Source organism: Harpia harpyja, chromosome 1 (genome assembly GCF_026419915.1).
Source record: "Harpia harpyja isolate bHarHar1 chromosome 1, bHarHar1 primary haplotype, whole genome shotgun sequence".
Taxonomy (NCBI): domain Eukaryota; kingdom Metazoa; phylum Chordata; class Aves; order Accipitriformes; family Accipitridae; genus Harpia; species Harpia harpyja.
In genome coordinates this window covers 34,933,749-35,222,106 of record NC_068940.1, presented here as the reverse complement: position 1 = coordinate 35,222,106, position 288,358 = coordinate 34,933,749, and the positions used below count along the sequence as shown (strand labels likewise).

The 288,358-nt window shown below is 39.3% G+C and overlaps 6 protein-coding genes across 13 annotated transcripts; 3 read left to right on the top strand and 3 right to left on the bottom strand.

Annotated features, from left to right (window-relative positions):
- The first annotated feature begins 130,431 nt into the window (after positions 1–130,431).
- On the top strand, positions 130,432–135,045 carry C1H20orf85 (chromosome 1 C20orf85 homolog). Its single transcript, XM_052781962.1, has 4 exons — positions 130,432–130,493; positions 131,211–131,292; positions 132,361–132,459; positions 134,890–135,045. Exons 1-4 carry the CDS (start codon positions 130,432–130,434, stop codon positions 135,043–135,045), a joined length of 399 nt encoding a protein of 132 aa, XP_052637922.1.
- A 20,199-nt stretch (positions 135,046–155,244) lies between these two features.
- ANKRD60 (ankyrin repeat domain 60) lies at positions 155,245–161,851 on the bottom strand. Its single transcript, XM_052786717.1, is given in 5 exon segments — positions 155,245–156,502; positions 156,505–156,566; positions 157,498–157,663; positions 159,738–159,868; positions 160,692–161,851. Coding segments are annotated over 5 exon segments (759 nt in total). The 5' UTR covers positions 160,864–161,851; the 3' UTR covers positions 155,245–156,274.
- Positions 161,852–162,109: 258 nt separating this feature from the next.
- On the bottom strand, positions 162,110–189,422 carry LOC128141660 (serine/threonine-protein phosphatase 4 regulatory subunit 1-like). Of its 2 annotated transcripts, XM_052786698.1 has the most exons (20): positions 189,296–189,417; positions 189,109–189,153; positions 182,336–182,468; positions 181,861–181,967; positions 181,116–181,258; positions 180,476–180,622; positions 177,946–178,053; positions 176,722–176,787; positions 175,970–176,128; positions 175,253–175,446; positions 174,450–174,886; positions 172,323–172,555; positions 171,167–171,259; positions 170,458–170,643; positions 169,967–170,128; positions 169,241–169,341; positions 167,990–168,110; positions 167,200–167,334; positions 166,260–166,401; positions 162,110–165,308 (listed from the first exon to the last, which is right to left on the bottom strand). In XM_052786698.1, exons 1-20 carry the CDS (start codon positions 189,300–189,302, stop codon positions 165,154–165,156), a joined length of 2,874 nt encoding a protein of 957 aa, XP_052642658.1. In that variant the 5' UTR covers positions 189,303–189,417; the 3' UTR covers positions 162,110–165,153. The 2 variants fall into 2 exon arrangements, with proteins under 2 accessions (XP_052642658.1, XP_052642667.1); XM_052786707.1 differs by lacking the exon at positions 189,109–189,153 and having other exon boundaries at positions 189,296–189,422.
- Positions 189,423–189,501: 79 nt separating this feature from the next.
- On the top strand, positions 189,502–206,552 carry RAB22A (RAB22A, member RAS oncogene family). Its single transcript, XM_052786719.1, has 7 exons — positions 189,502–189,757; positions 191,646–191,725; positions 196,445–196,526; positions 200,638–200,709; positions 200,833–200,939; positions 202,779–202,888; positions 204,260–206,552. Exons 1-7 carry the CDS (start codon positions 189,722–189,724, stop codon positions 204,355–204,357), a joined length of 585 nt encoding a protein of 194 aa, XP_052642679.1. The 5' UTR covers positions 189,502–189,721; the 3' UTR covers positions 204,358–206,552.
- Positions 206,553–215,438: 8,886 nt separating this feature from the next.
- Positions 215,439–255,620, top strand: VAPB (VAMP associated protein B and C). Of its 7 annotated transcripts, XM_052786667.1 has the most exons (9): positions 215,445–215,741; positions 232,116–232,268; positions 240,161–240,264; positions 242,545–242,625; positions 244,195–244,371; positions 246,515–247,991; positions 253,050–253,185; positions 254,660–254,760; positions 254,859–255,620. In XM_052786667.1, exons 1-6 carry the CDS (start codon positions 215,684–215,686, stop codon positions 246,671–246,673), a joined length of 732 nt encoding a protein of 243 aa, XP_052642627.1. In that variant the 5' UTR covers positions 215,445–215,683; the 3' UTR covers positions 246,674–247,991; positions 253,050–253,185; positions 254,660–254,760; positions 254,859–255,620. The 7 variants fall into 7 exon arrangements, with proteins under 7 accessions (XP_052642636.1, XP_052642646.1, XP_052642627.1 ...); XM_052786676.1 differs by lacking the exon at positions 244,195–244,371 and adding exons at positions 244,086–244,139; positions 244,400–244,438 and having other exon boundaries at positions 215,439–215,741; positions 253,050–255,620; XM_052786658.1 differs by lacking the exon at positions 254,660–254,760.
- A 982-nt stretch (positions 255,621–256,602) lies between these two features.
- On the bottom strand, positions 256,603–275,985 carry APCDD1L (APC down-regulated 1 like). The gene is made up of 4 exons (XM_052786615.1): positions 275,595–275,985; positions 262,453–262,582; positions 261,280–261,838; positions 256,603–258,780 (listed from the first exon to the last, which is right to left on the bottom strand). The coding sequence occupies exons 1-4, from the start codon at positions 275,629–275,631 to the stop codon at positions 258,016–258,018; spliced, it is 1,491 nt and encodes a 496-aa protein (XP_052642575.1). The 5' UTR covers positions 275,632–275,985; the 3' UTR covers positions 256,603–258,015.
- Between the last annotated feature and the right edge of the window lie 12,373 nt (positions 275,986–288,358).

Below are 288,358 nucleotides of genomic sequence, written 5' to 3'. Positions count from 1 at the left end.
GCACAGAAACAGTTGCAGAGAGAAAAGACTGGGTGCACCATTAGCCCACCATGTCTCTGTGAGTTCCAAAGTGCGTAAGAGCAGGCAAGCCTCTCGCTTGACCATCAAAGCTGTTCCTAAATAGATGGGAAACATCTGCATGGTAGAGACAGTAGTTTACAGGAATATCTGCCCGGATGCAATTTGAGACATATTAAATGTTGTTTGTCAGGTTTAGTGGGACAGTCTAATCTGTGAGTCAGTATATCTTTATTGGTGAAAGATGACTTGGCTGTAGAAATCTTGGGAGTTTCCATCTACACAGCTGCCATGACAAAATGAGAGAAATGCAGTAGACAGGAAATAATAAGGACTCAATTCTGCCTTCACTTATATTTATGCAGTTGAGCTGAAATCAGCAGGCTCACTTTTGTTTCTCATAAAATGTTTTTTTTTCCCCCCAGTAGTCCTTCACTAGGCTTAAATGGAGTTACCTCTCTCATACCAATGGAAGTGAAAGGAGAATTTTGTTCACTGATCTGTTATGAACACACAAACAAGAGAAGAATTTGGCTGGTGGCCTTTTTGAAGGCATTTTGTATTACACTTTATTGGAAGGAGTCACGAAGTGAAGAGAATAATTATGCTTTAGGGAGTTAAATATTTCAGCACACACGTGTTGTCTAAGAAACTGAAATTAGCTGCATCACAAAGTCTTTATGGCCAAAAGGGGTATCTCCCAGGTATCTTCTGTTCATCAGTCACAACATTTGCACTGGTGCTTTACAGGCTCTTGACGTCTGTGGGAAGATTCCCACTGATGTCACTGTGTTTTGGATCACTTCCAACAGACATCTTGTCTTTTACCTTTCCAGCTAGGTAAAATCATGAAAAGGTTTGCATTTCATAAATTCCCACAGATTTCAAAAAGTAATACCACAAATCCAGAGATAACCTCATCTGTTATCAAAGACTATTGAGGGGGTTGCAAAGATACCCATTCTGAATGGTTTAAATAAGAATTTCAAATGTAAGATGTTCGTATCTGCTGACAACACTACAACTGCAGTTATGGTTAAGAATGAAGACAGAGAACCACCACAGCATTAGACATATTCTGATCTTTTAGGAAAATGAGACAGAAAACAAAGTGCTGCTTTCTTGGGGCAATGATCTAAACCAGAAAGGGATTATTAAATTAATTGGCTATACAATATGATGGCCAAGAAAGGAAGATTTAGAGGGCTATAATATGAAAATCTTTGAAACTGTCTGTTCAGTATATGGCAGTTATAAAATCAAGAAATAAGAAGTATATGATAAGAATGAGACAGAAAAGGAATCAAGGGAATGATATTGGTGCCATATACAAGGCTCTGATTCACCCTTCTGGAGAATGCTGAGCCAAATTCAGTTCCAAGTCACACTGGCACCACTTCTTTGTCCCTGAAAGCTCTCAGTACTATTAACAACTATAGAACTTGTTCCACTGGGTAATTTTGGCATTTTTTTTCAGAAAGGTTATTCCAGTTGTGCAGAAGATGCCACATGAAGCTAATAAGACAATTCCACGAATTAGGAATATTTCTTGTAAGAAAACTTGTGATGATGCAGGTAAGAATTTTTCCAGTGGATCAAAGGCAGAACTAATTCCAAAGTGATTTCTTGAGACAAAAAACTCTTGAGGAAATAAAAATAATATACCAAACTGCAAATGCTCACAAAGCTCTTGCTTCTGTTGGCTTGTCTGAGACTGCATCCTAGAAAAGTGAAGAAGTTTGCAGTAAAATAGAAATGTGAAACTCACAGCAAGGTTTGCTGAAGTTTCCAGTAAGTCTGTTAGTTAATAGCACAGCAGGAATAAATACAACAGCACTATTGGGAAAGCCTGCAGTGCCAGGTGGCATGCGGCAGTGTAAATCACAGACAGCACTGCCCTAGACGACTCACTCATGACCATGTCAGCTCCATACTGCAAACCCTAGATAGTTTCTGCCTGGCTTCTGCGAAGGGGTAACAAGCCAATATATATATAGTTTTTTTCAGTCTGTAATGAATAACCTGCATCGCCTATTCATTATTTATAGGCATTCAAATTGCAACAAATGGTTTTGATGACAATCACAGCTCTTCTTTATTTACAGAAAAATGGGTACATAGAGCATGTAGAAAAAAGCCCAGTTCTGCATTGATAGTTATATATATATAAATCTAGTCATTATCTCTGGATATGTTGAAAATTCACAAGCTGATCAGGAACAATGGCACTATATTGTTTATTAAAGTAAAACAAGAACATCTCTTCATCCTTTTGTTGTACTGGATCCATTTAGAGTTAAGTTCTCTGATCTGCTGCTTGGTATGTAAAGCCATCCTTTGCGGAGGGAAGGTATACAAAGCCACAGAGCTTTAAAGAAACCAGATGCATGAGTAAAGCAAGAAGTAGAGGAGATATGCACAAAGCCAAAAATTTGTGAAGGAATTTGCAAGGAAGGAGAAAGCACACTGTGCCAGCCACACAAAAAAAGATGGAAGGGAGGAATAAAGGGGTAGGAATAAATCCAAACTCTTGCTGAGACTCCTGGAACATGGACTTCAGTGGCAACAGTTTCATTTAGAACACAGATGAGTCTTAACACTACAGCATCTAGTGAGTTATATGCTGGTCTGTAAAGCTGTTTCTCCATTCTCTCTCAGGCCTTACTAAAGGTAAGATGTCTTCTGACAGAGAAAGCCAATTCCCTGTCTTTGCACCTCTTAAGCCCTCAAATCAGCACTAAAGTGACACATAGGTTTTATGCAGACTTTCTGCAGCCAGTCTGACTCTGCATAGTAGTTGGTCCAGACTACAAGGCAAACACTCTTGAGCAGTAACAGTTCTCCATAGCAGGATTGTTCAAGCAGGACCCAGCTGGATCAGAGCATGAGTCAGTTCAAGTTGGGATCTTCATGGTCTTTCAAAAAAAGAGGGTTTGTTCGCTACATAAAGATATTCAATGGCTGGATACAGCGTCTTTGCACAGTGAGACAAACCAGTTAGATATTCCTGTGTTTTGTTATGTGCCATTTATAGAATACAGGAGACAGTGGTTAAGGTCCTAGAAATGCTAGCACATGGAATCACTTTTCATGAGCTGAATAAATAATTTTCAAAGCGACCTTTGTCCTTCCTCTTTTCTGCACCTTGGCTGGCGGTGGAGAGGTGTTGTAAACAGAAAAGAAAATACAGTGAGCAGTATGACTTTCCTCAGTCTCGGGAAGGAAGCAGAAGGTGCCGAATTAAACAAACATCTGCCCTGGCAAATAGCAAACAATGTGTTTGTCTAGTAAACTGAGCAAACAGGACTTGGAAGTCAGAGAGAGGGGAGGATGAGACAGAGGAAGCCAAGATGGCCATTTTGCCAAATTACTTTTTTTCATGCTCCAGCAGTCATTGTTGTAATTATGAGGATCTCTGGGTATCTGAGCAGTCTGAATCTTCATTGCTTTAGAACATTGCCAATAAGATATGAAAATTGTTAACACAGTGGAAACATTCATATGCAATGGAGTTTGTCTTTTTTTTAACCAGCAAAATGTCATTATGCAAAAGAAAAATCCGCTACAGGTCCTTTCATCACACAAATTTCATGCTCATCAAAAGGGCCAAATTAACAATGGCAGGAACTGACGTCTGGTGTTTATTCAAAGGTGAGGGACAGGCATTAATAGGGCATGTTTTCCTGCTAACATGTCTCAACCCTGACGTGAATGGCAGCTTCGAGATCAGAAGGTTAGTGACTCTTCATGGACCTGCAGAAGCTTCCAGCCAAGGTGACAATAAGAGTAAGTGTATGAGCAAATTAGCATGAGACTGTGAGGAACACTGAGAACACCTCACCATAGCTGCAATAGGTTACATACAATTTTTAGATTTACTGCAAGAAGCCTCCAGATCAGGAACACCTAATCGCACATTTTATGCTCATGTGGGACATCCAGTTTCTGAAATTATACAGACACATACACAAAAACTGAAAGGTCTACCAAGGGCTACATTACTTTCGTGCTCTACCGTGTCTGTGGATATGACAGGCAAATTTGCACCTATGTAAAATGAAGCAAGGGTGGAAAGAGTAGTCCCTTACCCTCCACACTGGAGAGGTTCTCCCTTGGCCTTTGACCAACAGAGTGAGCACACAGTTCAGAATCAACCTTCATGCCCTTACATTCATCAGCCTTGTTAGACCTTTACATTGCAGCTGTTAGTAAGGGATCATGTATTCAGCAGGGCAGGCTCTTCAGCACTGCTAGAAACTGAATTGCCCCAGCCACTTTTTTTTTTTTTTTCCCCCCCAAACCACTTCTATGCTGGGTCACAGCTTTTTCTCTTCTGTCTTCAACTTTCATGACAATTTGTACCTTATTTTGTACTTAAGAGCTCTAAATATGGATGTTTAAATCAGTTTTCAGTCCTGAACCTCAGCTCTCAATAAATGATGGCAAGCGCTGAACATATGGCTCCCATGTGCAATGTTTTCTGATCCCTGAAGAGCTCCATATAAGGTGTAGTTTGAGACAGTACATTCATTCAGTGGCAGCTAGAAGCAGCCACCGACCCCACAGACACTGAATGAAAGAAACTAAACTTGGAATTTCCTGCCTTTACTAAATTTTCTGTCCCCCTCCCCTTTTTTTCCCCTCTCAATTACTTTTTCATCACTTTTATATTAGAACATTGTTTTTCTCTATGTTAAAAGCAAGGCTGGGCCTTCAACCATTGATCTTGTTCGTGTCCTTCTTCAGCAGACAGGAATATGTGTATTTTATTGAGACAATGAAATTAGTTAACTATCAAAATGTGCATAAGTCTTTTCCAAATACTGTAAATGCTAATCACTGTTGTAACCTTCAGTGGTAATTGACAATAACTCAATGACTACTTCCTTTGACTTTAATGACTACAATAGCTTTAGTAATCATTTTGTCGGTATGCTTCAATGATTTAAATTTATGACATGCAGGGGTATATTTCTCGGCTCCCCTGTTTCAGGAAACCTCTGCAGGCACTGAGAGGAGAACAGAATTTGCAAATTGGGGGAAAGAGAAACAGCACTATAAGCTGGTGGCTGATATAAGATATTCTAGTCACATAGCCTTTGGTGGAGCATACCCAATGCATTGCAACAAAAGGAGAATTTCATTTTGTTTTTGAAATGCTGTTATTACATTCAGGAAATTTGCAAAGGCACCTTGACAGAAAATGATCAAATATCTGAACTTCCAGTGCAACAACATTTACTTAGTAAATGACATTTTAATGCAGGAAGTCAAATTTACATACTAATTAAAATTTTCCTTTAAAACATTTAGACTTTTTGGCCTTCCCACCTACCCACAGTGACAGAGATTAAAAGATTTTTTTATTAAGTCCTGTCAAACAAAACACACTTTTGTAAAGTGCTACAGTACAAAGTAGCACTTTTAACCTATTTTCTAGTCATTCAGAATTTAGGCAGTGGAAGCATTTCCACATGCTTCTTGATCTCAGAAAGGCAGCTGATGGCAGAGAGATGGGAAAGATTGGGTTTTCTCCCTCACTAAATTTATACATTTTGGGAAAACAGCTTCATGTACTGCATGCTGGGTAATAAAATAAAAAGACATCACACTTGTAAAACTACACTGGCTCTTTACTAAGAGATTTATAGAGGTGCTGCAAGTTAGAGTAACACTTCAGCTGTCTTCACCTTGTTTGACTTCCAGGCAGGGCTAGAGGGTGATATGGGTAAAGTAGGCAATAAATAGTCTAAGATGGCAGAATGAGGATGTTAACATCAGACTGGAGGGGGGAAATAGCTAAGCAGCTCTCTCAGTCTCTGTTCTTCCCAAGCAGCCTGGGGCTTCCAGACCAAGTCGGCTCCTCAGCCCCGGCTATAAGTAGCTGCACCCATGCAGTGACTGTAGACTGTGCATGTTGCTGCCTTGCCGACCTCCACCTCCACACGTCTCTGGGCACTGAGCACATGCACACAGCTCTATCAACATGACAGGGCACTGTGAGTAGAGAGGGAGGAGGAGGAGGAATGCAGCCAGCCTGCAGCCTTGGTTTGAGGTTGCCTTTTTTTAAAAAATCAACCACTGAAGCAAAATTCCTCATATAATAATTTCCTGGCCAAGCAGTTTCTTACTGTGAAATGACCATTTCTGTATCTTTTAGTGGAAACAAAAATATTTCAGGAGGATCAAGACAAACTCATTACTCCATTTTTTCCAGTCTCCTTTTTGTATGTCCCTGTTACCAGCAATAACTTCCTAAGATGTGGCCTCCCCACAAACCACTAGGATCACTACAAACAGGCAAGCAATTCTGCTAAGCTTCAGTTGCTTTCTGCTCTTTTGTTAAGTCAAGAACTGAAAGCTTTGCTTCTGTTTTGCTTGACAGTACAACTTCAACACTCTTCAAAGGCTGTTTTCTTTGAGAGATTTATATTCATTTCTGTTTATGATCAGACTCGTCTATTCTTTGCTATATTGTGTGAGTAAAAGCACGTTTACACCAATTACTGGACTGCTTAGGAAAGGCTCTGAGATAGCTGGTACAGTCACATGGTGCAGTGCTCCAGACAGACTGCTAGTACTGCGTTCAGGGTGTTCCCCAGCAGGTTATTAAACATGACAGAGAGAGGGCCATGCTATGAGTCTGTATTTGTCCCATGTCTGGTATCAACTCCACCCTGAGGACTGGATGTGTCCACCTGGGCTCAGTCTTACAATGCACAAAGGAGTTTTTCCTCCCCTAACCAGCAAGCAACTTAGGATCATGTTTTCAGTGCCTGTGCAGCCTTATGGACTACAGAAGACATACCTACTGCACTCATGTTTCCCTGGAGTGAGAGACAGTTTAACATGGCACAGGTTCCCTCTGTAGTAAAAATGTGTCGGTAACAGGTTGCTGTATCAGTTTGTGAATTTTACAAGCTCTGCTGAAACCCTGATAGGACCATTTCAAAGGCACCTGAGACGCAGACCCTACAAACACTGAAAGGCTGCAAATATTTAAGTCGTTGGAAGTATTACCCTAACATCACCCAGGACCCATTCACATCAGTGCGGATTCCAGAACTGCTAGCGCAGACTTACTTTCCCCGACTTTAAGGACAAAATTACATTCCTGGTCCTTTGTCCCGTGGACACTTAGGCCACCTTTTACTGCTCTGCCAGTAAAATACAAACACTATCTTGCAGTGGTACAAAGAGGGCAGCTCCCATCACCTGGAATTAATTATATCATTGTGAAGAACAGAACTAGACATACCTCGACGTGTCTCAGTGCCAAGTTCTGTCAGCACTTAAATTTCTCCTCTTTGTCCCATGTCTCATATCTGGGTTATGTGCAGAAACAAGGGCCATTCTGAACCTGGAACAGGAGTAATTTCTGATACCCACCCCTACCAAAGCAGCCTGGCCTTTACATTGCTGTCCTCTGAGTGCACAAATAACACAAACAGTTCTTCCTAGAGAAAGGGAAAATTCTACACAACATAAGGCACTTTGTACTTGTGTAAGGACTTCCACAGAAGGAGTTTCAGTGATACAAATACTTCATCGAAAATTGTAACTCTAAAGGCAAATTATACTCACAAAATGTACTATCACAGTCCAGTCCTTAGTTCAAAACACGAACCAATTCTCTGTTGATGCTGCCTTCTTTGCTGAAGCAATAGCTCTTAAACAACAGACTGGGTTTTTTTCCCCATCATGATGAGTACTCAGTTGTTTTCTTTAATGTCTTTTTCTGCAAAGCTCTGAATATTCCATTTAAAGGTACCAATAATCTCCACATCCTGAAAAACGCTCAAATAGTTTCACTTGAAACCCCTACCCTGGCTATTTTTTCATCATTATTATTATTATTGTTGTTGTTGTTGTTGTTATGATTCAGAGCTCTGAAATGATATTTCAAACACAAGTGCCTATTTTTTTTTTTCTTTCCACACAGCTCAGAAGCTCACAGTGTAGTTAGCCCTTTCCTCCTCCCCTCTCTCCTCTTTATTTCCCCCCTTACAAATTTAACAAAGCAATATCCTCTACTCTTTTGGGATAGTTTTCTATCTGCAGGGTACTGTAACAACTCATTTAATTTAACCCTTTGAAAACTAATGTTTTGACATGATGTTCTGACACATCTTCAGCTGCAAGGAGAGCAGGCGCTACAATGGAATCACACAGAGGAAAACTGAAAACTCTTATTTTCATCTTTTAGAAAGAGCACTTTTTTTTTTTTTTTAAAGAGAGAGAGAGGAACTTCGCAAATGCTCCTAATATGTTGATACTTTATTTCCATGTAGGGTAATGTTTGTAACTTTGCTGTCTCCGGAGGGAACTTGAACATCAAGATCACAGTGTCTGATGATGTCAGTTGCAGCCAGGCATATACAACCCTTGGGCCTCAAATCTTAATTATATCTGCTACTGTTTACAGCTTATAATTATTGATGTTAATTTACTGAGTGATGTTACACTTCTAGCCTCAAGTTATGTTTTTGGCATGTTAATCCATTTGCACACACGCGCATCTGATTGTACAGGCTGAAATTAAAGGGCATTTTTCACTTTAATTTCATTTGATTTTGCCATGTTCTACATGATTTCAAAACAAAGTAATTTGACTATTTCTAGTAATGTTATAAATATTGTTTAAATTATACATGACGCTTTGACACAATAGCAAGAGAAAAATACTTTGCCCATCTGCACAAGATAAAACCATGTTTATATCACGTTTCAGCAGGCTTCTGAAACCACCAGAGGGCAGAGAGTGGAAAGCCCAGCAGGTCTCCTTCTGCATGAAACACCTTCCCACCTAAGGCATGTAGCTGTCTGAGTCAGCTTCAGGTGGGAGATGGAGAGATGGAAAGGTTCATAAATAGCCCAGGAATGTGCACTTGACTGGGTTGTGTTTCATTTCAACAGACTGGGTAATGAGCCCCGGTCCTGCTTCATTACTTACAGCCCGCAACAAACATCACCTCACCCTTCATCATTTCTACACCAGATGGTGATGGCTGTAGCAGACTGTGCGCATGGCATCTTAATGTCATGCATGTGACTGGTCTGGGCAGTCATGTGCTTCAGGCTAAGAACTTGCTTAAGCAAATTCCAAGTGAGGATTTATACTGACATAGTTGCATGGGGCTTTCTAAGGACTGGAGCCAACCATTTCAAGCATTTTTTACATAGGGCTTTTAAGAAATTGCCTTTGAATTAAAGAAGGATTATTGCTGTTGCTGACTTATTCCTTCCTAATTGCTTTGATTTCAGTGAAGACTAGATAATTGTCTTCTTTAAGAAGAGCAATTTATTTTAATGTTGGAAGACCCTGATTCTACAATGTCTTTAGGCATGTGAGTATGTGTAAAATTCAGCGTGCTCTGAGCTTCCCATGACCTTCACACTTCCCAAGAGCAGCAGGATGTCAGAGCCTGTAAAGGACAGCAGAACAACCTCTAGATTAAGACAATGCGCAGAGAGGAGGCAGCTCCGGACTAATTTAGGGGGCCAGGCAACCGTATCTTGGGATGTGGGAGTGCCCGACATGCCAGTTAATCAGTTGGAGCAAGAAGGTAGTACAAACCCTCCCTTAGCCTTCCCAGTTTTGGGAAAAAAAATCCTAATATCCTACACTTCTAGGAATCACCTTAAGAGGAATAAGAAGTGTGCATTACAGCAGGATACCTAGTTCTGACCCTTGTCAGAGCTCTGTCAGATGGTATCATCACTGGCAATAGTAGCTCCCACCACTGTGTCAGGACACAAATCACTCTGAAGTGGCTCACATACCTGGTGCGCAAACTCCTACTTTATAGGAGTGTTTCGTGCAGGCAGTGAGCAATCTCATCTCCAGTGCAATTTGACTGACATTACAGTGGAGTTACAGACACTTTCCATGGGAATTAGGTGTCTACCTGCCATTTATACCTTTCAAAATCTCTCCCTAAGTGCCAAGAGAGAATGCTGAATGTGAAATTACCCCCCTTTTAAAGTCAAAATAAAGGAGCAGATTTTTAACAAAAGCTGACCCTGAAAGAAGAAAGTTATTGTGTAGTATAGAGACCAAGATCTTGATCTACTATTTCTTTTCCTCTCTAAGTGCCATCCAGGAGCAGGTGAGAAAAATTGAGAGAGTTGAGCCATTTGGCTTCTCAGTTAGTTTACTGCCAATGTTTGATGGTTTTAACTGAGAAATACAAAAATATGAACAACAAATAAAGAATACAAAATAACAAACAAACAAAAGAAAAATTATAAAATCAATGGCCCACTGACATAAAAATTAAATGCGTTATCTAAGACATGGTAAACCACTCAGCTCATTTCTGCAAACATTAGCATTTCCAAATGGCTGAAGGGCCATTGTGGTTACAGCATCCCAGATTAGAAAGAATCTCCAGCTTGCCAAAAGTCTCAGTGCTGCAGACCCTCAGACAGTAACTCCTACCTATTGTCATTATTATGGATACACCAAACTTCCTTAATTTCATTAAGATGTGAATTTATTCAAGAAATAATTTTTGAATTGGTGAGTTTCATCAAAACATATGCTTAATTCTCTTACTTGACATATAAGCCCTGACAACACAGTTAATAACTCTATGGAAAAGTAATTCAAAAGAAAATTTTAGCAACAAAGGGAACACATTAAATTCAATCTCATTAAGAAGGCCCTAAATAAGATCACCTCTAGATTCCTATTTGGTCTCCTGGCTTAGGCAGTGATGTTTGGGAGGTCAGCTCAAATGAGATGGAAGAATCAGACTGTTGTTTCTTTCTCCCAAATGTGTTTGGCTGGAGACTGCACAAATGTGTACTTTGATTTCCCTCAGAAAGTGAAGTTACTAACAAGTCTTTCAATCAGGCTAGAAAAAGAAATATTTTAAAATTCATAAGATCTTCCAGATCATATTAAATTAAAAAGTGCACTACTACTGAGATTTTTGTATTCCCAGATTCAGTGGAATTATGACCATCTGACAGCAAAACCAAATCATGAAGTTAGTATTGCTGAGCTTTATTGCTCAAGAGCTACATCCTGCAAATACTCACTGCCACACATGATCCTGAGCACAAGGTTTATTCCTCTCAGTGTAAACTGGAGCACCTACAGAAGTTTTAATGGGATCAATCAATATTAAATTTTTGTAGGCCATAGCTTTCCGATATTATAAAGTGTTTTTATGGCTAAGAACTCGGAACAGGAGGAGCCAGCGATTTTCCTTTTTTCTCTAATTCAACCAGAGTCTTAGATTTAATCTTATCCAGTGAAACAAGCTCCCTTCCTCCTCTGACTCCCTATCTTCTCCAGTCAATAAATGTGTATTAATATCAAGTGGTATTATTAATTTCAGAAGTAATGAACTAAAACTTACGGTTACCTATACATGGTTCTAATTCATGCCTTTTCCTACATCGTGTCCCTAAACAAGGACAAAGAAGGTACAATTCAAGTAGTTATTTTTTTAAAAAGCAGGAAAACAGGAAGACATGCAATAACTTAAAAGCAGTATCCCTGCTCTCTCATGTGAAATCTGAGACCTTGAACAAGCAGTCCTACCTTCCTCCACAAATAGATACCACAATTTGAGATACACTGACTGAACAACTACCCTCACTAAAAGCAGTGCTCCGGGACCAGAATTTTATTCGTTGCTTCATCATTCTGGGGCCAAAACCTTTCTCTGTTCCCTGCTTCCAGCTAGCATGACAGAGGAATTTGTACAAGTATCACAGTAGGAAGAAATATTCTTCTAGAAGGAGTTCTAATTTATCAGGTTCTCTGGGAGTCCATGAGGTGTGTGAGCTGCTTCAGCTAGTACTGCACATCTATCCAGGGTGAAGAACAATATTCCTAATGGCACTATGCTACCAAACACTCACCACAAAAAAACCCCACGTGTGGATCATACCCTTATATCACAGCAATTCTTCTCTGCAGTAACACAGGCTATTAGGAAGAATGATAATGTTCATAAACCAAGGTATCGAATACAAGTTGAAGGAAATATTCTTGCCATATAGAAGTAGTGGAGAGAACACATTTATTGTAAGCTTACCAGCTTATTCTAAGCTGATGTGATAGTAATGCAAGGTACGGGAGAGGGCAGACAAAGATAGGGGATGTTGGATTTTTTATCTTGTCTAGAGGATTAGAGAATCTGAGCGCTAACAGTTTTTTTAGCTGGCAATACTTACAATTGTAGACATAAGGTATCTCTAGAGTAGGCAAAAAAAAGCTATCCTTAAGAATATGGCACCGAGCATGTTCTACCTACTGCTGCAGCAGACAGATGTGTTTCACTAGTGTGCTGACCGGGAGATGAGTCATGAAAAAACCCCTAACTTTGAATCAGTTATTAGAACAGCAAATTAATTTTTTCTATCCCCCCTTTTTTGTCTTCATCATGACAAAGCCAGTGGCAAAGCCACTTGGAAGTGTATATCAACAATAGATTCGCCTTATCAAATTTTTTAAATCCTGATTTTCCTTGCTAGGGGAATTCATGGTTGTTGCAGTCAGTATCATCCAGAATAACTCCCTAACATGGAGGCACAGATGGAGACATATGTCCAGATTGCATCAGCTTCATCTATATTACTTCTCGCAACACTACAGAACAGTTTATTCCATAATATATACTTAGCACTTGCTTAAGCAGCAGTTTTGTCATTCCCAGGTGTTGGTGAACTGTGAAGCCCTCTGACATGGGGATTTTATGTGTCACTTAGGTGTAAACTGAGGCATAAAACAGTTCTGTGATTTAACCTATAGTCATTAGGAAGGATAGGAAGTGAATCCAGGATTCATAACTGTCATGCTTTTATCTTTCATACTAGAAATCTTGCCACATACGAATAAGCTTATGGAAGAGGAGAAGGAAGGGGAATATGGAGAAGTGCAGCCTGCCTGCAAAAATGGTAACAAAGGTGGATTTCCATAATGTTCAGCACTAGCCCAAGCCTGCTAAGGCACATGGGACTGTTACCACTGACTCCAACAGGAAAACATTTGGCTCAGCGCCGAGTGATTTTGAAAACGTTGCTTTGATATTTTGGGCCTGAAACCAGACATTTTCCTTGACATTATGAAACACAGCAAGGTAATATTACAAATAAGTGTAAAAAATAAATCCAACTTGGAAAACATAAATGACCTTTCAAAGCCTGAAATCATGTAATAATAACTGGCCTGACCCATTGCTGAGGTTTTATTGTTTGAGCTTCACTTATGTTTTTGCCTTTCTCCCTTGGATAAAGCGAATAGTTAGGGACTAAAATCCCAGAACAAGTGCACACCTATTTACCAACAAATGAAAAATGTCTTGAAATAGTTCCAAATATCTAACCTGCTGGGGGGGAAATCATACAAAGGAAAAAACCCAAACCCTCTCACCCTGCTTTCTCCAGGGTTTGCCTATATTGTTTGCTTAAGACAGCCCATTTCTAATGAATACAATAATCAGCTGGAACTTGAACCTGCTCTGCCATCTCTCACTGTTCTTTCAGTTCCAGGAAAACTGAAGCAAATGGTATTTTTCTTGTTCAGCATTTAAAAAGCCATAATAATACTAAAGTTTACATCTGGTTCCAAGCCCAGTTTTGAGCTTCAGTCAAAACAGAGATGAAATTTAATATACACAAGGTTCAACTTTTTGGGAACCCATAATGTTTTCTTGGTTGGTTTTTCATATCTTTTTTTCTAAGAGCTTTTCTGTCCCCAAACCTGGTACTACTTTACCTAAGTTGGGATTATTAGAGCAGTACCTACCCCCAATACAGTTATTTAGGTATTAAGACAGCACAGCATTTTAATAGCACTCTAACTGCACCCAGATGAGTAGTTGTGCTATAGAAGTCTACTGCTAAAAAGACTCATATACTATGATTTTGTTACAGCTCTGCTACAAGTGTGTGGATCAGGGCTCAGCTCTTTGTGAGGAGACAATGGCCATGTTCTCTGAAAGCAACATCGATGTTATATGTTCTGCCAGCTGCTTCATTTTACAAGGATGCCATTGCCAAGAGTACGCTAGCATGCTAGGTGGTATCCTTTGGTGACAGGTTCCTGTGTGGTGTTTTTGTTGAATTGTATAATCTAGCCAAGAACTTGGTATTTTAGCAAGAATTTCTGTGAATAACACCACTAACGAAATGCAGTTGTTTACTCATTTGGGTCCTGTGTACCCTACTTGCTGGCCCTCCCTTCCCATACTCTCTCTCTTCCTATGTCTCTAACATCTTGTCCTCCACAGACAGTTCCCCTAGTCTGCTACCACATTCCCCAGCTGTTTTGATGGGCAAGTGGAGTAGCTACTATCTTGGTTCAGACTGGTGAGGCAGTATATGCCTGCTGAGGCCAACAGGTCTGATCTGCATTCCAGTCTGGGAATGGTTAGATAGTGTTCCATCTGCTTTTCCCTCCATGGAGGCACTTTGGGTCTCCTTCTGTCTCAGTTGCCAAGTTCTGTTAACTTTGTTGGAATTTCTTATGTTTGAAAACTCTCACCTCTTCAGTCATTTTTCCTTGATAATGGCAAACAGTTTCATAAATTAATTGGAGATGATAGACACTGACAGACAGAAAGGTAGACAGGCAGACAGCCTCATTTCCTTAGGAAACAAGGCTAAAAAATGAACACACTCCCTAGAGGTTTTGACAGCAATGACTTTGGTACAGTTGCACAGAGCTATCTTTAATTGGATACTGTTGGATTATGTTCCATTTTCCTCTTGTCCTGACCTGCTCATTGAATAAATAGAGCCATCTGCCAAAGCAATGGCTCCTGAATTAGAGAAGTGCACCTTCCCCCTGGGAGAGCAAAGTAGGCCAGCAATTCACCAGGGCTTTCTGCAGCTGAAATTATTATTCAGTTTTCCACTCAATAGGAGCAAGGGATCTGTATCTAGCTGAATAATCTGGCAGGAAATGTAGCTAAGTCACAAAAACATATTGGCTGAGAACCATGGGTATCTTATATAGAGAGTTTAAAGTGACATTTTCAGATAAAAGTTTGTCATTCCCTTTCCCAGCCCAAAACTGTTTTTTATTCACTGAATGCACTTCTCACCTTAGACAGCAGCAAATTGTTTGCATTGGATCCTTAGCCAAAGTAGAGATGCTAAAAGTCCTTACCCATAGGCAGCAAAACTGTATACTGACTGTTGTTCGAACTCTAGATGATCAAGAAAGCAGGTTTTTTATCATGTGAAAACATTGGGTGCTTTTTTTTCTTTTCTTTTTTTTGTCAATAAAAACAATTTTTTTTTTTTTTTTAATACAAAAAGCCCTACAAGCAGGACAGTTTAGGTTTCTCCAACTACTGTCTTTAATGAAGAGGGCTTGTATTTCCAATAACAAGCATTTTTTCAGCAAAATAGAAAACATTTTCCTAGAAAGTATCTTTTCGTGGTTAGAAGTTTCTTGTTAAAAGTGTTTTTTCTATAATCTCTGCTGGTAACTGTGGTTTGGCATTTTGGCAAAGATGGAGGAGGAGTGAAGTCTGTTCAAAGCCTCCTGTTGTTCCTCTGACAATCTAGAGGGCTCATAGAAAGAGGCAAAAACAGTCTTAATCAAACTGGGAGAGAAGGGGATGTAGCACAATTAAGCAGCCATGTCTCATACAGGTTAGTGCCAATAGGAGAGACAAGGCCAATGCCTCACTGCTCAGTAAATCCATACCTCTTTGGAAGCGCACTAGCTGGAGTGAGAGAACCAACTTCCCAACTCCATTTTACCTCTGAGGTGAACCAACTGAAAATAATGGATTAAATATAAAGATTCAGTTCTAAATAAGTTTTAAATAAAATTTTAAATAAATATTCAGACTGTCAACCCATCTTACTCTCCCTTTTTTCACTTAAATAAGCTATTTTTCAGTTAATTACGTAAAAAATAAAGGTTTTTTTTTCCCCAAGGAAATATTCCTTTGCCATAATGAGCACCCTGTGTTCTCCTACAATTGTTTAAGATTGTGGGAGGCACTGGCAAAGGCCTGGCAGAGGAGAGCAAAGAGTAACCATCTAGCAAAAGACTCTTTGCAAAACTCCCTGGATTACATGCTATCCACACAGACTGGCCCATACATGCTCAAGTCTGCCTTTTAAGAATAGCATGTCCTTGATGAATGCTATTGATGCTACCACAGGGACTGTCTGGGCACCTTCTCCCTTCATAATGATCTTTCCATATTATTACAGGATGCCGTGGGAGCATCTGGGAAATGATCCCAACTCCCTTCTTGGATGGACTCTCTGCCCACATGCATGGGAGGTTCATACCCAGAACATTCAGCCGGAGCTAGAGGTGCTTGCATCATTTATTATCTCTGGCTTGCACTGTATACTTTGAGCAGCTGGCTAAATTCACTAGCATGGAGGCCTACAGGTGGTGCAGCCTTATGGTAATGCTAGGAAAAGCTTAGTTACCCATTTTTGGAATCCAGGATTCATGAAGACTTAAATGAAGTGCTACTTCAAATCAGTTCTGCTAAACCAGTACAAAGGGCTGTAAGACACCAATAAATCAATTTAAACTTAGATGATACCAATTTAAATTTAATTCATTGGGTACAAATCAAAACCAGTCTAAAATAAGCCTTTGTTAAATCACAGTAAGAGTGGCCTTCTCTAAACTCATTTAACTAAATCTAGTTGCAAACTAATTTAAGGTATGGTTCTAACACATGTAGAAAAACATCTGCTGTGAACATCACAAACAGCTAATGAGGGCTCACTCCGGGACTCTAAAGACAGATACTTTTGAAAATTAGATGTGTCCAGACAGGCTTCACATTCTGCATTTTGTTTTCAACCCAGATGCAAAAAGGACCACTTTAAGATTTCCCGGATCAAATCCACCAGTTTCCCACTGTTTCTAAGAGGTTTCTGAAAATTTTATTCAGTGATTTGTTCCAAGACTCCACAGGCATTTTGGTTAAAAAAAAATAAAAACATTTACTTAAATAGTAAAGCAGCACTTTGCAGTTCAGGAGCAAACCAAGGACAAGCAGGCCATGAAGAAATGAGTCTCTAAAGCAGAATGAGATATGAGTCACCAAGCCACTATTTCAAAAGTGAAGGAACTGCCCATCTCCGTGCTCCCACCTGCCCTCAGGACACTCAGAGAAGTATATGGAAAACTATGGCAAGAAGATCAGAAAACAAATCATTTAGGCAGCAAAGTCTGAAACTGTAATGAACATAAATATTAAAAGTTTCTTGAACATGAGGCGCTTTTTGTCTGTCTTGTTTGAGTCAGCTAAGTACCTAATGGTGTGTGATAAAAGCAAAGTTAGGCAATTATTTTACTCTGTTCTGCAATCTGTGTAAAAGCATGTGGGGAAACGTCACGTCTGGTTGCAAGTATCATGCTGTAAGGTCTGGAAATCCACATTCTTAGGGGCCAGACAGACATGAATTGACAAGCACTAGCCATTCCTAGAGCAAACCTCAGATTCAGAGAGCCCTTCTCTTCAGATAAGTGCCCCAGTTTTCCATGCACATACGCAAATCAGGACTTAATCCTTAACAAGACAACAAGCAAGCACATATGGAATTTCAAAAGACTGATTTTTCCTCTTTCTGGCTGCTAGACTGGAAGGCCGGTTAAGAAAACTCTTAAAAAACATTTCAGGAATTAGGTTCTTTGAATCACATATCAGGATCTTAGGTTTCATGACAAGTAAACCAAAAAAACCCAGTCTATCATAAAGTCAGCCTACAATAATATTGCTAAGTCTTACAAGAACAACATACTAAGAGACAAGACTGACTTATGTGAGAGTGCCGATAGCTGCTCTGGATAATGTTTACTTGTTGAATTTGGTTTTAGTTTGAGCTAAATTGTCCAGTCCTCTAAGGCAGAAGACAGAGAGATACCGAAAGAAAAAAGGAATTCCCCGTTATACAATAAGGATTAGAAAAAAATGAATTTTTCTTCTATCTGTAAAGTCCTTTAACCCATTCTGGTTAGATAAGGAAGTCTAAAATATTAATTATAATGAGATATCATTCCAGTACTTTGAAGTGTTAGTGAAGCTAAATTTAGATGCTAGGATTTTTGGCTAAGAAATCTCAAATTAGTTTAACTTTCCTCTCTCCCCAGGATCTGTTTTCACTGTACCCAGGACAACCTTATCTCTCTAACCATATTCAGTGTATGTTATTTTGCACTTACCTCATACTAACCAGGTAATTATCTTACACATTCTTGTTTCTGAGAAATAATAAAATAAAAGGGTTGCTTCCTACTAACCCACCCATTCAGAAGCAGTGTCTTCTCGTGTTTTGCTTGATAAAGTACATGTGGTCCTTTCAAAGAGTCTGATTTGACATCTCAAATAGATTAGAAGTCATATCAGAAAGCTATCTGTTGAGTGACAACATAAGTACTTATTTAATAAGTATATTAAATACACATGCATGGCTATATACTGTACATGCAAGGTTTTAAATATATACCCTAGTTAACTGCCATATGGATATGTTGTTGTGGAAAAAAATATTTATAAAATGTTTTTTCCAAATGTTTAATCTACAGCAGATGCGCCTTGCATTCATCTGTTTGGCTTGGCATTCACTACAGGGAGATCTTATTAATCATACAGACCTCCTGTAGTAGAGGAAACAGAGGCTATTATAGGATTCATCTGTTTATGACTAAACAGAAAAAAGGATCTTCATCAAATGAGAGATCCCTTTCTGAAAGCCCTCTGAAATGTAGAAGGTTGTGAGTAAGCCACATGCTGTTTTTCATCTCCCATCATTGTACCCTTACTCCTCCTCTTTATATTGAAATAACAAAGCAAGACAGGCTGTCTGTATCTGGGGAAGGAGAGGGGAACAGACAAGTAGTAACTATGGGGACAGACCTGGAGAAACCCAGATTTCATTTGCTCCCTTTCCATGCTAAGATTTTCTCCTGACCCATTTGTTATTCCATTATGTTTGGAAAAATATATAGAAGGATTTATGGAAAGTGCTTCAAAGTCTAATCTTACTCTCAACATCTCCAGTACATATCTCTCTGAGCACTGCTTCACATGGGAAGTCAGTGCCAACATTTACAACAAAACTCTTATGACTTTACTGCTTCCCATAATTTTATTACTCTTCAGTTTCGCTAGTTCCGTTGCGACAAAGGGAGTAGCTGTAGCTGACCTTTTGAACTGGGCAGGGAAGAAGCAGAGAAAGCCAGTAAGGAAAAAGAATTAATTGGGTTCTACTGAATAGAGAAGGTCAGCTATCCTAAGCGTATCAGCTGAATGGAAACCAAACAGGAGGCAGCTGAACCCAAGCATTTGAAGGGTCTACTTTGAAACAAAGGAAAACTTCTTAAGCCCCCTCTCTACTTGCCATATTTCATAAGCAAACTGTGGGTCCTAATGATGAAGGACATGTTAACATTTCCTTTTCCTTTTTATTTCTTTTAAACTTTACTGTTTTGCAGAGGTGTTATTAGAATTAAATATCTAATTTGTAACAAATCATGTATCTAACAAATTGCCCTTTGACCTTATTTTCAAAATGCGCACTGACAGATCACCATTTCTGGTTGTCTGCTGGGCCATTTGAAGGCCAGCTTATCCAGGCTCAAAAATGTGTATATCTGGGACAGACAGTTTCATCACAAAGATGGAACGAAAATATATTCAGAGGAAAAACACTTACATATTTATTTCCAACAATAGCCTCCAAGTCAGTAGATGCATTGTGGTAGTCTTCGTCTTTCCTTTTTGAGTGTGACGAACATTATCCATTCTTAAACAAAATACCATGTTGGTTCAACATTTTTACTCAGCACAGGATTTGTAAGAATTTGACTGCAATAGAATTATTTTGAAAATTCTGTTTACTCTTTAATTTTTAGTGCAAGATTTCTTGTCCTGTTTTGACAATGGACCATGAAAGTCACATGTTATGAATTTTGTTTCCTGACTGGATAAAAATGTGGCAGATTGAGGATAACATACGCTCATATTGGTTCTTCAGAGTGAAAAAGGGAAGTGGCTGCTTAGGAGCTTTATTGAACAGGAAAAGGGTTAGGCTTGATTTCAAAACTAAGCAAGCCCTTATCTGTTCTGTTGATTTAGCAGTAAAAAAGTCAGGCTTGCAAGGGCTGGGGAAGCTCTCTATGGTCCTACAGGTCATTAAAGCTGAACTGCCTTATTTTTCTGCTTAAAAAGGAAAGGGTGGTGCATGTGACTGAAGTAAATGGAAAATGTGACTTCTGTTTTACACAGCACCTCTACCATCCAGCTGTCCTTAATATCTGCAGGTGGGTATGATTAGAAACTGTATTTGGGGTTATAGCCAAATGACAATTATTCCCTGTTTTTCTCCCTTTGAATTACCAATGCACACCAACTTTAGAAGTAGCTCCTCCAACACTCCATTCCTCATCTCTGGCACAGGCTGGTATGTGGTAAGACAACTTCTTGCTCTGAAAGATACTTGCCACCACTTAAATGGTATCAACACTTCCTTATACAAAGCTGCCTTTTGTTTCATTATTCATAATTCCTTTGTTCATCAGCTCCTGACTCATCCTCCTCCCTGCTTCTCCTTCAGCTGTAATTTTCTCAGCCATCTATCAAGTCTCCAACCCTAGGCAATCTGTGTCCAGATCTTCCTATCCTCCACTCATGCAAATCAGCATCACTTAATAAGAACCATGGACCCTCACTACTGTTCTAGTGCAGAAGCTGAGGCAGATACTGTAATGACATTTCTCCAACGACAAGCTCCAAAGAAGCTTCTTCTTTGCCCCAGTCCAACATGTGAACTTTCTCCACTTTCGTCCCACTCAGTTTCTTCATTGTGCAGGAGTAAATTCTGTAGCAGACAGTGTCTCTCATATTTAATGGAATATAAAGATTGTCTTTCATTTATTTTACACTGATCATCCATATTTGATGCTGCTGTCTCTTGACTCTTATTAATTCCATACAGTGAAAACTGCACCTCCTGGACTAGTCATGGCACTTTCCATTTTCCATCCTCATCCCAAACCTCTGGGTGACTCCAGGAGGGGATTACAAAAACAGTTTTGAAAGAACCTGATCCGGTCTGTGATCTTGTAAAATTACGCAACTTCCTCAATAAAACCTCCTCTAATGTGCATCAGCTGCCACAGTAAGCCAGAGAACCATACACTGCAAATGGAGAAAAGGACATCACAGAGCAGACTGTTGATATCATCTCCATGACTTTATACCACTAGAACCAGTGATGACTGAGGACTGTGCAGTGGCACATCCTCTCCACACCTTGGAGACTAGGAGTATGCATGACAGCTAGTAAAGATAAAGATTTTGGGGGACAGAGAAGGAATAATGGGCGGGATATGGTTGCTTTATTCACATGGCTAAAACTTTGCCTGAGGTCACAGATTGGCCTTTGAACTTGAAGTAAATCTGTGTTTGACTCATAAGGATATTCAGTTCAGCATCTTCTCCACTTAACAAAGTTCCAGTCCTCACTTCACTTTTCCTGTCCCCATCATATAATCCCTCTCTGTTGTGCCTGGTCTTTGGATTCATTCAAGACAACTGCTGTAAAACGCAGCATGTCCTAACTCCACAGCCTTTTTGCACAGATGACCTGAGAGCAAAGCTAAGTGCAGCTTTGAGCTGGTGGTGATATGCAGGCCAACGCAAAAGCAACAGAATCTGAACCATTATCTTTATTGTTGCCTTATTAGCCCTTTAAAGATCAGCCTTTATGTACCAATAAAATTACTGTCTTCACTGTTCAGCCTAGCTATATATCCACCATCTGTTTTCTGATTTGCAGTGCCTATCTTTAATTGCTGACCAACTCTCGTGTTTTGCCCCAGATGTTCATGCAGTCTGTGACTTCCACATGAACAAACTTTTCTGTCCTCAGTGTGAAATTTGGTCTCAACTTTGGCAGTTTACAAGTTTATACTACAGCATATCTCTAAAAAGGATATCAGCAGCTGCAGCCAAACAGAATACTCTGCATCACCATCCGCTACTAAAACCCTTTTGATACAAATAGCAGAGTTTTTTAAATAACAATCCTTGTACAGTAAAGAAGCAAGTCAAGTAACATGCCAAGAGCAGGTAATTTGCCTTATGCAGACACTGACAGGTCAAAGTCAATTGTAGTATTTCAATGTGCACATCTCTCAGATTTATGTCAGAACAATTCTTTCCCAGAATCCTTTTGGATGAGAGTAAAAACTCTAATGAGGCTCTCGGAATACTCATCAACAGAAACTGTCATGATATGCCAGCTGTCATTCCTAAAATGCTCAACCTGTTGAAGATGGAAATTAGAGCTTCCATAGTAGCACTGGCTTTCCCAGACATTTACCCTTGGTTCAGTTTGAACTGAGGTTAGAATATTTTGACAGGGAGCATAAGAAGAAACCCCAGTAACTAAACACTTGGGTAACTCAGGCAGGTCAAACTCAAGTAAGACCCTCTCAATCTCAGACTCACACACCACCTACACTATAATGCAGATAAGAAATGTTTATATCATTTTATACAAAAAGAATTTAAATAGACAAGTTCTTTGAAATGCTGAAGGTTCCCAGAAATGCCAACATCAGAAACAGGATTAAACCAAGGTTCTTATGTTAACTCTCACCTCCACACCTTTCTTGTGGATACATTTTTCTCTATATACATGAAACACCATGAAGGCACTATAGGAAAGGTTATAAGTAGTCCTAAAATGGGGCTTTTGGTTTGGCTAGTTGACCATTCTTAGTGGAAAAAAAATGCTAAGGGAGGTTTTGAAGTTATTTTTTCAATCACATTGCAGGGCACTGGGAAAAGAATTTAATTGTTGTTCTCCTGGACTGTTAGTCATTGGCTGTTCCACAATTTCAGTGACTGAGAGTTTAGTTCAATCTCCTGATTCCCAGCCCAGTGCCCTATCCAGTTAACACTCTGCTCGGAAAGGTTTAGAAAAGAACTTCTATCAGTATGGATCAAAGTGCACAGGCAAAACAATATGTGAAAAGTAGCAGCGGAATCGTATCCCAAACCATGATTGTTTTTAAATCTGAGTGTCCTATGTAAAGTCCTGTAATATATAGCCATGTGTTATAAAATGTGAAAGTCAAAAGTGATGAAAAACCTAGGTCTTGCAAAACATTACAAAGAAATACATTTAAAACCTTTCTTTAGTTATCTGTATTTCCCTGCAAGTTCTTTGAGCTGTGAATTTCCTCAGCATGCTGACTGTATCTGCCGAGATCCAAAAAGTCATAAGCAGTACTACAGACACAAACACATACAGCACCAGAGGCAAAGCATTTCCATGCTGATTTGGATATCTGATTCCAGATGAGGATTTGGATCATTCATGAAGCTAAACTGGAAGGACTCATGGAAGGACCCACAAAAGCAGTTATGTGAAGGGAATGGGCATTATATCTCCAAAGCCTTCACTCCTTCTCAAATTTTTTTTCTGGTTAATGCACTCTTTTCTAAATTCTACTTCTAGTTGTCACCTGCATTTCTGAATTATTAAGGTTTGTTTTCAAACATATCATATATGGGCCAAATACCCCATAAATGCAACTCAGTGCTTTAAATTGAGCTCAGTGAACTTAAACCAATTATCATCTGAGCATCTGTCCCAGTGAATCCAGATTTCCTTACTCAATTTGCCTGCTTTAAACCCTAATCTGCCTCTCTCTAAATGTACTTCTTATATATGCAATATTAACTGGATCAAATCAGCTTAATTAGCTGGTTAATGTGGTTAATGTTAATTCAAGTTCATGCAGCATCCTCTGTTTAAAGTGGGTACATTATTTTACAGTATCTGAAAAATGGCTCAGCTTAATAAACTGATGGAAGAAAAAATTCTTTAAAGAGAATCAAGGGACAACTCTTGAATCCAGATTACAGCATTACCCAAAGAACATCTGCACACAAATCCTTCTTCAAGGCAAGTGCTGCACAACAAGCAATTCACCAACAAAAGAATTCCAATAGTATTTTAAATCCTTTTCTGGCTTCCACAGCATAAATCTGTGTTCTCATCTACAAACAAGAGAGCTCAAAACCCATACAGTTGCGTTCCACCGTGCAAGTACCAATCCTGTGGCCGTGCCAGTTCTGTACTGTATATCTTGTCATGGTTTTGCATCTCTGTTTCTACCCGCCACCTCTTTTGCCTCACTGGTACAGACAAATGCTGTTTCTGTGCATGGGAATGCAGAATGAGCCTGGATACATTTGGAAGCATGGTATACTTTCAGGTTCATTTCCTGAAACATGTTAATGTCTTATAGTTAATACCTTTTTTCGAAGAGTTGATATACACATTTCACTAAAGATGGTTAAACCCAACACCCATATTTAGACCACTTGTGATTTATAATTTTCCTTTTCTAATTTGTCCACACTTATGTATTGTAACCCTATATATCATATACAGCATTTAATGCCACGTTTTGAACTGTAGGAAGCAAATCAGCATGCTTCAGCTCCGTTTTTCATGGTTCAGACATGTCTGAAATATAATGAGAGCAGGGATTTGTCTGCCCTGATTTAATTACTACAATCCAGATAACTCTGTCAATCAATTTTTCTCCTTGTGACTCCTGGCAGGGTGAAAAATGCCTTCATTATGAGGACTGATCATTAGTGTATGTGAAGTTGAGAAGATGATGAAGATGAGTTGTTGGCTCTGGCAGAGAATTGACCCATCAGTGTCATTAAGTGAACTCTGCCAAGCCCAGCAATTCCCATGGGGCAAATCACTGAATTCTGCAGGAGCAAAGGTCTGTGTCTGTCTACACCAAAGCACTTTGAAAAGTACACACATGTAGTTTGCAGTAATCTGAAGGATAACTAAACAATTACACAGGCAATAACTGATTTGTCCTTCCCTTTTCACAATAGAAACAACTTTTAAGGTACCATATTTTGGATTCCTTTTTATGTGACAATTTAAATAACACTTAGTTACATCCATTGCCCTTTCAACTCCGTATTACAAAAGTTCAGCTCAGAGCTGCATCAACCTCCCAAAGCCAAAATGCTCTTTATTAACAATGTAAATTGCAAATCTAAGCCCTTTTCCTTCTAAATATTGAAGGACAAGACTGAATCACTCCAAGCACTATATTAGGGTGGTTTTTTTAATCAGTGTTGTTTTTCATCCAGCAGTAAAGACAGAAACTAGAAACACCTTTCCATACAACAGCCTGAGTTACAAGCAATTAAATGACAAATAAGCATTACCTGCTCAATGTTTTTTCCTAAATTATACTTTAATTGCAAAAGGTAATTTCATATAATTGACTAATTAATCATAAAAAAATAAAAAGAAAATAGATGCAACGATTACAATGCCAAAGAATTGCTGACAGAGCTATTCACACAGAGAAGATTCTGCTGGAATCAAAGACATACTCAAGAGACCTACAGACAATTTTGGTGACCAAACTAAGAGCCAGTGTGGGCATGAAGGTTACAGGCACAATACTACTTTTAGAATAAGTTGTAGAGTATGTTCTGTGGGGATCCAGGCCCGACCGTGTGTTACAGACTCCCATGTACCTTAGTCCAGCCTCTTCAGTTGCAGCTGCAGCTTTAAGACTGCAGAATCAGGCAGTTCTTCCAGTTGCCAGTTCTGCTCCCCTGGCTATGTTAAACAAACTGATCCCCTCCACAGCAGCATCTGTCTGATCCTGAGAATTATCACTACCAAACATCCCTGGACTATATTTTCTCTGGAGGACTACAAATATTAACTGAGTTGGTTTGATTGTAAGGACTTTCATTTCTAGCACAGACTCCAAACTCTGGTTTGAAGGGAACTTAAGCATGCAAGTGTGCAAGTAGGGCAAGGTGAAACATGCAAGCAACCTTTGGCAGGAGTAGGTACAGAAGGGAATATAGCTTTATGTATTTTTGTTATTGACGTTATTTAATTAGGTCTTAAAACTGAGCAAAAAGGGAAGGTGTTACTTTGATGGGAAGGGTGCTGGCTGAGCTAATTGATTCAGCAGTGAGACTGTTTGGAGCAGTTTTTAGTGCTATGAGTCAGAAGAGCTCAGCATTAACTTTGCTAAATAGTTGGAGCTTTTCCTACAGCTTACAAAATCTCTGAAGTATTTTTCCATCTTGATGCCTCAGATACACTTAACCACTGAGAAGGCTCTCTCAGGCACCGTTGTGACACTGACATTGCTTAAGTTCTCTTTCTGTCCTAGCCCACAGCTCTTTTTGAGAACAGCCTGGGTACTCTCTTCAGTATTAGTTCCTAGATAGGCACTATTTAGAAGAAATTCTCTTTTCACTACGGTGGTTCACAGCTAGAATCATACAAGCTGCTACACAAAATGGTATCCAAGATATGGTATCCAAATTATTGATAGCATTCACTGAAATAGTAACGAGGGAGCCCAATTAGGCATCTAGGGCCTTAGTATCAAATCACAATTTAAAAAACGAGTCCTTTCCCAAATATTTTCAAAGCATAAGAAAAATGAAGGAAGGGACAGAAAAAGCAGGGACATGGAAAAGTGACAGTTAAACCTTCATTTTGTCATTTCACGTAAATCTTCAGCATGACTGGAACAGGGCTTTCCATAGCAGCACTGAATAAACAGTATACTCTGTAGGTTTGCTGTGGTAAACACTTCTAAAGGGGAATTCTCTTTTACTCCTGACCACTCCTTCCATATAATAGGGCAGGGTGGAAAATTACTTTAAAAAGCCAAATTTCATTTTTCTTCCAGCTTCCCTTAACTAATGTGGGTTCTTAACCAATTTTCCTCAAACTTTCCAAAGCAAGTGACATTTTGGCTAAAGGTAGGCATGAAAGGCTTTGTCCCAAAATATTTTTTTTTCCCAGAAAGCTAAAAAAGTGTGAAAATGCTCCTTCCCTAACTGAACCTGATATTTGGCCTCATGACCTATGTCACTTAGAGTTCTCTACACTGCACCTTTCTTTAAATAAAATATTAGAGAAAAAATAACCTGACAGTGAGATGAAAAACAGTCTTTCCAAATGGAACTGATCCTGAATCCTGACATAGAGTTGTGATTCTTAGGCCTATGCTAAAAAAGACCAGAGTCTGCCAGCTCTTGTCAATACCATGCTCCATAAGCAGTTCCAATGGAAATCACTGAGACCATCTAGTGAGGCAAGGTGCTTCATGATTTAGGGCAGCATTTAGGACCACCACCCCAAGGGACTTACACAACACATAATTTGGGATAATGTTGAGAAAAATTGGGAAAGGAGGAGTGGGGAGTAACAATATGGCAGAGGTGTTATATTTTGTGAAATACATGGAAGAAAGAAAAACTGGCCAAACTGACTGCTCCTTTGCTTCAGTCAAGACAGCAGGCTCCTTCCCAATTTCTGCCTGCTTAAATAGCTTGTATACCTAAATCTGTGGCTGCAATTTGAGATGGCATGTTTGAAAGCTGTTCCCTAAATCACTCATGGACTGGAAAAATCAGAACCAAGAGGTTCTTAAAGCAAACTAGTAATCTTCAGTAATCATGAAACTACATTTAATTCAATATATTTACATTAAACAAGTCAACCAAGACACAGCCATTGTGCCCCAAGTGCATGATGATATTTCAGGAAGCACTTGTGATGATGGGTCAGATTTACCCATGGTGTCATTCCACCAATTTCAGTGAAGTTACAGGGGTGATGAACACAGCCCATTTCCAAAGGCACAAAGCCAGTAGTCTGCAGTGGGATTCTGATAAATGCTGCCATCTGCAAAATGTTATATCCAATGCAGGGCAGAAACAGATGGAAAAGCTTTTCAATCCAGAGTACCAACTTAAAATAAACATCCTTAAATGTATCTGTTCCTTCAACGGGTATTGAAGAACAGGCAAAAATAAATGAATGAAATGAGGGAGGCTTATAAATTCACAGTGACCAAAGTAAAACCTCTTGAGCTCACATAAATCTTCCTCATGCAGGGATCAGAAGCTTCTTGTTTTCAGGACAAAATGAGCATGTAAGTCACAATGGTTCCTGAAGATAAAAAATATGTGTACCCATTCTGGTTTGTTCTGATGAGAACCCCCATTTCCCACCCAGTTATCTTCACCTCAACTACTTCCAAAGACCCATGTTGTTGCAATCCTCTTTATAGCAGCTGCAAAATTTCCCTCCTAAGCCCATCACTGAGATCTCAATAGATGGCTGAGGCTGGCCATTAAGCACTACAAAGGGCCTCTTTCTTTCCATCAGGATGCCCTAAGTATGCTGCCTCTATAAACCAGGAGTCTAGATTTTAACAGTAGTTTCTATTGGTTACTGCAGGTATTAGCTCCTGAGCATGGGAAATAGCATAAAATACAAGCCTCAGTCCAACATGCTCTTTGAATAAGAGTAGAGACGAAATATGCTGCCAAATGGGAAATGGTTCTGCTTTTGTCCTTTATGTCAAATACTAAGAGAAGACTTTGCATGCTTGTGTACATAGATGTGAGTTAGCTTGGAGCCCAAGAGGGCAAGCAAGCAAAGATAATACTGGTTTCCAAAACAAACTTTAAGTTTGGTTGCCCTTCATTATAAGACACCATTTTGCCTATAAAGTCAGGATCGTTTTGTTTAAGAGAGCTGCGTGTCTCAGAATGCAAAATAAACGGCTACAGTCACAATGCTGAAAGGATTGACTTGGAAAATTGCAAATTGAATGAGGAGAATTACTCTGGCTAGACACACATGTCATTAAGAATTATTGGCATAGGGGTTTCAACAACACTGGATGCCTGAATAAGAGAATTTGAAGCTTAGAGGAGACAGATTTAAAAGGCTTTAAGATAAACTAAATGGGCTGTAGATTGCTTTATCTGGCAAATCAGTGTGCCATGGAAACATGCAATACACAATGAAACATGTAACTAAAACCTAATTTTAAGGAAGCCTTTAGGAAGGTAGCTTGGACATGCTTTCAAAGAGGTGAAACTGAACTGAAGAACAGATGTGGTTTTTACCTAGCAAATTGTATCCCCAGGATTCAGGAGATAACAAACTGATGGTTGGCATTTGAGTCAGCAAATCTTAAACTCTCCCAAAAGAAAATAGGATGGTTTTCTCCTCAGTCCTCTCCAGCAACTTTCTTCCTGGGCCATTTGCAAAAAGAAATCTCAGGGACAAATCTTCAGCCAGTGTAAAATTGGTGTCTCTCCAGTGCAGTGAACCGATCTGCGCTGGTTTGGACCAGCTGAGGGTCTAGTTCCTGGACCTCTGAAATAACTTTGAGGCTTTTATTATTACAGCTGGTTTTTGTAGCTATCTTTATGTTGGTTGGTATGCAGGCAGGGCAGTGGGACAACACAGAGAAATTGGGGTGTAATGGAGCTGCACTGAGATAAACTGGAAACTGTTTTCAAGTTATGATCCAGAGGCATCCAGATGCGATCCCTGAGTCAATGGACTCACACTTGAGATGCAGGAAAGAAAGCAGTAACAGCTTCAGTGAGTATCTCCAGAGGTTTACACTTACATGCTGTCTCTCCTTATGATCAGTGACTTTTCCTTCTCTGCAAATTCTGGCACAAATAGGAGTGACGTCACAGAAAGCAATGGCAACATCTGCAATTACATGAAATCTGAATCCAAAGGGCCAGGACAGAGAAGCAAAAGGAAGTGTGAGAGCTAAGGGAAACAAGCAGGTTTGGGTAAGAAGCATTCTTGGAAGCTTCTCCTTCAGTTTCACTACAGACTTACATCTCAACAAGTCCCTGGATGCAGAACATCAGACTCTCTTTTTGAAGTCACGATGGCACCAGTAACAGGCTTTTTGAACCCTCTCAGCTCCTCTTCCTAAAATACTCGAAGCCATCCTCTTTGTTTTTTCCCATTTTCCTCCCCAACATCTAACATACCTCTCCATCGCTCTATGCCTTTCTCTGTAGGGCTAAACTTTTGATATACTGTCCTATGTCAGAGATACTCTTTAGTGCTAGAGTACTAATGGGAAAAACAGCCCTGTTGGAGGAAATCAATGTGGGCCAAATTTTGCTTTCTATTACACCACCATTGCTCAACCTTTTCCATCCTGAAACTGTTCCCTTCATCCTGGCATTTAATACGCCTCTTCCTTTTAAAAAATGTTAGCGGAAGGTGAGAATGGCCCCTTGGACACGTGTTCATGAAAATCCATGGCAGCCAAGCATCTGCTCAGACTGAGAACTGTTGTGTATCTGCAATGCAAATGCAGAATAACACATTTATTCTGCTGTAACTAAAAACCGGAAGCTGGCTCTGCAGATTCCTCCCACTCCTCCTGGTGCTTGTTTCCATCCATAACATTTTTTCCAGTAAGCACCTGCCTGACTCCTATTTAATACATCCACAGCTGCAGTTTCCATAGCTGCCTTTTGACAGCACAGTCCAAAATGAATCATTCTCTCTGTGAGGAAATTTCTCCAAAATGCTCTTTCTTTCTCATCTCTTCCTTAATCATCTCTGGACTGCCTTTATTTCTGGAAGGTATATTGATTAAATTTCCATTAGAAGATCACCCATCCTCCATCCCTTTCCACCCACCCACTCAGAGTCAAATAGACTGCCACAGCACTAAGTTGTCTGGTCCTTTTTTTAATAGTCAGGCTCTTAGGCTCTTACAACTTTTCATATTGCCATCTATCATGAGACATCACTGACAATTCTGCTAAAGACCCTATATGGATAAAATATATTCTGCCAAAAAATGCTTAGGATGAACTGTATTTTTCAAGCACCTTGATCTATTTAGCGTAGAATATTAATCCTGCCAAGTATCTTAAAACATTCTGCTGACAAACCTCCATCTTTTCAACATGGGAAAGCAGTGCATGGCAAGATTTCTTGTGTTGAAATTTATTTTTGCTGTGTCCAGTCACCAGCTCAACCTCAGCATTGGTTATCTCTTCCTCTGCCTATGTTTTTGAGACACCCAACAATAAACATTGATCAGATACTCAGGTGTAGGAATTCCTCCCTGTTGACTTCAATCTTGCATTACACTTTTCCATTCTCAGCTGCTCAAACTATCATCTGCTCAGTCATGGTCTAGACCAGAAGTTGTCATGGATTCATAGTGGCACAGAGAAAGAGGTCTTAAGAGAATTCAGAATTAATCCCATCCATCTGTTTATCCCAAGGCAAGCAATACTGTCCACACCATCACTGGCAAATATTCACTGAACCTCTTTAACAAGTAGCTGCCTGGTTTTGGTTTGCCAAATGAGCAATCAGGGCAGAAGTGACCATCCAGACCTACCCGCACTGCAGGAATTCCCTGAATTAACTCCAGTTTGAACTACAACATCTCTCTTAAAAACACATCCCGTCCCAAATTCAAGTTTAGGTGCCTGAGAATCCAAAGGTCAAGCACCCTCCTGACTCAGTGCCCAGCTGCTTCTGAGACTACCCAGCATGGCCAGGCATTCACAACATCCCTGCAAGTTATTTGCTAGAGGCTAATTCCACCCAAAACCCAACAACTTGTTTCAATTGCAGGCAACTGATTAATTTTATTTAACAGCAACTACTGCCAAAGTTCTGGATAAATCAACACAAGCTCTCAGGTGCAAGCAGAAAAGCTCTCAGAACACAGTTTAACTTGGTTATCTCTTCTTCACTTTAGTGAACAGTCTCTGCCACTATATGCAAGGGGCTGTGCATGACCCCAAAGGGAGAGATTTGGAGAAGAAACAGGGCAAAAATGAAGCAGCTCAAAAGGAAGTGTTTAGCACAGAGCATTCTCCCAATCAGCTGTACCCATTCTCACACATGCCACACACTTCCTTAGGAAAGTCTGAAATTTCAGTGACATAAACCGTTCACTAGAGAAATATGTTTGCTCAGGACTGAGATCAGTACCATATTAAGGACAACATCCTCTTATTTATATCAGAGGCTAGCCCTGGAAGTTAGGGGAAGGGAGGAGTATACACAAGCAAAGAATTTGTCTAGTAATTAAAAATCCAGTCAGTAACTACAGTAAACTCATCACCAATGACCTGCATGCCAAAGATTTAATCTCTGTCTACAGAGATGTAAGAACAGGACTGGGATACATTTTGCTGTATCTACCACATGTTTTATCATTCATAGTAAGATATATGGAGCTAACAAAAATTAATTTTGGCAACAGTGTAAGTAACTAAATTAAACAGAAAGCATTTTCTATGTACTGAATTTGATGGGAAAGCATTCATAAAATAAACTGAGGAGAAACATGGTATGCAAAGGTTAACCAAAGCTTGCAGTGAATAAAATGTGCCACTTTCTCTGCTCTTTATGCAAGCAATGCTTTTATAAAGACAATGAAAGTTTTACCTCAAGGTAAAAATATTGAATCTGATTCTAACAGTAGTAAGTCATTTATATAGATTTATATAGAACAAGGTACCAATGTGGGATAATTTTTTCCCAGCCTCAAAAACCTCCTTAAGGAGAGTTAAAAAGGAGAGAGATACTCTTATGAAGTAGTTCTGCTTCCTGCACTCCATCTTGCAACCTTCTGGAGGTTGGCTGAACCAGAGGAGATGAACAGACACCCCCCCTCAAAAGCGTTTGTTCCTGGCTTCTCTTATTGAGGGCCTGATGCCAATGACAGTGATTGAAAGGTCATGGCTCCTCACAGATCTGCCAGTAACACAGTTCTTCAGTGGGAAAAAAAAGGCATTTTGAACCAAATTGTACTTTCCTTTAAAAAAATCCGAATTTCTCCAAAAACAATAAGATTTCATTAAAAGACATATAGCAGAAAATCACAAATGCTTCAGTTTCAGGGCTGAAAAGTATCAATATAAGCTATGGAAAAGATGTTACAGTATTAATCTGAGTTTTTAAGCGCTATAAGAAGTACAAATAAAGATAGAATACTCTATCTTCCAGGGGATTAGAGTTTTAAAAAATATTAGATCAAAAGTAAAAAATCAGAGATCCTGATACAGCCACCTGGAACCAAAATCACATAAAAGCAAAAAAGAAAGGCCAGTAGCAGGAAATCAGGAAGGTGATACTTGAAATCTCAGTCACTATTGATGTAGATTCAACAGTGCTCTTCCATATCGAAACATATGAAGCGGGGAATACAAATAAAACCATTCTAGTAAAAATATTTCACACACTTAAATGATTACCATGTGAATTTACAGAACTTTACTTTCTGAATCATTTCATTAGGCATTTTCTTCTTCCAGCTGAAATAACAGCAATGAGCTATTCTCACTACTCCTTTCCTGTAATCTTCCCATAATCAAAGCAAATCAGCAGAAGAAACAATATGGAAAGGAACAGGCCACAGTCATCAAGAGACTTTGAGTCTTCCTCTTGCTGAGATTAAGACCTCATCTTCTTGAAAAGAGTCAAGGCCTAGCTGTACTCTGTCTCCACTTTCTACTACAGGAATAGCAAAAATGAGGGGAGAGGGGACAGGGAAGTGAAGCATATTGTGAACTTCTGTTAAAGCGCACAATCTGTTATCCTGCACTTAGATAGTGTTCCAAACCTCCCTTCGACCAGATCTTCAACACAACACAAGCCACCAGGATAGGCTGCCTCCCATTGTGCTCTGTCTTTTAAAAGCAAACATTGTTCATAACGTGCATGTTTTAAAAAGGGTGTGCTCTCGTGCTTTGGCACATGGATTTGGGCCAGCATCAACAGAGCTGATTTTCCTATGAGTCTTCTGCCTTGAGAATTGTCACATACATGGCAAGTACTCTCGTCAATCTGCTTTTGTGAAGACCACGCCTTGCATTGCCCTGGAACCGTGGGCTCCTGTTTAGTGCTGTGGTTATACCTAGCACATAAAGGTAGAATCATAGAATATCTCAAGTTGGAAGGGACTCATAAGGATCATCAAGTCCAACTCCCTGCTCCTTGCAGGACTGCCTAAAACTAAACCATATGACTAAGAGTGTCATCCAGATGCTTCTTGAACTCTGACAGGCTGGATGCCGTGACCACTTCCCTGGGGAACCTGTTCCAGTGAGCGACCACCTTCTCAGTGAAGAACCTTTTCCTAATGTCCAATCTGAACTTCCCCTGACGCGCCTTCATTCCATTTCCACATGTCCGTGATTTAGGCTTCAGTAGCAAGCCCTGCTCTAGATTTGCCCAAAGCTTGAGGTAAAGGGGTGTGTTCCATAACTGAAGAGTGCATCATTAAAGCAAGCTGTGAAACAAAGGGCAGAACACAAAAGTCTATTGGGAACAGACTGGAGCTACAGGAAGCTTGTTTTTGAAAACACCGTTTTCCCCTTTGGTTTCTTTGGGCCTGGTATGAGATTAGCACTCCCAGAACAGCGGATCTTTTGCAATGGCTAAGGAGACACTTCCCCACATCACATGTGGGCACACATACATACATACACAGAACTACTGTTGTAATGGGCAAATCAGAAATGCAAGAAGCAAATCAGGATAACAAATAACATCTCCTCAGAAGAGAGCTCCTGGCCTGAAAAGCATGTCTGCCTACCAAAATATAAGCACTTGTCAACACCAACTCATTTTCCAGGTGGGCCAGGCCAGGGTAAACTTGCTGACAGCTTAGCTATTTGTTCCTTTTGAGAGCAAAAGATGCCTTGCATCTTCACCAAATGAAGCCAGTGGTTGCTGCAAGCAGCAAGCTCTACTGTAAATTGTAGTCTGTAATATTTCTTCCTTACAACGTCTGGTGCCAGTAGGGCTCCATAATAGTAACTCTGGAGACAACCAAGGCTTTTGCAGCTGTGGTGAGTAAATGGTGGCAGACCAATAGCTTGTGGTATTGATTTTTGTGATAAATCTGCCTTTGTGCTCTGTGCTTCAGCCTGACAAAGATGGCTCCCAGCTCTTGCCAGTTCCGGATACCTATTCTTCTAGAAGCAGCCATCTCAGATGAACATCACTGCCAATCCACAATTAGCCAGAGGCATTGTCAGAATCCCAGCAGCTTTCTCTTAAAAGGGAGCACGTAAAAGGCAAACTGGCCAAAGAGCTAACCTCCACAACCATGGAAAAAATGCACCCAGGAAGAATAGTTCCCTGGTGTCCTCTACAAGTACATTGCTGCAATAAAATGGCTGAAGTAGCACGACGCTCTGATTCCCATTCACAATAAACCTTTGTAGACCATTCTCCCAGTAAAGGTAGGACCTTATCCTGCTTTGCTTACTGCCTTACTGATGGCTACCTTGCACAAAGAAACCAAAGGGGAAAATACTGCTTTCGAACAAGTTTCCTGTAGCTGCAGTCTGTTCCCAGAAGTGTGTCAGGGAGCTCCTGGGATAAAATACTAATCCTTGTATTTCTACATATCTCAGTCACTTGAAGCATTCCACACCTGCACAATGAAAATGAACTTTGCTTGTTATCAACTCCTGTGGGCTTGTGGATTTTTATTCCCATTTCCTGGGTTTGGGTTCCATTGGCGAACATTAGGTGCTGTGGAGAGGAGAAGGAAAAGCAAATGCAAATAAAGGAAGAGCTTTGTATACATCCCCAAAAGAGAAGACAGAAAAGGTCAGATAACACATATTGAAAACAAATAGATGAAAAAATAAACAGGATGCCTTGAAAATGAACCAGATGAATCAAAAGGGACAGGAGGAATCTATAAAAAAAAAGGGAATAAAAGTGAATGTAGGATAACATGGATGAAGCAAGATAGTTCTTACAGAAAACTCAGCTGCAGCAAAAAGCAGCAACACGCCTCTACAGAGGAAAAAATAGTTGCACAGAAATAATATAGGGAAAACAAATACGGCCATAAATTCACGCAGAGGTCCAAGGTTCCCTTGGAGGAGAGGTGGAGAAACATTCTAAAAACCAAAGATGCTGTTAGAGTTTTCACAAATCCCTGATCCAGCGTTGGGTGATTTCTGTTTCTCACCATTTATGTTAGTCTCCTACATGTCCCAAGCCATCTGCATTGCCATATTTGTTTGACAAGGTGCGTATATACAGCAACTTCTCTGGGTCACTGAATACAAGGGAGAGCTGGTTTCCCATGAAACCTTTTACAAAAACTAGAAATTTTTTAAGAAATACATCAGTTTGAACAAAAATGCTTCTTCATGTAAGATACGGAGATAGCTGAAGAAGCTGCAATTCCAAAGCTAAAATAAAACTACACAGGGGCTAAAACTCACATTGCCCCATCCTTGGTAAAATATGCAGACTGCTGTCTACTCTGGGGCCTGTATCTATCTGCCTGTCCCTGAGAATTTCAAAAGGCCTTGTTGTCATTTCCTATCAGAAAATAAATACACTTCAAAACCTCAAAATCTTTTGCTAAATAGAATGAGTGTTTTCCTAGTCCAAGACCAATACTCTCCTCTCTGGTAAATTCCGTACTGCGTTGGAACCCCATGGCTTGTTCTCTGAATGTTGATTTTAAACCAGCTTTCATGGGCAGCTGCAGTAAATAAACCCCTCAGATGGTTTTTCATGCCGCAGGGGGTGGGGAGGGACAGGGTCAGATCACACACTGCAATGATCCTGCTCCAGCAGAGTAAGACATTCAGAACTGCATGTGAACTTCTCAGATCTCAGTTTAACAGCATGCTACCAGATCAGGTCCTGAAAACTTTTATATGTCTGAACTGGGTTATTTTCCTGAATTCATGATACACGTTAGCCAGGGCAGACTATGAGTGTGTAATGAGGTAAAGAGGCAGTGGGATAGGGGCAAGGCATCTCGCACTCTACCATAAAGCCATAAATGAGTCATAGGTACTGTAATAAAATCAAGGGAAGAGAATGGAGTCTGCAGATGCTATATTATTAACATAAAGCTAGAGTTTAATAAGTTAAACCTGTCAGACCATAACCATTATATGGCTATGCCGGTAATCATGCTGAAGTGTATTTTAATGTTAACATCTGTATTGTTTGCATATCTTTAACATAAAACTATAGTTCAGCTAGGGTTTTAGGGAAAAAATGTTATTTCCTGATAGTTTTATTTAGTTTCAGACTTTATTTGCAGGCTACAAAACAATAAAACCTTTGAAGAAAAAAAAATGTAGCATAAATAAATAAATCATGAGGTTTATGAGAAATCTCCATGCCTTTAAAAACATATTTACTTAAAGGAATAAAAAGGCAAAAGGCCAAAATGCAACATACCCAAGTAAAAATAGAAGGTTAATGCTGGATGAAAGGCAGTAATTTCGCTCCATATTTCACCAAGACAGACTAACACAGAGTGTGGAACTGTATCCCAGACATGAAGTTACTGAGCTCATCCCAGATAACAGGTTCAACTTTATTAACTCTGACAGCTCAGGCAGACAAAAAATGCTTCATTTAGGGGCTAGTCCAGAGACCTTCCACTCATGCTCCTATTTTGCAGGATTAAAAAGCTCTGGGACAATCACTGAGTCAGCCATTATTGGTTCAGAAGCCCATCCTCATATCACTTCTAAACCTGAAGTAACTGCATTTGAACCAGTTTAGTAGCTCCAAGTATTAACTGAAAGTTGAATCTGTCCTAACATCTTGAGGTCCTTCCTGAGCTTCATGAATGGTGTGTTCGCTGTGCTGGTGTGCCATCATCCACTCTTGACACCACTACCCCACCATACCCTGCTTCACTTAGTCTCTAAATAAATACTTTACTTCTGTCTCTTTGGCTGTCAGGCACTTATCATCAACCCTGGACTGACATACAAAGCCCAGCTATGACAAAGAGAATACCACAAGAAAATAATCGGTATCTGAAAAAGGGCTCAGAATCCCTAGGGGAAAAAATGAACACCATGCTGAGCAGCAAAGGAAAATAACTCTTTATACCAGCGAAAGAGGAAAGTCAGGCCCTTCCCCTGGAAAAGCAAAGGGGAGTGCAAGGTGTGGCAGTGCTGATGAGAGGGTAAAAAACTGAGACTAATCACGAGTAATCATGCATCCTTTCCAGCACCATTCTCTTCAGTACATTATATTCGTTTACTGCTGCCTTTTTGTGCAAGCATCTGTTTCGTGTGGCAGTAGGTAACACGAAGGTCCAGTTGTGGGAATTCCTGATCTAACAAGCTCATGTCAAGAGGCTGAGCTGGGGGATTTAAGCATTTAAGAGGAAGAAACATCTATAATCAAGCTGAGGTAACAATTTTTAAGTGAGCTAAAGTAGATATTGTCCATAATTGAGGCATGGTAGAGTGGTACATGACAGAATGAGAAACATGTATTAAAGCTGAAAATCTAATCAAAATTCTATGTTGCTTTTGGTAGAGAAGTGGACTTAAGGGGACACAGAACGATCAGGAAAACAGAACAACAGAAATACACAGAACTTTTCCTATCCTATAAACTTTCACTGAGCAAATTAAAAATAGCTATAGTATACCGTGAATCAATGGTCTGAATCAAGCTCTGAAATAATTCTTTAATGCACCCCAGTGCAGAGTGGTTAGCCTAAAAGGAGAAAATCTCTAATGACTTCAAATACATTCTCAAACAAGTTACTTGAATTAGCTGAGATATCATTTATAAAGCGTCTGTCCTCATGCTATACAAGCATCACTATTTAAAAAGTCAGATGAGAATTGGAGATGTGAGCTCCACCACTTCCTTTCCAATCTGCTTTGCTTGTGGTCTTGGGGACTAACCCATATAAATATGAATATAATTAGATATTTAGAAATAGCAAAGAGAGTTCATTTGTTGTAGAAATATACAAAGAATTAGAAGGGGTTTTATAATCCCATTTTGGATTTTAAATTGGATTCTTCATTGTCTGAAGTCTGTTAGTCATTATTCCCTGGGTGCAGTGCTTGAACTGACGTCTGCAAGGGTTTGTGTATGTATATGCCTCTAAGAAAACATTCTGAACAGTGAGATTCCCCAGGGAGTGCTGACACAAATAACGGACCCAACATATTTTATCTATTAAAAACACTTCAAGCTTTTAAGTAATGCCAAATCCCACAATTAAATCAATATTAGACACATAGGAAGAGATGATTCAGAAAAAGTTCTCCACAGTAATGCACAGGTGGATATTTGCATTGTGGGAACAAGCCAAATTGAAATAATTTTAACATGCAGAATGTTTCCTGGGAGTGACAATGATCCAGAACTATCTTATTCCAGAATCTGGAGCCCAGTTCCAGAAACTCTCAGGTGAAAGTAATTCTTTCCCAAATGAAAATGTTTATAGTAGAGCCAACTGTAGCAAAATGATGTTTTTGTTCTGATCATGCATGTTCTAGGTGTTATTCAGAAGACAGATAAACAAGCAGCTTAGCTCCTAAGAAATCAGGTATCTATCAACAGTTTCTTGAAAAATCCTTTTTTTTACCAGAAGAGGTGCGTTCCTGATCACTTTTTCCCCTTTTTGTCTAACCCTCCCATTTAATCTTTCAGCTTTCCACTTTGATTTGCCTTTTGATCAGTTTTGCAAAAGTTTTTCTTCTTCATTCTGGCCATAAGGGTGTCATAAGACCCTTAATTATTTTTTAAGCTAACTGTATCCTACCATGGTTAGTCTGCTGCCAGGTTTGTTAGGTACAAATTGACACATATCCCTTCCCTTTTTACTTGGTTATTTGAACACCAAAGTCAAACATGCTCAAATGTTTACACACTGAAAGCTTTGGAAATACTGGTCACTTCTAAAGCATGTATCCCTTCTTCTAAAGCACGTGTCCCTTCCTAACCTGTCATTTTAGTCTCTGTTCCATGCACATTCAGTGACATTTCCTCACTTTCATTTAATAAAAAATATTTATAATGGAAATAAAGATTCACAAGAGTCAGACTCTGGAAACAGTTATTTATACAAACGAATGACCCCCTCTCTGCTCACAGCATTTTCATCCTCCACTTGCACTTTTTTTCTTTTTTCTTTTTTTTTTTTTACTTTTTAGGAGGCTTTGACATAAGGTATCCCCAAAAAGTAAGTAAGGTGAGACATGTCATGATTGAAACCTGTCTCATTGTTCCACATGATTATTCACTTTCAGTTTGAAAATTTCACTACAGGTTGCTTGTTTGTCTTGGTTTATTTCTTGTTTATCATAATAAGAGAATATCATAAGAAGACTGGATTACAGTATCTGAGCTCTCTGTGTCTATGGTGTAAGACACTTTCATGACAGCATTTAGTGTACTAGTGGAAAAATTATGCACATGGTGCGTTTTATTTTGCTCTCTGCTTTTTTGCTACATCCAAGCAGTCTCAGATTTCTGAGAAAGGGAAAATGAAGAAAGGACTTGGTCATCATTATTTGAAATATAGCATCATCTTCTACATTAGTCAACACTGTCTCAACTACCCTTCTCAGCTGTACTGAGCAAATACTGGTGTTCAGATTTCAGCAGCTAGGCTCGTCAGTGCTAAAAGGCAATTGTGTTCGTTCTTCTATTGAAAGAACAATAGATGTCACCAATAATCTCATATCTCTTTGCATCAGCTTCAGAAAGCAGGTGGATTTATTTTTTCCTACACTTGCAATGACGCATGTAAGTGTGCAGGGACTGGAAAAAACATTTTGCAAACTTTGGTTTGCAAAATTGGTTTTGACACTTTCTGAGTTAATGTGAATTTTAGTATTAAAATTATTATTATGATAAGTAAAGAGTTACTTTTCTCACATTAAGAAAACTTAAAGGTGAAAATCTTCACTAATGCAGTGTTTGTAATACCCTTTGTATAGTCTATTCACTTTAAATTGGTAGAAATGGAAATGTTCTATTACTGATATGCCTAAAGCTTCTAACCATAGTGTCTACTGATCTTTTTGTGTTTGCGCAGATATGTTTACCAGCTGGAAGCCAGCACTTGGGGCGGCAGCAACACTAGTGATAAATATGTTATACAAACACCAGTAGGAACACCAGAGAAAATTCATGTCCCATATAATGTCACAGTAAGTGATGCATATTCTATATTTCTAGCTTGGGATGTGCCAGGTAAAAATGTATTTCTATGTAGTACTTTGTAGCAAAATGAAAGCAAATAGACAAATCCTGGTCCTTGCAAAGAACTGAAGGAAATAGCTTGTGCACAAAGACATTATGGAAGGAGTTGCTGAACATATTCCTGTCTCTAACCAGGACAAGGCATAGATCAGTCTTGGCTTTGTTCTGCAAACAATCTGCATTGTTATTACTAGCCCCGAAATAGTGTATGTCCCTTGTTACAGATGTCTACATATGTCCCTTATCTGTAACTTGTTCTTCCAGTCATCTGACACAGAAATTTCCAATATGCTGTGATCTCTGCTGAAAGGCTTCTGCAGTGCCAACGAGTGGCACTTCAGATCAACAGTTTCCCATGTGCCTAGCTGTATTTTTGGCTTACCAGTTTGCTCCCATTCATGGAAAAAACACCTGATTGTTTTCTTGTTGTCTTGCTGTGTGTCCTGGTTTCAGCTGGGATAGAGTTAATTGTCTTCCTAGTAGCTGGTACAGTGCTATGTTTTGAGTTCAGTATGAGAAGAATGTTGATAACACACTGATGTTTTCAGTTGTTGCTAAGTAATGTTTAGTCTCAAGTCAAGGATTTTTCAGCTTCTCATGCCCAGCCAGCGAGAAAGCTGGAGGGGCACAAGAAGCTGGGAGGGGACACAGCCAGGGCAGCTGACCCAAAGTGGCCCACAGGGTATTCCATACCATGTGACATCACATCTAGTATATAAACTGGGGAGAGTGGGGGCGGGGGGATCGCCGCTTGGGGACTGACTGTGTGTCGGTCGGCAGGTGGTGAGCAATTACATTGTGCATCACTTGCATATTCCAATCCTTTTATTATTACTATTGTCATTTTATTAGTGTTACTGTTATCATTATTAGTTTCTTCTTTTCTGTTCTATTAAATTGTTTTTATCTCAACCCACAAGTTTTACTTTTTTTTTGCCAATTCCCTCCCCCATCCCACTGGGTGGGGGGGAAGTGAGTGAGCGGCTGCGTGGTGCTTAGTTGCTGGCTGGGGTTAAACCATGATACCGTGGAAGTGAAAAGTGTTCCAGGTATCACCTGCTGCCTGACTAGAAAAACACAGCTAGCAGAGATCATATGTTCAGTATCATGCAAGTGAGAACAGTAAACATGAATACAAGTCTCAGTATGGACCTTGATTCTTCACCTTCCATGAATTAGAAAAAGCATATGGAAATTATACAAGTCTTGTTTTGACCTCCACAACTGTATTTAATGTGCCTGTTCACTGAGACTGTTTTTAATCAATATTTAGTTTTGAAATGTTTGCACAGAAGACATCTGGAAGAAAGAGAGGGCGAAGTCCGGGGTACTGCAAATGTCACGGCAGCTGTCTATGGATTGGTCTATCATATAGAGTTGTGAAATGGTAGTTTATGTTCCATTAAAAGAGGTGGGAATAATTAAAAGCAAAGCAACAGAAGAACAAACAGTGGAGGCAGATGTTTTCCAGATTTCCTTGACAAATTAGTGAAATATTTAAACCCCTATATTCTCCTTTTCTCCACTTCACTGCATATTTTTATCCCTTGGTTATATCACATCAAAACAATGAAATATGTCACAAAGGCCTTGTTTCCCAGCATCTTGGGAAAACCAGGGTCTATAAATATGAACTTGCTATTAGAGAAGGTGAAATATCTACAGCTGACTCATGGGCTGCCCCAAGGAGACTCAGAGAAGGCAAAAACACCTACCAGATGCAAACAAAAAAAAAGGGAAAAAAACACCCCATCCTTTACTACATTTACTTTTCATCCTGTCCCAGCATTCATTATGGACCAAACTTCAAAATTAAATGGACATTATGGGCACGCAAATATTTTACCAACTTAAAAATAAATTTGAAAGCAATCCTTTCATTTCTATATCCTGCAAATGTAAAACAGCTTCTTGTTTCTGTGCATCCGACATTTTTAAAAAGATTAGGGATTAGACTCCATGGGTTTCACTAATTAAATCAACTTTAAATATACATATACAAATAATACCGTAATTGTCATCAGTTTGGCATCCTCAAAGGAGAGACAGACAAGATTGCCTTGGAAAATTTAACTACTCCCTTGCTTTAATTTAAGGCATTCCCTTGTATGGCAAATTGAGATTACAGTGGAAGAGAGGTTTAGAGGCTGCAGGTAGAACTTCAAAGTGCCAGCTTTAGCTGAACAAGTTTAACATTCTTCTTCCTGTTCTGTATTTTCAGCTGGGTATGCTGGAAAATCTGGTGCTCAGATTCCACTGGCATCCAGATCCCACTTTGATTCAATCATGACCTTTACCATTCCCTCCTGTCTTTCCTGCAAATGTTCCTGAATTTTTTGTCCACACAAATGCTGGAGAGGTGCTTTCATTTGGGGAAATATCGGGTTTCACGTGTTCAGTGTGAGTTGGGAGCACATGGAGTAATGGATTGGAGAGACTAGGGAGGGAAAATTCATGAGATATGAACGTAGAACAAATACTAATGAAAGTCCACATATCCCCAGTGTAAGCTTATGTTTCACATCTAGTATTATACCTCCTACTACTAAGGCTATATGTAGGGCAGTAAAGACAACACTGAAAAAATCTTCATCTCCTGCTGCTGCTTCCTGTAGCCGCCTTTATTATTTTAGGTCTTCCATTTTTTAGTTGCAAGTACCATTTTCTCTGCTCTAGTCTGGTTCTAATGTACCCTTACTGCCAACACAGTAATCCCTAAGGGTCCAACAGTAGAGAGGGAAATATTTCATAGGAAGAAATATCCTTTGCATGCCTTTCAAAATATTGTATTCACCCATGATATATATCTGTTCTTAATGTCAAGACAGTATAAAAAGACAGCTTTAGTTCAAGCCTATGCTGGTAGCTTTATGCAGGAATGTCTGGGTCCAGTTCTGTGAGTCAGTTGAGAAGATCGATTTGATTTTTATGGCTTTAAAATCTATATGATCTCCAAACTCAAAAGACTCTTTCATCTTCAGTTTACACAGATACTTTCTAAGGTTGTGGGATTACATCACATTGAACAAATAAGCAACAGAAAACTTTTTCTCAAATATGTTCTTATGGATAATTCAGGTCATTTTTAACAAATTAAATTATAATTAGCATAGCACAGCCACAGAGGCATACGAACAGAAAGGCAAATTTAAAGTTAAAACGGTATTATATAAGGCAACTAAGTATAGCCTATCTGTGTGGTAGAGAGAAAAAGTGACCATCTACAAGTACTGAATGGGGGTTCTGCACAGAAAGGGGAGAATTATTTAAGATGCAGGACTGTATGCTTAAACGGAAGGGGAAAGCAACTTTTAAGGCGGGGGGGGGGAACAGGAAATAATGAAAAAATTAACCCCACAATATCTTAATTTAGCTAAAGCCAAATTGGAGATTTTTCACAATACCCATAAAACAGGAAAAGCAAAACACTGGGCAGTACACCCCTGGGAAGAAGTACGAAGGACTAAGTAGACTCATGATGGCAAGTTTTTCTATGTCGGATGTAAATATATATACCCACAGGACTGTACGTAAAAGCAATGACTCTCAATTGAGTCTGAGGGTAACTACATTAGCGTGGTGTGTGCATTTTTAATTCTCACACTTTTCAGGAACTTCTGGAAAAAGAAAGGATGGTAATAAAAACAGTAGACAGATTAAAGGACTAAAGATGTGCAAAGGATATATGCACAGAAGAGAGTGTAGAAGAAAGAACAGTTCAGAATGAAAGAGAAGTCACCATATTCTAAAATATCTCAGACAAAAAATCCTATTAAAAGGAATTCTTTCCTCAGACTCTCTAACATGTTCCCATTGATTTTAATGGAGATGCAAAAGCATGCCATGAAAATATAGCTTTGGGAATCATTCCCAGTCTTGGAACACAATACACAGCACAAAGCATAGCAATTTAAAATTAAGGTGCCAAATTACAAAAATGTTCTTAATAGAAAAGAGAGAGAGGGCAGTAAAATTCCCCAAGGGCATCATCACTGCACAGGCCAGAGAAAGACAGGACATAAACAGAAATTATGTCAAGGTTTCAGATCAGTCTGTTGTAGCACAACCTTCCACGATGGTCCAGATTTACCAGCTGCCTTTTAATATGAAATTCTAATATGTAGGTACATATATATGCCACAGCAAACAAACCATCCAAAATAGTTCTTAGATTGTTGTGTTAAAAGTAGCAAAATGGCAGAGATCTTTGAAAACTAAGTTGAACCATATGGAAGTGTAAGGCTAAGTAGCAAGTAAAGGCAAGCTGGGTGCCTCAAAAGAACCATAGTTAATCGTGGTCTGTGAAATATGATGAGATGATGAAAGGCAGGACGAACAATTAAGCCTGATACATAACATATGACAACCATAAATGGCTCTGCGTTGTGGCTAATCTAAAGCAGCAATGAAAAGAGATGACACAAAAGATAGACAGGAAATGTGAGCAATGCATGAAAACCTATGGAACCCAGCAGACTGTCCTGTACTGGGTCTAATACTCATTTTTTTCAAAATGTACAAATAAAGAATCAAGGAGGAAATAGGATACATAAACTAGAAATACAGTTGTGTTTTGTTTGGGGGTCTTTATTTGTTTTGCATTTGAGAACTAATTGGCTTGCAAAAAAGTGATTATGTGACTGTGGTTTGGACAGCAGTCCAAATACAAATCAGGCACAAAACAGGTATAAACAAAACCTGCAAGTTCATGAGGGTTACATGAATTAGATTCTACAATGTTTCTTTGCCAACAGCAGGAGGAGCTTGTATTTAAATGACATTCTCCTCCTCTTCCTCAGCATCTTGGGGCACCTCTTCTATCCAACACTGCCCAAAAATAGGGAAACCTATATGACTAGATGGGAATCCTAGAGTCAGTATAGGGAATCTTGCAATGGGTATGTTCCATTTTAGATTTGTAGGGCTTGCTACACAGTCCTACAAGATCTGCCAGGTCAAGTTCACTCACAATTCTGTCAAATGAAAATCTAAGCCATATCATCAATATGTCACACAGGTATTTCTTTAGGAATGTGCTGCCACAAAGGCACTGAGAGTATCAAGTTATTGCATATATCATTTTCCATAACTACTAATTTTAGAGTGTGAAATGACCTATATATGCCTCTGTATGTGCATGAGCATGTGTGCACATATGTGTGGATGAGAAGTTTATTAGCAAGGAGATTTCTGCACAAGAGCAATGCATTTTTCCTGCATGTCATCCATGCCTGGAACTGCCAGCAATGTCCCTGGAAATTCTAGACAAAGACCAGACTCTGGTGCCACCATTTAGAGGTACTAGTAAAGAAGAATTAATCCTTTGATTGTGAGTGGCAGAGAAATTTTGCTTTCTTTGTTAGACTTCTTTTCCACTTGGAAAAGTGCAGTGGATATAGCCAAGGGAGTGCCTTGTTTACATTTGTAGCTGTTCTTGGGCACATACAGCAATAAATCACTCTAATTTTAAAGAGCGGCCTTCTGACAGCTTTAAAATTATGATTTAGCTCTACGAAGGAAACATATGAACACAATGCTTCCCATGTTAAATCAGCCAAAATTTCATCTCTTTTCACATGAAGATCCTGCCTTACATAGCTATGCATAGATCCTTATATGGTTTGAAAATGAAGAGGAACTTCAGTCTCTATTTTTAGCTATGCCATAGTCCTACCTTTTTTTTTATTTAAATTTTGCAGTCGTGTCACTAGACCTCAGCTCCTTGCAGTGATGACCTTTCCTCAAAGATCTCAGTTTTCAAACATTATCTGACTAAATCTTCCAGGTGAGTATTACTCCGGTAGAGATGAGAAATATTAGACAAGGTCTACAGAAGAGTAAAGGCAGGGCACAGAGATTTTAGCAAATGAAATGAAGGTCATAGAGAATCAGTGCTTATGAACACACCCAGGCCTTAGGTTTGCTGGGAGCCAGGTTGCATTTGTTTTTAAACCCTGCATTAGTACAGCCTGAAAGCCAGGATTTATATGTTCCCGGAAGACACACAGCTCATTGGCTAATACAAATAATTTTATAAAACTTCCTCATATTATTATGAAGTACACACTAAATATACAGATGCAGACAAAATGTCCCAAGGAAAGGTGAAGAAGCAGCAGAATATGCAGAGGAAAGGGGTTTTCCTTACTGTCTTGTTTTCTTTTTTCAACTCCATTCAGTAGTTTTAACAATAGCCCCAAACAGGCCACAAGCTATTGCAGCACCTTGTTATATCACCTTAGAAACACATTTCCAGAACAAAATCTACCTTGCAAGTAATTTTGTGTTTTGGCATCAAAAGAAGGAAAAGACCTGTTAGATATTAAACCTCCAGGCATGGAGTGACTCAGGAGGAAACATTCAGAGAACCCTGTATCACACCTCACCATAGATGCTTAATTCTTAATGGTGAATAGTCTCACTTGGATGCTTTCTCACAGCTTTCTCACTACAATGAAAAACAGACGCTCATTAATTTACAGTGACACCCAAGATGTCTCTATACTACTCTGAGAAATACTTCCAAATACACATTTGGTATAAATTTAATAATACAAATATTGTTAGATTTAAAAAATTCTCCTATAAAAACACTGAATTAGATTTTTAAGTGACTCACATTTTATTTCTGAGTATACAGTCTGGGATGACTTGGGAGTCCCTTTTCACAAAATGCCTAGCCTCTACTTTTTGAAAATCAGGCCTAGATACAGTGTGGAAAAATGAGCATTCACAAATGGGAGCATCACAAACCAACAGTAACTTCAGAACTTGCTGGCCACTGGGTAGTCAATACTGTAATAGACCTGATTAGACTGATCACTGGAACACGGCTATCAAATGTAAAGGGAAGATCTAATGCTGCTCACATACTATTCAGACCAGGATCTTCTGGACTGCATAGGTATGTGAGCAACACATATTTGTTTGCAAGCACTGAGAATGCACAAGCAAAAGTCTTGGTGTGCAAATTAGTCACTGGGCAAGCCATTTTGTTCCCTTTTTTTCCCCATACTCTTGGCTAGTCAGTTCTCCTGAGCACCTGCAAATATCTGCTGAGCATTTCCCTAGATAATTCCCCCAAACTGCCTTGAAAAAAACTGAAGTAGCTCAATTAGTCTTTGGGGTCCTTAGCTTAATACAATATTGGTTACTTAGCATCCAGGTGATCAATATCCCCATGACAGAAAAGAGAATAATGTTAGTTTACTACTGATTGTATTATTGTCTCTGAGGGAAACTTCTCACTTAAATATTCAGTTAAAAGTGTATATTCCCATCCTGGTTTCCCTGACCTCTGTGCTGATCTGCTGCTTGTGCATCAGTGAGTGCAGGTGTGTCTACACTTGGTAGCTAAGGAAAGGATTAAGACAAGTACATCCTTTCCATCAGTGCTAAGGGACAAACATGCCTCACGATCAGACCTTGAGTTGGAAGCTCCAGCTGTCTCTGCTGAGTAGTCTAAGAGAAGATGGAAACTTTATACTTTTTAAACAGTAGTTTCCTCCAGCTTTTAGAGCACATTCAGCGGTCCCATTCCTGACTTATAACTGGAATGTCTCAGTGGAAATGATGGAGAATCCCATCTGGATATCTCATTCTGACACGAAGAGATCTCTGACAGAAGACTTAAGAGTCACCCTCTCCTAGTTCTTCTCTTTGATAACTTTGGGAGCAGTCAGGATACAAACAGGCCACCATCAACATCCTCTAAACCCGTGGCACATCAGTGCAAAATTCTACTAGTGCTACTATGTTCTGCGCTGAACTGACATATAATGGCCTGTACCTAAATGCGTAAAAACAATCAGTTCTTGGATATTACTCAATTCTTGGAAACATTCCATTGACTTCCTCCTGTTTCTCAGAATGACTGGGCAGCCTGTGTCTGGATCCAGCCGCTAGTAAGACACCACTTCCAATGCTTACCTACATTTCCCAATCAACACCTTTCTATGCCTAGATATTAGCCTTCCTTTCTTCATTTCTTGCCTGGGCCCAATGTCGCAGACCACCAATGAAACACACCCGCTATTTGGAATCTGGTGCTCCATCAGACTGAGTGGAAGTTATCCAGCAAATAACAGCAGTGTCTGGCAACCACAGCAAAAGTGTGGCTTGCTGCACTATTCCTCCTTATTCCTATTCCTCCCAATGTGGGATTGGTGGCTTATGGCTTATTAAAACTTTTATGTAATAAAACATCCAGTTTCTGTGTAGCCCTCAGTTTTGTCTGCACGCAGCACAGCTTGTTTTTCATAATTTTCTCACTGGAGATTAGGATGCTGAAGAATACACGTCAATCAAATGACCTACATTTTTTAAGAAAGAAACTCCTAAGGGTGAAGTGCAAAACTCCAGTTTAATTAGCAGACTTACATAGCTCTGTGATGAGGCTCCAAGAGGATGGGGGGAAAGGGAGCCCTTGTTTCTTGCCTCTGTCTAGACAGTGGCATTGAATCTTTTCCAAAAGCCTGATCCATAGCAGCCTCTTCACCGCCATTTAGTTGAACAAGCAATTTGCCATGGCCCTGTCAGTGTTTCCCTTGGGATATAAGAATTATAAAAGAAGGTGTTTGTTCAACATGCTGCACAAGACATATGGCTTAGATGCAGTTAAAGCTACAACAAACACAGAAAGTTGCTCCACAGAACAGAACTCCCTGTTTTACAGTTCTACCTGCATATTAAGTGTACCTAGATACAGAACCCCAAAACATGTTCCAAATCTTAAAACTAAACACTAGTCTGCCACTCCCAGTAACGTTAGCAATATGGTCTTCCACCTTTAAATAGTCACAAGGCCATTGGGAAATGTCAATTTTTTTCATATGCTTCTCTGAAAGACTCAGGCATCCACCAATGCTTGTATCTGAGCAATGTAGACAGCCATATGACACTCACAAATACACATTCCTAGTGCAGAGCTAAGCTGAAGAATGCACTGCTGTTCCCGGCTATAATTATCACAGTTGCAGTTCTTGTTGTCACCCACATAGGTGTATTATCATCTAATATGAAGAAGCTAAAAGAACCTTACTAAATAATAGCAGCAGCAGGGGATAGAAGACCCAAAGCTGTTATTTCTAATAGCAGTGAGTTTAGAATCCCAGATTCAAACTCTTCCTGGTAGCTGTGCTTCATGTCTGTCTCAGGCTTAATTTGTATAATACAGTCTTTCTTTGCTTTGGTATTTTCCTCATCGTTAGAAGTGTTGATTCACATAACTCATGCAAGCAAAATACTTACCAATACTAGCTGAAGCTTCACTTGCACACAAAGAATGAGTTTGAAACATATGATCCTCTAACACTAGCGACAGTGAATGGTTTAATTTAAGCCAATCACATCAATTTATATGTTTATTAGTTACTGTTACCTCCTGGCTGTTGCTGGGTATTGGATAGGATCAGAGATGCTAAGCTAGGATTTAAGATTTCTTCATGTTGCATTTTTATGCACCTTCCTCATGTTAGCTAAACTGAAGGGTTTAGCAAAGACACTTCAGTGCCATACTCAAAATATGCATCAAAGACTATAAAGCAGGAAAAGAAATATTATTATTGTTATCTTTGTATTGCATTGGTGTCCAGGGATGTGGGCCTCACTTTAGGCACAAAGCCCTAAAATGCCTGGGGAGATTTACTGCATGAAGTATAATCAGGATGCTACATGAAAGAAAATTGTCAGTGTTTTTCATGGATATAAGCATAAAACATTTAAATTGTGTAATTCAGTGGTTATTGCGTCTCCCAGGGTGGGCATCAGGTCTGACATTCTAGTGACAAAATTAGCCTTTGTAAGTCCCTGTAGGCCTGACCTCTGAAAGAAAACATTTATAAGCCAAATCAGTTATTGCAGTGGCATTAGAAAATAGTTTTCCATGTTACTAATTACAAAAAGTATTGTATCCATACCAGAGCAAACAAAAAACTCATCTGAACAGGCTGAGAATACTTATATTAGTGCCTGTTCAGTTCTAGTGCTCTGTAGCAGATGTAAAGCAGCTGTGCTTTTCTGCTTGTGTGCCAAGAACGTGACTAGAATGGTTTAACCAGAGGAACCCAGCTTCCCTCCTCCGTATTTTCTCTTCCTCTTGGCACCGCCTTTTCATTTTTCTGCTCAATTGTTCCTTTAATCCATGAAAGCAGTCCAATGACGAAGGCTCTTTCATGTAGATTTCATTCACATTGGCAATGCCCTTGATCTCCTCTAGTCCATTCCTGAGGCACATCACAGTTTGTGGCTTTTGCTCTTTCACTATTGATCTTAAGTGTGGTACAGGCTGTTGGGAAGTGTTTTGTGGCCTGTGGTGTGGTACATAAGAAAGGCAGTCTGAGGACTTTTCCAGGCTGCTTGAGACTGAGAGGACTTAAAGGGATGTTTCCAGGCTGATGTCTTTCTATAACTATAGCTGTATTAAAATCTACTTGGGGAGGATTTACTGAGTAGAGCCAGAAGTTGCTAAGAAGACTTTAACATGAACATCGATCAGTTAGTGACTGTAGTCCCTTATCACTCTGATCCATACCAGATGTGCTCCTTGCAGAATAATTCCAGCTAAACTGCCCAGAGACCAGCTTACCCCAATATCTCCTCTGAGCCTGGTACTACGTTCTACATGAATTTCCCTTCAGAATGCTCTCTGTAACATGCTTCCTCTCAAGGTCATCAGGATAGGGAAAGAGGGAAGCAAGCAAAGTTTGTCCACACCCTCAGTTATAAAAAGTAAAAGACAGCCCTGACCCACAATATTTCAGTACGTCTTAGTGGAAAGATATGTAGAGCTCAGCTTTTGTCTTAGGCAGACTTCTGGCACATTTAGGCACATCTGTGTGCACCCCAGTCTTTCTGCTCTAAGAGTCCATATCCTAACTATCATCTGTCTCTGATGTCTCATGTCTTGTGTTTCCACTGTCTGCTTAAAACACAGCAAGCAGGTCAGCTTCATTCACTAGATCAAAGCCTCCTTTACAACGGCATTCTATATACAATCTGTGTACGCTTTTAATAGAGTTTAGGGGAGCATTTCCTGCGGTGTGGTGTAACTAACATCAGTGCTGATGTCCACAAGTCCTACAATCCTCTGCTTTCCTCTTTTCCTCTTTCCTGTTTGCATTAATGCCATAATTTGCTTTGATTTTAACAAATGCAAAATAATTAATTCTTTGAATCAGTACAATCATCAGGGCTGTTGCAAAACACTTTGATGCCCAGCCAGGCTGTCAGTTCAGTGTCAGTTCTCTCTCCTCCCAGATAAAACTATGTGAGGGATGGACTGGGTCCAGTGGAAGAGCATATAAGGATTTTATGGCTGGCCCCACTGACAACAGATATTAAAAGGAATGTTCTTGATTCCATCAGAGTATTTGCCATAATTATCTTGCCATTCTTATCTTCGCTAGCTACTAGTTTGATTCTATGTGTTTGTTCTTTAGACCACTGTGGGTGTTGTACCTTGTGTATTGTATTGAAAGCACAAGACACTCAAATGCACTATTTGCATATGCAATGTTATGTTTCCATGTGCAAATGACAACAAATCCAAGAACTATGAGCACAAATGATAGTACAAGTAAAATTATTCTCCTGTTAATCAGAGGCTAGATTTGATTCTTCATTGAAAACAAAGCTCTCTGATGTTTGCCAGAAATTTGCTATTTAATCTCCTGCACCACAGTTGAAGGCTTTTGGCAGCTTGAAGAAGAAAGTAACATAAGAATCAGAGGCAAATATAAATACAATTTGAAATGGGGGGGGGGGGGGGGGAGCAAAAGAAAAAAAGAAAAAAGACCAAGCATAATCACTTCTGTGTGCTTTGAAGTTTTCCCAGTGTTATGCTATGAACAGTTCTAAAAATCCCACTACTTGTTTTCTTTTCTTGGTAGGGGCATTAGAAAAGGAACTGTGTGGAATTTAAAACTAAGAGTGTCAACTTTAAAAAATATAAAAGATTTTGAAGAAAAAGTCAAGATCTCAGCTATAAATCCAAGAGATCCTTCTGTGAAAGATTAAGTCAATCACAAAGGAGCTTGACAAGCTCTGAATTCCAGAATTGTTGAAATCAAACCCACACTGAGGAAACAACTGTGAATATAGCTCATATATCTATAGTGAACTGAAGCAACTGTCAAGCCACTGTTTTGGTAAATCTGAAATCAAAAGAGAAATCTTCATTCTGTTACGAGTCAAATTCAGTTTTGTAACTTTTTCTCAATTATGTGGGAATTTCTGAATAGAAGACGCCAAACCTTAAGCGTAAATTTACTCAGTTCCACTGTCTTTCAGCAGAGGAACATCAGTTAAGAATCTTGTCCACTGTATTTAGACTAAACCTCTCTGCAGAGAAACCTCAAAACATAATTTACCCTTCATAATTAATATTCATGTAATTTCAATGAATGCTCTGATGTCTACCTCATTGTTTTTCCAGCTTTAGGTACTTTTTCCTCATGCGCTTTTGACCTATGGGGATTTTAAAATGAGCTCAGCTCACATTTAAATGCCAGATAAACTTCCCTCCTCTGTCACTAGCCATTTCAGTAGTAACAGTTGTGGCTGCTTATTTTGGGGTCTGAACAAGAAGTACACTCAGCTGAAAATCTGACTTCAAATGTGGGGGTTTTTTCCAACTACTGTGAAAAGGGGTAAAAGAAACCCTAATTCAAGGCAGCAAGCAAGCCACTGAATAAACTGCTTTAGTTCTTTGCTTTGGACACATTCAAACAATTAACCCATTTGCTGCAATTTTGCATCTCTGATAATGAATGAGTATTGCCATATGAAAGGAAAGATACCTACCTACAAATATAGAATGGATTTCAATGACAGAATTGCTAGACGTTGGGAAGGGGATCACTAAACACTTATTTTAGCATTTTGATTATTTTTTTAGAGACAGTACCACCTGTAAAATGCTAATATAAAATACATTTTTGCAAAGCTATAGAAGGAATGAAACTAACTATATTTGCAGAACATTCTCAGTTGCAAAATATATTTTACCATGTTCATTTGCACCTAACCTTACAAGGCACAGGGACTTCAGAACTGAAAGTGCTCAAGTTGTCGTCAGTTGCCAGTAGAATAAACCAAAGCTTCCAGGAACAGAAATTTAAAGACAATGATAGTCAAATGTGTGTATGTCTGTGACTCTTCACTTGTGTTCAGACTATAGAACTAACACAGACAGTCAAACTGCACGCTGCATGATGGCAACTGATTGCTAGTGCACACAGGTCATTGCTGCATGACTTGTTAGATGCATTAGGAGATGGTTTTGCCTCTTTCTAAAGAACTGGATATTGGCTGTCAGTATGGATTCCACGTTAGCTAAACTAATAGCTTAAGGTTGAATTTAAGCTGATGTAATAGCTCAAATGCTATAAGGAATCAGAGGCTCTTTCTGGATGTGCTAGAGATATCCGAAGATGACACTGCAGCAAACCCTGAATTCTGTGCCTCAGTTTGTTCCTCTGTTGCATTTGATCAAAAGTATTAGGCCCAGAAGGAGAAGTGCTGTTTTGTACTATTTCTAAAATTTAGTTAGTCTTTCACAAATAGTAGTAGATCTCACATTTCTCTATATCACAGGTTTGCTGTGAGGTTTAATTCACTGTTTTTTGCAAAGAATTTTGAGATTCTGGATAAAAGACGTTACAGAAATGGAAAGCTTTAGAAGGGAGGAACACAGAAGATCTGGTTCTGAATGCAAACTCAAAGCTGTTCATGCTGTTGCCTTTTTAAAAGCTTAGCCAACGGATAGCAAAAGACAGAACTCAGCAGGCCCAGCCAAGTGTCCTGGCTCTGTGAAACGCTAACTTCATATCTTGTTTATGGTACCCAACCTGCCTAGATTATCACAACAGGAAAAGACATAGAACCATGAGGAACTTGATTAAAACTCACTACACCACAACAGCTTGAGAGTTATAAGGAGAGGAATGATAACACCTATTCAGGGGGTGCCATCTCCAAGTATCTGTGTCAGTGCAACATACAGACAAGCAAGAGGAAACTCAGAAAGAAACGGAGCACTTCTGTAAACCTTAGCACTACCCGGTAACATGCAATCAAAAGCAGTACCTGGCATAAATGAGATGCAGGCTGGTCAGCTAGCTGAAACAATGGTTTTGGCAGAGGCCAAAATTAGGCCTTTGTGGAATTCTGGTATTTTATATGCTAGTTCTTCACAGTTAGCCTTTTTAGTGCTGGTGTAATATAAGTGAGGTTTTTCTGGATCAGCCTCTAGTTTTTTATTTTTACTCATTTAGATTTAAAATACTTGAAAACATTTCTCTGAGGCCTCAGCTTCCATTCTTACCAGTTATCTTTATTCTTATTAAAGATAAATAGAATTATTTATCTTTATTATTATATCTTTATCTTACATTCACATCTGCTCAATGAATGCTACAGGCTGTTCAACAATTCTAAACCCTGAAGACTGTGAAGTTGCTTAAGCATGGACATAGAAACCTGTAGCTATAGACATTAATGTGTGCTTAGCTGCTTAAATAGTAATAATAATTCTGTTATTTAGAGGCTGTGGAATACCTCATAAGAGAGGTATTAAAAACAAATCTGTAGTAGACTATAAAGTCCTTTTCCCAGGATATTTTACCCAGATTATGGTGTATAACCACATAACGTATCTGGAACAAAGATATGCACCAGGTGTTTTGAATATTGACAATTTCATTTTAAACTTGTACCTCTTAGTAGTATGCAACAGCACTGGCTTTTCTTAAAAATGAAGTTTTGTGCTTGAGTTTGTTTCTATATGCTTAAAAAGTGGCTCCATGGAAACACATGGAGCCCTCTAAGATAGTTTTAAGGGAAGGTAGGGGGAGTTTAAAAAGAAAGCTGTTTGAGAGTATTGATTTTACAAGTAAGTACTGTGAAAAAGAAGGTGGAAAATGTGCTGGGAAAAAATGTGGAATTTAAATGAACCCTATAAATAACTTTTACAGCATACACATCTGTACAAAGGCAGGAGGAACAGGGAGAAATAGATCTTTCAAGTTCACTCTAGTTATCATGGTGTTAGTAGGTACAGTCATCATTCAACTGCAGTGTATAGGCTTGGATTTCTCTATCCTTATTTCCAAATTATTGTATACTTTCTAGAAGATTACATGGGAGATCAGTGCAACCAAACCCCTGCAAATTTAAAGGAGCATGAAACCTAAACCTTTATAACCGCATTCTCTTCAGCTCCATATTTCATATAGTTCGGAAACCCTGAAGAAAGATCATTCAAGATCCTTATAGCAAGGGAATATGTAACCAAAGAACTTCTCTACAACTAGATGAAAAGGAACCCTCAACAGATGATGCAAGCTATGCTGAGTGAAGACGATGCATATGAGAAAAGCAACTAGAAAAAAAATTTCCTAAACAGGAAACAAACTATAACAGACTGCTACTAATCTGTAACATTAAACCACAACCCAAAACTCCTGTCCCTCTAACCGGTCCTTCACAAAGACTCTTTACATGGTTAAGAACAACAGGTGACCAATTAGTTGCTGAAAATCACTGTCCTTCATCAGGTTTCAGGTACATTTTTTTCAGTTCAACCCACAAGTGCCTGTCCATCCAAATAGAAGGTCTTGAGCTATCACTCTAAATCTGTTGAGACAAATACCATAATTCTTTACAATGATCTATTAGTCCCTTCTTATTTCCTACCAAGTGGAAAGGGGAAAATATGCTATTCCAGATGAAATTTACCTATTTTTTTCCCATATGAGTTTCATAGGCATCCTTTACAGATTCATCCAAAATGTAGGAGCCAGATTGTCATCAACATTAGGATACCTTTGCATGCTTGCATTGTCAGAGCAGAAAAAGAAAAAAAGGCCTCAGATCTAAACCAGCCACATTAATATAACTCATACATATGAATGGATGAAGTTTTGGACTTAGGCAGTTTGGATTGTTGCTGGTTTCAATATGTCACAATCCAGTTAATAGATTTCTTCCCAGTCTGGGCTTGTTCTCAAAAAATCTGGCTTATTGCCAGCAACAGATTCTTGTATATCTCCTTTCACAGAACAAAGTTCAAGAATAAACCTCTAAATCTGAAAGATGCTTTTGCTACACAGGTACCACAGGAGTGTATTTCACCACTATGCCCCAGCATGACACAAGCTTGACCACATGGCACATTTCTATGTGCAAACAGGAACGCATCCCTGGTGTCTGGGAAATTCATGATACAATGTTGAAGGCTTGAAACATGCTGAAATTATTTTGCCTAGAGTACCACGTACAATTAGTTAAACATGGAGTTGAATTCATAAGGTAGTATTTCCAAGTGCATTTGCTGTTTTTCTTTTTTTGCTGAGTCCTTGTTGCTTTAATGTTATAATGAACATTTCAGAGTGCACTACTACATTACAGCTTCTTCAGTAGCACAAGCAAATTTAAGGATTTCCTGCCCTCCCCTCTCCAACTTCTCAATCTAATCCCTCAACCCTGGCCAAGCTTCTCACTCACCAAAGCAGCTAGGTGAAATCATCTGGCAATATCTAGCATCATTGTTTCTGGGAGGACTGGTTAAGACCGGTGCCTGGTGGAATAACACTAGCTACTTTGTGTGTCTGCTGCTGGAGAAAATGCAAGAGGAAGCTGTTCACTGAACAAGCACCGTCACCAGCACAATCATTTAACATCTAAAACTGCAAAACAGCTGTTAAAGGAAAAGACAAAATGCAGGAATCTAAATAAAGCAAAAGGCAAAACAGTCAAAGCAAGCAAAGAGGAGATGCCAGTTTGGGATTGCTCTACTCCTTTTCATCACATTCACTGCAGTTTGTAGCTACTGGGCCATACTCAACCACAGTCTGTACTGTGGTTTAATCTGACACCAACTTTCTCTAGGTGGAAGTTGTTGTATACTTTGCAAAACAAAGTATTCAGAGAAGGAATACTCTGATTTCACACTGAAGCATTCATTTCTTTTTAAGTAGGAGACAACATGTCTGCAGTGTTTGGGGCTGTTTGCGGGACGTATGCTTACCTTGCCATGCAGAGAACCTAGCAGCAGTGTGGCTCAAGCATCCCAAAAGTGCAAGAGCATACACCAGGCTGAATGTCATTTCCTAACTTACAGCTCTCCTTTGAATCAGATTCCTCATTTTTTGCATATTCATTTTGTTCCCATCACTTTTCATCTTCTTCACCGTGACACAAATGCAGAACCCAACAACCACTGCAAATAAACAGTGTCCGTCTGATGCAGCCACGTGGGTGCAGTTGTTTACAAAATGTAATGGCAAGCTCCATACTTCTCAGTAGAATTTCTCATCAGCAAATCTGCCTCTTGCTCAGGGATTTTATTTTTCCATGCTCATTTGTTGTCATGTTGATGACAACAGTTTCAGAAGTACAGTATGTTTTATCAGAAAGATGCATATTCAATTAATATTGCTTTAGGCAATTTTCACTAAAAATCAAGGCTTACAAATCTCTCCACAATTCACAGAGATACCAAGCCCCTTCAGAAGGATGTTTCAGCAGTGTTTCTAAGATAATGCTACCCTACCCTGCAAGACCCTGCCTTGCTCATTTGGAACTTGACTAGGACTTTATTTACAGTCAGTCTAAACTAGATACATCAGGAATGGAAACCTAAAATGCTGATCCTTTGATCTGTCATCACAGTTTTCCAGACATTCATTATCAAGCAGTTTGGTACTAATAACTGTTTGAGCCACCTTAAAATAGTCTGTCACTGTAAAAGCAGATATATATTTATAATTGCTACATACACGCAATTGCACACACACACAGCTCCTGCAATAGGAATACAAACCCCAAGCCTTTAAAAGTTCAGCCTCCCTCCATTAAGCCTTTCTACATTTTCAATTAGAAGAAAAGATGAGGGTTTTTCATTAAAATCTTCAATTCCCTGCATTTTTTATTTTAGTCCTAAAGAACGACCTGATGGGTCATGCCAGGAGGGCAAATATAAGCAGATGTGTACTCATCTCTTCCCAGATCTTCACTAATATCTAATTTTTCTTGTCATTATGTAGCAGAACAGCTTTGCTGGAACCAAATGCCATTGGGTTAATTAAGTGAGAGCACAAATGTCTTTTAAGTGGAGTCCTCTTTTTGAAGGCTTCCTATCTGTGGCTGATAATGTGTCCAACTCACCACAACAATTACCCTTTCAGAGGGGTGAATATTTCCAAATATTTGTGTTGCAGTGCAGCAGAATTTAAACATGTCAAAATGATTTTCATTAGTATTTCAAAAAAGTGTAAATTTCTGCCTAAATAATTTGGACAAGAAACCTCACCAGTGACTTACAGTCATCATTAAATACACTTAGTGGGAAATTAAATTTGGTTTCATGTTTTATGAGCTCCTTTTCAAGGTATTAGACTGGAGTTCTGCCATTTGTTTAGTTAAGAATTGATGAATCTTTCTTTTTTGCTTCTGATTTTAAGGGTGCCCATTCTCCAATCTCAAATGTTCACAGCATCTGAAATATTTTCCTTCTTTTTCATAGACTTAGCAGCATTTCCTAGACCCAAGAGGAGTGGGGTTTGCACACAGTGCAAATTATGTGACGATAAAATTGCCGGCATTGCATTTTCACTGCATCATGACTATTAGTTAAGAATTCATAACGAGAAACTTTTGTAACATTTGCAAAACTTTCATTAGAATGCACTGATTTCCTAAGCGGGTCAATGCTTAGAGCCTTTCACAGTTAACAAATGGTTTAGGTAATGCTTAACATGAAACTTTAATGAACGAAATAAGTCTTCTCTTTGGAAACTATGGGGAGCAGGGTGAGATCTTCTCAATACAAATCATGTTTCTCAAATGAGATTTAGTTTTATTTTGATATAGACAGCTGAAGACAAACATCTCTATTATATATAATATGCTTTTGGATTAAATCAAATATGTGAAAATGGCACCTGTTAACCAAGCTGTATAACTGCCACACTGAAATCAACAGAGTAAAACTAGATATAGCTAGATATTTAAGGTCATTCTCTCTCAGGTCTTAACGTTTGGAAGTATCGCATTGGCAGCAGAGAAACGCTTAAGGTCAGAATGCTCTACGTGCACAACACATTGCTGCCACTGGAGACTACAGATATTTTAGCTGCAGAAGGAGCATGGAGCATCCTGATGCATCCTATAAGTGCAATGGAAAACTGAAATACAAGCTGTCTTGCCTGGGAGTCCCAGATTCTTGCAGGTAAGCCCATGAATACGTAGAAAGTGAAAATTAAATAACATAGCCTATGTGCTTACTAAGCGATTCATTGACTAATGCATGAGTAAAATCTTGCCTTTTCTAAAATCATTTGGGAGTTTTGCCACTGAATTCAATGGAATGCAATTTCATTCACTGTGTCCCAATTCTCTGACTAGAAATAGATTTGAATAAAATATTCAGATGCATTCGAATGATGAGCCTTTGCCCTGTAATGAATCAAGGGGTCTTTCCGAGTTAAGATAAACTTCTATGCACTTTGTTTAAGAATGCTGGCCTGCAAGGATCCTCTTAGCCCAGCAAGTCTCATCCTGTGGCAGTTAAAACTCATGCTATCAGGTGTATCCATGCATAACAGCCCTTAATTCACACAGTCCCATTTGAAAACAAACAGGGGTTTATTAAAGCCTGATCAGTACAGAGGGCAAGGCTCACAACAACTCACAGGCACTCTTACCTCACACTGAATTGCAAACTTGAACCAAAATTACACCTGCCATTACCACAACAGAAGAGTCTTAAAATCAAGTCAGCGGACTCAGACGCAGTGGACAGGGATGTATGCTAGTTTTCAAACTCTGCCGCAGGTTTCCTTTGACCTGTTTTAAGTCATGCCTTGTTTTGTACCCTCATTTCTTAGTCTGTAAAATGGACACTGTAAAATTACTATAAAGACTGTTCTTGTACAATAGGTTAAATGTCAGTTTTGAACTATAGAGTCCAGGACCCCAAGGTGTCAGGTAAGAAACCAATCCTTCAGGCAACCAGTCAAGCTAGTTCCATCAGTGCAGACATATCCTGATAAGGATTCTTAATTTAATGGAGCTCCTGCAAATAAACAAGTTTAATGAAGATTACTCACTTCCTGGAATTCATTGTGCTGCTCCAATTTAATGCTATCACTTGCATAAGAGGCTGTGACAAAGTCTCTGGAAAAAAATAAAATATGCAAATTCAGACACTTCAAAGGCTTTTATTTTAATTGTGCAGAATGCAGAACAGAACAAGAGCAACTCCACTAAAAATGGAAAAAGCATAAGAGAGGAAACTGATACATTTCCATCATTTCTTTCAGCTCTGTAAGAATTACTCTCAAACACACGAGTTCTCCAAACTACCAGTTCCTCTGAAACGGTGCAGTTCTCATGATGGGTTTGCAGAACTGCATGAAATGTCCACAGAAAAAAATTAAGACCTCGCAATACTCTCTCTATTTCAGTATTATTGCAAATGCTGAGTTCTGCGGAGATTTGCTGAAGTTTCTAAATATTATGATCCAACTTTGGGTCATATTCAACAGAATCTGTGACCAGTTTTAAGCCATTTTCAAACCTGGGCTGAACTGTGACTTGGCACTCCAACCAGTGAAACTTAGTGGTTTTGATAGAATTTTGCCTAGAATTTGGGGGTTCTTTTGAATCAGAGGTGAGCTCGAGACAAAAAATTCAGATCTGGGCCAGGAGTTGTGTGTATTTGGATCCACAATTGTGGTTCTGTCCCTGTTCTAAATGGAGTCAAAACCACAACTCAAACCAAAACTGAAAAAAGTATATATAAAGCCAGCCAACTATGAAACCCAAATTTTACACAACTCCCTTAGTTTAACAGTTTTACTGATTACACGGGATGTTTAAAGGCCATTTTGCACGCACTAATTTCTCTCTTAGTCTTTCGCAGGAATTTAGCATTGTACGATGGCTTTGTATCAGATGAAAATTTCTTTAATGAGAGCAAAACAAATTTTTAGAACTTCACTTTGTTTTTCTTTTACTGCATCTGAATTGGTTGTGGCTAGGAATACTTTTGAATTTACTTTATTTAGCAAGCCATTTTATCTCTGCAAATAAGTTCAATTCCAGGAATAGGACTAAGAGTAAGCTATTCAATAATGCTGAAACAGCTAGGTGAGGAACTGTAATGTTAGAGACTTACAGGGTTTGATAAAAGCTAGTACACTAGCAATAAAGCCTTCAACTCAGTTAAAACTTATAGAATCAACTGTGGTCAAACTGCTCAAGGATTGATGAGAACAGTCCTCAATTACAGGTGTGAATTATTTTTCTTAGTGCTCTCCTGGAACACAGTTGTTGTTGTTATGTGAAAATATGAAAAACTACAGAGAACAGAAAAGAATTAATCAAAAAGTAGCAATAGGCCAGAATGTATCCCCCAGCTTTCAAAAACTTTACCAAAACCTGGCTTTTTGCCAATTAATAACAGAAAATTTAAAAATAAAATCAGGCAAAAAAGACAGCAAGTGATTAATTAACATTACAGGTTACCCTATCATTTAAATTCTACTGCGTAACACTTTTCCTCAACTAGCTACCAATGAACGACACAGAGTTTACTGCAGTCTGACAAGCCCTCAAGTTCATTTATTCTACATTCCAGAGACATGTTCTAATTTCAGGATAATTAATAGTTTTGTAATGTTGACAACCTAATTCTCTCAAATAGCTAACAGCTACAGATATATTTTATAGACATGAGATTATAAACAGTACTAATTGCTGTACAAAATTTAAAACTTACTAAAATGGGGACTCTATGCCTGAAGCAAAGGTAATATACAGCTCTTAAGTTTTTGCTCTAAAGCTAGTGCAGGCTCTAGGACCCTCAGTGTTTTCAAATGAGGTATCCTAACAGTCTGTCCACAAAGAAATCTATATCCCAAAATATGGTCTTGGAGCATGAGGATGGTAACTCCTCTGATCATATCTGCATGTGGCTCAGAAGACCAACCGGAATTTAAGATGACCTGTTCTTAAACTGTATCTTCCCTGGCTGTGCTGCAGAAATGTTATTTTTTTCTGTGGTGTCCAACTAATCCATCTGAAATACCATACACTACAGGGCAACAGCCTTGTGATGAATGTTTAAATTTCAGTGGACTTTTGCTCAGTTTCTAGCCTCAGTTTCCTATATAGCTTTGGAGAAGTTATCTAGGCAGCTACTTTCCATCTAGGGTCCCAGCTTCTGTTTTCACTCCGTAAGTTTTAGTGTATCACACAAAACCAAGTATCAATTCACAAGAGGTAGGTGTCTAAATAACTTGGAGAAACAAAGCCATAATCTGTGTGTTCTGTTCCATACTTTACATATGCAATTATTGTGGCTTTCTTCACCTTCTCCTGTTTATTAAATAGAATAAACCTTTCTGGGCTTGATCTTCATAGAAGGTACCACAACAGGATTTGATCTCAGGTGTCTGCTTCTGATACTACTCTAAAACAAACAGATATATTTTGTAATGAACTGTGGAAAGATTCAGACTAACAGCACGGTCTATTTTATCCAGAAATACACAGATTAATGTGCTGCCTACCAGTGCCGTTACTCATAGCTTCTAATGCCACAGAATATAGCAATCTGCAAAAACATGTAAAATTATCATGGGAAGATTACAGGGAATGGGGAAGTTAAGAAGGCACTTGTGTTCAAATGAAACAAGATACTCTTTTTAGCAGGGCTGCCAAAGATGATTTTGTCTTCAGTCAGTGATGGTCCCCAGCATTATGGAAGAGGTGTTACTTCTAGGAAAGATTAGACTACAAACTCTCTCAGGTATTTCTACAGTCCTCCACTCTCCTCTACAGTTCTCCTACCACCTGAAGTAGACAGCACTGCTATTCTCCTATTTTACAAAAACTGAAATTGAAATAGAGAGACTAACTGGGCACTCAGGATTTTTCCTTTGTTTTCCTGTGTGAAAACAGAGTTGAACTTCCGTAGCATGGACTGGTGCCTTTGCCCTCTGGGCAAGATTTGCACAATGGTTATCTGCTTATACTTGTTTCTCAAATAATACAGTAAACTGACATTGAAAATTCAGTTTCAGCTGGAAGCATAACTTCTTTTGAATATTTTGAAACTTCCACTCTTCATCCTGAAATATCTGGCCCCTGGATTCAACTGTTAACATAATAAATGCCTGTGAAAGCAGGTACTGAAAGCACATGTTTGGAAAAATGTGGACTGGAATATGGTAGTAATCACTGTTATGAACAGCGAATTGGTCTTTTATTGACAAGGCCAAGTCTGTTCATGGAGTCTCATCACCAAAAAGATATAAAACCAAATCAGACAGAATGATTTGTCCTGACAGAGGCCAGTTTCCAGGACAGTAGAGTTCCCAGCTCATCTTCAGATCCATTCCTTGAATTTAAGAAGTATTTAAGAATTTATGGGGAGGTGGGGAGGGAGTGGGGGGGTGTTTGCCTAAAACTAATACCTTGCTGGCATGCAATTTTTAAGCTTTGAATTTATAGATGCTTTCAGAAGGAAGAGACCTCAGTTCTTCACGCTATTCTGCACAGTTTGTCAGGCTGAATTAGAAATGAGAAGATGAAAGGTAGTATCAGGATCTCTTAATTCTGTCCAGTTAGTTCCTATATAGTGTTTTAGTCACTAATTTCAACAGACTCATTACAGAGTGGAAGAGATTTCAAGAAAAAAGTTTAAGAGCAGGTATGAAAAGGATTCATGAGAATCTATAATTAAAGCCACATGCAGGAGAACTAGAGCACAGTGTTCTTGTGCTTCCTTTCAATAATACTTCATAACCCTAAGGATATTATCTCAGTCAGGGGTCTGTTGAGCAGGACAAAAGAACATCCATATCCCAAACCTCTTTAAAGTTTGTGTTTGGCAGGATAAGACAAGGGAGTGATTTTCAACACTATTTTGTGCTCAGGGTGTGGGCTTATAAAGACATATGGAACTAAGAGCCAAGCCTTGTGCTGTCATGAAGGAAGAATTCAGATCTGCAAAGAAGGACTCTGCAAAAAAAAGTTAAAAACCAACAGCCTACATCATAACATGAAGAATTTGGAGCTCTTTTTAACAAAGTTCTGGGAAACTTTCCTGTATTTATAGTTTGTGGTTTTGCTTAAGCAGTACACCTGCAAGCCATGTAAGATCCATCTTATACCTGTCAAGCTTTCCCTGCCCTCTTGTTTTTAACTTCGTGTGAAACACTTTGATAAATTCTGTGGCACTACCTATACTTCCAAGAAATCTTTCAGTACAGGCACCCACAATAACAAAGCATCACTTTATATAGCCTCAGTCTATGAATACTTTTGAGGAGAGAAGTTTTTAAGAGTTGAGGGTATTTCTTCTCAGGTGTTAATGTTTCAACTTTGAACTGTAACTGGGAAGCCTTCATCTCCCTAAAAACTAGGGAGATTTGGACTGCAATTTCAGAAGGTGCTGAGTATGAACCTCCGAGAAAGAGAGTCTTTTCAGGGTGTCTTAAATTTGGCACTTACTAATTGAAAACACGAAAAACTACCTTTTTTAAAGTCTTGACCAATAGAACAAAAATGCCATTCATCATTATAGCCAACTTTCATGAAAATGTCACAACAGTTAAAGAATGGATTAATCTGAACATATGGAACAAATAATATTTAGGTGGGTCAGTTCCAGAATATTACTTGCCTTCTACAGTTTCTCATTATTGTCATTTCACTGTTACTCTACCTCAGAGAGTTTTGTTATTCACCTCAAATGGACTACCCACTAGAAACGAGGCAAACCAGACATTGATATCAGATAGACTACATTCTCTACTAGCAGTAACGTAAGCTCTCTTTAAAAGAGTGTTCTCCCGAATTTGCATTTGGTTTTCCCTTACTTCCCCTCTGCTTCTCTGCACACAGTTGCCCTACTGCTTTGGTAAAGCCACAGCCTCATTAAAGACAATGGCACATGTGGCACTGACATCAGTAAAACAGATACTCTCATCAGATAGGATGGTACCATATGAAAACAGCACATGGGAAGAAGCATGCGAAAGATAAATCTTTCCGAATAGAAGTTTTTGAGAACAGATACACCTGTGTGGTGCAAAGCAGGCACAAGCACTGTGATTCTGCTGCAAGATGTATGTTGAGACAAATAAAGGAGATGCAAAAAGGGAAAGAAAACAGTCCTACAACTAGCAAACATTATGCCTTAACAAGAAGGCATAATAAGAAGACACAGGGTTGAAAAAATAGATGAGAATTCAGGTTGCTTGGATGTCAGAGATTAACATATATAGGGAAAGAGTAAAGTGGGATTTGTCCCTTTCTTCAGGATTTACAAAGTATTTTTTAAACTGCCAGTTCATGGAGAGAGAAAATTCAGCTGAGTTAAAGACCTCAAAAGCCTGATGCAGCTGTAGCAGTTCTGATATGCTAAGGAAGCTTACATCCAGACAAAATGTCATTCCTCCAAATGGATCTTTGCACTTTCTCAAGCTCCTTCATAAACCCCAGGATTTTGGAAGAAGCCAAGTGAAGACGCTCTCTTGCAAGGGCTGGCTAACAGTCAGCAACGGGCTCACGTACCTGCCAAGGGTGCCACCGCGTGGACAGTGAATAATTACTCTCCTGATTAGCCCAGGCTGTGTTTTGAGATAGAGCAGCGCTCAGCCGAACTGAGACACACGGTTTAACAGTGCTGTATTTTACAGTTTAGGTATTTGAAACTATTTTAATGACCAGTATTTTAATTCTGTCTCTGCAGTTTCACAGATTAGTGGAGTCATATACAGTGGATTTTATGTACAATGACTGGGTTGAATGTCTTTCATATCTTTCTCAGTCAATATAATCTTCAGAGAGGACAAATAACCTGTAAATTAGGTGCTGAAATACATGTGAGTTCATTTCTCTACTCTGGGCAAATCACATGTTCTGTGGTTCAGACTAAGATGGTGATAGCAACATTCTGTCCTACTGCTTTCATACGTGAGAACAAAAGGTTTCTCTGATGCTATATTAATATAGGTCATGTCAGTGCCAGGGAGATATGAAGACTCATAATGCAAGAGAAGAGTAAAGGTATGACTCAGAGAAAATAACATACAATTCAACTAATCTAGCATCCGTTCAACTATTTTTGCAAATGAATGGTGCCCTATCTCTGGCAAGAGAAGGAAAATTTTTTAAAAAATGTAGAGGTGCTGGAAAAAGCTTCACCTGAGGAAGAATAGAGCCATCTGAAACTCCTGGTTTGTGAGTGCAATGATGGAAAACATACTAAATGACAAAGCAAGAACTTCTTAATCTAGACTTCAGATTTGAGGACTGGGTATCATTTCTGTAGTGTCCAGGAGGAACTATGTATATACAGTCATTGCTATTTTTTCCACCAGCACTTTGAAGGAGCTCACTCCTTCAGACATCTCTTTTGGGATAGAAAGTGGTGTAGAGAAAGGGGTCAAGGTCTTAACCCAGGGCAGATAGAAGTAGTGGAGTCAAATGCAGCAGCTACAAAACTCCTATAAGGAAATGGTATCCTATGGTTTGTAAATGCCTTCTTGATGCTTTACAGTTTGAGGATTCTAAGTGCTAAGTATGGTCTTAAACCAGCATAAAACAAACCTTGATATTATCAGTCTGAAAAACATGCATCTGATCAGTCATGTATGACAAAGGCTTTTTACAATAAATGTTTATGTACAGATCTTTCAAAAGGCACGCCTCCCTTTCAAACACCTACAGGAGATCCAAATTCCCAAAAATGCTCCATGCTGTCTGATAAAGCCAGCATTTACTGACATGTACTCTTTTAAAAATCTGAACATTTTTGTGGGTTCCTAAATGGAATACAAGTTCTTTATCTAAATTCTGGCCCTGGAAGTACCATATTCCTGTGGTTCAGATACAGTGGGAGCAGCACAGCTATCCATGACTTCTGCGTTCTAATTCTTGCCTAAAAGCAGCGCACCCTTGATATTTTAGATGTGTGTTTAAACGGACATAACGTGCCTCTTTCGAATTTCCTTTTGGAAGTGCATCATGTCACCAAAACTCCTAACATCATGTCTTTGAGTTAACCCAGTCCTTCTGTTATCAGTAGAGGGACATGGTGAATATTTAGCTGCATCAGTGTTTTCCATTCCTGCTATTTCTACATATTATTGAGATATTTACCGGACAAGGACAAAAGATTCTTATTTACAAATCTGGCAAGCTCGAGAATTTGAACTACAAAGAAATATAGCTCTGTACATTCAAAGAATGAATTGGAAAAATGCCCTGGCTTTCCATTTCTGAAACTCCCTTTGTTTCATTATCTCTGCACTTTTAGAGTCAGAAGTTTATGACCTATCAATCAACGAGGTATTAAGAGTAACTATTAAGGACATATTTATGTGAGAACCATGTGTAGTTCTTGGCATCATGTATAGCTTTAGCCTCCCTTTGAGCCCACTCATTTCTCTCTGAGCATTTTATTCTTGAAAGAATGGCCTACTGTCAAATAAGTCATTTAACCATTGACAGAACGCCTGCTTCTCTGATTTTAAATTTGTAATCTCTGTAGGAATAATTGTTTGATTCAGGCACTTATGTGGGCAGACGGCTTTACCCAATGAATTGTTAATGGAGAGTGAATTTTAAGCACAAAAATCAGCAGAGACACACCAGAGTTTGGTCTGGTATTTATTCTAAAATGAGATGTAGGCCCTTTGGCCCCACAGGATGAGGGGCTCTTGCAGCCCAGGGTTTCATTCAGCAACATTTTTCTTCTAACCAAATCCTGAAATTACTGTTCTTTCCATAAGAAATACAGAGTTAATTCCTGGACCTAGTTTGGCCCTAAATTTCAAGAAGGGTACATTTTCAAGATTGGCATATGATTATCTGATTCTTTAGCCCAGAAGAGAGTGGAAGGAGGGAAGTTTGACACAAAATCTCAGTTCTAAATAAGAAAGAAAGAGTGACTAAGATAACGAGAATGGGATTCAGGAGATCTAGTTTCAGATTTCCTGGATGATCTAAAGAAATAAGTTAATCACTTTTACCTTTATAATCCCTCAAATTCTCATTTTACTTACTTTGTTTTATTTATGAAGGTTAATTAAATCACAAAGGCAAGAATTGTTTTTACTACACAGGAGCACAGCACACCCGTAGGCATTCCTTGCCCTAATACAAGCTAAATAATAGTAACAGATCATAAAAAAAATAGAAAATTAGATCCCTCTCTCCTTCCATGTTTGAATATTCTGAACTTTGGCAAGTTTTAATTTTGGATTTACATTTTGTAATTCCAACCCATATCTTAAATACTGAAAGTCTGGGGACAACTTCACATTTGATGAGAAGAGCAGTCAAGAGAAATACAACAGTGACTGAAACAAATTTTGCAGATCATAATGGAAAGACACAGAATGGGGAATAATAGAGAAAAAAAAGAGTTTGGGAAGGTTGTAGAAGAAAAAAAAGGGAAGGAAATTGTGGAACACAAAAATAAGAATGGAAACAAATTTTTTAAAAAATTCAGAAGTTGGAAAGAATTTAGAGAACCAAAGGCTAGATCTGGAAAAAGAGAAATACAAGGTCATCAAGGAATCTTCATTTTTAATTTTGACTCTATTAAAGTGTCATGTGTGTTTGGTTTTCACATGAAACAGTAATTTTTTCATGGGAATCAAAACCCAAAGTGTAGAGGAGGACTTGCCAACATTTTCAGTGTTTTGCTGTTTTCCTCTACAAAACGAGATATAACAGGAAAACACATGGCCAGGCATAGCATCCCTTATCTCAAATATCACTATGACCCCCAATCTCCAAATTGGAAATTCTGAATCTCTACTGCTGAGCTAAAAGGCTGCAAGCCAGAGCCACAGAAGTACACCTATGTATGTAAAGGTTCAGGTAAATACCTAGCTACAGTATCAAAAATACCTCTCTCTGTACCCAACTTATACTGACGTCAAAGTAAATTTCAAAAAACAGCTAGTTTCTTTAAGCACCCAACTGTGACACTAAAGCTCTGTGTAAAGAGGCCAGATGTTTCCTGTGATGATCAGGCATTGATGGGGTCATACACACCAAGTAGTGGTTTACTAATAATGCTGCAAACTGCACCTCTGTATATAGTTCCCACCCTAGTTTCATTTAAACCTGTTTTCTTGAGTGTAGTGGAGAAAAGGTTTTTGCCCACTCAATTCTTAGTGTTCTATTTCTTTTCAGTCCAAAACTATCCTCTGCTCCCACTGAACCTAATACAAAGAAACTTTGCACTCCTTGGGCAATTTTTGATAGCATAGCACCTGGCAGAGAATAGGTAAGTGCAGCACATGTAACTTGCAAAGTCAATGTCCTAGTAGACTTTATAGATTTTACACATTTTGTAAATCATATCTTTTCAAGAATACCAACACTGTTATTTTGTAAGTAATGCATTAAGTAATATTTAGCTTTGCTTTCTTATTTTTTTCTCCCTTTGTTTTACCTCCATGGTACTAGCCCTCCTGCCTCATACTCTGCGGCCCTGCAGTTCTCTCAGGTTGTAACAATCTGTCTGCAATGCATTGGGGGAGAGAGAAAAGGGGGAAATGGGGAAAATGATAGCAGCAACAAAGTCACGTCACCTCCTGTGATTACAAGAGGCAGAAGATCAAATATGAACTTTAATTGTAGCAAACCCAGGACCAGACTTAATAGTTGCAAATTGTGCCAAGTGCTCAGTTCACCAATGTGCTGCAACACTCAGAAATTAATCTAAGCAAAAGCTGCTAAAGGTGGGGGGGAACCCACCAGAGTGATAATGTATCATGGAGAGCTGTCACAATAAATGAAAGTACTGGAGCAATTAGCAGACACAGTACTAAGCACTGTGCCACTTTCCCCATTTTAATTGTACTTCATCTTAGTCAGAAGCTAAACTCGAACTGAACTCTGTTGGATATGGCAGAATTGACTCATTTTGAAGAACACAATGGCCTAACAGTTAACTTCTACTTTTCTAACAAAACAAGGAGTAGGAGTTTGAGAAAAGAAACACGGGGAGGAAGAACTGGGAGTACTGATGGCTCAGAATAATTTGCTCAGAACAGTGTTCATTTTCTAAAGGAAATCCCTATAAAATTCTACAAAATACCTCACATTGCTCTCTATTAAATGCCTTCTTTACATTTACCTCACCTAAGATACCATTGAACACTCAGCTGTTATTATGGACCAGGTACAGGATCACCAGTACTTTTTATTGTTATCCTTGCCTTGTTGGCTGGGAAAGCCTACATCCTCTTGTCCCTCCTGGAGAGTGAACTCTTTGGAGAGTCAGGCATGGACCCCATGACAACACCACTGGGACCAGACGGGAGTCTTTGGGAGGTCCATGAGTTGACAAGGGTACCTTTCTGGTAGGAAGGAAGCAGCACAAATAAATCCATTGGAACTCAATGGGCAAGCAACTGAAGGCACTATCATTGCATTATAGCAGGTGTGTGCCTAAGCCCTCCCCCATTTCTATCCTCATTGTACTTGGCTTGCTTTCATGACTCACATGAGGGCTTTTTTGGTGGTGAAACACATACTCCTGTCTTCTCAGTCCATTTTTCTCGTTAAAAGGAAGGGCCCAGGAGGGGACAGCAGACTCAAAACTTACTGCCCTCTCTTTATGCCAGGATAAGCTGGACAATCTTAGTCTCTGTGTTTTAACATTAATCCTAAAACCAAGAGTTATTTCATACTTGCAGTATATCATGGCTAGTTACTAAAATGACCTGTGACCTGAGTGGCTACAGTCACTCATAAATCCTCTCTCTTCTCAGTGACACTTATCCCATAATCTGCAGTAAGAAATGAAAGGAGGCTGAGTTTCTGCATACCCTTTGCACTCTGCTGGGGAAACAAAAAAAAGGAACTGTAAACTATGAAAATAAAGGAATCAGCCTGCCCTAGTACCTCCTCAAAAGTGCAGACACTGGACCTCAGCAGCCAGAAAAAGAAAAATGCATTGCAACAACTGGATGAAATGTTCTGTAATGAGATATCACATTGTTTTTGAAGTTGCAAATGTTGTAACACAGAGCTGTTTACTTCATAGTACCTACCACTGGGTATCCTGGCATTTTGTTCTGCCTGTGGGTTTCTTTATATGAGTGGATATGATGTGAAAACTAAGCTGGATTGTGCTGAGGAAGAAGATTCTGTCCAACTATTTAGAGGAGTTCCTCTGCAAAGTGTTCTTCCCAATAGGTATCATTTTGATGAGGCAATAAGTTTTTCCTTTTTGTCATGTGACACTGATTTGTTGCAATTTCTAATGCAAGATTAAAAATTATTATTCTTCTTGACACTACATTCTACTTTTTTTAGTTTTCAATGAGCTTTAATAACAGAGGAGCAAAGAGAAAAAAAAAGAATTTTTTGGCACTCTGATTTCTCCCACAAAACAGTAACTGTTTTGGCATCCAGAGATGTCAGCTCCATGCTCAAAGGTAATTTCACTTACTTTTGGACAAAGTTGGCAGAATTACCATTAGCTCTAGCAAGTTTAATAAAAAAGAGTACTAATATGACACCTCCCACTGAATAGCTATTAGGTATGTAGATAATGTTAAATGTTTACATACACATCATCATGTTTGTTCAGGAATACATCAAATAAGAAGCTGACCAAGAATGAAGAGCCAGAACCTGGCACGTCTGCTGTGAAGTCCAATCAGCTTGTATCTTCTGAATATTAAACCCTTCTTACTATAATTTTCTTCATATTTCTTTGCCATTAACAGAGCTTATTGTGGAACTAGCCCAATAATCTCATCACACTCTTTCAGCTGAGAAATCTAGGTTGAAATATCGTGGCTAACAGCGTACTATATATTCTATCCAGCTCAGTATGTAAAATATTCTGGTGTTATTCAGGATCAGAAGTAGCTTTCCTCCTATGAACATTGGAAACTAGTTTTAGAGGTGGTTTTTTCCATGACTCTGCATGCTTATACTATTGAGTCTGGTATTTGTGCACCTAGACTAAGAGCAGACACCTCCTCCAGTCTTACAGTGAGAACTACTCAGCTCAGCAGAAATAACAGTGCAATGAACACAGGAGCAGGAAAGTTGGAAATGCATCTTGTGCAAAATACACCTCTACAAATCGTCAATAAATAGGAACTATAACTACAGCATTCTGCCTTCATGTTATGAAAAGGCCATGGGAAACCACCACATCTACCATAGCACACAGCCAACACTTCATCCAAAGAGAACATCTCTACTTGAGAAGTTTCTGTCCACTGGAGACACATAACTGTGTGCCTGTGCATTCTTAGTCATCCCCTGACACAAAAACCTCCTCATTTGGCTAGGTGGCACATTCCTGTCTAACAGCTGCATATCTGGTTATGAAGAGCAGCTGTGTTTCAGCTTTGCAAAGACTTTGCACTGCCTTAGTACTCTTGGGTGTGTGTGATACACCGTTAGAGGAGGCAGTGCTTCTGTTAATGCACATTGTCTTTTCAGAACAAAGCCGCTGCAACACTGACAAAGACCAAAGTCCTACAGAAAAGCAATGTGGCTAGAACTGTTGTCAACACAGTTGGATTCTAATCCTCTGCCTGCCATTGTTCCTCTGTATAATCTTTGGATCATCACTTCATCCTCACGTGCTACTTAGAATGCAAGTTCTTCAGGATGAAGATGTACTCCCATTTTACTTTTCACAATTCCTGGTGCCAGAGGCCACTTAGGGTCTCCAGATCTTCTATAACAGAAACAGTAGGAGTATATGGTTCCTATACAAACCTTCAGAGCTATATATCAAAAGAACAGTAACAAGTGACTCATTTTACAGCTACATGTTGATCATACAATAAAGATTTCACTACTCATAGAAAGCTGTATTTCTTATTTTACTGTAACTCATAAGAAAATCTATTCACATACAATCTTCCTATATGTAATTTACAAATGCAGCATGTATCTTAAGTATGGTAGAATATTTAGAACAAAAATATTGTGTCTCAGCAGATTATTTCTCCTTGCTTCTCATGCAGCTTGAAGAACGCTCCTAATAGGTGAGCTACGCTGGGACTCATAGCCACATGCTGTCTGCCTTCATTAATCATTATCATCCTGCTGCTTCAGGCCTTGGGGAGCCTTGTGGATTTCATAAATAAATTACTTCATGGAATCATATCTCTTTAAAACAAACTCTAGCAAACGTACCACAGAAATAATTAAAATGTATAAAACTTGCGTTATGCTACAGGCCAGGTCGCTAGAACTGCTGCATGTACTCGGTTCTGTCTGGTCAATAAAGGTAACCGAGAGCTGCAAGTGAACAAGCTCAAACTGATTTACTTCTGCCTACAGAACTCTTTCTTCTGTGTTGCATAGATCCATTAGACTTGATAAAATGGAATGTAACCTTTAAACAGTGGTTCTGAATGTGCTCATAGAGGGTATAGGAAGCAATGACATTACTTACACAAAAAAGTGTGGCAGCGTTCTTGTTTGTCTACTATGGCCTGCTGGTACTGATGGGCTAATTTTCTGCTGAAACAAGGAAGTAAGAAATGAGTGTGGTCATTTGGGTATGCCTAGGACGGGAAGAATAAAATACAATAACTGTTTCATGCTAAAACGGAGTTATGTTGGAAATACTACAGAAAACCAATGTCCAGATATTAAAGACAACCAGCCACATGACAGAGAGAAAAAAGGAGTCATCAAACTTGAAACAAAAAATAAGGCTAGAACATGGTCATAAGAAAGTCTTAAATCTTTTGAAGCAGTAAAAACAAAATCCATGATGGGGCTAAAAGAACAGAATGGGAGGATTCGCTTTGCTTTTCATTCCACGCTACAAATACTGAAACAGTACATTCCATTGGCAAAGAAACATTGTCTGGCCAGGAAAAGACTAACCTGTGTCACAACAAACATTGGTAGTTTACATACTTCTCAAAGGCAAAAAGTGCCACATAATGTTTGAGCTCTTTTGGCTTTTTGAAGGAGAGGACTCTTAGAAAAGTGTGAGCACCTAAACCCCAGCCTTACAGGGGAAACCACCTTGGGGAGATTGTGATAAACTATGAGACAAACTATGAAGAGAGACTGCTAATCTTTATTTCTTATTTTACACATTTCAGGGATGAACTTTCTGTCCCTTAGAGAATACCAGATAGTACAGTAGTAAGCATAAATAGATACTCCGCATGCACTCCTGTAAAGTGGAGGAACTGCTTCATACCTTGGAGTGTTTTGAGGCACCTGGCTTGATCACAACAAACAGTCTTGCAATCATGAAGCTGAATTCATGAACCCTGAAAAGCTAATTGCAGGCCTACCTCTTTTCTTTCTCTGTTCACACAAACAAACTGTGGAAGAATTAAAGTCACCAGTGACCAATGGTGGACCAGAAACCAATGACCTTTCCATAAGCTGTAGCAACTTCAAACTCTTGCCTAAAATCTGCAGCTGAGAGAAGATAAAGAAAACTGGGATATCCCTATAACACCATCTACCAAATGCAGCCTGCAAATCCAGAGCAAAGAAAAATATTTTTATGCCAGATACATCCAGATAGCCACAGGTCTCATGACAGCTCTTTTCCTGAGGTGGACTATAAGGGATTTGAGAAATGGCCTATAATTAAAAAAAAAAAAAAAAAAAAAAAAAAAAGAAAAGATAATCAAATTACATATCTTCATAATACAAGATCAGATCCTGGTGTCTTCAGGCAGTTTTCATTCACTGAATCCAATGTGAATGTGCCCAACAAAGCTGTATAACAATCTCACAGTTAGCTGTATAAGACTCTCACAGTTTAATTTTTACAGTTTACCTTCAATATTTAATTCACATCCCTTTCAATTTCAAAACCCAGCTGGTAGAAGTGATCTACATTCCTTTGCCAAAACAAAGGCATTCTGCTGGATTGTGTTAGTCTGCGGTCTCCTTTCTTTCCATGAATATGTTGTTTGCAGTAATGAACAGAACCCAGTTTCAAATGAAAATCTGAGTTTCAGTACTGAAGTTGAAAATATTTTTAAATATAATAAATTTCCTTTTCTAAAGGATTGCAAGGTTGGTTTCGGGTTTTTTTTCTGAAAGTCAAAAGCACTGAAGGGATGATCCATGGAATCACACTAAATACATACTGTAACTTTAGAACGAGTACAGTCACAAAAAAACCCTCCAGATTTCCCACAGAAAATAACTGCTGTCAATAAACTAGTTGAACTATACAGTTCTGCTCACCAGTCAAGCTTTCAGTACACACACTTGTTGTCAGAGACATAAGCATCTCAATTCTACATGTAACATCCATTCCACAGTGCAATTCACCTAGGCAGGGATAGCCTACATCTGGGTTTATCCTGTATCCAGGTTTCTCCTGGACATTCTTTTCCCATGGAAAATGAAAATTTTGGATATTTGTCTTAGATTTCTAAATGCTCGACAGTAGCAACACCAAAGGTGTAGCTCCAACCTTTTTGCCAGGCATCTGGAAATCCAGATGTGTAGACAACATGAGTTCATATCAATTCTACTGCACGTGCACAAGGGGTCCAAAAGCAATCAGGCTTCTCTCAGACAATTTGTACAGAGCATGAACAGAAGGTCTGATTTTTTAGAAAGCACTGGACACACTGATCATACTGTACATTGTGAGTGCTCATACATTTCTGCTGGTATTGTAATAGGTCACCGTACACTTGGTAAGTGAAGAAACATGCTTTAATTCATTATGACACTTATGTATGGCTTAATTTTTAAACCCATCCCTTTACATATTCATCCCTTTTCTAGTTTTTAATGAAACATGTTAAATATCTTCTTCTCTTTTGAGAGATCTTGAACTAAATTTTCTGCCATGTTCCAACATTTTATACCCACTTTTGCAGATATAACTGATTACCATGTTCAATTTGTCTTTTGCAAATGCATGGTTTTTTCACTGATGCTGGCTGAGTATGCATACAAAATGAAAAGAACAAAACTGTAAGCCAGGTGGAGAAATGTGGCTATCAAGCATAAGAAATGGTCTCCACTTAATTTAGATTTGGAAATTAGGCTTGAGGCTGTAAATTCTGCTTCTTGCAAATACAAGTAATATTTCCAGAAAAACTCCACATGAGTTAGTCATCCAAAATTAATGCTTTACAAATGGGAGCCTCATGAAGCATAGCCTGCTATCCCTTTGAAGTCAGTCGGAAGGGAGGAAGCATCCTGTGCAAACAGAACAGCATTCCAAAGATTTGGGGGGGGGTAAATGGAAACTAGGACTGAACAGACAGGACAGAATCTTAAACAAAAACATGTTTAAGTACCATATAACAAGGAATATACAATATTAATAATTTTTTCTGGTCTTGTGCCTGCTCTGTGCAGTTTGGTGTACATTTACAAAACAATGAACAATAATGTGATTGTTATTTTGATTCTTTTTAGCCTTAGTTAATATTGAATATCACCTGTAAGGATAGGAAGTCCTTGTCTTGGATGGGATGAGGACAGCCACAAAATCAGAGAAACCCTGGACTAAAATAGCCCCTACCAACATAGTATGAAGTATGAGCCAGGATGAACAGGAGTGAAGGTTCAGCTTGCTCAGCAGAACCCGGAGAGAAAATGCAATTTATTTTAATAGAGCATCCTTCCTTATCCCAAGTATTACACAGTGGTTCACAGAGGTACAGCATTTACATGACACTGGCAGAGAAGTGTTTCCTAGGGATTGTCAGGGACGGGAATAGGCAGAGTTTGAAAAGAGTAAAACAATAATAAGAGAAAGATCCTCCACGAAGCTAGTATGGACAGACCTCTACATGAAGGAGAGAAGTGAGGAAGCAAAGGAAAAAATTGAGGAATTCAGAGACCTGGAAGGGGGAGAGGGGTCACCTGTCAGAAGCTTTGAAAGCAAGGGACAGAATTCCAAGTTAAAGATATTTTAAGGTAGAGGATGATGGGTCCACTGTGACTGAGCTCTCTGAAGTGAGAAAGCATGCTACCAACAACATTTGGGGCAGATGATGCTAAGAATGTAGAAGGAACACTGCTGATTGAATTGCAGTATATTCAAATGAAGAGGCCAAACTATATTTGTATCATCATGTGACAAAGACTGTAACAGACAAACATGTTCAGGTAGCAGCTCTGAGGAAAATAAATTTCTGCATCCAGGCTGTAATACACCTCCCCAAGAAGTTAACGTCTGATAAAAGGTGACAAGAAAGGATTATGACAAAATTGATATAGGAAAAGGAAATCCACTATCCACAGATCAGAAGCAATATCCTCTTTCAAGTGGGAACTATCTGGGCTTGATCTTGGCCTCATTTACATCCCCAGTAATTGCATGTGCAAGCATGGTTGTACAGATACATAAATAAGAGGAGAAAATTACTTACTTCGATTACTTAAGGGCTGTAAGTGTTGATTTTTTTTTTTTTTAATTTTCCTGATCCAATAGATTGCATGAATGGCACATGAAATAAAGCCAGCTCAAATAGATCTTATAGATACACATAACATTATGGATGCGAATAATCCCATTAAAGTCAATACAGTGTGTAAATTTAAGCATACGCTTTGCCAGGAGTAGAATCTGGGTTGCAAGCAAAGAAAATTGATCAAAGCAATTAAAAAAAGTAAGTTTCTGTGTTTTATATAATGATGTGCTTCCAGGATTTATATACCTCATCAGTTTGACCAAATAGCGATCTTTATGTAAAGTCCAGTGTATTTTAAATCTAACACCTTGCCACTCCTAAAATCACAATAGTGTCTCAGCTAGTGAGTTCCTAAGTACAAATACTAGGCACACAAGCAACAGTATTCACTATTGATGTCAATGCCTATTTATTTAAAACAAGTTTTGAAAACTGAACTATTTTTTCCTTCCGATTTCTGTTGTCCAGAGAATGCAGGATAACACAATACAGATCAGCCATTCAAAGTCCATCATTCTCTCAGTATCTAATTGCCTAGGACATTCACAACAAAGAAGTACTAATTCTTTCTCCTAACCATTCAGAACCTAATTTGACTGACACAAAGTTTTACCCCTGAATCATATCATTTTTATCATCCTTATTTTCATACCAGCACAAAACATCACATATCAACAAAGAAGCAAAGGAACGCTTCCAAGAAGAGAATAAAGAACGATTCAGAGTGGAGGGGGTTTTAGACTGGGCCTGTTCAGAGCCTTGTGAGCAATCATTTTACGTTAGTAAGATGAAAAACTGTTAAAGGTCAGATTGATCGTCAAATGTCAGTTATACTCATTCCATTGGACCAGTTCCTGACTCATTTTTTATTCTGGCAAAGCCAAAGTCCCATGAAAGAGGAAAAAACTGTGTTTGCAGCATAAATGTTGGACTGAGACTGAAGAACTGGTTTCAACTCACTCCTTCATGAATAGAATTCCCATCTTGTTTTGGGAGAGTCACTTCACTTCTTCCCTTGCCACTGATCTCCATCTACAGCCAGCAACAATAATATGTCTTCTCCTATCTGAATTCCTGTTAGATACTTGTGCAGCTCAAGCACAGTCATGCCTGTCAATATAAAGCAATATAGAAAATACTAATATCCATAGTGAAGTTATTCATACGGGAGGCATACCAACAAAGTACCACTGCCTTGGCATCTGCTACTGCCATTAGCAGAGAGCTGATACTGGGATTGATTGGCATTTGAGCTGACACAGTACAGCTGTTTGTATGTTCTTGTGTTTCTACAAGGTCTTAAAAACATATGTTTAATTTTTGGTTTTAAATTCTCATCTTTGACCTGACAATGCACTGAGCAACTCCTACAAACAGATGAGCTTACCTCCCAGTAGGTTCACCAAGACCTGAAGACTTTCATGTCTTCTGCAAGTCACTTCCAAATTAACCTCTTAACTAAAATCACACTGAGAAAAAGGAAATGGACAAAAATTGAGCTCTGTAAGAGGTGATGGTGACTTATGGGAAATACCACATCACACTTTCAATCAGGAAAACATATGAAAAAACTGATTCTGATTTTCTGGATTTCATTAAGGCCAGTGAAATTATATTTGGTTTAAATGAGACCAAAACGAGAATCAGGTCCTAATAATCTGTTGTGGTTTAATCCCAGCCAGCAACTAAGCACCACGCAGCCGCTCACTCACTCCCCACCTCCCCCCCACAGTGGGATGTGGGAGAAAATCAGGAAAAGAAGTAAAACTCGTGGGTTGAGATAAAAACAATTTAATAGAACAGAAAAGAAGAAACTAATAATGATAACACTAATAAAATGGCAATAGTAATAATAAAAGGATTGGAATATGCAAGTGATGCACAATGCAATTGCTCACCACCTGCTGACCAACACCCAGTTAGTCCCCGAATGGCAATCCCCCCGCCCCCACTCCCCCCAGTTTATATACTAGATGTGATGTCACATGGTATGGAATACCCTGTGGGCCACTTTGGGTCAGCTGCCCTGGCTGTGTCCCCTCCCAGCTTCTTGTGCCCCTCCAGCTTTCTCGCTGGCTGGGCATGAGAAGCTGAAAAATCCTTGACTTTAGACTAAACATTACTTAGCAACAACTGAAAACATCAGTGTGTTATCAACATTCTTCTCATACTGAACTCAAAACATAGCACTGTACCAGCTACTAGGAAGACAATTAACTCTATCGCAGCTGAAACCATCTAATGTGTACCTTTATTGCCCCTAACTGAGGTCCATGAGCGACCTGACTGAAGTTTAAAAAACCCACAGTATTTTAAGTTTCATGGTTGAACTCTTCATTCAAGTTCCCTCATACAGTGAGCCTGGACAGGACAAGAAATGTACGCCAAAATCTGAGACACCACTACCTGAAGAAGAAAAGCATCCACTCTACAGTTAAATAAATCCAAAACAGTCCCATCATCCCTAACTGGTAGATAGCCTTCTTCAGTGAAATTACTGATATTGGGTTTCCCACGGAGAACTCAAAGTAAGAACCAGATGTCTCTTTTCTGTAAATTCAAACCTAACTGAAGTGACAGCTGAATAACAGTAAAGAAGCTATTCTGAGAACTCTCATGTACAATGTATGGAAACCACTTCCTTCTGTTTGCAGATGTTTGGATTGCTTTCTCACATGGGCTATGACCAATAATTATGCCACTGTGGAAAAAAAGATGAACAAAAGCACACAACCCTCACGCACCCCAAAGTACAATTTCAAAGCTAAGAAAAACTTTTATTACAGATGTCTCCAATAAAATCACTGGAATTTTGTCACCGTTACACCAATAAAGTAATCACAGAACTACCACTAATCCCTCTGGAACAGTAAATTTTTAGGAGGTGCCAACTGTAAGAAGATTAAATACGACCATTGTATGCTTCAATACCAAGTGTCCAAATTTCATTCAACGGTGCTTCATTTTTGCTTTTTTCTTGTACTTGAGCTATAACCATAAAGTGTAAACATTTTACATGGCAGTCAGCAGGGGCACTGATCATTGATGTCAGAGACAAGTTGCTAAGCCCAAAGCGAATTTGTCACCCAAGGAAAAGATGTGTGGGGTTGGCCACCTTACTCAAACTTGTTAAGAAAATGTGCAACAGAAATAAGAATTGAGGAAGTAAAGAAATTAGATATCCTGTTATAACTGTCTGCCTCCTGAAAGAGTGGGCCCTTTGAAGAGAAAGAAATATGTAACCTGGGGAGCAAACACCATGGGGGTTTTTTCTGGTTTTGTAGCTATTCTAAGCGCATATGATTAAGAGTTTGTTGTCCCCAAAATCCTTGTTTATGTAGTAGATAAAAAGCATCCAGATGTCACCAAAAATATCTACCCTGTTCCGTAGACTGTACTGTACGTCACTCTTTCATATGCTGCTGAGTTTGACATTGATTCAACAACCCAGCAACAGATGGTTGAGTTCTATGCTTCCAGTGTGCTAGCTGAATTCTTTTTTTAGGAGATATTGGGGCAATTCTTCTCTGCATTTTATTTAAGCCTGAAATTAAATTAATTCACTGCAGAAATATTTAAAATACAGATGATGGAAGACATTGCTTATGAGAATTTTTTTTTTTTTTAATTCTCAGAATTTCTCATAGTTTTTCTTTTTATTTACACCTAGCAGCCAAAATTCATTGTGGCACTACCCTTCCAGGGACTAGAATTTATTTTTGGAGTATAAAACAACCTGCAAATTTATGGGTGCTATATAAATAAATAATCCAGTACTATTTTTGTAACTCCAAAGCATTTTGGCTTTTTCAAGTCCACATGATGAATCTGCAGTTGGGCCCAGGGTTTTTGGAACAACAACTTACATACTGTTGCACTTGCACAAGATAATTCTATGGGTACAAAGACATTGAAAACTCAAAAAATCCTTGAGCACAGTGGTGGCTGAGGCATTTAGTACGTATGGAAATACCTCTTCCCCGAACAATGTCTTCTGGGTTTTTGGTTTTAGGGTTTTTTTTGTTTGGGGTTTGGTTTGGGTTTTATTTCCTTGCAATTGCCAAAGGGTTTTAGGACATCACAAGAGGTCTCTGTTTAAGGCAAATCATCCCTCTCTGCAGAAGACTGGTATAGCTTAGATACTTAGATTTTATTTTTTGTTAGAGCTCTGTGAGGCAGCAGTCTGATGGCTTTTCAAAGGACTTAACAAGTCAGCATTAAGGTTCTTAACTGCAAATACTGCCAGAACTGTGATCTACACAGACCTTTTTGTTCCAATTTGAAGGAAGAGACAAATCTGTTGGGTTTTTTTTAACCAGATCTTCATCCCACAGAATCTTCTTCATGCTGTTTGCACAGTTTAGCCTGTAAACAACTTATTAATTAAGGTTTCTCCTGATGGAAGGCCAAATTTTCATCTAATCTTACTTCAACAGAGTTCAGTAGAGTTACTCCAGGCAACAGTTTAGCCCATGAACTTTTAATTAACCTCCTACCAAGAGCCCCCTTTCTCTATGCATATGTTTATCACCAAAAGAACCAGTAAGGGATTACCTTAACATAATAGGTATTCTTCACTATGAAACACTCTTTGGAGTAGATTAACCACTGTTGGAAAAGAATTGAGGTAGAGAATGTAGTTCATGTACATCAGACGTGATTAGGAACCAAATGAAAGGCTTTCAGGACAAAATATATACAACTCAGCCAAAGCCAGGAAGAAATGCTACCATTGAAGAAAAGAGGATGAGCGCTAATGGAGGAGGAAAACAGGATTTCATTACAAGTTTGAATCTCTCCAGAACACCAAAACAGGTTATAAGAATTTAAAATAAGAAAGGGTTAACAAAAGATTAGGATTTTGGAAGCCTTAGGCCTTGCAATGCCAGCCGTGACTTGTGCATCTGCATTGGTTACTTTTATTAACTGCATTGCACTGAAGACATCATATCCTTGTTGTGTGACCTTAGGGATTTTCCTAAGAATCATTTAAGAACAATTTAATGATTTAAGAACAATTCTGCTGGAATGATCCATTTCAGCATGAATGGATTTATGCAGAGGTAAGAGTTTAGACTTCGCTCCTTCCTTAATTTCACCAACAAAATAGAAAACCTTACTTCACAGAGATATCGAGGGGCTAAATGAATTGACACTGATGCCAATTTTGCCTAGCAAATGCTGAGAATCTGATTCTTTCATCACTTACAACAGCATAAAGCTGAGATAAAGACGATAGTTTCAGCGATATAAAAGTCGTCTTGGTATTTTTACAAGAACTATTCCCGAAGCAATGATATGTGAAAAAGTAGAGAGATAATTACTAGTGCTGTAAGAGACCTTCTGAGTCCCTTTCTTCTTCTTGAAAATACAAAATGCTCAGTTTATTTTATTTATTTGAATATTTCCCTTCCAGAGCACACAGCTGAAAGACCAAGAGTGCTTTCTGCTGAGCTATGAATTTCTTGCAAATTAATTTTCTCCTTAGCAATGTTCACTGACCAAATTAGAAGACTTGCCAAGTTTTCTCTGGCAGGTAATGTTGTTAAGTACTGTCAGTCAGTATTTCTGTACAAGGTTACTACCATAACATGCTTTTCTAAAATGTTTGCCAGTGCTTTGCTACACCTCTGCCCAATTCTTTTAAGGAAAAAGACGTATCAACTTTTTTTTAACAGTAAGAATTCAGACTCAACAGAAATTCAGGACTTAATCCTACAAATTTTACTCACATTAACATTCTTATTGGCTTTAAAGAGAATGTTCATATAAACCCCAATGAGCTGAGAATTATGATGCTTTCCACTTTGTCAGTTTGTTTGGAAGACCTAGGGTTCAAATCCCAATTTTGCCACAGATTTCCTCCATGACTGAAATACATCTGTTATGGCCAGCTACACAAGGTACTATGGTATTTAAACAGGGAATAAGGGAGGGAAGTATTTCTCTTAACTAGTCCCTCCCATCTAAAAGTCAGTGCCCACTGTGCAGATTCCCTCTATAGTCGAAGAACAGAAATAACATCTGGAGAAAGAGTCACCCCAGATAAGGCGTCTCTGATAGTAATCCCAGGGATGCTTTAAAATATCACCGTTCCCAGCTCTCTGCCCTTGACCTTAAGAAACCCTTCTGAAAGTAAGGACATCAACTCATCCACCTCTGTTCATAGTCTGGTCTATCAGCTTAAAGTGTGGAGCAAGGTGATTTTTCACTTCCAGTCCAACTTCAGCATGGTAGCTTTGGGCTACCAAACAGAAAGAGAGCTGGGAAGACAATGTCTAAAACCACCCTAGTAAGAGTCACTACAAAACTCAGAACTAAAATTAGAAAACTAGTTAGTATTCTTGAGTGTAGATGTTTCTGTACCTCATTTCTAGAACTGTAAGACAGAGGTGACAGGTCCTCTCTGTCTCACAGGGGTTGTATAAATATAAAACGCTGGAGGGCAAGGTGCTGCATAATATAGTAATGATAGCTGCAAGAACATCACAGTCCTCAGTTTTAGAATCCTATTATTGGCAAAGAAAACAAAATATTTTTCTTTTTAAAAAGCTTTCTTAGAAGAAAATGCATGAAGTATTAAGATTTTTACCAAGTACTTATAATTGAAAAAGAAAGAATTCTAACTAACTGTAGTCAGCTGAGGGCTACCTTTGGCATGGCTCTTCCGCTCGTGTACTAGCACCAGCCAGTCTTTACGTACAAACACAGTACCTCAAGCAAAGTTGACTGACTGCCTTCTAGAAAACATGCATGATCCTGAAAGGATCACAAATGTTTTAGCCCACTGAGAAACAGCTTCTTCATGCTAACTTACACATTATCTGTGACCTCTTTGAGGAAATGTTCCTCTTTCAACCCCATCAGGTTATCTACTTGGATCTGAAATCCCTTCTGTATTATAATTATTGCTTGAAGATTAACATACATAATATTTCAGGCTTAACAAAGGGCTTTGTTTCTGTGAAGATTTTCAAGCAGGTTGTACATACAGAGATGTAAGTACACACACAATTTGCTTGCTTCTGTGTGTACCTTTGTCTCCAAGGTCAAGTTGCTCTTTTGTGACAAAAAAACCTTTCAAAAATCTGGACATTTTCATCACTGTTTCTCTGCCACCATTCTTTCAGGGGAATACCCAAAGCATAAAATCCATAAGCTACACAGAATTTGGGGGCTCCAGCAAGATAAAGGGCTTCTGCCTATATATCCCATGCTTCTATAAAGAAAGCTTTTCACGAGCTTCAGTGTACCATGTTACTGGGAAACAAAAAGCAGAAAAGGATCCAACATTTCCTCAGGCCACAGCGTTCTGTTTTCCCCTGAGTACAGTGTTTATGTGCACGATCGCCGGGCTTCTACAGGAAGGAGGAAGATGAAAAGGAAGACTGATGATGCAGATGTTGTCATAAGGTCATGTAAGAGGATATATTGTCTAATTTGGGTCATTACATTAGGAAGCAAAGTCAGAACTCCAGCTTTCCTAAATTGCTTTCTTGAAGCTCCACTTGTTAGATTAGAAACCTTAAAATATGAGTCTACTTTTCCCAACTGACTATACAGTAATCTGTGTTCTTCTCTTTCCATGTTAGATACCAGAAATGAGATGAAGATAGTAGCCCAACATGCTAATACCCCCAAAATCATCAAGGGCAACTCATTTAAATTCATTCTCTTTGCAAAAATAGCTTGTCAAAGTACTACATGTTCCCTGGAACTCTGGTCAAAAATGGGACATCTCCAATACAGTTCAGCCTGTTTCTTTTCAAGGTTTAAAAAATAAATGTTGCTATTATCTTCTGGGCTATTGGGTATGTCAAGACATTATATGGCCCGTAAATCAGAGAATAATTCTCAATTTGTTGATATTACAAATAAAATCATTCTCTACCTCCTTATCACGTAAAATGGACCCAAAACATTTTAAGGAAGCAAACACAACATAACACATTGCCTGGAAACCTGCAGGTAAACCACCATTTCTAAATAATTTCACTTTCTAGAAAACACATTTTCAATATCTACAGTAACTTTCAGGCTGCATTCATCTGTGTCAGAAATTCTTGCACTCACTTCCAGTTTAAAGCTCAAACTCCCTGTTTTTTCTGTAGTCAGTGTTGCTTCTGGCTCAATGTCATACTATCTTACTCGAAAGCAGAATCAGATGTGAAAAACAGCTCAGTAATTAACCACCAATTTGTATAAGAGATAAAATATCTTCATAGTAGGGGTATAATGGAATCATTATTGAAAGCTGTCTAAAAGCACTAGATGAAAACAGAAAGATGTTTGACCTCAACTACACCAATTTCACAAATAAAGCCTTAATAATAGCTTGCAATCACACTTGGCTGGGCATTATTTCCCAGACACGCAAGGTCTGCATTACAGGGCCAGAAGCAGTGACTCACTCTGCCAGCTGCCGTGATGGCCTGGGGCAGCTTGTTATTCTGTCATAAGTTGTTTTGTGCATGTTGTAAAAGCTTCTATACATCTGATCCCTCAAGAAAACATTCACTGTATATAAGCAAGAAGGTAGGGAGTTTTCCCCATTTCTGAAAATTCATTTAAAGTTAATTTTTTAAGGTAGAAGAGTGAAATCAAATTATCTTTTACTCAAAGAAAAAGAAGATTCAAAAGGTACTATTTTAAAGACATGACTAAAAGAAGAGGGTTGAATGTTTTCCACGCAAAGGCAACATAAACGCATACATTCAATGTTACATGTACATCTGCATCCATCAGCACTGCAGGCTGTGTATCACTGTGCAGTTCTGAACTGTAAAACAAGCAGACAAAGCTAAAAGGCTGTGCATCTTTTCTATACCAGTCCTTGTCTAGATCCTCAGCTGTTCAAATTTTCACAAGCTGAGAGCAGAAACTGGAAAGCTAGCCTACCAATTCTATGTTCAAAGACTGGCTAAGACAGCCTATTATTTGTGTCAGTAAAAGATTTAAAGTCAACATTACTGTTTAAAGCCCTTGATTAGTCCAACCATATGATCACCGCCATGTTTTAGAGACTGAATTTCTTGTGTTTATGCCTTTTTGCCCTCATGTAGTACCTGCTATTTCCTCTTGCCTAACAGGTATGACATTGGTCAGTTTTAGCAAAAGGCTCAGGTTTATTTGCAGTGATTCTCCAAAGGTTTGGAAATGAATAATCATAATTTAGCAATTGACTAAAACTTTATACAACTTGTCTGAACATCTTCATTTTTGATAGTTTATCTGAGTTTCTTATAGATTGGCTTACCTCATGAGATTTCTAGGATTCCTCATTTCTGAACTTCCTGGAGATAAGCCTGTCTTTTATAGCATGCTGACATTGCTGAGTCCGATCCTGGATAGTACCCAGACTTCTAGAGGAGCAGTCTATGTTGGACGTATTTTGCAATAGCTTCTTAAACATTCAGAGGGAAATCAACAATACTTTATGTTGCAAAGTGATAGGATGAGGGTCTTGTTTTTTCTGACATGTATCATCCTGTTCTTCAGTCTGCTCCTTGCAATAAGCAAGTAAGGCAGTAGTCAAACTCTTCAGAAACACACCTGTTTTCAGTAGTTTTTATGATTTCTGATTTCCCACTGACACTCTCTTCAGATCACATACGGTGTTCACACCTCTTCAATACCTTAGAAAAACTGAGTGAGATCTAGTAGAGTTGAAAAGCTTGTACTTTAATCTTTCTAAAGAGGGAAAATCACAGCTAAAAATTTCCTGCTTGAGGGTATAAGCTAGCCTCTACACGCCTGAGGTTAAAACAGATGGTCCCTTTTGAGCATGTAATTCCAGGATTGTCTGCTGTAGGGTTTCCTTGCAACTTTGTCATCTGGGACTGGCCACTGTCAGAGGTATGTATTGGACTAGATAGCCATAGCCATTGCAATATAATAGTACACTTCTAGTCTTAGCATTATAATTAATTTATTTGTGATTTCATCTGATATGCTGTCCCCTCACATTATAATAAACCTCAAAACTTTTAGCTGCCACAGGAAAAGTAAGTTTGTTCTCTAGAGTTAGCAACAGTATTTGTACAGTAACTGAGGTTGGGGCATCATTTGACACCAGTTTCTTCACTGCCACAGAAAACAATACATGACGGGTGAGTCATATCTGGGTTTTGAAGCTTAAGTTTGTGCTTAAATTCTTCAGAACCAGGGATCTCGAAGCAAAAGTTTTGCAGCTTTTGGCAAAAGTAGTATGAATGTTCCATCCTGAAATCTGTAGCTAAAGAAAGCAAACTTGCTTTACTTTTAGTGCATCTTCAATTTATAGTCTTCAGACCGAAAACGCAGAGGAAGCAAGTTGAGGAGGAATGGTTCTCATATAAAATGACTACTGCACCACTGCAAAATTGCATGTGACCCAATTCAGAGCACAAAGCATCAGGAAAGAGCAAAGACAGCTGAGACAGCAAATTCACAATCTGAACACTTCGGAGATTTTCCTGAAGGTAAAAGAAAGAATAAGACAGAATGAATGAGAGAAAAAGACAATGAATGAAATTACCCCAAATCGTTTGATTGAATCCTAATAACGAAGCATTGAGGTACATCTTCAGTTAAACTAGGAATACATGTTGAAGAATCCCATCTTAGTTGTTCACAACTACTGAATGCCTAAATCCATAAGTACAACTAAGTTTATGTAATAACATTTATCACGCTTGTTATTTTGTCAACAGTCAAATATGATAGTCTTATTCTGGGATGATACAGAATAGTACAAATCACATTTCATTACAAACACTGCTAGAACATGGAAAGTCAGTAAGAATTATGCAAATATATATGAATACTGTGAATGGAACAATTATAAGAGCTACATATCCCTAAGCTTCTCCACATCAAAAATATAGTAGACATCTGTTTGTATTTGAACACACACTGAAAACAGATCCTTAAAGATTCACAGATTTTGCAGATATATCCATTGAAGCTATCTAAACTTTCAGACTGTAATGTTTATTGTGTGTTTAAACCTGATACAAATGCACCTAGAAACAATAATGAGACAAAACTGAGGCACATAATAACTGCTCACCTGCTTCTGACCTCAGTGGGAGCTTTGCTGGAGTAAAGGTGAGGCATTTCAAGGTATGAGCCAGTTTGTCTGAAGATGCCTTCATATCATGTATGCATGGCTTTCAGATAACAAGGTTCTCTCAAAGATCTTGCAGAATTTTAAAAGGCTTTAAAATGTTGGCCCATCACATACTTGATAGATATGATAGATGATTGCATACCATCTTAGCATTTACTGTCTTTGAAGTGATCTGCAGAGCCTAAGATAATAAAGTGGGTGGCTTAAGAAGAAAGAATACTAAAAAAAGATTTAAAATGTTTTTGGGTGTCTCAGAGTCCTTTAGCTATAATGCAACATACATATACTTCTCTAACTGTACCTAGTTTACACCTCCTGTAGCACAATATTAGTCTGCAATTTATCAAAGACATCAGAAAGGTAACACATGAAACAGAGTCATAAACACTCCCCCAAACACAAAACCATAAAGGATCTTATGGTATCAGAATTACAGTGTAGTGGGCAGTACTTTGTGGTCTCTGTGGTGTCTGCAAAGAAAACCACAAAACTTGTAACATTTGTAATCTCTCGTTCTGAACGGATGTCAACTCCTTCATTCACAGGCTCGTTCATTCAGGTCTCCCTCACTGAGGCACCGCTCTGACCAGTTGCTACGCAGCTCTTGCCATCTGCTGAGGTAGGGCCTCATCGACTGGGCAGGTCCTTAAAACCATGGTGAGGAAATAGACTGTTCCCATTTGCACCAACACTGGCAAAAAGCACAGGCGCAGACGTATCAGGGATGTAGTCATTCACATAATTTACAAACATCAGGACAAACCTTTTGTTAAACGTCATTCCAAATTCACCCTCTTACTTTTTTACCCTCTGTTGCATTATTGTCTGCTACATCTCCTGCCAGGTTGACCCTATAAATGAGGTAAAATTTCCCTGCAATTTATTTAACCACACACAAACATGAAAGCAGAGGCCATGCACTTACACTTGGGTCTCATCCATGAGGTTGGCTCTAATATCATGGTGTATTCACAGATTTTACAAAATGCTCGCAGTCAAAAATCTGTTTCTATCTCAAAGCTTTACTGAATCATCTGGATGTGGTAAAACATGCACTGCATGGCACAGTGCAAGTTGCAGACACATTCGAATACTTAGTTGCACCTACAGATCAAGACCCTCAAACAACCACATTAAGATTTCAGATAAAACAAGTTCTAAAGTATTCTGGATTTTTGTTCATTAGCCAGTGAATACACCTGCTAAACTCAAATTCAAACCTTCAATTTTGATGCTTAAGTTTTCATATCTTTACATTTCTAAAGATTTTTCAGTTTATTTATGGTGTCAACTTTGTTTCCTTTTATTTTTTTGTTGCACTTCCTTTAACTAAGTAAAAGACATTGACCATGCCTAGGAAATCAGGACGACAATCTACCTTTAGCTGTCAAAAGCGTCCTCAAATACAAACACACTCTGATTGCTATTGGTTTGAGCCTATGCTTATATTTACTTGGAACATCTATCCTGAATTTTATCTTAATTATCAAAAAAGTTATACAAGGTTAGTAGTCATTTCTATTAATATTACTAACATTACTCAGCTACTTATTCCTACTGTTTCCCTAGTCTCTTCCTGAGCATAAAGTATCACTGTTTGAAAAGAATAGAGAAGATGAAGACTACAACTCTCCCGCTTTTAGCACACATTGCAGTACCTTCTCAGGAGAAGACCTGTAGCTTCTGCACAATCTGTACAGAACAATCTCTAGCTCAGAGCTTTGCCCTGCTCCTCTGTTTCTTTCTTGCTGAGACTGAGGAGGGGGACCTGCTACATCTCTTTGCACAGAGCAAAGCACTTATTCTCGTGCATGCAGGAGCAACCCTGGACGGTAAATAATGCTCCAAAATCAGGACACAAAACATTCTGTCATAAGCTCACTCGCCCTGCAACGCAGATATACTTACAGTCTGAGCAAGATCAAACAGGAGAACAAGTAGGAAACTATTCCTTTCTCCCTTTCATGGTTTAGTAATAGCTGCATCAGCCTAAGCAGGAGTAAACAGTGTTTGCCTAAAAACATCACCCAAAGCACATCACAGTGTCTCCACAATTTCTGGAGCCGAAGAACAACTGGTAATATTTTACATTCTGGGAATCAAATACTTAGTGATAACTCTGACTGCACTTTAAGGTAGTTGCTTTCAGCTCATAACTTCATGCTTAATTCACATTAACACTTGTCTGAATTTCACATTAGTTACTAAAATACCAGTGCACAAAGTGGAAATAGGGACTAGTACATGAACATTGCAAACACATACATCTATGTAAAGATCAATACATAATGCCTTTCATGAGATAAGGAGTGCTTTATTCCTCAGCCTTTGTGCCTCATTTCTAAGATTTATTGCTGCACAGATAAAGTTTAAGTTATCGGCTTTACTCTTTTCAAGGACTATGGAAAGAAGGGCAGTTATGAGTACCTATTAACTGTCCACTTCATTTGACTGTAAATCATGGTGAAAGACTTCAGTTTTATATATTTAAAAGTGGAAAATATATGACTGATCACAACTTTTTGTTAGAGTTGTGCTAATTCTTCAATGAATATATTAAAAGAATGATCATGATTTATTCTGCCTTTTAAAAGAAAAAGAACTTCAGCCAACCATTGCAGTTATATCTCTCTCATAGCTGGAAAAACACTGAAATGCAAAACATGTATTGATTAAGAACATTTAGAAGAATTAACAGTTGTTTCAGCTTTAGAAGAAAGGCCTGTAGCCCACACTGAATCTAAAATATTCTAGTATACACGGACTAGCAATGGCAAAGACATACCACTTTTACCATTATCTGAATTTTTTCTTTTCATCCCTATGTCCTATTAATCTGCTTTCACGTTCTCTGTGGATATGTTGTTAGTGTACAGCACAAAGGACGATACACTTCCTCAAAAGGCTACAGTCCTCTTCAGTTTCTCCAAACTGTCCCATGAAAACATGAAGTACCTCTCAGGTAAGAGCACAAACTCTTTAGAATTTTGTGTCCAGACTGTTGATAGTTCTTGTTTCAGACAGAGGTAGTCTCTCACTGCTAAAATTCACTAGCCTGAACACTTGCAATTTAAGATAATTCTGTCACGCCTTAGGCTTGTGGTGCAAGAAAATGCTAATGAAAGCTCAATAGATACTCAAAATCATCTCACAGAAACTTTGTCTCCGATTCTTCAGAAATAATTATCTCAGTCTCCTATACAAATTTTGATTTCAAATATAAATTAAAGTTACTAATTCATACACCATGGTGTCTGCTCTGAGATCTTTAGGTCAGAAACACAAGCTTTCAGTCAATTAAAAAACCCAAATGTACAGTAGTGCAAATGTTGAAATGTAAGGTATTCTGGTTCTCTCAGCTCTCCAGGTGACTCCCTCTCTTTCCACATTAGATCTAGGAAGTTCATAATATCTGTAGGTGGCCTAAAAAGACTCTTCAATACATCTTATAGGTTAAGAAGTATTTTCTTCCCTTTATTTCAGAAAGTTGACAATGTTAGGCATTTTTTCTCATCCCATTACTCATGAAACACTTCTGTGGCTGCTTTGCTGCTTCCAGCACTGTTAGCTTTTTTCTTATTTTGTTTTGTCTCTCAAATGTACTGTTCTTTACCACAGTTTGTTTCATAATTTTAAGATGAATTCATGGAACTGAAAACAAAGCAATTCATAAGATCTTCTCAAGGTCAAAGCTAAAAAGAACTATAAACTAAGAGTATGATACTTCAGGACCAACATGGTAGCAATGATGTCTCAATACTGTCAGAAGCAGGGAGCAATGGAAATTTTCATACTTCACAAGAATACTGAAAGGTTACTTCATAAGTTTCTAATTCAGATATTCCAGCAAAAAGACCGCCAAACCTAAGAATAATATTTCTGTTTAGGACCAGTTTCTGGTGTGCTAACTCAACTTGAATGGTACATTATCCCTTGAGAAGTCCAGCGGAACATGGTGGAACAAATCATGAAGGCAGCGCACAGCATGAATAATCATGTTAATCTGTGTAGCACAAGAAGTAGAGGTGAAGAATGGGAAGTGTATTTCCCAAGCCCTGAAATTTCTCTGTATGAGAATTTTCTCAGGTAATTTTTTGCTGTTCTATCAATAGGACTTCCTCAGTTTCCACTTTTGAAAAAATACAGTATTTATTATGCCAGTGACCTGACTGTCTCTCTCACATCCCAGATAACCACATTAAATCAGTACAGGTTTTTACCGTGAGAAAAATATGCTCAAATTACCTTGTGCATGTTTATTACACAGAATAAAGCAGAAGGAAAATAAGTAGTTCAAATTAGGCAAAAATTATGGTGGACTGGTTTTGTACATCACTTGTGTTCAAATAAATCTAGAATAAGTAGTAAAAATTGTTCTCAGCTACTTTGAGGGGAATTGATGTTGGGGGCGGGAGTGGGGGGGGTAGAGAAGAAGAGTTTAAAACTCAAAAATAAAAATAAATTCTAATCCAATACACACTACAGCTAAATCTGATCAACTGGTGAGGACTTCATAACAGAGAAGCATCTTTATTCTGGAGATTATCCTCCTCTTCTTAGAGACAGTTCTCTTCCAAGCACTTTTTTCCACACAAAAATGCCTTGTATTGATAATGAAATTCAGTGACAAACCTGTGGGTTCTCCAAAGACAGATTGCACCTTTTGGTGAATTATTGTGTCTGCTAAAATGTGAACACATACTTTTTTGCTCAACAATTCAAATAGATGTCAGGAACATGGTAGGTTTATGCATACTATTTCTTTTGCATAACACAGACTTCTGTAACATGCAGGAGTATATCTCTTTTTAAAATGGATTTTTTTATTAATTTTTCCATGATTCAACACCATAATTCAAGTAATATAAAAGACACAAAGCACTGAAATCCCACAAAGAACTCCAATAACATGCTATTATGCCTTGAAATTTATGAGATTGATATAAGACTCTTTGCATTATGGAAACAATTTTACCAAGATTGCATACAAAGTTTCATGCTTAAGTATGACTGTGTTCTATTATTCTCTGTCGGAAAGCAATGTTTGGGTATTTTTCCTCAGCATTAAAATAAAATTGACAGAATTCAGTGATGCATAGAATCAAACAATCATCCTTTTACCTTCAAAGAATCTTCAATCTGACCCCTAAGTCTACACTTCTGACAAGGAAAGTGAAATGGTAGAACATATCCTGGTGGTGACAATGAAAGGAAATTGATTGTTAATATGAAATAGGTCACCTTTATGACTACGTGTCAGCTGCGAGTGATAGATGCCTAGGAGAGATGTTTCACCCTCCAGATGTATGAGTGATACATGAAAATTTTCAAGCAGAAGCTGCTTGCATAAAGGCCAAAGAACATAATGAAGAGGAAGTGGCATCTGACCTTTAGAGGGGAGAAAAATGGAGAGGGATTGTGTAGCTGACTGATACTTTTGTAAAAAGAAAAATTAAAAGTTCAAGCTGTACTATAGTCATATTGGGGCTTGTTCTTTTTCTTTTACAAATTACTATTTTACCTGTGATCTCTGAGATAATATTAGTTGAAATAAGAGGTACGGAAAGGGTGGAAAGAGTTACAATATTACCCTAGGACTCTGCAAGTATAGACATTTCGTTATTCTTCCACGTTTTTTTAGTGAGTGGGTGCATCATACGCTGTCTGTATAAACAATAAACAAAGATAATTCTAGTTCCTTCTTCTCACACATTGTTTACCTTACCTAATTACATCCTATTCTTTTTATGATATGGATGTCTCCTACAGTCTGCATACAGTGCATACACAATAGTTTCCCCCCCATAGGCTGTTGGAAGAGAGGTCCAGTGTGTCTCTGAAGCTGGGAGATGCTCAAGGAAGGAAAGGCAAGGAGCATGGTGGAGCGAGTTCCTACTTGACCAGGCTCTCTATTAGCCTCAAATTTAAGGATGGCCCCTTCTTCCACGGGGCATTAATTTATACTATTTGTCAAGAAGAAAGGAATGTACAGATTAGTAGCTCAGTATTAATCAGCTGCAATCAGTCTCCTGTCATTCTACTCCCACAATATTGAAAGCCCTTTCAAAGAATCAGTACCTTGGAGCTCTGGATAATCATCAATTAATATTTGAAACCACCATTCAGGAGGTACCTATCTGTCAACATGTCACTTTACATACTAATAAAACAATTCTTCTTCTATCGTACCTGAACTTAGGAATCTCAAGGTGTTTTGGAAACAGTAAACCTTAACATTCTTATGGGATCCTTGTGATTTCCAGTGAAAAAGCTGATTTGAGGGCCTCAGTGGTTACCTGATTTCTGGAAAGAACTCAGTTCTGACCAGTAAAAATTAAATATCTTTTAAAAGTATGTTTAGTTTAATGCTTAACACTTGAAACACCAAAAGTGGTCATTCACCTTTAAATTTAAGCCATAGGCTGTCAGTAGTTACTAATGCTGTCTGCTGGATCACCTATTAGACACAGAGCCTTCAGAGAACACAAAATATATCACATGCAAACAGAATTTGTAAATTGTTTTATGCTACTTGATCATAACCTCAAAAAAGTATTGATTAAATTTAAGATATAAAAAAAAAATGCTAATGACAAGTAGCAAGGGTGCTGAGACATCAACATTTAAAAGCACTTGCTGAGTGGAGTATTTCTTTTTATCTATCCAAAATGACTTTTGCACATTTTTATATTCTAAAAATACAGGATTAACTGCATCTGTTAGATCAATAGCATAAAGTAGCAATGCTGTCTTCCATAAACACCCATTCATTTTTATGAACCAGATTATTAGTAGTTAAATATTTAAAGATGCTTGCCCTTTGGATCTCACTTTGATGCTTGCAGCCAGAAAATTCTATCTTCCAACACCACATCCAGGCTCCACAGTGTGGGAGGAAGATTTTGAACCAGTTCAAGAGCAAAATTAATTTTCCATCCTTCTAGACATAAAAAGAAAACCAAGAATGTATTCAAAAACAATACTGCACATTTTGGCTCATTAGAGATTGTCTTCAAGGAATGATGCAGAATGAACCATATCAGAATAGGCACAACAAATTTAAGAGGGCAGAGAGTTAGGCATAAGGGTTTGGTTATTGCATATGAGAGTCCTAACATACACAAAATAATAGCACTGCAAAAGAGTGAATCAACCTTCCTTTCTTTGTGTCATTTTCTGTTTCATGACTTTCTCTTTCCTCTACAGTGTTTGGCACCCTCGATCCTTCTCTGTGTTTTAAGTGCACCATATCTCAATCTTCCCCATGATTTGCTCCCCCTTCTCTGTTCAGTTTTGAAAGTTTAAAAATAAATGTGTGCCAGGGACTATCTACTAAAAGTAACTCCTTGAAACAATATTTCAATTAAATTAAAATGACTGGCTGTCCACAAACTGGGAGGGCATAGGCAGCAGAACTAGAGCTGTTTATCAAGAGGATTCCAGGAGCTGATTCAAGAATCCCAGGTATGTCTACAGGAGAGAGACAGTGAGGGGTAGACAGGGTAATGGTAACGCTGTTACATGGGTTATCTGGTCCTTTCATTCAAAACAGGGTCAATGCAGCAGCGACCAAGGAACAACATATATAACCCAGAAACAGGATTATCTCCCTGGAATTTTGCCCATTTCCCCAGGGTACTAGTCCAGCTGTGCACTGAAATGTAACAATTGGTTTCAAGCAAACTAACAGGTATACTACACTGAAATTTTAATAGACTGAAATCCTGCCTGATTTCCTTTCACAGTAACCAAGGAACAAACTTAAAGAGCTACAGAGTAAAAATCAAAGTAACCCAATAAAAAAAAAAAATACAATTTCACTAATTCTTGGTGTCCACTTGTATTGAGACTGATCCTTTTCTTTTCTGTCTTCTTCTGTTCCTTCGACTGCATACTCATCTTTGGGAGCCCACCAACATGCCTCCAAACCCTCTGTGGCAGATAGGACAAGACTCATATTCCCCGGATGCAAACATCGTTAAACTTTAAAAGAGCACTTCAGCATCCAAGGCAAGGGGAGCAGGCAGTGAGGTGCTGCAAATGTTGCTTATAGAAATACATTTACAGTGAAATTAGGGAAATCTAAGCTAGACAACATCTGTGTACAACAATGAAGAAAGTGTAATGTGATTAGCCCAGATATGCTGAATTGTGTATTGATTCTGTAGGTGATGCTCAGCTAGTACTTGACAGCTGAGGAGGATAGGACTGGTGGAATTCAGAGAGTGAGAAAGAGTATGAATGTTAATTAGAACCGTACCAAGACTGACTCCCAGAGAGTCACCAAGCATAGACCCCACTTCCAAAAATAACGGATATATTTATCTAACATGTTGTCCCCATGATTGCTACTTAGCTGCATCACACAGGAAGCAATCCAATCTGTTCATACATTTGTACTAACTGTATTTGTAAATTAAATAATAAACGTGCATCCCAATAACTCCCATTGGTTTAAAAACACACTGCACTGTATTCTAAAGAAAAAAATATGCATGCAAATTAGATGTTTATAGTGATGTGACAGGCAAAAAGGTAGTGTGACACACAACCATTTCGCTGGCTAGTAGTAATAAGCTTTTCACCATAACAAATTAGCATATCTGTGTAAAAATGTACGTATATCTCCATACAGCCATCTGCACACATATTTCTGTTCCTGTTTTAAAAGTACTTCATATAGTGTCATATCAAAACCAAAAAAAGTAGTCAGTACTAGTATTTACATGAAGTCAAAGTAAGTTAAGATGCTAAAATAGTGCTTTTGTTTCCCTGAGATTCCTCTATCAATTTATTTCAATTTAAATATAGCATATTAGTTTTCCCTGAAAAAAGAAAGAAAAAGAATTGATCTTTTTGTCACTTTGAATCACATTATCTCATAGCTATAATTCACATAAAACAAATTAAGAGGCTGATCAAATGCTCTGTTAACATAATTCTTTAATAATAATATCACTTAGATCTTAAATGGCTTAATTAGATTTCAGTCATTGCAATCAACAGCCTCATTAAAACTGTTCATTTATAATTTATACTCTTTGCATTTTACTGTTCATTTTTAAAAAAAGCATTAACAATAAGAGCCAACAGTAAGTAGAAAAAAAACAATAGTAACAATTAAACCCAAAGTGATTTATAGAGATGTTGCACCCTTTAGGTTTTGGGATGAACTTTTTTCGTGGTTCACTAAACATCAATGAAAATATTTCAATTGGCTTGAATGGCTTCATGATTTCCCCTTAGGAAAAATATGTTTGGACTTTAAACACAAATCTAGATCCAGCCTTTTGCATTTGACCACAAATCTGGATTGAATAAAATAAAATAAGCTGTGCTTTTATTGAAAAACTGAAAAATGAAACAGATCTTCCAGACACACTTGAGGCCTAAACACATTCAATTAAACCTCCATTCATTAATTAGATTTTTCTAGATAATGAAGATGTAAAGAATAAACCTAGCCAATGCAACATTTGCTGTTGTGAAGTATACTGTTCTTTATTTTAAAGAACATGTTTGTTTGGAACGTAGATGTGTTCTGTAAAGGCGGCTCTTGCACACTTATGCACATTTCAACACAACCATGTTCACAGATAACGTTTTTTCTGACTGCAGATAGAAATAGGTCATTCAGGGTCAGATCACTTACTGTCTTGGGATAAATTGACAAGAAGCTCAACATGACCCGGCAATGTACGCTTGCAGCCCAGAAAGCCAACTGTATGTTGGGCTGCATCAAAAGAAGCGTGACCAGCAGGTCGAGGGAGGTGATTCTCCCCCTCTACTCCGCTCTCATGAGACCCCAGCTGGAGTACTGCGTTCAGCTCTGGGGCCCCCACCATAAGAGGGACATGGACCTGTTGGAGCAAGTCCAGAGGAGAGCCTCAAAGATGATCAGGGGCTGGAGTACCTCCCCTATGAAGACAGGCTAAGAGAGTTGAGGTTGTTTAGCCTGGAGAAGAGAAGGCTCTAGGGAGACCTTATATCAGCCTGCCAGTACCTAAAGGGGGCCTACGAGAAAGCCAGAGCGCGACTTCTTACAAGGACATGTAGTGATAGGACAAGGGGTAATGGCTTTAAACTGAAAGAGAGTAGATTTAGATTAGGTGTAAGGAAGAAGTCCTTCACTGTGAGGGTGGTAAGGCACTGGAACAGGTTGCCCAAAGAAGTTGTGGATGCCCCATCCTGGAAGTGTTCAAGGCCGGGTTGGATGGGGCTTTGAGCAACCTGGTCTAGTGGAAGGTGTCCCTGCCCACAGCAGGGGGGTTGGAACTATATGATCTTTAAGGTCCCTTTCAACCCAAACCATTCTATGATTCTATGAAGTTACAATTATATCTACAATGGTAAAGTACAACCTTTGGGCCTGGCCTGCAGGAAACAGAACACCATATCTGATACCATTCACCCCACAGAGCAAGTGAAATATTACAGCTCCAGGACTTTAGATAAGATTTATGAGGATTGTGGTTCCTCTTTGAACAGAGAATATCTTAATGTTAACAAGACAGGCTTTCTGCTTTTATTCCTATTAATAGCCAGATCTTTATCTTCCTGTTGTTATTGCAAGATTATGTATTTATATTTTTATATTTATATGTTTATAATTATGCTCCCTTTAAATAAGCAGTGATTGGTTAACACATAGGTGTTTCTTCAATAACTGCTTCAGCTAGTTAAACTGAGTACATTTCACTAGCTTCTTCCTAGCAGTGCCCACAACAGACCTCAGCAGTATTTTAACACCCATCCCTCTAGAGCATTCTGCTGATATGCTCAAAATATATGTGTAAACTAGCAGGCATCTGCTAAGCTACTAGCGAAGTCTCCAGTAAGTAAATAAATGCATCTGGGTTGCAGCCACTGAGATTTATAGCACTTTTCCCTGATTTCCTTTTTCACACTACAGTAAATACAGTAATGGTGCTGGCTAATAAACAGCCATAAATCTGCCTTCCTGTTTTTATGATGTTTGCTGATTGAAAAGTAATGCTGTGAAACTAATGAAGTCAGTGACTATGAATGCAGGAAGGTTTTGTGTGCTTGTGGGGGGGTACGTTTTTAGTATATTTGAAACGGTTTATTTTGCAGGACTTTTCCACTCCCACATCAATAAATTGGGGTTTTCTCATAACCTTCACCCCCTCTATTTTCCACATGCTGTAAGCTAGATTTTTATTCCTAATATATTCAACAGATCCAGTGCAGATGTTGAATAGAAGAGGAGGTCTGGAGTTTTTTTGGACATGGCTTCTCACCAACAACTTAATTCAGTTCCCATGAAGTCGTTGGAAAAATTCCTGTAGACTTTCATGAGAGTTGAATTGGGCTTCTGTTGCTTCCTTCCTTCCACACTATTTCTTTTATACCTCCTCTTCCATCCTTGAAGAAGCAGGACAGTTTGGGAGCAGTAGTATACAACACACATCTGTTCTTACATTTCAGCTAACAGAGCAGTGCAGGAAACTTCTAAAAGTGCAGGAAACATTGCCTGCAGGATCTCTGCAGGCAAAGCATGGCAGAAGCATGCCAGAGATCACCCTTGTAAGAATATCCATTCTGTTTCTGTTAACATCTCAAATTTTGCTGAGCCTGATGGGACTGTCCATAAAAGTCAGACATTTCTTTTCAAGTGATGACACTTTTGAGAAAAGTGATTGCTTTTTCTCTCAGACATTTCTTGGTGATAGTATGAGAATGAAATCAAAAGCAAACAGAAAAGGTGACTTAATTAGATGATTTTATCCAGCAACTCTGGAAACAACTTATTTTATCAACTGAAGGCTTGCCGCTTCTGTAAGTTGGAAGTGATATACATGTCAGAGGTAGTCCAAATATTAATTAAAGCAGTTTGCAGATGTCAAATCTCCAAGATGTCAAGTGACAGCTACAGGGAATTAGCTGTGTTTATATTTCAAAAGAATGGAAATATTTTTTCTTCCTACCAATGAGTAGACAGACTGTTGGCATCAGCCAACAGAAGTGAGTACTTAGCAGCTCATCTAGTCTTGCCTGTGTGCATCATTACCTCCTTCCCTCTTGCCAGATGCACTAATTTCAGGAAAGTTTAAAGTGAGCTCGCTCAAAGAAAACAGGTGAGACAGAACTAGCTATGCTGACCTGTAAAAGCTCTCCCAAAAGGAAGTTTAATTTCATTTTGACAACCTTTATCCCACCCAGCAGTTATGGCTACCAACTTTGCAGACTGATATAAAATCCCAGGGGCTATAGGAACCTCAAAACAAGGAAGAGGTGAGACCTCATGACTGACTAAACAAGAAATCCCATTATTTTCCTTCCACAAGAGCCCATCTACAGTCTTGCTCATCCCCTCACAGTAAAACATGTACTAATGCTAAAGGGGAAAGACCTCAAATCAAACACACAGCTATACAGTGAGAATGCCTGAAGGAATTGCAAAGGACTCTCCTTCTCAGCTATTATTACCTCCTCGGAACTGCACAAGCCCAGCAACTGCTACACCCACAAGATGGGTGAATTGACATGAACTCATTAGAGTTCACAGAATGCAGGGAACATCCCTTTTTATTCCCTTTTTTGATACTTAAGTATAGGAAATGTGCAAAACAAGCAGTTGTAGAAATGATGCAGGTGGACAAAGCCTTCTTTTTTGAACATGAGAATGTTTTACTTTCTGTAACCAAATTATTTTTTGCTCAATATTATTTGAAACAGGAATTAAACTGTACATCAGGACCACCATTGGTTTGATTCATATTTTGCAGGAGGAGAAACTAAAACTGTAAATTTCAAGTGCAAAGGAAAAAACATCACTGTGTAGCTCTGTAACACTGAAAGGTCATTGCTTGTCTTGCTTTATCCCTGGCATTCCTAGTTTATAATTTCTCTGCCATACATGGATCTCAAGTCCCATTTTTATTAGTGCTAAAATAGACTGTTCTCCCACTGTCACACCATCTGTCTCTTTTCCTCCTGCCTGCCAGTATACAGAACATCTAGGAGTTGTTCTGAAAAGAGAAAAAAAGGAAAGAAAGAAAACTATTGTTTTGGTCACACACTCTGCTGGCGGCAGCCTGTTTCCAGCAGCGACTGCCTTCACAGAGGGACACATTCAGCCTTCGCCAGCCCATGACACACATTTAGTTAAAAAAACCAAAACAAAACCCTCTCTGGTTTGGAATGAGGAGAAATGTGATTTCCTTTCTGCTCTCCCACTGTGTGATTTCAGAGAAGGGCAACTCCTCCCAGTATCAGTGCTGCCTTGTTGACATTTCGGGTTCCGTATCGGAAATTCCTCCTGACAAATTTCTGATTCAGCCTGAGCCTGAATCAGCAGCAACGAGACCTGTTCACAGCACACACCAAGAATGGGATTTTCAGAAAGTGACAGAAAACACAATATGGGCTGTTGATGCCTTTGTAAAATTTACTTTGACTTTAAATCTACAAGTGCTTCTGGGGGGCTTTTTAATACAGGCATCAAATTCTTTTTCCCCCCCATATAACAGCCCTCTGTATAAGTAGCAATCTAGGAGATTGCAAATTCCACTTATACTCAAGACGAGACAGAAATTAAAAGTACTGAGTGGCGTAAGTGGGGCAACAGGCTGTTATTACAAGGAGTGTCCTCATGTATAATTTTATACCTGCCTAACACAAATACCAGCAGTCACAATCTCATGAAACGAGTTGGATCAGTCACTTTGCATTATGTGTTAGAAATAGCTGTAGACATTTTTAAGGGGAACAGACTGAGTCAAAGATTGTCAGCAGGAAAAGAAAAAGATAGTAAGACTGCATCATTCAGAACAGATTATCAGGCTGACCATCACTTAAGTCATGTGAGGTAGTACTAGAAGAACGGAAAAGACTAAGCAGCACAAGACTTCTGAAACTGTCAGTATACAGGGTCTCTGTCTACTATATTTAATACATAAAAGTTGTATCTCAGGAGAACATTAACATTTGCTTAGTTCCTGGGTTGGTGAATGAACACTTACAATGCCTCCAGTAACTCCACTGCTTTGACTATAGGATATTTCAAAAGCAATAGAAGTGTGAGCCCTGACAAAGAAGAATGGATAAACGAGATCCAGAAACATACAGACTTGGAAAGTTCTGGAAGCCATATTTTCCACTTGTTTGCATGTGTAAATCCTTAATAATAAAACTTAGTTTCACAGAAAAAAAATCCCAGCACTATTTGAATTTATTCTAGCCTGTGACAGCATCTCATAGCTCAAATTGAGAGGCTGATTGGGCAAAACTGAGAGGGACAGCTTTGAGGAGCTTCCATTTGATTTTCATTCACTTCCAGAGTAATATGGCTTCATATTCTGTTTAATAGTCCTTGCAACACCCTGGCTTTTTTCTTTGGGCTAAAAATGAATTTGCATTGAAGTCATTTGACTTTTCAAACTTTTTAAGATTTTTCATGGGAAAATAGCACCATCTGTAGGAGAAAATGGACCAAATTTCATTAAAATGTGTTTCTGTTTTCAAGCCGTTAAGCAAAAGTTCCTAAGAGAGTAAATACATTAATTTTCGAAGTAGGGTCACGTTTTATGCACAGAGCAAGCCAAATGGACTTTTGCTGGTCTCAAGCAGGAAAGACAATGTCATTCCCATCCCAGGATGAGAGAAGGTGCTAAGACAAAAAGCTGGCTACTCTAATCACCTCTAACACAGTTCAGAGAGGCAGTAGTCTGTAGGCTACAAACCCCATATTTTCCTTTGCCAGCAGCAACTGAGCCTTTACACACCTCAAAGTGGGTCCTCATCAGTTTTGTCCCAACAGCCATCTGCTAATGACAACTGCCTGCTCTGTTTATGTCCACCGTCAGGCTTACAGACACTCTGGCCTCCATAAATTACAGTCTTAATTTTCCAAAGGACTTCATGTGATGTTATGTGACAGACACTACAGTGCCAGATGCTCTGCTGGGTAAACTCTCATGTTCCTAAGGAGCTATATTGACTGGCACCAGCCAAGACTCTGGCTTAATACTTATTTAAACAACATAGGTACTGGAAATATTCTATATTTAATAGTGAAGCACTTTCATTTTCCTAGCCTTTTCAAAATGCCAGTATGTCCAACGTCCCAGTTTACCACAGATTTAGTTCTGTTTGTTGACATGCTTGGGGCCAGAAGATAAAAATACTTTTATTTATTCTTTCCATGATTAATATAAAACCATTATAGGAAATTAATGAAGTCATATCAAACATTTATTTCCTGAATAGAAGCTCACCTGTAACTACAAAAAGCTAGTGTTTGTAGCTGGTCTAGACCAATCAACACACAAAAGGATGGCCATGCTCACAGAACAACTAAGAAGCAAGTTATAATTCTGAAACAGTCCATGCAGATTCAACATTCATCTACAGCTGCAACTATAACCTAGCCATTTTGAAGAAGGTGACAACATTACATACGTGACAGACTGGCACTACATCACATTTTTGGTACTTCCAACCTTCCTGTGCAATGCAAATAGCAGAGGTCAGAAAGCAACTGTTTGAAAAAAAGTTCCAGCAGTGAACTCTGAGCAGGGGCCTTACAGACATAGACTTACAGAACAGCCCAAGTTGGAATGGACCTCAAAAGATCATCTGGTCCAATCTTTCATGGGAAAGGGAGCCTAGATGAGATTATCTAGCACCCTGTCCAACTGCATCTTGAATATCTCCTGTGATAGGGACTCTACCACATACCAGGGGAGGTTGTTCCAGATTGTACTCACTGTAACAAAATTTCTTATATTAAGATGAAGCTTCTCCTGATGCAACTTATTCCTGTTGCCTCTTGTCTTCTCTGTGTGGCTCCTTGTGAATCATTTTGTTGAATTTGTTATTGGACTATACAAGAAACATGCCAGCAGTATCTGTGTAAAAGTGAACTCTCTGGCAGATAGCTGAAGCTTCATGACTAGTCCGCATGGGACAGTCTTTCATCTTTGCTAAAAAAATAACATTGTAAAATAAGCACCAAACATTCATTTTTCAAATGTAAATAAATAAACAAATTAGCTGGTAAGATCACCACTACCCAGTTGACACTTTACAGGCTATTCTGTTTATTAAACCACTTTCATAGGCTCACTAAGAAAATTCTAAACCTCTCTTCACAAATGATTAACAATTTTTATGCACAGATGATGATACTCAACCGCCACATTCAATAGATGTTTACTATTCCCGTCCAACTACGACAAAAAGGTTAACTTTGCTGCAAAATACCACCTATGGTGGATAACAGCATTCCTAACTTAACACTCAAGAGGTATTTTGTGCACTTAATGAGCACGCACATTCAGTACAATTCTTATACCTCCCTCCCGACCCTCTCCTCCATACAGTTCCCTCTGTTCAGAAAAGCACAAAATTCATACATGCACTCAAAGAAAGGACAACATACTGAACAGCTATTTAGCAGTGGTGCTAGAGAGTACTTTGCAAGGAGGTGCCAGCAAATTCCACGCAGACTGTGAACTGACTAACGCTGTACAAACATGGCACTGAGCTTGAGCTAGTAAGCACTAGCGAGACACATGTCTATTACTTCACATGTGTTCATGCAGCTTCTGGCTCTGAAAGTAAAGCAAGCATCCACTGCAACATACGATGCAGATACACAAGTCTCTGTATGCATCCATACAGAATAGATGTAAAAATGAATCAACAAACTCAACCTCACGTTCCTATGTAAGTATGAGACACACAAAGGAAATATAAGGGAATATTTTTAATTACCAGCATGTCACACAGAGAGCAGTATATAGGAGCAGCAATAATTTGTACAACAGTCTGAAATGTCCTGGATTTGTTTTTTGGGGTTTTTTTTTTTTTTTTTTTTTTTTAAGTGTTACATAGGAGAAATAATGATTTGGGGGTGGGAGGATAAGAACTGAAGTAATTTATAACTGTTGCAAAAGAGTTCTTGCATATCTGAATGCAGTGGACAAAAAAGGCGGGGTAAAAAGCACATAGAGACAAAGAAATCAATTCAAGCTTGACCCAGTGTTCACTGAAACAGTGAGTTGAGCCTTTAAGATCCTGTACCACCATGAGGGAAAACTTATATCAGGCTATTGTTAGAAATATTTTTTAGTTATTGCTAGGAAAAAAGAATCAGACCCTTCAGTAAAGTTCCCAACAGTTGGCCAAATTCTGTTCTAACATGCATCCATTATCTTCCACTAAAGCATATATGTGCACTAGAGAATTTGGCTGCTTGGTATGAATGAGTAAAACATTCAACAAGAGAAGGAGCTGCATAAAAATTTGAAAGATTATTAGTTCCATGTTCTTATTCAATCAGAAAATGAAACATTATCTCAATTGACAGGAATACGCTAGCAGTGATAGTAACTATTCTGTGAGCCATTTGCTCTCTAAAGAGAAGAAAAGAATTCCATTTGCTAAAATACTCCCTAGAAAAAAAAGTCTCTACTCTGGAACTGAGTCCTACTTCTACCCTCATCTTGTTGGGCAACATTGTAAAATGATTAAAATACTCTGTTTAAAATACAAGGAAAGTCTGTTGGCTTTGGCAACATTTATAGTTTATTTCATGCTGTTTGAAATATTTACATATACTGTACCTTATTTCCTAGCAAGAATGTCATGCAACTGTTTGAAAGACTTTAAGGATGTATCATGGCATTTGTTGCTTTTAAATGTACAAGTAGCATTTCAATTAGCCTAATAATGGTTTCCTAGGAGAACTGAAGATTCACTTAGAAACACTGCACAGATCAGAAAAGCTAGTATTCAAGCAAATGTGTGCATGTAGGCATGCTTCTGTCTTTCATCATCAGGTAGTCAGAAGTGTTGTTATTTGCCCATGGACTTTTCTCTTCTTAATTTAGCCTTCACATTTCACTCCAGTTTCTATACTGACCTTTATTTCTTAGTGGCAGTTGGACTACACCTGAAGGTAAAATTTAAGACCCATCCTTGTTCACAGTGCCTACAAAAAAATCCTTGTTTTTTTTTCATAATAGCTGCAACACAGCTGCACAAACTGATAATTCAAGAGATATTCCACTTGGTCTTCAACTGTAATGTTGCATCAGACAACATTACTAATGCCATTTTATCTGTCCAGCCTTCAGGTGAGATGTGGAAGAGCATAGCTATTATCAAAACACCATCAGCTTATTCTAGTGGCACAGCTGTTACATATGATAACATAAAAAAATGACCCAGCTGAACATGTTAGCCTGCCCCCCAGCTAAAGCAGCAGTCATATAGTAAAAGGGCTCATAGGAAAAATCATCTAACAAGCCAAAAAAGCACAATTTGAAGCACATGCAATGTGTTTCCCCCCCTAGTCCTAGCTGCTACCTCAAGGAAAGATAATTCCTGTAGAATAAGCCAATCCTGTAATCCAAAGGTAACCACAATTCTTTTCAGAACTACACCAACTCCTCCCTGGGAAGTCAGAAGGGCATGTAAAATCATTCTCTCCCAAATGCTGGTTTTGAAGCTACAGAACAAGATGTGAAGAGCCCAAGAGGAACTTCTAGGTTCTGCTCCTTCCAAGATCCCACTGACAGCTAGTCTCACATGAAATACCATTCTGTTCCTTCTGGGAGCATTGCTTTCTGCAGTTCATAAGAAAAGTTTATAGAATCAGTTTGCAGACAGAGAAACAGGGGTGGGGGTGGAGCAGGGGCAGGCACTTAAAGCAGCAGCAGCTGCAAAATCAAGTGTTGAATGAACTGATGAAGAAAAGCTTCAAGATAGCATCTATGCCAGGTGGCATTAGCTTTCAGTGAGATCTGGGCATAAAAGTAAGATACATGCTGTTCTCATCAATGAAGCACAGGGAGTTTGTACTTAGTAAAAATCATAAAATAGTTTGAACAGCCCAGGAGATACTAATGAAAGACTGATTTGTAGCAATCTGCCATTCCCTCACCTGTCTTACATATCTGGCTTGGAAAACAGAGAATGACTTTGAGTCTCTGAAGTTACTTTCCATTTTATGACTAACACCACCAGTTTTTACTACCTTTTGGGATAACACACAGACTAGGTAAAATTCACCCATGTGGAGACAGCTCACTAAATGGAGCCTCCACTCCATTTGCATGCTCGTTGACTTATGCATACTGATACAGATATATTCTGCAGGATGTTTGCTCCAGGCTGAATTTCCTTCAACAAGCTCTTTCTGAATCTGAAGACCTTCTAACACAAAACAGGGAGATTTTCTTCAAGTCTTTCATGTATTCAGGAGTCATGATGCTTAGGATGATCAGGTTCTATTAAAATACTTAAACAAAGCAATGTCATGTTTATTTTACTCTGAATTTCCAGCTTCTCAATAGCTATAAAGACTAGAAACTTCATTTAAAAGGTAAACTAAAACTACCACCACATGAATTCAAGAGGTTAAGATTTGAGCAAAACCTCAAGTATACAAAAAATGCAATAATGACATCAACATAGTATGTTGATATCATCTTGATATTAAAGTAGAAAATATATAGTTGGGACTTGTCCATACCACACCTTCTAACCAAGTTTGAATCCAGAAACTGGCACAGTCAGTTTTCTATAACATTACACTTAATGTGCTGAAACGGTTCCACAGAATATAGCCAACTATAACCAGTTGATTATGCCTATGGCCAAAGTAAGTTAGAACAAGAGCTACTTGTGTTCATAAGGCATCTAGGACAATACAATCCTGATCCACTGCTAGGGGTTCCCAGACATTACTACAACGTAAGTAAAAGTTAGGTTTAAAATGCTTGTGAAAAGTCAAGAATGCAGACAATACACAATTTTAATAGAAAAAGAGCTTACATTAATTCATGACGATTACCTATATAGACCAGTTCAGTTTTAACAATGAAATAGAAAGCAGCACCAGCAAGGCCAGAGCAACAGAAAAATAGTTGGAAAACTCAATATGGTTTTAGGATCGGATTTTAATTTGAATTAAGAACTTTCTGTTTCACTCCAGTACCACAAAGCAGATTTTATAAAAGCGAGAATTTTGTTCTTTGTTTTCTCTCACATTTTTCTCATGCTCATCATTTGCAGCACCCTGAGATTTGAACAAATTGTGCTCGATCAGAAAATATCCAGTTTGCAGGGCAGCTTTTCCCCCCCTCAGTGAAAATTTATGAAAGTTGTGTTTTCCTCTAGCTTTTTCCTGTGCAGTCTGGTTAGATGTAAACCTAGCCTCCTCACCAAAACGTGATGAGTAGGAATGGAATAAATGGGTCAGGTTTCAAGAGATGTCTAGCTTGGAGTGATATTTGAAGCTCAGGAATGTAAACTGGAATGCAAGCTGTCATGGGAGAAACACTGGAAGATATCTTAGCATATTAAGTAAAAGTCGTCTTACCACAACTCTTTCTGCCATCTTCCCTTGCTTCACCTGCAGCTAAGGAAACATGTTAAATTATAATAACCTCAGCAGTTTCATGAGGGTAATTAAACTTCCAAATTAGGTGACAAACTCAGAGTAAAAAGACTTCACTAAATTCTACAGAGCTTTGTGCAAGTATATGAATTGGGCCTACTTAAGTGAATTTCAAGGCCTTACAGTTTTGTGCCGAGTCTGTAAAATTCATGTGTACACATGCCTTTCGTGCAGAATCAGGTGGAAACTTAACTCCTCCAGTTGCGTTTTACTTTCAGCCTGGGTCCACTGGAAACTACAAATGACATTAAAATTTGGTGGAAAAGAAGTGATGGAAAAGGAATGAATTTACATAACACAGAAACCGAAGTCAACATTTGCACAAGCTCCTCTGAAGCCCAAATCCCAAGCATCACAGAGCAACAGTCAGCATGTGCTGAGAAACACAAAATATTAATGACACTATGACAAAGCTTGTATATTTCATCTTAGGAACAGGACTCCTACTGTTTATATTTGATTTGTAAAAAGTAAGAGCACACATCACAGATGTTGGGATTTTGCTGCTCTGATTTGACTTGGAAAGGCACGATACAAACTGATAGATGAATACCCGGAGAGTGGTTGTCCCACAGAGACATTTTCATCTTTCAAGACCTTTCACACTTCATGGTATTGCATTCTGTAGCATAACAATGTGATGTGTCTGAATACCAAATCACTGGCTTCCTGCTGAACATATAAAGAAATAATAAACGTACTTTGCCTTCCTTTTCTTTGGTACATATTCTTCTGAGTGAAAATTATATGGCAGTGTCTGAAGTCAAAGGACTGACAAACAAGGCTTCTTTGCCAGCATGCAAATTACCAAGGATGCAAATGTTTCATTTGTCTCTCTGTTCAAACAAGGCGGGCTGTTTTTATTTTTTAATGCCAGCATAGACCTATTTCCCTGCAACTCTCTCACGTGGCTCATCAGATGCACGCTCTACTTAGAAAACTGTCTTCTGATGTTTAATATTGATGTCTCTGCAGACTGCTTTCATTGCACCAATTAGAAAAGGAACAACAAAGCAACTCTCAAATTACAGTATAAGGAGTCTTAAAGTATATGTAAAGGTAGTCTTGTGAAATGAGCTAGTGTAAATGTAAACTGAGTCCTCAGAATACCAGAAAATAGCAGACCATAAGGAGAGTACAGTCACATATGTACCATAGAACTGGACACAAATTCAGAAATTACCAACACTGACCCATGTCAGTATGCCCAGGGAAGGCAGAGTTAGAAGGGTGTACCAGCAGACAATGTAGTCTAAGCACTACAATCCCCAGTATTTCTAGTTGTGGAGATACACAAAAATGGGCTCAACTAGCTCAGAAGACTGAATGTCACCTTGCCTTAGAAGTGTTACTCTTGAATATTTAACTTGTGATTTATCTATTACTCTTAGTTACCATCTTCTTAACAGTAGTGGACAATTACCTGCTCTTCTGTAAAAAAACAGAACTGAAAAACAACCATGTTTCAGTTGAATAAACTTACTTTCAACTTTTATAGTTAGAGGAGAGGGCAAAGGTCTTCATGTCCAGCTAATCTTCTAAAATAAAAATTAACATAATTTCAATATATCATATTCTTTCTTCAGTCCAGAATACCCTTGTAACCAATCACTTACTCCCTATAGAATTACACTGAGCAATTCTACTTAGATGTTAAGCCAAACCTCTAAGCTGCATTCTCCTTCCAAGCCTGTCTTCAATAGGTCAGCTGCCTAAAATTTATTATATGTCTTCAGTCCAGCCTCTTATGAAAGATTAATCTCTTAACTGAGCTACTTGCCTTTTTTCCTCCACAGATGTTTTTGTTTTAAACGGGGACCAGAGAATCATCCGATTCGTGCCCACAAAAAAAAAAAAAAATCACCCAGGAGGCTTCTTATTGTCATTATAAGGGGTAATTATTGTCATTATAGCAATAAGTAGCCTATGTGTAAGGTCTAGATGTAACTGGATTACAGTTCCTGACTACTTCACACAGAAATCCAACAAAGACACTACATTTTCAAAAAGCAGTGTACAGTCAAACTGACTATTTTCTCTGGCCCAGTTTCTAAAGGCCACAACCAGCCTTTAGAAGCACTAGTAATTATAGCAGTGATTTATTTTATACAGTGGGAACAGGATTAAAGGCTTTCAAACAAAATTATAAAAACAATCAACACAGAGAAAGCCTTTAAATTCTTGGATTTTTACATCAACTACTGCTTTAAATAATCACCAGTCTTCACCATCTGACACCACACAGTACATTAGGATTCTGTTACTATTACTGTGCTAAAGTACTATCTTAGAAAGAAAAAGACACTGGTTGAAAAGAAAATTTTTGGAAAAGACCCTAATCAAGAGGAGCATGTAAGAGTCAAGTATGTGCCACTTACACTATCATCTATGATATTTTTCCAGTCATATGACCTTCATTAAAAATTTTTCTACCCAGTCAAGTGATTAAAGTGATGAAAGGTCATTTAGCACTTTCTATTCCTTAAAGGCACTCAGTCACACTTTGTACTGCAGGGAGTATTTGTCTTCTCTCAGAGTGTTTAGCACTACGGAGATGGCAACCAGCATTGTCATGATGGAAGAGTTGTTCATTTCTCTTACATCAATTACGCTTTATTACTAAAAGCTTCTATTAGCAGACTCTCTTCTTTTGCTTGTTGATTACAGTGAAAGACAAATCTTATTCAAATTACTGATGAAAGATTTCTTCATAGACTGGGTCAGTCTGGCCCTTTTATATTCTTCCACTAGCATCCTATGTAAGCTGCTATAGGGAATTTCCAGTCATAGTGCCTGTGTTTTAATATACTTTTATAAATATTGATGCAAGCTAAGTTTATCTTGCATTGGTGTCAATTCTCAAAGCTATCACAAACAACAGTTTTCAACTATAACTACCACACTATTTAAAAGAAAACCTCATTTCCTATGACAGAAAAATATCCAACATTCTGGGGATTAGCAAGTGTTTTCCTGATTACCTGGTCCACTCTGCCAAATCAGACAACAAAAATCTTTGAACAGGGGTGAGCTGCTGTGGGTCACTAACCTGGCTGCTAGAATAATAAACTACAGACACTCCAGTTGTAGGGAGTGTGAGGATTGGGAAATTGTGTGCCTGGTTTATTTGTTATTGATTATCAGTACTATGCAGTAACACCTAGATGTCCCCTCTGAAACCAGATTCCTTGTGTCTTAGATTTTATAAAACACAGATTGAGATAGAGTTCCTGTCCTGAATACCTAAGAAGGTACCAGATAAACAACACAGAAGTAAGGAAGTATTGTTATACTCTCTCTCTATGAGAGAGAAACAAAACCTTAAATAATTTAACCAGACTAATACAGCAATTTGCTGTCTAAGCTCCAAAGAGATCTTACGTTCCCTGAGCTAGACCCATGGAATCCAAATGTGAAGAGATGCAAAGCAAAAGAAAACTTGGGGCGGGGGGGGGGGGGAAAGACTTGTGCACTTTCTAAATTTCCACATTGTAGTGGGGAACAGAGACAAATAGCAAAGAAACTTTTGGAAGTGCTTTTGTAACTTGTCTTTATATATTACTTCCCCAGTTTGCAAGCACTTCATTTTCAAAGTTAATTTCCTGTCTGTGCATGGAACAGATTTGCAACATCCACTGCAGGGGTTATTATTTGGTGAGCTTACCTTGCATATTGATTTCTAATGATTTGCTTTAGGTCAGAAAATACAGTGTCATGCTTTGCTAGTGGCATCCATAACAGATTGGGACTGTAGGTGCTACAGGACTGAAGCAAGACTTACTAAGGATATCCACTGTGAACTGCTAAGAAACTCCCTTAAAGGCCAGTTTAGTAAGGCTGAAAAAAAGCAACACAGGTTCCCGGTAGAGAAAGGCAAAAGGTGGTTATGCAAGCAGAACCATCTGGAGGGAGGTGCACATAGAGGGATTGGTAAATAGGTATTCAGTTAACTCCAACACTATAGAATATGCTTAGCTAACAAAGGAGAAGTTTAGCAACAAGTCTAGATTTCTAGAAAGCAGTGTTCATTTGGGCTGTATGTGAAGGTCTGAATAATACTATCCAGTTATGTCACTGTTTTTGCAGTTTTCAAAGGATATGTCTGGTCACTGGAAAATAAAAAGGACAAGACTGAGAAGTTAAGGCCCTGTTCAGCATGATTTCCCTGCTTAGCACGCTCTAACTTCCCCCTGTAGACAACCACTTCGAACAGATCGTAAACCCTCCAAAGAATCTAGTCATTATTTCCAGATAAACTTAGATGGCAAGTAGAGAACACTCTCTTCTCTCTAGACGTATTCTTTTCTTTCCAGATTACACAGAAGAATTGCTGTCTGAGAGACTAAATTAAGCCTAATTCTATCATAAATTTGAAACTGGGCATAGGAAGAAAATTCACCTAGAACTCCGTTTTTTTTCCGATCTTTCCTCTTCTAAGAATTTTTATTACTTTTTATATTTTAATTCTTGAATCACAGATTACTTTAAAGCTTATGTAAGCTATTTAAAAAAAAATCCTGTAAGTGTGGGCTATATATGGAGCATAATCTTACTTTAAACTTGGTTTTGCCAAGTCATCACTCTAATTGGTTTGTTAAATAACTGGAGGTTTATAAGATTGTGGAAGCTGGTGGTTATATTTGCACACTGACTAACCTTTTCTTTTTCTGCACAAATTGTTCTATTCCTTTGAAAAAAATAATAAACAAATTACTAAAAAAAAATCTAAATCCATGCTTGAGTACAAACGGTTTCTCAACAACAACCGCCACCAACATATGCACACATACACCACTACAGAATCACAATCTCTCAGAAGTTCCTTAAAATTGGCAGCGTAGCCTCTCCTTATACAGGACACAGGTAGAAGAAAAACATGCAAAGAACTTCTGATTGTCAGAGCTACCAATAATCATGATTACCAGTATAAAAATATTCTCATTATTTTTTTTTTATGGTACATTCAATATTAGCTTTCATTTATTTTCTAGGAATTAATGGCATTGAGCACAACAGCTTGCAGGCGTTCACACATCATGCTTATAAGTTCCAAACAAGACAATGTAGAGTTAGGAGGCAGCCACTGTATTCTACACAGTTTTTAACTCCATCTTTCTTAGACTGGACATTAAATGCGTACATTCTATACTTTGCTTGCATGGTGCAGTTAGTATTTTTAAATGAGAACATCCCTTGATAATGGAGAAATACTTTTCTCTGAAGGATGGAATTAATCTCAGTTACACAGTAGAAAGCTACAGTTGATCTACTATGTAAGATGCAGAAGATACTTATGGATTTGTCAATAGAAAGTCTCATTGACTTCCATGGATGATAGAATTAGCTAATACCAAAATTCCAAGTTCTGTAATGTTTTCATTCCATGGCATTTATTTGGAAGTTGTTCATCAAATGTTTCTCACATTTGTGTCTGTTCTTTCATTCTGTCTTATAAATTCAGTGTTTCTGGTATACCTAGCCTTTCAAATCAAGTCTTGACAATAAGAAAAAAAGACTGCTCAGCAAGTCAGTTATATATGCTTTTTAGTTCCTTAGTATCATAATGGAGACAATAGTAAAGTAGATCAAAATGCCTAGTGCCTATGAAGATATAGACCTGTTCAGTAATCAGCACTGCAACTGTTACTGTAACCAGAGTTTGAGTGATTACGGCTAGCTTGGTAGGGAATGGACTTTGAGTGAGCATTACCTTTAAGGAGAAGGCACATTTTGACTCTTTCATTCTATTCTAATGAATAAAGTATGCTACCTATCATTGTCCAGAAAAAAATAATGGAAGAAGGAATTAAAAGCTAGTAAAAATTCCTGAACTTGCAACACACTTGCAATTCGTTGGAGAGGTAAAACGTACATGTCACTCAAAAGATTCCTAAAACATTCACTCATGATTAATAGTGCTGTGGCAAGCACACAAAGAACAAACAGTTAGCATGATATAAACCAAAGAGTACCATGTTCATTCATAATAGGGTTCAATGTGTTGAGGGAAGGTTTTGGGTTGAAATGGATGTCTTAGTGGATGTCTTCTCACATGTGGTAAAGCATCTATAAGCGCTTTGGAATCATCCAGTTTATTAACTGGCTTGAATCCTAAAGAGCATATAATTTCCATTGCTGCATTTCGAGGCAATCACCCTTAGCACAGTTTTTACCTTAGAGTGTTTTGTAACATGATCTTTAAAAAAACCCTAGAATTTTTAGAAGAAAAATACCTACCAGAAAACTTGAAAGGAAAACACAGAACAGAAGGAAAAAACTCATTTGGTTTAGGGTATTTTCATGTTTTCGGGTATTTCCATCCTTTTCTACTTGTTGGCTGACTTGAGCTGCAACATTAAAAACTTTGGCAGAAGATAGCAGCGCAAGAGAAATGTCACCTTTCTCATTATCGCTAGTATCCTGTGGACCGCACCTCACAAGCAAGAAGAATCTTATTCAGATTAAGTACTACCACCATAGTCAATGACAAAAATGCCACATCACTCCTGCAAATTAAATTTGGCTGGAATAGTAGCAAAGAAGAACAGAGCACCAAGCATATTTTTGTTTTGTTAAATTAAAGGACGTTCTATCATTTCTGCTAGAACCCATATGTCACTCATACCAGGGGATATCAATAATACGTTTTCTACTGAAGAAAGAACACAATGAAGCAATTAATCAAACCTTTAAACTGTGAAGAAAATTATTACAGCCATTTGTTAAAATACAAAAGGGCATTAAGAAAACAAACAGTTCTAGTGATATTTGCTATGGTTAATGCAATGATATTTTTCAGTGCCCTAGGTTTACAGAAAATTGGCACCTTCTTCCTGGGACTCGAGGGCTTCTGCAGAAAGAAGTTTCTTAGCGCTCTTTGATTCACTAAAAATTAAGAGACTTACTCTGTTTCTATCTACATGAATCAGGATAAGACTAATGAAATAAGTGTGTGTGATTCTGCATGGGCTCAAGTCTTTTTTTATAACTGTGCAAAGGCATTTTGAAATCCTCCTATTTATGTACTTACTTTACATGATAGATAGCAAAAGTAGTGTTAAGCACACCTAACTTCAACCAGAAGCTATGAATTTATTCGAAGTTGGCTGCCTAAGCTGTCGTCGTCAAATGAAACAGGTACCTCCAAAGGGTGGTGAATCCTGTGATGGTTGACAGCCTAGAGCAAGTGGAATGTACTGATAGTTCACAGTTCTACATAACTCATTTTTAGACACGTAAAATGATGCAATGTAAGCTATACAAAACACCAGGAAGTGGAGCAGCAGTCTCAATGAATGTTTACTTAAAAACATGTCTCAACAATTTAACAGTCTCAAACAGGTCTGTGGCATCAAGACTGGAGTACTACAGAGAAGATGGAAGAAAGCAGACAAGACAGCTGTAGAACCATATGGCTCCACATCCCTCATGTGATCAGAGTTCACATTTTTACCAGGAAGTACAGGTGGGGCATCTGCATCAAATTTGAATAGATTTTCTGAAGTGCAAACACATGTAACTGTACATTTGTGGTATTGTTCTTTTAGCCATAATCATCTAACAACATTGGCAAGGCAAAGTTCATAGACAGAGGTACTCTCTCCCATGAGACCAATTAGTAAATCCTATTGTGTTATCTGTGTATCTATCTTTGATTCCACACATAAGTGAAGCACATGACTATGCAGTCATTTCTGATGTACAGCTGTATGACTAGACCTTTTCCTCCAGGAAAACAGCTCTAGAGCATTTGCAATAGTTTTGCCGTCCCTCTCATTGTTATTTTTTTTTCAGTTATGTCAGACAGAAAATCTGTGCTAATTTCATTAACAATGACAGTTGTTCCTCCTTACATCTTCTTTCTCAGCAGTAGTAAAGCTGAAGTGAACCAAAAAGTATGGTGCTGTTAAAGCAAGTACTGGACAGTTCACAGCCCACTGCAGATTAATTTCATTTTATTACACCATTTTTGTTTAGAAACAGAATGAGGAGCCCTTCCATATCCTAGCAAGCACCTATCTGTAGTGTTAGTGCAACCAGCTGGATAGCTTACGTGAGCAAATACTGATCTGGCCCTTGGACAACACTTCCCTTAGAAGAGGGACATTCTTATAAAGATAAGAAGCAGATAGAAGCAGAAGTACAAAGAGCCTGTGATTTAGTCCGCTCCTATGCACTACTGCGGCATTTAACCAATAGTTTTCAGGATCTTTACATACATAGTCATATCATTGGTTTCAGTAGAAAGTCCAGGTGAGTGCTAAGGATTCCACTCTAAAATAAAGAAATTCAAATTAGGCCCCTCATTCCAAACAGTTGAAACAGTTAAGCACCTGCATACTTGCTTGAATGAACAATACAAGTGACTAAATGAGATTGCTAAATCTGAAGTTATACATAAGCAGAACCTTTGCAAGAACTAACAAAAAAAGTAAAATTATCAAATTGGAAATGCAACACTCAGTCATTTAAATTATAAAGGACAAAACACTAGTGGTTGTTATCCTTATTGAAATGGTGTTTATTTAGAGCAATTAATTAACAGAACCCTGAGATCACAGATAATGCTGCCTGGATAGAATTTCTGTTTCCACACCATACATACATGAAATTCAAAGTGAAAGGCATAAAAGCCTAACGCAGTGAAGACAGAAAATATTAAACTTTTCAAAGCCTCATTTCTCTGGCCTTTTCCTCACCCCAGTCTCCTATCACTTTTTTTTCCTTAAAAGACATTATGTGTTAGGAGAGCAAAGCAGCCTGGGGAGGTGATATTTTACCATCGTCTGTGCCATTAATGCAGTTAAAAAATCCTCAGACTGGAAAAATCAGACAGATGCATCTTCCAGGTTCACATGTGCCAACTCCATCTGTTAAATCATTAAAACACAGGCTTGGCAGATTCTGGAGAAAAACACATTTGTTTTCACTATAAAGAGGAAAAGTAAACTTTCTTTCTGTTCTTGTAATTCCCCCCTCCCCCATAATTACTTTAATGGGAAAGCCTGCATGAGTGGGTACTATTTAGCATGCTACTGAAAGAGGTTTTCAATGAATTGGAGTACACATGTGTTAAATTTTATGTCATAACCTGAGTTAGTCAAAGATCTGTTAAACCAAAGTTTATAGCTACATTAAGATGCTTCATCATTTGTCTTTTTGTTGCATATATCTTGTTACAGCACCTAGTTAAACACTTATTTTCCTTACAGGAAAGAACAAGTTCAAGTTACATTTAAAGGTGCAGTTTACATAAGGAACAGCAAATCTGATCAAAGCAAGCTGCCAAACCTTGAATAAAGTAATTGATAACAATAGGCCTTTTTCCAAATTTGTAAAGAAAAAAATACTTTTTACTTTCATGATAAACAAAAGCAGCAAAATCCTAACCTAAATTCAATACCAACATCCTATATTTTCCCAGTATCAATACTAAATTGATTTATGCATTATTTTTTTCTACTACAGTCACTGTACAACCATTCTTCACTATGGCAACATTACCTATAGAGCATATGTCTAAATACTGAGCCTTCTGATTCAACTAAGAATGTCTAGGTTCATTATATTTTGTAAGTATGACACTGTAAATATTTTAAATCCCATGACTTCTCACAGCTACTATTAAAAAAAAAAAAAAAAAAAAACACAACAGATTGCTGCTGAATGCATTTCTTTCTCTTTGTATTCTACAGAGGAACAGAATTTCATTCTCCAGGAAGGGGCTTATCCTAAGAGCCTTCCAGACATTAATATTGAGAATATGTCTTTAAAAGACAAGCATCTTTCACAGCACATCATTCCATAGACGATCACAGACCAGTCTACAGTTTTTATCAGCAGTATGATTGCTAAAGACACCTCCTACTTTGCACAATGCAGAAACACAACAGCATTTTTGGGGCTGTACATGGCCATTTCACATAGCTAGAAAGGGCCTTTTAATTTCCTTGAGTAATGATAAATAATATCATCATGCTTTTGGAGGAAACATCCTGCCACAAGACTAAACTTTTTCTGGACAGTAAGGCTTAAAAGTACACAGTGAGGAAGTTACAATAATTATTTCTATGAGCATCTATCTCCTTAATATGAGTATCCATCCATATACTACAAGCAGAAGGAACCCTTCAAGCTTAGTAGTAGAGATTCAGACATAGCTCTAGTGATTAGAGGGGAAAACAGAAGATTTCAGGAAGCTGACCTTGCAGAGCTACTGAAGTTGTGGCTAGCTGTGGGAAAATGACTTAGACATTTTTACCATGAGAAGGAAAACATTTTCCTTAGGCACAGAAGAAATCACCTTTTGGTGTCTGGGACCAAAACAGTGCAAAAATTTACTGCCTTCTCAGCATAAGATACTAGTCTTCTCTCTGGAAAGACCTCCCAGCACAGGGACAATTGACCCTTTTCCAAGGGAATTTAAACACAATTTTGCTTCCAATGCTTTCTTTTGGGAGTTTAAACTGAACCTGCTGTACCTGATAGATAAATCAGTTGCAATATTATGGGGAAAAGCTATTTTCTTTTCCATCATTTAAGCTGCTCAAACTATGCCCTGCTCCCAGAGCAAAAGAAGAATTCAGTAGGTTTATTAGTGGATAGACAAAGAAACACTTTATTTCATAAGTGTATGTATTGTAAAATTTAACTTTATGTAATGTGATAAAAATCCCATCAACCCAACAGAAGTGGTTAAAATGCACTGAAACAAACCAGATACCAGCTTTACTTCTTGAAGCTACACTGTGGGTCAGAATGTGACAAGGAAGCAGTAAAGACAGACAATGTAATACAGCAGGGTACAGGCAATTCCTACTCCTGTATTAGCCAATGGATTAGCAAATTTAGCCAATGGATTACAACATTTTAATTCTATAGGATGAAACGTCCTATCACAGGCAGTTCCACAGACAGCAATACATAGCATTAAATTTTTTCTTAGGTCCTTAGTTTGCCATCTGAAAAGGTTAGCTCAGGGCCAAAAGGCTGCTTTGTCCTGCATAAATCAAGCTGAACTCAGGCAGTATGGAGGTCTCATACAGGCGCTCTACCCAGGATAAATATTCCCTCATTACGAACTATACAGGTTTACATGCTGCAGGTGATTATATTTGAACTTTCTATATCAGACTGAACCTATATGAGGCTTTTTACATGTGTAAAGTAAAAACACAGCAGAAGACTGGCTACCTAAATTCATATTGTTAAAACACTGAAAATGATGGTCACTTTAAATGAATGTTTTATAGATTTAGAGGCTAGAATAAAAGTGTTTTAATTTCATAAAATAGGCTCAATGATTCTTGGTAGAGAAATTACTCTCAATTAGTCTATCAAATCTATAGGATTTTTAGTTCCTGTGAGTTAAGTAGTGCAATTTTTTAAGGAAGATTTAGATTAAGTCAGCATATGGAACTATGACATTCCCAAAAATTTAAACAGGATAGATTGAGAAGTGTTTGCCAAGTAGCAGATGATCATGCTTCAACATGTGAAATGGACCCAGTATGAGACTACAGTCTAATACCATTGCAATGCCAAAACTAGACCCTCCCTGTCTGGGGCCCACCCTTCAGCAGGGGAGCAATTCTATATCCTGCCCCAGAAATCAAGATGCCTCAGTGCAGTTCTGGACATACCAAAACCTCTGTCCTTCAGACAGCATTACTAGCTGCTGTGAGCGCAAATAAATCTTGCAGACGTGAGGCAAATATAAAGGATATGAGAGCAGCAAAATATCTTTCAGAATCACTAGAATTCCAGGAAGCATGGGAGACATTAGAACTGTTCACTGATTAATGAAAGCCAGCAAGAAAAAAGGGAGATGAGAGACCCATATCATTTACTAAACATGATATTCCATTCTGGCAGCATCAGTGGTATTTGCAGACAACCATGCCATTGCTCTCCCACCACAGTCAAAAGCCAGAAAACCTACAGATTTATTTAAACCACACTGAGAACAGGCATGATAGGGAGGCCCCAGGAACTTGAACTCTTCTTGCAAGTCACACATTTTACATAAGATTATGATCTGCCTACAGAAACAAAGATATAAAGAAAATTTTGCATGTTAGAATTACTTCAATGTTTACTGATGTAAGTTTATCACTTACAACACATTCAATAGTCTTAAAATCCTTCTGAATGCCAAGATATTATTTTAATAGTTTTCTATTAGAAATGTTGAGTATACATCCAGTTGGTGTTTTACTTTTTCTGATTATGGTTTCCTTACTACTTATGGGTTTAATAATGTCAGTAATTATTTAAGGATGTTTTGTTGATAGTTTTAAAATTATTTACTGAGAGGTCGTTAAGAAAAAGAGAAAAACGTTCCAATGTTTGCCATTTTCCACTTCTTATGACTTGTTTGTTTTGGTTTGTTGGTTTTTTTTGTTTTGTTTTTGTTTTTTTTAATAACTATCTCCTTGACTTAAAAGAAAGAATTTAAGTAATTCTGGGAATTTTTATAGATTTCACTGATACAAAAAAAAAATTTAAAGAGTAGAAATATCTTCATATTTGTTTAGAAATATTTACTATATATCCAGAAGTTCCAGGTACTTCATTCATTCCCATCTAAGATGTACAAATCTTTTCAACACCACAAAAATTCATGGAAACAAAAGATGAAGTAAGTGTTACCAATAGAGGCAAATCTATCAACCACTATAAAGTGAGCCCAAAGCAAGTGATATGTACCTTTACTGTCATTAATACACACTTAAACCAATCTACTACAAGAGTAGTCAAATTATGTTCCTTGGTCTTTAAAAATGCAAAAGAATATAATTGTCTACCTAGAACAAGTTTCTATTAATATTTAAATACAGGTCAAAATTTTACATTTACAAGTTCAAACAAAAAATCCATTAGTAGTTTGAAAAATTTAGCGGTAGGATTATATAAAGGTAATTTATATTTGAATTGGATTCTGATTCATTTTTAACTTTAAATAACATATATTCTATTTAAACCCAGCAGTTTTGTTTGGAAACCTTATCTGACTTTTGTGTTTGCTTACATTTTTGCAGCTATTTTGTATAATCGTATTAAGTCATTTTCCCTTTAGCTTTCTTAATAGCAGAGTGGAGAAATGAACAGCTATTTCACATCAAGATATCTGCTTTCGCTAAATAAATATATCTTCATAAAGGATATTCCATCACACTATCCTGAAGTTTCAGCAAGTCATCATGCCCTGCCAGTTAGTGCATCAAGGCTCATAAAATATTCTTCAGCCTTGAAACTGAGATCTCACTTTACGTGTTACATAACTGCAACCTTTATTACTGTCAATAGTCCCCACAAAATGGTTGTGTGAGCTGCAGTTCTTTCCCAAAAAGGGGCTGAAACACTTCTTTGACTGGAACTGGTAATTCTCCTTCTGCTTCTTGTAAGGAATGAACTGCACTCCTATCTTTCATCCCCCTCCTCCAAAAGACTTCTGAAAAATCTGATGGAATTTATTCTAACTAGCTATCTTTGCATAGAACTGATGATGCACTATGTATTCCACTATCAACAACTAAAAGTATTATTCTTGTATTTATGCAGTCCTAGAAGAGTTCTTGGAACCTGGGAAAACTGCAGAACTGTTGCTTTGAGTCATCCAACACTTTCCTAAATATGCTCTTTCACTTTACCTATGCACCACTTACATATGGCTGGGGTCTATACAGGCCACTAGTTACACTAGTAGTTGATCTTCACTGAAGATCAACCTCGGTTAAGATTAAGTGGAATAGAAGGAGTTCCTCCAATATTGAGCAACATAATATTTACAATGTATTTACAACCTTACCACTTTCATAGCACCAGCGTAACTTCACTGTCAGAGCTGTACCCAGGTTAAGACTAAGCAAGCAGAGTACAACATGAGTGCACCAAACAGAAAAAACAAAACACAGACATATCACAGAACACAAAGCAGAAAGAGTACTTTAAGTATTTTCCAACAAAAAAACCTGTTATTGTAAGTATGTACTTTCTTGCTAGCAAGTATTTTAATGCATGTGCTCAGAGAATGCACAGGGAAATGTGTCTGAAAGAGACAATAACTACATCACATTACAGCTGCAAATAGAGAAATCTGAACTAATAAATACTCTCTTAAACTGGAATACAATTAGATGCTGATATCCATCATTGCCTACAATCACCCTCAAGGGAAGCAAAATTGCATGGGACTAACAAAATGTTCACTTGTTTTAAAATTTACAGGAGGCTCAAAAAAGTTTCAGATGCATTTTACCTCAGAAAGAATGTGCTACTTATTCTTCCTAGCAATGATATTTTACATAGCATTCTGGGATCAAAATGTAATTTCAACAATAACATTTTCTGACATTCTCCAAGGAAAAATTACTAGTTTCTTCCCTCTAAAAGGATTTAGATGGAATAACATCTGTGTTGAGATTATTGTGAATATGTTAAACTGACAGCAAGTCTCTAAGGGGCACTGCTCATTAATGTTCTGTGCATAAAATTAAAACTTGAAATATATTTTTCAATCCATTTTGAATCATTTAAGCAATTCTCATGCAAAGAAACTATTGTGCTGCAATAATATATTTGCAGAGTAGGATATGGAAGCTATTAAAATGTCCTAGACCCCCTGCCTTTCATGCAAAAGGAAAAAAGGCAACTCTTTCTGATTTGAAACATGCACTGTATTGAAACAAAAAATACTTTCAAAGGCCCTGAAGAGTTTGATTTCAGTTTATATAGTGTAACAAAATTCAAAATTAGGTCCTTTGTCCTTCATCTGTAATTCATACTGTGCCTAGGTACTCCAGCATCTATCAGCAGGAGAATTCTGGTAAGCGTTGCACATTGGCAATTACAAGAATTTTTTACACTGAGCAGGCTAGAAGTGGTGGCCATGTTCCATGGTCTTTGAAATTGCAATAAGGCAGCATTCTGCAAGCTCTCTGCAACATGAGCTGTGGAACAGTGCTCAGCGACAATGCCTATTAAGGCAAACATGTCCTCCAATTTGAAAGTGACAAAGCAGAAACAATTTTATTTGGAGGGCATGCATACTTATTCCACCAGGTACAATACAAATATAAGTGTATCCACCAGGTGTAATGTAAAGAAGTATCTCATGTAAATCCTTAGTTTGAAAAGCAATGTATCTGCTCAAAACCAAATAAAATTCCAGGAATTACTGAATGGTATCTAAATTCAATTAAGATTGTTCTTACACTTCGAGCACAGAAATCTGAATAAAGCTGTAGCTGTAAGTGCCATTTTATGGAGAGAAATGAAAACATATTATTGTTGGGAAAACAGACATACCACTCACTGTTCAAAAGTCACTGTGTAATTACAGCCACAATAAGATGACAGTTCTAAATTTTGCTACAACATGTAATGGTTCTAATCAGGCCATTGGGTTCCTTTTGTAAATGGAAATTCAGGAACTCCAATTAACATATTCTTGATGTGATAGACTTTAGCAGGTTTTTTTGGAATGAAGCCAGAGTCTATAGTGTCAATGGGACTTTGTTTACTTAAATCACAGTAATCATAACAAAGCGGTCTACCACTCGGGCTGCCTACATTTGAAATACTATTTAGAAACATTAGCAAAAGACACTGAAGTTATGTTTACAATCTCCTCTATTAGACTTCCACACCTAATATTGCAAACCATGGAGCAGCAAGCACAGAACTGCCAGTACTAATTAATATTTTTTTGGTAAACATTTTCTTAGGCGAAAGCCTAAGCATGGATACACAAATCGATACATAAACACCTCAAACAGCATTATTTTCAGAGGTTCTGACATTGCTGACATTGGAGGGGAAGAAGCAAGCTCAGTGTACCTGAAAGAAAATAATGAAGCTGCTTTTCAAGTTTTTAGATGTGAAGATGGCAGCACTTACGGTGTGAAGTGCACGCCTTCAGAAACAAAACCAGAGAACATGGACTGGTATACACCACTGGGTTTCCTTAGGGACATTAGCATTCTCCCATCCCTCACTGCTATTGTGTCCCATCAGTGCAGAGCATTTGTTCTACTTTTCCAGCCATCAAACAGCTTAGAGCACTGACAGTTGCCTTTACAGAGCTGCCAGACATCCAGCAAAAGCTGTAGCACAGCAGGAATGTATGGGACTTATTGGTCACATACTAGTTGGCAAGACAGCTCTGGGACAATTTCCCAAATCACTAGTGTGTGCTGTTCACGGCACATGTATTACATTGCACTGTCTGAACTGCTCAGATAGAAAACAACATTTACAAACATCTATTCCAGCAGGACACAATGCAATAGAAGTTCCACAGCCCCCTGTGCTATAGCTGTTCCTGTGAAGAATTACTGTCTATAAAGTCCATCTCTTCCTAAGAAAATGCGTTACACCAGGCCTTTAGAGTTGCTAGTTTGTTTCAAAAGTGTTCAGAAAACAAGTACACAATTCAAAGCTTCATTTAGTGACAAAAGCTTCTCTACTTGGAAGCTTTTAGATCACAAAGGTGAAAAATAGTCATACTTTTTCATTTGCATTGTTGCTTTCTTATTGACTATGGCAGTTACCACACTTTATCATAAAGTACACTGTTACAACATGGGATGGGGACAGAGTTGGATGAATTCTCCCAAGCACTTTTATGCTGCTACACACCTGGGTCCACCAAAAGCTGAGACAGTCCTTACAAGGCTAAGACCTCCTCTAAGTCCAGCCAAGCAGATTAGTTTCTCAGGGACTGTCCTGCCCAGCCACAGTATTATGTGCTCTAGTGCCCCAAGCCAGCTCTGCCTACACTTTCCTTGCATATATGTTGGACAGTAAAACAGCAATAGTTCTTTTACATCACCCCATACTTCTCAGAGAGGATTCTCATCGCTTTTTTTTTTTTTTGGGGGGGGGGGGGGGGTGTAAATGTCCAACCTGAACAATGCAGAGCTCTTCATAAGAGATCGAGGATTTAGATCTAATTGTGATTCTGTGAGGAATAATATAAAATAATAACTTATGGCCTAAGAACTAGCAAATATAAAACCACTCAAAATACCCTTTACAACAAAAAATAAGCTTTTTCTTTAATTTCCCTACCCATTCTCTGATGAAAGGCAGAAGAGTCTAGTCTCTACTGGCAAGAACATTAAGTACAATAAAACCTGTGTTAGTTGATAACATAATGCTGGAATTAGGGACATGATCTAGGTCTGGCCTTGTACCTGAAGCTGAAAATTACAGAATAGCTCATTTAGAGTACTGTAAAGCATATGGCATTTTATACCTGCATCTTTAGCACTGGAGCACAAGTACCATCTAGAATCAAATCTCACCATATTCAGCAGGAGGGGACATGCTGATAAACAGCACTTACAAATACTTACATAGAGCCCAAAAGAGAACAGGTTTGTTCCTTTCAAGTAATTTCAAAGATTATCATTGAGAAAGCTGTTGTGTGCCAATTTGGACACTTTTCTCCATAAACAAGCAATATAAAAAGCTTTAACATTTTCATATCAGGGTGGACACATGAGATTTCCAGGAACCAAAAATTAACTTAAATCTTGAAGACCATGAATGACATTAACAAAGCCATAATTGCATTAGACAAAGTCTTTTGCAGCAGTAAAGGTTTAAGATATCCACCTACCCTGGGTCATTCATTTCGGCTCACACATCACCTTTTCCTGTCTCCTTTCTGTCTGCTGCCTTGATTGCAGAAGCACAACTGCTTGCGGAGCTGTTCTGTGAAACAGATTAAAACAGTGATCTGACTTTTTATTTGTGCAGAGTCTATTTAAGTCAGTTTGGTTCCCTGACCTATTTCAGAGAGCAGTACCACCTGTATTTGTGTCAACACAACATCCTAAGGCTGTAGCTTTGTAAAAAGTAAGACCTAGCATTATCATCCAGCACTGCCCTCCTCCAAACTCTCGTGCATTGCCCCATCATGTACTGGTGGAAGCATTTGTACAGCTACACAGAAAACTGTATTTGGGTTAAAGCATCTTGTTTTCCACTTGGTTAGTTTTAATCCATATCAGTACCCCAGCCTGCATCAGAACATAGCACCAAAAGCACTTTTACTATCTGCTGGGAGAAGGGAGTACAGGGTCTGTAAAAAACACAAGAGTGAAACTGCTTCCCCAGTGGTAGCATGATGCCTTATGCAGGTGAAAGGATATCTGAAACTCAAGATACTAATCTGCAAATCTTGAGTTATATACAGGTTGTAAATTCTTGAAGAACAGTTGTGAGTTCTCGAAGAATGGCCACTTGATCAACAGCAGCACTACTGAGCACCTAAATAATTGGATAATTCCTAACCAGAAAAGGACAGGAAGCATTAGCATTAGGATTTCAGCATTTATGGCCATGTCCAGGTTAGAATTTACCCATCTTAGAAGATCCAAATGTTGCTTGGAAGCACCAAGTATTTAGACTAGATCCTATTTAAACATACAACTTGAGTGATGTAGTATCTACTTCAGCATTTGTCACGTGATGACAAATGCTGTTGTATGTAGCTACAAGATGCAGACTTTCAGCAAATGACTTTTGAATCTCAATGAACCTATACTAAGTCATTCAATATAGTTATTAGCTCATTAAAATCCTATTTCACTTCTTTTCTCATAGTGCAATTCTAATGTTGTCCTGTGCTCATAAGAACCTAGTAAGACCCAAAACTAACTACTCATTTACTGCATTCCTTCATCTCAAAAATTCAGTTAAGTACAAAAAGAGAAAGACTGAACATTTTAAAGTCCTGTTTTCACAATGTTAGTACAAGAAGTTTCATTCTCTCTTGACAAATGCTACTGCAGTTTAAATACTGACACATAGTAAACTATGAATTTGATTGTTTTCAGTAACAAATTACTTTTTTCACAGAAAGCATCAAGGCTGTAATAAGAGGGCTCCTGAGATAAATGTGACTAAGCAGCAGGAGTTAATTAAGTAGGACAATGAGTAAGCATTTATGGGTGTGATAAGAGACCCAGCTGATTTAATTGCTAGTCTAATTATCAATTAGAGAATCAAGAAATGGCATGTAAGTGAAATATTCTATTTGTTGAGAGTTTAATGATTTTGAGAGACCCAGAAGAGCAGTATTAATCACTATTTTAGGACTACAGGAGGGTTTTTTCCCCTCCTTTTACTCAGAGTTTCTTAGTACTAAAATGACTAATAAATGTATATACAGTCTTCTCATACTCAAATATTTAAGGCCTTTAGATCCTTTGCTCTATTAAAAAAAAACCAAACCCAAATAAAAAGCTAGCAATTAAGCATTCAAACACACTACCTATAAACCACTCAGCTTAGGTCAAAACCTTTCTGCATTTATTTTATAATAAGGATAGTAACTGTCCAATGGAGTGAAAAAGTCACATGAACTATTTACAGTGTGTTTGCACAAGCCAGTTTCCAGACAAAAAGAAAGGGGTCAGGGAACTATTTAAACCCATAAGGGCAAAGAGCCAGTTGGCTGCATTCATTGTTGAAATGTTTTATAAAGCAAGAGCAAGAAAATAAAATTACCAAAAAATTGATGGAAAGCCAAAAATATTAATATATTGGAACACAGTGAACTTTTTACAAGCTGTAAATATTTTTTGGGTTCTCACATATAACCCATAAAGTATGTTGAGGTCTTTCTCAGAACTTCTAATATTAGCATGTAGTTTGTAAAGAACAATATCTACCAGAAAAAAGAGATCAGAAAGACACTGTATGTCATAAGACCAATGTTATTTCCCACTACAATTACCAAAAGATAAGTTTGGTGCATAACAAGAGGACCTAGGAACTGGAGATGCAGGTTAAAAAAGTAGGAAACTGAAGCAAACACCCATTATAACACATATGGTCTGAGTTTTGGACACATTGATGAGCTGATTCTTATCAGAATAAAATAAAAAAAAAAACAAACCAAAACAAAAACAAAACAAAAAAACCCAGCATCCTTCAACCTTTTTTCATGTCCATTACAAACGATTGAAAATACTGCAAGTTTTTGGCTGTTGAACAACTCCCTTGTCCAGGTTTAAAATAGACTCTTAACAACTCAGTATCCAGAAAGGTGTCCAACTATTTATTTTCTGCTAAGGGGAGCCTGGCTAATCAGTGAGTTCCAGAGTTTAGACAACACATCTTCCTCTGAAACACGGCTAATTCCTCAAGCAAGGTAACAGCTTTTTATCAGCTTAATCCAAACATGTTTTCTTGCTGAATAACATTAAAAAAAAAAAAAACAACAAAAACCACTACAATTACTGACAACATCGAGTACACTTCCCCTGGTTTCCCGAGAGACCTCGAGAAAACACAGAATGGGCATTTTTAACCTTTCACTTGAGAGACACGGTTATGGTATCACTGCAGGAGGGTTACTCGCCAGTGTGGGGGGGGCGCCGCCAGGGAAAACCGTCGCCTCAGGGAACGCAGGGCAGCGCGAACGCTTACGAGCGCGCGCCTGCCCTTCCCGCCCTTTTGTAACGGCCGCCGGAACCGGCACCGCCTCCGCTGCCGTCGCCCGGCAACGCCCAAGCCGCGGGGGCCCGGCCCGGCCGGGCGACATGGCGCAGCGGCGCACCGACCTGGCGCAGCCGTGCAACTTCGTAGCGCAGGACAACTGCTGGTAACGGCCCCGGGCCTCTATTGCCGCTCTCCCGCCACCTCCTTCCCCTCCCGCCCAAGGCAGCCTCCCCGGGCAGCTCCGCCCACAGCGCCCACTCTCAGGCGGGCGGAGGCTGAAGGGATTTGGTCATACGTTCGCTTCACGTGTGTTTGTAAAGTGCCATCTGCAAAAAGCCCAAGAATTTTAGTACTCTCAGGTGGCCCAGCCCCGAGTTGGACCGGCAAAGCGGCGCACGCCAGACCCGAAGCGGCCAAGCGCTGCCCGTGGGCTCCAGCGTTTCCCCCCATCCTCCCGCTGGGTGCGAGGAACGGGGAGGAGGGTCAGGGCTGGGGCAGAGCGGGGGGACAAAGGGTCATTTCATCAGTCAATAGTAAATGAAAGTATGTACGAAAGGATATTGGTGCTTACTTTTCTAGTTTTTCAAAAAATGTGTCGGCAAATTTGACCTCCTCCAATTCCTAATGTAGACATAGTTTGCAAGGAAATACTGTTTCATTCACACGTACTGTTTCATTTCCAACCTATGGAAAATATTTCCCCGTTACCTCCAAGTCAGACAACTGCTAACTCATACATAAACTTGCTGTTTTGAAGTAAAGGTCTAAAGATTCATGCTAAAGTGCTGTGCTTTGTGACATTAGTAGCTGGGTTTGCGTGTTGGGTTTTTTTTAATGAAAGCTTTCAGAGTCATCTTAAATATTTATCTCTCTCTTTCAGGAAAAAATATATTGAAAGCGAACTAGAAGCTGCAAGAAGATGGTCTCGCAAATGGGGATTCTTGAAAACACCTCTTGAGGAGGTAAAATTGAATGGCACATAAGCAATACATGAAATTTACTTGTACACAAATTCATCTGGACACAAAATTATGTGAGCACAGAAGACTAGAAAAGTACTGAGTATGCTTTACTAAGCTAGGTTCTGAGGTAACAAGTGCACTACTTTTAAGATAGGTTCAAAGTTTCAGTTTTCCTCTGAATGAAATACGGCACGTGGTAATTTATATGCTATGCATATTCTGATATATTTCTCTTGAGAAACATGACTCCCAATAGTGTTAACAAGTACTAGATGCACACTGACAGGAAAATATTTCCCCTTTGTCTATCCATATGGTAGTTTAAAAATCTAGGGGAAAAGGTTCTAGCTAATTAAATTTTCAGTGGGGGAATTTGCAACAAATGAAAATATTTGGAGAGATGTCTAGTCTCAGTGATGTTTAGATATTAGAATATAGTAGTACATAATGTTACATGTGGAATCACAGTATTTCATCGCTAAAGAACAGGATTGATGCAGCCCCTGAATAGTTACAAATGTATTTCCATGGGGTTAGAAGTACTTAATCTGTTCTAGGATTTTTTGAAAATTCCTGTAGGCATCCAAGTTAGCACCTTTGAAAACTTTGGTCCTCTAGGGTTCAACATCCATCCCTGATAACTATAGTCTGTCATGCATACCACCTTTGCGCAGTACTAATAGATCTACAGCTGAAAAGTTGACAAACTATGCATTGTTACTATTGGTGAACATGTATATTTAGCATTTATTAATCTTTGGTTTGTGGTCATATAAGATATATGTAAGATATATTTCTAGCCCTTTTTGGACCAGTGATGTAGTTAGGAGAGTTGGAATCACTCAACAATATTTAGCCTTTCATTTGAAATTCAGAATTGCATCACTTTCTGAAACCAAAAAATACATTACAATAATTTCCAAAGCACTACAATAAGTAGTCGTGTTTTAGATGAGAAGAACAGAGAGTTCAGATGCAACAATGAGGGGAATGGTGTAGATATCAGATATTACAGCATATTTCAAAAGATAAAGAATCAAATTTTTAATGTTGATGTTTTGGTTTTAGTTGATTGAAGATGAAAAGAAAGAAAATACAAAGCCCAAGATACAGCTTCCAGAACATCTGCAGGTTCAACCTGTGACACCTGTGGAAAAATACATTAAGGTTAGAAAATTAGATTTTAAAATTGCAATACAGCAATATCTGTCTTAAGAAACCACACAAGCTCTAAAAATCAATTGTCTTGTAGAGGTGGGCCTTTAACTAAAGGTCAAAGTAAATTGTATTTGCAACCCGAGCAATGCTTTAAAAGCATTAATTTAAGATAAGGAATTGCCCGTTGGATATGGTTGCTAGTTCACAGAGCTTTCACTGTACATAATCATCTTTCTGTAAAGCACCTCCCCCATGCACTCCTCTGTGACATCTAGTAACAGAACAGTCAACTGTACAGTTTAGTACAGAAGAGTGCTCACAGAGCCATTTATGACTGCTGACCATTCATTGCCCAAATATACATGTCTTACTTCAAGGCTTTTCATAACTTTAACTCTCAGTTTTAACTATTGGTTAAGATGCAGTCATTTTTGTAGCTTTATTTAAGACAGTCTTTTTGGCAGGTACAATGCCACTGTCCTCTTAGTGGCACAAATTAGTAAGAAGCCAGTTCTAATGAACCAATTCGTAACTATTTGATTTTACATTACATGATTTATACTCACATATACAGAGTCTAAAAGTTGTCAAACAGCTGGAAATGAGAGTGGAATGTGACAGATGATTTGATTTATAAATATACAGTGTCAGAATCACCAATGAATACGATAACTATACAGGCAGCTAAATCAGTGACATTGGGAGAGGAACACGTTCATAAAAGGGGAAGCAGAATATGCTAACAAAAAGGAAAGTTAGTCCACTTAGAGAAGATTAAGGAAACAAAAGAGATTGGAAATTCCTACTTGCTGAACTAGCTTTCTTTCAAAGGATTCCAAGGGTGTGGAGATAAGGTGAGGAAGTAGTAAAAGCTTTTACTGAGATTAAATTGAAAAAAAAAAATTAAGAGCTAGTGCCCAAGAGTGGCAGAGAAATGAAATGCCAGCATTTCTGCCATTAGTGCTACTTATTCTTAAGTTTTGTCTCAAGCATTTCAGTTAAGTTTACCTCTGCTTCAGCACAGTGAGGGTGTATGTGTGTTAACAAATCATGCAGACAGTTATCAGCTGCTAAAGTAGCATGCACAGCCTGGTGCATACTAGAACAGGGATCATAGTTTCAACTTCACCTCAGAATCTTTATTTGCTAAGGAAGATAAGGGTTAGCTGTGATTTAGGTCACCCTTCACATATTCAGAGTGAAGTTTCTTAAGTCTTCATTCAGAACTATGTGTCCTTCTTCGCATTTACCTTCATGGTAACAGTGATCATATCTGGTCTTCTCTCTAGGTTAGATTAATAATTGCTTCTTCATAGTCCCTTCCCCCAGATCATAAGTGGGACATGATTTCCTTCATTATCTTGCTCAGTGGGTGGCACTTTTGGCCATAAAAATTATCTTTTCAGAGGAACTGCTCCACCTAAATATCATAAACATTTTCTAATCTTGGCCAAAGAACAAAGTGAAGCAACTCTGGCAAGAGAACTGAGACATTGTTCTCTTGCTGTGTATTTCTCTACTAAGTCCCCAGATGCTAAAATGATATAACGTGCCCAATTGAGATGATTCAGCCAAAGTAAGCACAGCAGTCAGTGAACAGAGACTGTTGGCTTTTGTTTTGTTTCCTTTTTAGCTAGATTAGTTGCAGATTAACTTGATGCTTACCCATCTTTTAAAGTAGAAAGAAGGTGGAACGAATAAGTAGTTCTTGATGCAAAAGCCAGCTTGGTCAGTAATATCTTTAGCATTTGGCCACAAAACTATTATTCCATAGCTGCATTGCTACCGAATACATTGCAGCAAGTATAAAATGCTATTTCTCCCATTTAGAGAAGTTAACTAGTTTTAAACATCATTATGATGATGATGATGATGATGTAAGGAAAAAAGATAAAGCCGAAGATAAAATTCTTCTCCTCATAATGTAAAGCCAGTAAAGCCCTTAGAAAGGTATTGAGCAAAACTTAAAAAAAAAAGTATGCTAACATACACTACTGAGCAATAACTTTGCTTTTTGATTTCCTGTTATACATACCAATTTAGGCATTAAAAGACTTTTTTTTTTTTTTTTTTTTTTTTGGAAGGGTGGTAAATGAAAGTTAGTTACTTCATTGGAATTTGGCAATTTAACTTCTCTCTTTCCCTGTGCCTTGCTATAGAATGGGACCTAAATTATTCTAATGAGTTTTTAAATTATAAACTATCCTGTATTATAAATCAAATTTGCATGCAACTGGGCTATCTTTCAAAGTTCTTATTTCCTTCCATTAAAGTCAGTGTGTGTTCAGGATATTAATTCAGCAGATTGTACGTAAACCCACTATTTTTTATAAGTTTTCATTTCCATCCACACTACAGCACAGAAGAGGATGTTGCATGACAGAAATTACAATCAAAAACCTTTTAATCACTGAATTCTACATGTTACTTTTATTCTAGGTGATTCCATCTCCTCCAGTACCTAAGACTACCCAGGGATTTATTGGCTGGAGATCAGCTGTTCCAGGGTTAGAACTTGAACGTGGTTTTCAAATCCAAAGCTGCAAAGGTACCTTTTTTAAGGATTTGAAGTGGCCATGTGAGCCCTCTGACTGACATTGAGAAATAACAGCTAGGCACATAGATCCATCTGCATCCCTAAGTTAGCATTCTACATTGGACTGTTGGACTGTTAAACATTTATGCTTTAAAATTAATAAACTCATATAAAGATCATAGAGCAGGTACTACTTTTATTAGCATTAGTAAGACTATGATTTTAAAATAGTTATTGGAAGTCTTTAAAAAACTCATTTTGTAATGACAGAGCACATTTTTATAATTGTTTCTCCATGAAAGCCTCCATTCAGACTCAGTTTCACAGCAGCTTTTTCAAACATAAATACAGACCGCCATGTTCCTGACAATCCTACCCTGCTGCTTGTTCCCAATTCATCACTTACCAGTATTAGAATCTGTGTTTAGAATTAGTTTTCAATCAGCACTCTGAACTGGCCCACTATTGAGTTGCTCAAGTGCCTGTGCTAGCACAAAAACATCTCTTTTGTACAGAAAGAGAATGAGAAGAGGCAGAGAAGAGTAGCAGGCATGACTTAAACTGGCTCAAGCTGCCATGGAACTGCATCCTTGCATTTGGAAAGAAGCTTTCCTCATTAAAAAAACAAAACACAACAAACAAAAAACACCTGCAAAAAAGATAATTATCAGGCTTCATCATGGTGTGTCCACTGCAGCTTGAAAAAACCAGACAAATCATAAGTACAGTTAAGTCATAATTATTAAATGCATTGTCTTTTGTGTTGTGCATGCTTTACAGGTAGTTTGTGTAGTTACATAAGAAATTGAGTAGTTCCCAGTGCAGCTGCTTGATTGGTTTAAGTAAAGTATACAAAGGCCACAGTGACACAAAGTCACTCTCAAAAATCAGTTTTGGTATCATAACAGGGGTTTTTCAATTAGTTGATCAGAATGCAGATGTGTTACAAAGTATTTATGTTGCTTCAGTTTTGTTTATACCAATATTTATACCAACCAGGACTGGTGAAAGTCTCGAAAATAGCAGGGGGTTGCACTGACAGTTACTGGTGTAGCTACCTCAGAGCCATGGAGTTCAGTCTTGCACTTCATTACTTACCTCAAGATTTGCCAGGACTTTTGGAAACACAGAGAGAGACTCATTTAGTTGTAGCAACTATTTGCAGAACATAGTTATAATTGGCTAACGTGTTTAAACTAGAAGATTGTTCAAACAAATAATAGCCTCCAAGAAATCACCACAGGCAGCTCCTTATAACTCCTTATTACTTAGAGAGGAAAGACTTTCCTCTTTAATCCTGCTGCAAGATCTCCTTTGTATTCTGCAGCTATCAATATCTACTTCTTGAGTCAGCAGTAAGTCCTTGGCTTTCATAGCAGTAGGTCAGCAGCTAGTGTTTGTTCTTTTCTTCTTCCCAAGAAATGACTCACAATGATCAACATCCCATCTATTTTTTTTTACATCCAGTTCCAAATGCCCACAAAATAATAATATTTTACTTTTTCCATATTCTTTACAAATAATGGAGAAGTGACTCATATCCTTTGGAAAGATTACCCAAGAACAAGGATACATAGCAGAAGTAACTTCAGACACATTACTTAAAAACCAGAATAAAGAATAACTTGGAATCAGACTCTGGAAATTTAGGCTAAATTGCAGTTTAGCTACTAACTATAACATGTGTAAACTGTTCTTTGAACAAGCAAGATAACTGTAAGCACGATATTTTAAATCAGTGTGCTTTCTTGTCATTGCTACGTTTGTATCTGTTTTGTTTTAATCACATGGTTCTTCATTTTAAGGTTGTATATAGATCCTCTTATTCTTGTGTGATTTATATAAACAGGTATGGTAAAGATTAATACATAATTTAGTAGCAACAAAATTACATGAATTCAGGCCAAATGAAAGGGGATATTCAAGACCACTGTTTTTTAAAAAATGTTATATTAAAGAACCAAAACTGGCACCTAATATCCAGTAGATGTTTGTATGAAGTGAAATCCAAATCCATATGAGCCATGGTTTGATTTTGAAAACCAAAATAAATTCTTTGTTCAGCATCTACAGTTGGACATTTCTGAATCTTATTCCCAATGTCTGAATATTAACTCTGTACTAACAGTAATGTTTATTATTATACTTTCCATCATTTAAGGTGCCTTTACTTCAGGAGATACTTTGATATAGCCTGATTGGGGATGTGTAAGGAGTATTGTCTAAAATTTTAACTCATTCCTCTAGCATAAATCTGTCAGTTGTTAATTGATCCATGTATTTGGGGGTTTGGTATTGAAGAATATGTGAAACTATAAACCTGACTATTTCTTTTCCCAACCCTTTTAGTTTGACCCTTTATACCTGAAAAAATTGTGTAGAAGTTGTGGATTTGCAGCTGACAAAGGGCTGCCCAGTCAAATGCCCCAACTGTGAATCCAAAACGCTGATACAGAATTATTAAATCGCATTGTAATGTTACAAACCTGGCATTTAATTTGCGGAAATTAACCTATTTATTGGAGCCAAGTTGGGCACATAAATGTCACTGCACACTGTAAAATATCACACCATCTCCAAGGTCAGGACGGTGTTAGTAAACTCAGTGCACACACTGGGGAAATGCTTCAAAACAAAATTAAATCACTTCAAAAATGCAGCAAAAGTCAAGACAATTTTAATTCTATATAAAAGTCTTAGACCTGTGCTTCTGTGCGAGTCAGAGCAGAATGGGATGTTTCTAAATGTATATAAAAAGTTATGCAGTTTATTTTTAACCAAAATTTTAAAACAAGATGCAAGTGTATTTAGATGTCTTCTGTGCTTCAATCAAATTTCATTTGGCATAGTCTTTTGTAAAGCTTTTGTTGGTCTAAGGTTCACGTTAGCAAAATAGTATGCATATCAATTCCTCCTTAATATGCTAAAATTTTTCAGAAAACTGAAGCCATCTTGTCTTTTGACTGTTGTTTTCAGATAAACTAGTTCTTTGGTAACAGGCTTATTTTAAAGAGAAACTATGGATGATGCTTTCAGAATTGCATATGCAAAAATTTTACTGTATTTGATACACAGTCACCACAGCAAGACCTGAAAATAAGTCAGCCATACATCTTTTGCCACCATGGATGTGTGCCTGCATATGCTTTTCTGGGTGTGTGATGAAATAATAGTAGAGGCTTAAATGACAGTTGTATTTAAGTTGAAGAACTAGGAAATCAGAATTATCTGTCTCACAAGCACTTGCTTTATAAACAACAAAATTGGGTGGCAAAAACCTGGTGCATTTTCCTTCACAATGTGTTCTTTTCTGTGCTGTTGGAACTGGCATAGAACTGGCACTTGCTATTTATAATTTCATTAATATAAGATATCCTACCAGGAGCTCAGAGTTGAAAGATTATTATTTATTTAAAATGCATTTTGTATCAGAGAATAAAGATTTTTTATTAGATGATAGTGAAATGGTGATTCTGAATAAGTAGCACTACTCAAATTGCAATCACCATACAAGTGTTGCTGTGCATTTTGAAAGAAGCACAATGAAAAGCAACCACAGCATGTGCATAGCCAATTGATCTAGCTACTGTAAAAGGTGGCCGCTGAGAGAATAAATCTGATCACTATTCTGCATGAGACATTTCTACAAAGTTACATGCTGTGACTATCCTAATGGATACCCACTGCTGTCCTAAGCTTGTGCAAAAATTACTATCTCCAGTTCCTGCTATTGGCTACTCTGTCAGCCTGAACTTCAATTTTGAGAACGTTTGCGTTACAAAACAGAGGTAGATTTGTGTTTTTTTCTTTTCAGAGACCTAAGGCTCCCCATACACACATATCATTTCCCCCTTTAGTGAAGGATTCTTTATGGTTTCTTCCACATTCTAGAGTACCAAAGCGACAAACACTAGTCTAACATAGTCATTGGCAACCAGACCAGAAATCTCTACTCCCATGTGAAGCCCAACTCAGGTCACTTTTTGCATTAGGTTCCTAAATGTGTTGTATTTAGTTCCCCTTGAAACCATAAGTGTCAGTGTAGCAAGACAGATAAGGCCCACTCACAGCTATTACCTTCTTCCTGACTCCTGTGGTTTTCACATCCCATCAAATTGTTATTTAACTAGTTGAAAGCATGTCAAACCATTTCATAGGGCCATAGTGTAATAAATGTAAATGTACTGGAAAATGATAGCATTGTGTTGTGAAACTGATCAGGTTGCCAGTGAACAAAATATTGCCCCTTCAGTCCGCTCTATCGTACATAGAAAGGACCAGCAGTATTGAGAAATAAATTCAAAACAAACCCAGAAACTTTGTAAAAACAACACAAATCTGATTCATATTGCACCAGTGAAGCAAAACGCTGGTAAGGGTCATTATTTTCATCAGATGAATTGGAGATAATTTTGACCTTAGGGTTTCAGGCTGCTCACACACATCTCAAGACTTGCTCTGTTACATGGAGAACAGTTGAAAGAGATTAAAAGAATGCTCCTTCCTGTATGCCTCAGTGGTGGATTTGTTTCCATTAGGGTTTTCAACTGGAAATTCTCTGGTATAACCTGAAGAATACCACAGGGCAGCTTTTCATCTCAGTACAGAAAGATGTAGTGTTGCCACCTTTGAAGTAAGACACACTTATCAGTCTGAGCAGTGGGTTTTACAGGCTCTGACAGAGTATGAAATGTCCAAAACCATCCCAGGATGGTGGTAAGCCACTGGACATCTAGCACAAGGCTTGCAGAGAAACTGGAGGTTGTGTTCATGAAAAGTGTTCTGAAGCATCTGCATTTCCCTCTCTGCACCATCCACGAACTGCCGTGACTTCAGATGGACACCCTGCAACACTGTAGGTTATGTACAGCATCCCAGCATTTCAGGAGGCAGTTCACCAGATGTTTAGAGAAGGAGGATGAGATGGGGTCAGACCATCTGATAAGTATAAAAGTAAACGTAGCAGGTTAATTTAACTCCTTATCATTTAAGCAAATGCAGCTGTATTTACTATACCATGCAAAGTTCTAGCTGGACACGAGGCAACGTATTCTTCAGAACATCATTATGTCTGATCCCCAGTGTAAGATTTTTCCATCCTTTAATGTTTTAGTTATTCTTAAATCAGTACATTGATCTCAAAAGTAACATTACACAGCCTTAGTAAACCTTCTAAAAGTACAAAAAATTCACTATGATTTTAGCAACAGCACAGGAAATTATAGATCAAAGGCGGGTTGTTACTTCTTGGTGCTTTTGTTTTCTTTTTTAAGAGACGAGAGCATATGAAAAATCTAAGCTTAGAATAAGCACACTTCCTACTCTCTGAAAATGCGTAATAGAGGTTACATTTATGGAAGAGATGTGCTAGGTACATTATAGTACAATACATTAAAGTATCTTTTTTAGAGAGTATCTCTGAGGATAATTACCTGTCATATCTTTTATATCATTTAAGTTTATTACTCCTGACTTGTGTCAGTAACAAAAAGCTCAGGATTTTAATGATAGCTAAGAAAAAGGTAACCATGTTTCATGCAAGAGTGGTGCATTTCTTTTTTTATTTCAGTAAACATTAAGTTCTTAATATCCTGGTAACAAACTAAGAAAACTTTGACCAAGTTTTTGCTTCATTTCACCACAATTTTAAATGATCCATAATAAATAAATACATTTCAAATACTAGGTTTACTTTTAAAAATAATCAACATAAAGCTATTACATGGTACAGGTGTAAGCTGATGCTGTCACAGGCAAAGGGCTGAAATGGAAGATCGTTCGAAATTCCTTCCTGTCCTATTTTCCTATCTCTCTATAAGACCCAGAAGACAGCAGCATCCCAGGGTTCCTTCTGTATTCCTCAGGCATTTTCAGTGTTGTACTACAAACCATATTGAAGCATACCTAAAGCCCTATGGCACCCAAACCTTTGAATACTTGGATGCCTATCCAAACTTCAGATCAGACACAGGCAAAAACTAAGTTTACTCAACCGAAGTTGCTAAGGCTTGCTCTGAATTCACTCTAAGTCAAAGGACCTTAAATCTATTGCCATTCAATGTCCATTGCACACTTACTGCAGTAATGGGGCAAGCTACTGTTTTAGTTTGCATTTATTCATTTAATTGTTTTGGAATGGAGAGAAGGGATTACATCAGTAAACCTGGAGTCCAGGAAATGAATTGTAATAATGGAGATGCAGTTTTACCATTTTTACTGTGAGGCAGCTCACTAGGACTCTATTCCAAACTCTAGCGTTTCTTTATCATGCGATAACTTTATGCATCCTGTTTTAGGTGAGGTGCACACTGCAGTTACATAGCTATGTTGAAATCTGGCTGAAATTTTGAAGTGATTAGTCAGTACAATGTGTTTTTATTAATGTAAGTTACACCTAGTGGTCGCAGGTTGCATATGTTGCCCAAGTTTGACTCAACTTTGAATTTGGCCCTTTCCCTCATATTTTCCACCTCCATGCTTTATCTGCTTCACTAAAGAAATGAAATAAACTGAACATTCACTAAAGATTGAAATAAACCTGAGAACTTCAAAGCACAAAACCAGATGCAACCATGAAGAAATAGAACAGAAAGAATCTTCATTCTTGCCCCCTGTCCTTTTCAGTCAGGTGGCTCCGCTGACACCAGCTTCACTGGGTGCAATTGACTGCAGGATCAGGCCTTGCAGGTACCAGATTGGGATTAAATGCAGGACTCCTGTTAAACAACGTCTTTAACAGCTCCAGTAACAGCATTATTTAGAGTTCTAATATAGGGAGTATAGAAGTGGCCATTTTCTCTCTCTGCTTCCTTGATAAAGGCTCTTTATTCGATCCATTTTTCTGAGTCTGCATTCCAGAAAGATCATTGCTGTAGAGAACAGCCTTGCACCAAAACAAGACATGGCAGCCTTTACCCCCCCACACACCCTGCACACACACACTTGTGTCTCTTGCTTTTTCCGAATGATGCCTCCAGGCTGCCATGTGACACCCATCTAATCTGTCCTGCTGAGTGCGCCACACAGCCCTGCGCTCCAGCCTGACCTAAACCTGACAATGCCTTCTCACTTCTTGCAGGCTGAAAACAGCCCCCCCTTCTCCTCCTGAAGTGAGAGACGGTTAATGCTTTTATTCCTCACCGGGGAGCAAGATGAACCCAGCTATGCTAGTGAATCTCCTTCGCTTGCTGACATGCGTCAGACACAACATTCTCATCCTTAAAAGCTGGAGCAAAAACAAAAACAAAGCAAGAGCCCAAAAAAACCCAGTGAGCTACAGTCCCCGTCTGGAAAAATCAAGCAGCCATTATGGTCTTGCTGCCAGAGTGCAGTCATGTCCTTTGTTTAAATGAAAGCTGTAGTAATTTCTTGTGCTCCCCATCATGTGCATTACAGCTTCCGTCTTAGCATTATACTTGCTTAATGAACAAAACCTACATATTTACAGTCTCTTAGTAGAAGCCAAGATACAGCTGACAGGCTGGAGAGAAAGTGTAGAGGGACACTGTTTATTGGTTCACTTGAGCAGAAAAATGTTGTCCCCCACCTCATTTCCTTCTTGGCTGTAGTCACAGGCAAAGTTGGGAGTTCTCTGGGGCAACGCATCCTTAAGGGCAACAAAACAGCCCTTCTTGCTTAAGTGCAAGTCCTGAGAAGTCAGGCTGGCTGTGCTGCTTCTGTCACAGGAAAAATGAGGGTGTATGAGCAGTGGTGCTGCTGGGTCAGGGACTGGGAGGAGGGAGAACTCTGACACCTCCTGCTCTTTTACGGCAGCGCAGAGCACCAGGAAATGGGCCCTGAATCTTTAAGGTAGGAAAATCCACTTTAGCCTACACTTCGGGGGCGTCTTGAGCCAGCTCTGACCAGGACACAGTGCCAGGGTAAAGGAAGAACATTGCAGTGCAAGCTAGACAATAACTTGGCTCTCAAGGAGCACTGCTGATGCTTTTGTTCTCCTAGAAGCTATGTCCTTAATAATTTGAGTTACTTACATGCAAATGAGAAAAGTTTCACCAGCTCTCACCATAGTTCTGACCAAAACGGGTGTTTCACCATGTTTCTTTGTCCTTCTATTTACGGTAGGAGTGCTGAGAAAATAAGCATTTTAATGGAATAGCCAAAAGCAATGGACAGTTTGAGACTAACTCCTTCACCTTGGGTCAATGCTATTTAACTTGAGAGGGAACAATCATCTTCATATTGTGAAATGTGTTCACCTGATTCGTGTTAATATAAAACAATGCTAGAGTCGCATAGTAAAATGTGACCCTCGCTGAATTTATAATCTTTAACCACTTTGTTGGTCTTTGTATAACCGCAGACCAAGGGGAAACAGATAGCATGTATATAGTTCTTTTTCTGCTAGCTCAAAACTGGTTTTGAGTTGATTAACTACACAGTGTTAAGCAAGAGATCTCAAGGGAGAACTGAGGCACTTGTCATGGTGTTGAACAATGTTGTGAATGGGGTGACCCTTGGTATGTGTGAGCATGGGGTGTATTGAGATAACTGTGTATAAACAATTTGTTATATGCATTTGTTAAAAGAGAAGTGTCTGTTATGTCTTGCTGTTGAACTTGTTTGGGTTTTGGTAGCCACAGCTGGTGTTGTGCAGGGTGTCGGCTGTTACACAAGATGTCTGCTGTTGTGTCTGGGCAGTGGGGAGCCTAGTCGGAAATGCATAGCCTGGAGGGCCCCTCGGTTGCTGGGGAGAGTTCGAAAAGATACAAAAAGAACTACTGCACCTGCGCAGCCAGGAGGTGGAAAGTTTTTTAGGGAGAAGACGCCTATTATATGTAACTAATGCTAGACTATAAAAGAAGCTGTGTTGTTTTTTACAGGGCACGTCTTGGTAGAGCAGAGGCTCTTGCCGTGCCCAGCGCTGTTTGCTTGCCTTTATTAAATGAATAAATTGTAAACTTTAATTAAAATCCTGTTTGGGACTAAATCATTTATCACAATATTCAGCAAACCACTATTAAAATGTCCCTCATGCATTTGTGCAGTTATTTTACACTTAAAGGACTCAAGAAGGAGAAAGCATTGCCTAAATCTGCTTTTAATTCTCCTTTAATTTGCACTGTTGGAGTCATTGCTAATCAGTCATTAACTGTCAATAGTGACAGGCATTACCAGGCTCGTTCTGCTCATACTGTTTTCTGCTGGGGAGCCAGACTCTGTACTGCTGTGTGCACCTATCAGCTTACTGGTTCTGCGGGAGTTAACAATCTGTTGAGGTTTTGTGGAACACAGAAGACACCAAATTACATAAATACTACAATTGTTTGGAATGTATTTTATATTCATTTCATGTGTATATTTGGCAGTGTTGCTATAGTTGTTTTGGAGCTGAATAATGCACATGCAGATAGTAGTCATCAGTGTGATAAAAGCATCCAAATATGAGAAAGGGTCTTCAAACCTACCGAGCCAAACCTCTTTCTGTTTTGAAGAAGGGCTCTGTACTGATGATTTTCACATTTTTTAATGTGAAAAAGTAGATACACACTGTTGCCTTGTAAGTCTATGCCTACTGAATGGTCCCCATAAGGCCAGCTGACAGCCAGTTTGCAGAGTTTGTCCTATATCTCAGGTTCCAAAAGGTTGTTTTGTTCATCTGGTCTCACCTAAACCTGGTGGGTTTTGGATACCTGACATAAAATACGTCAGACGTACTATCTGGCAGTGCTGGACTGGATCGTGAACCTCCCCAGGTCTGTGCTTCTAAGAAACGGTTCTGACTCCCAGACCCTCTAGTCAGGTTGCCATGTGAGGCAGGCTCATTATCTGTCCAAACTGCAGAGAATAGATTTACAGCCATATTTAATCACAAATGCTTCTTAAATTAAGCCTAGACAACAGTTGACCCAGGGCCTGCAGAGCCAGAATAGCATAAAAAGGATAGGAAGCCAGTAAGATTAGAGTGCAGGGCAGGATATGCTGCTTTAGGAAAGGCCCGTAAACGGGTGAAATAGAGAGTCAGAAAACAAGTTCTTTGTAATACAATGAGACATCATAAAATATTAAAGCTTATAAGACTGTAGTTCCAGCTCAGGTCTCTCACAACACTAATAAAACAAGCAAGCTTCGCTTTCTCTCCTGATGACTACAGACTTCTCTGTAAAATTACAGCTTTATTATGCATAATTCAATTTCATCAACTGCTTTTCTTTATTGTCCCTTCTAATTATGTACATATATACTTGTTATTTATTAGAATATGCAAATCATGCCCAAAGAACTGCACAGAAGTACACACACACACACTTCCTATGTAATTAGAATGGAAGAACCAGTCAGGCCAATCAGGAATTTACTCCCCTGTCCTATTCTGGATTTGGAGGTGTTTGAACAGATTCAGAAACCACCTCTGAATTCTGTCTGAATCTTTGATTGTTACAGAGGCATTAATTAGCTGTATGCCATGATGTATCGTAACACCTTTAAATTCTGAAAAATAAGGCCAGATGCACAAAAGTTTTTGCGCTTCGAACAGCTTGTTGATAACAACACAGTAACTCAACTTGTTGCTTGACCTTAGTTTCTCTGAGCCAGCATCAGTGATGTTTGATATTTTACATGGATTAATTTTAAACTTCTCTGATCACTATTCAGGACTGGAGTCCAAATTCAGACCTTTAAATGATGCACTACAGGATCCTTGCTTTCTCCACAAAGCTACAGAGGGAGCTTGGGCAATAAAGTCTTATCTTTAGACTTCAAAGGTAGTTGTCTGAAATTAGTCAGTGTGGATAACCCCTTCAAGGCAAGATGCCAGGGCTGTAGAGGAAGACAGCGTATTAAACTTGTTCCTCCTGAGCCCACATTTACTGTGCTGACCACTGACCCTTCCCTTCAAGAACATCTGCATAGAACAAAACTAAGCAAAAAACTTCAAATTTTTTTTTCAGCACATATCAAATTACCTATGGAATATAATTAATCTCATCTGTACGTCATATCTGCAAGGTGTCAGGATACCACATAGTCCAGAGGCATTTACGTACAGTGAATAATGCCTGCAGGTCTCTTTCTCCTCTCCTAGAGGAGAGACTTGACAGGCCACTGTAATGGATGGTTTATTTGTTTGTGGTATTGATTTATTAATTTGTTACACGCTAATCATTAATCAGCATCTGGTGCGCAGACAATACAAGAGGTCAGACAATCAGCCATGCAGTTTATTATCCACTGGCCTGCCATGTCTTCTCCAGAACTCAGAGAAGCCTCAGTATGTTAAAACACCAAACAGACAGATGAATTGAACTTCAAGCCCAGGAGGAGCTTTAGTTTCATAAACTAAAGGCCAGCACTGTTTTGCACTCCTTGGGTTGAGCCCAGCCATGAAAGCAGTCCTAACTAGATCAGGGAGAGCGTGCCTCATGTCCCTAAGGTCAGAATTTGGCTAAACATATGCAGAACATGTTTGGCTCATTACACATGTGCATATTAAATCTACATTCAGCAGCGAGGGAACAGAAAGACAATATATGGTAAAGATACTGGAACTGAACTTCAAAGATCAGGATGCAATTCCACGGACTCCCAGGGTGACTTTGGCCACAACAGTTGCTCTCCCCTGCTTCAGTTCCCATCTGTAAAAAGCAAAATAACCATCCCTCATTTTTACTTCATCCATCTTTACAATTTAGACTCAGAGTTCTTTGTAGTGGTGCGTCTTTCTCAAAATACATCCAGCTCCCAGCACACAATGTCCTCCTCAGAACAGCCTTATGGAAATGTATTAAAAAAAAAAAAAACAAACCCTTATAAAATATCCACTGATGAGATAAGACCACCAGCACAACAATGCAGTGAACAGCTGTAATCTGTAGGAGGATTATTTCTCTTTGCCATAAGTGCCATCTATTTTTTAAGACACAAGTTATTCCCTTTCATAAAACGGTGAACTCAGTATCTGCAGCCAACTTGCCTTCCAACCAGTATGTTTTTCAAAGGCTCCCAGTAGTTTGTGACATTAAATAGAAGGTGTCACATCTAAATGACAAATATTAGTACTAGCTTGCTTGATTAACATAATTTGTTTCTTCATTGGATATTTTATTCCAGATGAGCTGCTTTTCATCTGTATTTTCTAGGGGTAAAAATATGCATTCTGACATGCAATGCTAATGTGCCCTCTGCAATGACCTCTTATTTCCAACTTTTCATTCTCACCTCCTATTCTCTTCAGTGCATGAAATGAGCTCTACCAGCGGCTATTGGTCAAGAGTCTCATACATTGGATACCCGCCAAGGCTTTTGGGGTGTTTAGCACAGACAAAAGGTCTATTCCTATGACACACATATTTAAATTTAGCACTAAACTGGTGGAAAAAAAGAGAAAAATATGTAAAATGTCACTTTCTGACAAGCAGAAAATTAGAATTCATTCCCCTGAGAATTAAATGGACTTTTCTGCTTCCAGTCACTAACTATGACAAGGATAACATTTTTCAGTCTAATGACTAAGGACATTAAGTGTGCATGTGAATAAGAAATAAAATTACTAGAGGGTATTAGCAAAGTGTGTGACAACAGCCCAAACTGACAACAGAACTCCAAGGATGCAGATTCTAACTAACAGTGACCATTTGCCATGGAGAACCAATGGATAACAGAAACATGGAGTACAAGTACATGGAGGTCATCTTTCTTTCATTGTTATTATTACAACAGCATAAGCAATCAAAGGAAGATGTACGTCTCTGGGTGGGGGTACAGCACATCTCAAAGCACTTCCAGCATGCTTCCAGTATCCCAGGCAGGGACACTAGACTGGGCAGCATGTTAACCAGAGGCTACAAAAGCCTGAAGAGACTCAGAAAAGGAAATATTCCAAGTGCATCTCTTATTTCCCCAAGGATTCTTTCATCACTCCCCATTCATGACTCAATTCTGATATGACATAAGGATTAGGGTATGAGATCAAGTTATCATTTGTGGCTTGCCTTAGCCTCTGTCCTTCCCAGTTCAATTCTCCCTGTAGCTCCTCACTGCCTTACTCAACTACTGCAAACATAACACATGTAGCTATGGCTTCTAGACAAAAATGGATTTCCATCTAATGCAGCACCAGGCAGGAAGGACTCAAAGAAAAAGAGAAGTCTGTGTGTTATTGATATACCCTAGATATTAAGATACTGGAAATTATCAACTATTGGGAATCTGTCTGGACATAAATGAAATTGAGGCAGTAAAAGGTAAGACAGGAAGATTATATTTTCAAATATGTAATTTGTTCTATGAAAAGTAAGTGTAAAAATGATGTTTAGAGATATGGGTCAAGTTTGAGAAAGCACTTTTAAACAGGGGTGGTTAATATGTTATCTAACAGAATGAAGCAAGCTGCAAGGACATCAACAGACTTCAATGCAGAAAGCTCTCCTTTTACTGTTTCTGCCTTTGATTGGGTTTCAAAAGCTACTTGGCCACAACTGAGAAAAATTTAAAACTTACTATTTAGGGGACAAATGAAACATTTTAAAAATGAAAATAGACGTTAGAACTAAAAAGAAGGAAAGAAAACCAGAAGAAAACAAGTACTTTAAAAACCATGGAATCTACCTCCAGATTAGCCAACTGGAAAGATTCACCAATTCCTCTTTGCTTTACTGTGATCTAGTAGGGTGCTCATTAGTCCAAAACAACACATTTTTTTATTTTTCTAGTCTATAAAGTCAATGTAATGGACTATTAGGCAGCTCAGTTACAGATCATGTTTCCTCTGACATCAAAAGCTGGGTTCTCCTCTGTTCATCTGCAACTAACAGGCACACTTCTTACAGCTTCTGAAGGGTTTTTGCTTGCTCAAACCAGCATGAAGCAATTCCTGCATGTTTTTACACCAATAGATAAGGCCTGACTCTGTCCCTCTAATTCATGTTGGCATGGCTATATTCCCTCCATCCTCCTTTTTGCCTGACTTGGTTTGCTCCCAGAAAGAGGTACAACCATATTTGGAGATCTTCAAAGAGAAAGATAATTTTAAACCCAGCCCTCATTTACAAGCCAGTTCATGGATTGACAAAGCTGAACAGGAACATCTTTAGCAGGACCAGCCATTTCTCAGCCACATGGCAAGCACAGCTGTAGAGCTGAGCTCTGTAACAAGAAAGGCATCAAGACAGCTATTGACCTTAGATGCGACTTCCCCCAGTGCTGCATATGCCCTTTCTGCCATGCTCTGATCTGTATTCCACACTACTCTCACTCCGACTGGAGTCTGATTGCCTTTGGTCCCTGGCCTCATTACCTCACGCTTCCCTACAATAAACTGCATAAGCCACTTATCTGCCTGTAATCCTGATAAATCCAAATCATTTTGAATGAGTTTGTTTTGTTCCTCTGTCCACTACCCTCCTGCCCCTCCAACTTCCTCAGCCTTATTTTATGTCATCAGCATGTTTAAGGCACTTTTGAAATTACATTCTGCTCAAGGTCACTGCACTGAATTTAATTCCCCCCCCCCCCATACAGCACATCAATGCTTTAACTCCCATCTGATTTATTTATATTGTTTATTATCAGAGACCAATTCAATCAATACAAGCTGGAATTCAAACACATGCACACATTTGAATTATGCAGACAAACACTCATCAAGAGATATAAGACAACTACTCTAGTCCAGATCATTCCTCTAACGTATGGCCAGCTTATAGGTAAGGAGGCTAATAGCAATGAATTTTTATACCTTGACTTTCGCTTGACCCCAATGGTTGTTTGGTTACTGGAAACCAAAGGAATTGAAATAGCGTCACAAATTCCACGGAAGAGGCTTAGGCAAGGGATTTCTGCATTTCTTTTCCCAAGCCAGTAGGACCATATTTTAAGATGGGCTTTCTGAGTTGACAGTTCCTTTATTAGCTTCTGTACACACAGGAATTCTAGCAAAACACCATCAAACCATACCAGACAGTCACGTCAAACAAACGTTGCAAACAGAACAGTGTATGGAGAACTGGAACTTGAAGGAAAACCAAAGCACTAACCTCAATTGCAGCCTAGGTTAGGCATTAAACCAACCTAAACGGGATGCTGGAAACATAGTAGAAAGTGAATAGCTTTTGGCTTCCCTCTGCAAACCGCTATCCTTTTTAAATGTTAATGGTCAGCATAATCCTCAGACACGGTTCGTGACCAACTTATGGTTGTCTTTGAACACACTTAGTGGTTACAACACAAGGAGCACTGCAAATTCAAAAAATGAAGGCAGAGAAAGCATGCATACACAGGTCCTACTATAGACAGAGATTATCCTGTTGACAGAGGTAGACTATGCACACTGGACTGGAGCCTCCAGGGATTTGAGGCACAAAGATTAATCAGAAAATTTCAGTGGCATGCATGAAGTTTGGGGAAGAAGAGTGCACGTTGTTCTGTACAAAAATATTTTGCGTCTGCTTGGTTAACTACAATGCTAACAGGAGTCTGTCATGCTAAGTAAAATGCAAAATGGGACATCAATGTCCACCATCATCATTTGGGGGTCTCCAGGACTAGAAAGCAGATCCCTGCATAGCTGTCACCTTCATAATTACATTCCCCAGCTGATCTGCAGTTCTTTCCATTTCTCTCTGTCCTTTACTACCTCCTTATTGCTCTTCCCTGTCCATCCTCTCCCTAGCACAGATCCTTTGCAACTATCTTTTATAAGCAATCCCCCTCTCTTCTAATCACTCTTCTGAAAAAGTTGTTTCGATTTTTCCTCACTGATAGAAGGTCTGTTACACCAGAGCTGCACTGGTTCATACCATAGAGGCATGGCCTAGGGTGTCGGGCATTAAATCACGGCCTCTCTGAACTCCTCTTGACTTTGATAGTGTCAAACTTCACCCTTGCATCTTCTCTGGCCTATAGTTACATAAGTTCTAGGAGTCTCTTTGAAATTTTGTTTTAATATTTCACCATTTATGCACAGAGAATATTTTGGCTTCTCTATCAATACATTTCTGCTTGGTAACTCCCAGTTTGAATGCTGATTGTGTTTTGCATAAAATTAACTAAATTGCAGCCCTTCTGTTTCATTGGTACTTTTTGTCTGCTTCCTTCATGAACAATGTCAGGAAGATTGCAAGCTGACTACAATTCTCTTTCCTAAGCAAGAGGAAAACAACATCTAAGAGCCCAATCAGTACAAGTTTCCTGATGTCTGCTGGGTTTTATAAGCTATATTGTACTCTGACATTTAACAATTTCTCTTCATTTGATTCACTTTAAAAAATGAATGTAATGATTGCCACAGTGTTCTGCGCTACTGTTGTCTATTGATAAATATGGAACAGGTACAACAAGCAGCTTGCTCTTTTTTTCTACTTAAAAATTCACTGAGCTAACAAGTTATTTGTGCAATGCCAAAGTAATGACAGGTCTTTGCTCTCAAGTTTCAATATTCAGTTTCCATTGGAAGGTCTGCTGTAGGCTATATTTCACAAGTAAGACAAGATCAACAGTGGTGTTAGGCTTCCAGGAGTGTTGATAAAACACATGAGCAGAAAACTCTACTCAGGTGTTGCCTGAGTCTGGATACCCCACAGGTATAGAAGTTCCATTGATAAATAGCACATTTTAAAAGAAATGACCTCTCTGTCTTCATTGAAAGAAACTTTAATACCAAATAAGTTTCAGGACTATGAACTGGGAGCAGAGGGAGGGGCTCATCTGCTGCCTAAAGCAAAGCACAGGTCTTGGTCCAGTGGGTGAGATCCACACTATATACAAGGAGACACATCATTCATTCAGCTGGGGCCCTTGGTATATGAAGCAGCAAGACACTTGAAAATTAATGCTGCAACACAGACTCTACTATACTTCTACTTCCTTACAGATGCATCCATTCACCACTAGGCACATCCTCATAGTATCTCACTTTTGGCAACAGCACCAAGCCTTTCTCTTCTGCAGCATCCATATGGGAGGAGCTCAGAGGGACAAAGTAAACATAAGCAACTTTGGGGTGTAACTCAGGTGAAATTAGAAACATTTCTAGAGAATGGGAAATGTTTGGGGAACATTTCATTGATGTTTGAAAGTATGAAAGGTGACAGTTGAGAGAGACCCAAGGCTCACCTGGCTACAGTGACTATCCCTAAATAGCAGCAGTCACTGTTTCAGGCTTGCTGAGCCTTAGCTTTCTCAAGGCTCTGGGGGAACAGCAGTCAGCGTGACGGCTGTGAGCAATACTGGGAGTCTGCCCAGACAAGGAAAGGGGGTGAGCTGGTAACGATAAGAAAGTGTGATGAATTATTCCTGTGCTTGTCATCTTTATTTAAGTTACTGCCTTTTGCATCCAGGGGAACCACAGTCCTTCCAAAAGAGTTGTTTTGGATTTCTTAATATTAGGAGACAGTTGTGACATTTGTCCTGCCCTGGGCATAATTAGACTCAAGGCATTTTTAGTCCATTTTCTTCTCCATAATGATCTCCCTGTTTCTTTTCTGAGGAACCCAAAGTTCATTAACAAGTCCTTGCTAAAGTCTTCTGGAGACTGATCTTTTGCCTGTGCTGTAGCATAGAGAAGATAAAGTAATGGTTGCAATGCAAAATGCACAAATCTTTTGCTTGCCTGTTTGTTTCCTTTCTTTGAAAAAGTTATTACAGCTTCCCTTCTAGAAACAGACTTTTGCACACCAATGCAATAGAGAAACAACATTTGCAAGGATTCCTGATACCATACAAGACAGAAATAAAGTTCTCAAGATCACATATGAAGCAGCGACAGAGCTGAGCATAGATTTCAGGAATCCAGAGCCTCAGTCTCTTCAACAGTCACATTTCTGTCTGAGCAGTGCATCTCAGTCTGCTGTCTCCCCTGATGTTTTTATCTGGTGCATACTACAGCATAGCTGGTTACTTTAAGACAGGCAACATTATCTGCTTTGTCTACATCCAATTTTTATTCTTTGGAATAGAAACCTTAAATAACAAAATCAGCATTCAACAATGGCTGCCACCCAGTCCAAACAGTTTTCCAGACCATTCTATCACACAACAGCATTCTTAAAAGCACACACGTTTAGTTAGGTCTCTTTGCCCCACTCCTCTCTAACAAGGCCTGCGAAACATATTCTCATTTCTGGTTTTATTATCCCAGCAGTTTTCTTCAGTGTAAATCGCTTATTTATCTCCCTGGCATTTATCATCTTAGATAAAGAGCAACACTATCCTTGCATGGTCCTTTCTATCAGCTGTGCCATACTCTCCTGGCTCTCTCAGGAAAAGGAACTCTTTCCTTTCCCCTGGTTAATTTAGGTGTCTCATCTAGCTTGAGTTCACCTTTCTCACCTAACCAAAACAGCACATGCTGTTCCAGAGCTTGTCTCACCCACACATTAATTCTCTTCTAATTTGCCCCAATACAATTTTAGATTGGTGCACACCAATCCATTTCCCAGCTGCAACACATTGGTGACTTCTGTTCTGTTCTTTCCAATGGATGAGTCTCCAGCTTCCAGCAAAAAATACTTGATATTTGTCCCTAACTACATAATCACACAGTACATTGTTTCCTGCCATTCCTGGCATCCTTGTCCTGAGGTCACCCAGATCTCTCCATATGACATTCACTGTTCTTTCCCAGAGCTACGCAGCATGCTGCATAATGTCTAAAAGCAACTACAAATCCTCTCCCCGTTTCTAGAAGCTTGGTACAGATTAGACAGTCTAGACAGACAATAAGAAGAAAGAATAAAGGACTTCTAAGGATTTTTCCGTATAATCCTGCTTGCAATATTCAACTGCTCAGCAAAATGCCAGAAGCACCATCTTTTTTTATCTTGTCTATTGATCACTTTGATAAAATTTGTGATCTTCTCATTCTCCAAAGCAGTTATTAAACAACTATATAAGTCACTAGAATTAATCATCAGCATAAAACCTGTTCGAGTGAACTTTGTTTAGATTACACCATGAAGGCGTGCCCTCAAACCAAAGGAATTCTGCGCTCATTTGTTCAGACTGATGTCGGCATGCATAAGCATTACTGTGTGTCCTCTGGAATCACAGTACAGAAGTGGTACTTCCCATAGCCTGAAGTTCTGGACCTTGCTTTATTACTTGATTAAAATAAAGAATTGAAAGATAAGAGGTATTTATCTTAGATTTGAGAAACTTTAAGTACAAATACCAATTCAGAAGGAATACAGGGCTGCTACTTTTGAAACTCTGGGTAGATTATCTTCACAACTGGATGCAACTGAGAAGATACGGCTCAAACGCAAACAGCAATTTTTCATAGAGGAATGGTGAACACAACACAGACCTAGGGAGGAGAGGGCACACATGTCCTGCAGACCACTTTGGAGGCCCTGCTCCCACCGACTGGGGTGATTGCCCCACTCCTGCAACTTCTGTTGTGTAACTTCAGGCTATTCAAAAGAACAACTAGGGATTTTCCCTTTAGGTTGAGACCTTTTAAACTGAAGGAAAAGAAAGCAATAGCAACAGAGAAGTAAAACAATCACCCAAAGCTGTTTCAGTTTACAAAAAAAAGCTGAAGGGATATTTTTGTTAGATCGCTCTAGAGATTGAATCTGTGTTTTTTATTTCTCAGCCTCCATTCCTGGTTCACGCACACTGTTCTATGAACAGCACATAGTCTGGTGGCAGGGAAGATCCAAGGCAAGCTCAAAGCCCTGCTTTCAGACTAGGTATCCATCCAACCCTCCACCCTGAAGGAGGCAGACAAGTGCTTAGGGGATGCAGCTGCATTTTTAAAGTATTCCAGGTTAGTATTTTAAATTTACTAACATGGAAACTAGGCTTAGGGACTTACTTCCAGGAAGCTGAGAATTGTGAGCACAGGGAAACAATTCCCTGGACAGCCTAAACTATCTGTCTCTGAACTAGGCAGCCACATGCCTGGATACCTGCCACATCATGCTTACTGTGCTCACCCTGAGCAACACTCCATATTTCTATCTGGGACCATCTGACAAGAAACATACATGGGAACATTATTCAGATCCCAGGGTTTTTTTGCTGGAATATAGGGCACCTTTGCTTGGGTACTACGATGTCCTGCTTTGCAGCCCTTCCTACAGGACTAGGTCTATGTAACTTGCATCTATTCATTCAGCACACACAGAGCAAAGCTGGGAGCATTCAAGTCAATTCTTAGTCCACACCATTAGCCACAATCTCTTTCTGATTCTCATTTCACCTATTCATAAAAGACAATGCTGCATGATTTTTATCCCGTTCTGGATATGGCTACTCCCAGGCACTGATCTGGAACACAAAAAGTATTGAGACCAAAATTCACTAATTACCTGGATATTTATGTAGCAATCCTGGTATCAGTTAAAGAAAATGCTCTGACACAAGGAAACATGAACAACTCAGGTTAGTTATTTGTAGAGTCTCCCTATGCATGGGGCTTTGCAAGCAAAAAGGCAGTGGGCCAAGTTCTCAGGAGTGCTCAGCTCCCACTGAGAACCACCTCTTCCGGTGGTTAATTGAAAGTTAAGTGCCAAGTTCTTTGGAAAAATGTCTCTTCAAGCAAAACAATAGAAACTCCTCAACATTGAGCACTGAGTTCTTAGTAACACCTCAGGAAACAGAGGAGAAGCTCAGCTTCCTTCTACTGATCATAGAGAGACCGTAAGTAGTATTTTTATTTTTAAAGTATCTAAGGAATCTGGGATACTAAGAAACTTTGAACGCAGATGGGCAAGCAAGTCCCTTCACTCCATCACTGGCTTCAGGAAACCCCAAACTTCAAAGCTCCAAGGCTGAAAATGTTGGGAGACACTAAGCAAGCACTGGACAATGATAATTAGCCACTTACACGCCATCAACTTTGCCTGCACTCTCCCATGGCAGACAAACTGCCCTACTTATAAAATAACCCTTAACTGATCTGCCAGAGGCAATAAAGCCAGCCAGGGCCAGAACAGGATTAAAGATCTAGGGATTTCCAGTCCCCTGAAATACCCATTAAACTGTATCGTCCTGGTCTGTTGCCAACTATTAGGAAATTATCCTTGCTAGCATTCCAAAGAGAACTTGCAGACAGGCTCAAGCTCTCTTACAACCCATATTAACTAAACGGCCAGTTTGGCTAGGAAACAACGTTATAAATACTTAAGCTACAAATTAAAAGTTTGTTTGAGAGCTGTGCTGTCAAGTTAGTTGTCATCTTAGCTGCAGCATCACCAGCACATGAGCTTATTTCATAACTGAAACCTACAAATCCCACCCAGTGACCTGTATCTGAAGTGTGGGTCTCTGGGAAAATTACTGACTGTCCCTCGAAATTTGCCAGAACCAAGTTAGTCCGTCTGTATTTTAGGACATGGGACCAGACATCTGCTGCAAGGCCCGATTCACAGCGCCAGAGGGTGGCACAGCGCCCGGGGATCTCTTCCTCCACTGGAAGCGAACTATGGTGCGTTCACTCTGCTTCTGGCCCCACAGGCGGGCAAGGCTCACCGCCGTTTGTCCTTCGCTGTCCGGGCCAAGAGCTCTTGCCCCATAGCTTAGGAGCAGTTCGATGCAGTCGCACTGGCCTGCGACAGCAGGACAGCAGCGATGTGAAGGGCAGTCCTTCCTAGGGGGGTTTTGGAATGCAAATCCGCACCTGAAAAAAAAAAAAAAAAATCACACACAGTCGGAGTGTGACAAGGCATACGAAAGGAGGTAATGCCACCTGCGGGCCACAATGCACAATTTTTTTCTGAAGGCAGATGCAGTTTGTTTTAGTCCCATCTAATCAGTGGAATTAACAAACCTGCCTAGTGAACAAATGCTCCCACCCTTAGCTCACACACAACAACTGGATATGCTTTGTTCCGTTCAGGGGAACATTGCTAGCTTTGCTGCAGCTAGGCATTGCCATTATTTTTGCACTGGGAGCTCTCACTTGCTGGGAGAGGACAATGTCCTTTAACAGGGACGGATTTTGAGGAGGCCAGGCTCAAGAACCGGGATTGAAGGGAGCACTGTCAGACAACATGGGATTTTTCTCCTCAGCACTCACTTTCAATGATAAAGTGATTAACAAATGTCCTTTCATTCAGGACAATCAAGTGACCTCAGCCAACCCAAAGGACTGTCCATTGTGCAAATGCAGATTTCTGGGGAAAGGGCTTATTTAGTTGCAAAGCAACAAAAAAGCCCAAATGTCAGAGGCATAGAACTAGTGCTTACAACTCTCCTTGCATTTCAGTGGCTGATAAAGCACTGCACAGGACTGATAAAAATGAAGTATTTCTACATAATAAGAAAGTGGCAATAAATAAATGAGACTGAAAGAGGCAAGTAAAAAAAAAATCAGAATCCTGTTTTCCAGCATTAATTTCTCTAACACCAAAAGTCATTAGACTTAGCAAGAACAGAAGTTTTTATTGTCTCCAAGTCTACATCAGAACTGGATGTGCTGAACACCTGCTCCACCTCAAATACAAAATATGTGAGGCCATTTGGGTAAAATTCTATGGCCTGGGTAAGCAGGAGGGTGGTATGCTGTGCAGGTACAACCAGAGAAGAATTGTTCTATCTAAGAATATTACCATGTCTCAGGAGAAACTTGGCAGTTTCAACATGACCTCTGTGGCTGGCAACAAACAGTGCCACAAAAGCTCGCTGAGCTACCCATTCCTTTTTCTGCTCTGGTCCCAGTAACTCTGCATATGGCATGGTGCCCGCAAAGTCCGCTGTAACTCCCAGATGGGCTAGCTGCAGAATAAACACAAACCTTTTAGTCTCAAAAGAGCAGACTGATTCTTTTTAGGTATCAACAAAGTCTCATATCTGTACTTATGGGATGCTTGCACACTGGATAAATCACTCCAAGATCAGCTAAATAATACCTGCTTGTTTCTTATTCTGCCCCATCTTGATTCTTTATCTAATGATATTTATTTGTAGCTATCCCTTGGAGGGAACATTAACTTGGGGTTTCCTTTCCTATGTAGTTATTAAGCACCACAAAATCTTCTAGAAATTGTTTCTCTTTGCAATCCTTATCCTTCTCTTAAATCTGTTGGAAACTGACCTGAGCTTTCGGGAAAAAGGACAGAGGGCATTGGCCACATAAGCCCAGGTTCCTTAGAAGGTAGACAAGACTTCGGGCCTTAATTCCAGCAGGCAACTCATAAACCTAAGCTGCCTCAGGAACAGTCCTGTATCACATTCTTTTGCAGAAGGAGCTTTTTTTGGTAATAAACCCAAACACATCAGTTCTAAAGTGTTGCTGAGAGGCCTCTTAGGAACAATTTTCAGGTGCCTCACGCTGCTGTTCTTCCTGAGAAACTGCTTTCATGTTGGGCTGCATCTTCCACAAAGCACCGTGGTTTTCTCATCTAGTAAGTGGAAGCACATTATTAGAACAGCTGTGCAGTTATTAAAAAGATGGGGTTTATTCATTTGAAAATCAACAGTATCAACAAGCTTTTTTGGGGGCTCTTATACCAATACACCTTTCATTTCAAAGGAGACCATTTGTCTTTGTGGTACATACTTCTGTTTCCTGCTCTACGCTGAGTAGGAAGAATCTTTAATACACAGGGAACACAAAACACATGGGAAAACCAAACAAAACCAAACTAACAATTTGCCCAACAGCAAAACGCAAGCAATTTGTGGCATGAGGCAGAACAGCTGCTTGCCAATGAAGCGCAACACTACACAACAGTTAAGGAAAGGAAGCAAAGAACCCCACAGCATCCATTTGCAGTGGTTGGGGAAACGCAGAGGAACAGAATGTGATTAGCCAGGTTGGAATTCGGCCAGGGCAATGGAGATAATGGTTCTTTATGAAAGGTGCCAAAGGATATTTCATGAACACATCTGTTTGGGCCTGAAGGTTTCCAGTACAAATCAGCTAGAGTACCTTGTGTTTCTGCTGAGACAACATTTCAGTCCTAAATCAAGCAAGCAGCATGCCCTCTATCAAAGCACCACAAACTATTTGTTCTATAAAAATCAAAGCTTTCTTACTAATTAGACTTGACAGGATCACAGACTCAAGAAGGTCCATAAGGCAGCTGCAGATAAAGTGGATGAGACAGGGAATGTCTTCTGACTCTTGATTTTGATACTGTCACGTATCGAGTCCCATTCTTACTCTGGAGTCAGTATGGCCAGAAGAGGATGGACTGTGAAACAAAGGGTTTCTGCCCCTGATTCTCATAACAACAGACAAGTCATTCAGCCTCACCATAATACCCAAGAACAGATAATCTCAATCTTCTATGATGTTTTAAGATAACCAACAAAAAGGCCTTGTTTACATACTATGTATTATTTCTCCTATCTATATGAAAAACACTGGGATTAAGTATCTTTGGCTGAGAACACATCAGAAGAGTAAAATGGCAGGCAGCTGAATAAAAAACGCAAAATTTTTTGGACATCAGGATAAGCAGGGACAAGAAAAGTAATCTGAAAGTATACTCACATCAGTGCTACAAAAACTTATAGAACAGTGAAAAGAACTTGCACTCCAAGCGTATGTGCTGTTTACTAGTAAGAGCAAAAAGTCATCTTATTTCTAAATTGAACAGACTGCATTAGGGATTGACTCCTTGGTTTTGGATTACCAGCCCCCTTGAAATCACCATTTTCATTGTGAACTGTTGTCAGTACAACTAACCTACTTCATTTCTATGGCAAGTCTCTTCCGTTAAAGACTTCCCCACTGTTTGCTCTATGAAGTCTTGCTTTACAAGAGTACTTAGACCTTGAGCAATAGGCTTTTAGCTTTTCCACACACAGTACCCCACCCATTCACAAAAGTAATGGAATCAACCTTCATAGTATCTCCTTTTGCAGCAGCTGCCACAAGATGCCCCCAGCGATCTTGTCGCCAGATGCGCATTGTAATCCTTCCACCAGGGACAATGTCATTGTCCTCAAACATAGACTCATCTGGCAGATCTGCTGTAGGGAGTTGAAAAGAAAAGCAAGTCAACATATCCTCAGAGAAGACAACAGCCAGCTTTAAAAAAAAAAAAAAAAAAAGTTAAGACATTGACCGAATTCTTTTAGCCATGCTGGTGTTCTCTGATTTTACTGTCATAATGCATCAAGGACACCTCCGGTCCCATTGTGCTGAAGCTACAAAAACACAGATACGCTGCCAGCCTAGAAAAAGCTATAATATAGTGTACTTGGGATAATATGGTTGTAACCCACAGAAAGCTGCAGTTCACATGTGAAGTACCAAGACTGCAGGAGAAACATACTTGAGTGAATTCATACACACATGGTGTCTTTATTCTAAAAAGGCAGCACCAAGTTTGTTTGATCTGAGAAAGCAAGTAATAGGGAGAGTTATTTTAAATAGCAGGTTTAAACAAGTTTCAAGGGCTATCTCTGCTTGTTACCTCCAAAGCCAAGTATTCCAACACCACACATTCAACTGATGTAATAGGAAAAAACACTGCTCCACACAATTCTAACTTGCTAGAACCTTGCTAGAGCTGTTCTAGGCTGAGGTGAACCAGCCAAGTACTGGCATTGGCCATTGACAAGGCTAAGCAGGAATTTAGAGGTCAGCACTTGCAGTCTCTAACCTGAAGAGACCAGTCTTTAAGGAGTAGGAAGCAAAGTGAAGCATTAAGAGCTGAATTCCAAGTGCAGTACAGTAAGAAGAGGAAAGCAGAACCCTAACCTTCATCCAGGACCTAAACACAGCCATAACTAGCAGGCAAGAAAACACTACAAATAACCTCCAAGAATCCCAGAGGTTACAGGTTCTCACCTTCATCCAGGTACTGAAGGCGCTGGAAATGAAGAGGGATCCCAGCCAACAACTCTAAATGGGACTTAAGCTTCCTCAGAGTAAAGTTGTTTTGGCATTGAGGCAGTGAAAAGATCTCAGTTTCAGCTAGATGGAGCTGGACACTGAAGGTCTGCAGGGGCAAGGAAGGCATGGCAATGAAGTGGCTCCTGACCAGGAAAAGTTCTTGGGACTTGCCTCTTCAAAAAAGCTTGGAATCTTTGCAAGGACAGGGGTCTAGACCTGGTAGTAATTCTTCACTCCCCTAGACATTCCCCTTGTGTCATTAAAGCCTCTCCAAGTATAGATCCCCCTGTGTATCATAAGTATATTACAATATTCAGGCAGCATAAACTGACATCACAGAAGCACACTCCGCATGTGTGATGTAACAGCCTACATGAACTCACCAGAGACCACCACAGAAAGTAATGCACCAGAGTGATTACGGAAAGATTTTTGTTCTTGCCCAACTTTTGATTTCCACTAGGATGACAAACTCACTTGGAAGACAACCAGCAGAGAAACAAAGTAGTAACTTGGGTAAGCACCCAAAGTTGCCTGTATTTTATGTTCCTGTTTTCTTTGTTAAAGTCTAGATAGATCTCCATCTACATGTTTAATATGTGTAATGTGTAATAAAAAGACCATATAGCTGTTTTAATTTGTGTTTCCAGTTTACTACATAGGTGCCTTGTGCCCCAACTCAAAGCATGTGGGTAGGCTTTACCGGGGGTGCAGGGACTGTTTTATTCTCCCCACTTTTGCATCAGCTGAAATCCTGCAGAGAAAAGAGGTCAGATATTCTTTTGCAGCAGTTAGCAGAAGTTGTTGAGCACAGGATGGAGCAGCTAGTGAGTGTCTGGAACTGCCAAAAGGGTGACTGCAGCAGTAGAAGATACAGAAGACTCCTGAACTTAGAAGCAAAATCAACAAGCCAGGTATTGATTATTCATTCCCCGCCCCCAACTCCAAGGCCTAACAGCTACACAGAGTTCATCAATGTAGGATGTCCGAGAGCAACAACACCACACTGCAAAAACCAGTCCAGAATGTCCTTCCGGGCTGAAGTTTGGAGAGGGAAGGATTTAAGACAAGGATCTGAATGCCCGTCTCAGCTAGCACACACAAGTTCTCTTCATTTAAAATATATCTTGTTAAGAGTTTCAGTTCCGACAGAACAATTTTAGTTCCAAAGCACTTTTGACATGCTCACTTCAAGGAAAAAAGAGCTACTTTAAGTCTCTGGACATTTAATGGATTTTTTTTTACTACACAGTATGATGAATTCCACACTCAACCCTGGTTTGACAGATGACAGTGTTTACGCTAGGGAGACATTTCATTAACCAAAAGAAAACACTCACATCCCACCTATGACAAAAGTCAGTTACCACAAGTTGGTTTATAAAACAGTCACAGGATTTATTGAGATAAATACAAATAGAAAGTTACATAGATTCTCTATTCTGACAAGTGAATGACACTTCCAGAGTGTCCCCACTTCACTGGGTTCTAAACAACACTGTGTACAGACACAACCGCCACTAGGGCAGCATCCTGACCAATGCCAAGTGTGTATCATACATGAGATACCAGGGAGTTTGAATTCTAAGCAACATGACTAACATGCTTTGGATTACAAGTGCTTGATAATTTCCTATAGCATCCAAGCGATATTGCACCCACTAACGTTATTTTTCATGTTCCTTAGCTAGAAATGTTTAAAAGTTATATTCTTACTGCTGCTGTGAAAGTGGATCAACTACCTAACTTTGCTCCATCTGGCTTATACAATACATATTTTTGCATAATTTAAACAACCCAGAGAATTGTACATGAACACGCCACTTTACTCATCATTGCATACATTTGTCTAGTACAAGATGTAAAGTGCGGTCTTTAGTCATGCTGAAATCATTTCTAGTTTAAAACTAAACCAAAAAGACAAACCTTGGAGAGAGTAAATCTGTCTAATAGACCTGCACATTGACTATAAAAAAACTCATGCCAAAACTATGATGTCCCCATTAGTGCATGCAACCATAGAGTTTTAACAAAAGTTTTTAAACGCTCTACTGAAATCATATCATTTAAAGCAGACATGATTTCTGGAGCCAGAGAGGTACCAAAATATTGTTAAAAACAAAGAACTTTGTTTAGCCTTTTAGTGAACTTTTATAGCTGGTGGCTTACTGTTTACACATATTCTAATTAAAAACTCTTAGTGAACACGAACCAAACATGCTAAAACATATGGAAGCTTGTGTTTTCCAGTGGATTATTGCAAGTAAAGGTAACTATTTAAGATTATCTGACAAACAGGAACCTGGGTTGGGTTAATGTTCAAAGTATTTAATTTATATACAGTACATTTCAAACATACTTACATATACACACACTTAAAAAAATTTGTTCAGTGCTGAGAAATTTCATGAACTGATAATAAAAAACAGAAGTAAAACCTTGTCAGAAAGGCCTTAGAAAATTTGAACTGTTAGAAAATACCAGTATAATGCCAGCATTAGAAAAAGATCTCAGAACTAGAAAAAATTAACTTGAGGGGTCTTTTTGTTAAGAAATTGCAATCGTAAAAAGTCTGTACTGAAGAAGCATTTGTTTTAAATTATAAAAAAATTGTAAAAAATTAAATGTATAACGTTGCAGAATTTACAGAGTTTATACTGGTTGCTGTAATAGCAGTGATAGCACTGGTATATTTCTGCCTGCAACTTCCAAAAAGCATTCTGTGATCTCAAGAAAACAATTTGTTACAAATACTGTACATATTATAATACAAGACTAGTTAAACAAACTTATACAAAACCGAGCCCTCCAAAAATACAGAACGCAGCTGAGGAACCTACTTGCTGTATTGCAGACAAGCCAGATTTAAAACAAAACAAAAAAAGAAAAAAGTAATTTCTGTAAAAACCTTCACCCATGTGAACTACTTACTAGTATAATAGTGAAATAAGGGGAAATATTTACACAGATCTATTTATGATAAAGTATTGTGTTCACAGAGAGAAAGTAACTGTTATTACGTGAAACCATTTCTTTCGTATTTAAGCATTAGTTTTTGAACAGGACAAAGTTCCAATCCACAATCTAAAAAAGTGAGACTTTTTTTTTTTCCAGGCCCCACATTATCTGCAGATTTGGGACACAACAGAAGACAAGATCCACCAAAAAGTATTAGCTTTATAATTTTTCAAACTGGTCAGAAGCTATCTGATTTTATTAACAGAACAAAGTTCTATCTGTATAGTCTGTCTTTCTTCCAAAACACCTGTTTAAATACACAGAAGACATCCTACTTCAGCTTAAGGATCTCAGTAGCCGTCGTTTGTGCTTTGCTCCAAACCTTACCATACAATCCACAGAAGTTAGAGCAAACTGCGTCACCACCTTTCCCCTGAACATTTGTTATTTGGGATTTTTCAGAATTTAGAGGTCCTTTGTTTCTTAGGAACAAAGCAACGGGCTGTTCAGGATTTGAAAACTGGACCAGTTAAAAGGTCTTTTTTAAATGAGGTGTGTATGTAAAACAAACAAAAACTCAAGTCTGTAAAACTCTATAATACCCTTCTACAGATACAGCACATGTTGCAGGAACTGAATCACTTAAATGAAGTGAACTTTGCTAGGGCAGAATGAGTAATTTTCAGTTTGGGAAATTTACAGTCTACCTAGCACTACGAGAGCCAGCAGAACAAAACCAGACATGTTAACACTTGTAAGGGTATAGCTCAGAAATAAGAAATTAATAGAAAAGTCACAATATACAAAGCATGTTGAGCTCTCTGTGCTTTCAAAAAATATCACACTATGTTAAGTAAAAACAAACCATGCCTTAATTCTAGCAGAGTAACTACTTTATAAAATAAAGTGATTTTTTGAGCTTTTTTCCGTTGATACAGAATTAAGTTCTCCAGTTTTTGTTAAAACTCAAAACTATTCACATATATACAATTTTTTCAGTTAAAATGCAATACTTGAAACAATACAAAAACTACAATAAACATGAGGAAAGAATATCTTCATGTAAGTTTGCTAAAATGAGGTTTTAAGATTTAGAAACCATTTTAAGCTTATCGCAGACTGCTCTACAACTGGAAATGTTTTGTTAGAAAATGAAACATGAATTCCAATTACACTGAAACACTGAGTATGGTGTAAGACTTTACATACAATACTTAACTGCAGGTGAGATCAGAGTTATCATCCACATTTACAAAGAAAAAAACCCAAAAGGAATTACTCGTGCGTATCAGACAGAGCTGTAGATGAAACATGGTCATGAAATGAAGACTGTAACATTTCTCAATACACCCTTTCTTAGGTAACAAAAACCTTCTTATTTGTCCACATTATTCACACTAACCACGAACATAAGGTGAATAGCCATTTTGATGTTCAACATTTACTGCAGAGAAACACATTAGTTTTGTTTTTCAATGGTAGTATTGTCTATGTTACCCTGTTTTAGTTTTATGGTGGCAAAGAAGGACACATCTTGATCTCTGTCAGATTGCAGGGCTAGAATGGTCTCTTCTACAGCTTCTAGATGAGGATTGCCAACACTTTTAAAATAAGCTAGAATAAGGAGAGAAAAAGACAATTTTAATCAAAGCCAAAAGAATAAACCCTAGGGCATAAGTAGTGCAGAAATACAGAGGATGCCAAAAACATCTGGGGTAGTCATCCGATTTATAGGCTCCCTAGAGAAAACACAGGAAGCTGAGAAAGCTGAGAGAGAAAAAAATATGCTGCTTCTTACTCATCTTATTAGCTACTTAAGTATTTCTAAGAGAAATTCTTTTTGCTGAACCCTAAATAGAAATGTATCAACAAGTAAAAGCAAGCTCAGGAAGCTGCCACTGTACAATGCATTACAAAACATTCTCCATACTTTATTCTGAAAAAAGATAGAAGAGGAGATTTCTGCGCATCTTCCTTCAAATAATCAGACCAGCTGATTTTTTTGTTTTTAAGGAATACAGGAAATTGTAGCAGCACACAAATTTACATTCTTTCTTGGTACAACTGTCAGCTTAAGACTAAAATGACAAAGCAAACTGTTTCAGAAACAGGTATAACCCTTCCCCTGAAGGACCCCAAAGACGGCTACTTCATTAAGATAAAAGTTTGAAATGTATCAAAATAATCTAATGTGATGTTTAAGAAAGAAGTATTAGCCACACACATCCCGGATGCCTGCAGCGAGCCCCAGGACGGGCCGTACGCCTTGCTCTAGAGAAGGCCCCAGCTGCCCTCTAGTGGGTGATGGTCGGTGCCCATTCCAGGCCCGTCAGGGATGGCCATCAATATTCTAAGACAGAAAAGCCACCGCAGCATACATTACTAAACACACTATTCCTGAATTTAAATGCAGTAGCCCAGATTACAATGTATAATTCTGTTTTCAGTACAAACAGAACCAAACAGCCTTTTACCAGTTGAGCCAATTTATCAAGAACTGCACCAGCAGAGGAAAGGCAGCTTTCATGAGACATTAGTTCTTTCAAAGGAAATTAATGACCACACCTTTCTCCAGTAACGTCTGCCTTAGAGCCTTGGCGAGCAGAACCCTTACGTTTGGCACGGGATCTGAAGCAAGACTTAAAAGACTGGGGAGCAAGTGTTCAACGAACTGGTCAACAGGCATACATTCTTCTTCTACTACGGCCTACAAGATAAACACAGAACACGAGAAAGCAAGATTTAGGTTAAAAATACACTATTTGCCATTCCTTTCCATCTTGTCCTTAATTTGGCCTGACTGTTAAAAGAAGTCAGTGATTAACTCTGAAGAAATACACCCTATGTTGGTGAAATAAGTACAACCTTTGAAATACTGTCACATCTTACCATTCTAAAGTTCATCTGAAGATGACCCAACAAGAGCAGATAACTTTCTTTTAACTGTATTTTAGGAAATACTGCTTTCTTGCCTGTCATCACCTTTTTGCCCTTCAACATTCAACCCTTGCTCCTCATTGCTACTGAAGTAAGCATTTTTGGTTTGGAGGGGAGTGGGTAAGTGGAAATAAAGAGGGAAATAGTTCCTGGCATCTAGCACCCACTGGTAGTTTGAAGAGCTCTTGTGAACCTCTATCCCAGCATATCAAAGTATTTAAAAATGCACCTCCGTTTAGGACTTAATTTTTGACTTTGCTACTGGGATGCCAGAAAGTACAAAGATCAGTTATTTCAGCTGGAGGCACAGACCAAAATAAGGGCCACAGCTTCAAAACGGTATAGCCATAGACTAGTACTGAGAACAGACCAACTCTGCCACTGTCTTTTGTCAACCTACAGAATCATAAAACCCAAAGAATGACAACAAAAATTCTGAGTCCAAATTTCAGTTTTGCCCACATTGCTGAAAAGCCCCAAACTGGCTCCAAATTAAATGTACGCATTTGTACATTTACAAATGTCTACATTTGTACAATGCAGAAACACAGAGAGAGAACATTCCAACCTGACAAATGAAGGCAAAAGCTTGTCTTCCAACCCACTTGGAGCAGTGACGAAACCGCACTACAAGTTCATTAATGAAATTTAATCCCAGTGCATTTGCATTGTTCGCGTAGAACTTCTGTAGTATTGCTACAACCTGTGAAGCAAAGGAAGGGCGAAGGGGAAACAGATGGGGGGGGGGGGGAAGAAGATATGAGACTTAAGTTGTAGGTTTAAGAAAGCTAATAAAGCATCGCTTCATTTGAATCCTCCAAAGGGACACCAAAAACTGTATTCAGTATCATCAGTTGTGCTTGCAGGATTTAATAAATTACTGGGCTTATTCTGGAAAAAAGGAAGTGTAAGCTTTAAAAAAAGATGTTTGTTCAGGTGAAAAAAAAAACAAAACCAAAAAACACTAAAAGAAATTAAAACAACCATTAAAATAATCCCCATTTCAATGGTGCCATGAAGAAAAAGAAGAGATTGAAGGAATCTTTCTATTCATTCAGAACATCTGTGGGGTGATGGCATTATAATGAAGTTCATAATAAATTAAATAGATTTTGAGGCAAGGTAAGTAATTATTTTTCCCCCAGAACTGGGGGAAGGTCTCCCAAATCTCTGGAAGTCTGACAACTCAAAATATTTTACAAAGTTTTCATTTCACTTTTTACCATATTGTTTACCGTATTTATCAAAACATATCTGTATTCAGCCTACTCATCTGAAAGAAAAGAGAGTGATTTCAGGTACCCCTCTCAAGGATCATTTTCCTCCTCTCCTGCCAGGAAGTGAACTAAATCCCCTACCAGTTTGAAGGAGATCCACCGAACTTCTGAAACTTTATCGGAGCAGAGAGTTAGTGCAATATGTCTTAAGTAGTCATAGACATCATTGGGATTGTAGAGTTCCAGTATCAGGATCAGCTGCCTGGAACACAAAGAAAGCGATTAACTCCAGCAAGTGCAACACTAACCTGCTCCGATTATACCACCTGTTAAACATAGGGAGAGATCATTTGGAGCTTCAAAAATACCATAGTTGTTACAAAGCACTTGAACAGTTTGTTCTTCTCTTTAGTTTATAAAGGTGCACACACATATTAAAGAGGTACATGCTTTAACCCATCAAGGAGTCCAAGAGAAACATTTATCTAAACTACACATACCAATGAATCAGAATTATCCCAAATGGTAACAAAAGCTACAAACAGAAGTACAATGCAGCTTCAGACCAATATCCTGTACATTCTTACAAAGTAAAAATGAAAAATTTATTTCAGTGTAGAAATCTACATTTCAGAAAACAGTTTATATCTCTGAACTGCACAGAACTCATTCTAGCCACACCACCGCCAGGATGTCACCAGCAGCCATGCACAAACCAACCACAAAGTGGCAGCTCTCCACCAGATGTCAGGGAACTGCTGTACAACATTCTTGCATAGGAGTGAGATTTAGTTTGTTGTGCCAAACTACAAAGGCAGAGTAAATCCTCAATAGCCCAAACAAAGCAACGAGATAAACGTGAAGGTCAGATTTTAGCTGCAAACTATACCTACGAACATTCTTTGGGTGCTTCAAATATCAACAGGGCTTGTAGAAAAAGAATTCTGGGGATGTTGCTCTAACTCCATTATACACCCAGCCATACGGAAATACCAAATGAATGATTTTTTTTTAAGAACTGTTTTTTCTTTCATACGCATTAGAAAAATGACTTTGTATATACATTTCAAGGCAGTCTAGAACTGAATAAAATCTGAAATGTCACTGCATAGTACCTACCAGATTGTCATATTTCATAAGCTGCAAGTGAACCAGATCTCCATTTTAGTATAATCACAGACATTTAAGTTTGTCACACTTGATTATAACACAACTTGCCACCCCCCTCCCCCCAAAATCCCCAACAGCCAGTGGCTTTTAAGTTCAGTTCCTTAATAATGAATGGTTGTAATCTTTTAGCTCCTAACTGGGGTGTGCTAACTTCTGAATGTAATTACCTATTTCTAAGTTAGTAATATAGATTAAAAATAAGAAGTTAACAAAATTACATACTCTGCCAGCTCGTAACGAAACCTCCAGTTCCTGCTGTTATCGGTCACCACAAATTCTTGAAGTTGGTAAAGATACTCTCGCCTTTTGTCCGCATGAAGTAACTAAAGGAAAAACATTACTAGTATAAAACTGATAAAATTCAATACTTGCAGTTCTCTGGGGTATTACTGTATTCATGCCTATACACACTTTCCTACTTGAAACCAAGTGATCATTCATAAGATGCTTACTAAAAATTGCGTACAATCAGCTGAGTGCCTGGACTCACAAGATTGACATCCAAAAAAGTACATTAAGTCATCACTTCTGCAAGGATACCTGTCAAAGCACCATCTCTGGGCATAAGAAAACTAAGGAGTTAGGTTTATTACGCAGCAGCCCACCAAGATCTGCTCTTTTCTCTCCCAGCCCCAAACACAAGTTGCTAATGGTCCAACTTTCCAACTGGACTGCACAAAATACTAATTCCTTTACATCAGCCAGGGGCACTTAAAACCACCTTTACAATGAGTTTTCAGTTTTGATATTTTGTTGGGATATGAGACAGAAGAGAAGTGAGGGACCTTAAAAAAAGCAATAGACACACACACAAAATGGCAGTATTGCACGAAACTATAAACATGTAATTAGGTATCGATAACTACAAATCTTACTAAAAAAACCTCTTTTAATATAATGGAGTCAGAAAAAAATTTTATCTTGAGAAATTAAATTACGCTTTCCTACCTTTAAAAAGTCATACAGATGTTTAAGGACACCAATACGCACTTCATCCAGATCTTTCAAGAATCCATTGAAAATTGGCACCAGATCAGCAGCTGTTAGCTGATCCCCCAGAATAACTGCTAGTTCATGTATGGAGAAAGCTAGCGTCCGACGTACCTTCCACTGCAAACAGTTTAAGAAGGGAACTAGATTAGGCACCATAACTAAAGAAGCTTTTGAACTACCACCTGTGTGAGGACTGAGAGAGAAGAAGAAACAGGGCTAGTTACACAGCAGTAGAAAATGTTAATCTTACTTATGAAGTCTGGTTTAAATCTTGAATTTTCTATTTTTAGTGTACATTTAATCCCTTATAAGAAAGTATATGATGCTATAACTTCGGTGCAACAAACTGAACAAAAAAGCTACTCAAAATTCTTGTTTATCATTAAAAAAAATCCGGGGGTTTTTTGGTGGGGTTTTTTTTGTTGTTGGTTTTTTTTTTTTTTTACCTGTACATCTGAGGCCAGCGTCTCGTATGTGTCTTTCAGGCAGTGCCAGTTCTGCCTGCCCAGTGTTAAGGCCACCCCAGGAAGACTATATGCACAGTGTTTGGCTATTTCAGTATCAACAGTCTGGGCTCGAGCTGGGTCAGTCATTGACAAGTACTGGTCTAACAAAGGTTGAGGTATGATATCCTATAGATAGAGACAGTACATCAGCAACACACACTTTATTTTAAAATCAGAAAGAAAATATACCTGTTGTGCTACAGTATTCTCTTGCTACTAACCATCTGGCAGCTAAACACAGTGGCAAGATGTCCCTTTTGTGGGCTAGCTTTACGAAGTGTAAATGACCCTTGTATTTATTTGTCCTCTCATTAGGATAGAGCAGTGAGCAATGAACAGTAATTATTACTTTATCAACATGTTGCATCAAACCAAACTGAAAATTTCTTCTTTGCTAAAGACAAACAGTAAATCCAGTGGAAAAACAGTATTGTCATTGCCTACCTTGGTTACATAGATTGCCTCTAAAGGCACCAAAACCCCAACAGAATTTTTCTAGCTTTCCAATTTAAAATAGGGTTCTCCTCAAACGCCCAGAGCATTTCTTCACATTCTGCAACTCATCAATTGCAAAAGCTATCCCTGTATTAAGGATAAGATGAACTGTATCCAGTACTCCACTAAAGCAGTTAGATGCTATTTTAATCACCTGTAATTTTGACTTGTCATCTTCAAATGCTGAATTATTTTCTTGCTCTTTCTTGAAAAATACACTGGTTCCTCTGTGTTGTTCCTCTGCGTCCTGTAAAAGGACATACTAGCTACTGAAATGAATTAGACTTACTGCTGTTTGGGGTATTTCAAAGCATCACACTACAGAACACCACAGTTCAGGTACAGAATAACCTTTCACAGATAAAGCCTTGTACAGGCAAAGCCTTACTCAGTGTGTTTATACAAGTACAAAAAGAGTTGTACGCTAAGACAAACACTATTAAGACTGTAGCAGCGACAAGTGGAACAGTAGTTAGATTTACTTCTTAAAAAAAGCAATCTAATTTAACACAATAAACCCAACATTCATACAGATTTTGGATGGTTACATTTACTATACTCTTCAACAGTTTTTCTTCTTGGCATGAACTTAAATTATATAAAAAAAAGACAGCTTAGCAGTTGCTCCAAGTCAGCCAATACCATGATAAAAGCTTTACTTATTTTAGAATATACTGCTGGAAACTCCCAAGCCTACCAAATTATGAAGCATACACCGCTCCCCAAATACCAACAAAAAGCTTCAAAGGCATTAAAAGGTTTAAAAGACCAAAACCAGACAAAGTTTGAAAGTTCACACAGTACTTTACATTTCTGTTTGTACAGGTTTTATGTGCAATTTTTGTTCATAGGCAAAGAGAGCTTTTCTTTGTACTTCATGATTAGCTCCAGCAACATTAAATATTGTGCAAACAATTCTTTTTACTACTATCTGTACATTATAACCAAGAAAGAGTAACCAGGAACTGTGTATATGTGTCACCATCTGATTCAGCCTCCTGTCTGGAGATAAAAGACTAATTTTAGATTCGTTACAGGAAAAGGCAAGACTGTACTTGGTACATTTCATCTGAAAAAAAACCCTACAAGACTACTGCAAAACCTAACGCTTAGGTAATTTGTGTGCAAAGAGAAATAATAGCCCTCAACAGCTTTTCTTTTTTAATTAAAATAAGTAGCATATGATAGTTATGGTGTAGTAACGTTCAAAGTCTTTAGATCAGGTCCATTATGTCAGGGACTACATGAACAGACACAGTACTTCAGCTGGTAAGAATTCATTTCAGACATGGAGCACAATGCATACTTACTGTGCTTTTCAGTACACCGGTGGTAGACTGGTCACTGATATTATTCTGGAAGGCAGGGGATGAAAGACTGTCTTCCTCCACCTGGTTGCAGCTAGCATCTGAAACAGCCGTTTCATCTGAAATAGTTTTGTTCTGAAGTTCGCCACTGCTTGCTTCAATTTTTTTGGTCTCGTAGTCACCAACAGAATCAAACTGAGCAGCTCTGAGAGCGGCAGACAACACTTGGACCTGAGCTGTACAAAGCAAAAGATGACTATTTACTCTCCCTTCTGCACTTAAAAGCATTAAACTTGTAATTAGTTAACCTGAAAAGATAAAAAGCAGCCCAGAGCTTTTTTCTTCTGAGCTGTACAGAAATGGCATATTAGCAAACATTTGCTCTTAGAAAGGAAAGACCCATTACTCTTCCACAAAGCCATCACAAATTAAGAGCAATGATTTGGATGTATTAACATTTTCAGCAACAATTTCTACTACTGAAAGATATTTCTAATAATCCCCTGTAACGAGGTATCACAGCATAGAGGCTCACCTCCCATTCTTCATACTGTCAAACATTTTAATACAAATTATTTTGTTACATTCTTTAATTGATTCAACTGCTTGGAAACAGCATCAGTGTGCATTTAAAACATTTCTGAGGAAAACTTTATCCAGAGGAGGGAATTAGTGCAACCATCTCTGAACTGTTTTGCAGAAAGAGATAGCAAACAAAAGGTCGGGTTTACCACTTTATCACCAATAAAGTTAGGGCAAACTGTATTTGCGCATTATGCTATATTGCTGCTAGGAACACGAAGTTACGAAGAGTTCAGAATGCAGAAACTATAAGATAGCTACATCTGCACAAGCCTACAGCAAGTACAGTCTTAAGACGAAACACTAGAGCATATTTAAAAAGTTAAGAATACTGGAATACTTCGGAAATAAGGAAACAGACAACTTAAAAAGGCAGAAGAATGGATTACAAGCATATTTATGAGTGTTTTAACAGTTAGAGCAGGAGGAAAACAGAAACTAACATCCACATCTCCTTATTCTGAGAAAGGAAGCAAGACTGTTCTGCTAAAGTCATAAGGGGCAGGGGGAGAGGCAGAAATCCTCACTGTTTTCTCCCATGCCTCTCCAAACCCCTCTATTTCTCACTGTATAGCTGTCAAGCTAACATCTCTCTATTTGTCTTAGAGCTACGTAATGGGTTTTTTGCTCTTTTCCTTTTGCTTTTACCCTCTGCCTTCTCTTTCCAAAACTCATTTACACTTTTTTCCTCCTTTCGTTTGTTCATTTCAATTTCCACTTTTTCTTTTCTGTTTTAAATTTTAATTTTTTCACCTCTTCCCCCTTTAAATCTTTCCCTTTCCTTCTGATCCATTGCCTCACACATGAAAAATTTTTATTTTCCTGGTACCTTTCTGAATGGCCATGGGGAGTCACCTAAATATGCCATGCTGCCAGTTGGCTTACTACTCACTACTACTACAGCAAGGAATCCAAATGATGCTGCAGTTCTCTGCATGCAAAGTCATATCTGCAGAAAAGGATGAATAAATAGGCAGATGAAAACTGTTAATTCACTAGAGTACTCCAGAGACTTAGTGGAACAAGAAACTGAGTTGACTATGGATGACAGGATTGTCAAGAGGCATTTGGCCCAGGAAACACATATGCATCCCACTAACAGGCTATCACCACTTTGGTATGTTCATCAACGGGCTTGTATGGGGAGGCTAAGGAAAGATAACTTGAAATTAGGGCCATTCTCACTCAACCAAATTAGATGAATTCAGCTGATAACAGGTAGCTCTGTCCCTAAAACCACAGTACGAAGTTACAGTACTTAAAATTAAAGACAGTTTTAACAAATTTCAACAAGCTCTTTTCCCTTTTGTAGTTAGATCCAATTTATTTCTCATGCAAACAGGAGCTAGGAACACTTCCCCAACTGTTCTAGAAATAACTCGGGTCTTGTGAAAACGGCTGTTGAATAACTTTCTACTATAATTTACTACTCAAGAAGTCTCATCACCTTATGAACACCAAGCCAATTAAAACATAGTCAAGGTTTTTGTAAAGGCCAGGAGAAAACCAGCTCAGAGAAAACATGATTTTACTGTTACAGAGTCTCACCTTGAACATCTGGATCATCTATGTGCTCCTGTAAGCTTTCTAGAACTTTTTTTATTTCACTACTAGCAACACAGTTATTACATGGCACAGAGCAGCTATCCTTGTGCTTTTCAGTCTTGAACTGAAGTAACTCCAGATCCTGACTTATGTCAGGCAGAGGAGGGCGCCAGTAGAGAAAAGTATTGAATATGTCCTCAGCAGACTGTAGCCTTGAGTTCATTGCAGGAAAACTGCTGTCCTTAGTGACTTCTAGCACACCAGCAGCAACTTTGTCACCCTGAGACAATTGCAAAACATCTTCTCGAGGATTGGTACAACAATCTGAACTTTCTGCCCGTGTATCTTTATTTAGATTCTCAACCGAGAGCTTTGTATTAACTTCAGCTGAAGACTCCTCAGTTGATGGTTCTGGTTTGATTTCCATTGGTTGTTCTGAACTGGTAACAGACACACACAGTTATCCAAATAAAACTTAAAGTACTCTGTAACAACACTTTTCAGTTAAATACTTCATAAAAGACAGCATCAACTACAGAAGCTTATTTTCTCTGCAGAAAGACAGAACCTATGTTACCACTATGCTTTACTTCACAGGACGTTAAAGGGAAAACTGGTGAAGCCATCAAAGTTAATTTTTCAATAGCGTGGCTACACTCAGACACATGTATGACCTCACCCTTCATACTTCATACCTTTTCTGGAACTATATTCTCAAGTTGAGCTTTTTAGCCCTGAGACACTATTAAAAGAATTGTCTTCCTTCTTTCCCCCTCCACTACAACACATTTTTCCCATGATTTTACCTGGACAGCATAGCATTTGTACTAGAGGACATTAAAGTTATATTGTTGTTTGGCTGACAGGAGTTGGAATTCACATCTTGCGTTGATGGCCGGATACTCAGTGTCCCATCTTCTCGAATGTAAAGACCAGCACTTGAAGGGTTTGCAAAGGTAGAAATAAATGGGCCAAGAGACTGAAAAGCAGCCTGACGAACCTATGATAGTATAAAGACAACAGTCAGGATTCATGCAACTCCCACAGAGTTAATGCGGAAAAATAAAACTTTTGTTCAATTTTTTAGTAAGAACCAAGTGATTCTTACTATAACAGCTTCATTTAATACCAAATATATCCAATTATCAATTACCAAATAAGGGACAGCTAAGCAACGGGTGTTAGAATATTAAGCATTTATCTATAATCATAGTAAGGAAATTTTAAAAAGTTATAAATTTGAAGGACATCACTGTCTACTTCAACTAATACCTTTAACACAAGCAACCTATTGTCAGAAGAGTGTTTACACTTATAAAAAAAACTGTGATAGAAATTCTAAGTAGTAAGAGAGGGAGGAAAAATAAGATACTGTCTGATTAGAGGAGATTAGATTTTAGTAGATTAGAGTCTAATCCCAGCAAATTTAGTTTAGAGAACTTTCACAGCGCACTTCTGACTTGCCCATTATTTGTGTATGATCTGCCTCGGAAGGTGTATCAATTACAGAGTGGGTTACTTACCCATCTGCAAGTGTCACTAATAAGACTGATAAACAGTGGAGATAGTTTGCTTCTGCGAACTTCTGGGGATGTGGTGTAAGACACCGCCATAAAGCATTCAGCACAAGCTTTTCTCATTCCCCAAACACTATCAGAACAGAGTTCAAAGAACTTGGGAATCTGCCAAAAAGAAGCAAAACCAAGACTAATTAAAGACTAAACAGACTGCAGCAACTTACTATCAAGGTATTTGTTTGGAAACTGGAGACAATGATAACTCAAGAGAGAATAAAATGAGTGAAGAATAGAAGAAACAGAGACAGGTTAAAAACATACATTAATTGAAAAAATTGGAAAAACTATCTGTCTGCCATTTACTTCATTAGAATTTTATGTGTAACTATACGCAGTAGGAAAAAAAAAATAGAAAGAATTACTAATGGCCTATTTTTCCTGCAATTGTAACTTGACTGATCATCTAGTTCAGGGATAAAAAGAAAAAGTCAGTAATTCTAAAGTGAGTGTATATGTGTGTGTGTATATATATATATAGGCTGTCAATTACATTTTAAAAAATGTTTTGCAAAACAAGAACTTTCCATTTCCATTCATTCCCAGTTTTGCTATATAATTGCAACCAAAGCCTTAACCAAATGAATTAAAAAAAGTATGCATACTGATTAATTCACAGGGAAAATAAGAAAAGAACTCATTATTAGACCTTTTGAACTGAGCAATACAAGTCTTGTGAATGGATTTTGATTTTTACATACCAGCAGTCTTTCTGTGGCTTCTTGCCCAACTGCATTACAAATGTCACCAAAATTTGCTGCACAAATCTAAGAAATAAAAAAAACTCATGAATAACATTCTGGCTCTTTTAAGTGCATTAGTTTTATTATCAACTTCACCATGCATTATTTATCCCATGTAACAACTCCACATGTTTGACTATTCAAATGTCAGCCATGTAACTACATCCTGTAATATTAACTCATCCCGAACAAAGACTCATTAGAGCAAGCTTCCATAAGCCACATGCCTTTGAAATCAATAGTAATAAAGGTTTCTGCATGAAGAGCATCATCTACTTCAGTAATCATTAAAAGGGACTAATAAGCCTACCTGAAAGTTTAAATTACTTTGAACAGCAGCTGTCAAAACCAAAGCAGACTAAAATATGATACTAGGGTCAGGACTTAGGTGTACTGGCAGAACTGTCTTTGCTATGGCTGAGACTGGCTTAAGTACTTTACTGAAGCAAAGTTTAATCAAGGTCTCGAGTCAGTGCCATTTACAGTACATTACAAATGCTATAATTAAGGCAAAAGGGACATTCCCTTGGAATGTTGGAAAAAGATGTTGCCAAAATCTGAAATCAGTTAAGATAGGACTGTATTAATATAAGACTGATTCATTTTATATGCTTATTTAGAATGCTGTAATGCAGCTCAAATTCCAAGAAGTGCAGCTTAAGTTAAGGACCAAGCTCAACCTCTGCATGACGCTTAAGTCTACTCAAATATTCTAAGACTTCTTATGCTACAAGTTTCCTTTTGTATTCGACCATGAATTAAAATAAGTCGTACATTTTTAGGATTTCTCCTTTCAATAATACCAGAATTTTTTTTTTTTTTTAAAGGAACAATGTCTCAAGTATCCATTGCTTTTGAATTTCTGGTTTTGAAATAAGATGGCAGAGATCAGGTTAACTTGTTTGCATCCTATAACCAAGCAGCGGCTTAGAAAAAGTTTGTGCAAAACTATTAAACATGCAAGATCAGTTTAACTGCTACACTAAAGCTATTCACTAAGGACTGTTATCTATTTCTTTACTGAACTACAGAAACTATAACCATGTCAATAAATCAAAACTGCTCTTCCATACTCTTTCAAAAGTTAATCAGCTAAAGTTATGACTAAATTATTCGGGAAGGCATTGGAACAGCAACATGCAAATTCATTTTTAAGTGGTTTAGGGTTGAAAACACACCAACCTTCCGGACTTGAAACAATTTCCCATCACTGCACAGTTCACAGAAACGAGGAAGCAGCATGTGCTCAACTGTTGTTCTGCTCAACATAGAAGCCATTTTACAGATTATCTAAAAATCAAGGAGGGGATACACATAAGGAAAAGAAAATTATAAAGCTTGTAAGCACGGCCAAATATTCCTCCTAAAAATTACTTCTGAGAGCAAGCAAGCAACTAGCGTCAAATAGATATAACTGCTATGCATTATTTGTCTCTTCATACACCTGTTTTATGTGCAGCACAACTATAGTTTTTATTTAAAATCATTCTATGCCACTGTGCCTGAAGATAACATTTCTGCACATAATTCATTGTCTTTTTTATCCAGTTAAGTTTCATTAATAAATGCATTTTTAAGGTGTTTTACAATGTGGCATACACTGGTATTTTGTATGGAGAAGAAAAAAGTTCCATTGCACTAGCCAGCATACAAAAATCACAATCTTTAAGGATATTAGAAATATCTCAAGCTCAAGCATGCAATAAGCCCCTTGGCTTACAGAACTGTTCAGATACTTAAATACAAGCACAGTCCCAGCTCTTTATAGGCTCAGACAACATGATAAAATAAAAATCTGCCATACAACAGAAGAGAAAAGAGAGAATAAGACAAACTAGTTGTCTATGTGAGCTAATGTACACTTTACAGGAATCATCCTCAGAAATTTTAGGAGTTAACATCGCAGCATAATTAAAGTTAGTAACATGCTCATTAATTTAGCTTTCTCTGAGGTACTGCCAATTTCCACTGCCATTAGGACCCATGTTTCTGCTGTGAAAATTAGGCGCTTTAGATTGTATCTTTCCTTTCAGCTCCCACTTTCTTGGGTAACTTGCTACAATTCTTATATTTGTAAGAGTAAAAAGGAAGGGGCTCCCCTGCACCTTTCTACTCACCTGTTTGTTCCACATGCAGCACCAGCAGTTTAATGCTTACACAAGTGTTGTCAGATTAACAGTACTCATCTTGTATTTTAATTTTCCAAAATTATTGAACCTTTCTACCTCCACAAAAATGAGCTTTATTTGTAGAAACATTTGCCTTTGTAATAGAATGCTAAATAAGAACTAAGGAAGACACCATTGAAGGCCTTTCCTACAAATTTTCAAACTCCTAAAAGGTATCTGGTGCTCAGATGTCACCCTGGAAAACTGCCTAAGCAACACCCAACTCCCAAATAAGGAAGAGGATAATCTATCTGGTAAAACTATTTTACAGGTCAAGTGTCAGATATCCATGCTGAAATGTAATTAGACACCAGCACTTTTCTGTGGAGTCAACTGATTTCTTGAAAGTGAACAGGGAATGTTTTTTTCAAAACACTTAAGAACGAAGGTCAGGTCATCATTCATACTTTTACAACATTACTGTGAAACCTGGTAGAGCAAATGTGAAGAAACTACTGGAGAACATAATCTTAACAAGAATTAAAAAAAGGCTGCCAAGAACCAACTGCACTTTAAAGTTATTTGGCTACCATTTTGACAATCATTTACCATCCTGAGGTATAAAGATGGTCTCTTTAAACCTGATCTTTTAAAAAATTCAGAATAAAAATGAAAGATTTTTTGTGTTAAACTAAAAATTCAAGTATGTTAATGAATAACCACAAAAAGTTTGATTGCTTATTTTATTTCATGTCAGTACTATTCCTGGACCTCATCTTAATTACTGTTATAAATGAAAAGAATTGGTTGTTCTTGTTCATACTCAATACAAGATCAATCATCTATAGGAAAAAGCCCCTCATCATCTTAGCAAAAACTTTTACTGAGTTTGAAGACCTGATACTTTACATTTTTAAGCATACAATAACATTCTTATTCCCAATTACTGTACTGTATAGCTCAATTCTCAAAAGCACTATTTCAAAAACATTCCTCAAGCACTTCATTGATGCAGAAGCCTAGATTTCTTCATTGCACAAAAGGTATAGGACCTAGAGAAAGCTTACCTGAAGTACCTCTACACTTAGCCAAAGGCATTAATAAATAGTACAACAGTACTCAGGACAACCTTACTTTCTTCTCGAATTCAGTTAAGATAATTTTTAGCCTCTCAGTGTGGTGCATCAATTCCTGACCCTGTTCAAATTCTTTGGAAATTCACATTGTTTCAATGGTGCTCAATGCTACAAATGACTAAGAAACCTACAGATTCAAGGCTTAACAGCTTAGCACACTTAAGCTTCAACTATTTCACAACAGCAGGTTCTCAATTTGCAACAGTGTGACTAACAAATAGAGAAGGAATAAACCAAACTAAAATAGTAATGGTATAGAAAGTTTAAGTTCAACAATTAATGTAAAGCTCTCAGGACATTGAGAATACAAGTACAATTTTTATTTTCTGGGTTTTATGCTCATGAAAATCTCACACAAAGTTGTTATATTCTAAAAGAGCTTTATAGTAGCACGGCTAAGAGATAAACAAAAGCAATTAAAAACAAATAAAAAAGTAAAGATCTAAGATTTCTTCCAAATTTGCTTACATTCACAGCTTCCACCTTGTACTCATCATCACTGTCAGGAGCAGAGAGGTCCAACAGAATTGGACACACCTTATTTTCAATGTCACTCTGAGCAACAAGATCTTGTTCTAGCAGTATAAGCAGTGCTTCTTGACCTGCCTTTCTAACCTATTAACATGAACAAACAAAACAAAAAAGTACATCACTATAAAAACAACATTTACTGATATGAGAACCACAAAAGGCATGTTTTCAATGAACACACAGGTACAAACTAAAAAAAACCTTCAGTTTTAACGTCGTAAGGAATTAGTCATCAATACTAAAGTTTAACATAATCGTTAGATGACATTTCATCAAATTCTGAAGAGAAGCCAAAAGATGAAGTAGAAGACAGGACTGTAAGTTATGATTCCCCTAACAGTCTGTATCAATGTGCTGCTAGGCATATCCTGTGAGCTTCCCATTATCTCCTAAGGAAAGTATAAAAAAATTTAGACCTCCCTAGCAAAGTGTGTCGAAAGCAATAAACACAAAGCACTACATAAAAGCTAGGTATCAATCAACTTGAAACTTCCTATTATCTCTTCCTCATGCCTTAAATTCACTAAATCACACAGAATTTTCCAATGATTCAACTCATGTTGTCTGTTTTTCCTACCTGATTGTTAACATCCGTGAGGTATCTCACTACTATGGGCATCAGGTATTCAAAAAACGCTGTTGGGAATTTTGGTCGACTTTCTTGCAGAAAGATGGCAATAGGAGGTATTTGTTCCATCAGCTCTGTACGTACAGTTGGTTCTAGTAATAAAAAGAAAGTCAAAACTACATCAGTAAATACAAAATTAAGACCAAGTACCTTAAGAAAAAAAGTAGCATTTTTTTCAATGTTTTCACAACAGAGGAAGATGAAAATACTCAAAACAAAGAAACATCACCACTGAGATTGCCTGTTCTTAAAGGAAAGCTGAATAAAATAGAACAGCCTTACATACATCATCACAGTCCAGAGACTTGGGATCAGTTCCCAAATAAATCAGATAAAATGAGCGCACTAGCTAGAAAACCTAATTACCATGAATGTGTGCACATTAAGTATTAAAATGCACAACTGTTCTGTGCCACATACACCACATGTTCAGATGTAACGAACTCCTTGAAAAAAATATTACTTTGGGCCCTATACTAGGTAAGAGCCTTTCATTTATACACCTACCATACAAAATACTTCAAAAACAACAACAAAAATAATCTTGTTTTCACTGACAGATATTGCTGTTAGATTACTTAGGTTCTTTAGTTCACTCATTGCCTTCTCAAAATCAAAAGTTATTGCCTTCTATATTGCAGCTTATGTAAAATAAGTTACAAAAATTAAAAAACCAAACAAACAACTTTCAAACCTGCATCCTCAGAGAGCCTGACCACTATTTCCATTACAGTCAGGAAGTCTTCTTCATTATTACTGAAATCTCGAAAGACATCCAAAAGACCTCTGGCAATAATCTGCCTGTGGAGTGAACAACATATTAATTGCCTTAATATCCTGCCAACAACACATAGATGGGATGCAAGGGAACTTACCAAATGTAAATGGGCACTTTAAAAAAGATCAAGCTCTTCTATGATACTCTGAACATTCAGACATACCAGTTATAAGTTTCTTCACAACCCAACAAAACAAAGATGGAGTGAAGAGATCTTATTCAGATAACCAAGAATGAAAACCTCTTTTTATGCAAGTGTTATACAAAAGTTATTCAAACAGAAATAATATTTGGCACATGCTTTGGAGAACAACAACAGAAGTAGTGGCACCTTAACATCCATAATGCTATCAGACTCAGCTATCATCAAGTGTAACTGTTGTACTCTTACCTGTTAAATATGTTATCACTGAAGGCATATTTTTCTAGACGAGCCAGTGGACTTAAGTTATCCTGTCCAGGAATATCCAAGAATGCCGTTATCCTCATGCTATCACAGTCTGGTCCATAATCTTCAAACCCAACTTGAAAGACAAGAAGAGTAACCCAACAAAAAAAAAAAATTCCAAGAGTCAACAAGAGATGTTACAGTGTAAAATACACTATACCAATAACTCTATTTCTTTTTAGAGCTATTCTTCAAAGGAAAAGTATCTGTACATCACTGGAAAATGCTTCCAAAGAAATCTTAGGTTGTACCTAATGAAGTCAAGAGCAACACTTGCATACAGACCTGTAAATTCAAGCTTTGAAATTTAATTAATTTCAACTGCCATAAATCCTTGGCTTTTAACACATTTTATTTCACAATTTGAGTGGACTAACCACATGCACTATGAGTTAAGAGGGCTCAGCTGACAAAATTGCATGCCACAAACTGACCAACATGTTCAAAAGGAAAGTAAGCCCCATTAAAAGAAACTGAAATTTTAACAACAGAAAATCCAAAACTGTATTGCTTTAAAACAGCAAATTCTTGGGTTTGTTTCAAAGTTACCAAGGCGCATTTTTCTCACTGTAGTTTCTGGGTCCCATACATCTAAGTCAGACTGGTAGCTTTGGGAAAAACTTCAACTTTACCTTACTTGTGAATGTACTGGGAACTTTCTACTGCAGACCTATCAACTACAGACTTTCCCATATAAACCTACTCCTTCTAAATCTTTTTTGTATTCACAGCTTCAGACTTTTAACCAAATATTACCACATCAACCGTTAAAATTTGCCTCACCAAGTCTTACAATCACCTAACTCAGTAACATGCACTTTATTACAGATTACAAGCAAAAAGTAAGACTGTGAAGAGGAGAGGGAATAGGGTAACTTTGCTGCCAAATTTTTTTAAAAGTTGTTCACCCTTAAAACAAAGACAGTGAAATAACGTGCCTGCAACACATAAATCTTTCACACAAATTCTCTCATTTCAGCAATGGATATAGGAACACATACCTAATGGCAACCAAATCTACAGAAAGAGTTGCACTAGAGTAGCTGATATTCCTGCTCTGGATTTACAACTTTCCCAGCGAAGCACTCGTAGAATTATGCACACTTCGTTCACATAAATAATATAGCAACTGTGATCATACTTAAGTACATGCAAATTGTTCCAATACAGCTTCTCTCATGCAAGTAGTCTCTCAAACCAGCATATGTGCTGAGAGTGACAACCACTGAAGACAATAAGCCAGTTTCTGACTTGGCAGGACACAACATTAGGTATCTAAATCAATAAAGCAAGCACAAAACTGGTAATAACTTGAAAGCACAATAACAAGCCAAATGGGTTGTATTTGAAACTGTGCCTGTAAGACTATAGTCTAAGCACTCTAGGTTATGCCTCTAGAGACAGAGACCTCCCGTCTTCAGGCAGTGGAACTTAGATGGTGCCTCCATATTAAAAAACAGCAGAACTTTGGCTAAATAACCAAAAGCAAACCAGGACCAATTTCATTTATAGGACCAGTTTCCCCTGTTTGTAAAATGGAAAGAACAGGAATACCCTCTCCCGCTGATGCACTTTGCTGATTAAGAAATGTGTATGTAAAGTACTATATAATCCCTGTCTTCAGTATTCTGGTTTAATTAAAAAAAAAAAAAAAAATTACAGTCCTTCCCAGTATGTCATCCCAATCAGTACAAAGCTTCTGCACATCTTAAAGGAAAGTCTGTATTATTTCATAATGCACTCTGAAACTGCCAGTGGGTTAAATTATGTGTATATGTAATTCCACAATCTCTGATATAACAATTTCTTCAGGATTGAAGTGGCTGTACCTTATCAGCATAATTAAGCTTCAGCTCTACCCTCACTCTCACTTTACCAGTTTTATATTCCAAACACCCTTCCCTAAAGAGTCCCTTAATCTGAGACCTGGCACAATGAACTTTGGCTCTAAACTACATTAATACCCATTATAAATCACTTTTTATATTAAAAAATCCTCTGTTACCAAGAGGTACCAAGCCTCAGCTTTTTTCCTATAGAAAAATTCCTATTTCACATATAAAACTCTGTTTTCCAATTATTTAACACAAGCCAAAATGTTCTCAGAAATACATCTCATTTAAAGAGGAAGTCATCTGAACATACTTGGAGCAAGATGTTATACCTGGGTCTTCAGGGGGAAAAAAATAAAAAGCTGACTGGTTTAAGAAAGCACACAGTCTCCAAGGAACCCAGGTGAATTAAAAGACTAGAGCAATTCTGAATTCTGCTGTTCTTGCAGACAATATGCTCTGACCAACAAGTTCAATGGGATTCAAACAGAAGAAAACTGTGGGATTAGAATAATGTTCATGTTTCAAGTGTATATACAGATACTACAAGTGAACCCACAGCCACATGATCAGAAACATAAGCTAATTATTCATGGCTTTTTATAATGACTACATATTATACTGACACCCTTATTTCCATTCAACTGGTCATTATTATTTCTAGTGGCTGCTCTTTATATATTTTTAAGTTCTGTCAGGTTCAAAACATTTATCTGCACAAGCAGATATAATTTGCATTGCATAGGTCTGTCTGGGATTGATCTGTCCATGTGCTCTCAGGCTAGCTCTCCCACCACGCCTAGTATCTGAAGACGTAGCATCCAGTATTTGCTGCTTCAAAAGAAACCTACTGTTTCTGAAATCACTGAAAGCTCACAAGAAGTTATACAGCATACATAGGATTGTAGATTTCCTTTCTGAGGTTGCAACAAACTCTCCATATCCAAACCCAACTCTGACCATCCTTGCATCTATGCAATTATATATATTTTAAAATCCACACAGATCAGACACACTTTCACTGGTTTATTTTTGAGGCTAGCCACCTGTTATACAAAGAAAGATTTATTAGGGCTTAAAAAAAAACCCCAATACATTCGCCATTAACTTTATCTAGTGACCACCTGTTCTTGAATTAAGAAATTATTTAAAAATGAAGGCTCTTATTAGTTCACTTCAAATATTTCAGAATTCCTACCAATTCCAATGACAATGAAGTAAATATCAATTCTAAGTTTGACTACAATACTACACCTGGAACTAATTTTGTAAACATGATGAACATGCTTAATTTTACTACTTGGAGTAGTTCTATTTTTCATTTAAATTAGCTAAGCACACACCAGTGCTTCTAGGACCAGAAGGAAAACAGAGCAAACTACTTATGATCAGGATCAAGAGAGTTAAATACCTGAAATTTTTTCCACACACTCTCAGTACACATAAATAAGGAATAGTCACGGCAGAATCTATTTTGTCTTCTCTCAAAAATTTTAATTTTCTTTTTTCATAAAGTAAGAAGCCATAGGTACTTACAAGTTTCAGAATACACCAGAGTACTAGAAAGTAAATTACAGAAAAATAATGAACTAGTATTTCTTAACTTAGCTAATGTTCTTTCATAGGTGAATTAACATTACAGTATTCTTCCCGCTAACGATATCATACAAGCAAGCTTGAAACCTGTCCACCTATAAACAAGAATAAATGTGACAGCATTCACAGCTGAACTTGAGATCACCATACCTTAGTTTGACCTAAGTTCAAAAGCTGCTTAGAGCCTGTAAGAAACACCTACAGGCTCACAGGATTTAACTATGCAAATCAGCATCATTAGCTAGTATCACTATCCACTTTTCCCAATACAAAACAGTAAATACTGATGCAGAGTGCAATGATTTCACGAGCTCAAGGAGGTCATTTTCTCTCCCACTGCTTTTAGAAGGGAAAACGATTTTTAAAATATGTTTTCTTTATTGTACAAAGGGCATAATTAAGCTAATAATTTTTCCAGATGATCCAATATCTCACCTTACCAAAATAAGTTTCAAACTGTACTGGATGAATTTAGATAGATTTTACTACAGCTTTTCTCCATATTCAGAGGAATCCCACAGACACTGTTTCAGTAAAATTGATCTTCAATATGCATAACACTATTTAAGCAATTTAGTTAAAGTAATAATCCAGTTCCAGTGATTTGTTTCACTGAGATTTTCCTAACACACATCATGAACTCTTTGCTAGACTAGTCACTCAGTGTCTCAGTCTAGATGGGACATCTGAACTCTACTGTAACACAAATAGAATTATGGCATTGAAAGCTGCCTTCTAACTGCATTGTCAAATTAATGAACTTAATCAAAGAATATTTTTAAATCACAAAATAAGATTCCAATAATGCTCTAAAATGCACATTTATTTACATGCTCATCCTGAAACTGATCACTTTCTTCTACACAAATTTTAAATGACCCATATAAAAAGCTTACTAATTACTGCTTATGGCAAAACCTTTTTTTCCCTCTACCTGAACGTTTTTATTAACTTCATGACTCAAACTAGAGTTTTGCCTACAAGCATCAAACTTCTTAATTGACTTACAGGACAAATCTGTTACAGTCTCAACAGAACAGCCAACAACTGAAAAGTAATGGAGAATGAACACTTAAATCCTAGTGATGGTCACCCCCGGTTCAAGGCCAAGACCCATAACAGAACACTACAGGACATTGCATTTATTTCCACCATTTGCACTTCACTTTACACACTCAGCAAACAGAACTCAAATGACAGGCTAGTTTTGGTTGGTTTGTGGTGGTGGGTTTTTTTCTTACTACAGAGAGAAGAAAATTGGAAAGGGAACTGGGAGCAATTCAGAAAGACCCAGTGAATTCAAATAGCTAAGCATTCATTAGCACTATCAAGGGTTTTGTTTGGTGGTGGGTTTGTTTGTTTTTTAATTAGGGCAGAGAAAGATATTTTCAGCTCTTAATTAAGGTACTACAGCAACAACTATTGCAGCTCTTCTGCTAGAGGAACTCACTGCAAAAGTCTTTAAATCAGCATAAGCACATTGAAATGTATCAGCTAATGTCCTTCTCGCTTAAATCCTGTTCAACACATACATGCTTTTTGTCATTTAAGGTGATGACTTCTTACAAACTTCTTACATTTACTTACTGCAGCAAGCAATAACCTTTAGTACCTCTTTTAAAGCAACTTCTTACAATGTTATCAAAATTTTAAATCCCTATCTATTAAATACATCTATTTCAAGTACTATCCTCCACACTTACTATGTTTTTTTAGATTTCTAGCTTTTCAAATAGATAACTGTATTAAGGAAGGAGGGTGCTTTTTAATTACAGTTTTAAATTCATTAAGACTCACAGAGTTACAATTTATCTGTATAAGAGAAATGTTAAAAATATTTTCAAATACACAAAAATATAAACATAAAACAAACGAAGAACTCTTACATACGCAATTAATCTCATCATTTATACATCACTTGCATCACAAAAGATCCCAGACTTTTCATTCTAGAATTTAATCAAAATACAAACACCGCAACAACTGACAAAATCCCACAGAACAACCTCCTGCTCGCAGAGGCAATGTCCCTGTGCGTCTTTCCCATTAATGGAATACTTTGGATCTCACATCTATTCTAACATTTCCCCTGGTGTTCCTGAAAACCACCTTCTTCCTAAATTAGTTTATTCATGCTAGATTGGGGTGGGTAGGAATCCACCTGATACACATTCTCAAGTACTACTAAAACAATAATGTCTTGTAGTAAACAAATAGAGTCTCTCACAAGAAACAAATTCAAGTATCAGCTTTCATTTTTCTAATGGAAAAGTCAATCCAGCATCCAAAGTGCCAGTGAAACCACCCCACATATACAGCTGCTTTCTAAAGCAGTACAAGTTAATACAGTTATTAGTCAAAGATTTATCTCCTTAAGTAACAGCTCTTACCAAGCTGTCTGATAGGTGTTCAGCTCCACTCCTATAACATAGTTCTGGACTGTATCAGCTTGAGGTGGAGCTGTTGCCCGGTCTAGGACCTACGACACGGTACTTAACCTAAACCCACCGGCTTCCGAGTACACACAACGGCGGTTTTTCGTTTATTCCCGCGTCCCAGGTGCAGACGCAGCCACGTCCTACTAAGCGCCTGTGCTGCAGGGGTGCAGGAACAGCAAAACACACGGCGTCCTTAGCAGCCTCGACAGCTTTTAAGTCTCACCCATTTGAGCTACCGCAGCTAGGGAATCCCTCAGCTACTCCAGGCTAATTTCCACCGACAACAACAGCGGAGCTAATCCCCTAAAGCACCGCCGCCAGGAGCCCTTTCCCCTTCCCACGGATTCATCACGGGCCATTGTTGGAGGTGCTGTTTACACCGACTCCAGCAGTTCAGCGGCCATTTGAAACAGCGGGAATGGTCCCTCGGAAGGCCGGTTTCCAGACGCCGCCCCGGGCCTGCCTCCCGCCGAGCGGGTCCTCCTTCCCCGGTGGGACGGCGGCTGCCCCCCAAAACCCCGCTTCAGGAGACTGCCCATCCTTCGGCGGCTCGACCCGTCAGCCAGCACTTAAAGGCTTGTGAAAAACGCCAGGTGAGGCGAGGGCCCGCAGCCGAGGGAGGGAGCGAGCCCACTTCCCCTGTCAGCACCGCACACAAATACGCTCTGAACTCATCAGCCCTAACGCCCTATAAGCCTTCACCTACCAGAACAAACAGCCTCAAAATCCTCCCCTCACCCTAACCTGGATAAAAACGCGGAGAGGGAGAGAGAGCGGCAGAAGGACCCCGGGGTGGGGAAGCGGGGGAGGGCCTAAGTAGGGAGCAGAAAAATAAAAAACAGTTACTCACAATCATCTAAGTCATCCTGCAAATCCACAAAATACAAAGGGATCCCTACAAACAAAAACAGAAGAGAGACACCAGCGGGTTGGTTTCGGAGGGCTACGGCGAGGACGGCGGCAGCCCCGGGTGGGCAGCCCCGGGTGGGCAGCCCCAGCGCCCCCCGCCCGCCCGCCCGCCCGCCAGCCCCACTCACCGGCCATCTTGGAATGGACATGGGCGAGGAGGAGGAGAGCGGGAGGGCAAAGGGAGGAGCCGCCGGTACTTCCTGCTCCCGGGTCAGCCCCCGCGTAGCCGAAACGCGACCGGTTTAGTAAACAGCCGCTGCCGGGGGGGGGGGGGGGGGAGCGAATCCCCCCTTAGCACTCGCCGTCGCCTTCTGAGAGGAAAGAAAAGCCGCGGCGGAGGCGGGCGGGGGGGGGTGTAGTCAGGTGATGCCGGCGGGCCGCCCAAGATGGCGTCGCGTCCGCGGAGCCTGAGGAGGAAGGTTTACTGGTAACCACGGCGTAGGGGAAGTGGGGGGCTGCCCCCATAGGCCTCCGGTGCACGCGTGCCTCGGGAAGGGCTATGATCGTTCTGGGCTGCGTCTCAGGCGCTCGTTAAAGGCGTAGCCTGCCTGGCCATGGCTCTGAGGGAGCTGAAAGTTTGCCTTCTGGGGGTAAGTGCTCCGTGGCCGGCTCTCCGCGGGGCCCTGGTGCGGGCCGGGGGCGGCGGGAGGGAAGGAGGAAGGGAGGGAGGGAGTCTGCTGAGGCTCGAAAGGCTCTCTGTGGTGGTGGAGAGCCTCCGCCTGAGCCCTGGAGAGGCTCTGAGTGCGGGGGTCCTCTTCCCGGGCGAAGGGTGGGCCTCACCCCCGCCGGAGCTGCCGGCGCGCCCCGGCTGTCCGGCCCCGTCCCCCTGATGAGACCCGGCGGTCGGAAGGACCTTCCCTTCCACGGGGGGAGGCGTTCTCCAGAGGTAAGTATGGCTCCTTTTTTTTCCCCGGTATTTTCCTTTAAAAAAGAAAAGAGAAGAAGCACAAACACTCACTGTGTGCTTCCCTCTTGCTCACGAGTTGTTTCGGGCTTGGTAAATAAAAGCACCTGAAAGCACACTCGAGGGGGAGGGGCCTGAACTTTTTTTTTTTAACAGCATATGTAGGTTTTGAAAGTGCCCTAAGTGTTGCAGGTGGTGGAAGAATGAGACATCAAGCAAACAGGAGTAGAAGTTTAAAAAAAATCAAGGGTGTAAAGCTGTGTATTGGTTTGGTTTGGTCTGAGGGCTTCACTGGAGAACCTCACGTTGAATAGGTGGAGTTGTCTCCACCTGTATCTCAATCTTGTCTTGTACAGAATATGACTGGCAGAATTGTTTTCTGGTTTTAAATGGCTGCGTTGCCCTTCAGAAGGAAAAATCATGTGTTTCTGTGCTCTTTGTGTTATGAAGGCATTCGGGGTAACTCCTGGCTCCTGTTTGCATTCACCCGACCTGAAAAACCTTTCACTGTGTAAGAAAAGGAGAATAAGCACCCAGGCAAACTGGTCCTTGAACTCCTGGAGCCAGGAACTGCATCAATGTTTCTCTTTTTAAGATTTGTTCTGCTTATTGAGACTGCAGTCATAAAATACAGAGCTGAGATAATATGCTTTTCTGTGAGAGGAAAACAGCTTGAAAAGATAAACACAAGCATATGTGAAGTACCCAAATTTACTACAATATTCAGAAGATTCAAGAAAATGCATGAATGGCGTAAAACTTCATTTCCAATGAAGCAGTTCCTCAGGGTTTTTCCTTTAACATTTTAGTAACTCTGGAGATGTAAAGCAAAAAGATTGTCTTCACCAGTCTTAATTAAATGACCATTTAAAATGTCCAGCTGCTGTTGAAAACAGTTTTACTGCTAATAGTTTGAGTTATTTCACTCCTAAATACACCTTTTATATATCTTCTGTTTTTTTAACTATGGAGTCAGTGGTGCAAATACATATGTGACCCAGAATTTTCATGTTATGTTTCCTCTTTTACCATTTATAGCTCTGTAGAGTTGCATTAGAAACATGTGTCAGGTGTGTCACAGAAGAAATTTCAAGTCTTTCATTAAGCAGGGTGGGATGGCATTAGTCAGAGGTTGAAATGCATGTGTCACGCTTGTATAATTTAAAGTGCTCCATTGGCTTGTAAAGATGGCATACCATACTCAGTTGCTATGTATTTGACTAAAAGTAGTAGCTGGTCTTTCCCTACTCCTGTTCCAATGCAGTTTGTGCATAGCTTTGGGGAAAAAAAAAGTTTCAATAAGAGTATGATAGTGAGCATGAATGTAGATTTTTGTAGTCCTTCATAAAAACATTGTAACAATTTTGTTTAGAAAACTGTAACTTATCAGAGACCTTTCACTTCTCTACGAAACAAATTATAATACCTGAAGTATTTCAGAATCTTGACTTCTCTGGCATTCTCTGCAGGAACGTGTTATTCATGCACAGTGTATTGCAAGATCTGAGGACAAAAAATCATCTGTTCAGAGTAACTAATGTCTCTTTCAACTGTTTGTTCTTTTTTTTTTTTAGGACACTGGTGTGGGCAAATCAAGTATTGTGTGGAGATTTGTAGAAGATAGCTTTGATCCCAACATCAACCCAACAATAGGGTAAGTAAATAAAGTTAAATGTGACTTATTCAAGAATAAAACCAAATTGTTTGAATATGTATTTGTACCTCCTGAACAGATCACTTGAGGATTCTCCATGTGTGGCAGCTAAATGGGGTAATAAACAGGACTGCAGCCTTAATTAGCTCATGAGCTGCCTTAGGAAACATAGGAGTGTATTCGGCACTCCTGCAGCTTTTATTTTCATGCATAAGATCTGGACCCATTTTGTCTTGTTAACAAAATCCTGCTAGGAGTCCTGGGTTATGAATAAATTACACTATAGTTGCTTCTGTTAAAGGAACAACATGCTTTTCTCATGCACTACTCTGAAATTTCAAAGTCTAATTATTATGCAACTACATGGGTTTTTTTAAGTTTGGTTTGGGTTTTTTTTGAGTCATGTACAATAACAAGTCTCCTAGGTTTCTGAAGTTAGTTATACTAAGTCAGTTTGTAGTTCTTCTCATTAATTAGTTCTAATGTTATACATCTGTATGCAATACACACACATAATTAACTGATGAAATTGTTAATGTGATTGGTCTCACAGGTAAGGATATTTGAAAGTTGAGCCTCAAAGTAGCAATGTTACTGAGCTCAAATCTTAAAATGGATAGAAGGAAGGGTGAGCATCAGGAATTCTTGGAGTGGTTGGATCTTTTTATTTGTTTTGCTGTGTTTTTTGCTTTGCAAGTGTCTTATGGGCTGCTTTGCTCAGAAGCAATTCTTTACTTACAGGAGGACATGACTTCACTTGATGCTGAGAAGTAGTGGTGGTGGGTGTCAGTGCAGCTTCCTGTCTCAGGTGTCACTCAAGCTGTACTACAGCTTTGACCAAAAAAGATCCTGCTGATAAAGATCAGCTGTGTCTCATCCTGTCCTTCTAAAAAAATGTGGTTCCTATGATATCTCTCTTTCCCCCCCTACCTCCCCATCTCTTTTTTTGAGTGTAAATACTGGTATTGAATTGCAAGATATTCTGTAGGAAGTATGCTTTTGTTTAAATTTAGCTATTAACAAAGATAGCCTTTGAGATAGATTGCTAAGTAGTTTTCTTAGATCTTCAAGGCCTGAACATTCGTAGTTACTGTCAAATTAGCTACAGTAGAGGTTCTTTTTTGGAGGACGGTGAAACTGATGTGTGGATAGTAGTCATATTGCTGTTTGGTTAAGTAGGGGAGCAGGCTGTGTTAAACATTTTAAGTTCAGGTTGTATAGAAAGTTCAGACCTACTGCCCATAGTGATATCAGCTGCAAGCAAAACTCTTCTTCAGGTGGACACTGTTGAAAGATCCAGTTGTTTTTCTTATTACCTGAGGTGTTTGAGAAATTGGTTATCCATCTTCATTCCTAGTCATCCAAATACTTCTAAAAACAGTTTGTTGAATAGTTGGATAATATGGGTGGTATCTACAGTGGCCCAAACTTAGCCATTGTGTTCATGCATACAGTTCCTGGGGAAGGGGGGGGGGGGGGGAATTAAAGTGCTTAACTAGTAGGTAGCCAGGTATGGTAACACAGACTTAGGTTTTGCAAATGTGAGAGGTCCCTATTTTGTTGGCTGGGATGCTCTGTTCTGTAGTTAGAGATATGTCGCCACACATCTAGGCTACATGGGTTAAACGTTTGAGTAACCCAGTATGGAATTTGCATTATGTCTCCAATCACATGTGATCTGCAGTCTCCTCAAGTCCGCTTTCAGATTCTAAATTCTAAAATACTGTGCTTGATGGCTTTGGGCCCTGCACATCTGCAAGACTGTCTAAAGTTGCAGAGCAAAGATTGTGATCTGGGATGCTTCTAGCCTGGCAAAGTAGAATTTTCTGTAATCTGGAGAAAACTCAGGCGAGGGGTTTGTGGTGTGGTTTTTTTCTTTTTTTCTTTCCTCCCAGGGAAGGGCTGAGACTAGAATGAACTTCATCAAATCTTGTTGTCTTCCCTCCAAAGTCAGTTTCTTTTAATCTGGTAGTTTTCTGGCCTTGTGGGTTGATTGCTTGCTTTATTCTCCCTCCAGTGTAGCACCTATCTGTTTGAAGGCAGGAACTCAGAGAGATCACATGCACATGTTTACCCAGGGGAACCTCTGTAACAGATACTATGTAGTAACTTAAGGTGCTGTTAGAAGATGCTAGCCATCTGGTAATGAGGCTAATGTGTAGAACGGAATTTGTCTTCATGGGTTTAATGACAGTACTGGGGTTAGTATACTTTCTTGAAGTAACAGACTAAAAATGTGTCTTTTAGCAGTCTTAAAATCATTCATTGGTCTGAGGACTTCATATTTTGGTAGTTTGCTATAGTAGTATAAATGAATCAAAACTTGCCCAAATGCAGGGATTGTGTGAAGCCCCAATAAGATACAGTTCCAAAATTTTAAGCAAATTAATTTTGAAACTTTTTCTAGACCTTGTTTTTGTTTCCTAACTGAGACTAGGAGGTGGAAAGAACAAAGTAAGGATTACAGAGGGATTTTGAGCATCTTACAAAACTAAAGCTGAGAACATTTCTACATTTACTCCTGGGTTTTTGAGTTCATGAGATACAATCTTATGTTTCCTGTCCTCTTTCCATTCCTCTTAGAATTATCTAAGCAACCATACTTTGTCGTCATGAATGTTCATCATTCAGGTTCAAATATGGGCAGCTGTAGAAACCCTGTCAGAATTCTGCAACTTTTGTCCTCTCAGGATGCTGAGGACACATTCTGCTTTGCCTGACCAGGATATATCTCTAGGTACTGCAGAATATCTAGTCTTTATCATTATAGCATAAAAAAGGAGTTATGAATGAGTACAAAACTACTTTCAGGTGCATCTTGTTCTTGTAGTTATAGTGCTTACTTGGCTGGGAGAAACAGCTAGGAAATTTAGTAGGGATAATGCCTGTTTCCTTACTAGAAGTCGTCAAGGATAGCTCTAGTTTGGAGGCTTTTGTGGACCCAAAAGTGGTTTGTCTTTGAGCTGTTTGTTCTTTTTTTTTTTTTTTTTTTTTAATTGATGTCTGTCACAATGAAATCTTCCACTTGTCAAAGAATTTCAAGAAACGTTTAACCTCTATTGTCAGCTACCATTTGGGATGTTTAGTTGTGATGTGAATTAGAGCAATACAGCTGTTCAGTTCAAATTGACTGTACAGGAATGTTTTGGTTTATAGAACCAAGTAAGATAAATTTTCAGTGAGAATCTATGATTTAGGAAATTGTTTCCATATTGGCCAGAGAATTCAGCATTGATGCTTAATTTGCAACAGTCTTAAGGAAGTGGAAGTCTTTGCTGTGCTTTACAACAGATAGTCCTATCACTTTATTTTCCATTACTCATTGGTAAAATGCATCATTTAGTTAACTGTTGAAATGCATTTCAGTTAGCATCCCTAAAAAGAAAGAGTCTGCAACCTTATATTTGTCTTCTTAAAAGAGTAATCAACTTTGGAGATTGATGTACTATTTGGCAAACCATCTGAGCTAAAGGAATGGGGAGAAGGTTACTTCTTAACAGTCAAAAGCAAATCTATGCCCTGGTGGTACTTAAGATCCAAGATAAACCGAAGTTCAGAGTCTTGGGCTAAGGTATTTAATGTTGTTGATCATGCTGAAAGACTCTTGCTATTTGACTCTGAAGGTACAGGAAGCTTAGTGTACTCTAAGAAGCTCCGGTACAGGCCACCTCCAGGATCCTATCCTGCATCCTGTCCAAAACTTGACAGTAGAACAAGTTTGGAAGTCTGCAGTATTTTCAAGTGACAGGAATTAAGCATACAAAAGCTGTTCAAGATCATAACGTAGGATCTTGTATGCTTAAAATAATTATGGTGACTAAAGTTCCTATTCTGTAAGGGTTTGAATTCAGTGTGTGTTTTTTCTAGTAAAAAGTATGCCTACAGGTAATAGATATAGCAAAGAACTCCCTCTTGTAAAACATTAAGTCTCTGAATTCCTGTTCTTGTGGGAAACACACTGATTCATGTAAAGCAGCTCAAGTAAAGCACAAAAGTACTTTACAATATTTTGCAATATTTTACTGTAAAACATCTAGAAGTTGGGGGGGGCAGCTGGAGCTGGAAGAGATTTTTTTTGTTTGTCTTCTGGAAGTGCAAGAGCCTCTGCAGACTGAAGTATATAATGACAAACAGGATTTGGGAGCTGTACAGAATGCAGACAACAAGCAAGCTACTCATTATTGTTTTCTCTGTCCTCTTAACACCTACCAATAGTGATACAAATCTCCCATATTTAGTCCCAAGTATGGACTTACCAGCATTTATCTGACTGTTACACAGAGAGAGAAAAAACTGATGCAAAGGGGAAGGATTTGATCTCTTTCCCTCCAGAAGTTTCTAGTATACACTTAAGTGATTTGCTGTGATGATTCCTCCATTTAGGAAGAATGTTGTTAAAAAGGCTGACCTTTCTCATTTTTTTGGTCATACATCCTTTATTTTTATCAAAAGCTTATGAACAATAAAAGCTTATAATTTGCATTCATGTTCCTTCTGTTTTGTTAGTCAAATTTCACCATCTGAAAGGAAATTTCATCCTCTGAAGCCCTTTGCCTCATTAATTTCAGCCTTTATGTATGAAAATTGTCATCAGTTTTATGTGTGTGTGTGTGGGTAAAGCACTTTCATTGGAATTTAAACCTTTTTAAAAGTCCATGGTAGTAATGTTCTAAAAATGTATTTATATTCTGACAAGCATAAGCTGTAATTTTTTTCCAGAGCCTCATTTATGACCAAGACTGTACAGTATCAAAATGAGCTGCATAAATTCCTAATTTGGGATACAGCTGGACAGGAGCGGGTAAGTAGAATCAGTATCTGTGGTGATAGTTCTGACTACAGTACCCTGTCCCTGAAAGTCACAATGTGATCTGTTTTTATGAACATGTATTAGAAGGTTTGTTTCTATGCAGGTTTCTATCAAGATATGGGTGCTGTAACTATGTTTTTGTTTTTCTTTGCTATCACGGTAAAAGTAAAAAGTTAAGGATGATTACCTAAGAAGAGGAGCTTATAAAACAAAAGACTGGGTTTACATTCACTGAAAGGGAGTGCCATTTCAGAAGAAAACAAGGTGGAGGGGGGGAAGCCAGCAGCTGTCTCTAGTACCATTTCTGGTTGAGCTTTAAACATTCAACTGCAGTATTTGCAGTCAGTGCAGCTGGCAACAGGAGAATCAAAGTGAAATGAATTATCATGTTTCATAGTACAAGTAAGGCCCTGATTCTGGAAAAATATACAACTGCTAACATGTTCTCTTACCTTCAGTGTTAGGGTTATTGAGTAGGATGTGGGCTTAGGCTTTCAAAAGCAGCATTTCAAGCAATGTTATGGGTGATAACTGATCTTTTATTATTTTGTAAAGTTTTACTTCTCAAATCTGATAGTGTTAGGAGCTATGTCAAGAAATCTATTTTGAAACTTAAATTTTAATTTGGTAGTTTGGGGTTTTGATCTCTGCAGTGTACATAGTTCTGAGGGGAGGCAACAAAAGCTTTCAAGAAAACGACTAGTCAAATGAAGTAACAGTTAATTGTTTCATTATTTTTGCTTAGAATTTAAAAGGAAGACTTTGCTAATTAACTTGCTTGTTTATGAATTACTAGCAACAGTGCTGTATTAACAGTGCTTATTCTTGCAGTTTCTTGACTGTTAACTACTGGCAACTGTCAATTACTCATGATGAATTTATTTAGGATGTGAGCTAACTGTAACAAAGGTAGACGCTGGAACTGTCCCCAGTAAGGGTCAGTTTGATCAGGTTGGGTTATTACTTTAGGATAATAACTGTCAAATGCAGCTGTATTATTTTTCAGGATTGGCTCAAGAAACAGAAAGCCCAAGCAGGAAAAAAAAAAAACCAAAACAAACAAAACAAAAAACCCCCCCCACCACCTCCAAAAAACAAACCAACCAACAAACCCCCAACACCCCAAACAAACAAACAAACAAAACCCCCTTGTAAAGGCTCAGTCATCCCTGTTCAGTGTCACTTGACCTTTTGGAGTCTTGGTAGAACTGACTTGCTAGATTTTTAGCTTGATAACAGCCTTGATGGCTAGAAAGTAACTCAAGTATATTTGTGCTGCATTCCGCTGTTCTAGATTTTGAATGACAATTTATTTCCTTCCAGCAGCGGCATATAAAGCAAACTTATGTTGTCAGGGATGTGTCCCAGGGATATGTCCAATAGTATCCGTGTTATCAGAAATATCCAAATCCTTCAATTATTAGCAGTCAGTCAGCATTTGCTGTAAATAGTTTGTCTTCAGTGAACATCCTAGCCCATTCTGAAATGTTAGTGCTGGAATGTGAGTCTTCTGAGAGGTAGAGTATGAATTTTGGGAGGCTAGTACTCTTAAATGGAAAGCTTTGTAAACATGCCTGCCACCACTTGGCAGGAAACATCCATTACATATTAGCATTCCATCCTGTTCACTTTAACTGTGTTTGCAAGCAATGGGAGAATGCCGTAATTTGGATTCAGCACACTACCATCTGAGGAAGTATCTCTGTACATGACTAGCATGTTCCTTGTCTTTCTGTGTTTAGACTTTGAGTGATACCTCTTTAATTTTCTTCTATACAAATTGCATGGTACCTTTATTGAAATCAAAAAGGGAAAGGTGTCTTACCTGGGCTCTGACTCAAGAGCTGTGATAGCTGTGAAACTTATGTTCCACACCTGAGAGAAGTCACTGTGAGGCCCCAATATATCCAGGGAAATCAGTGAAATGGGAGTGAGGATATTTACTTTGAAATTATGCCAGTATCTTTATAGATGTTTCTTTCTCCAAAACGGAAGAGCACTATCACTGCTCGTCACAAGTGGTCTGTATACCTGCCTTGCCCTGAAATCTGTAGCACAGTTTTCTGGTTGTGCAACACATCTGACAATGAATTATGGAAGGGATACCCTTCAGGGTGATATGGAATACCAAAAATGTCCACAGCATTCTTGGAACTAAAATGTCTCTGCTAAGCTATGATACGTAATGCACAAAATTTGCAGTCCTGGCTTCTTGAGGAACATTTGCTATTTTCTACTTCAAAAGCCCAGCAGCGACTAGTTCTACACTACACTGGGCAACTCCTTGTTCTAAATGGCTTCCGGGAGTGGCTGGCTAGCTTCACTCCAAAGGTGAAGATGTGCACTGGTTCACTTCACACAGCTCATTTCCCTACACACACATGCTTTATTTCTTCTACACTGAGTAAAGTTGATAGGAGATTACTTATAGCAATTAGGATTTTTGCCTTCTTACCTAACAATTTTGACAGTTTGTATGGATAATTACATTATGTTGTCTTAATAATTCTGTCAGAACACAAATTGGAGGCTGGAGGGCAAGCTGAAGTCTTTGGAAAAATAGCAAAAGGAAAATTCAGTGTTTCTGGTAACATCTGTTTTGTTAATGTATTTTATCTGCTGACTGCTATTAGGCGGAAAAAAGTATCTAAGTGTTAGCAAGCAGGAAATGAGAGTAATACAAAATCAGCAAGTGAAAGTTGGTTTATTCCCAATGTAAATAGTCAAATAATCAAAAAGCCAGGTTGCAAACAGTCCAACTGGTGGTTTACCAAATATGTTTCCCTTTACATTTTAGTACTTAGGAGGAAGAGAGGGATTATGTCCCAACATGAACTGAATGCCTGCCCGTGTTTCCCTTTCCCACTATTAAATATTTTTATATTCTGAACTTTGTGTTCAAAATCCTGTTTTCAAAACAGAATTTGAGAGCCAAATTTAAATGGTCTGGAATTCTGCTTTATAGCAAGATTTTTATGATTTATAATATTGCTCTCAGTTGAACTGTACTAAGCAAAAGGAAATTGGTATTTTATTAGAATCAAGTAAGCCTTTATGAAAAACTGTATTCTAGTCATGATTTTTACCCTGAGTAATAAGATGCACAAAAGCTCTAAATCACATATGCTTACATCAAAGCAGTACATGCAGTTTACTCTGTGCTTTGACTGAGAGTTTTGATTGCTAGATTAGTTGCCTGGTTCTTTTTAAATTGGCAGAATATCACACATTTTAAGAATGCTTGACTATATTTTTGATGCAACTTAATTATGTGCTGTATCACTTTTTTCAGTCCTGCATTCATAACACTCTGCCCATGCAAAGGTACAGGTGTGGTTTATACCCTGCAAATGCACTACCAACCAAATACACCTGCTGTAGATTCATTCTAAAAATTACAGTAAAATTAGTGTAGGCTTTTACTATCTAACATGTTCCTTAAAGGTCTATTTTCAACAGGTCACATAGTTGTGGGCTTTTCAGTTTAGTTTTAAACGTGCTTCTAACTTTTGAGGAAAAACTTAAGTGAAATCCCTAAAGCTGTAAGTTAGGTTATGAAGAAACCAACATTTCTAGCATTTAAGAGTGCCATGACTGATCCATGGGGCTAGGGGTTGACACCAGTTTCTTAACATTTTGGATGAGCAGTAATATATTCTAGTTTTCTTGAAATTACTTTTTGTCCAAAAGCATGAGTGTCTTAAAGAGGAAGAAGGGAGTTCAATTTTGACTATTTTCCCCTTGCTCAGTGTTTAAAGTTGAGCATATATCCTGTGGTTTTGTGTCTGTGTATAATCTACAGTCTTTTAAATGAGAGATTCTAATCTAGTCAAAATAAGGTCAAGTTTGGCTTCCTGCTTTTTGCAGTAGGTGTGCTGCTGGTCCCTAAACTATTTATTGGTTGGCCTTTGTAAAATAATACTCCCATGGAAGTTTATGTACTCTGCTGCACAGCCTCTCTGTAATTGTAAAGAAAAGTTTTCCACTAATGTGAACTTTAAAGCTAGTTTTCACTTTCTTCAATAGTAATAATAATAATAATAATGAAATAATGGAGGTCAGTGGAAGATCAGATTCATAATGTATGGTGTCTTTCTTTCAGTTTCGTGCTTTAGCCCCAATGTATTACAGAGGGTCAGCAGCAGCCATTATAGTGTATGACATCACAAAAGAGGTAAGAAATTTGATCTTGACATAGCATTACAATTTCTGGGGTTTTTTGTGTGATGGGCCAGTTCTGACTGTTAATTCAATTCCTTCTGTTTGTTTGTTTTTTTTCTTTTTTTTTCCACATCAGGAAACTTTCTCAACATTAAAGAACTGGGTTAAAGAGCTTCGACAGCACGGACCTCCAAACATTGTTGTAGCTATTGCAGGAAATAAGTGTGATCTTAATGATGTAAGGTAAATAACTGTTGACAGTTTGGAGGTTTTAACTTAAAATACTTAGCACTATGAGCTTAAGATTTCGGAACAGGTGAAAGGTGTCGAGCAGTTTAAGCTGTTTTGCACTAGCACTGTAGTTTCAAAAGGGGTCTGAGCTGTTTCTACTGTCAGAAGATTTGGTTAGTCTGCCCTTGGACGGTCTTGCCCACTTCCTCCCTTGTGTTGGTGTGAGTTATGTGTGTGATTGGGCAGTAAATCAGGCTGTAAAATAGATCCAGATTAAAACTAACCATTTAAAAAAAGGAAAACTGATCCAAGTGTATTTATCTTTCTCACACCATGAACACTTGCTGGCATAACAGAGGTGGGATAGCAGGGTTAGGAATGAGGAGTTTACAGGGAGACAGGATTGCCTTTTCTGGTGGCAGTGCCAAGTTACACAAGCCTAAACTGCCTGTGAAACTACAGTGTAATACAAGCTGTTTACCTCACTTTATAAGAAGTACCCCTGTCAGTCTGTAGCACCTCATTTTGTTAGGAAAAACATCAAGCCTGTTGGAAAGCATTGTGTAGGTTTTTCTGACTTGCTTGTTCAGGTGCCTTCCTTCCCTGCTTAAATATTGGGGTGGAATTGGCTGTGGCTGAAATAGTTGCAGGGAGCAGGAAAAGTTCTTGAGAAACTTTATGAACAGCCAAACTTTCAAGAACGCATGTACTAAAAACAAAAGAAGCCCTTTTTTATTGATGTCGTGGTTAAATAAGCCAAAATTCAGAAAGAAGGTGTGTGCAAACTTCTTGTTTTAGATTTCACTGGAAAAGGTACCACAGCTGGTGTCTCAAAGGACACAGATGGTTATGTGTTTAAAGAACCACTGTAAAGTATAGTTTTACAAATTGTTAATATATAGCAGTTATCTAGTGAGCTCTAATAACTTTTGTTGGAAGCCGCATGTCTCTTGAAGGAAAGGTGGCATAAAATTACTTAGAAGACAGATATAAGGCATACAGTATTAAGTCTCACACACTTATTTCTTGGTGCTTAGGTTGCATCATAAATTATGTAAACATTGCTATTCAAGCTAATGAGCAAGATTCATTGTACTTCAGTCAGAGGCAATATTTGAGTCGCTGATCCAAAGTCTGTGCTTTTGATATCTTAAGTCCCTTGTTACTGAAAGTAGTCTATGTTTTCTAGAAAGTATATGTAAAGTGATACAAGTATAGTCCAGTCCTCTCTCCACCTATTAGGGTTTTTTTTTCCCATGTTGTTTGAGGAGACATACTTCGTTATCAATTTGCTTACATAGGGGTGCAGAATAAGTTTTTCACTTCTTGGCTCTGTTGTGTGCACAGTCTAAATATGTTCCTGTTTATAGCTATGTCTTCATGCTTTATGCAAAGTAAATGCTATGTTAATGATCTGTGCAGCATTGTGAGTTACTTGGTTTTGTAAACAGCTGTAGGAGATCCACTGGATTAGTGGAACTAATGCTTTAGGATCTTTTCAGTATGTCTAGAACTGTTGCATGTGTGAAGAATAAAGCACCCCCTAATGATTGATTGCAGACCTACACTTGGAGCACTCAAGAAACAAACTCCAGTGTAATGTTGTCAGATGGATTAAGGGCTTGTTTAGTTTATGATTGTGCTTCAGTGATGCCTATACCTCAAGGCAGGGAGACAGCATAGAGTAAAGAATGAGCCTCAACTTCAGGATGAGGGAGCATTGTGATGCCAAAAAAGTAAAATACAAAATACTCATTTAATGAGACACTTAAAAGCTTAATCTGTCCCTTATGATTTTTGAATAACGGGGTTTTTTGCATTCACAGTTTTTTCTTTGCTTTGTTTTTCCAGAGAAGTCATGGAAAAAGATGCTAAAGACTATGCAGATTCCATTCATGCAATATTTGTAGAGACAAGTGCGAAAAATGCAATAAACATTAATGAACTCTTTATAGAAATTAGTAAGTATTTAAACAGTTAATGTGCTTTCTTCTGAAAAGTTCAAGTAGAAATTTGATTACTGTGTTACTTTTTATGCTATTTAGGTAAGAGTACAATGACTTAAATTTGTTACAATCAGACATGAATACAAACTGCAAAATGAGCTGTATAAATTTTTGGTCATCTAATGACCTCTAAAGATTCCTTCTAGAGATTTTAAGGCTACTGTGATGCTGCTGGATAAATAGCAAGCAGGGCACTCATGTCAGAAGTCAGTGTCATCTTACTATATCTGTTATTGAATGTTTCAATTAGTACTTCCAAGGTTATGGTAGGGAAAGGAAATGGCATGAGGAAGATCCAAACTTTATACAGCTGAGAAAAGGAATAGGAATTAAGTTCTCACTCTTAGGGTTCGTACTTAGTCTAAAACAGCGCATTTTCAAAAATACAAGAATTCATAAATGCCAGATTACTGCATGGGAAATAGCAACTACTGTGTGTGGATTTTCCACAAGTATTTTTGTGATACCTTGGGGTTTTTTTAATTAAATCTTTGTTTCATTCATGGCGGGGGACAACAATGACAATTTTTTTGTGTGAATGGGAAGCAGACAGTATTCCAAAGTGAATTCCATGCAGTATTATTTGCAGGATATGTTTCAGGCAGCAGCACCAATATGCGGGTATGTCAGCCTGTTTGTGAAAAGAGGACAAACAGCAATCCGTTTGTGTGTATGTGCGCTGCAGTTTAGCTTTGAAAAACTACGGAAACGTTAGATTTAAAAAAACATAGGGTCCTTATAAGCAGTTAAATATATTGAAGCAAATGTAAAAAGTATGTACCGTAGATTAGCTTCCTGATTTACTGCTTTATAAAATTGATCTTGAATAAACTATGGAAAAAAAAGTCATAAATCCTCCTCAGAAAAGAATACTCAACCAGGAATAGTCAATTTTAAAGACTGCCTAGGTGACTAAAGCAGCTATCTTTATAAGTACTTACTGTGCTAAGCCTGACGCATTGTGATCTGCTGTGGAAATACAGGTCAAGATGGTAGTTCTCAATGAAGGTATTCCAGATGGTATTGCATCCTGCAGAGTGTATTCTCTGGGTGCTTTTATGGCGTAGCTCTCCAAGTCTAGATTAGCTTGAAGTGTAAACACTGCAAAATTAGCTTAAAACTGCCTCTACTCTTCTTTTGTGGAACCATACCTCTTACAGACATGGTATAGATTGTTAACTGCCATCCTTCTGTTAAGCAGGAATGTCATCGCTAATGACATATGACTAATTGAAGACACATTTCTGTATGCAAAACATACACTGAATGCTTAGAATTAGTTTCAAGTATAATGTTTGCTATAAATTTTTTTCTGTCTCCTTGTAGGTCGCAGAATTCCATCAACTGACACCAACCCCCCGTCTAGTGGTAAGGGCTTCAAACTTAGAAGACAGCCATCGGTGACAAAGCGCAGCTGCTGTTGACTGATCCCTTAGAAAATCAGACTTGTTTATACAGTAGGTGGTCTTGGAAGTTAATAGTTCATGTTGGGTTTATATTATCAGTCTTAGATCTTTATCTGCTGGTGTTCATATACCTGAGGTCCCGCAAAAATGGACCAGTTCATCTGACATCTGTACATTCGCAGAAAAGACTGCAATCGTAATGTCAGCCTGTTTATTTACAAGAAGTGTAGTATCTCTTGCATTCAAAGGGAATCCATCATCACTTTTTTGGCCTTGCTTGAAAGGAAGGTGGCTATGTGGATGGTAGAACTAAAATGTTTAATAGTTTTGTAATCAGGATTTTAGGGTTTTTTTTGTAAAAAGGGAAATGAGCACTTTTGTGGGACTTAGGGGTGGGAAGAGTCTGGAAGTTAGAAGTCACTTCTTTTTCTTCAGTGAGCCTTATTTAAAATTTATTTGTAGCTAATCCAAAGTATGATGGGACAGTTGATGCGAGGTGGCTACAGAATAAGCAACTGAAGACAAATAATAGGCAAATCAGTCCATCCAGTCCCCAAATCCCATTTGCACTTTTTATTTAAAGATGATATGCGCCGGGGGTGGGGACACAAGCAACAGATTTTAAACCACAGACAATCTTTTTTTCATGCTGACTTTAATCACTTTAAGACAAACTGATACGCTTATAGGCATCTTTTTGTTCCTGCAAGTTTTTTAATATTAAGATGTTGAAGAAAACCTAGTTGTAGTTCTGACTAAATTAAGTGGTTACTGACTAAAAACAGATGCTGTACACAGATGCTGCCAGTGGTTCTGGTAAGACCTAAAAGTTTTGGGGAAAGCTTTTAGTTGCTTGGCATGTGTAAAGTGTTCATATTATATTTATGAGACCAGTGTTTAAAGTATTATAAATTATGTAAAAACAGGAAAAAATAATGCAATCTTATACACTCCTTCCATTCCACGCCTATGGATAAACTCCTGGGGAATGTCCATCAGGTTTTTTTCCTGCATTTTAGGTATTGTCACTGTGAGTTCATCCAGAGGCAGACTGAAATTCTTTCTCTTTCAATCACATTTGAAAGGGCCAATAGAAAATGCTGTTGGTGCAGCATGAGGTCTGTCTGTTGAACAAGGTTTCATCTGTGATGCACCCAGTCTTTCCTGTTTTGGGCACAAAAATACAAATAGGAAATAACCTTCAGACGTGGTAACGTAGATCGTTACCTCTTGGTTCATGGGCTTTTTCATCTGTGAGGGTTTTTAGCAAATCAGTGTTTAGCTTATTCTGTATTGGCTTTAGTACACCTTCAATTAAACTATAGGTTGACCATACCCATTTGTGCTATTTTATTTATTTTTACTTTTTGTTTCCTACCAGCACTAGTGAGAAACTTTATACTTTTGAAGAAAAAGAGCTTAATAGACTTGAGTGTATACTAAAACACGCTGTTTAGCTTTACTGCCAAAATGAGGTCATGTTGATGATGCTTATTCTTTGTTTGTAATCTGGTTTTCTATCATCTCAAGTATTTTCTCTGAAGGAAATGTAGAAAAGTTTGTAAGAAACGAAAGGACTTGTACTTCATATCAGTTTGTATTAGCGAAAATTCTTGTAGAGCTATTCTGGAGCAAAACAGGTGAACTATTACAGTGAGATTTTGAATGTGTCAGTATGCTTTAATGAAATTTGGTGACTACATTTTATCATGCCTTTTACTTATCATGCATTGTCAATTATGCCTTCTTTGCCACAGTTGTGCAGGCTACGTGCTTATAGAGAGCCCAAGAAGTGTATCTTCCTCAAATGAAGGCTGTCTGAAGCCCGTTTGAAACATTGGTCCTAAAGCATCTCATAGTAGAGACAGATTTGTGTTTAGTGTTCAGCCTGGTGTATGATTTTTTTTTTCTTTCCCTGTCACTCAAAGCAAGTAAATTATGAACAGAAGACTTTAGTACTCCTACAAAATGCTTGATGGAAATATAATTAGTACAGAAAGAACAGAGTAAGCTTGCTCTTGGGCATATTTTTAATTATAAAAAAGCAGGTTAGCAATTAAATATAGAACTTTCACAGTGGCAGTCATTGAACTCCCTAATTTCTTTGAAATATCTCAATTCTTACTCCTGGCCAATTTTTAAAAAATAAATCATGTGGTTATTTAATTCAACTAGGTTTTTAAAACATCTTGTGTTCACAGTGCTTCAGAAGTCTATTCAGAAGTATCTTAACTGTGATACAGAAAATAGTGCTTTTATTAAAGTTGGTTAGTATTAAATCTGAAAATTCTTGAACTTGGAAAGATCATAGTAGGAGAAAGAAAGTCTCAGATACTGGGAATATCTTTCATGTAGATTAGTAGAAAAAGGAATTTCAAATGTTCTAAATTATTGTTATTGCCTGTTAGCATGTGGTAAAAATGGAGTTTAAATCTGTTTTTCAGTGAGGTAACGAAAATGGTTTAATAGTATTTATGCAAGATTTATTGACTTGAGAAGAAAATACTGGACTCTAGGCAGGACTGAGAGCTAGGCTAGTACTGAGATTATTGCAGTTCTCTCCAGTCAGGGGAGACAGCCATATATCTTAGCAAACCTTTATGAACTGCTTTCTGATCGATCCTCACTTATTTGCTATACACCAAAATTAGACTTTAAAAACAAAAAAACCACCCACCCCAAAACATTGCAGAAGCAGCAACAATCTGGCCCCTCTCAAATGTAGTGAAGTCTTAATGCCTCAGACTCCTTTTGTTTTGTTACCAATCTGTGTGAAGTGCCAGCATACTTCATACCCTTTTTGCAGTTCTGATCTTGAATTACTGCAGTTAATGAAAACATGGAAATAGCCAGTGTTTCAGATTGTCCAGACTACAAATACTGAAGAGAGGCTGCTTTTTAACACATGCCTATTTAAAATGACAGACTGTTGATTTAAGTTTGCTTGAGCCAAGATAACTGTTCATTGATCAGTTGGCCCTAGCTGAAAGCTGGAACGCAGTCTTCCCTGGATGAGATGCACATGTTCATTGTTTCATTTTTGTTGGAGAAAAATGGTTTCTTCTGTATTAATAATTTGTTAGGTCATCTGGTTTCATCTTGCACTAGGCTTGCTGAAATTGATTATATTTGTCCTAACATAGCTTCTCTATTTGGAGATAACATTAGCTTTGGAGTGCTGATTATCAACCATTCCAGCTAAATTTTTAATAACTTTTTTTCTGTTAAGAAGTTGTTGAAAAAGCTCAGGACTGAAGTTTTATTCTGCTATGCCTTCCTGTCTAATGAATGGAGCTCATCATAGAGACTAGACTTTCAGATACTTTCAAAGGGAATTAATTGCTGCAAAACAATTTTGGAAGGGTAAAGTATCATGTATGTAAAAATGTAATGAGGTGCATGTCATATCATTGATCCAGAGCATTTTTTAATTGACAAAATATGACACTTTCAACTTCTAAACACCACCAGTTCTTCCCCATGAAAGTTAAAGATTTGTACAAAAATATCATTTGATAAATGTTTAGTTCTTAAGCTTTGGAGCAACTTAAATGTGCTCTGCAAGTTTTGGAGGGTGTCTTTGTGTGACCCTCTAAATTACAGCAGTCTCAGGTGACTTGCCAGGCTCTTGATCTGTGCTGTAGGTAGTTGTGTAGTATATTTTAAATACATGCTGAAAACTGGCATACTAAATGCCTAAGTAGGTGAAATCTGGAAGCTTATGTTTAATGACAGAAGCATCTAGTGGTCAAACTACTGAAAATTGTTGCAGGTGCTTTGAAAAGTTCTAAGACAATTCTAACAACATTTGCTGTTGCCAAAAAGGTAAAGACTTTATGTTATTAGATCCACGTTGAAGCAAAACAAATTATTGCACTTCAAATCCCTACTGACATTAGTGAGACCCTTCCTTTAAGAGCTACAGGATCAGACAGTTAATAGTTTAGAGGGGCATTTTATGCAGACTTGAGTCTTTGATGTGTTGGTGTACATAATACCAATTTAATGCTACCAGCCTGCTCAAGAAAGATTATTTACATTGCTTGGGAAGAGAGTAAGAGGAGAGGAGACAATGCCTACTTGCTGATTTGGAAGTCTAATCCTTTAACCTGGTTGAGAGATGTAAGATTCATTGGGAGCTGTCTACATTCATGGTTAAAGCTTCATTTTAAATATCAAAAAATAATTCAGGCTGAATGTCTTGAATGGTTTAAAAGTTGGCCTCAACAAGATTTTTGTTACAATGTTAATCCTAAATTATTCCTTAACGTAAGTGTTAATTTCCAGTATAACATATTGGGTATTAGTTGGAAATGGAAGCTTTAGCAGTGATGTTTGAATGACTTTCTTGTGAAACAGTCTTTAGTGTTTATTAAGGATGATGTAGTCTATTTGTGGTGTGCTATGTCAGCAATCTGCAAAGACTATCTTGGGAATTGATGATTTACAGGACAGAAGCTGTCTGAACTGTGTAGCTAGTCACCCTGTAACAAACCTCACTTGCAGCAACAGCTACATAGAAGTAGAAAACATCTCAAACATGAGAACCTGAATAGTTCACTGACTTAAACTTCTACACTGCCTATTCATTTTCTAAACAGTTTCATGTATCTCTCTTAAACACTTTAAACCTCTAAAAAAAGAGGCTCTTCTGTTCATGGACAGGACCGAAGGACAAACTTAACTTTTTTAGCAGGAAGTTGTTTTACAGCAACCTGTGACTGTATGCCACAAGTCAGTTACTTGAAGCAGGAGAATTGGATGCTTGGAATTAAGCTTCTAAAAAAGTCTGCACAAAATTCTCTGAAGAAAACTTAAAATTTTATGTTCCGATCACATTCCTAGTAATAGATCACAGCCCTAGTAATGGTAGGTGACAGAAGATTTGTAGAATAAGATGTTGGTGTGAATTACCAATCTAAGATAGAAATACAGGTTCTACTATAAAAAAAAAGTCATGTCAGCTCTCCTTTTCAGAGCCATATGGCTCCAGCTTGTCAAAAGAAATACGCTTGAAACCACATCTTTGTTTCTCATACAAGAATTCAGGTGCCAAAACATACTTCCCTAAAATTATTAGGCCTTCTGACACCAATGTTTGTTTCTGAAAAATCCTTTCTGATATTTTGGAGGTCTCAAAAGCTTGAATGCAAACCCTTTCTTCATCAGCTCAAATAAAAAATGCATGACTTGGAAAAATCAAACAAGTATTACCAAACTTCATGCATAAAGTGTCACAGATAACAAATCTTGCAAGGGATATAAGATTATCCTGAAACCCAAGAGTACTGATGGGCTTAGTCTCTGACATGTCAAAATGATCCTAGGGTCAGCTTTTTCCTCTTTCCCCCTCCCATTTCCCCCTACCCCGCCCAACCCTGAATTTTTAACATAGTGTTGTCAGAGTGTACATGCTATAAACAGCTATTTAGAAATACTTAGAAAAGTTCTAGTGGCTTAGAGTTATTTGGTGCTTCCTATTTTATGTGGAAAATGAAGGCAGTAGGATGATTTGTCCCCCTAAAAATTGGGACAGCACTTGCTGAAACTGCTCTCATTCTAGAACAAAGACTTCTAAGAAGAAAGAATTTTCCTTTTCTCATTACATCATCCTGCAAGTTGGGGTTCTTAAATTTTTACTTAAACACTAACAATGAATTTTTTTCAGAGCTAATTACCTTTGTAAAGGTACTCTTCTTTTAAGAAGGTTGGGTTTTTCTTTGCTTCATTTCTGTTAATGTTTTCACATATGTATTATTGAACAAACCAACTGCTACTTCTTTTTTAACTGTTGAAGGATACGGACCACTCTTTCTGTCATGCCCTTCATCTGCTTGTGTGATACTCCATCCAGTTGTTGCACTTGGAAGTGCTGTAACTCTGACACCTAGATAGATTCAATGCTACTATCTTGCCTCACTTTTACTCATGTTACAGTATGTATTTCCTATTAAATCCATTATGTTTTCTTGATACTTTGTTCTTTGTTTCCTTATGGGATCTAGCCAAGGTTAGGTGGCGAGTGTGTTTTTCTCCTCAAAGGTTCTAGAAGTATCTGTCACAGCAGCAAATATTTCTAAACAAAATGGTAATTCATTAGTGACAGCCTTATGAAACTGTTATGAAAACATAGCAGCTGAGACGTACCACTACTATATTATACCACATAACGAAGGCTGTGAAAGCACATTCACCTGGGGGTGCAAATTATTGTAAGGCTCTAGTAACATGACGCAAACTCTTCTATGTTTTAACTTCCTTTTTTTGTACTTCCTATTTCTGAGTACTGTGTATCCAACACCGAAATCATGACACAGTGAATTGATTTAAGACACAGAAATGGATTGCATTTTTGTAGCTGTAAGACACTTAATTTCCGGCAATCTTCCCCTTTGTACCCCCCACCCCCAGTACAATGAAGAAAAAAAGAAATCGTTCTGAAGGTTTCTTCTAAACAAGAAACTTTGCATTTGCATTTGTGTATTCAGGGTACAAAACCTGGTATGCATATAGCTCTTGCAGTGTAATACATGTTTGCCTGTAAAATTAAGCATGAAGGTTAACCTTTGTATCAGCAATTCTTGTCCCTCTTAAGAACATTCTGCCTTTTCATTATAGGATTGGGTTAACCTGTTACAAAGGTTGAAAGGTCTGTGCCTTCTTATTATAGTATCTCTTATTAAAACAAACTTAAGCCGCTCAAAGTTACAGAGCATTTGCAGCACTGTAAACTGCACAAATTTACAACCATTGCTTCACTGCATGAAATGTAGTCAGATTACTAGTGATGAAATATTGTAGTGATGAATTCCCAAGCTTATGAATGTGTTGAGACTTTTTTTAGTCTTCTCTTGGGCTGGTCCTGAGAGTGTGTACAGGTTTGTCTGTATTGTTGGTTTGTAGATGCTAATGAGGAAAACCAGGCTTTTGTTCTCTCTGTTTTGTTTGAATTGTTTCACCTCCATATAGTGCATAGAATGCAAATAAAGAAATGTTGATTTGGCATAATGTAAACAGCCTTTTCAGCCTAAGCATTCATAATAAACTTTTATAGTGTAATAACATGCTAAATCACTACTGGTCTGATGTATTGTGGAAAAAAAAAAAGGGTGTAAACATTTTATTAATAAAAAAGCTTTGTTTACAAATGTCCTGGCCTTGCTTATAAATGCTTCCAAAATTCTCAATGTCTTAAAAAATAGTCTCTATAACAATAGATTTATAGAAGAGGAATGTAAGCAGTACCATGGCAGAAGTGAATCCAAGTGATAATTCAAATAGCTGTTTTCCAAAAGTACTGACTACTGGTCATTCAGAAACTGAAGCTTTTCCATGGTTTATGTATACATAGACAAAGGCAGAAGACGAACTTTTACAAAGAAGGGATGGGGAAAAACAGCAGAGAGAATGCAGCTTTTGTGTAATGTTTCCTTTCTTTGCAGCATGATGTCTGAGAAACTGCAGGCCACACACAGTCTTGTCAACCAGTGCAAGGCCTGACCAATTCTACCAGGGTCAAGTTATTTAATACATTGCTTTTAGCTTAGGCTGCATGAAATGTAAAATTCTTGACTGCTTAGGCCAGGTTTCTGTCAATCAAAACTGTAAGTGCTTTTAATATCTGCATAGTGTTGTGGGGGCCTGTCATGCTGGGAAGGGATCCTTTCTTATTTGTTAATACAGTCAGCTGGTTGGTAGCTTGCTTTTCTTAAACCATTGCTTTGGTGGTTATGTAGAGCACAAAAAAAATACAGAGTTGGCTGCAGTTCTCTCGCTTGTCTTATGCGATGCTTAAAAGATGCAGTTTTCTTGTTTCAATGTGTGATGCAAGTCTAACATGTTCAGTTGATAGCACCCTTCAAAAGCATAAATAACCAAAAAAAGTCCTGTTTCTGATACTGCTATTTCACCGGAAAACGTTGGATATAAGTTTCTACTAAACAACTGGTTGCAGTTCATGTGCAGGAAACACATACTGTCATCTTTTTAAGAGAGACCTGGAATAACTTAAATTTATTGTTCAATACCTACTATTCTTAAGTTATCCTCTTAGATGTGTGTAAACTGCTTTTGAAGAGTGTCAAATGCGTTTGTATAAGGGGGTATAAATGTGCATCAGAGAGAGCATAAGAAGGGTAAATACAAGGAATGTGCTAGAATAGAGAGAAAAACACATTTACATGTGTTTGCATAGGAAATCTAGATAACTAAATGCAAACCGCCTAATTTGCACACACACAATGAGAGAATGTTTTACTTGGATTGAATATTTCATAGCTTTTAAGGTAAAAGTTTTACAACAGATTAAACTGTTCTTTAAAATTGTTCCAGTACAAAGCTTTTAGGCGCTCTTCAGCGTTTCCCGTAGTGTTCATCCCTATTTTTTCCTGTTAATCAGAAACCCACCTTGGCAACAAGTTGCCTTCTAGTCTTGTCATGGCTGAATTGTTAATAAAGTGAGGGTTGTTTTGTGTAATTGATAAGGATGTAGTATTACGGGTGGCCTTCATGCCCATTTCAATGAATCAGATCTGTAGAACATTAAATGTACACACGTTATTTACATAGAACAAAAAACCTGACAACCTACATTCATTAGACTTCATAAATTTCCAACTTAAACAATGTTGCGCTTTATAAAAACTTCAGCCTCCATGAAAAAACATGGGTGAGTCCTTCAAATACAAGCAGGTAAGTTCAGAGCTGCCAGTTGCGGTAAGAGGATACAACTTGGCAAACCCTTTAAGATGCGGATCATCAAACGCTTAAGGGTGTTCTTTGTACTTCTTTCAGGAAAAGTAGAACTTGGAATGGTCTGGGCAGCAACACTGAACAGTTGTTTACTTTAGGGTTTTTTATTATGTATGACTGTATCTTGTATGAAGTTTCTTCTTATTCCTCACTGTTAGTTTCCAATCAACTTGCAGATGTGTGTAAAACTTGTCTTTTCTACTGATTACTGGACTGAGAATGCCTTGCTCAGTGAGAGAATCTGTTCATAAAAATAAAACCTAAGCGATTACGTGAAAGAAGATAACCTTTCCAGAATATCAGCCAAAGAAAGCTCTGCTCCAAAGTGTTAGTGAACTCAATTCTCTCCTGATTTGAGATCTAGTAAAATGTTATGACATAATCTGTAGTTTATGCTATAAATTAAACCCCCACAAGTAGAAAAAGTAATAAGCCAAGAACATCCTAGGCTCCAAATCTAATGAACTAAGCAAAGTAGAATAGCAGGGACCTGATAAAAAAAAATGCCTCCCTTTTATGACATTATGTGACCATCTTTTCTCCTTAATTCCTTCAAGGAATTTAAGGAAGAACAGCAGGACATTATTTACGCGTGTTGCTGTACTTTGCTGAAGCTTCTAAAAATTAGTCCTGCTGTATTGGCTAGAAGGAGTTAGCAGGTTTCTCTTGCATTACGCAAAACCAAGAGTTATCCTAAACACATATATGGGTTTGGTTTGTTTTGGCATGGAATGAAAGAACAAAAACAAAAGATGAAACAGGATTGGAGGCAGTTAAGCAGATGAGCTGAAAAATGGGGATTATCATGCACAAGAGCAGCTGAAGTCTTGAGTTGTGGTATAAAAACTGCAGATGTGCTTAGAGCACTGAATGTCATCATCCTGTTTAGTGGTGTTAATTTTAACTTATACATCAGTCATTTGCCATTGCTTTTATTGCCAGAAATGAGAACAACCCTGTTAAAAATTCCAGATCTCTTTAGCTACCTTATACATTTTTGGCAATTATGAAGTAAAACAACATTCAAGATACAAAGAACTTGTCTGAGGGTGAGGTACACTGCATCACACAGATTGTATTGGTGTGATAAAATGAATTTTCACAGTGTTTTACTACTACCATATTTTTATTTGCCTCTTTCTTACCTGTTTGCTAATCAGACCTGATTAGGACTTAAAATAACTGTATGCTTTGAGTTGCTATTCTTCAGAAGCTGACAGATGTCAATACACTAGCTTTTTATCTCTGCAAATGGTATCTCCTCCTGAAGTCCTGTATATCTGAAGTCCTGTTGCCTAATGGATACTTTTTGGTGTACACAAATTACCAGTTTTTAAGACCAGCATGTTTCTGTTGGTAATATGGGCATCCCAAACTCCTGCTTCATTGTTACCCCTCTGCTGATTTTGACAGGTTACAGCAATGCTTTATAAATTCTTAGGAACTTTTAGAATGCTTAAAACAACCTGAGGGGAGAGAGGAGAAAAAAAAAAAAAGTTTGCTATTGTAACTACAGTGGCCTAAAGCTATCAATAAAGCAGTACTTCATATTAGACCAATCTGTGCATTTTAAAAATATTTTAAGTCATGCTATTTGGAGTAAAAAAAAAAAAAGCCCAAACCCAACAACGACAAAAACCCAGCCCAAAACAACAACAAAAACGCAAACCACACAGTCGAGAACTTTGGTTACGGTTTACTTAAGACAGAGGGCGGGAGAGGTGTCTTCAACGCTGAGATGACCTGAAAGTCTAGTTTTATTTATTAAAAAGTTAAGTCTTTCCTGTAGCTTGACGACAGTTACCAGGGTTTTCCTGGCACTGTCGTGCTCCGTTCTTCAGCCTTGCAGTCATACCGTAAGTGCCCTCGGATGTCATTCCGTACAGAGCGGCTCTCGGGCGCTCCAGGAATCCCTCCTCGCCCTGGACGCGTTTCCCTTCCCTGTTTCGAGCCGAAGGGTCGGTCCTCGGGGGCGCGGGAAGGGGCCAGCGGCGGGCGGCCGAGCCACGGGGCCTCTGCGTGGTGGGGGGGACGGACACGGCCCCTTCCCTGCCGCGGGCAGCCCTACGGCGGTGCAGACCTGCGTTTACGGAATCAAGACCTGAAATAAGAGGCTGCTACTCGATAAGGCGGCATTTACTACAAATCATGATTTTTCATGAAGAGGGGCTGAGGAGCCTCCCCGCCCACCCGCTCGGCCCCGGTCCTCCCTCTGCCAGCAGCCGCGGGCCGGCCGGGCTGGGCCGTCCCCCTCAGCCGCGGCGGGAGGCGGGCGGCGGCAGACGTCAGCCGCAGCCTCTCTCTGGGCCCCTCCGTGCTGCATCATCCCGCCTCCGTCCCGCCTCCCGCCCTCTCCCCGCGTCTCCGCCAGGGCAGCGTGCGCGCTGGGAGCCGCCGAGCCGCCGCCCGGCCTGTCCCCGCTCCGCCGCCCGCAGCGCTTCTCCCTTCGCCGCTCCGGGGCCGCCTGGCGGGGGGTGAATAGACCAGCCGGGCGCGCCCCCGCCCGCCCTCCCTCCTCCCCTCCCTCCTCCCCTCCCTCCCCGTCCCTTCCTCTCTCCGCCTGGTGCCGCCACCGCCGAGGAGGAGGAGGAACATGGCGAAAGCGGAGCAGGTCCTCAGCCTCGAACCGCAGCACGAGCTCAAATTCAAAGGTACGAGGCGGCCGCCGCCATCCCCCCGCCGCCTCCCCGCGCTGGGCCGGCGGCGCGGCCGCCCTCAGGCCCCGCTCCAGCGGCAGCCATTTTCCGGGGGCCGGGGCTGGGCACCAGCCGCTAAAATGTCCTTCAGCGCCGCCGCCGCCCCCCCCCCCCCCCCCGCCCTGCCGGGCCTCTCCCGCCTAGCCGCGGGGCGGGGAGGCGCCCACCAGCCCCGTGGGGCCGCAATGGGGCGCGGGGGTCCCCGCCGGGCCTGTCCCCGCCGGGCCTGTCCCCGCCGTGGCTGCGCCGCCCGCCCCCACCCGCGCCGTGGGCGGCTGCTGCTGCTGCTGCAGGGCCGAGGGCGGCCTGAGGCGAGAGCGCGCGGGGGGGGGGGGGTCCCGGCCGCCGCCTCCTCCAGCCGGCAGCGGGGCAGCCCTCCCCGGAAAAAAGCCGTTTCTCCCTCAGGCTGACCTTCCCGCGCCGCGGCGGAGGGGCCGCTGCGCCCGCCGGGCGGGGGCCGGGGGTTCTGCGGACGGCGGCGGGCAGCGCCCGAGCACCGCGGGGCCGCCCGGGAAGGGGAGAATGTGGGAGGCGGCGGGAGCAGCCCTCGGCCTCCGCGGAGGTGCGGTGGCCGGAGAAGGGCGGGCGGGCGGGCGGGCGGGCGGGTGGGGTGGGGATTCAGCTGACGCCGAGGCAGGCGCTCGGCGGCTCCGGGACCCCCGGCCCTGAGGCAGGGGGAGGCGAGTGCTCCCCGAGCTGTCACGCAGCCGGGGCGTGGGGCACCCGAAACGTGTGCGGGAGGCTCGGCCGGGCCGTGACAGAAAACACGGGGCATCTGGCCAGGTGCTGGGCAGCGTTTCGTGGCTCTTTCGCATTATTGTTATAGTTCGACAGGCCATTTAGGTAAATTAATCGTGAATACTCTGTCTGTGCGAAAATCTGTCCTTTCTTTAAATAAAAATCTTGAATGGGTTTGAGTTCTCGCTAGCATTGAAATTCTTGTCTTGTAGCCTGACAGCACTACTGTAATACAATATCCTGGGATTACAAATAAGCATTCAGCAAGTTTATTTATGCTACCAGAGTCAGAGCTGCTTTATAGCTTCATTTGAATATCTGGCAAATACGTTTTTTTTTAAAATAGGGGTTTATTTACTGGCTTCTGGTAAAAATAATACTCCTTCAAAAAGATTTCATGTACATTTTCAAATGTAGGGGAAGTCTTTACCTGTTTTTATTAGTAAATATATTAGAAGTAATAATATGAAGTGGGTTTAACAAAAGGCGTGGTAATAAACACTGGGTGGAATGAATGTATCTTTGTTGTAAGCTGAAGTATTTGCATGTTGTTATGGCAGCAGTATCAGACATGCTTAAGAAGGAAACTATTGTTGTTTTAACATTCTTCATGTTAAGTATGATTAGATGAAAATCAGCTCTTGTTCTGAATAATACTGCTTTCAACAAGCAAGTGAATCCAAACTCAGGTGGGCAAAAAGTGGGGCCTTAATTGGCACTGACTTGCTAATGAAACAGAATCGTGATTCAGGGTTTGGGGTGTTTTTTTTACCTCATCACAGGTAGGTATAAACTTAGCCGAACTCTGTTTTTTGTTGAAATACAGGCAACTTGTCAGGCTGCCTCTCTTTCAGTCGAGGTTCTGGGCTAAATAATCAGTAACCGTTGAAGTTAAATCAACTAACCGTATAGATTTTGGTTGACAAATCTTGAGCCCACAATGTATACTCCTTGTAACGTAAAATGTTACTTGACTAACTGTAGCTATTAAACGGCTTAGTTTAAAAGTATGCTTAAATATTAATGTTCAAATAGCCTTAATGCTATGGATAGCATTCATATGCCTTGGCAATAAATTCTGTCTTACAGTCCTTTCTAACAGGCAGTGCTGACCGCTGTCCTTCATTCAGGAAAGGCCAATTTGAAATATTCATGAAGTAAATTCTGCTCTAAGCATTTCTTGTCCTACTGGTTTTGTGATGGCATATTGCCTGGTAACATGGCAGTAATGATTTTCTCACCTTTGTAAATAGTTGCATTTATTTCCAGAGCATTGCTTTGCACTGTACGAGTAGATACAAACTGACAGAGGTCAGTAGTGCTGCTAACTGGTGTGGTTGTGCTTCCTCGCTGGTGTGCGCTGAAAGATCTGATGCTTAATGTGGGGCAGCAATGTCAGTGAGGTAGGACTGTAAACACTCGAAATGGGTAGAGGTCTTGGTCAAAACGCAGACAGGTAGAAAAAGCAGAAAATAGTTACCTCTGATGCTGTTAAAGTGCTCTGTGTAGTTCTTAAATGTAAAATCTAGAGGGAGGTATGATGTTTGCAAAATGATGTGGGGAATAAGATAACTGAAGTGAGGATTTCTTCTATAATGTGTCCCAGTCACTGTGGGGTTGCAACCATCTCTCTCTTGGCCAGCACCTTCACTTGTAAAGGATTGAAGACCTTTTTTAAGAAGCTTTTGCAGCCCCTTAATTTGCAGTCAATCTTTTAAATTTGTTTGGCGCTCCATTTCAAAATACTGTGTTTGTGACTTGCTTGCGAAAATATCAAAGGAATTTTTCGTGCTAGAATTTTTTTTTTTTTTTTCACAGCATGTGAACACGATGAGCAGGGGTTGTCTTTCCTCCCCGCCTCGCATCTCCTACACCGTAACACACATGCTCCAAAATAGTATCAGCATGTGCTGTGCTGAAATGCAGCTGTGAATAGTGGGAGGCAGGACACCATTATGTGGCCGGAGGTGCCCATTTCCTTGCCCTGGTCTCTGATGCCATGTAAAACAGGAGCTTTACTGTCCTGCCAGCGACTTCCTCCACTTCTTGGTTGTTGCAGGCTTGCAGCCTAGGTGGGAAAGCATCGAACTAAAGGTTTATTGCTTGGACTTTATTGGTAGTGAATGGTGAAAAACACCACTGTTGTTATACATGACAACATTTACATTTATGTTTCTTTTTTCTTTTTTTTTTAATCTAGGAGATAACATCCAACAATCTACCAAGAATTAGTTAGATTACAATATTCAAGGTGCTGACTTCAGGAATTACTAGATTTAAACTTAGACAAGGATGTGTAATTCTGGCCCCTTTTGCTAGATCCTTTTTGATACAGCTGTTAATTACTGTGCCACACTTGTGCTATAGGGCACTGCCTCATGCATTTCAGAGGATGGCTACCCAGTGAGGTCGATCTGTCATTTCAGCGTAATGTGCCCATCTTGAATAGAGATCATTTGCCTAATGTCAGCAAGTAAAATTTTGTTAGACTATAACTTATTTTAGAACCTGCCTGGATTTTGGGGTGTTTGAAATGCTGCTGCATTCTTTGCAGATGTAGAGTATCAGGAGAGTGGTGTTTAGTAGGGGACACGCACAAAAACGGAGGTGGCATAGGCTGAGGTACATTTCAGCGATGTTTTTAGAGGTTTGCTACAGGTTAGGCTGGACTTATGACTCAGCACTCTGTTGCAGTGCTCCCCAAGTGGCAAATAGCAGTACTGCCAAACGCGGGATTAATTCCTTGCAAAACTGTGTGAGTTGCTGCCAATTGGAAATGCTGTTTCCTGTTCCCAGGATGTGATTTTGCACCTGCATGTATTCAATATGTCACGGTGTAACTTTGCTTTCTGCGAAGGGCACAATAATAAACCAGAACAGCCAATACTCTCCAGTCCTAATAGTACTGATTCAGACCTGGCCTGAGGCCTAGCAGTGTTGTTTCCAAGCTATCAGCTGTCAACTGGCTCAAGTGAATCCCCTGGGTACATCAGAGCTGCAGTCCAAAGGTGTGGCCTTGGCCTGTATAGATGTGCTCAGTCCAACGGTATATCTGCAGTGCTGTGAGTGAAGTATTTAGTGTTTAGCCACAGTCCCATGCAGCTTGTGTAACCTGCGTTACCGTGGTTAGGTGGCTGCCACTCCCAAATCAGATAGTTGGAGCTTCTTCAGGTAAGCCTGTGTAAATGATAGTCAGATCTGTGCATTGCAGTGTAGGTGTGCAAAACCTCCTGTATCTGACATGAGTATCCAGTTCTTATCAGATAGCAGGCCAAGGCTCTTCAGTGCAACAGTTCAGTGACATTTGGGATGTAAGATTAGTCTTTACTGAACCTGCAGTTGTCAAGTCTCAGAAGAGAGGTTAAGGACTTTGTCGGACATTGCGACTAAACTATATAATTGCATCTCCATCCCTGTCATCATCTGTCTGTAATGACTGAAACACTCCTGTACTGACTGACTTGGAGGGATTTGACTCTGTGCTCGTTCTGTTCTGTATTGGATAAATAGGGATTTCTAGTCACTGCCACTGGAACAGGCTGTGTTTACAAATGTAAAATACTGACAATATTGTGAGAAGTTGCCTATTTAGTATAATTAATATGCATCTTCTAAGCTGAAAATTTACATGCTGTTTTCTTTAAACTACTAGAGGCCTCCTGGTATTCACAGCATAATGGCAGTCAGTACTAGGATTTCTTTACTCTTGGAAGGCTGCTGTGTCAATGGCTATCTACTTCTCTGCTGGAAAATGTGCCAGTCCATGCTTCCCTTTGTCTAGCCTGATTCCTAGTAAAGTAATTGTTACTGCATTAAATAGGAGTAAACCTTCACATCTCTCTACATATTTGAATTTGATTATCAAGTTATACACTTAAAAAGAGGACATTGTATTTAAATAACAGGCAGGCTTTCTAAATCTAAACAAATCTTAAGTATGTAGCCCAACTATCAAACAAAATTAGTCATTTTCTGGTGACAAATATTTGTAGTTCGTGTTATGCTTGCTTTTCTTGCAACTTAGCTAAAATCAATAGCTTATTCTAACTACTGTTTGTTATAGTTGTACAGACTTGCTGCATCTCACTGAATTATTCTAATTTCACGTGCACCATTATTTTTATAATTACTTCATCACTTTGCGTAGATGCTTAACTTCACTTTAAAAGAGCAGTGTTTGGAGGAAAAGAACTGGAGATAAAAGCAAGATAGTGATGCATTGTGAGTGTCTCATGACACATCTCATTTTTTTGAAAGATGGAATAAGTTGAAGATAGTGCTTCTGTTGAGCTTCCTTAATCTGCTGGTGTCCTGTACGCTAGAGACGTGACACTAACAGCTCCAGTGGGAAAGGGGGGAGGAATTGTGCATGTGGGGGCTAACAGAAATTTGAAACTTTGAATAGGATGGTTAAAGAGCCAAATAACAATTATTTGAGATATGTGAAGCAGTCAAGGATGTTTGGCTGCATTTTCTGTTAAATATACTTAATGTGTTTAGGTCTCACAAGACTACTTCCAAAAATCTCACTATCTGCTTGAGGGCTTTGGCCAATGTGATTTATGGGTTGAGGGCTTTTGAATAATTTTATACTGCATAGATTTTAAGAATTGCAGTTGAAGTAATGAGCATTAGTGGGATCAAAGTATTACTATTTCAAGGAAAGTCCTAATGCAGTGATAAAATCAGCATAAGCAACTGTTATTTGGCGGTTGCTTCTCATAGTTTTGTGGGATTTTGTGTTTTTAATACGATCAACTGCTTGCCTTTGTTGTAAGGGATGGGACACATACATTCATAATTTCCCATTCCTTGGGAATCCCGTGCTTGTGCACCAATTTTCAGCTCACTTTGAGGTATGGAACCATTGCAATGATACGTGAAAAAGTTCATCAAGTTTGTTATTTAAAGCTCATCGGGATGGCAGACTGCCAGTCTGATTTGGTTGACAGGATGTCCCCTCTATTTTCTGAAGTGATGAATATATCTGATAACAAATTATATTGAAAATACATATGTAAACATAAGGTAAGGGGTGGCCGTCTTAAGTCCTAGGAGCATGGCTATCATGTCAAAATAAAGACACAGGTAATGTGTCATAGCGGGTGCGGGTTCACACAGACACTTAGCAGTAAATTGTATTTACCAGCTGCTACCCTGCATGTCATGTGCAGTGTCTTAGCACCCGTGAAAGAGGAATATGGAGTGGAAATTTGCACAGGAGTTTGTGACAGTTTCTTCTCATTGGAAATTAAATTACTGCCTTTTTTTCCTCACTTCACAGGTTTTATAAATTAAAAACTTACCAGTAGTCATGCAATGCTTGCTTTCTTTTAAAATAGGTTAGCTACCTTTGAATACAGGGCTGAATTTTGTTTAATTGCACTCTAATTTGGAATTAGGATTGTAAAAATTAGACTACAAATCTTTAAATAGATTGTCAGATGTGTTTTGAAACTCGGCTGGAGAAAAGGCGTCATCACCACAGGGAATGATCCAACTTTATGAGCTCAGGTCAGCTTCCATCTATGAACAAATACCCAATTTTAAAAGAAGTTTAATTTGTTGTATGCACCCAGCCCTCGAAGGTATTGATTGCATCAAATGAGTTTTGAATCAAATGAGCAACTTCTACATATGTTATAATGCAATTTTTGGAGAAAACTGGGTGACTGAGGGTTTGTCTTGTTTCTTGCTTTTCGAGTGCCTCTAAACATAGCTTTCTGTCTAGCTGGAGACAATGCAGGAATCGAATGACCCTTGCTAATTCTGCCCACATCTTGCAGTCACACTCATTTTCTACTATCTTATTACAATATTGGTCTTATGTTTGCTCCCTGCTGGGAACAACTAATAACTACTGAATGCATTTCATAGTTGGTACAATAACAGCTTTTTTTCCTTTTTCTGTCAGCATAGTTGGTTGGCTTTGAAAGCTTTATTGATGATGTTTGCAACAGTTTTGTTTGTGGTAACAGCTGTTGCTTCAGACTTAAATTTCATCTTTGTATTTGTAGGGAATGTGATCTTTAACATTATCATCGTGCTGCTGCAAGCTGGTTTTTTTCCTCCCAAGTAACTCCTCACAGATTTAAGTGAGCATCTGGTTTGGTCAGGAACTCTTTCCTAGTTAGACCTCTCTTCTCTGAATGAGGGACTCTGACACTTGTTACTGCAAGTAACATTGAAGCCTCCTTTCATTGTCTTCCTGTGTGATGACCAGAGGCAGAAAGGAAACCTGTTTTACATACATATATGAATATTTAAATACCAGTTTATCTAAACGAGGGGCCAGACTCATGCCAAGTCTCTTCCTCTGGCATTTGACCCAATATTCAATATATAAATCCCTTCATACCTGCTTTGTAGACTGAGATGTCTGTAGAGACATAGAGGATATTTTCTGATGTCTGGGATGTTGTCGAATTTAAAACTTGGCCTGCTAGGCAACCTTTCATAAAGAGGGATTTGTGCCATCAGTCTGGAACAGCTGTCACAATCTTGCTGTCGTTGAAAATGTATGCAAAGCGAATCACCATTGCCATGTTTAATTCAGTGCAGGATTAAAACGCACATGGGTTGAAGTGATTGAGTGTTTACACTAGCAAGACAATCCAGACTGAGAGTTGACTGAGTCTATCCTTTCTGTATTATAGCTGTTCTGAAAATTGCTTACTTCAACTGTAGTTCTTCTGGCCTCAAAAACATTTGTACAAATTGGGTGCTGCTGCTGCCTGCAGTACTTTATCCCGCATTATTATAAATACTTTATGAAAATAATCTCTTTACTAAACTACTTTAGTGTCTAGTTCTCTGAGCTGTAAACGAAGTCCCTCATACCATGGTGCTATGGATTAGCGATTTTATCGTTCTAAATTTAATCCTGTTTTCTTGGTTGGTTTCCATGAGGGGTGGAAAAAATAGAGAAGGGGGAGGTTTGCCTGGTGATCCAGTTACTTGTGATGCAAATTATAAAATCGTGTAGGTGTGGGGCTCACTGTAGAGCCAAATCTTACGGTTTTGCAAACAATTTTAAAGACCTAATTCAAGTTAATTATGCTTGTAGAAGGCATGTCAGATGACTATGTAATTCTTTAAGAAAAAAAATCTTGCAGTTTTTTGTTTTTCACATGGCTGCTCCTTTTCATCTAACGAGTTACTTCATCCTTACTGGTGCTTCTAATGTTTCTCACAAGCAGGAGTAAGGCCCTCCCATATGCAGTTTCATGTTTGGACTGCCACTGTTGCTTGTTTATATTTGCAACTGCTGCTTCTTGTGATATGTGAATTAACAATATATTTTGCATCTTCTCCAAATATTTGCATGCATAATTTCCTCTGGTTTGCAATGTCGCCTCTTCTGGCCTTCCTACATTTTTACCAGACTAGGAGCAAAGGTGTAACAGCAGTAAGATTTTCTTTTTTTTTTTTTTTTCTTTTTTTGTATAGCTGTTTTTACGCTATGCTTACTGGCGTCATACTGTGGTGCAGATAATGGTTACAGAAGTTTACGTTTGGAGGATGCAACTTCACATTTGTATCTTGTTCTGTGCCAGACAGTATAAGCTGTCTGGTATTTTTTTTCCTTATTAAGTTTTCTCACTGCTTCTGACTAAATTTCTGATTTGGTTTTGGTTTGGTTGTTTTGGGGTTTTTTTTCCCTTTGATTCTGAAAGCACAGTAAATAGTCTAGTTTTCAAGTGGTTCCCCAGAAATATGTCTTGCTAAATTCAGGATTCCTTCGTTGTTTGTAGCTATAATTAGTTCCTTACTGCCTATTTTAATTTTTTTTAAGTTACTAGAAAAGCAGCTACTCGTGCATCCCCAAATCTCTAATTTTGCTCGTTTCTTCTGATATTTGCAATTTATGCATAGTTTTGCACTTAAAATATTTGCTCAGTTGCTATTTAAGTTACACATCAAATTTGTCTATTTGAAGAGTATATATAAGCATAAAATTAGAGTAGTTAAGTTGCTCCTTCCCTACCATTTTAATGTGCATCTGAAATGGAAATGGGTGATTAAATTAGACCAAGAAAAAGCGTAGTTTGGGACGGTGGTTAAAATCATGATGCTTCTTCCAGGGAGATATTTTACATTGACTTCAGTCTTCAGCACTGTTTTTGCCGGGGAAGCTGCTGCGCTCTGCTCTTTGCTGCTGCATCCCCACTTCTCCCTGGGGGCCTGTGCTTCGTTTCAGTATCCTTTCAATACCCACCTAGCAACCCCCATGAATGAGGCTTGTAGCCATGTAGAATAAGTAGGTGTCTTATTTTAAATAGGTCTTGCTATGTCTTGCTTATTGAAAGAGATGTAGCTACTATTCCACTATCACAAGAAGGTATGCCACTATTTTCTGAGCTGTTTTCATACCTGGAGAGAGTTGGTACGTGTGGTATTTTTGAGTGGAATGAACAAAGTAATATGATATGTTTGGCGTTTGGTTCTAAAAGGTTGTGAAAGCACAGCTGAAACACAGATAAACCTCTAAAAGCTAGCCAACTCTGCTATCAGTCTCTTGTTTATGCAATTGTGTGCAGAAATCTGTTTTGAGTTTAGGATGTAGGGAAGATATTTCATGTTGTGTGATTTTTGTTGCTGAAGATTGCTGTAAATAATGTTTGACTGTAATAAAACTCTGAAGAGATCAGTGGAAAAAACAAATGACACTTGGTACCAAAATTATTTGAAGGACATACTCTTCCATTTCTCTTGGCAAGCTTATGTGTGGCCTCTCAGTTCTTAAAACTGTGAAGTCAAACTGTTAATGATCCTCTGAGGAATAAAAGGTGACAAAAATTACATACTAATAGATATCCTGAAAATAGTCTTCAGTCTCATATTTGGGTTTGGTTTGGTTTGGGGTTTTTTGTTGGGGGTTTTTTTCCTTGTTTTTTTTTCCCATTAAGCATGAGGCATGCTCTGGGAAAAATAGTTTGTGCCAAAATAGGCCAGAGGAGGACACTGATTAAACCATCCAAATGGAATAGTTTACTGCCAACCTTGCTCCAACTTAGGTGTCTGGATCATGTAATTTTGTTGGTTTTCTACATCATCTTTTTTTTTCTCTTAGCTCATTTTATTGATTACATACTTCTTAAAATTACTGCACTGCATCAGCTATTGCATGGGGAGTGATTTGGATGGCAGTTCTATTTTTGTAATAGTTTTTTCATCAAGGCTTCTACTGCTTGACACAGAAGAAGTGGAAATGACCACTTCCCTCCTGTCACTTTGCTTCAAGGGCTCTTTCGGGTGAGGATAGTTGTGGTACAAATAAAGAAATTGATTCCACGGGGGTGGGGTTTTCTAGCTACTTCCATTTAAAATCTGAGCTGAGATTGAAAGGTTTGTGAGTGGTTTACACCAGGATTAAGAGCGGCCTAAGTTTTTCTTAAAAGTAATTACCAAATTTGGGGTTGTTGGGTCCTCTCAATGAGTTACTCGTGAAATCAGATGTTTATGCAACACGGGCACTTGTTGTTTCTTATTCTTTGACTTGTTAGATTTCAAAAGTTGCGGATGCTCACTTAATTATGAATGTCTCCAGAGCTAGATGATGATGATGATGATTGAAACTTGGCATACAGTACTTTTCAGAACACTAATCTTCACAAGATTCTCTGTAATTAGATAAGTATTCTCCTGACTTCACAGAGAGGAAAACTGTAAGGGTCCAAACCTCCTTCTGTTTTGGAGTTGCTGTCAACTCTTAAGGCTCTTAATAGCAGAAGATCAAGCCTTTAAGTGATTTGTCTAAAGACAAGTAAGATGGTGGGAGAGTTTGATTGGATCTTGGGTGTTCTTGATTCACAGGCACCTGGCTGATAGCTCAAGATGTCTTGCTTGACATTTCAGCTTTTTTCATTTTAGTGTTTATCCTTAAAGGTCATCAACTTATATATAACTTTAAAAAGAAGTGTACAGTAAGTCAAGTTCTACACCTGTTGTTGAACCCTCTTGCTCATTGCTAGTGTTTTTACCTTGACTGTCTCTCTATTGCTGATAGACACCCCCAAGAATAAAATGGGAGAAATTGTGGAAATAAAATGAAATCTGTTGGTACTGTCAGAGGCATAGTAAAGGAACTGAAAAACAACTCAGATACGATTATAGGAAAAATTGTAAGTAGAAAGGCTGAAATACTCCGATGGAGAGATGACTGTGTTCTCGGGTGGTAGTTGTTTTGTCGATGGTGCTAATAGACTCTCACTTAGGACTCTGCAGTAGGTTCATAAATGCTAGAGCAGGGTGGGGTGCATCCCCAGTTTGAGGAGCTGACCGAGCTGGCAGGGAGGCACTTCATGCCGTGGGAGCAGGAACCAGCATGCTGTGTGATGGGGAAGGGAGCCCGAAGTATCAGGTTTAACCCCCACCCTCTCCCCTCACATGTGGGGTCAATGTGGCTCTTTCACTGGATGAATTATTGCTCCATGTGGACATCTACTAATCGGGGCACATCAACATGTAGGATTTGGGCTCTTGAGAATAGCCACAGAACAATTTTAAGTTTCCCCTTTACTGCTTTCCACCATCTCCCTTATTAAAGATTCCTTGGTTACTTTTCTGTGGCTGAGTAATATGTCAGGTGATTAATGACTTTCATCTGACACATTGGTGGGCTTAAGCTGTGGTGAAATACATCCTTCCCCTCTTATTGTTGCATTCCACTGCTTTTTACAAAGGAAGTACAGGAGGTGGTGTCTCACTAGAAACTCTGCCTGTATTTCTGCCTGTTTCCAATTACCTTGCTTTTGGATACGTATCTGTGGTGCCAGGTTGGAGTGGCAAAAGTTTTTTAGGGAAGGATGATTGAAGTTCATCTCAAACATTCTGGGAATAACATGGGCAACTTGATGAGAATTTATTCTTAGTCTTGTTGATCAACGATCGCCAGTTTAACATGACTATGATTGGATCGAGTGCTCCTCCTGCAGTGCCTTTGCTCTGAACAGCACCAGTCCGCTAAATTTTTTAGGGGATGCCTGGCTTTAAACAGATGAGAATTTGCATTAGATTTAAGCTCAAAAAAATTAGGCATGTGCCTTAATTACTTTCAACAACTGTGCCAACACTACAATTGTGACTGCAGCACGTATGCATAGCTGTGTTAGCTTTAACCTACTAAATACGAGATGTTGTTGCCTTAATTTGGCAGAATGCTGTGCAGAAAAATGCAGTTTCCCTGATGCCAGTGTCTGACTGCTGCTTGATCTGCCTGAAAACTGATTCTCCTTTTTCTCTTCCCCACTGCCCCCTCCCTCACTCCTTGCCTTTTAAGTGGATTGATTTTCAGCCCAAGCAGCTCTCTGGCTCAACTCTCAGCACAAGCAGATGAACGCTGTGCAGCTAGCACAAGCAGTTGGTAGAGATGAGAGGTCAGACCACCTCCCCTTTCAGCAGTGAGACGGACTGATGCAGGAATAAAGCAACCCTGGGGTTGTGGCGTGCCTAATGTGTGTAGTTAATTTTAAAGATGTATTAGTATTTGCACATAAAAATCGGCAGAGGACTGTGCCTGTTTGGTTTGAATGTTCCTGCCCAAGCCTGTGCCGTCAAAGCTTTACCTCTGCTGATACTTGTGCTGACTTCTTTCATGTGCCAAACAGTGCTACAACAGTGTTCTTGCTGCATTGAAAGTACATGTGTATGAGGATTGTTTATTTGCCATGCTAAAGCATGAAATTTTGGTTAAGGTGAGAATAATTGTATTAAGATTTGGTACAAATGATGTAGCTATGTTAATGTGGTTACTGTGAGTAGCGAGTGGCAAGAAACTTACAGCAAGTACTGTGCTGATCAATAAGTTATCAGCTTGGATTTGCTGGTACAATTATGGGCAATTTTTTTTGCAATGGGAGTTATTTAAAATTTAAATAGAGTTGACATCATGTTCTTTTGACGTAATTCTCAGGCTTTTGTATTATTACTAAAATGATCTGGGATATTATAATACAGTACACTGCAGAATGGCACACTTAGGAAAAGATTGATACAGCACTGGTGTTTGAATAGGAAATGGAGCGTGGCAAATTCTGAGATAATGCTGTGATCTTCAAATGTGAAGGGTCGTATGTGTAGCTCCTGGGTGGAAAGCCACAGCTGTAGTTTGAAACTAACCCTGCTGAAAAGTGACCCTATGAAAACCCATGATACTTCTTACCGTTCATTGTTGCATGAGTATATGAGATGATGTTTTCTTTTCTGTAAGTAGTATTGCTAGTTTGCATATCACTAGATGCCCAGTTTGCATTAACACAAGTTGACTTTATTTTAACTGGCAGGAAAAAGTCATCGAGCCCTTGTGGAATATTCCAAACTTTCACCGCCAAATTCAATTTACTACATTCTTCCTTCTAGACAGCTTGCTCCCATGACAACCCCATGTCGGATGATGCATGTACAGACCCTGAGTTTCCCATAACTTTGTCCTTGGGATGACACCAGTGGCATTTTTCTCATGTTCTTTAAAAGCACGGGAGAAAAATAGTGCCTTTTTTTTTTCTTAAGAAGTGTGAATTGTCATTTGGAAATCACCCTACCTTCATATAAGTTTAACTAATATAGAAATATTAAGAGCAATCAAAATATATTATTTTGTTTTGAACATTATGAAATAAAGGTTGTGTTTTTTAAAAGTGAGGCTTCTGTTTAGGCACGCAGTAAGAGTCAGTCTTCACTGCAGAGGTAACGTGTTGCTTTTAACCCAAGTACAATTCAGATGCACCAATCTGACTGATCGTAATTGTGCTTACAGCCCACCTTGGGGGTATAGGCGTTATCCAAGTGTTGCATATACTTGTATGAATAGTCCATCCATTTGCAGTGAGGACGAAGACATTGGAAAGTAGTGTAGAGCATTTTGTCTTACTGTGTCTGTGGGTATGATTCCAGAGGTCCTAATGCCTTGAATTGAAAAATGAAGCTCCAGGGTAGGTGTGTGTCTCATATGACTGTTAATACTGAAGCTAACCTTACCTGCAGTGCTTAAATCCAGACGTTAGAAAGCAAAGGTGTATCTCCAGTACAGAATTAGCTTGTGTTTATCCTGGGATCAGTTCTCCTATATACCCCAACCTCCCCCCAAAATGTCTAACCTAGGCTATAGTAATCTAACAACAGGCTGCCAAGGTTTCATTTCAGCCTGAGTTGGCAGTCCATGGGCCTTGCTCTTAAAAGGCAGGCCAGCCAACCTGCTAATATTTTACTGCCATGCCCTAATTACCCCTCAGTAATACTCTATTTCTTTTTTTACATGCTTCAAAACACCTGTAATGGCACTTTAACCCTGCATTTGTCTGCTCTGTTTTGCTTTGCTGCAGTATTCGAACAGCAATGCCATAAGGAGTATGCCTGTGCGCAAGTTTGCTGAAGGCAGACATCAGCCTTCTAGTACAGTTGTGCTGGCTGATCTACAAAACCTGTAATTTGGGGAAAATGTATCTAAAGAAACTAGTTAAAGTTTACAGGATAGAAAAGAAGAGGAAATGTCAAGCAGACAAGAAATTAATTCGGTCTGGTGAAAGGTTTTGCTGCCAAATATTTTGGTATGATCTATGTTAGCAATAAGTAACTGCATTTGGAAATTATTTTACACACAGAATTGTTGTCGTATTACTATTACAAACAGCAGCTCTGTGCTGGGGTGCACAAATCCCGCACACATTCATGGATCAGGCAAGTAAAAAACATGGTATTTCCCACAGGAAATCTATCCCAGCATGCAGACTAGTAAAGCACTATTGAGGATGCAGCTGCATATGTAGGGCTTTGTACAGACGACCCTCCCTCTTCTCTGGAATAGCTCAAGCTGTAATTTTTTAGTAAAGGCACATCCTTAATGCTTAGGCATCAAGTAATTTCTTCTGAAATGTTAGACTTCTCCGAGTTAGAGCTATCTTGAGCTGTCTTTACCCACCTAAATGTTTACTGGATTTTTCTGATAGTTTGGCTTAACTTCTTTAACAACTCGTTGCTGCTTCTGCCCAGTTATTTTCCATTAGACTTGAAGTCTGTCTTTGCATGCAGAACACAGAGAAAACTTGACAGCTGTGTTTCATTCACTTCCACATCTCAGTGTTTCACCAGGCACAGGTTTAGTGAAATCTTTGTTATGGGATCTGAAAGTTTTATTGCTTCAATTTTTTGCTACCAGGTTGCATTGTAAATGCAAATCTGGCTTGTTCGGAGTGCAGGCAGAAATGGTGCTACATTGTTGTCTGGTTGGCAGTTTTGGGGCATGTGATTGTTTTGGTTTTTCCCCCCTTCTAATTATGTAAAACAAATTGGACCAAGGATAAAGGTTGCAGGTTGTAATACTTTCACAGCTGTATGAAATTTCATCTTAGGAGACAAATTTGTGTGATAAATTTGTAGAAAAGGAAGCAAACTCACATTATTTTAAGCCAACCATGCTGCAGGAGGAGGATGGTGGAATGTTGCCTGCTATTATTTTTGTTGTTGTTATCATCATCATCATTCACCCTTTTTAAATTTTAGGGCTGTCATTTCTGCAAGGAAAAGTTCAATGCTTTTTTTTGACCAGTTTGCTTTTAATCCTGAGGATAGATGAAGATGTTTTATTCAGGCATCAAATTAATTACTTTTATGCAGAAGACAGTTGATCAAAGAGTGGTTATATTTCTTTTAATTTTACTTCTTTACCATCTGAGCAAGCACTGCAGTTACATGCTACCTGTCTGATTTATCAGTGTCTTGTAGAAAATCAGTAACTAGCCTTTTGTCTCACCTGAGGGGTTTTGGCAGTTTCAGCTAGGTAGTAGGCCTGCAAGAAATTGATTTGCCTGCACTTGGTGTTGCAGAACTTGACAATGGTTTGATTCTGGCTTTGCTGATACAGAAATCTTTGCAAGTGCTCTCGGCATCCAAGAATTTTCCTATTTCCACATGGTTATTTCCTGTCTTGTGTAAGGTAGGCTACTTTATGAAGATTTCTTCTGCTTTATCATTTCTAGTAGCCAAGAGAGTTAGTTAAAAAAAAAAAAAAAAAAAGACTTGGTAGGAAAAGGGGATGCACACTGAATGCTTATCTTGCTGGTTATGGTACGGCATTTCTGAATACCTGGTGGAATCCTGCTTCTGTGGAGGTACAGCTTGCAAATGCAGATGAATCTGTAGTAGCCACTTTGTTATCATTCCCTTTCTAGTTAATGTACTGTACTCTCCTATTTATCATCTGTAGCATAGGTATATATTGTATCTCTGTAAGCCTGGGTTTACTGGAATTCAGTAGTTAGCATGGAGTAACTGTGATACAGCAGAGAATTTGGCATCATTTGAATGCCATGTCATGTTGGCACCGTATATAAATGATTTCCTCCTTTTTGTTTTGTGATTAATGATCAGTTTCAGCTGTTGCACTGTGAGTGGTGGAGCATGCTGCATGTCAGAATGCTGAGGCCTCACTGCATCTTCAGCTTTGCGTGCACGATTATCTCTACATGCCATAGATGGAAAATGAACATCTAATTACTTTATAAGATTTGTGAACAGAGATTTAGAGCCTGCTTAGCCTTTGCTTGAAAAGTACTTTCTATGTGATTTCAAGTCTGCTTTTGCTCTTCTTCTCAGGTCCTTTCACAGATGTTGTTACTACAAATCTGAAACTCGGCAATCCTACAGACAGAAATGTGTGCTTCAAAGTTAAGACCACAGCACCACGTAGATACTGTGTAAGGCCTAACAGTGGAATTATCGATGCAGGAACATCAATTAATGTTTCTGGTAAGCCATTCAAGCAGTTTTTTGGTGATTGAAAATAGCTGCTTCTAATCAATTATTTCTTGGAATGCTTTGCAATCTGAAAGTATTTTGTTGAATGTTTGTAAAAGTAAGAGGTGGTGATTTCATGGAGAAGCAGCCATTTCCTATATCCTTACATCCCTTATTCCTGGTCTCTAGCAGTAATAAGTTTTGGTTTACGTCTCGTTTTGGAGGGGGAAAAAGGGAGAAATACATAAATGTTTTAAATATAGTTCATTAACAGCCTTAGCCAGCCTATCCAAACCAGTACTGCTGCAGCCCTGCCCTCCCTGTGGGATTATTTTTGTACGGTTAGTTTTTTGCCAGCTTCACTTCCTGAACCAGCTCACCACAGGGTCAAACAAGTGCTTGGGCGGGCATGTCGAAGGAAGAATAAAACTGAGTGGACTGCAGCCACACCAGTTTAGACTGGTGCTGGCTGTTGTGAAACTGCCTAATACAACCAATAATGAAAACATTTGCTTTCAAACCATGCTTGTTTTGTGTTCCTTGAAGATGCAATGTGCTTTGGTGTTAGAAATGTCAAGTGACTAAATCTTTGCTGTTCCATAGGAAAAGTTAATGATTTTCTCTAATGAGTCAGTAGCTCTTGACTTGCGTAAGTTTGGTAATGGAAAAGCAAAGGAGTGGCTTACTTTGAAAGCATAAAGAGCTGATTATTTCCCATAAACAGAATGTATGTATATTATTAACTTGCTGATGATACATGCTTTAAAGCAGTGTATTTTCTTGATGACTTCTCCAATCCATGTTTTTAATAAAGAATTCTATCAAAGCAGGTAGTAGTGGCATACTGCATGAATAAAGTCTGACTTCTTAGTTAAGAAAATTATTTCTATAAACATGCAGATCTATTTTACTATTTTTAATAAATTTTAATATTGGCATGATAAGAAAAATTACTTCCTGATAGGTTATACGGTTTGCTGTTAGTCTCTTATCAAACTTTTCTAGCCTGGAATAAAATATTTTGGGAGCTAAAACTATTGCTTTTTACTTGAAAAAAATCAAAAAGTAAAAATCAAGACTTACATTTTATTAAGTAAAAAATGGAAAATATTCAAACACCTCACACTTGGAGAGCTTGCTTCAACAAAATAAAAATTGATCCCAGAAATACTTTGCACTGTAACATTAAGAGACTTCAATCCTGTAAGTCTTCTTGTGCATGTCTACATTTGCACACTCGTTGATCTGTTGTCTTTGGGATTTCTCTTGTGTCAAACTGAGCGTGCATATGATTGCAGAATTGTGCCTCGCTTGCAGTTAATCTCTGGGGAATGTCACAGTGTGGAGATAACCAGTGCAATGTGGTAGCTGCAGGTGGGGCAGGCAAAGCACTTCTGCTTCAGGAGAAGGTTAGCATGTATCCAGTGAGTTCTGAAATGACTAATATGTAAATGAAAAAGCTCTCTAGAGAAAAATTGAGATTTTTAAAACTCGAGACAATTCCCAAGTAAAGCTGTCTGTCATCTATACTAGCTGCAGGCAAGCATATTAAATGCATAGAAATCAATGAAGCGATAATGAAAATTAGCATGGTTTCTAGCTACAAATTATCTTCATGCTATAAAGATGTGGATTCTTTTCATCTATCAGATGGACTTTTGAAATTAAAAGCCCACTTCCTTTGCAGGCACTTACCATGCTTTTTAAAACGTTGTCTTGATCTCAACATTGAGTATTTTCTTAAACTTCTGCTTACAATGACCCCTTTGCTCTACCTTGAGCAGAATATAGTATAGGCGAGTGTTGTATGAACCATCTTATGTTATGCTACCAGCATACCGACGTCTTACTTGCTTTTCCAGCCTGACTCTTCCCATAGGCATACGAGATAGAATATGGATCTAGTCCAAGACTTGACTTCAAGTATCCCATTATGTGAGATTGCTGTGCTAACCTTAAGCTATGCTTTGCTCTAGCTTACGTAGCTTTGAAAAATACATCCCTTTTCTGATAACTTTATTTATAGTGATTTATGATTCAGTTAGTTTTGCGAATGGCTATGGTATATTTAATCACAAGCTCACATTTGTGTTCTACATATTTTCGTGCCTATAATAACTTAGTAATAACAAATAACAATCCTAAATTACCAGTCCTTACATTAACATTATATTTTAAAATACAAGCAGTACACATTCATTGTTCTTTAGGTAATATATTGAGGCAAATTTATAGGTCGATGTGTTACAGAATTCTGGGGTTATAAATGTTAATTCTTTACTTCCTAAAACATTCTAAACTGAAGCTGTCTTTATCTTGTACTGTGGTTGAATTTCTCTTTAATAGAGCTGTATATATTGCACTCCAGGTAGCTCCTTTAAACCATGCATGGGACTTAATTTTGGACTTGGAAGATGGCAGTGTCTTTGGTTCTGATTAGCAGAAGGAATCTTTTGGATAGGGGCGATCAAAGAGAGGAGTTTCATTAACTTACAGAACAGAATTGTTTTCAAATTCACAGAAAGGGTGGAGATGTGTGAAGGAGGGGAGTAATGTTGCTTAAGAACAGAGGGCTGATTTTGTAGTTAATGAAGTGAAAAATAAATAGAATTTGTTTCTTTGCTTCTGAATCAGTTATTTTTCAGTCGTGTAATTCAAGTCTTGCACAGGGTATAAAAATAGGACTTGAATAAATAGGACTTGAATTCCTCCAAACCTAGTGAAAATACTACTGGTGAGAAATTATTCGAATATAGTTATTTCAGTAATCACTTCCGGACACTTAAACTAATTGGGCTGTATTTACTATATGCAATCTGTCCTCTTGAGAATTCTGACTGGCTTTAACACAACCTCTTGGTAGCACTGTGTTGGTACTGTACCTTGTCTTTCCAAAAAATCAGTGCCTAAGTATAGTGGCATGAAGCTCTGGAACAATTTTTTAGTTTCTCAGTGTTACTGACTGAAGCTGAGTTTGGGGCAGCCTTTTCTTCTCGCACTGTAGTAACAGGATGCCTTTGTTACATTCCTGTGAAACTGTATCTGTACTATTTTGATGTAAGTGTATGAGAAGATATTCTGCCCTAAGATAGAGGCAGCAGTCAGAACATTATTCCACTTGATTTCATACTAGTATGACGGCTCATTTAAAACCTATAAAATGCTAGAAAAGTAAAGCTTGCTTTATTCTAGTGGAGTCTCAAATACTGGCTTCTTATGCCATATCACAGCTTTTCCTAAATATCAGCATTTAAGTCCCTGTCAGCATACACTGCTTGCTGCAATGTCAGGTTTGTAGCCCATGTTTTCACCTGTTATATAATGGCATGTAATTTTAACAACTGCGTTTATGTAACTGTCGGGAAGTGTATGTGTACGCTGTCATCTGATCTCATTGCATGTGGTCTGAAATACTTTGAAAAAAAGAGTATTTGCACACATTCCATTTTTGTTAAACACGTCTTATTTCAACAAATATATCTGATTTTGTCACTGCCAAGAGGTTGAAATCTAAATAAAAGGCATGAATGGATTACAAAGGAAGAGTGAAAAAAATATAAGCAGGTGCTGATGAGCCTGCAGATAGGTGTATAACAGGGGGAGAGAGGAAGTACAGATGGTACCATCTGTGCACACTGTCCCACTGAAGAGAGCAGTCTGAACGTGCTTCCTAAAAATGGGGAAAAGCTGACGTTATCCTTAGGTTGCTGTTGAATATCCTTGGGGAGGATTTTTAGTCTTTTGTAAACTTGCCTGACTTGGAAAAGGTGGTTTGCATTGCCTTCAGGAGAGTGCTGCTGCAGCTGCTGTTCTCTGCGGTCGCAGCGGGTCTGCCCCTTTGGCTAAGACACCGGTCGTGTCCCATCCACTGCTGCAGCCCCCGACTCTCCAGAGGCAACATTGCTGCTGTGCACTGTTCGCCCAGGCCTCCCAGGACTATGTAGCAACTGCCAAGTTTTGGGTTGGTTTTGTCTGTTTGTTTTAGAAGAATCTATCTTGGTCTTCACAGATTCAACATTTCTTAGTACTACCGAAATATTTACAGAAAGAACTATGTAAACATGGAACAAATGTGAAGCAGTGCAGTGGATTCTGCCTGTTTCTGTAGATGTGAGTGTCCTTTGCTCACCTCTAGCAGAGCTGATCAAATTGCACAATGATCTTGAGGCTCGCCCCTGTAGCTGGTTGGGGTATTTTATGTAAAGGTGACATAAGTGTGGCAGATTTGATCTATCCAGACCATAAAGAATTTCATGCAGTGCCATTTGGGAAAATTATCAATAAAGCTAGAAAAGAAAAATAGATTCACAGACTATTGAATGGTCTACTTAAGAGTAAACAGTGATGTGGTGGATGGAAATGTAATAGCAGCAAGTTACTAGTGACGTTTCTTGAGAATGATTCTTGATACTATTCTTGTTTAACGCTTTTATAAGCAATTCTGGCACAAAGAGTACACTAAAAACCCTGATGATGATGTAAAGTTGGGAGGCTGAAGATACGCAGCAGAACTGGCTGTCCTTGGAGGCTACAGTAAGAGAAACAGGATGAGTTTCATCAGAAAAACTGCAAAATCATGTACTTGGAGAATAAAATACTCCTGCTATAACTGCAGACTTGTTAAGGGGGCTGGCTAGGGTGACCAAGATGCTGACATAACGTGGCTGTGAATAAGGCAAATGTAGTATGTGCAAACAGGCTGGATAATGGAAGAGGTAAGAGGGTCTATGCTATTGTCCAGGGCATGAGTAAAATATCCTGGATGTATAATTAGAGTAGCTCATATAGAGGAGTTCAAGCCAGAACAGGTGCAGAGAATGAATGGGGAGCCTGGACCAGAGAGTCTGGCTTATTTAGTTTACCAGAAGGCCAAGAGTTACTGTGATTGATGTCTTGGAGTGCACCAGAAGTAGCTGACTCTTCCCCTTCTTTGATATTTAAGCATAAGGGCACTATTGGTCCAGGACCAAGTAAACAGGCCATTAATAAATTTAGATGGAAACTAGAGGAAGGTTGCTGACTATCTGAGCAGGGAGACTTCTGTTCCTTCTGCTCTTGGAAGGGAGTGCTAGATCCTAGCAGGCATTACGGGTGGAGTTTTACCTCCTTCCATGTTCCTTGCTCAAATTTCCTCTGTTCCTTGAGAGTGCAGGTTTACTGTAGGAAACCCAGAAGAGTTTAATGCTTCTGACATTGTTATTCACTTTGCCAGTAAACTGTTCTAGAAAAAAGAAGGAGCATATTAGGTGGTCACCGCCTCTCCTTCGGTATCTACAGAGGGCCTTGCGTAAAATATGGGGGGTATCACAGGAATGTGTGAGAAAGCTGGTATCCATTTCTTTGCAGAGACTTCAGAACAGGATGTACGTAAGGTTGGCCCTTCATGTTTTAATTTTGAGAGACAAGTGGGCTGCTAACAAATACAACTTGTGTTACTCCTCATTCCATTGATCTCTCAATGTCTTTGCAGTTTTTGCTTGTGGTGGAATACTTCTGGTGCTTTAGCTGTAAGGTGATCAGTTTAGAAGGCGGTTGAAATACATAACTCTGCCTAATAGATGCTGGTGCTAGTAAACTTCAAGATCATGATAATCGTTTTGTTTCTTAGAACTCTGGGTTCTGATGAAAGCTGGTCAGCCACTTTTGACCAGATGAGGTGACTGATTTGGTAAGGCACTTTGTAGGAACATAGACTTTTCACGTAGTTCTTGCATAAGGTATGGAATTTCCAGTCAAAACAGAGGAGCCACATTCACAGTAGCAAATTCTCTAGCAATTAGGGCAATTACATAGAACTGATCTTTCACAGAAACCCCCAATAGTATGTGAATAAATGTTGAAATGGTTTGGTTTCCTCTTGAACAAAGTACATATTTTTGAGCTTCCCATCTGGCTTACAAGACATTTGCTGAATAATTTGTGTCAATGTGGCTTTCATGTATTGATCTAAAAATACAAGTGCTAACAACGTTTGTACTGTCAAGCCCTCTCTAGCTGCTTGCTCTTATGATTCAGTGAATGGAATTCAGAGCAGCAATCATTTGGCATTTGGGAACAGCTTCAGCACTATCACTTGGGAAATAATGATTTTCAAATGAGCTTATAGCTGCACTCAGCAAAGCAAATTGAAAAAACTGCAGATCTGGAGAAGTTCCATAAACAGTGGATAGTTTTGACTACCCAGTTGGATCTTACACATTATGTAGATTTGAAATAAGTTAGGTGTCTACTACAGGAGAGAAAAAATTACGCCACTGCTTTTCAGTGATGTATCATGCAATGTTGAAATATATGTGCTTTCACAGTGCGGTCACTTCTGTTTGGAAAAATAGTTTTAAAAGTAGCCTGTTAATTGCAAACATTTATTTTGGACTAGTATTTGATTACCACAAGGTGAGTTAAAATGTGTAATAATTTTTAAAGCACCTCATCTGAGAGAATTTGCTGTCTTCCTTCTCTTCTGGCTTTAAAAGGCATGTGGTTGTTGATAGCCACAGATTGTGTGCATAATAGAGATGGCACAGCCATAACATACTCTGCTCGATGAAGGAGGCAAATTGGTTTGACTTGTCTTCAATTGCAATAAATAGGATCTTTGGATATTGCTTTTATATCACAAACCCCTGCAATTAGTGCATATGAATTTGGGCACATAATGTTAATAGCACTAGTACTTGAAAGTAATCCTAATTCTTGAACTGCTTCTCTTCTTAGTGATTGAATTGAGGGACTGAAGTAGCCTCATGGGTCGTAAAATGTGAATTTTTAAACCTTACACCATTTTTTATGTTAGTTGTAATTGCAGTATATGCAAGCTTCATTTTAAATTTGAGGGGGTGGTAGCTTTTTGCAATATCTAATAGCATGTTTGTGTAAACTGCTTTGCTTATTTTCACATCTGTTTGTCTCATGTTGAAGCTAAACCAGTGTTTGTTAATGTCACAGTAGCTGAATATCCAGGTGTCATTTGCAAAACATAGGGGTTCTGAGTGAGCACTGTGATTAAAGGATATTCCATGTAAACAAAATGCATAACTCTGCCTCTTCAAGTTACTTCAACAAGTTAGTTCTTTACCCAAAAAGAAAAGACACGGAAATTCCTACTATTAAATAAAAAATGTAAAAAAAAATAGCGCACACACACCCAGCCTGCCATTCCTTGCTCTCTGTCCTCTGAACACAATCATTTTCTGCAGAGTAAATTCTGGAATGTTGGTGATTTTTGAATGGGGAGAAATACATTTCTTGTATACCTTTCAGAGTTGAAGTTTATATAGCATTTAACCATAAACTTCCAGCTATAAATTCCTAACAAACTTTCAGCAACTTATTTTTGGAAAAGAAGTACTTGTACTTGATAAAACAAATACCATGAGACTCTTAGAATTTGTAGAGGAAATTTCCATCCTGAGACTTGAACCTCAAGGTTTAAAAAGTTTGACTTTGCCTCTGTAGCTTTTCTCAGGAACCATCAGGAATACTGTGTGTACAACTAATCAAAATGCCAGCTTGTTACTTCTGCCCCAAGGATGGAGGAAGAAAAAAGATGCTTTCTTTGAGAATTTTTCCCTCTGTCCCAGAAGATATGTAGATTATCCTGTTTACTATAAATTACTATTATTATCTTGCCATAGTTGTGTGCAGAATATTGTACAGTGATCAGCATTTCTAAAATTCTCAGACAAAAATCTTGACAGACTGAAGAAGTCTGTTTCTATTACCTTCTTTTAAAATTTTGTTTTAAAGTGAGGTTACTGATCTCAGCTGCCTCTTTGGTCATAACAGACATACAACTTAAAACCATTTTAATGTTTGTATTTCTCAAATCTGGTAACTCTGTCATCAGTGCATGACTATGCATCAGAGCAATGTTAACATAATGTGTTTTGGGGTTTTTCTTGCAGTGATGCTACAGCCTTTTGACTATGACCCTAATGAGAAAAGTAAACACAAGTTTATGGTTCAGTCTATGTTTGCTCCAGCTGATACTTCAGACATGGAAGCAGTAGTAAGTATTGAAATTAATTAAAATGGACTTCTTTCTGATTGTATGATTTTATAAGACCTTTGACTGTGTTCCTTAAGGGCTGTTCTTGAACCACACTGGAGTGATCCTTGAAAGTTTTGCCAGATTTCCATCACTGTGCACGGGAAGGTGTTTTCCGTTTATTTCGAGCCCCAGGAACCTCACACTGAAAGATACTGTTGGTGTCTGTGGTTGCTTCTTGAGGATGCTGCTGTCAGTAATGGGATACCAAGCCATTAAACAAATGTTAAGTAGTTGTAATTTTTTTCAATATATCAGTTTTTAGAAAGGCCAACTTGAACTATATATTCTAAGAGTTTATAGAATATATTCTAAATCTGTGGCCTCTTTTATATTTTATGCCTCTACTCTCAGTCTCGAGTCTTCCCTTGAGCATCTCCTTTTCCCAGCAAGAACCAGGTGGATGATTTACAAGTATTGTATTTTAATTTACCCCTACCTATGTCTGTTGTGGCTTAGGTAAATGAAAGGCCCTCATAGGTTCTGTCCTGTGGATTACAAATGAGAGTAACAGAAGCATGTAGGTGCTGAAGCAAAGAAGGACAAAAGATGTAGAAATAAGATGTCAGGCTGCATTAAGACAACTTGGAAAGGAACAAACCGGTATGTCAACTGGTGGCTTTCCTGTAACAGCAAGATTTGCTACTGCAAGAAGGCACAAGGAAGTTTTCTCTAGTCTAGCTTTTGTTCTCTTGAGAGAATGCTCGGTAGCTATTGAGGACACAATGAAAAAGAAAAAGAGGCCATTAATCTAAAGTGTGGGGCTTGTGTGTGTTTGTAGGTATGTGTATTACTTAAAAACAACAAAAGCCAACCCCCCAAAACCTCAGAGTGCATATCATGGCTTTTTTATAGTAGTCTTCACAATATGCATCTTCTTCTGAATAACTTTTTAAAGCTGCGGCATTCCGCAGGGTTAAGAATTTCCCTTCTGAAAGAGATTTGTGGAACTATTATTTGTTTAATGGCCTCAAAATAAGATCCAGTGGGAGAAACAGCAATAGTAATAAAATGTCTACATCACTAGAAAGATAAGCCAGTCTGCCTTTCTTTCTAACTCTTTAATTTTTATGAGTTACTTTATACCATTAAAAATGTTATTCTGCTACCAAAGAATGTTTTTTAGGACCTAGATGGCCCTTTCAGTTTTCCAGAGCTCTCCAGACCAATATGATTTCTTTTCCTATAACACTTGATCAGTTCTCAGTTTTGTTACCACTCTGCAAATCTCTTCCTATTCTGGATAAACAGGTGAGACAAATTACTGGAGTACTATAAAGCTTTCAACACTTCACAGGCAGCCAACGAGCTCAAAATAGAATTCTGACTTCAGCCACAGAAGAGCTGAAGTACGATTCAGCTATTTAGGATGACTCAAATACTTCTTCAGGTTGCACAGGGGTTAGCCATAATTTGACGCCTACTTGAGATATGCTGAGCAATACCATGCTATCAGAAGTATGGTCAATGTGAAGAGAAGCATGTGAGAACTCCAGGACATAAATGTGGACATTTCTTGCTGTATATCACTACTATGAATCAATCTTTTCAGTTCAGGGTTACAGCTGATACCGAGCAAATATTTATAACTGTTAATCCCTGTTAAAAATATTGGAAGGAAACTTTTTTATGGTAGACTCCCTAGTTGAAGGGGAGAGAAGGATGAAAGGGGAGCTATCCCTTTCTGTATGTAGCACATCTGTTACTGTTTAGACGTTGATGCTGAAAAATAAGGAGGTGGAAAACAAGGAAGGGGAAGAACAGTCCTGTAGTTCATACCAGTCAGGAAGAAAATCTCATGTGAAATTTGAAAACATTGAATAGGAATGCCACTGAACAAAGACTTCAGAACTAACATTACTGATTTGGGTTTTTGTTATCTTTCCCTTCCTTTGAATGCACCCCTCCCTTTTTTTTTTTTCTTTTTTTAATTAGAACCATAGCTCCCCCTATCTATGCTAATTACTGTTACAGATTTCCCAGTTCTCTCCTAAATTACCTGTGTAAGTTTTATACTATTTAGAATGATTTCCTTCATAGTATCTGGTCTTCCTTTACAGTACCACTCAGTTACATATTTGGTTTCATTTTTATCATGTGTGTGGTTAATGGTAACATGGTAAACACCTGTGGGGTTTTTCTGAGTAAGGTGATGTGATATGTTTATGTAATACACTGCCTTTTCCATCTGCCTTAATATACTAGTATGTTTAATATTAAGTTAATATTAAATTATTCCAGTGGAAAGAAGCAAAACCGGAAGAACTCATGGATTCGAAACTTAGGTGTGTGTTTGAGCTACCAGCCGAAAATGATAAACCTGTGAGTATTTTCAGATGCATGTTGAGTGTTTTAACACAATAAATCATGTAAAATGGCATGTTTATACAAACAGCTATATAAGCAAAAGACAGAACCCTCTGTTTCACTGCCTGGATGGCATCACCCTTTGAAAACACAATATAAACTATTTAAAATCTTGGTGATGCTTAATGTACCTGGCAGCTAATTTGAACAATGTAAGTGCAACGCAAGCACAAAGAAATCTTTGAGTTGATCTGTTTTCACTTAGTGAAAGATCACAGGATAAAGAATATTTCAAAAAAATTTGAAAGATACTGATTCATGGTCATAAAGGTCAGAGTTTATACTGAAGCAGTTATAACCATCAGCAATATAAATTTGCCTGTCCAACACTCTCCTTTGCTTCCTCAGTACCACGCTGATATTAGCAAGTAAATTGGTAGAAAGCTAGTAGGGAGAACACAAATGCAGTTAGGGGTTATATTGCAATTAGCAGCTATAATATTGTAGGATCCTTTTTTGTTAGGGTAATGAACGCATTAATTTCTAATGGAATTATGTAGTGTCAAATGTAGAACTGATAATGGATTGAATAAACTGAAAAAATGTTTCCTAGTATGCAGGTGCTGAAGGCACAGTTGCTTTACCTTGCACTGGACAGCTTGTAATTAGGATTATGTATTGTTATAATGTAACTATTGTAGTCTCGCTATCTCTGCTCCACCTGCTCCAGACAGCAAACATTTGCTCTGAAAGTAGGTGCTTTTGTTTTAGGCCAGGGTACTTTCTGTGCAGAGGTGTGATGAGAGGAAGGAAAAAATCTGAATTAAATGAAACTTAACAGCTTTTCTGTTTAGTCGTAATTTTTTCTATAATCCGTAAAATTCATGAGGGCAAAACAAAGCACCAGTAGTAACAAGATCCTATTACTTTATTCATGTTAAGACTTTGGTGGCAGTTTGGGTGGCGATAGAGTGGTTTGTTTTTCATGAGAGCCAGGCCCTTTGCATTCTAAAGTGTAGAACATGGAGAGAATCCAAAGGCAGGAAAGGGAGGAGGGTTTGGAGGTCTGCAGCTTGTTTCCTAACTTGGGTTGCAAGTTCTTCCATCACCACAGAAGCGCAGGAAGATGGAGAGGTGATAGCCAGTTGTGGGGAGTGAAGAGAAAGGGAACAGCAGCAGAGCAGGTGGGTAGTTCCTAGCAATACCCTGGTTCCTGGAGTAGCTGTTTGTGTTGTGCTTGGGGAGGGAAAGGTGAGGAGAGCATGAATACTCCATAAGTGGACTGTGAACAAAGAAGTTCCCATTCATATTGTGGGACATGGTCTAAGGATATTTCCTTTTCTATATATGCAGGGACTGAAGAGTTGAGGTCATGCTGTCTGCACTTACTGCTGCTAATCTGGTGTTTTCTGTGAAACAGAAAGGGGAAGTAAAGGTTACAGAAAGAAAAATGTTGTTTATTTCTTTTGATACAGGCACGTTTCAGGTGTGCACAGACAATTTTACCTGATTCTCCTCCTAAATATCAGGTGTGTGGTGTGGTGTTAATAACTAACCAAAAATCACTCTATCCTTTTTTAACAGCATGACATAGAAATAAATAAAATTGTATCCACAACTGCAACAAAGACAGATTCCTCTGTAATGTCTAAATCAGTAAGTTCTTCTTTGGATGACACTGAAGTTAAGAAAGTAATGGAAGACTATAAGAGGCTTCAAGTAGAAGTTCAGAGGTTACGGGAGGAGAATAAACAGTTTAAGGTAAAGATACTTTTTTTTTTTTTTTCAGATTTACCCCTTTCCTGAAAAAGGAGCTTCCAACTTAAAGGTTTGGTTACCTGACCTTGGCACAATATTTTAATATTGTCTATAAATTAAAAGATAATTTAGGTTTCTCTCTATAAACTGAGAAAAAGTGTTGAAAAAATACTTCCTTTGAAAGGAGCTTACAAGTCATGCAGTCAGAGAAACTGATTGGATAGCAATCCAAAGTAATGAATTCTCTTTTCTTTTCCCACCTAATTTTCTCAATCTGAATTAAGCTGGATTTGGCCCTGTTCTCTCAAACTGATGGGAGCTTGAGGGCAGTGTTGTGCAAATACCAAGTGTTTTAGTAATTGCACCTATAATATGCAGTTGAAATGACCAAAGTAAGACAGATTAATAGGAAATATGCTTCCTGTCATATCCAGCACATCGCTGTGAAATCAAGTAATTGAGAAGCCTTTATCACCATGCTGAAAAACTCTTTTTACAGTAGTTTCATTTGTTGTAAATGCTTAGTTTCATAGATAACAGCACCAATGAAAATTTGGAATTTTTGACTATTGGACCCCAGTGAAAGGAACTGTGTCCTGTCAGCTCTGATGCTGCTTGGCTGGCTGATGCATGAAGAAATTCTTTAAACATTCGTAAACCAGTTTTGTTTTGCACATAGAAATAATGTATGTATATAGCTGAGACACGACCTTAACTTCTCCTTGTGTCTTGTTTTGCCAGCGTCTCACAATAGTATATGATTTTACTTTATTTTTTTGCAAATAGGTCTTGAATAAACACTGTACAGGAGATATGTAGAATTGAGCTGATGTCTTACAGTAATGTCTTAAAACGGTGAGCTGTTGCTCCCTTTGTGGAGTGTTAGAAACACATAAAACATCGCAAAACAATGTTAAATTACTGCCAGCCACCAGGTGCTGTCAGTGTCAGGCTAGAGTCACTGTCAAAAGGAAGTTAAAATATTTACAATGAAAAGTAAAATGCCTATATAGGTAAGCAACATTTTATTGTTTACAAAAGCCAGTTATCCCCATCTAGACTTAGAGCAGTAGTGAGGTATCAGGTAGTCTGTGACATTTAATAAATAAATTTTTTTTGTTTAAAAAAAGTTTTCCTCCAGAATGTTAGGTGCCTCTTTAAATTCAAAAGTGAGAAACACTGACATACAGTGAGCCTTTTGAATTTCACTTATCTTACAATTTTTAAGGCTGCAGTAACTTTCATTACAATTTTATTTCTTGAGTATTTTTTTATGTATAGACTGGAGGCTTTTGCTTCAGTATCTTACACTTTTGTACTGTAATACTGTATCACATAAAAAGTCTAACACTATTGCTTCAGCTGTATACAAGTTAGGTCACAAAAGGCTCATTTTACCATCTCCTAAAGTGCTCTGTGTGTGTGTGTGTGGAATGGACTGTGCTAACACACAGCTGTGCTGCACAACAGTTTAGATCAAGATGTGGGGAACATCATCTCCACTTGAAATGATATCATCTGGTGTTATGATCTTGTTTTACCTGTTGTCTCATACATCTTTAAATCAAGAGAGCTGTCAAACTCATACCAAGAAAATATCCTAATTATTGCCATTAGTTTCATGTCAAAATGTCAGCATTAATATGATGGGGGAAATAGATTTCCCTTCAAATGCTGGTGAAATTCGCTTGTGACATCTAACTAGGGGACTGATGAGTATTATTGCCTTAAAGTTGCATATTTTTCACAGCCTACCTTAGTTACATTGAAAAGCATTTTCCCCAACAGCACCATATTTGCTTACATAGCAAGAAAAACATCTTCATGCCATTACCTCCATCATTTTTTTTGAAGTTCTGGAGCTGTGTCCAGCCTTTGGATGAGTGTTCTTGCAGGCTTCCTCATTGCTTCCCCTATTACCTTAGTCAGCAGGAGAAAAATTCCAAGAGCATGTGATTTTTGCTCTGCTAGTCAAATAGATACAGAATTCCTCTCCTACCTCAGTACCCTTTCCTTCTCAGGATTATCTAGGAAATAGAGCTCTAAATTAGCTTTCGCCTATTTTATTATGCCCACCTAAAATAAATATGAGGGAGAATATTTAAAGCTTTTTTCCAGTAGAAATAATCAATATATCTTCCTTTAGGAAGAAGATGGACTGCGGATGAGAAAGGCACCCCAGACAAACAACCCAATATCTGCTTCTGCAGCTGCTGTTAAGGATGAAGGGCTCAGCTCCAGACTACTTGCTTTGGTGGTTTTGTTCTTTGTCTTTGGTGTAATTATAGGAAAAATAGCCTTGTAGAGGCAGCATGCTGGAAATTGTAAATTGGTTTGATGGTTCTGCCATATCATTGGATTAAATTTATTCATAACAATGTTTAAAAAAAAAAAAATTAATGTATGACATCTCACAGGTCTTGCCTTTAAATTACCCCTGCACAAATACTATGTAACATAATCTAGAAAGTTTAAAATGTACAATGAATGAATGAAAGAAAATATGCTTCAGTGATGAAGGTGGGGAGAAAATCATGATTTAACACTACAATGGAATATTGTATATGTCATTTTAAACATTCTTAGACCCTGGTATATGTTGCTGGATTACCTCTTTTTAAAAAAAAAAAGGAAAAAAAAAAAAAGGAAAAATAGAACAAACTATTCCTCCACTGCTGGAGCTGGCCCTATTGGATGTTTGGAGCTGGGTTAGGCAGGAGGTGTTGATAACTTCTGTAAAATACGTTAATTCACCATTCTGCTCATAAATTTAACAGTTTCTGTCAGTGTCTTCAACTCTGTGCAAGTTACCAATTTCTTGGCACTTAAATGAATAGTGAGAAGCTGAAAAGAATTGTATGTGGCAATGCTGAATGTGCTAGGCATCATTAAGAGGCATATATTGACTGGTATGACACTCATTTGGAATAAAGGTCAATGCCTTGTTCTCATAAAGGGACCAAGCTACATTGCTGTTGGTTCATTTAGTTGAATTAAAATGTTATTCAGAGATGTTTAATGCATATTTAACTTATTTAATGTATTTCATCTCATGTTTCCTTATTGTCACAAAATTGACTAATACTATATGGTATGAAAAGGCACCTGTTTAAAGCCAGTGACTAGAACTAAAAATTTGCTGCTGTAGTGATGCAAGATTCTTCTGCCTCCTGGTATTTTGGGCACTACACAATTGTTGGGAGTTTTGATCATCTGAGCATTGGAGAAACAGTGGTCAGGAAACTGTTTTTGTATGTAAATAAGTCTATCTAGGGGAAAAAATATTAGTAGTAAACTAGTCCTATGCCGTAAAAGACCAATCCTGTTTGACTATGTAGCATCTTAAAAAAAAAAGGAAAAAAAAAAAAAGAAAAGAAAAATTAAATAAAGCCCCCAAATTAATGTTTCCTTTGTTACTTTTGTCATGTTCTCACACTTTCGGGGGGGGGGGGAGGAACAGTATTCTCTGTCTACCTTGTTTATGGCATAAGGAAACTTGCAGCCTTGTTTAAGGATGAATTTTTTTTTTTCCAGCCTAATTTTAAAATAAATCCAAACAGCCCCATCATCAGCCTGATATACATAAGTGTTCAAAGTAACGATGCTGACTGCTGAGGTACAAGGTAACTTCGCATTTTTCAGTTTAGTTGGGTTCAGTAGTTAAGATGCTTAATAGCATGTTGAAAGTAAGGTTATGTCGTTTCTAAGCATACTTTTAGTACAAAATACATAAACTCAATGTGTTTTAACATGTTGAACTTCAGTAGATGAAAAAGCTTTTGAGCAGGTAAATTCTTGTATATTCTTAGATGGTAGATCCAAAAACCATTGGTGACAAAAGTTTTTGTAACAACTTTCAGAATTAAGATACATCTTTTAAAAGTGACTTCTTTCATTCCTTTATTATTCCTCTGATTTCTTGAGAAAGCTGTTTGGGCTGCAGCCTGTCTACTATGCTTGTTGACCTTTATATTTGTTCCACTTGTGACTCAAGGGTTTCCTGCTTTGCAAGTGCAAATAAGTGAAATTTTATGTGAGGTTTAACAAGAAAATAGAAGGAAAAATCTTAACTGGTGTGTTCAGCTTATGAACGCCACTCTGGAAGTACCTCTAGAAGATTCAACAGAAATGAGAGGTGTATCTTTAGCATTCTAAAATGCTAGTGCCTTGTCTGCTCAGGATGGAAGTGACAAAGCTATTGAAGTATGCCTGTAAAGGGCAGAGAAGATGGGACATGAGCTGGAAAGAACGAAGCAGTGAGTTCACTGTGACAAATTGGACAGAACTGATCAAGAAAAAGATACTTTTCAGGCAGTAGAAGCTAATGAAAACTTTTACATGAAATATTTTAAAAGAACCTTTTCAGAAAGACAAGGTTGTAAGTGATGTTGCAAAATTAGTTTTCATGGCTTTGAAGGGAGACTGAGCTATGCAGTATTTTTTTAAGAGGCTGTAAATACCTTGATCTTTTGAGATCTCTTTTTTGAGAGCCCTTTGTTCTGCTGAAAAACAGCCTCAGAAAAGTTTGTTAAAAAGAAAAAAAAAATCGCTGTCCTTGCAGGGTAAAGGGGGGGAGGATCAAAGCTTTAAACTGGTCTCTTGTCAGTATATGTTCCAGGCAAATTTTACACACACTGTTAGCTACTGCAGTTGACTGTTGGCACAGGCAGCTCCCCAGATGAAGGGGAAAGCCAGCAGAATGTCTGTCCTCTTTCCAGTGCTCAGTAGTCACTTCTTAGTGATCTGTGACAACTTGGAACTTTAATTTGTGAGTAGAGTTGTTCCTGTTGCTTGCACTTCAGGATTATAAAGAGGTCCCAGAAAACACTCTCATGCTTTGCTAGATGCCTTACAAATGCGTGATCAAAGAGACCAACAGAGGACCTTAGTTAAGGATCTGTTGGTAACAACTGTAGCCTGCAGTTGGGGCTGACCCACACCATCAGTCCTAAACAAGACTGTTAATTTAACTGCTTATATTTTGGAACTTAACAAAATTCTGAGGTCCTTCCTAACCATTTCTGAAAACAGCCTGAACAGACAGTAGCACTGAATTGTCTGGGTAATGCTTTGTTTTTGCTGAGCTTAAAATAAAATGACTGATCAGTGGAATCCTTATTATCTGTCTGTTTGACCAGACCCTTCTTTCATGCGCAGTAGAAAGAAATCTAAGGATGCTTTTTCTTCCAAGGTTCCTAAAAGGCCAGTCTGTAGATACATTGCAAAAATATATTGGATGGATGTTCTTAAGCCACCTGGATCTTTTGTAAGTTGTTCCTTACATGATGACACCAGACCAAGTGTCTTCATGAAGTATTCATAGAAGGTGAATTATTCTGGAGGGCATTGTATATCTTAGGTAGTTATGCATGAAACATAGAGTTTCTAAATAAGATTATTGTCTGGTGTCCTCAAACAACACCAGATACTAGAAAATTGTAATTGATACATGATAGTAGAAATCAAGTTATTACTTAATCTAATTATTGTCCTTACTGTTATTTTAAGATGCCCACTTGCATATATATTTATTGTTAATTTTTGTAAGAGCCAGTAGAGGCTGCTTAGGTAGTCTTCATTTTGTGGAGCTTTACAGTCCTGTCTGCACTCTTTGGGCAAATTTGGTATAAATAGATATCTAAAATGTCTTGAAGCCTAGTACTGGGAAATGAATGGAAATTGGTTTCTACTATTTTCATGTAGTTATCCACATCTTAAAGCAAATATTCCATGCATGAATGATCATAACTATTGCTCTGCATTGGCAGTTGTCAGCTGTGAATGCACAACTGAAACAATTGCATATGCAAGCTAGGCACACAGTTTCAAGTTACTGTTGAATAGCCTTGGGGATTGAAGAGCAAGATACTATGTGTGTCATGTTGAGAGGGATTGATGTACCATGACGTAATTTTCTAAAAATACAAGATTGTAATAGCTTGATGGTGGTATTCCATGTTACTTTTTTGTCCTGAAATGCTGTTAGTGGGCTGAAGTTGGAACCTCACTTTGCAAATCGCTAAGTTTCTTCTCACCAATAAACTATAAAGGGTTTCTATTCACTGCACATGTAAACTTGCAATTCTTGTTATAATCTTGATTTAGCAGTCAGCATATTTACATAGTGGTGTGCACACAAAAAGGGATTGTTAATGTCTTAAGATACTTGATGTTGCAGTTGCCTAATGAAAGAAAACTATGTCATCCCTTTTCTTTAGAAAATATGTACAACGCTTTGATCTCTTAATTGGAACACTTCCTTAATTCTCGGGCACAATAGTGACTTAACTGTACTATTCTAAGTTTTTGGAACTATACATCTCTTGCTCTACATGATGTCCTGAAATGCCATATCCTGAGTTCTGTTTTCTATATAAAGTAACTGAGAAAAAAACACAACCAAAAATCCCTCTGTTTGAAATTAAAGAACATGTAAAACAAGCACTCTGAACTTTGTTTGTTGTGGCTGTTACAGCTGCAATAGTACTTCACAGCAGCACTAGAGCAGCTTGGGGTTGGAGAGCTGCTTTTTCATTGTTTGAAAATGGGTTAGCATCCATTACTCAAATCCTCAAGTGAGCAAGTTGAGAAGGGACAGGTGGTGAGTGAATTTCAGTGTACATATTTGAGGGGGGGGGGGGGGGGAGGTGTCAGAAACACTAATATAAAAAGAAGAAAGTAACCTGTACAGGAATGAGAGTAGTTCAATACAGTATGTGGAAGTTACTATTCTTTGTCATCAGATACATGTCTACAAATCTAATTTACTAATTAGAAAATACTTGTATAAACCAATGTTTAGGCATTTTAGAAAGAAAAGCAATTACTGAGCAAGGCTGCTTGCTCATATAGTGAAACCTAGCAGTTCTCTAGCTATACTTCATTAAAAGATGATAATGGGATACAATGCTAGTGTAAATCATCAGTTACAGTTAGATAAATAGTGGGATTTATTGTTCAAGCAGGGCAATGCTGATCTTAATTGGACATAGTCAAAGGATTTCTTTATATTATGCTGACAGCTTCACGTATACTGAATCACTTTGTCTAATGGGCGTCAGTGCAAAAGTGACGTTACTCATTGTGCTGTTACTAACTTTTATTTTGATTAGCTTCAGAGGACAAAATAATTGTGTGTTTCTACTACTCAGATCTGCTTAACTATAAAATTTGTTTGTTTTATTAATGGGTTGATTTTTTTTTACAGGATAAATGTAGATTATTTTTTAAAATAACACAAGTAAGAGCCAGCCAGAAATCTCTTGCATGTTAATATTCTAATAAGCATGCACTTGCACACTTCCAAAATTACTATATACCTGTCATTTACTCTACTGTTTCCTGTGGCTTCATTTCCTTTTACAGAACTGTTTTCACATTTTTACTTCAAAAAGTAAAACTTTTCAAAACTTTACTAAACATCCATGTAGATCTTTTTGCCTCTCAGTTCAGGCCTAAGTTTGTCTTGAAGCTTCTGCATGAGTGAAAACTACAAAAAGGAACACTGAGTCTATGAGCACAGAAACAAGGCTGCTTTTCCTTCAAGCAAACTTGAACTTTGGATCTTTCCTCCTATGATCTGTCATTAGAAAATGGCCTTTTCCAGATGGCAAAACAAAAGAAGTTAAGAAAACAAATGAATTAAGAAGAACTAATTGAAGCTGCATATTATAAGTTGACATTATACATCTGGCATTTCTGTTTATGTTTCTGCATCAGTACATTTCATTCTTATTTAATAAGTTCCTAATTTTGTGATTTTTTTTTTTCCCCAAGATTTTGAAGTGCCTGTAAAGAACAGAAGAACAGCCTGTAGTAAAGTATTGTTCCCAGTTTAGCTGTACTTCATTTTTTTTAATAAAATCTTTTTCTTCCGTGGATAAACTCACAAGATTAGAAAAGCCTCTTGAAATCCCTCATGTTTGAGTTGGCAAAATTCCCACACACAATTATCCACACACAACTACTTTTAAAAGACTTTATTAAGGCTGTACAAAGTCAAGCACTCAGAATTTAGGAAATGGCAAAACCAAGTTTGTGCGCTGTTAGTTTGGCCACTTTCTGTGAGTATGTTGCAGTATCTGATCAAGCCTTCAGTACTGGGTCAAAAAGTGAGCTGGCTGCCCAGAAGTTGTCTAAAACTGCTAAACTTTGTGTGCCTGACCTTACATAATCTTAAGTTCTCTTAAGATACATATAATTATGTTTTTAAAAGTTGAACTTAAAAAATGGCATCATGTATTAGATGTAACCCATGTGTGTGTCAGGATTGAATCCTTTATGTTCTGCGTAGGGATACTCGTTCTGGACCTAAGCATCTGATGTAGTGGTGAGTAACTCTTGAGCTGAAGCAGCAATTTTTGTTTTCACGTTTCACTAGGAGGCCACACGGAAGTGTGATTGGAGCCAGGAATATTTGCTTCAGTTCTGAGCCCAAAAGAATGTTTCTGTGAAGGCTGCAGACTCTCCTGCCCAATTTCTTTTCTCATCTCTTCTGCCTGAGCTGTCAAATCTCACTCCGTTCCCTCCCTCAGCCCTTTGATTGAATCCAAGTCATCCTTGTTCCCTCGCTGCTCCTTGGCAAAGAAACTGATGTCCAGCCAAGCATCTTTAAGTGGCTTTTCTTCTCTGCTGCCTATTTATTTTTCATCTCAGTCTCTTTCTTCCCATTGCCCTTCCAGTCTTGCTCTTCCCTGACTGCCTGTCTCTGACTTCTGGCCCACGGGAATGCTCTGTGGCTGCACCCAGAGCCTGGCAGAAGCACTCCCTTCACATAGATGTCTTAACTCTGGTCCCAGATGCCTTTTCCCATCCGAGGTAACAACTCACCTTTCTGCTTCCTGTTTGATCAAATGTGTTCCTTCTTCCTCTTCACTCTGTGTAGTTTGGAGCAATGAGTCTTGTCAACCATCTGTCTCCAGCTTTTTTCTGCTGTTTCAATGCAGCATATTTATTTTTAGTAAATAATAGGCTTTTATGTTCAGTGTGGATTGTTTATCAAATGAAGCACTAGCTCAATGCTGTTAATATATCCCAAAGTGTTTTAAAACTTGTTGTGTTTTGTTTCAGTTTAAGAATTGTTTGGGAATCTAGAATGCAAAATACATTCTGAGGTATTGTAAACAGGGGGGCATGAAGATGGCTAATTGGAAAAATAAGTTACTGTTAATTAAGCTGTGAACAGGAGATCAAACCCATGACTATGTCAGCCAAACTCAGCTCGTGCTTTAAATTTTTGTCCCTGCTAGAGAAACAGAAAATTGCAAAGGCAACTTGTCTGAGTAGCTTATGATACTAAAGAAGGTACGAAAGACTTTCATGCTTCGACTCGGTATAGGAAGCTAGTAAATGTATTCAGAGTGTTTGAAAATTATTTTATTTTTCTTTGCTTTTTTTGAGTGGTTAAAAAATGATTAAACTTTTGCAAAGTATTCTGTAAGAAGTGAATGGGAAAGTTTTCCAAGACACATGTGCCCATTACCATTGACTTTCAGCTGGTACTAACCTGCCAGTGCATGTTAGCTTGGTTTTCTTCACAGGTACAATAAAAAGGTATATATTTATTTTACAGTTGAAAGGAATCCAGTAGTCAGGACTGATGTTCATTGTCTAGGTCCTAGACCTGTTTTTTTTTAATGCAGTGTTAGACATGAAACATGAATTTACTTGGTTTTGTCTTGTTCATGTCAGATAAAGATAAATGAATTGCAGAACTAGGAAGTTGGAATCCTGATTACTTTCAAGCTTGGCATGCAGCCATGTGAAATGCTAATAAATGTAATTGGTGCTTCAAAAGGGCACAGCTGAGCAAATTTCTTATCAAATCTGGTAGTGAAGAAGAAATTAGATGGAAAACTGAATTAGAATTGGCAGTTTTCTAAGTGAAAGGTGTTAAATGGCCAAAACCCCAATAATTTTGCAATCGAGAAGGGGGACAACTTTGCCTAACTGCCCATCCTGTTTCAGTAACGAAATGAAGGTGGAAATTAGATGTAAAGTAATATAAAACAAATAAGAAAAAGGGAAGCAGACAGCAATCAACTCAAAATGAGAGTTACGAAGTGTAGAAAATTAATAAGGCAAGCAATAGCCAGAGGAAAAAAAAAAAGTATGGGTTGGAGTGCTTGGAGAGGCTGATAAAAGAGCAGAAGTTCAGAGGAAATCTTTGTGGTAGGGTAAGGACTATTACTAGATGCAGGTGGTAAAGCTGCTAGTGATGGTGTAAGAATTGGAAAGGTGATGTCACTCATTAGCAATGCTTAATATTAAAAACCAATATTTTTAAATCCAGTAGGTCTAGAAACCTTGTATCTGTATTTCTAAGGGAGATGCCTGGGGCAGTCTCTGACCTGCTGATAAGGATGGCAAACAGGACAGGACAGGACGGCCCAGGTGAAGTGTGTAGCTAGCTTGACACTCCCAGGGAAGGGATGAAAAAGGAGATGAAGGAGCGTAATGTAAGTCATTTCATTCTGTCTTTTGTTTTTCAGTTTTCTTTGGGATTAGACTGATGTGAGTGTATCTGGGCCCCTGCAAAGCTTGGTGTGTTCTGACAATCACACGTTTCAGAAGTGGTCGTTCAAAGAGAACCGTAGCAAAATGGGGATACTCATAGAAGGGTTCTGCTGGGACCCCATATGATTCAGTGGTTCCAGATCACTGGTGAAAATAGATACAAAATCACTACTGATAAAATGTTAACATGACAAAAATATCCATACCCAGGACCAGAGTGAGTAAGAGCTCCACATGTGTTCCCAGTGCAGTCCCAGGGTAAAAGACTAATGAATAAGAGTGTGTTCTTGGTTTTAATTACCGTTAGCAGTAAGTGATTATACTTCTGTGTGTCTCAGCTGTGAGAGTTGGGAATTTTGGATGCAACTTGGATATTTACATTTTAAAAGAGAAGCTGAGTAATTACAATGGATGCAAAAAAAAGATTCAAAAATTACTGGTGGAGTGTGAAAATGCCTTAGAGAGGGCGAGAGACAAAACTCAGTTGGATGAGTTTATCTACCAAAATTGAGAATGTCTTGATGACAGTGCATAGGTACCTTCACGGGGAGAAAATACTGATCACTGCAGCTCTTTGATCTTAAAAAGAGCAACACAAGAACCACTGCCTGGCAATCAAAGCCAGGCAAATTCAAATTGGAAAAAGGCACAAATTCTTAAGAGAGAATAACTGTAATTTAGGAATGTTTCTCCAAAAACTGTGAACAGAACAATAAAAGTTATGATATTTATGCTAATAGCTTTTTCATGGCTTTTTTTTGTCTTTCAGAAGTATACTTAAAGGGGGGAAACAGGATAAAGAGGCTCCTGATGAAGCTTTCATAGGGAGGTTCAGTCAGCATAGCCCATCCGTCCTGCAGAGTTGTGGAGCTGTGTCTAAGCATCCAGTGCTGCTGGAGCCGAATGGTGGTTGACCTGCTAAGGGGAGGTGGTGGGAGCTTTCTCAAGTGCTCGTTGCATACATGGCATAAGTATGTGATGTTGTCTTGTAACTTTTTACATCATGTTAATCCCATCACCACCTTGAAAGGATCTGTGGTCTTGGAGGAGTTTTTACACCATGCAATGTCTGAACACTTGCCAAGTTTAATACATTTCCATACTATGTAAATGAAAAAGAAGTATCTGCACACAAATCTCATTCTTGGGTGTAAATGAAGAGCAGGAATTGCCTTCCCCCTCCTCCACCCACCCTCCAAAGACAGCAGAAGGCTGTTCCCTAATCTTGCCATGGACTTCTTTGGGTCCTGCAGAAACATGTAGCTTTGCTGATTAAGAGTCACAGGAACTTTTCCTCTAGGCTGCAGTGAGTGACCGCTCTAGCATGGTGATGGGAAACTGGTCTGCTGAAGAAAAAGTTCTGCCACTTGTATGGTTTCCGTGAGATGCAGCTGTGCTACCCCAGACTTGCCCTGATTCATAGCATCTCAACAGGGACATCCCAAAGGAGATGCCCCATTCTGCAAGATGCACTTGCAGTTCTTCAAACATTTGCCCATGGATCTCCACACAGTAGCAGGCAACAAAACACAACAACCTTTAGAAACAGGGATGTATTTTGCCTGGTGAACTAACCCTGGAGAAGTCTCCTTCTCCACTGATTGTAGAGGGAACCAAAGGTGAGGTAGCCAAGCTTGGCCTTTTTGTGTATCATCTTAAAAGTGTAACTGTTTATGTGCATAACTAATACTCGATCATGCCTGGAACATGCTGACAACGTTTATGTCACAATTGTATGCATTTAATAAGCATCTCATTTGAATTATTAGTTAATGTACAGATCCCCCAAAAGTGTTTTTATGTTATAAAACCCATAATTTATCTAAGTACAAGCTGCAAGTTCGTAAATACAGCATTAAGAAGGTAGATATTGCATAGCTGGTTTAACAAAATATCCTTTGTGAGTAAGATATATAGGCTTATTTGGAGAGGATTTAGCTACTGGGAGGAGGGCTTCTCCAAGTAAGTTATATGCTTCTTAGCTGCAGCAGGCAGGGAATATAATTTCTTAGTTTGTCCTTCTTGTCAGTAGAAATCAGTTTGACCTGACTGTGCCGTCTGAGTATCTCCGTAGCCCATTATTCACTAGAGGCAGATTTATAAAACATCTCTATAGGAATGAGGCGGGAGGTGACATTTTGATTGAAAGGAGAGCTGGATTAACAACTGTATGCCAGAACACTTACTAAAAATGAGACAGTGAAAATACACGGCCTGAGAAGACTTTTAAGCGATCTTTCGTGTCGCTTGGTGCATGATGAGTGGGAGTCACGATTGCCTGGCAGTGCCTCTGTCTTCTGGACAAGCCGGGCAGTGACATGGGGCCATTGCTGATGCACTGAAGGGCAGGCCAGTACTGCACTGGAAAAGCCAGAATAATGCAGCAAAGATGCAGAGCCTGCAGCTAGGTAATGCTGAAGGTTGGAGCGGTTGTGCACAGAAGCGTTTTCCATTGACTGGATCTTCTTTTATGACCAGGGTCAGGCATAACAGTCTATTGAGGTAATGCTCTCTGAGGGCTGCTTTTGGTACATACATAAGTGGAAAATTGTATGTTGCATCTTTGTGTGCGTATGTACACAGGAAAACTGCAGAAAATGTCTGTAAACTGAGAGAGGCATGATTAACTGTGCCCTTATCAAGAACACTTGCTGACTGTTTATCTATTGCTGACTGACTCTGCAGATTAAATTTGCAAGAACAGCAATAAGGAGTATGATGGGAGGGAACTTAACCTCAAAGAAACTCAGCAGCTGACACTTCGGATGTTTGAATTACATCGGAATCAAGCTCTTGATTAAATCTTAGCAATGTCAAAAGCTCAAAGCAGCAATTGTAATTGATGTCGCTTTTTTCCCCCCTCGTATTGCCGAATTATCTATTGCAATGTGCAGCGCATCCATGTCACTACATTAAATTTGTACGCAAAGAGGGGAGATTAGGCAATAAAGCCACAGGACAAACACTATGTAGTCAGGCATATCTTCTTGGCTTCGTTCACTGTGGTTGGGTGTTTTTAAAAAGTGTTTCCAAATCTGAGTAAAACTGATTCCAGATGTGCTCATTTGAAGGATATAAAAATCATGCTAGCACAAAGACTATCTGAATTCTGTGCTGTACCTGAATAGATAACTAGTCCCATCTTAAAAACAGAAGTGCTATAAACAATAAAAAGGCCACAGGCAAAGATTTTAGTGCTTCACTCCCATTAGCATCCTTTTTTCCCCAGTATTTTAGACTAACATAGTTAGAGAATTCCTCTGGTGCTCCAGCACACTGAATCAGAGGTGCCTGATATGATGTGGGTCGCTTGTCTGGACTGTCGGGACTGGATCCGTCCGTGGGCCTTTCGCCAACGTACAGCAGGCTGCGGTCTTTCACGTCTTGCTCCGTTTTGAAAAGCTCATACTCCGTGTGGGGCAGCTTGATGCCCAAAGCCAAACATCCATTTGTGGGTGTTATATCCTGCTCCACCCCAGCACTCCAGGAGCTTGTCAGCCCACAGCTTCCAGGTTCTGAGGAGTTCAGCATCATCACTGTCACCTGGTCCATTGGCGTCACCCGAACCTGGGTGACTTTAAAAGCCAGCTCTGTGCCACCTCTCACTTTAGAGGAAGGGATGCCTTGGGTGTAGTGTCCAGATGCGTAGATGGTGAAAGTCGGCTGTTTGCAGAGTGGGTCGGAATAGTGATAGTAGTAACCTTCCCAGGTGTGGTTGTTACCGTGGAATATGAAGTACCTGGTAAGGAAAAGCACCGCAGGTCGGACCTCGCAGTGGGTGCTCACCCAGCTGCCGCTGAGCTGCATCGGCAGCTGAGCTCTGACGGGTAGTATGGGTGGGTGGTGCTCATCAGCTCTGTATATAATCCCACAGGCTGGGCAAGGATGCACATGGTGCTGCAGAAGACAAAAAAGAACGTTTTTGTAAACTGATAAGCAAAAAAACCATTTCAGAATATTTAAAAAGCTCAAACTCCCCTCTTCCGCACCAGGGTGTTCAACTGCAATGAACTTGGCCCAAGACATCCAAGCAGATTAAGTGGGATAAAGCGCTGCCCTGGCTCTTTGCTATTCTGGTATGCTGGGAAGGACAGAGGTCTGTGCCCTGAGGCTGCGCTCTGCCCTGTGCCAGGGCCGCTAAGGATAGGCTGCAGGGAGGAGGACAGGGCAAGGGCAGAGCTGTAAGGGCAGGGAACGCTCCCTCGGGCCATCCAGGTTGTTTCCCCACAAGTTTTCCACTGCAAGCTACTGCGCTTACCCACGGGTAAGGATGAGGGTGCTGGGAGATGTCAGCTACACCAGCGCATTTCTGCACCAATTCAGAAGAAACGGTGCATTCTTTTCGGCAGTCGAAAAGGCTGTGAAACCTTACCGTGGGGAGGCTTCTGTGGCTGTACTACACCGCGCTGATGGCAGCCCCTCCAGGACAGCCAAAAGCACGGCACGTTCTGCTTACCCCTCGCCCTGTTCCTACCGTGGCCTCAGAGAGCCCCTGCCCACGCTCCCGCGTCTGCGGTGGCGTTCGCGTGTCGCCGTCCGGGCGGCAGGTGAGGTGGGCTGGGAGGAAGGCAGTGGGTTTGCCAAGCAGCCAGAATGGGCACTGCACCAGAGACGGAAAAGAAAAGGACCTACTGCAAAACGAGGACCTGACCTTTGCTTCTCCACCCGTGCTTCATGCGGAACTCTGAGTCAAACCAGTCCTGCAGCTGATCCAATGCCAGGAGGTTTTTTGGTGTAGCTTGGAACTTTTTCTTATACTTCATATATCACAACTGATTTATTTTTAAATAACCAGGGTTTGAACACTATATCGTTTTCTAGAACACGAGCTAATCTTTACTGAACTGTCATACGCAACAAGGTTAAATAGCTCAGTTAACTGTAGGGTGGGTAATTTACATGCAAGTTGATTGGAGTCTACTGTAATTTAGTCATTTTCAGCTTGCTTTACTGCTACTGTCACGTTAATGAGTGCTGACAGTACACAGTACATTATGGCTAAATAATCCCAGAAGTTGGCAAATATATATGCTCTCCTTAAACAGGAAATTCTTTGATAATGAAAGGTAATTTGGGGAGAATGGGTTTCTTTAAAACAGATACAAATTTAAGGGAAAAAGAGTGGTATTTCCATAAAGAGGGTTAAAAAATAATTCCTAACATAGCTGTGTAACTCACCAGCACAGGCAAATAGATGTTAGTTCAGAGAACAGAAAAAAAAAAAAAGAAAAATCCTGTGTCCAATAAAATTATCACTATAGACATGGAGCCAAAAATCTTACTTGCTTAAACCAGTCGTGTGAAGTTATTTCTAATGTATGGCAGCTTCTAATTATTGCCAAGTGGTGACATCATGTGCTGGTCCATTGGAGAGCTGTTAGCTGATTAATTACAGTGCTATATTCAGAAAGTGAATTTCGGTATCTTTAGATTTGGTTTTAAATTAACTTTTTGAAGTGTTTATGTTTACCATCTGGTTTTGCTCATATATATGGTTTTGGCCCAAGATAACAGAAGTTTAACCAATTTGAGAATGTTACTTTCGAGGGGGAGAGGGGTGTTGCTCTGTGTTTTTCAGAGTTCAGTTGGTGTAGTTTGGGATGTGGGGAAATGTTGCCCCAAAGCAATTTTTTTTTTCTGTTAATTCAATTCTATCTGGTAAAGTTCAGAGAGGTTTATTCACTCCATCTCGCTGCTCAATCATTTCTGAATTGATTAGCTATGATTCGGATAGAAATGTGCTTTCCTGGAAATAAACTAACCTGCTGCAAAATAAAATATAAGTAAAAGGAAACCAAGTCTCCTGCTCAGTTTTATTTATGTCAAAATGAAAGTTTGATTTCTGTATAATAACATAATTGTATTCACGGCAGCTTCCTCTTCTAATGGCATTACACCAAGGACTAATGATTTAATGGCAGACGTTGCTTCCTCGCTCCTCTCTGAACCTAGAGGACACGACAAAGAGTGAAAGAGAGGGGAGGAAGACAAATGACAGAGCAGGCAGTCTCTAATGATGTGCAGCCCAAAGCTTTCGCTGACTTTGGTGCGGGAAACTAAGAAACTGCATTTCCTAGGAAAACACAGAGCTAAAGAAAAGCCATTAACTCCAGGCCCATGCCAGCGCAGGCTTGTTTCTGATACTGGTTTTGCTGAGCTTTCACCCAGCCCAGTCCCGCTCTCTCGGTAAGGGAGAGGGTGAGCCCCACATGCCGCGGAGCACCCAGGCAGCACCCTCGGAACCCGTGCCTACAGCCCCACACCTCCTCATCCGCGTGTTCTTAGGATAGAAGGGGGCTAAGCGCAGGCAGGTGGTATTTTAACAGTAAGGAAATCACAGGCGCTTGGCAAAGACTGTGAATCAATGAGGGGACCGCGTAAAGGCATCGTCCTTACCACGGCGCTCTGCATAGGTCGCTGATAACCGGTCGGTCGGTAGTGGAGCCTCTCCACCCACTCCGTGTGAATGTCCCCCAGGTACAGCTCCTCCACCAGCCGGCTCCCGCTCTGCTGTGGCTGCAGCAAGGGCTGGTAATGCTTCTCCACGCGCACCAGGCTGAGCTCGTGCATGGCGAAGCCCAAGGCGGCGGTGCAGTCGCGCTCGGTCTTGGCGCTCAGCAGTTCGTAGAGGGCTCCGGGAGCCCAGGTGCGCCCCGGGGGCAGGAATCCGCTGCAGCCCTCGCCGGAGGTCTGGTTGATCCAGGAGGCCACCTCCCGCATGGCCTTCTGGCTGTGGAAAACGATGCCGACTTTGTGGAGGTGGTAGTCGGCCTCGGTGGCCCCACGGGTGATCCAGGAGGCCTGGCGCAGCCGGAGCTTGCCCTTGATGACGAGCGAGTAGGAGGGGTCGCGGCAGGAGGGGTCCCAGTAGTAGAACTGGTAAGCCTTGAAGAGGCGGTTGGCGTAGAAGAGGTAGGATCGGGTGAGGAACTCGGGTCCCGGCCGCACCTCACACCTGGGGAGGAAGGCAGTCCTAGGCTGTCCGCAGCTGGGGGTGCACAGAGTGAAATCCCTCCCCAGGGACACCCCGGGGTGTGGGAGGAGAGGGGCGAGCACGGGTGGGAGCAGCATTGTGGGCAACAGCCTCCCACACCCGGTGGCCACCCGTGGGTGATTTTAAGATCTGGGCATCTGCTACCAAAATGTGACAGTGCCGGATAGAGGATCTTAATGTCCACGGAGGAGTGCCAAGGCGGGGGGGGGGGGGGGGGGGGGGGGGGGTGTCAAGGCTGCTCTGCCCATTTCAGCCAGGTGTGCTCAGCAGCTGCACCTTAAGGGAGGAAGAGAGGCAAGAGGGTCTAAGGGCGCTCAGGGTGTAGGGGGACCTCAGGCCTCCCTCCAGCCCGGGGTGGGTGCTTGGGGAGGGGGGGAGAACGGAACGGGCTTGCTTTCTGCTGCTCAGCTACTTGCTCTCTCCGTGCCACCAAGCCTGGCTCGGCAGTACCGGGGGGGGGGGAGGCAGGAGCAGTGCAGAGGGGCTGGGCCGGGCCGGGCCGGGGGGTCCGCCCGGGGGTTTGGGGGTGCGTTCCCGGGGGAAGGGGGTTTGGGGGGGGGGTGAGGGTGCCTTACCCGGTGGAGACCCAGCGCCCCTCCAGACGGGGCGGCAGCCGCGCCGCGATCCTGGCACCGTCCTGCAGGTGGCGGAGCTGCTGCCGGCACCGCGGCTCCCAGCGCAGCGGCGGCTCCGCGGCCGCGCATGCTGCGCGGGGGAGGAGAGAATCATAGAATCATAGAATCAATCATTTCGGTTGGAAAAGACCTTCAAGATCACCGAGTCCAACCATTAACCAGCCCCCTAAACCATGCCCTGGAGTACCCTGTCCAGTCGCTTTTTTAATACCTCCAGGGATGGTGAATCAACCACTTCCCTGGGCAGCCCATTCCAATGTTTGACAACCCTCTCAGTAAAAAAATTTTTCCTAATATCTAACCTAAATCTCCCTTGCCTCAACTTGAGGCCATTTCTTCTTGTCCTATCTCCAGACACCTGACAGAAGAGACCAACACCCACCTCACTACAAGGGGAGGGGGCGTCAGCACCGCGGGGCAGCGCGGAGGTTGCGCCCGCTCCACCACCCCCACCCCCCCCACCACCCTCCCCAGGCAGCGGGTTGCTCCGCGCTGCGGGTCTCCGCCTCGGCGCCGAGCTCCCGCGAAGCAGCGGCCCTGCGTGGGTCCGCGGCGGGGCAGGGGCAGGGGCGGGAGTCCCGCTGGGGGCTCGTCTTGGGGCCGGCACCGGCTGCGTGAGGGTGACGCGCCCTACCAAACCCGCGGGGCTTTGCCTGCGGGGAGCTGGGGTGCCAGGCCAGGAGGAGTGCAGAGGTCTGGCAGGTAGCTGCAGGTACAGCTCGGATCCTGCCAAGTGCTCGGTTTCTTGACTGCTTCACTGAGACAGAAAACATTTCAAACGCCATCGCCTAGAAAAACTCCTTTGGCTGCTTCAACTAGAAGAGCTAGCTAGAGAATGAAACGCCAAATGGGTTAGCTAAGCAGCAAGCTCTTCGTTAAGGATACAGATTTTTTATTTTACTGTTTTCCAACCTGAGTTTCAGCTGAACCCAACTATTTTTTAGATGAAATCTTCAAATAAAACTGATTGCTCTTTGTTCGTGTTCTCTCTCTCTCAAGCTATTGTTGAAGCAGTAACTGAAACAGGGAATTACAGCATGGGAACATTAGACTCGCCTGTCGCCCGCCATAAGGACAGTAATTCTGTCACTTACCTCATTTCCCATAACAACGGATGTTATTGGCTTAGGGAATGTGTGAACACTCAGCTAAATCCTGAAGACCTTTGCATGCACACATATATACGTACATATATTCCTATATATTATTCACTCTTTACTTAAGCAAACTTCTGTTGCACTCATCGTGAGTTTGCTTCGGTAAGAAACTTGGGTTTTACCTCTTTATAACACCACAAAATGAGCTCTCGGTGAAGGTCCTCCTAAAACCCCACCGATTTTCTGCTATCGTACAACTGCCCCATCTGGCAGAGTCTGGTCCCTTGGCCTGGTAGTGTTCAGCCCAGCCCAGGGCTGCTCGGGGCTTTATAAGGCCAGATGGGGTTCGCTCGCTCTAGCTGTACTTAACACTTTACCTAGTAGTGTGCTGGAAATTTTCAAGCCAACTTTTATTCACTACATACCAACGGTTAGGACACAGGTTGCGTTCCAGCCTGCCTACCAGCAGGAAAGAAAGATCTCACATATAGGTATTACCTTCCCACAGAGTGACAATGCTAAACATTTGCACACCCCGTGCCTGAGTCAAGGAGATCAAGATACAGAGTCACAACTGCTCGTCTTAGTCCCTGTGTGCCACATATATACTTCTATATAACCTGAACCATCCTGTGATCTTTATAGGGAGATATGCCTAAACCAGACCCTTCACTTGGAAAAGAAACCCAAACCATCTGGCTGCACGTGAGAGAAGTGACAGGCAAGATTGTGAAGGACCTGGGCCTGGCTTGGAGAGTGCAATCACCTTCCTAACAAGAAGTGTTTGCAGATGAAGCTAGCGCATACGAATCTGGTGCAAACCATGGGCAAGACTACGAGCTGCTGAGCAACATCAGCAAAATTCCCTGGCTCACAAGCTCAGGATATAACACAAATACAAACACTCAGGGTGAGATTCACAGCTGGGGTCTACCAGGGAGGCTCCCCCGATTCCCACAGCCCATTTATTACAAGACAAGAGCCTCTCATCCCTGGCATCAACACATCCTACACACACAGAGGTTTAAATCCCTGTTACAAATCTCCAACATCCAAGTTTGCCACAAATATAAGCCCTTAGACCGAATCAAATGGGAACTCGGTAATTAAACGTCTGCTGTGCAAGTCAGAGGCCCCTAAACATGTGGCAAAGCAGAGAGATTTCCACTCAAATAGTATTTTAGTACTAATCTAGTAGTAGATAATTGAAGACTTGTGTCTGGTGGACAAATTCGGTCACTTCACTATGGTGCTGCCATGTGCAAAGGTTTTACACGTCACAGTAACAGAGTCCTTGAAATTAAGCACGCAAACCCTGAAACTACCACAAAGGGAATAAACACATGGAAAGTGAAGCCCCCAGCGAAGCAGGAGAGCAGCAACAGAAGCAGCCTACCTACCCAAAGGCCAGTGAAACCAGCCTTGGATTTTCTGTTACCTCACTAGGCACTGGAGTGCATAAACTAGCTGGAAAGATGCATTATTAGTGTTAAGGGCTCTTTTTGGAGCAGACTCATAATTGTACTGTTTTTATCACCTTTTAGAGCTGGACATGGCAAGCAGGCATAGCCAGCTCCTTCACAATTGTTTGCACTAGTCCTTCCTAAAAAGCAGTTCCTGTGAGTATTCAACTGAAAATGGGAAAATATTGGATGACAAAACCCATTGCTATTAGTTAAGCCTTTAATTTGGCAGCTGCAGCATGCATGCAGGCTGCCCCATGGGTGCCCATTTAGTAGGGCCCATTAGGAGTTGGGGCTCTGCATCCTCATCTCAGTTCTGCCATGACTTTGCTCCATGGCCTCGGGCAAATTTACTCCCGTGTGCTCCTTACTCCTGGGTTGGGTCTTTTTTTACTCACCTGCAGAATATGCCAAGTTTCATCTGACTGCCCTATCAAGAGGCCTAATTACTGGCAAAGCTTTTCAAGACCCATCAGTACAAGGACAGTCCAAACTGAATTACACTTAAAACAAACGTGAAATCATTATCCTAGAGAATACGGTAAACTAAAAAAAGAACTGTATTTGTATTAGAGGTAACGGACTATAAGGGTCAGATTTGCTCTTGCTCATAACCACAGAAAGACTCCAGAGGCATCAGTGTAGACTATAGCTATACCGAAATAACAGCACAGAATATAGCCCCATTCTCAACTTGCTAACTGCACTCTGAGTGTGTTTATTGCAGCAGAAGCTTCAATATTTGACTGAACCCTTAGTGCTACTTTTGGCAGAAACACTAAAAGTCTACATTGTTTGAGAGCACAGACACTTTGGCAACGCAATCACTACATTTTGACACATTCAATAGAAAAGGGAATTTTTATAATCAGGATCAAAATCCGGGGGGGGGGGGGAAAGTTCCAGAATGTAGATATTTGATATGATGGGAATTCCTAGGGATTTTGCCTTAACTGTACACAAGAATTCAAGCTGCATGCATCCTCAAACCAAAAACTATTGGCTTGTGTCCAAATTTTGTGGCTGCTTTTCTCTCCCAAATACTTCAGCCCAGCCCCACCAGATCCAAACATCCTTTCAAGCTGGAAAAGTTCAGTTCCAGACCTAAAATCTGTAGTTACAGTACATCTCCATTCCAAGAGCAGCATAAAGTGGCTGTCACTCATATGTCACTCTGTTACTTAGCCGCTGGTGAAGCACATCAGAGCAGCTCCTCTCTCCATCTTAAGAGACACAAATTAACTGCTTTATAGAGTTCTTGGGCAGGAGGAAGGAATTATTCACAATTCATCTTCAAGACAAAAATACTCATTCATAGGAAAATCTAAAAAAATCCCCAACTGTGATCTCTTCCGCTCACTCGTTAGCCCGTCTGTCTGTATCGATTAACCACAAGCGTTTCCAGAGAGCTCCTCAGTACAGCAGCTAGACAAAACAGTGTCTTTTTCCAGCTTTCCGGTGCGTGCTGCATCCAAAGTACCAGCCCAAAGTCTCCAAGCAATGGGGCTGCACAAGCACTCAGTCAATTAGGAATGCCAGTAACTGGGAATGGCGGCTGATCACTGCAATCAGCAAAAACTGGATCAAGCCTTGAGACAACAGGACTAGCAAATACTGACCAACTATTCCATACACTTGTTTGTACAAATGACTTTCAGAAAAATCAGACCCACAGCATCAAATGATAGAAAGGCAGAACTGGAAATTCTCCGCAAAGTAAACTGTTGGTAAAATTAAGACGAAAGATTCCTAGGCAATGGCCAAGCCTGAAAATGAGAGCCTGCCAGTAGGGTTGTGCTACATAACTGCTGTACGCTCCAGATTCAGACCCACTTCTCACTTTTAAAGGAAAAAAATACCAACCAGGAGAGAAAATTGTAATATGTCTTGTTGGAAAGAAATCTTGTTTGTGTTCCTCTAAGCAGATTGACTTTGGAAAAACGCAAAGTTGAGTCACACATCTGTTTCTTTATAAATGGAGGAGAAAATGCATACATTACAGTTTGCACCAGATTAGTTACTGTAGATCAACTCTTCTCCAGAGCTAGATTGCTTAATCTGTTACATGTTATTGCCTCCTATGGCCAGAATTTATTATTCCCATTTATAATTCTAATATTTCAGTTAGTCACCCGTTCACAGGGATAAGATCAGTGCCTGAAGTCATGGAGCATTACACATTTCTTCATTTAGAGATGACATAAAACCTTTGATATTTTCTGAGGAATGTTCAGAGTGGAATGAAATGGACGATAAGAAACATATCAATATATTCTGCATAAGTGAATTATACTTATCCACACAGACTTCATTAGCAGAGAAAAACAGTGTTTCTTTAGCATTTTTTCTCTCAAGAGAGCACGCAGAATGGATTTGGGGTTAGCCACTAAAGGAATAAGCATTCTTTTAAAAGCAAAGAAAATGTTTGTATTTAGCAAATCAATTTTTCTTGCATTTGTGTGGAGATTAAGTTAGTTGTGCTTTTAATTCACTCAGAATACGGCATTCCCAAGAGAACAATTCTGTGGGAAGAGATACATTTTATATTATAATATTATAAAGTTATAAAACTTAAATATAACCCACTGGGTTATATTGGTGGAAAACCGTATCACAGCAGAACGGTGCATTTTGCCTATCTGCAAACTGAACCCAGTTCAGGACAGGATTTAAGCACATGCTTAAGTCTAATTGGTTTCAGTGAAATTTAAGCATGTGCTTGAAATTAAGCCAGTGCATGAGCATTTTTCCTGATTAGTAATGCCTCCCTGAATTGAAGCCAGAATGCGGTCAAGTGGTTGAGGGAGGATGCCAGCGCTTTCACTGGAGTACTGTTTGGCTTCTGGAAAAGTACTTCTATTATTCATCTATTCATCCCTTCTCTTATTTGTCTGTAAAACGGGTATAATTACATATAGCTGTTTCACCAGTCTGGTGCTCAGTTCGTGCTATTTGTAAAATGCTTCAAATTCACTAGATGTTTCTCAGTTATTCTTTTAAGGATGACATAATAAATGTATTACATGTTAGCTATCATTGCAGAGCAGCACCTTGAGTTTCCTGTGCATACCAGAGCATAAACATGCATGAAATTCTGCAGATCGTAAGAGGCAACTCAGACAACTCAAAATTCCCAAGCAGCTCAGGATTTTAGAGAAATTTTCAAAACATACTTTCACCACATACTTTCAACACATTGGCAAACAGGTTCAGCTACCTTATTTTATGGCTTTAGCCTAGCTTTGTTCTGAGGCTGTGATCATTGCCTAATTTGCCTGATGTCCACAATTAAAACAGTGAGGCACTTGTGGTGAGTTGACTGGAGGTTTTTAAGGCACTAGAGAAGTAGATATTTTGCTCTTGGAATCATGGAATCATTTATTTCTCCTGTGTCATGTCCAGCGACAAGACAGATGGGATTTGTGGTAGGGAAGGGCAGAAGGGAGAAGGTATTCTCTCTTGCACCTCAAAGATCTTCTTCAGTATAAACTACATTTAAATAAAATGGCTTCTTAAAACTGCCCTCTTTGGCTGTTTACCCCAAAGAAGAAAACCAGGCCTAACACTGTAAATGGGATTGCAGGGCTTGATTCCAGTTTCACTGGGGTCTGTAAATAGGAATGATCCCATGACCGTGCCAACACGGCATCAGCACCTTATTCAGAAAATGCCCGTCACTCCATTTGGAGAACGAAGGGATACAAAGGAGAAACACGATATGAAAGATTCTCAAATGGAGTGAACTAAGCAAGACATGTAAGAGTTGGCATAGAGGACTTGCGATGACAAATAAAAGCACTAGAGATGGATGTGAGTAGATCTTCCCAAGAGATCTCCTACAGTTAATGTTAATCAAAACGCCATGCTTTTCAATTACACAGCGGAGCTTTAGTCACCACATACTTGCTGTCCTGACAGATACAGCCATTTCACTTTGTGTTTCTCCCTCCCACCCCTCAGAAGATACTGCACAGACTCAGAAAGAGGAGTTGTATGCTTTTTCCACAGCTAAATTGGTCAATGTCAAAAGATTTACTGGAGAACAGCTGAGCAATGCCACATGGCCCGAGAGCCCCAGTTGGCCCAACCATTGTGGTCAGCTCAGCAGTAACTGGCCCTTAGTTCAGAGCCCTGTCCTGCCGCCAGCCCCACACCGGGCAGCCCAGCCGGGGGGTCCAGGAGAGTGTACAAGAATGCTGAGAACGGGATCCTGCTGTGAGCCAAAATCAGAGAAAACACAGGGCTCCCCTGCAAAAATTCACCACCTCTGCATAAACCTACAGGACAGTGTCTGGAGGGAGAGGGATGGTTAATCAGGAGAGGTAAGAACTAATGGGATAATTGCTACAGGCCTACTATTTTTGGCATTGGCAAGCAGTGAAAAAAGCAAATGTGTTCAGGCTACACTAACACATCGTGACTTGTGTTAAACTCTGATCGATATTGCCACATAAGTCTGGCACAGAGAAATATATAACCAAAACCCAAAAGAAACCAAAGGAAAGAAGGGTGATGCTAGAGCTTTTTTCCTTGAACACTGGTGAAAGTTTAAATTTTAATTTGGTGAGATAGGTGAGACCATAGTGAGATGATCTCTAATCCCCTGGGTACCTAGACGGTGTGAGATCGGCGAGAACACATCGGGGAAAGCATTTATTTTCAAAAATGAAAGGAAACCAACTTAGTCCAAGGCTGAACAATACTCCGGGGGTACTACCGTGACTCAGTTAAATTCTCACTGGAATTCATATTCTTACCAAATGGGAAATATTACATCTATCTTCCTTAATTTAGATGAGCTGGAAACTCATTAGAAAATACAGCACATGGTTTTGAAATTAATGCTACACTGTCATTTTGAATGTATAGAGCACCCATGCAGTTTTTGGCAACTCCCTCGAACCCCTGCACAGACACTTTATTAGTGGCTATTGTGGCCATTTTTAATAGTGATGGCTAAGCGTATTTTCTCCTGGACTGCTTTGAAGAGCAGAACCAGTAATCAGGCCATGGCTTGGCTATAAAATGCCAACCTCATTTTGAACGTCTAAATCACTCACATGGACCATGAGCACAGAGAGGACCACCCACCACATAATATTAACATAAATATAGCATTTACCCAAAGCAAAATGAGCAACTGGACCTGGCGGGACTTGAGAGTAGAACAACAAAAAATGATTAGGGGGTGGGAGGGATTGAGTTACAAAGCAAGATTAAAAGAGCAGAGTACATGTAGCCTGGCTGAGTGACAGCTGGGGCAAGATGGACATGATAACAGCCTATAAATATTCACAAAGCATGAACACCAAGGAAGGGAAGGAATTCTTTGCAGTGAATAAAGAGGTTCTGTTGGGAGTGAATGAAGAGACGAAAAAATGTGGCTTGTGTATCAGGGTGAACTTCTTGAGGCACAATCTAGACGGCAGCGCAAGTCCACTTGCTTGGCAGGATTTTGAGGGATTGAACAAAGCATTAGTACAGCAGGGAATAACCCGTTCTTGGCAGGGAGTCGGTGGGATACTCTGAGTGGCCTTTCAGTCTCCCACTGCCATGGAGCTGTCCCAGTTCCCTGCTCCCACGGGAGACAGCTGCTCTCCTGTGTAAGCACATTGTTTGCCGTCCTGCTCATCAAAATCACTGCCTGGCCTCTATGGGACTAGAAATACAGGACAGATGCACAAAGGCATTTAGGTGTGTAAAGACATAAGCAACTGCAATCGGTACTAAACTGCTGGACACAGCTGGGAATCCCAGTAGGTTCCTGCAATGTCAAGTACTCACCGTTGAAAATCTAAGTCCAGGAAATTAGATTATAAACCCACTAAAGCAAGAACGATCCTTTTGTTCTCTCCTAATTTAGCACCTAACACAACAGGATTCTTGGCGCTGCTGCAAGAATACTGTTTATAGTAATAAAAATAGGATCTAATAGGATCTAATAGTCTGAGGCTACTTGGCTTCTGCAAAGCCAAGGATGAGAAAGGTGTTCAAAAGCAGTCATAGCGGAAGGTATCCTCAGAAAAAAAGCTCTGCAGAAAGGTGGTAAATTGATACATAGCCCACACCAGAAATACGCACACATGTTTAACTTAGAATCACAACTGACCACAGAAAAATGTTACTTGTTCAGCTGAAGCACAGCATTAAAGTTACTTCTAACATGTGTTTTGGGGTCTGGGTGTGGTTTCTAGATAGCCTGAAATTTCAGCCTACTGTTTTGCCTGTCAGCATTAGCCAAGTTTTGATGTGTTCCAGTTCTCTTAAACACTGCCGACAGATGCTAAAATCAAAGTTGACATTCAACCTACGCTCTGCATAATCTAATAACGGGACTCGCGCTACTCAAAACTAACAAAACTTTGGAGCTTTTCTGCAGCAAAACTTTGCTGTCATTTGTATTTTCATCCGTCTTTTCCAGGGAATCTAACTGGGAAAAATGATTTTTCCTCTGAAAAGCTTTAAAAATAACATGTGTTTTTGTATCAACAGGGGAGATGAGACACTTGAAAGCCATAACCTGCCAGTGTCCAGCACTTGTGGATATAGTAAGAGTGTGAACAAGGTGAATCCAATTGTCTCAGTAGGGAGCTTGGTGTATACCTTGATCACAGGGTACGGGGTGAAAGCCTGCTTCCAAAGATCTCTGTCTTCGACTTAGACGAGGCCAAAATGTCACATGTTTGTCAGTGTTTGTTATTAACCTAGTAGAAACCATGGGGGACTTTTTCAGTGATCAACTGAAGGGATACACTCAAGTTTAAAGCATTATTTTAAAAACTAAACTCAAGCAAATCTCTTCAAACACTCAGTGGTGAGACTTCTCCCGTTGATTTATGTACCACCACACTAGTTGTAAATTGAGAGCTGTTGTTGCATTGATCCAAACGTCTGTCTAACAGTGCCACAGGAGCTGAGCTTCACTGTAGTATTCTCAGTTTCAGATTAATTCAAACTGTGATGATTTAATAAGCTATTCACTGAAAATGAGAAAACATCAGTATGAAAGACATGATTATCACACCATCGCCCTGCTAAAACTCAAAAATAATGATGGATTTCAACCCTCTTATCACTTAACACTCTGGAGCTTTGGCATTTCAAATAGACATCAGAGTTTCTTTCCTAATACACAGAAACAGAACTTTCCTAATTTTGCATTTTAGAGCAGGAGACCTTTAACTCCTTAAAGGAAAAGAAAACACAGATTGCAGATTACTAATCCCTCAGATCTTACACAATTTAAACTAGGTAGAGAAGGAGCTGTTCTATGAATTGTATTTTCAGTTTCTGGCAGCACTCTTAGCCTACAGAAGAAGGGTTACACATTAAAATTCTCACATTCTCACTGTCAGCTTCTTAGTATTATTATATCCGAGCTGCACCATCTTAAAATCATGAAGTTAGGAATTCTGTTTTTCATAGCTTTATCTTCCTCAGCAAATAAATAAGAAAACCAAAGGAATTGTCTAACAGTACGGTATAGGTGCTTCCTAATTTTGAACTTGATCTTAGCAGTGATTGTATCTCACGCATGAAAGCGTTGTCTTTATAGATGACATATGCTATGTTGTGGGGAAACACAGGATCCCATTGAAAGCAAAATCTCTTTCCAAACTTTGTTCTGCCAGATGCAGCCTCCCCTAGCACTGGATTCCAGCTTTGGTTTTCTTCATAGCAATTTCTGGCTTTTGAAAATCTCCTTACTCAACAATTTGTGCTTGTGGGGAAAATATAGAAACCACACGATATTTTTTTCACTTGTGCTTTTTTTACATCTCAGCCCTGTTTTTATCTATATCCATATACTTTGAAACATGGCTAACCTGTAATTATAGAAAGAACAAATAGAGTCATATCACACAATCCGGCATAATACATTAGTTGTTGATTTTTTGGCCAACTTGAGAAACGAAGAATAAAACCCACCAACTTGGTAAAAATAAATTAGATAAGTAAACATTGCCCAAACACATATTTGAACCAAAGACAATGATGTTAATTTAATAGTAAGTACACATATATGCATGTGTAAATACACACACACACACATATCTATCTATATTGAATGTACTACTATCATTTATGGGATTCTCTTCCTAATTGAATGCAACTGCTGATCTTATCTTATCCCAACACTGTAATTTTCAAACTTAACATAAACATTGAAAGCAAGAATAGATCTTTTATGTTAAAGCCATGTAGGAGAAGCTATACATGAAAAATATCAGCGTGGTGTTATTGGAATGTGAACACTTTAATGAAAGCTTAGGTAAAACTCAGCAAGTCTCCGGGGACTTTTCCAGGAATGAGTGACTCTTTTCTGGAGGGGACCCCAAAATCAGATCCAGTTACCTAACTAAACTCCTTTTTCAACTAATTAGCACTGGTGTCATGCTCATGCTGATGTTCAGTTTTATGCAAAATATAGAATGCCAGTCTTGCTCACAGTGAAGTCACTGGCAAACCTTGCTTTGATTTTAATAAGTTCTGGATCTGACTTAGCTATTTAAATATATGTTTTAAGGTCCAGCTTCTGTTCTTACTGAAATCAATGGAAATTCTCTCACTGACATCAGACGGAAGAAGCACAGAGTTTAAATTAGATTGGACTAAAATAAATTGTATGAGGATTTAAGAAAGAAGTATTCTAATTAGACTTAATGAGTAATCTTACATAAGGCAGTATAACAGATCTCTGAGCAGAGCAACTTGAGCTCATAAAATATAGAGAGAAGGAAAATACATTTTTCCCAACCTGTTAAGCCTCATCTTTGGGGAACAACATATGACAAAGACCCAGCATAAGGAGAACAGAAAAGTAACCCTAGAGAAGTACCATGCTTAGAGATTTCTTTCTGTAGTCTGGTACTTTACACTTAATGCAAATAACGTCTGATAGCTGTCACTACACGATTTTTTTGCAACGATAACTAAACGAAGCCCTGAGCTGGAGAGGCAGTCAGTGTGGTATTTTGCTGCCCAAAACCTCAGATGAGTAAACGAAGTGGTAGAAAGGAAGCGAGCAGCAGGAAACCCAAGTGTCTGGATTTCCAGTGTCCAGACTGCACCGGGGCCTCAGGGGCACCCTCCCACCCCTCCTTTCACCTGCCCCTTCTGTTCAGGGGTGCAGTCTCAACCGAGGGTCTCCCTTGAATTTCCTAGGAAAATACACTGTCCCAGGATGGAGGAGCCTCCCTCTGACTCTGCTCCTTGTTGTAAACAGAAATCATTTTGCCTTTTTTCACAGCACAGTTGTCTTTGTTCTCCCATATGGTCTCTAAGTCAGAACCTTTTCTTCTGAAACTGCTCCAAGAACTGTGGGGTTGAAAGACGTCTTTCCAAAAGGGATCCCCGAAGATGCAGCCTGCGCTGCTCTGAGGGTCGGTCTGTGCCGCTGGGGCTCGGTGGCATGTCCCTGGAGCAGGAGACTACTTGTGAAGTTGTCTCTTGCTGGGGCAGGTGCTGGATCCTCCCAGGGATAATTCCCAATGAAGCACCACTGAGAATCACCTCTGAGCCCTTCCTGGATCTACACTCAGCTCAAGCTCTCACCGTGCTCCGGACAGGAGCAGGCTCCAGTGGCACAGGGGAAGCCGGACAGGGTTTGTGGGTGGGTGGGCAGCGACCCTCACCACTCTGGGAGCCTCGGGTGGGAGGCAGAGGCTGAGTCCCAGCCCAGCACCGCCCCGGGCAGCCCAGCACCGCACCTCCAGCCCTTCTGGCATCTCCACACGCCGCTCAGAACGCGGGGGGGGGAGGCTTCAGGGAAGCCCCTCGGCCGGGGGCCTGTCCCCCCTCTCCGGCCCCACAGCTCGGCAGCATCCCCGGAGCTCCGGGCTCCCTCCCGTGCTGTCCCCGCCCGTCCCCTCCCCAGGGAAACGGCGGTAGAAGGTGCAGGGCAGCGCGGAGCACGCCCGGGAACGCTGCCCTGGCTCCTCCGCGGACGCTCGGGCCGCACACCGCGGGTGCGCACAGCGGAGAAACTCTCCCCGGGCCGGGCGGCATCCGAGTGGAGAGCCGGGCAGGGAGCGAGCGAGCGAGCGGAGCTGCGGGCGCCAGGTGCCTCCTGTCCCGCCGCCAGCACGGCCCAGGGCGGCAGGGACACCCGGGGGGACCCCCGTCCCAGAGCCGGCCCCACCGAGACCCGCCTTGCAACTTCCTTGCGCCCTCCTTGCAATCTTCTCGCACCCTCCTTGCCGTTTCTTTGCACCCTCTTTGCAATCTCCTTACAGCAAGATTTCTTGCATCCTCCTTGCCATTTCGTTGCGCTCTCCTTGCGCCCTTCTTGCACGCTCCTTGCTGTTTCTTTGCACTCACCATACAATGCCCTTGCACCCTAACTCCTTCCACCCTCCTAGCAATCTTCTGCCCCCTCCTGCCCCTTCGCAGCTCCCGGGGGCAGAGGGAGGCGGCGGGGAGCCTTCCCCCCCCCCCCCCGCAGGGACGACCCCGACGCCGGTACCCGCTCCCCCTCCCCTCCACCCGCCCCGGAATGGCAGCGACCGCCGGTGCCACCTACCTACGAGCAGCCCGGCGAGCCACCAGCACCGGACCATGGTGGCCGCTGTGTTTCCTCGCCGAACCGGCGGCAGGAGAGACGCGATCGCCGCCGGTGCCCGCGGAGCTCAGCGGGGCGCGGCGCCCGGCGGCGCAGCCATGGGCCGCTTCCGGCGCTCCGGTGCCCGCGGCGGCGGGACCCCGGCTTCGGCCCGCCGGCGGGAGGCTGAGGGCTGCGGGGCAGGCTCCGGAGCGGTCGCCCTGCTCAGCCCCAAGCCTTGCGAAGGGGGGAGGAAGGGGGAGGGGGGGGGAATATATATATTTTAAAATAAAACACCGCAACCCACCCCGCCTTCGCTGTGGAGCGCGTCCCCCCCGACTGCTGATAGCTTTAATGGAGCTTGGCAGCCACAGGTTCAAGTTGCCAGAAGAGGTGGAGACTCCGCCGCCTGCGCCCCACATGCGGCCGCGCATCGCTCAGGCGGGGGAGGCGGAGGGCTGCCCCGCCGCGCCGCCGCCGGCCGGCCGACCGGGGCCGGCACCCCCGCCTCGAGGACCGGCACTTTCCCCTCAGGGACCGGCACTTTCCTCTCAGGGACAGACACGTCTCCCTCAGGGCCCGACACTTTCCTCTCAGGGACTGACATGTCTCCCTCAGGGCCCGACAGTTCTCCCTCAGGGCCCAGCCCCGAGGGCCGCCCTGGCCGTGGGGTGCCATGGCTGCCGCAGGCCGCTTTGCGCCTCAGGGCCCCCTGCGGCGGGCCAAGGTGGGTGTCACCCCCACCCGTGGCGGTGGGGCTGCCCCGAGGTCTTGGAGGCCGCTGTGGGGGCTCGGGCCAACTCTTCTCAGTGAGGTGCTGTGAGGGGATGGATCATCCTCGTGTCGTCACGGCCTGGCCCTCCCGGCCGCCATGGGCCATGGCTCCCTCAGACCCATCAGCCCTCCTTTATCTTCAGCCTCGGCTGCTGGGGCTGTCGAGAGGCAGCAGTGTGTCCCCCAAAGAGCCTCAAGCCCTTAAAAACCCTCTCAACATCCCACGCTGAAAAAATACAGGACCCTTTGAAGGCGACTCCTAAGCACCCACCTCAGGCGGCGCTCACCCAGGGCCCTTGCGCTCATGCCGGCCAATTCCCTTCCCATTGCCCAGATGAGGCCCACGGGACAGAGCCGTGACTGATAAAGGGCTTATAACCAGCTCTCGGCATGAAGCAAGGCACAAATCTCAACTTAGACGCGTCTAAGACAAAAGCAATGCTACTCCTTGGTGATTAGCCGTGAACCAGCCTGTTCACTGCCCTTCAAACACAGTAAGGCAACATGGGTGCGATAATGTGCGGGCTTGGTTGCCTTTGGAAGCAGTGAGGGGAAGAGGCCGAGCCGTGATGGCTCTGATGGTCGTACCTCATGCCGGTGCTGGCACTAAAGGTTGAAGTTTAGTACATTTTTCCAAGCTGAAAAACTAGGTTCAGTTTTTGCAAATGAGGCAAAGAAATCAAAATACATGTATGCCCCCAGCAGAACCCCAGGACCCTGCAAACTCACTTTTCCTCGTGAAACTGGCTGTTTCACTTGGTAAAGGGAAGCGTTAGAGACAAAAAGAAAGCTGGTCTCCAAGTTCACAGCAGTAATCTCTTGACTGCAATGAGGAGAAGTTGAGGCCTGATTCTGCAGTCACATATTTGCTGAGCAGAGGCTTCAGTGCGCTGGGGTGAGGTCTCAGTGCAGTGGGTTTATTACTTTGTCAAAAATAAAGCATAACATCTTTAATGCGAAGTGGGACAAACTTATCTGTCATGGGTGCATAAAGAATTAAAGTTTAATGATACTTGCCAAGATAAAAATAACAAAGTCCATTTGTAATGCAGGCACTCCTTTTTCCAGCTGATGTTTTTATCTCTTTTTTTTTTTATCTCTTTTCTCAAATTCCCCAAACCAGTCATTCTCAGTAAATGTCCAAACCACTGTGATTTTATTATATTTACAAATACATAAATTATCAAATGCATAGGCAAAAAAGTTGCCCTTTTTAATGATGCTAGAGAGAAAGGACTAATTTTGCAAGAAGTTACCTTTACAAAGCAGGACATACTCTTTTCAGACATAGTCAACTGAAACCCAGAAAAATGATGCTACAGGTAATCTTCTACCAGTAACAAACTTCGATTTTGGCTATCCACTTCTCATATGACACTTCCAACCTCTAATGCTAGTCTCCTTCATTTCTTCTGGAGTATTTTAAGAGCATTTGTCTGAGGGAGGGAATAAAACCAAAGCAGAGTAGTTTTTATAGAGGTGTTCGAAAATTTTAATAATCATATGTAAACTATCATGAGCTTTTATCATATATCAGAATAACAGGGCATAGCGATAGATTTCATTCATATGGCCTCTTTCATCCCTGCAGCTCCCAAGGGACCTTATCAAAGTAACCAAGTCATAAGCACTTTTTCTTTGGAAGAATTCCTCCTGCCACCATTGTGTTGCAGAGCTGCTGGAGCACAGCAATGCAGCTGTTTCGCAGCGCGCCGCCCCGGGAGGATGAGAAGAGTGCCACAGCCTGTTAGAAATACCGGGAGGATTTAGACAGGCGATCAAGTCTTCCAACCTGGAAGGCTGCCAGGACATCAGGCTTAAATTCTCAACTCATGTAAAAATTGTTGGGTAATCTTCAGCTCCTGCAGAGGACCAGCAATGTAAAAATGCCTATAATTTATATTATCAAATAATTACAGACTACCTGCCGGGCAAAGCACGTGGAGAGAGACAAATGATTGCAAATAGCCTGTAATTCCAGCAGAACTATGTGGCCTGATTTACGCATTCAAAGTGAATATAAGTTGTTCCTATTCTGATTCAGGAGCACTTTACTCACAGTGCTGTAAATACTAACACAGCTGCAGGGTAACTGGGAACCAGACCAAGGTGTTTTTACATTAGCTATGCTTCACTTGCCTGGCACCTTGTGTAATATTCATTCCTGTGCAAAACAGGTACAGAATATTTGAACTCAGAATCATGCACTCTTGTCAGCAATACAGGGCAACGAGTTGCCTAGCCCGCGAAGGCCAAATATTTTCTCTTCCCCTTGCCAGACTAGCAAGGATAGGCAACCACACATGAAGGCAGCAGGCCAGGAAACCAAAGATTAATAAGCCAACAGCTCTGAAAATACTGTTTGTCTGAAGAAAGGGATCCTCTGAGTAGATACTCGGGTCCCCAAAAAGCCATGTCCATAAGCCACAGCAACTCTGCTTCTGAAGTTCAGTCTCTAAGAGGTAATACCAAAGGATATAATGTTTGCAGAGCGGAAAATACTGGGTGATCTGAAAGTGCTGAGTATGTGCATTTACAACTAATATTTACCCTGTAGAACCACTTGCACTCTATTTCAGTTTCAGGGGTGTATTTTATGGGGCTATGGGAATTAGTATGCCCTAACAGCTTTCTGGGAAAGCCTATATGTTTAGGCACAAGACTACTGCAAAAATACTAGTGAAAGTACAATATTAAAAAAGATCTTTCTTAACATTCAGACTGTTTTCATCCAGGTAATTTCAACTGCTATGGATGGTCACCTGTAAAATATTGTTCTGCATCAGGATGGAGTTTAAAAGCACAGCCAACATCTTTCTCAGTGCCTGTGAATGACTTCCAATCTACGGCTTCTTTTGTCAAGTCTCAGTCAAGAATAGATGGAATTGAATAATAAATCCCTGTTTTGGGGGACTTGTGGGAGAAGAGGTAGGCATCCTTCATGGTAAGAACTTCACTGAATCTCACTGGGAAACTCTGGAGGGAGCTATATACATTTAACACTCTTTGACTCACCAACAGATGGACCATGATGCAGAGTTGGCAGGTGGGGACAGAAAAAAGATATTAAAAAGTTATAAAAAATAAACAAACCTGGAAAGGATTCTTGAATTTCTCAGAAAAAAAATATATAAGGTGCAGATTCTATTTCTTTCACTCTTAAATAAAAACAGTTAATATGGGCAGAGGATTCTTCATCAGAAATACAACATACAGAGTCTTTATTCATCAACTCTTATAACATGGCCAAAGGAAGATAGCATTATCTTCCCCACAGGGACACTGGTGCCAGGGATGATAGGTGTTGCTCAAACGAGTAAATGGTGTCATAGGTGCCTGTCTCAGGACATCTCCCAGCTATAATGTGCAGTAATGAGTACCCCATTTCTCTCAATTCAGCACAGAACAATACTTCCCTACTGTGCATCGTACTGACCATATTATTGACACATCTTCACCATTGTTAAAGAAAATGTAACATTGCCCTCCTTGATCACCTCTCATTTCTTATGCCAACCAGACCTCAAGCAGGTTATTTCCTCTTGCTTTTCCATGATTGGCAACAGCTATTTGGACTCTGCCATTTGAGGCTGCTGGTGGATATAGACAGAGATCGCTGGCGTTTTGGTTGTCTTTATCAGCCACCTGAGATGAGCACCTTCTGACAGTGGAGCAGTGAAGGAAATATCACCTTCCTTTAGCCTGTTACTTTGTGCTATTCACTGAGAAGTAGCATTTTAAAAAAATATTGCAGAGTCATACGGTGCATACCCAGTGCACTTTACAGAGTAACAATAGGAAAATGTGAATAGATCTTCCAGGGTACCTGGCTCAGTGTGTGTGTATTTATATGCTAAAAAGCACCAGAGTATTATTTACATGCTTAGCTGGGGTTTGTCCTTTCTAGAGAAGTCTGGACTGCTACCTGTTATACTTGGCTCGTGATGATTTAAATAAGAATTTATAGACCCTAAACCATCTGCAAAATGTCCCAGTTCTTCAAGGCCAATGTAAATGCAATGAGGGGGGGAAACCACAGAAAGAAAAGGTTAACAAGGTTTCTCCTTGCCTCCCCCTTGGCACATTTTATAATTAACTTTATAATGTCTGAGAGCAAAGGTTTGAAGCAGATAAAGCTCCCACATCCTTGGAGACAATTGCAACAGTTTGCGTAGCACATTATACCAGAAGCAACTTTGTTTGGTTTCATTGCACTGCAAGTTGCTGAGAATATGTGCACTGCAGGGCACTGTGGAGCGCTAGCTTCACATCTCAACATGAAAGCAGCTTGCTGTGATTTATATCATCACGCTAATCAGGGACGGGCATTAATCCAAGATCCCTTTTGGAGCTAGGGGAAGAAGAAAGAATCAAAAAATGAGCCAGCTTTCTATCTTGTGCAAGGTGCCCCTGCCTTCCAAAGTGTGAAGGAATTAAGTGTGTCATTAGTTTTCACAGTCACTCTAAAAGGCAGCTAGAGGAGAGATCTCGCTGCATGCTGCAGTGAAAGCCACAGGCAAAAGAACCTTCTTCTGCCCCCGGACTCTATCAGCATTAAGGAAATTTAAAATTTAAATAGATCTTGAAACTCTAGCCCACATTTTCTTATGAATGACAGATCCTTCCTGCCCTCAGTCCACCACATTTCTCTAAGCCTGAAAACCGACGCTTCCTTCTTAACAGCAAAAAGTGGGAAAGACGTTTGTGGTCTGGTGGTTACACCATGGGGTTGGAAAGCAGAAGAAGGGTTGTTTCACATCTGGGCCAAGTTTCTTGTTCACCATGGACTTGATCCTGCCAGATACTGAGCACCCATTGATTTTTCAAGGCCAAGCCCTCACACAATTCATGTGAGTCCAAGTTCTTGTTCCAAAGCAAAAACTGGGGCTGTATTCAAAAAAATTGGTGCTGATTCTGTGGTTATGCTGCTTCCTTCACAATCCCAGCAGCCCAGCATTAATTTCCATTCTCCCTTCTAGTGGCATGAGAGCTGGGACAGTCATAGTCCAACACTTGACACCTCCAAAGCCCTGATTCCTCATTAAAATTTTATTTTACTCCTCTCTAGGGTTTAGCTTTTTCAGATTAGTGGGAGGTCCTGTTCTCTTCTGTTTCTGCCCATATCCCGGAAGGGAGAAGAATAACAATCTGGAAAGAAATTGCTTTTATTCTTATGAATTGCAAAATCACCACTGGCTCTAACTTTCGCTAGAGGAGAAGCTACTATATATACAGACATAGTCTGTACTGAGACTGATTTCTTTAGGGCAGCATGTGGCTTAGAAACAACAAGCAAGCATAATCATATATCTAGTCTGATTGCTGGGCAAGTAATAAAACTTCCTCAAGGTTTATTAGTGTTCACCCATTAGGACTGTAGGAATTTAGGTGCTAGTGCCTTATAAATACCTTAGATGTGTGATTTTATGTATGTTTTCTATGGACCTTGTGGTGACTGTGAACTAATTCTAGGGTTCTGCAAAAAATAACCAAGAAAAGCAGGTCTATTGTCAGTGACTCCACGGGGGTCCATGAATCCTAAAAGACTGGAAACCACCACTGAGATCAATGGATGGATTATTTAGATTGGATATGGCCCCTTTTTTGCATCCTTATATGTAATCCAATTTTCGTGTAAGATTTCAATGTAAGAAGTGCCAATCACACAACTGCATGCAGAAAACTGCACAGATCTGGCTGACTCTAAGGGTCTGTGGCTCCAAGCATGGCCTCTGCCATTCTGCAAGACAGAGAAAATAAGAGGGAACTTGGGCCATCAATAAAGAAAGGTAAAATAACCATGTCTTTGTTCAGTGACTGTAGTAACCATAAGCAGCTGTTAAAACAGATTGGAGAGTGTTAAAAATCCAAGCCTTTCTGTGGTCCCTCGTCCAGGGCTGTTATAATAAGGCTTGTTTTCTCCTCGTTAAAACAATCATTTACTCTTTACGTTTAGGAAGATAAATGTTCTCAAGGCACATAATGATATCAGCAAAGATAAATTACAAAGGCCACCAGCCAAATTCATGCTACTGTGAGAAACGCATCATAAATCGTTGCAGCAGACACATGTCTACTCTAGAAGCAATGTCTACTCTAGTATGCACCTGCTCATGGCTTGAGACCAGCCCCTTGCATGTTATATTCCTGCAAAGCATGAGAATAATCTTTGCAGGAGTCTGCAAATAGCAGCTAAGACTGGTGCCCTATTCAGGAAAGCACTTAATCACTTATTCAGTTCTTGCCCTACCCAAAAAGTATTCAAGGATATGAACTTTAGTTCAAGCCTTACATGTGTAGTATCCTTATATGCCCCAAACATTATTCCACTGTGTGCATTTTTTCTGGTTTATATACATGCACTTTCCCTGCCACTCTTCACACCTATCACAAAATGTTTTCAAAGCTTTTATTTAAAGGTAGAAGGAAATGATGGAATAAGGGATGTCTTTTGAGTGCCTTGGATTATATAGCAAACTTTCATCTGCAAGTGCCCCGTGGGTACCTGGCTGTTCCTTATGCTTGCCAGTACGTCTCGTTGCACAAACCCTCCTTGCTGCTCTGTAACAACCACCAACTGTCCCAAACTGCTGACCTATTAACCAAACAAACTCTGCTAAATATTGCCATGTGTAAGTGTACTACTATTTTTCTAATTGCTAAAAACATGTCCTTCCTGCACTCAATAGCCTCTAGAAGAGATTGTTAACATCTGGGTATTTAGCACAATAGAGGCTTTAAACTTAAAGGAACATTGTCCAGGTTAGCCAGTGAATTTGGCCATATGTAATTTTTTGTAGATGATTCTTTTCATGTTACCCATGTTATATTTGAAACCGTGAATCAAGGACTCTCATGAGGATTAAGTCAGCAGAGAGCATAGTTCGTTAGAAAAAGAATAGACCTGAGAGAAGATGGATGTAACCTCAGACACGTGATGATGGATTGGAACTGCTTTTTGACTGGATGTAGAGCCTTTAACTGGGGGAATGAGGTGTGGGGGGAACAAAACCTCTCTTGCTATTTTCTGATGTGGTTGTATGGGATAGCTCTGAGCCTTATGACCCAAAAAGTCCTAATCGCTCCCAGCTATTTAGGGATCAGTGTACGAAGGGTACTCCAGATTGTGCTTTGCCTGTGGCTTCAGCGATGAGGGAGTCCATCTTACATACGGCTGTAATAATTTTGAAAACCTAATTTTATTTTCCACCACTAATTGCAAGGGGCTTTTTCTTCCTGCTTTTTGCTTGCCATGGAGGACAAGTCATTTTTATTCTTGTTTCTAGACAGCTTCAATTCCTGCAGTTGTGAACTGGTTTGCTGTTACAGCATTTGTATTTTAAGCACGAAAAACAGATGTCTAGACCCAGTAGTGCTGGAGAGAGAAATTTCTTTGGTATTTGAACTATAAATATGGCAAATTTCCCTTCTTCTTATATTTTGTAAAGCTTTGTTTTTACAAAAGTATTTAATATTAAATCAAACTGTGTCTCCGTTTAGTTATAACAGTCCTTTGGAGCCAATACAGTCTATCACATCAGTGACAGTTTAGGTATTCCGAAAATAAGATTATTATAAATCTGAGCTCTGTACCCGTAGTACCAAAATCTTAGCGATAAAGCAGAGATACTCCACATTTACAGAAGCAAGATTTACACCTCAGTATCAGAGTGAGTTGCATGTGTGCTGTAAACAATGGTATTGTCAGGCTCAAGAGCCAAGCTTTCACAGAAAGAGGTGACCTCTTCTGTGACTTTCAGTGCCAGCCTTTCCCTTTTTCTGCATCACCACTGCAGCGTCACAGTATACAGCTGCCTGATTGCATGGACGCTAAGAAGTCACAGCTACACAAACGCTGGAACCACGTCGCGATGCCGGTGGCAGGAGCCTGCAGCCACAGACGTGCTGCAGGACAGAGGGGAGACAGAGACCTGCATCAAGACCCCAGCTCTGCGAGTAACTGCCCAGCCTGAAATGCAGAGCTGACAGGGGGACCTTTGATCCTCTGAAAACAGAAAGTGCAATTGATTCTTTTCACTTAGAAGCATGACTGGTGTTACATTTCCTGAGCTGGACAAGGGTGGTCCAGATGTCCATGACAGATTTGTGCATAAGCACTTTATATTTTTGTTTTTCTAGCTGTTTGCTCTTCTTCCCTAGTTTAAAAAAAGCTCTTCGTACACAGTCGCTGTTGTTGAAGCCACTGTCCTAAAAATGGAGTTACATCAGCCTTTAGCCTTCAATAGTTTATTGGATCTCTGGTTGCTAGTGGGGAAACTAGACAAAATTAGGCAGACAGGAAAAACTGTGGGACAATTATTTATGTGAATTTTGCGTCATTTTTTCTTTCAAACAAGTTAGTAGTACAACCATATGCTGGAAAAAATATGCCAAGTTTTACCCAATCTACTCACAAGTCAAATAATTGGACGTATGAACTGATTATTCAACTGCATGTGCATTTTGAACAATCTGGAACATTATTTTTTATGGACCAGATTCCAAATTATTCAGACAATCTGCAAAGAGTCAGAATGCAATAAAAATGTCACAATTGTGTCTCCATCTTCATTTTCCTGCGTGTTTATGTGTCCACTCCATAATCGCTGTGTACACAGAGGTCCCAGGCCTACATGCAGAGAGCTGCACAGGATCCCTTCAGAGGAGAAATGGAGACTAGATGCATACCTCTAGGTTTCTGTAGAGATGGGCAGCTCTAAAACATAGATGCATTCACTGTTCAGTAGAGAAATCAGAATGGTCTGAATGTGTTTACTGCATACTAGTGTGCTACCAGTATGGAAGACTGCTGTTTGAGCACAGTCTTTTCTGTCCACATGTACAAGATATAATATCATCAGCAAAAGCTTCTTTGTTTATGAAAGACAATGCAAGACCACAGGTGATGGAAAAAGCTCTTCTTCTACTTCAGTGAGTAAATATCTCAGTGACTTACAGCGTATGATCTAAAGGCATGACCTGAAAGTGAAAGTTGGTCCTCCTTGGTCTAAACTGGGGTCACATTCAGTTGAAAATGCATCAAGATGGGGACATTACCGCAGAGTGTTTGGCTGTCTCTGTGAGTTGATCCCAGCTTTCTTAGGTGAGAGGAATCTTCTCTGCATTGCCTCTGAGCCTGACCTCTGTTTTTTGTCCCTGTAATTACACACTGGGAGGACCAGCCCCAGCAAACAGCCTGTTGCCATGAATGAGTGTTCATGTGTGGACTCGTCCCAGATTGACTCGAGATATCCTGGTCAGCCAAAGATAGTTGTTGGGAATAAGTATATGTAGAGCTTAGCATTTATTGCCATGCACAATGCAACTGGAAGGACATAACCACTCTTTAAGAACTTTTTAAGCTTGGAGAATGTAAATGCTGCTTAAACCTTTTAGACAGGTCACTAGGAAGGTGTAAAATTTGTATTTCTCATTAAATAAGTAAATGTTGCTGGGTATGTAGCCATACACTCCCTTGAAAAATATCAATCTTTATCCTGGCAGTGCCACCTTACTTAATGCATCATTATGCTCGGCAGCGACATATTTCCTTCCAGAATTTTTACAGGATTTTTTCTTATTATTTCTCTTTGTAAGGCTTCTAAACAAAGGACAACAGAATATAATGGCCTTCACAAATCTTCCCACTAAGCCTTTGAGATAAAAGGTTTCTAGTATGCACAGAAATATTTACCTTTTCTAGGCAACTGCAGGACAAGGACTTGCAGGGTCACAAGGAAGTTAGTGTCAGATAATCATAGTAATAAATAATATATTAATACAGATCATTATAAGTAATGTTAGAATTTGAATCTCACAGGTTTTCACATTTGAATTCCTTCTTTAACATCTGAGGAAACACAAAATGCTGAGTGTACAAATATTAGTCTATCTTTCTGACCGTGCCCCATCCAAGGCCCGCTGAGTTCAGTGGAAAGTCTGCTGTTGCTTCAGTGGGCTATGGTTACCCCTGTATGCCTGCAAGACACTTATTTCTCTGATAATAAAAATAAACTAAAACAGTTTCTGAGCCACTTATGAGTTCGCTTCTGGTATATGAAACATAAGTTTTCATTCTCTTATTTCTTGATTAATGCATTGAACATCGACTTTTTTGGTCACTTCCAAACTTTAATCAAGGAGAAATGATGCCCCAACGGGCATTTTAATCTTGTTTCTATATTTTTAAAGGAAATTAAATGTTAATTGCTGCTAGGTAAATTCATCTAAAACAGCAATTTTCAATTCATCCCACAAACAGTAAGAAAATAAAGGTAATTGTGTGGCATTTCCTGCTGAATAAAGGGAGCAGGGACTTTTTTTCCCAAATAATATTTTTAAAATAAAGTATTTTTAAAGATTACTGTTATTGTATATTTTTAAATATCTGTTACTTTCAAATGCCCAGCTAAGCCGACTGCAGTAATTGTTAGGAAAATATTTCTTTCCCTGTCTCAGAGGTGACTGTGTAAGAACTATGACTTTGTTTAAGGACAGATTAAAAAGTAACAAGAAATTGCCATTGCATATTCAATAGCAGTCTGCAAATATAACACCCAGCTGCATTAGTGGACTTGTATGTGACATCCATGCTGCTACAGTGTGTGTAGCTTGAGTCCATTGAAACAAATAATCAGACACTGGTTATAGCACAGCCTATTATCAACTTGCAAGTCAAGACCATTGATTTGGGGATCTCACCACTTGTACTTGCCCTTTCATTATGTATTGGGACTGGTCTTCAAATGTTCTGACTACACCATCCCAGGAAGCTGGGAGTTTCAAAAGATGTTACAGGCTGGCTACCCTGAAATCAAGGCATCCCAAAACACATGCAAATTGGGACCAACACATCTGGATTTCCAACAGGGCTACCCACAACCATCCAAATTTTAGGATTGGGTTCTTGTATTGCCAAAGATTTAAACCTAAAAAATGTCTTTGGACTAAAATTTCTGTAAGATTTACCACTAAAAACATCTCTGTAAGCAGCAAGCAAAATCCTCATGGTTTCAAATATTGCTTTTTGATATTTTTGACAAAAGCATTGGCATTATTCTATGAACCAAAGAAGAAGCTGTGAAGATCACATCTTCCACATCATTGCAATCGTAAGAAGAAAAAAAAAAAAAAATTGAAAAATGTCTCTATTATATAATCTACACACTAACAGGTGGAAAAACAGCAACATAATTTAGCTTTCGACACAGAAATGTCTTCCTTGGAGCCAAGCAAATTCACTCTGGTGTTTAATCTGAACAGTTGCCAATTTTCTGTCTGTAACGGGAATCTAGTGGAAACTCTGGGGGAGAAAGAATTAAAGATAAATGCCACTTTTAGTGCAGAGGCTTTGTCTAAGTAAATTTCATAGGGGCTAGCAGAGCACAGTCTTAGGGACCAGTCTCAGATCAGCAGTAGTATTGCCTAAGGAGTGTGCTGGTTTGCTTTTGGGAGTGTCTGCCAGAGTACAATGGTGACTTACCTAGTGTGTAAAATTATCATAATCAGTTAAGACTTTAGCACAAACATAAGTTCAGGTCCTCCAGACTCACTTGCTCTCACACACACACACGCGTGTGCACACAGTTGGTGCTACCATCTTGGCCATGTTCTGGACCAAACATTTCGGTGATGCTCTGCAGCCACTCCGCCATGTGGTCCGTGACCAAAGCTGATGCTTATTTCTCTCTGTCTCTGGAAATGATTAGAGAACCCACCCACTATGGTCCTGAAAGTCTCCTACTTTGAAGAAACATTGGATTGCAATTAAAAAATCCTAGGACTAAAGAAAACTGCTCACAGGAAAGTGAAATGTGCAGGAAGAGCTTGCGGGAGTGGAGCATGGGTTTGCATTGGGTCAATATGTCCATTTAAAATCCAGAGGGTGTCAAAATTAATATTTTTTTCTAAATTTCACAGATGGTGTTTTATTAATAGGAAACCCTGAGATGTTCAAAGGAGGCAGGGAGCTA

What these genes read in the sequence shown, in the direction of transcription:
- LOC128141660 (XM_052786698.1), bottom strand. An exon ending in ACAAATGCTATGCTGTCCAG is followed by an intron (nt 174,887 to 175,252) that starts GTAAAATCATGG and finishes GTCTGTTACCAG; the next exon opens with TTCAGAACAACCAATGGAAA. An exon ending in GCAGACGTTACTGGAGAAAG is followed by an intron (nt 165,309 to 166,259) that starts GTGTGGTCATTA and finishes TCCTTATTCTAG; the next exon opens with CTTATTTTAAAAGTGTTGGC.
- C1H20orf85 (XM_052781962.1), top strand. Translation starts at nt 130,432, where the DNA reads ATGGCGCAGCGGCGCACCGACCTGGCGCAGCCGTGCAACTTCGTAGCG. An exon ending in TGAAAACACCTCTTGAGGAG is followed by an intron (nt 131,293 to 132,360) that starts GTAAAATTGAAT and finishes TTTTGGTTTTAG; the next exon opens with TTGATTGAAGATGAAAAGAA. An exon ending in CTGTGGAAAAATACATTAAG is followed by an intron (nt 132,460 to 134,889) that starts GTTAGAAAATTA and finishes CTTTTATTCTAG; the next exon opens with GTGATTCCATCTCCTCCAGT.
- RAB22A (XM_052786719.1), top strand. Translation starts at nt 189,722, where the DNA reads ATGGCTCTGAGGGAGCTGAAAGTTTGCCTTCTGGGG. An exon ending in AACATCAACCCAACAATAGG is followed by an intron (nt 191,726 to 196,444) that starts GTAAGTAAATAA and finishes ATTTTTTTCCAG; the next exon opens with AGCCTCATTTATGACCAAGA. An exon ending in ATACAGCTGGACAGGAGCGG is followed by an intron (nt 196,527 to 200,637) that starts GTAAGTAGAATC and finishes TCTTTCTTTCAG; the next exon opens with TTTCGTGCTTTAGCCCCAAT.
- APCDD1L (XM_052786615.1), bottom strand. Translation starts at nt 275,631, where the DNA reads ATGGTCCGGTGCTGGTGGCTCGCCGGGCTGCTCGTAG. An exon ending in GGGCGCTGGGTCTCCACCGG is followed by an intron (nt 261,839 to 262,452) that starts GTAAGGCACCCT and finishes CTTCCTCCCCAG; the next exon opens with GTGTGAGGTGCGGCCGGGAC. An exon ending in GACCTATGCAGAGCGCCGTG is followed by an intron (nt 258,781 to 261,279) that starts GTAAGGACGATG and finishes TGTCTTCTGCAG; the next exon opens with CACCATGTGCATCCTTGCCC.
- VAPB (XM_052786658.1), top strand. Translation starts at nt 215,684, where the DNA reads ATGGCGAAAGCGGAGCAGGTCCTCAGCCTCGAACCGCAGCACGAGCTC. An exon ending in AACATCAATTAATGTTTCTG is followed by an intron (nt 232,269 to 240,160) that starts GTAAGCCATTCA and finishes TTTTTCTTGCAG; the next exon opens with TGATGCTACAGCCTTTTGAC. An exon ending in CAGCCGAAAATGATAAACCT is followed by an intron (nt 242,626 to 244,194) that starts GTGAGTATTTTC and finishes CTTTTTTAACAG; the next exon opens with CATGACATAGAAATAAATAA.